Below are 288358 nucleotides of genomic sequence, written 5' to 3' on the forward strand. Positions count from 1 at the left end.
GGCTCTGGGTGAAGTGGGATCCTAATCGGTCTCCAGGCACGGGGACCGTGTTCCCTCCGCAGCCCCTGGGGAATCTGCTGGACAGGAGCCGGGTATCGTCAGGGACAAGGCCCTGCTACTGTGAGGTACTCTGTGTCCCCTTGGGGGACCGCGCATGGAGCGCTTGTGCCATACACACTGCAGCACTGCTGGGTGTGTTAGTGCGCCAGGGACTACCGCGCCGACCGCGCTTATTTGCCGGCCGCGCTTATAACTTTAGTCCCCGGCTTTTGCGGCCTAGTATCGCATATTCCCGCCCCCAGGCCTGCCAGTCAGGGGAAGGGCGGGACGCTGCACAGGACGTCAGCGCTGAGGGCTGGAGCATACTTTGTATCCTCCTCCCCCCTCACTCAGCACAGTGGGGCACCAGATTCCCGCACTTTCTAGGGCACGCCCACGGCCCCCTCCTCCCCACAGAACGCCGGCAGCCATTCCTGTCAGCACTTCTGACGCTGGAGAGGAGAGACAACACGGCTCTGGGAGGCCCAGGCAGGGAATCTGGTGATCACACAACCGCTTTGAGCGGTCGGTAAGCAGCACCTGAGGTGCTGGCCCCACTGAGTGCCGAAGTGTACATATATATATATGCTTATATGCTATACATTTACACTGTACGGTCGCACTGTTGATTTTTGGCTATATACCCTCCTGGATTGTACTCAGAGGAGACAACAGCATGTCGTCCGCAAAAAGCAAGGGTGCCAAAGCACAGGCTTACTTTGCAACCTGTACCTCATGTGCGGCTATACTACCGGCAGGTTCCACCGACACTCATTGTGTGCAATGCTCGGCCCCTGTGGCACTTACTCAGCCGGAGCCTCTGCTACTGGTGGCCCAGGTGGAACCACCTGCTACCACTGTCCAGGTGACAGGGACGGAGTTTGCAGTATTTGCTGACAAACTGTCTGAGAGTATGGATAAATGGTCTGCTAAGATACTAGAAGCCTTACAGTCCAGACCGGTGACTCAGGCCCCGGGCACTGTTGAATCATTGACCCCAGGCCCCCCTCAGTTGGAGCAGCAAAGTGCTCCTGGGGTGACCCATAGGTCCCAGGGTGAGGTCTCTGACACGGACCGCAGTCCCAGGCCGCCTAAGCGGGCTCGCTGGGAAATTCCCTCGACTTCATCACACTGTTCAGGGTCTCAGCAGGAGGACTCTCTGGATGATGAAGCGGAGGTAGCAGATCAGGATTCTGATCCTGAGGCCGCTCTCAACCTAGATACACCTGAAGGTGACGCCATAGTGAATGACCTTATAGCGACCATCAATCAGGTGTTGGATATTTCTCCCCCAGCTCCTCCAATTGAGGAGTCAGCTTCTCAGCAGGAGAAATTCCGTTTCAGGTTTCCCAAGCGTACAATGAGTACGTTTCTGGATCACTCTGACTTCAGAGAGGCAGTCCAGAAACACTTGTCCAGTCAAGCGTTTTTCCAAGCGCCTTAAGGATACACGTTATCCCTTCCCCCCTGACGTTGTCAAGGGCTGGGCTCAGTGTCCCAAGGTGGATCCTCCAGTCTCCAGACTGGCGGCTAGATCCATAGTTGCAGTGGAAGATGGGGCTTCACTCAAAGATGCCACTGACAGACAGATGGAGCTCTCTTTGAAATCCATCTATGAAGCTATCGGCGCGTCTTTTGCTCCAGCATTCGCAGCCGTATGGGCACTCCAAGCTATCTCAGCTTGTCATGCGCAGATTAATGCAGTCACACGTACGTCTGCTCCGCAAGTGGTGTCCTTAACCTCTCAGGCGTCGGCGTTTGCGTCCTACGCCATTAATGCTGTCCTGGACTCTGCGAGCCGTACGGCGGTAGCATCCGCCAATTCGGTGGCAGTCCGCAGGGCCATGTGGCTACGTGAATGGAAGGCAGACTCTGCTTCCAAAAAGTTCTTAACCGGTTTGCCATTTTCTGGCGACCGCCTGTTTGGTGAGCGATTGGATGAAATCATTAAACAATCCAAGGGAAAGGACTCATCCTTACCCCAGTCCAAACCAAACAGACCTCAACAACGGATGGTACAATCGAGGTTTCGGTCCTTTCGGTCCGCGGGCAGGTCTCAATTCTCCTCGTCCAAAAGGCCTCAGAAGGATCAGAGGAACTCCGATTCATGGCGGTCTAAGTCACGTCCTAAAAAGACCGCCGGAGGAACCGCTCCCAAAGCGGCCTCCTCATGACTTTCGGCCTCCTCACACCGCATCCTCGGTCGGTGGCAGGCTTTCCCGCTTTTGCGACGCCTGGCTGCCACAGGTAAAAGACCGTTGGGTGAGAGACATTCTGTCTCACGGTTACAGGATAGAGTTCAGCTCTCGTCCACCGACTCGATTCTTCAGAACATCTCCGCCCCCCGAGCGAGCCGATTCTCTTCTTCAGGCGGTGTGCACTCTGAAGGCAGAAGGAGTGGTGATCCCTGTTCCTTTTCAGCAACAGGGTCACGGTTTTTACTCCAACTTGTTCGTGGTGCCGAAAAAGGACGGATCCTTCCGTCCTGTTCTGGACCTAAAACTTCTCAACAAACACGTAAAAACCAGGCGGTTCCGGATGGAATCGCTCCGCTCCGTCATCGCCTCAATGTCCCAAGGAGATTTCCTAGCATCAATCGACATCAAAGATGCTTATCTCCACGTACCGATTGCACCAGAGCATCAGCGCTTCCTGCGTTTCGCCATAGGGGACGAACACCTTCAGTTCGTGGCACTGCCTTTCGGCCTGGCGACAGCCCCACGGGTCTTCACCAAGGTCATGGCAACAGTAGTAGCAGTTCTGCACTCTCAGGGACACTCGGTGATCCCTTACTTAGACGATCTGCTTGTCAAGGCACCCTCTCAAGTGGCATGCCAACACAGCCTGAACATTGCTCTGGAGACTCTCCAGAGTTTCGGGTGGATCATCAATTTTCCAAAGTCAAATCTGACACCGGCCCAATCACTGACATATCTTGGCATGGAGTTTCATACTCTCTCAGCGATAGTGAAGCTTCCGCTGGACAAACAGCGTTCACTACAGACAGGGGTGCAATCTCTCCTTCAAGGCCAGTCACACCCCCTGAGGCGCCTCATGCACTTCCTAGGGAAGATGGTAGCAGCAATGGAGGCAGTTCCTTTTGCGCAGTTTCATCTGCGTCCACTTCAATGGGACATTCTCCGCAAATGGGACAGGAAGTCGACGTCCCTCGACAGGAACGTCTCCCTTTCTCGGGCAGCCAAGGCTTCCCTTCAGTGGTGGCTTCTTCCCACTTCTCTGTCGAAGGGGAAATCCTTCCTGCCCCCATCCTGGGCTGTGGTCACGACGGACGCGAGCCTGTCAGGGTGGGGAGCGGTCTTTCTCCACCACAGGGCTCAGGGTACTTGGACTCAGCCAGAGTCCTCCCTTCAGATCAATGTTCTGGAGATAAGGGCAGTGTATCTTGCCCTAAAGGTGTTCCAGCCGTGGCTGGAAGGCAAGCAGATCAGAATTCAGTCGGACAACTCCACAGCGGTGGCATACATCAACCACCAAGGCGGAACACGCAGTCGGCAAGCCTTCCAGGAAGTCCGGCGGATTCTGCTATGGGTGGAAGCCACAGCCTCCACCATATCCGCAGTTCACATCCCGGGCGTAGAAAACTGGGAAGCAGACTTTCTCAGTCGCCAGGGCATGGACGCAGGGGAATGGTCCCTTCACCCGGACGTGTTTCAGGAGATCTGTTGCCGCTGGGGGATGCCGGACGTCGACCTAATGGCGTCCCGGCACAACAACAAGGTCCCGACATTCATGGCACGGTCTCAAGATCACAGAGCTCTGGCGGCAGACGCCTTAGTTCAGGATTGGTCGCAGTTTCAACTCCCTTATGTGTTTCCTCCTCTGGCACTGTTGCCCAGAGTGTTACGCAAGATCAGGTCCGACTGCCGCCGTGCCATCCTCGTCGCTCCAGACTGGCCGAGGAGGTCGTGGTACCCGGATCTGTGGCATCTCACGGTGGGCCAACCGTGGGCACTACCAGACCGACCAGACTTGCTGTCTCAAGGGCCGTTTTTCCATCTGAATTCTGCGGCCCTCAACCTGACGGTGTGGCCATTGAGTCCTGGATCCTAGCGTCTTCAGGGTTATCTCAAGAGGTCATTGCCACTATGAGACAGGCTAGGAAACCAACGTCCGCCAAGATCTACCACAGGACGTGGAGGATATTCTTATCTTGGTGCTCTGATCAGGGTTTTTCTCCCTGGCCATTTGCCTTGTCCACTTTTCTTTCCTTCCTTCAATTCGGATTGGAAAAAGGTTTGTCGCTCCGCTCCCTTAAGGGACAAGTCTCAGCGCTGTCTGTGTTTTTTCAGAAGCGCCTAGCCAGACTTCCACAGGTACGCACGTTCCTGCAGGGGGTTTGTCACATAGTCCCTCCTTACAAGCGGCCGTTAGAACCCTGGGATCTGAACAGGGTGCTGATGGCTCTTCAGAAACCACCTTTCGAGCCAATGAAGGATATTTCTCTCTCACGCCTTTCCCAGAAAGTGGTCTTCCTAGTAGCAGTCACATCACTTCGGAGAGTGTCTGAGCTAGCAGCGCTGTCATGCAAAGCCCCTTTCCTGGTGTTTCACCAGGACAAGGTGGTTCTGCGTCCGGTTCCGGAATTTCTCCCTAAGGTGGTATCCCCCTTTCATCTCAATCAGGATATCTCCTTACCCTCTTTTTGTCCTCATCCAATTCACCAATGTGAAAGGGATTTGCACTTGTTAGATCTGGTGAGAGCACTCAGACTCTACATTTCTCGTACGGCGCCCCTGCGCCGCTCGGATGCACTCTTTGTCCTTGTCGCTGGCCAGCGTAAAGGGTCACAGGCTTCCAAATCAACCCTGGCTCGGTGGATCAAGGAACCAATTCTCGAAGCTTACCGATCTTCTGGGCTTCCGGTTCCCTCAGGGCTGAAGGCCCATTCTACCAGAGCCGTGGGTGCATCCTGGGCTTTGCGGCACCAGGCTACGGCTCAGCAGGTGTGTCAGGCAGCTACCTGGTCGAGCCTGCACACTTTCACGAAACACTATCAGGTGCATACCTATGCTTCGGCAGATGCCAGCCTAGGTAGGCGAGTCCTTCAGGCGGCGGTTGCCCACCTGTAGGAAGGGGCCGTTTTACGGCTCTATTACGAGGTTTTACTTTACCCACCCAGGGACTGCTTTTGGACGTCCCAATTGTCTGGGTCTCTCAATGGAGCGACAAAGAAGAAGGGAATTTTGTTTACTTACCGTAAATTCCTTTTCTTCTAGCTCCAATTGGGAGACCCAGCACCCGCCCCTGTTCCCTTCGGGCTGTTGTTCTTTGTGTACACATGTTGTTCATGTTGAATGGTTTCAGTTCTCCGAAATTCCTTCGGATTGAATTTACTTTAAACCAATTTATAACTTTTCCTCCTTCTTGCTTTTGCACCAAAACTGAGGAGCCCGTGATGCACGGGGGGTGTATAGGCAGAAGGGGAGGGGCTTTACACTTTTAAGTGTAATACTTTGTGTGGCCTCCGGAGGCAGAAGCTATACACCCAATTGTCTGGGTCTCCCAATTGGAGCTAGAAGAAAAGGAATTTACGGTAAGTAAACAAAATTCCCTTCATTTCCTCTGTGTGTATTAGAAAAAGAAATAAAAAACAGGAAAAAAAGGCAAATTGGATATAATTTCACACAAGACTGAGGCTGACAAAATTGTTGGCACCCTCTACTTAATATTTGGTTGCACATCCTTTACCCTTTGGAATAAATAATTGCAATCAATCGCTTCCCATAGCCATCAACAAGCTTCTTACACCTCTCAACTGGAATTTTGGACCACTTTTTCTTTTGTAAACTCCTCCAGGTCTCTCATATTTGAAGCACCTTCTCCCTACAGCAATTTTAAGATCTCTCCGCAGATGCTCAATGGGATTTAGATCTGGACTCATTGCTGCCACTTCAGAACTCTCCAGCACTTTGTTTCCATCCATTTCTGGTGCTTCTTGAAGTATGTTTGGGGTCATTGTCCTGCTGGAAGACCCATGACCACGGATACAACTCCAGCTTTCTGACACTGGACACTACATTGCAACCCAAAATCCTTTGGTAAATTTGAGATTTCATGATGCCTTGCACACAGCCAAGGCACCCAGTGCCAGAGGCAGTAAAACAATTCCAAACATCTTTGAACCACCTCCATATTTTACTGGCGGTACTGTGTTCTTTTCTTTGTAGACCTCATTCCATTTTCTGTAAACAGTAGAATGATGTGCTTTACCAAAAAGCTATATCTTGGTCTCCTCTATCCACAAGACGCTTTCCCGAAAGGATTTTGGCTTACTCGCGTACATTTTGGCACACTGCAGTCTAGCTTTTTTATGTCTCTGTGTCAGCAGTGAGGTCCTCCTGGGTCTCCTGCCATAGCATTATATTTAATTGAAATGTCAACAGATAGTTCACGCTGACACTGATGCACTCAAAGTCTGCAGGACAGTTTGAATTTCTTTGGAAGTTGATTGGGTCTGCTTATCCACCATCTGGACTATCTTGCATTGCAACCTTTTATCAATTTTTCTCTGCCGTCCACATCCACGGAGATTGGCTACAGTGCCATGGGTTGTAAACTTCATTATGTTGTGCACCATGAACAAAGGAACATTAAGATCTTTGGAAATGGACTTGCAACTTTGAGATTCTTGATATTTTCCAACAATTTTGATTCTCAAGTCCTCAGACAGTTTTCTTCTCCTCTTGCTGTTCTCCATGCTTAGTGTGGCACACACAATGCAAAGATTGAGTCAACTTCTCCCTTTTTATCTGGATTCAGGTGTGATTTTCATATTGCCCCCACCTGTTTCTTGCAAAAGGTGAGCTTGAACAAGCATCAGATGCTTAAAATAAAGTTATTTACCCACCATTTTGGAAAGGTGCCAACAACTTTTTTTTCTGGCCCCATTGTTGGGATTTTCTATGAAATTATGTCCAATTTGCCTGTTTTTCCTTTTTTTTTTTTTTTTTTTTTTTCTTCTTTTTTTTTGTGTAGTTACAATACACACACAACAGAAATAAACGTTTAATTGCAATAATTTTCTGAGAGAAATACTTCATTTTCTAGAACAATTTTCAGGGGTCCAACATTTTTGGCCATGGCTGTATATACATAGCATACAAGTACATACACACACACACACACGTATGGTTATGTATATGTGTGTGTGTGTGTGTGTGTGTTTAATAGAAAAATCTAGGGTGCAACGGAGAGGAACAGCAACTTTTGTGGGATTTCTGTTTACAGCATTAATTGTGTGGTAAAAAGCATGACATGTTGACTTCATTCTAGGGTCCAGCAAAATTATGGCAAGGCAGTGTTCACTTGGATGACAAGGGCGTCTTCATTAAGTCTCATGTTTCCATGACAACTCATTGGCACCCTATGATTGTATTACGGGATAGTAAACGATATATCAGAAGTGATCTCATCTACTTTTATTGCTTAAATGGTGTTGTCGCTAATTCTCGGTTAAAAAGTACCTATCGCCTGTCTGAGCTGCCTTTTTTTATTTAGGAAATCAGTGGGCAGCTAAATAAAAAGAGCACCACGAACTGGTGACCGATCCTCTTTAAACTGCCATAATCTGAGACATATTTTTTATGTGCGTTAAACGTCAAGTAGGGGTTAAAGGAACTTTAACCTCTACCATGGATTGTCATGTGGTTCTGCATGCTTATTACATTAATTGTAGTTGACAAACATAAGTACTAATATTTTTAGTAAAATCTAATTTCATTATAATTCATGTGAATTTTTATTTCTTTATTTTAATAAATTTTTTATAACTATTTCAGGACATTGAAGCAACAATGAACTCTGCGCTCAATGAGCTACGGGAGCTTGAGCGCCAAAGCAGTGCAAAGCATGCCCCGGATGTGGTGCTGGACACCCTAGAGCCCCTTAAGACTTCACCTGTGGCTGCTCCTAATTCTGAGCCTTCTAGCCCTCTTCATGCTCAGGCCCTGAGGGACCAAGAGCCAGGTTTTCAGCGAAGTTCTAGTTCTGCCAGTGACATCCCTTGTTCGTTCCGTACAGCTAAATCCGTACGTCTACCCCCCTCGAGGCCTCCTGCTACGCGTCCTAAGCCAGCTATGTTCCCCAAATCAAATCCCCCTGCACCTGGTGGTGTTGGATCAACGTCTGGTCAGCAGCCCCCGGACAAGTCCTGTCCGGTCTGATTCCGGTGACTTGGGGCCACCACTGTGAATTCTAGAAATCTTCAATGTGTACATATGGACTTCTGTTGAGAAGAATGTTCTAGCTGATGGAAGTAAGAGCCCTAAACTAAAGGCTGAAAGGGGAAATCTATGAATGGGTCCAGGACCAAATGAAAACAGGAATTTTTGTTTTGTTTTTTTTCCTTTGATCTCGTGGGATCAATATTTTCCAGTCTTGACAAGTAGTGGCACATTTACTGGGAACTCTAAGCTGTCTCAATGAAATATCCACTGTTGTCAACGTCGATCGGGTTGGTTGTTCTTGTTTATTCACAAAGGGCTACTGTATGTCTAAGCAAGCATTTCACAAGTTACTAAAACTGAACACTAAATCCAGTCTTAACAATGAATGCTTTGAGATTAATGTTTTCCCTTAGTAACCAGCAGTATTGTGTATGTTACATACATCATAGCACATATCTAAGAAGCTTGCAGCAAAAAGCTCTTCATGTACCTGCATGAGAAGAGCAAACTTGGCACAATCAGAAAGGAAGGGGTTACAGGTGCTTCTGGAGGGTACATAATACATAGATTTCTAATATTTTTTGACATGGGAAATGCATCAATTTTAAGAGACATGCCAATGGCGATTCTGATTAAGTTATTAATGAATCTATGAAATTCTTTCCAAATATATGGTAAATTAGTCTTTTTTTTGTGTAGCATAGGTTAGGAAATGGTTCTTTACTCCGATTTATAATAAATGAGCATGGTTTATAAAGGAAAGATGGATTGTGGAGTAATGTCACTGATTAAAGAGCGTCCGTTAGAGGAACCAGTATATTGTTAGTACCCGTTCTACATATAATCTATGTAGAATGGGCGAGGTAGTTATTTTATGCTTCTGCTTATGGAGGATTAGACTTTTTTTTTTTTTTTTCATTTTTTTTTTTCTTACATTCCATTGTAATCCTAAATTGAGAGATCTTAAGATCAATTCTTTATAAGTACTAGGGCTCTAGGTTTCAATACAGGGATCTGTCAGCACAAAATGACTGTGCAAACCAAGCGTTGACAAATGGCTCAGTGTACCTTCCAAACTCCTTATTTTCCATCTATCTCCATCCTCCCCTTTCTTGATTATCAGTTGTGTCTTTACCAGCGGCAGAGATGGTTGGAAAAATGGGAAGATAGGCTGAATTGTTTGGCCATCCCAAAGCATACACCAATCGCCTTGCTTGGTTTGAACAGTCATTTTGTGCTGACAGTCCCTTTAATTAATTCCCACCTGTTAGTATCTTATGTATAGTCAAAAACCAAAGTGGTGACCTACACTCTGCAGTAATCTTTAATGCCAGGGTAACTATAAAAGGCACGTGAAAATGAAAGACTTGTGGTTGGACACAAGTGTCATCTCGTATATGGTACTTCTTACCAAAAAATAGATGAAGTTCTTTTGATTAACTATGGTCAATAACCTGATCAGTATTTATCCCTAATAAAGTGATAATCCGTATTTATTGATTAATAAAGCACTATATAAGGGTATGTTTTCCCAAGGCTAAAACTATTGCGGATTTTATTTTACATATTTCATTGTGGATTTGTTACATATATCACCCATTTCATTCTAATAGGTGAAATAAGTAACTCTAATAAATTCAGGCTGTGGATTCTCTTTTCTAAAATCTCACCCACGATGTTCTACATGGTGGATTTTCCATCCACATATATGTCCGGTAGGCACATACCCTATGATCATTTCTTCCTATTAGCTATCCCCTGACCGTGCTGAGAAAAAAGTTATAGATCATGTTACATTTAGAAATCTTTGGGTAAAGATTTTTATTTTTTTATTTTTTTTTTGAAGACCAAAAAAAAAATAAAAATGACGTCTGATACTTGGCGAAGGTGTCAATGCAGAGCGTAACTCGCCTTCAGCTTTAATACTTAATATTTTTGTTTATAGCCTTACGGATCCATGAGTAATAACAATGTATAGCAAATAACGGAACGGATTCATCAGTAATCTTAAGACATGTTACAAAGAAAAACTGAAGCCACCGTAAGCAGCAAGGCTTTTTTTCTTCCTGTGCGAGCTTCTGCTGACCTGAAACTTGACAGTATTTAATATACCTTCATGCATGGTACAAAGCATGTGATTCCTGCTGGGTAACTGCCAAAGAGCGGGGGCAAGGTCTGCAATTGGCATTAAAAGCAGAGCACTTTGCAGCAATACAAGAACATGCAGATCATCGATATGAAGTGTCTTCAAGGACTTATTAATGTTTTGACCCGGGGATCATTTTTATGCCTGTGGCATATTCAGTAGCCTTTTTGTATCTCATTTAAGCCTTTACGTTACGAAGATGATGAAGTGTGGTGAAAAGTCTGGTGAACTTTTGCAGTCCTGGAATTGACCTCTTATTGTAGCAGGACATTTTGAGTGTGCGCTATCCCTATCTACTTCCAGAGAGAACATAACTCCCTCTGAATACATACGGGTTGCAAATCAGTCTCCTGTGTAACGCAGTCTCACTTGTTCTTGTTCCAACTCTTGACTGGTGGTGTAGACGAAATGACGAGCTACCATGGTGCCGCCAGCAAGGGAGATCAGACCAGCGTGTATGTGTGTGTGTGCATTTAGGAGAACAGAGCACCAACCTAATACAGTGCTCTCTTGCAATAAGCCGGCACTGTACAACTGCTTTTTTATTTCTTTTTTTTTTGTTATGGCACTTTGACCACTGATACTAGAATATATGTTTATGGACAGTGTTTCTCTGGGAGCCGTGTCAGTTATACTCATGCTGTCTAGGAGAATGTATGCATCACATCTGTAACACCACGTGTGTAAAATGTCATTAAAAGTGGTCTCCTTATCCTTTGAACTACATGTTATAGAGAAAAGAAAAAAAATAAGCAGCATTTTCACAACTGGAATAATGTATGTCCATTTTCGTGCTTTGTATTCTCCAAAATCCCAGAAGGAGGGAGGAGAAATTAATGTGGGACTCTTCAATAAATTGTGTTTTTAGATAACAAGTGCGTTGGGTTCTCATTTGCATGACACCCCATTATGATGGATGCTAATAATGCACGAGGACAAACCTTTATGTGGAAACTTTTGTAATAGTGGAACCCTATTCATTTGACTTGTAATACTTTGTGACATTCAGTCATATGGACTATTGAACTGGCTAATGTGCAGGTAGGTGCACGCTCAGTTATTGTGCTATTTTTCAGGACATAAAAAAAAAAGTCTTCTAATGTAAACCACTTCAAGCAAAGATATGTGAACCAGCTTACCGCCTAATTGTCCTGAATCATCATGGAGCACAGGATTCAGCCTCGCCATGCCAAAAATCGAAACGAAAAGTAAAGTGAGGCATCCAGCTATTAAACATGCGGTTCTCTAATTTTTTATTTCAAATGCATTACACACAGATCATTGCTACATGGGTAGTGTATCCATCAATGCGTTTCCAGTGCACATGGAACTCTTCATCATGATTAAGAGTGCCATGCGCACTTGAAACACGTTGATGGATACACTACCCATGCGACAATGATCTGTTTGTAATGCATTTGAAATAATGAAGAGAATCGCATGTTTAAGAGCTGGATTTTTCCCTTGTCTTTTCCTTTTTGCTTCAGGCAAAATTCTCTCTGGGTATTTTTTGGAAACATGTTCAATTTCCTTTAACCTTCGAAAACAATTCAAAAACCTCTTCAAAACAGTTACTTTCCCATGATGAGTTTTTGAGTTTGCGTATTTTTCCTGCTCATAGAATGCAGTGTCTTAGAGTTCCAGCAAAGTGGATGGGATTTATGGAACTGTCCTGACCACTTTGCTTCTTTTATGTAGTGTAATATGACTTCAAAAAAAGTGACAGGGACATACTTTTACTTTTTTTTTTCCTACCAAAATCTGCAGTGTAAAAAAGTGCTAAAAAAAACGGAACATATGTGAACAGCAAAGTGGTTTTAAAAGAGAAATAGAATTATTTAAGCATTTTCTAAAACCATTTTTATAGCACAGCCCTTTCTGCCGATGGGTCGCATCCAATTTTAATGCAGATTCGTAGACGGCCTGTTCTTTATATGGAGGGGGAACAATTGAAGGGGTGCACTTCTTTTGTACAGGAATTAAATACAAATCAATGGGGTTTCATCTTTAGTCACCTATTCAGAAGAACAGATCTAATTTCTGAATTTAACTATATCCAAAAATTAAAGCAGTTATATTATTACATCCACCTATTTCACAAAAGTGGCTGTCAATAGCTACATGGGATTCAATAGTGCCTATCTTCCTAAATGGATCAAAAACGTGCCCTACGGCCAATAGTGTGGTATTAGAAGAAAACTGTTCTGACAATTTAGACTTTTACAGGCAATCACATATCCTGACACAAAGGTTTTTAGAAAAGGCTATCCCATGATGTTGATCAAAGATGCTTTTAATCAAACCAAAAAAAATTAGCAACAAGAATGGCTAGCTAAGGTAAAGGAAAAAGCCAATGTGGAGGTGCAACTGGGAGCTGAAGACCATATCCGATTTAGATACAGCCTTAACACAATGTTTAGCAGCTCATATATTCTAGTTAAAGGACAAATAAGGAAGTAATGGTATATTTTAGAGAATGATTCTGTATTATCAGTGGTCCTACCAAAAAATTCTATGGTCATTTTAAGAAGAGCAAAAATTTAAGAAATCTTGTTGCACCAAGCCGGATTGCCTCAAATAAGAAAACGCATGGCTCTCATGTGCTCTCTAAAGGATGCGTATATTGTTGTGGCAATCCTAAATGTTTATTTTGCAGGAATCCTGAAAACCTGTGCCTCACCATATTAGAACAGTTCCCTGTATCCACTCCAGACAGACAGAAGATGAATAAATTGGGAAAACCACTGGATCATCAAATTGGCCACACTAAATCCAGAGGGCCTTAATATTAGAATTGAACATACACTTTGATAAAGGTAAAAGGGTTGGATTGGGGGAAAGGAGGATATAAAGAAATGAAGGGGAGGAGAAAAGAAAGGGAAAAAAGTGATAAAGGGGGGAATCTCCAGTGGAGAGGGGAAATTATTTCAAGGAAGACCGCAAAACTGAATATAGGCAATGAGGAAAGCACATGGAAAGTAAAGTACTGGAGATGAGTGCATACATGAATGCAAGTAAAGACCGCAGTGCCCTGGATAGAAATAGACCTTAGATCCAGCCTATATTACTGGGAGGGGCACTCTCACAAAGGAAAATCTGAAGTGAGACTTCAATGCATTGTACAGACCCAAGGCATGGTGGCACTGGAGTCAGAGCAGGAGTTCTCCGCAGCGGATCTCTAGGTATTATAGTCTATATGTCCTAACACATAACACCTTCTAGTTTATATGTACGCTACCTGTGCAAAATGTTACCAGCTGACTTTAATGCTTCAGGTCTCCACTTAATTTTGTTGTGTATGATTTGGCCGTAATTCTGTGGCTTTGAAGAGAAGCATGGAAATTGCATAGTCATAAGAACACCCCATGTAAAGTTGGGTCTTTTTATTTTAAACATGTGGATGTATAATTGATTCAAATAATATATAGAATAAAAAAAACTTTTATTAGTCCCTTTCCCCTTAGAGGACATGTATTTGTGATTGCTTGTATAATACACTGCAATACTGGGCTGCATAAGAGTACACACGTGGCAGAGACGGGCCTCCTGTAGACCCGAACATTCCATCATCCCACTGGGATCGCATAGCAAGGGGAGAGGGGGAGCCACAGAAGAAGCACTACCCAGCTGCCAACCTTTTAAATGCCACTGTATACCGCCCGCTGTAGGGGCTGAGCCCTCTCAATATATGGAGTGAGCATATTACCCAAAGCCCATACATATGTGGCAGATGTCGTCAAAGGATTACCGTGAACCTTTCTTCTCATATGAAGCCAGAGTAAGAGGGTTTTGCCCTCATCCCCAATAACCAGTTAATAAAGGGGCTTTCAATTTTAAACAAAGTAGTCCTTAAGTGATTGCAATAAAGTAAAATGCAGCTGGATATGGTAGTACTCCCCCTCTCTGGGCTGGGTATAGGGTCATCTCCGCACTGCAGCTCCTATCTGCATTTTGGCTGATTTTTAACAAAAATCTTGTTATGCATTGCTACATGATCTAAACCACCGTCAGTCCAGGAATATATCACCAGTGATCAATTACAGTTCTAGGTCAGCCCCATGATAGACTTGTGTCAGGTGAACCTGCAACTGTAGGTATGTCCTTTACAATGGTAAATAAGGAGATGCTGGGAGTTATTGGTCATCAGACTGTGGACCATACAGTACTGATGAGACGTAGTCAGTATCACAATATTGCAGTAAGTTTCAGGTTGTATTGTAGCGAAGGGAAAAAGTAGGTTTAAGAGGATGAACATGGGGGGGGAAAAAATTGAAACAAAAAATGTGGTCATGACGTACTGTTGTGAGGGCAATGCCCCCAATTCTGTACTAATGCCCCCCATCCTGAGCCCCTTCTTGGTATATATGTCTTCCATCCTGGTTCATATGTCCCCTATCCTGGTATACATGTCCCCCAATCTGGGCCAATCTTGATATATATGTCCCACATCATGGGCCCATCCTGATATATATGCCTCCTATTATGTATTATATCGGCGCCGAGATATGTCATAGTAAAAATCTTCATTGTCATTTACTAACACCGTCCACAGTGCTGAGAGGAAGGTGAAATTATGGTCATGGGGAGCAGTGAATATTCATTTTCTTTAATGGTGGACGCATGTGATTGCCCCACTCCTGCCACTGCCAGCTCCCTGCTGAGTACCGAGCAGTGCAGAGTATGCTCCCCCAGCACTAACTATTAGCTTACTTTCATGTTATGGGTTAAAAAAAATAGTACTATACGTCACTCTGTGTGGGTTGCGGTGTCTGAATAGTGATCCAGTCTGTAACATAAATATAGACTCAGCACTCCAAAGTTGAGCAGTGAAATAATAAAAATATAATGAGACCGCACCTCTGCTATTCCTCTGCGTTTTACTTCCTGGGAGATTTCCTGCAATCTGTTGCCTTCTGATGAAGATGAAGGTCCGAGGTCTAGAACCGAAATGTTAATTTAAGCAATTTGATTGACTCAGTAAAATATTTTCATTATTTCACTGCTCAACTCTTTGAAGTGCAGAGTCTTCCTGTATTTATTGGTTCAAAAAATATTCTATGAAACTCCGTCTTGACGAAATTTTGGAAATTGTTCTTGTGTTCTGCAAGATATTGATTAGAATCTTACTTTTCAGGTAATGTATTCATTTATGCTGAGCACTGAAAATATATTACAACTGCAGTTGTATGCATGTCCATATTTTTGCTGACTATTAGGGCACTTTTCCTCCAGTAGCTGAGTCTGACATCTATAGTCACCATCTCTTGCAGCCGTGCCCATAGGACACAATGAAGGATTCCTCCTGAAGGCCCGGGCAAACCCTGAGGCTGGTTTAATCAGTTACCAGTCACACGCATGGTTATGGTCACAAGTGTGTCACACATGTGACACGTGTTTGCATACGTGTGACAGGTACCGGAGAAAACACTGATTTGTGAAGTAAAGATTTTCCATATTTACCTGCTGTCTCCGGCTCTGCTGCCTCCCGCTCATGACCGGCGCTTATTATATTCGATTATTCACCGCAGTCAGGACCTGGAAGCATGAGCAGCGTGGGGACAGCACCGCAGGGACAGGTGAGTATTCAGCAAGCACCGAGTTCCCAATGAACAATGATGACCCTGCGACACCCGCGCTACAGCTTCACGGGTTCATCAGAGTTCATTGGGTACTGTGATGAGTCCCCGCAATGATCCGGCTTCCAGGTTCTCACCACACACACACACACACACACACACAGATGCACTGAACATAAACACACACACACAGACATTCTGCTTTGATTTTGCTGCTTCCAGCTCCACAGGGCACTGAATATTCAGCGAGTATAATGAGTGGGGGTCAGGAGCTTGAGGCAGCAGAGCCGGAGACATCGCTGAAGAGAGGTAAATATAGAAAATCTTTTTATTATAAAAAAAAAAAACTTTTCTCCGGTACGTGTCTCACTGATGTCACAAGAATCACATCAGTGTGCGATCTGTGTGACAGCCGTGCTGGCAGAGAAAAAACGGACATTCCTGCGTGTGTGCGTGTGGGACCATGAGGGGTCACACGGTCCGTGTGAAAACATGGACGTGTAACAGCAAATAATAATATGGGTACATGTGGCATCCGTGTAAAAACGGATGTCACACGTACCTGAAACATGGACGTCTGAAACCAGCCTGACACAGAGCTTGTTCTCCCTGGACTCCCTGTACAGCACTTCCTATCAACTCAACTAAACTGAACTGATTTCCTTTCCTTGCTTAGTCTACATTCACAAGGATAGGGTTTAGAGCAGAGGTCTCAAACACACGACCCGCATGTGTCGCGGGCGGAGGAGGGGACGCCGCGCTCTCCCTACTGCTCGGGTCCGGCTGCCGCGGCTGCTGCGGCCTGCTGCGGCCTGCTGCTGCTCGGTGGCTCGAGCGATGGGCCGGAACCCGGGGACTCTGGCGGCGCTCCTCGCCCGTGAGTGAAAGGGGGGTTTTGGGTGTGGGGATTGTTTATTGTCCGTGACGCCACCCACGGTTGTGGTGATTTGTTGACACCACCGCTGCTCTGTATGAGGATCCCGGGAGTGATGGTATGGCGCAGCTAGATGTGAGTCCTCCCCTCCGTGGGTAGGGGGGTTGGTTGTCCCGGGGCCCAGTGATGCGGTGGGTGATGCAGGGCTTGGTGGGGTGCAGGGACGCGGGGGCAGCTCTGTGCCTTGCGGCACTGTGGTACTCACTCAGCCTGAGACGATGACACAGTTCTCAGTAAAACACACGGCTGGAAAGACTGTTCCCACGGACGGCTGCACTTGCTTTCCCCAGTAGTTGACGGTGACGGTCCCTTTTTCCTGCACCTAAGATGATGATGGTTGCGATGGGTTCCCACCGGTAACCTGCTCCCCGGCTTGGATATGGGCCGGAGGAGCCCTACTTTGCCCGCAGGCGCTGGCCCTGAGAAACTGGTGCCCTGGCGGTGGCGGTGTCTCTCTGTTACGGTTGGACTGTTGCCTTCAATCAGGACTTGCTTGTTGGGAGACCCAGAGGTCCCCTTCACTAACGGATTTGGCAAATTCACGGCGACTCCTAGCCTTGCCGGGATCCGAAAGGCCCCTGCCACTGGTGCTAACTGCTCTTCGTATACCGCTCCGGTACCGCCGGGCCACCACCCGTCCGCGGTCCTTCCAGCAACCTCCAAGCAGTCACCCCTTGAGATAGTCACCGCCGTCTGCTGACCTTGCTGTCTCTCAGTCCGGGGCACACACCCGGACCAGCTTCAGGCTTTACAAGCTGTCACTTTCTTCACTTTCTACTTGTCCTCCTTCCACCTCACTGTTTACTCCTTCACTTCTCTAACTTCACTCCTGCTCTCTCCAGAGCTGACTGCCTGGTTTTCCCGCCTCCAGAGCTGTGAACTCCTCGGTGGGTGGAGCCAACCGCCTGGCCCACCCCCTGGTGTGGACACCAGCTCCTGGAGGAAGGCAACAAGGATTTTTGGTTAGCCTAGGTGTTCCTAACTGGGGTGTAGGGTGTGGTGGTTTTATGACCTGTGACCCCTGGCTTGCCCAGGGCGTCACACATGCGGCCACTGAGGCTGCTTGTTGCGGCCCGAGTGCCCGCAGACCCAATGATGATCGCGTTACTATGCAGGGGGCTGGCGCCGGCAGGGCTTTACTACAGTTGATGCATTTGCAGTACAGTGGGGGCTAGGAGGTCTCTGCACTAGGGGTGGAACAATCCCTGTGCAGGAGTCACCACTGCGACCGGCCAGGGGCCTCATGGGGACCGAGAAACTCAGCACTTGTTTTAGCTTAGTGTGCGTCCAAGCTGAAATATATTGCAACACTGACCGTCTGGTCCCTGCACATTGCGGCGTCACAGGAGGCAGCAGCAGGTTCTGGAGGTAACACATGTCCCGGCTACTTAAGCAATTGTATATTGACTGCGCTCCATGCCCGCCCACCTCTGTACACTGAAGCCGGTGCTGAGAAGTGGGCGGGATTAATGTCACAGTGATCACCCGGCCACTGGCTTTGAGCATCTGCTGGGTGATGGATCCCTCACTGGGCCCCTGACAGTCTCTCTTCCAGCATACAGCAATGCTGAGCACAGCCATCCCGGCACTCACTGCTCCAGAGCCTCACAGGAGTAGCCCCGCCCACCGGCACGGAGCTGCTGTGGAGTCTCAGGCCTGTGCAGGGAGTGCTGCAGAAATATGAGAGACTTCTGTGGAGACTGTATCCCTCTCTCCTGCCACTGCACTGTAGCCAGCAGGAGGCTCCAGAGGAACACAATGCTACCTGAAGTGAGTACTGGAGCTCCCTGAATCAGTACTCTAGCCCCACTGCCCTCTTCTATACTCCTATTTGCCTCTCAAAGCTGTACTCTCCTGCCTCCCTCCCCCACAGCTGCACTGTCCTGCTCCCCACCTCTACCCTTTTCTATCTTCCTATTTGCCTCTCACAGCTGCACTATCCTGCTCCTCCCCCACAGCTGCACTGTCCTGCCCCCCACCACTACCCTTTTCTATCCTCCTATTTGCCTCTCACAGCTGCACTGTCCTGCCCCCTCCCCCACAGCTGCACTCTTCTGCTCCCTCCCCCACAGCTGCACTCTTCTGCTCCCTCCCTCACAGCTGCACTCTTCTGCCCCTCCCCCACTGCCCTGTAACTGATGATATGCCTCACCCTCCTCATCTTCTTGGTTTGCTGTCAGACATCCAACTTTCTTATTTCTTTGTATATTCAGTGTGTACAAAATGCAGACATATACAGCATATAAAGAGAAATCTAGTGTATATGTCTGCATGTGTGTGAATGTGTACATGTGTGGCATTTTTAAAATTCAGATACTAAAAAAGCAGAATTATTACTAAAAGGGCCAAAAACCCTCTTAAAAATACTAAAACTCCTGTATCATTAAAAAAAACTACCAGTTTTAGGTGCAGCATGAATAAATCTATAATCTTATTAATAGCACAATATAATGTACAGGAAAAAAAAAGATGGTTAGGGCTATACACTAGGATGGGGGACAAAGATACAAGCATGGGATGGGAAATCTGGGTGCTGAGGGAAAGAGGCTCTTTTCCTCAGCACCCAGCTTTCCCATTCTCTGCTATACATTTTTCCGTCAGCACCCAGCTTTCCCATACTTTGATATCCCTCAGAACCCAGATTTCATATATTCTGATATCTATTTTGTCCTCAGCAACCAGCCGATGCTGACTGTTGGGTCACCCACCCATGCTCTGCTATACATCTTTCTCTTAGCACTCAACTTTCCCATGTTTTGCTATACATCTTTCCCTCACTACCCAGATTTCCCATGCTCTGATATCTAGGGCAAGCTGGGTGCTGAGGGAAAGTTGTATAGCAGAGCACTGGAAACCTGGGTGCTGAGGACAAGATGGATATCAGAACATGGAAAGCTGGGTACTGAGGGGAAAAAGGGATGTCTGAGCATGGGAAAGCTGGGTGCTGAGGGAAAGAGCCAAGTGTCAGTGTAATCATCCTGTACCCCGAGGGGGGACCCCGGTCCTAATTTTGCACCAGGGCCCATCAAACTCTAGTTATGCCACTGACACCAATGTCAAGCAGGTACCATCGCTGTATGAAGACACCTGCTTGCCTGTGAATGGTAGAGAACAGAGAGCTCCTAAGTGTGTGCTGCGCCGCAAATTAATCAATTGTAGTAAAGCCCTGCCGGCGCCAGCCCCCTTTGTAGTATTGCGATAGTCACTGGGTCTACGGGTCCGCAGGCCACACAAGCAGTTAAGAGAAAACAGATGCAGCGGAGGCAAGGTGAGAAGAATTTTTTTTTTTTTTTGTGTATGTCAAGAACGGCATAATGGGGAACTAGGATGAGGACTGGAGACATTACTTGTGCACAATGCTACAAGGATGGGCCCAATGCTACAAGGATGGGCCCAATGCTACAAGGATGGGCCCAATGCTACTGGGCACAAGGATGGTGGATATTGCTACGGGACAAGGATGGTCACAATGCTACAAGGATGGTCACAATGCTACAAGGATGGGCACAATGCTACAAGGATGGTCACAATGCTACAAGGATGGTCGCAATACTACAAGGATGGGCACAATGCTACAAGGATGGTCACAATACTACAAGGATGGGTACATTGCTACTGGGCACAAGAAAGAGAAAATGTTTTTACCATTAAAAATTCTTTATTACATATAAACGTAGCAAAAAAGTGCAGGTTTGTTTTATTAAACAAGCAAAAAATGTTCACAAAAAGTGATCCAAAGGTGTATAGAAGAAAATACATTGAATCACTGAAATGTCACTTTGTCCTGCAAAGAATGCGGCCCCCCAAATAATTTTTTTTCTATGTGTGGCCCATACACCCAGCCGAGTTTGAGACCCCTGGTTTAGAGCAAAAGCACTACGATACAATACACTTAAAGGTACAGTTACATTTATATAAACCCTATAACCTATCGGCCGCTAGATGGCGCCGTCTGCCACGCTGCTCTGGCTCTGCTACATTGCTGGCAGCCACACTAATAATCATTCAGCATAAAGCACATTTGCAGCTGTATAACACTGTATAGCAAGAGGGGAGCGAATCGACAACCTCCTACAGTTGGGCAGAAATGTTATTGATTTCAGTATTATGTTTTAGAAACAATACAGAAAAAATGAAAACCATCTGAAAACTGTTTTATATACTATGTAGCCAGTATAGTGTATATATAGTTTTTTTCTGCTTATCATAGGGATTGTAACATCTAATATTTTCTGTTCTGGTATTTATATACTATCAGGGCATTAGCACCCGGAGCACCAGGGCAAGTGCTGGGGCCCACTGGACAGATGGGCACTCCCACACGCCATTGTCAGGGGCGGAGATCTATTCTGTGACCCCCGGGCTGATTTACGGCGATAGCATTGGTTGGGCTGGCAGCCGTACTTTGCTGGTTGCCGGCCCTTTAGGCTACGTGTGCACGCTATTTAGTTTCAGAAATCTTCGCATCAAATCTGCATCTTTTGGCACAAAAAAAACACAATTTCTGCAGAGTTTTTGATGTGTTTTTTTTTTCAAGTGTTTTCTATGCATTCTGGGGTGGGAAAATGCTGCAAACACGCTGAAAGAATTGATATGCTGCAGATTCATTTCTGCACCAAATTTGCAAGGGCATGAAAAAGGAACATGTACACAAAACTTCAGGATTCTCATTGACTTTGCTGGCATAAGGATTTGCATGCAGTTTTGTGTCAAAATTGCACTAAAAAAAGCATCAAAAGACCCGATAAAAATGCACTGTGTGCACAAACCCTAAACTGCGGAATGATGTGTGCATGTGCATTGAAGTTCATCTGTGGGCGGAGCTAGTGCACTATGCTCTCCTGTCCCACAGATGAAGAGAGAAGCCACAGCACCAGTTAGTGTCTTCCAGAGCTGTATGCCCCCCCCCAAAAAAAATCTCTATGCCTCCTCTCACCACAGTAATGTGTATGCTCCTTCAGTGCTCTATGCCCCCCCCCAACCCCTGTAATGTGTATGGCCCCTCAGTGCTGTATGCTCCACACCCCAATAATGTGTATGCCGCCTCAGTGCTGTAAGCCTTCCCACCCCAGTAATGTGAATGCATCCCCAGTGTTGTAAGCTCCCCACCTCAGTAACGTGTGTGTTCCCCCAGTAATGTGTATGCCAGCCCAGTAACATTTATGCATCCCCAATAATGTATATGCCCCCAGCCTCCCCTGTGATGTACATACAGCTTTCTCAGTCTGCACTATACACAACCTTGTCCGTTAAAGTGACAGCCATTAAGCAACACGGCCTGTGCAGCCACATGCCTGGGAGGAGCTGGACAGCGAGGTGAGCATGGTTGCTACCATCTTCCCCATATTAAAAAATATCTCTAATGTATCTGTATGTGCATGCATGATATGTGTATCTATGTATGTCAGTGTGTATGTATGGATTTGTCCGTTTATATGTATTTTTTTAATTTGCCTTCAAGTATGTACAGTGGGGAAAACGTATTTAGTTAGATGAGAGGTCTGTAATTGATATCATAGGTAGACCACAACTATGAGAGACAAAATGAGAAAACAAATCCAGAAAATCACCTTCTCTGATTTTGCAAGATTTTATTTGCAAATTATAGTGGAAAATTAAGTATTTGCTCAATAACAAAAATTCATCCCAATATTTTGTCATATAACCTTTGTTATCAATAGTAGAGGTCAAATGTTTTCTGTAAGTCTTCAAAAGGTTGGCACACACTGTGGGTGGTATGTTGGCCCATTCCTCCATGCAGAACTCCTCTAGAGCAGTGATGTTTTGATCCTGTCACAGGGCAACACGGACTTTCAACTCCTCATAGGTTTTCTATGGGGTTGAGATCTGGAGACTGGCTAGGCCACTGCAGGACCTTCATATGCTTCTTACGAAGCCACTTCTTTGTTACCATGGCTGTGTGCTTGGGATCATTATCATGCTGAAAGAAACAGCCACGTTTCATATTCAATGCCCTTGCTGATGGAAGGTTTGCACTCAAAATTTCACGATACATAACCCCAATCATTCTTTCATGTACACGAAGCAGTCGTCCCTCTGCAGAGAAACAGCCCCAAAGCATCATGTTGCCACCCTCAAGCTTCACAGTAGGTATGGTGTTCTTTGGATGCAACTCCGCATTCTGTCTTCTCCAAACATGTACCAAAAAGTACCAATAGTGGGCACTAAGATGATATCTAAAAGTCAGGATAGTTGATGATGTAGTAAATGTTGCCTGTGCGTTTCCATTAATGAAATCTGGAGGAACTGTGCACACCAGTGTGCTAAATGTTGATGTAATATTCATTTAATGTTAACATTTTTTGTAAAATAAAAATAACCTGGTGCATTTTTTTTGGGTGTAGCTGGGTTATAGCAACCATGAAGGGAAATTACAGTTGCACAGGGAATCCTCGACGACTATAAAAATCAAGGAGTGCAAGCCAGAACTCTAGCACCTCCTTGTGGCCAGAGGGTAAACTAGCATTGTGACAAGGCACTTGACACTACACCGAAATTTCTTAAAAGTGTTGAACTTTCTGTGCAGTTTTTCTAGTGTGGGGGTTATTAACTTGTTATTGTTTAAAAACTCCTATAAACAGCAAACTTGTCTTTCAGTTGGCTTCCTACTAAGGTGGGTAAGCCAGGACCAGAGCTCAGGCCACCCCCTGCACTTGTCACAGCTCTGTTCACCATTCACAGAGGTCTCCTCTTCTCACACATGGGGCATGTGTAATTGCCCAGGCCCTTGTTCTTTTGGACATTCAATGACAGCCCTTTTGCTTAGGTTAGGTTCACATAGTGTTTTCTTCTACGATTAGTGGCCCATTAGGGCTGATGTCCGAACCCCCTGCAAAACAAGATTTGGCGTGTACTGTTTATATGTTGTCATGGTTCAGTTTGGGGATTCTATCCAGTGCTTTCGTGGTTGGTTTCTCTGGCTTCTAGACGATAGCTTTTCCTTCCCTGTCCAAATGCTGATAGTTCCTATGGCCTTTGTTTTCCTTTCTTGGTGTGCTCCTGCCCAGGTGTTTCTCATTTTCCCATTATTGTTTCCCTATCACATTCTAAGTTGAGTTATATATGTTCAACTCTCGCTGAACTTCCTTGCTGGACTTATTTCTGCGCGTTCCAGCCCTTCAGCTTAGGGGTTTACCTTTTGAAGTAAACACCAGTCGCTGTAAATCTGGGTGTTTTCCTTCCCAGACCCTAAAACTTTCACCTTATTTGAACTTGTTTCAGTTTACCCCACACTGGGTTTCTGTTTGTTACTGCACACCTTCCTCTCCCCTTGTTGGCAGTGTGTGTCGGTCCTTCAGGAGGCATGAGACACCCTTCAACAGCTTTGTGAAACCTGTGACATCTAGACTGTGGCTGAACGTAATAGAATAGAAGTCAGTGATTTTTACCATATACAGCAATATTCCTATATTGCTGTATATAGTAGAAGCGATTACATGCTAAGAGGACTAATAAAGTTAAAAAAAAGTTTTTAAAAATGTTAAAAAAAAATATAAAAATTCAACTCGCCTCTCCTTTCCCCAGTTAACATTAAAGAAAACAATATTGTCCAATATATGTATCAGCTCACCGTGTAGAAGCTCAATCCCGGCTTCGTCCTGGAGCACGGACAGGCACTGCCACAGCCCGATATAGCATAGAGGAAGAAGAAAGGATGTCCAGCTCTTCAGGCTTCATTCGTTGCATCTGCATGATAAAATAAAGACCTTGGTTTTCTTTGCCTGAAGAGCTGGACATCCTTTCTTCTTTTAAAACAATATTGTATCAAAGCGTCATATCTACCCCAAAAGAATATCAATAAAAACCTCAATTACCTTGCAAAAAACAAGGTCTCACAAAGCTCTGTTGATTGAAAAATAAAAATGTCACAGATTTTTAAAACAATGCATATCTATATATCTATCTTATATATCTATCTATAATATATATATATATATATATATATATATGTATGTGTGTTTGATGTCGTCCTAATCATATTGGCCTTTTTTCTCCAGGATTAATATTGAAAAAGCCAAATCCAAAAAAACAATTGTGGAATTGTTTTGCTTACAATTCCACTTCACTTCAATTTTATTTTGCAGTAAACTGTATGATCAAATCGATGGTGTTATTCAAAACTACACCTAGTCCCTGAAAAAACAAGCCTTCACATGGCTGTCAGTGGGAAAATAAAAAAGTTACAGCTCTTGGATGAAGGGGAGGGAAAAATGGCAATGGCACCTCATGGAAGAGAAATGTCACAAGCAGGGCCGGATTAAGGTTGGTGGGGGCCCCTCGGCAGAGAATATGGTTGGGGCCCCATAACGTTAACATTTTTAGCCATAACAGTAGAGCGCGAACCGTAGCATTTAGATATAAATCCAATGAACATTTATCTTATCCTGTTCTGCCACATTCAGATTTACAGTACTGCAATACAGATACAGTCCAGGATCACTCACATCCGTCACTTATACACAGATAGTAGAGTTAGGCTATGTGCGCACGTTGCGTTTGTCTCTGCAGAAATTTCTGCAGCAATTTGAACAGCACACATGCGCTTCAAATCGCTACAGAAAGAGTCCGTAATGAAAAGCCAATTTCATGCGCTCTGAGTGCAGCCCCTCCCATAGACAGAGCAGGGGCTGCATCCAAAGCACATGAAAGAAGTGACATGTCACTTCTTAGAGCGCAGCGCTTCAGGCAGCAGCCGAATCGCTGCGCTCTAATACACCACGTGCACACGGCTCCTGCATAATCTTCATAGATTGTGCTGGGGACGCAGGACGCATGCAGTTACGCTGAGGTGCAGATCGCAGCGTAACTGCATGCAAATACGCAACGTGCATACAGGACCTTACTCACATACTTTTTATTGATCCCAATGTTAAGGCAGCCAGGGCCAGCTCCAGGTTTTTGTGGCCTCCGGGTGAAAGAGTCTCAGTGGACCCCATCCACACACAGACACGCACATACACACACAGACACGCACATACACACACAGACACGCACATACACACACAGGCATACGTATATATACATATTTGAAGACAAATTCAGAAAAATACATATAAACAGACAAATATATGCACAGTCATATACACTGACACACATGCAGACAGACGCATTAGGGCTCGTGCGCACGTTGCGTAATTCCATGCATTTACACTGCGTATAGCACTGCAGTGTAAATGCATGCGTCCTGCGTCCCCAGCACGATCTATGTAGATTGTGCATGATTCGTGCGCACGTTGCTTTTATGAACGCAGCGATTTGGGTGCTAAAATGTTGACCCAAATCTGTGAGTTCATAAAATGAGCATGTCAATTATTCCGTGTGCTATGGATGCAGCTCCCGCTCTGTCTATGGTGGGGGCAGCAGCCATAGCGCATGAAATCGGCATTTTTTGTAAAGAAAAACTGCATCCATTATGCAGTGTTTCTGCAGCGATTTGACGCGCACATGTGCTGTCAAATCGCTGCAGAATATTCAGCAGTTACGTGTGCATGAGCCTTTACAGGTATTAATATGGGGAAATCGCCAGCAGCCTCACTCACCTCTCCCGCTTGTTTCCGTCCAGCTCCTTTAGGACATGTGGCTGTGTTTCACGATGGCGGTCACTAACAGACATGACTGCACACTGACAGCACTGCTGTATATACATCACAGGAGGGGCTGGGGGCTACAATATATACATTACAGGAGGGGCAGGGGGCATAGACGTTACTGGAGTGGCAAACAGCTCTGGTGGTGTGCTCATTACTGGGATAGGTGACATAGCGCTCTGGGGGACCCATATAGTTCTGGGGTGCTGCACAGACTGATTCTTACACACACAGCTCTGACACACACACACACAGCTCTGACACACACACACACAGCTCTGACACACACACACACACACCTCTGACACACACACACACACACCTCTGACACACACACAGCTCTGACACACACACACACACAGCTCTGACACACACACAGCTCTGACACACACACACACAGCTCTGACACACACACACAGCTCTGACACACACACACACACACAGCTCTGACACACACACACACCTCTGACACACACACACCTCTGACACACACACACCTCTGACACACATACAGCTCTGACACACACACACACACAGCTCTGACACACACACACAGCTCTGACACACACACACAGCTCTGACACACACACACAGCTCTGACACACACACAGCTCTGACACACATACACACACACAGCTCTGACACACATACACAGCTCTGACACACACAGCTGACACACACAGCTCTGACACACACACACACACACACACACACACACAGCTCTCACACACACACACACCCATCACCCCCCACACACACACAATGCACCCCCCTTTACCGCCTACACACACACACACACACACACACACACACAATGCACCCCCCATCACCCCCTACACACACAATGCACCCCCCTTTACCCCTACACACACACACAAAAAATGCACCCCCATCACCCCCTACACACACACACACAATGCACCCCCCATCACCCCCTACACACACACACACACACACACACACACACAATGCACCCCCCATCACCCCCTACACACACAATGCACCCATCACCCCCTACAAACACACACACACTCAAATACAATGCACCCCCATCACCCCCTACACACACACACACACTCAAATACAATGCACCCACCATTCCTCCCTACACACACACAAATACAATGCACCCCCCATAACTCCCCCCACACAAAACACACATACAATGCACCCACCCATCACCCCCTACACACACAATGCATCCCCCCATCACCCCCCCCACACACAATGCACCCCCCATCACCTCTATACACACACACACACACACAATGCACCCCCCCATTACCCCTCCCCCCACACACAATACAATGCAACCTTCATCACCCCCTACACACACAAATCACACTGCCCCATCCCTACACACTCCTGCCTCCCCCCCTCCCTCGGAACACAGTACTCCTCCTCTGCCTGCCACAAAGCTGTGTTCCACTTCCTTCACAGATGTTCCCCGTTATGTGTCCTCAGCCCCTCCCCACTCATCATCATTAATTAAACCTGTCTCTTCGGCTCCTTCATGGAGCGCTTACCATCTGATGTCCCGTGTGCCGGCGCCCGCAGCACTGTGATGACGTCAGCAAGGTGCTGATCTCATCATGTTGCTGCACGTCGGGGGCGGGGCCCAGTCCCGGCGCGCTGTTCAAATGTATTTACGTCTGAAAGACGCAAATACATTTGAATAGGAAGGACGAAGCTGCGAGCACCGGCTCCGCTGCACTCCTCATTGTGTGCATGCCGGACACACAGCACACAGCAGAGCCGGCACAGCACAGCGCTGCCTCCTGCTCCTGCTGCAGCTAGTGTGTCGGGCCTGCATGCACACACTGCGGAGGAGCGTGGCTGCACATACAGCGGCCCATTACACCGTGTCCCTGCTTCTAGGGGGGGGGGGATACGCCCATGACGGCCGCAGCACATAGGGAGCTCATTGGCACACCTCTGACCCCGGAAGTGTAAGCACTGGTACTTCCGGGGTCATTCAGCGTCCTGTGCCCGCAGTTTGTTTTTGAGTCTTAAAGACGCAGATACAAATAAATGCCAGTGCACCGCCCCACTCCCCCCCCCCCCCCCTTCCGAAAACACAGCTGATTTATTAGACTGTCTTTACGGAGGGGGAGAGGGTGTGAAGAAAAAAAAAATGCTGACAAGTATGGCCCTGGTGGTGGGGGCCCCCTTAGAAGCTCTTTTGGTGGGGGCCCCTGGGCTGGAGCCCCGCCTGCCCCGCCTATAATCCGGCCCTGGTCACAAGACCTGAGAAAGAAAATAATTTCTTTACACAAGAAAGGGGAAGGCTACAAGAAAATCAGCAAAGCTTTACTTTTTACAAAGATGGGCTGCAGCCATCTCACAGAGACATCCAGGTCAACCCTGCAAGTTAACACATAAACAGCAGCGTCTCCTGATGAGAAGGGTTGAGAAAAATCGACTTACAAGTTCACTACAGTTAGTTAAAAAGTAAATACTCAAACTGTTTCTCGTGACACAATTCAACATATACTACAGAGGAATGGCATGCATGTATGGCTAAGTTCACATTTCCGTTGATTTGTATCAGTCACATGCGTCGCTTGACGCATGTGACTGATGCGCTGTTCAACGCTGTACAACGGATGACAAAGAACAGAATTCTTTGTCGGATTCCGTTGTGTGCGGGGGGCGGAGTTCGGGGGCAGAGCCGAGCGGGGGGCGGGGCCAGGCGCTGAGGATGTCAGTGGAAGTGCTGCGGTCTGCATGGCTGGGGACAGGTGAGTGTATCTGTGAGTGAGTGAGTGTGTGTATGTGCATGTATGTATGTATGTATGTATGTATGTATGTATGTATGTATGTATGTGTGTGCACATGCAAAGTGCGGGAGGGGGCGGAGCCGAGCGGGGGGCGGGGCCAGGCGCTGAGGATGTCAGTAGAAGTGCTGCGGTCTGCATGGCTGGGGACAGGTGAGTGTATGTGTGAGTGAGTGTGTGTATGTGCATGTATGTATGTATGTATGTGTGTGTGTGCACATGCAAAGTGCGGGAGGGGGCGGAGCCGAGCAGGGGGCGGGGCCAGACGAGGGTGTCAGTGCTTGTCTGCATGGCTGGGGACAGGTGTGTGTGTGTGTGTGTGTGTGTGTACATACATGTGCGGAGTGCGGGAGGGGGCGGGGCCGAGCGGGGAAGTGTCGGCCTCCCTGCACACGTAACCAGCCTAAATATCGGGTAACAGCAAAGCACCCGATGTTTACCTTGGTTACCCGATATTTACCTTGGTTACGGGCCTACACCGCTTAGCGCTGGCTCCTTGCACCGTCACCAGGGTAAATATCGGGTAACCAACCAAAGCTGGTGACGTGTGCAGGGAGCCAGAGAGCATGCGCAGCGAAATCCGACGGATCTCGCTGCTCAAAAAACGTTACATGCTGCGTTCCCCCCGCCCGGCGGTCAGTCGTTCCACGACTGATCAGTCGGGCGGAGGGTGCAACGCAGCATCATCAGTCACAATCCGCTGCTCATACAAGTCTATGGGAGCAGCGGAATCCGCTAAACGGATTCCGTTGTTTACAAGAGCAGCGGATTGTGACTGATAGATTTTAGTGGAAATGTGAACTTAGCCTAAAGGGTACTTTACACACTGCAACATCGCTAGCAATCTCATTAGCGATGTGAAATTCTAGATCGCAAGTGCGATCTTTCGAGAGCGCACTTAGGGCATTTTACGCATGTGCGATCTCGAATTTCACATCGCTATTGAGATCGCTAGCGATGTCGCAGCATGTAAAGTACCCTTTCGTCATACAAGAAAAAAGCCTCTCCAAAATTGGCCCGGACTCATACAGAAAAATATGAAGACTACAGAGACTCTGGAGTGATGAGACCAAGAGAAATGTTTTTTTTAGAACTGATGTCTTCAAAACTGTATGGCATCGCAAAGGAGAGGAGTACAAAAAAATAATGAATGGTGGTGGCAGCGCACTTATGTCAGGCTTCATGAATGCTGCTGGTGTTGGGGAGATATATTTCATTGGTGGTATTATTAATTCACAGATGCGACGCTCTATATGGAAAGACAAGATGGTACTCCCACCCCATACACACGTTAGACATGTACTTTTCCAACATGATAATGATCCAAAACACACCTCAAAGGCCACTATTACATTTCTGAAGAAAGACAGGGTGAAAGCTATTCCGTAGTTAAGTATCAAGAGGCATAACTAAAGTCCAAAGGACCCCTGTTCAAATTTTGTACCTGGACTCCCACCTGTATGTTGTTCAGATTTATGGTCCCTTGGAGCATTCTAGATCCTATAAAAACATGTGTTTACCACTATGTAATAATGTCCTCCATCCTGGACCCTTCCTATAATCATGTCCCCCATTATGGGTCCCTTCCTGTAATAATGTCCTCCTTCCTGGGCACATCCTTTAATAAAGTTTCCCATTATGGACCTCTTCCAGGTATAATGTTGTCTGATTTGGCCTCTTCCTGTAATCATGTACTCCATCCTGGCCCTTCCTGTAAATATGTTCCAAATCATGGACACTTACTGTAATAATGTTCTCTGTCCTAGGCTCCTTTATGTAAAAATGTCTCATATTATGGGTCCCTTGCTATAATAATGTGCCACATATGGGCCTCTTCCTGTAAACATGTCCCACATCATGGATCCCATCCTGTAATAATGTCCTCTATCCTGGACATATGCTGTTCCTTATCCTGAGATGCATCCTGTAAGAAATGTCTCCCCATTTTTGGAAGTTTCCTATTCTGATATCCCACTTCCTGGCCCGCATCCTATAGAATTATTCCCCATCTTTGACCCCTTCTTATAATAATGTCCTCATTTTGGGCTACATCCTATAAGAAATGTCCCCCATCCTGGGCCACATCCTGTAAGAAATATCACCCATCCTGGGCACTTTCTATAATAATGTCCATCATGAACCGCGTCCTGTAAGAAATGTCCCCCATCCTGGGACTTTCAATTATAAAGACCAGCATTCCATTGCTGTTTTGTAACACATAAAAACAACAAAAAACCAAATGGTTCTTCTTGCCTTCCCCTACTCCCACAACATACAACATCCCCCATAGTCGGCGAAGAGGCCGGAAATTTTCTTTAATGTTCCAGCCACTGGCAGCGCATGACGTCACCTGTAACTGGCTGGCTGATGTCAGATGCCAGCCTCTGATTGGCTGGTGGCTTGTATTTCAGTGCAGTGACCTGGTGGATTTCTGTGCTGCAATACACTTGAACTGAATGTACGTCCTCGAATGCACATCAAGCTAAAATAGGTGCCAGTGTCGGTTAGGCCCTCTTCCCACATAGACTCAGTAATACTCTCTGGAATAGCGATGGTTACACCCCTGCAAGTATGTCTCCTGATCTGAACTCAACAGAACACTTATGGTGAATTCTGAAGAGACAAATTGAACATCCCTCTCCATTGATCATCCAGGCTCTAAAAGAGATCATTCTTGAACAATGGAAAAAGATGAATGTTGCAATATGTCACCAACTTGTTCATTTCATGCCTAGAAGACTTGGTGCTGTCCTTAAAAATCATGGAGGTCATATAAAATAGTAGATGCAGAAAATTTTGATGTGTGGTGAATTCATTTGTGCGTCAACTAATTTGAGGAAAACTAAAGACTTTCTAATTAAAGTTATGTTATTACTTTTACTTTCATGTTATGGTTAGGGATGAGAGAACCCGAACTCTAGTATTCAAATCTGAACATGCTCTTTTCCTGGAAGTCAGTGGTTGAGTTATGATAAAGGTCAGATGCTGAATAAAGTTTGTTGAAAGGTTATAGCACAGCCAGTCAACAAGCTTTTCAGCTGTGGGCACTTCCGCAGCCATCACAACCATGCTAAGTACAGGTGAAACCTTGGATTAAGAGTAACTTGGTTTGAGAGCGTTTTGCAAGACAAGTATAACTGTTTAAAAATTTGTAACTTAGTTTAAGAGCGATAATTTGCAATAAGAACAGATACTCACTGTGCACACTTCCGGGCCCGTCCTTTCACCACGCTCTGACCCGCTAGGTAACTATCTGTACATATGTACTGTATACAGTATACCACTGTACAGTACAGTATATACTATATAGCATGTCCATCAATTTGCATTTGTGGATACAGTACTGTACTTTCTTTCTGCTTGTACTGTAATCTAATTGCCTGTGTAGTATTCCTACACCACATTTGGGTTATCTCTGCCCCTATTTTGGGGAGAATAGATTTGGGGTGTGTTTTTTGTGTACTGTAATAGAATAAAGGTTGTCATATTTATACAGCATTTTTCCTCTCTATAGTGTACCTCCTGCAGACCAACAATTATGTTGTAAGCTAACGTGCAGTTTAATTTGTTTTAGGTTTTTACTGTACAGTATTTTGTATTAGTGTGTGACGCCCCTGTACTAATCAGGGTGTCACAGGGTACTGCATCCGTCTTATCTCTTGATGCAGGGCTCAATCCCTCATGGTTCCGGGTTCCCAACCTATGGTACTGCCTCCCTCAAAATCCCAGCCACACCTCACACCACACCTGTCGGACACACCAGTGGGCTGCCTAGATGGAATAGGGCCGCCCACCTAGAGGTCGGGTAGGTTGGTGGGAGGTGACAGAGCATTCGGCTCCAGGGGAGCAAAGGGAGAGGAAGTAGAGTAGTAACTCTCAGGCCTCCGACACACATCCGTGCCGCCGGTACATGTTTGCCATTCTTTGCACATACCGGCGGCACGGAGACACGTTCAGCAATGCTACCCTATTGTAGCAGGCACACACACGTAAAACCACACGGAACGTGTGTCCGTGTGCGTTTGTACGTGTGTGCGTTTTTCTACACGTTGACATGTCCACGTTTTCTCCGGCAGCACGGGTGTCACACGGCCCGCACCTGTACCACACCGATGTAGTGTGGATGCTGTCCCGTGTGACATGCGCCGGAGAAAACACACGTCTCAATGAAAAAAAAAAAAAATTTACTCACCTTCTCCAGCCCTCCTGTCTCTGCCGCTGCTGCCACTTGCTGCCGACCGCCGCTCATTATGCTCAGTTAATATTCACTTCACTGCGGCCGGCAGCAGCAGCAGCGGGGGGACGGCAGGGCTGGAGACCGAAGATCAGCACCACGGACAGCGGCGCGGACCTTGTGAGTATGCAAATTACCGGTTCTACGTGTGCTATCGCGGACCGCACGTACCTGAGACATGTACTTACCACACGCAACACGCAGGGTAAATACGTGTCTCACGGCACGTGCGTGTTTTTAACGGAAGTGTGTTTCAGGCCTCAAAGGGAGAGGAAACTGGGGGTTGGAGCTCCCAGGGAGGAGAAGAGAGTGAGCCTTCAAGAAGTGAGGAGCTCAGGGAGTAGTGGCTCCCTGTGTGGGTAGTTGGTTGGGTCGCAGACGGTGGTCTGGGCCCGGAGGAGTCTGAAACCCGGTCGCAGGGTATTGAGGCTGGGTGCCTGACCCGGTTTTGGGGACGGACGGCATCTCAAGCTTAATAACCGATCCGGGACTGAAAGCACGCCGGGGTACAGGACCCTAGGTCGGGGAGTAGCTTCAGGCAACCCGGCAATTAACCTGAGGAGGATAGTGTCTTCACGTACTGTTCCCAAGAAGCTCAGAGATCAGGGGCACTAGCGCAACGAGGGGGATAGGGCCTTCCAATTCATGCAGGCTGCAAAAATCCCAAGCGTGAGCCCCTGAGAGCGCAGCTCTACTACCATCAAGGAGGGAGCGAGACCTGGACAGCTTTAAGCCAATGGGCCACCACAACAGTCCAAAATTTGTGCACAGAGGCAGGCTCTGGACCATCCGGCAGTACCAGAGGAGATGGACACCCGGACAAGCTCCCCCAAGAGGGCAGCGGCACCCAGAGACTTGGTTTTACCTTGTGTCAGAGTCTGCTTTGCGATTCCAGCTCCACTAACATCGCCTGAGTGAGTATGCTGTTCTCCCCTGCTTCCATCTGCACCACGCTCCCCTACACCCCATCATCCAGAGTCCCGGGGCCGCCTCTACCCGTGGAGGGAACATCATCTGACTGCCCCACTCCACCTTCCCCAGGTACTCTCATCGGCAGCCATGGTACTCCCTTTACCGCGAACCACGGGTGGCGTCACAAACTCTTATCCCCTGTAAATACCCCCTTTTCATTTGAAGTGGTTGCGAGCTCCCGGGTCCGGAGACCCTTGAGCCACAGCGACCACCTGGATCCTGGATCCGAGTGGTTTGACCGCTGCAGGGGCGGCACACCTCAAATCCTTGGCATCATGAACAGGATTTGGACTGGGCCCACTAACCTGGGTGACCTGTGCCTTGGAAATCCAAGCTGCGGTGTCAAAATCCCATTCCTGCCATTTTCCGCCATCTTTTGGTGCCAAAACGCCATCTTCCCGACCAAAAGAGCACGAAACTGAAGCTCCGCCCCTCGTCCAGAGAGCGCAGCCAGAAGCTGGAGAGATGGCTGCCAAAAACCAAGGGGGCGTAACGGGATGTAGCAGCGGAAGGGGAGCAGGGACGCCAGGACTCTGCCCATAAAGTTCCTGGACACCGCAGAGACAAGATGGCGGCAGCAAGGGACTTGTCACCGGAACGCGCTGCTCCTGGGACCACGACCTGGATTGAATAAGAGACCGAGCAGCTCTGCAGGAGGATGTGGACGCAGTTCCTCTTTATCCTGGACCATTGGAGGGAAGAGATGAGGAGTCTGGCTATGGTCGTGTGGGCCCCTGAGATAGAGGTCCCACGTATGGAGCGGGTAAGTAGCTACCCAGTCCAAGTTGACCCGGCCTACCTGGCCGCGGGATCCGGTCTGCCCCCGTCACTGCAAGCAGCCAGCCACCACCACCCTCGCCGGACGCCGAGCCGCTACCCCCAACACCGGCAGCGGAACCTCCAGCCCCAGTCTCCAAAGCACAGGCTGCGACACCTCTGGCCGAACCACTGGCCAGACCAGACCAGGCCGCAACGCCTTCAGTCCCATCACCGGCCCGACCAGACCTGGCCGCATCACTGAGCCCGTACCTCGGGATGGAGCACCCGGACTCTGCAACCCCGGCTGCGGAACAGCCGGTTTCCTTATCCACCATACCAGAGGCGGAGCCTGTGGAGATGCCAGCTCCCCCGCCGTGCAGCATCCCGTTGGCCGCTGGGGCCGCAGGAGTCCATTTGCAACCAGTGCCCTTAGGGGAGGGGAAGGCCGACATCAGCGCCCATGATTGGGAAAGGAATTGGCGACTGCTGATGCGGCTGCATGCAAAAGTGCTTGCTCGAGAGCCGCGCAGAAGAATTGCCGCTCACCTCAGCAGAGAAGAGGAGCCTGTGGGCGAGAGTACCGTTTGGGTCCGGGCCCACTGGATTGTGGCCTGATACAGCGTGTCACCCTGGAGTGGACGCTGGTGCCGGCTGTCCCCGATTGTCTACTGCAGTAATGGTAGCAAAACCCGGCTACAATGTTAAATGTTGTTTTCTAATGTTTTATATGCTGCTGATGATAATATGCAAAACTTGAAAATGCTGAATTACATGCTTGCTAAATTGACAGAGTACATAACCTGATTAATGTTTGCATTCAGTGAATGGACCCTGTTTCATTTTTGTTGCTAACTAATATGGACCATGGCTGCGGGACTGGCAGCAGCCAGCACGAACTTGTGCTATTGTATATAGTTGCGCTTAGTGCACTCACCAGAGTAGTCTTTTAAACCTCTAGGACTTCAACTCCGTCACGGACCCCAAGTAGGAAGCGGCGGGTACAGGTTGTTTGGGTGGCGGGTTGAAGGGAGAGGGACAATGGGAATGGTATGTTGCAGGAAGGGGCAGCAGCAGAGTAGGCTAAGCGACCGACTACCGCTACAACCAGTAGCGTTCCCATGGTTCTTATAATATGAACTCTGAGAGTTTGTTATGTAACGTTTAAGTAATGTGCCTCCCCTGTGTGGGATGAGAAATTGTTGAATTAAAAATGCTTTTTCTTTTTCAGTTAAACAAAAATAAACCTCTGGGTATCCTGTAGCTCGGGGATGAGCTACGTTTAACCAAGGGGGAATGTGACGCCCCTGAACTAGTCAGGGTGTCACAGGGTACTGCATTCATCTTATCTCTTGGTGCAGGGCTGAATTCCTCATGGTTTCGGGTTCCCAATCTATGGTACTGCCTCCATCCGCATCCAAATCCCAGCCACACCTCACATCACACCTGTCGGACACACCAGTGGGCTGCCTAGCTGGAATAGGGCCGCCCACCTAGGGGTCGGGTAGGTTGGTGGGAGGTGACAGACCAGTCGGCTCCAGGGGAGCAAAGGGAGAGGAAGTCGAATAGTAACTCTCAAAGGGAGAGGAAACTGGGGGTTGCAGCTCCCAGGGAGGAGAAGAGAGTGAGCCCTCAAGAAGTGAGGAGCTCAGGGAGTAGTGGCTCCCTGTATGGGTAGTTGGTTGGGTCGCAGACGGTGGTCTGGGCCCGGAGGAGTTGGAGACCCGGTCGCAGGGTATTGAGGCTGGGTGCCTGACCCGGTCTTGAAGGACGGACGGCATCTCAAGCCTAATAACCGGTCCGGGACCGAAACCACAGTGGGGTACAGGACCCTAGGTCGGGGAGTAGCTTCAGGCAACCCGGCAATTAACCTGAGGAGGATAGTGTCTTCACGTACTGTCCCCAAGAAGCTCAGAGATTGGGAGCACTAGTGCAACGAGGGGCATAGGACCTTTCAATTCATGCAGGCTGCAAAAATCCCAAGCGTAAGCCCCTGAGAGCGCAGCTCCACTACCATCAGGGAGGGAGCGGGACCCAGAAAGCTTTAAGCCAACAGGCCACCACAACAGTCCAAAATTTGTGCACGGAGGCAGGCTCCGGACCATCCGGCAGTACCAGAGGAGACGGACACCTTGACGAGCTCCCCCAAGAGGGCAGCAGCACCCAGAGACTTGGTTTTACCTTGTGTCAGAGTCTGCTTTGTGATTCCAGCTCCACTAACATCGCCTGAGTGAGTATGCTGTTCTCCCCTGCTTCCATCTGCACCACGCTCCCCTACAGCCCATTATCCAGAGTCCTGGGGCCTCCCCTACCCGTGGAGGGAACGTCATCTGGCTGCTCCACTCCACCTTCCCCGGGTATTCCCATCGGCAGCGGCGGTACTCCCCTTACCGCTAACCACGGGTGGCATCACAAACTCTTATCCCCTGTAAATACCCCCTTTTCATTTGAAGTGGCCACGAGCCCCCAGGTCCGGAGACCCTCGAGTCACAGCAATTCCCAGATCTGAGCGGTTCGTCCGCTGCAGGGGCGGCACAAGTGTACTATAATCATTTTATATGAATACAGTACATTATTTCTTTGTCGCTCCTAATTGGGAGACCCAGACAATTGGGTGTATAGCTACTGCCTCCGGAGGCCACACAAAGTATTACACTTAAAAGTGTAAGGCCCCTCCCCTTCTGGCTATACACCCCCCCGTGGGATCACGGGCTCCTCAGTTTTATGCTTTGTGCGAAGGAGGTCAGACATGCACGCATAGCTCCACTGTTTAGTCAGCAGCAGCTGCTGACTATGTCGGATGGAAGAAAAGAGGGCCCATACGGGGGCCCCCAGCATGCTCCCTTCTCACCCCACTTGCGGTCGGCGGTGTTTGTTAAGGTTGAGGTACCCATTGCGGGTACGGAGGCTGGAGCCCACATGCTGATTCCTTCCCCATCCCCATTAGGGCTCTGGGTGAAGTGGGACTTGACCGGTCTCCGGGCACTGAGACCGTGCTCCATCCACAGCCCCTGGAGGATCTGCTGGATACGGAGCGGAGTTTCCTCAGGGACAGGACCCTGCTTCATTAAGGTACTCCGTGTCCCCGTGCTTACCGCACGCACACTGCAGCATTGCTGGGTGTGTTAGTGCGCCGGGGTAAACAGCGCTGCTGCGCTTGTGCCGTTACTCACTACAGCTCTGCTGAGTGAGGAGACTTAGTACGATCGGCCGATCCGGCCGCTGGGGTCAGTGTTTACTGCGTCGCGGCTGGGATTTGTGGTGCGCCGGGGACTTCCGCGCTGGCCGTGCATATATGACGGCCGCGCTAGATTACTACAGTCCCCGGCTTTTGCGGCCTAGTTCGTATCGTTCCCGCCCCCAGACCTGCCAGTCAGGAGGAGGGCGGGACGCTGTACAGACCAGCAGCGCTAAGAGCTGGAGTCTGTTTTACATACTCCAGCCCTCACACTAGGCACAGTGGGACGCAGTTTCCCGCACTTTTGTTTGTGGCACGCCCACGGTCCGCCCCTCTTCACAGGACGCCGGCAGCCATTCCTGCCTGCACGCTGAGCTGCAGAGGGGAGGCTGGGAGACCCAGACAAGGGATTCTACGACCTCACACCCGCTTTTCAGCGGGCGGTAAGCAGCCCTCAAGGGCTCTCCCCCACTTGTGCCATAGTGTACTTTGTATTTTGTGCTGGCAATACTTTACACTGTACGGTCGCTGGTGATTTTCTGCTATATACCCTCCTTAGATTTCTCAAGGAGACAACAGCATGTCGTCCGCAAAAAGCAAAAGTGCCAAGGCACGGACTTTATGTGCTGCCTGTACCGCATGTGGGGCTGCTCTACCGGCAGGTTCCACTGACCCCCATTGTGTGCAGTGCTCGGCCCCTGTGGCAATTGCTCAGCCGGGGCCTCTGCTAGAGGTGACCCAGGGAGAACCACCTGTGAATGCTGTCCAGGTGACAGGGACGGAGTTTGCAGCTTTTGCTGACAGATTGTCTATGACTATGTCTAAAATTCTTGAAACATTGCAGTCTAGACCAGTAACTCAGACCATGGGCACTGTTGGTACATTGCCCCCTGGTCCCCCTCAGCTGGAACACTTCCTAGCTCCGGGGGTGTCACATGCACCCCAGGGTGACGGCTCTGACTCGGACGACAGTCCCAGACAACCTAAGCGGGCTCGCTATGAGCGACCCTCAACTTCATCACACTGGTCAGGGTCCCAGCGGGACGACTCTCTGTGTGATGAGGCGGATGTAACTGATCAGGATTCTGATACTGGGGCCGCTCTCAATCTAGATACCCCGGATGGTGACGCCATAGTGAATGATCTTATAGCGTCCATCAATAAGATGTTAGATATTTCTCCACAAGCTCCTCCTGCGGAGGAGGCAGCTTCACAGCAGGAGAAATTCCATTTCAGGTATCCCAAGCGTAAATTAAGCACTTTTCTGGACCACTCTGACTTTAGAGACGCAATCCAGAAACACCACGCTTATCCAGATAAGCGTTTCTCCAAACGGCTTAAAGATACGCGCTATCCTTTTCCCCCTGACGTGGTCAAGGGCTGGACACAGTGTCCCAAGGTGGACCCTCCAATCTCCAGGCTTGCAGCCAGATCTCTAGTTGCAGTGGAAGATGGGGCGGCACTTAAAGATGCCACTGACAGACAGATGGAGCTCTGGTTAAAATCCATCTATGAAGCTATTGGAGCGTCGTTGGCGCCAGCATTCGCAGCCGTATGGGCACTCCAAGCTATTTCAGCTGGCCTTACACAGGTCGACACGGTCACACGTACATCTGCTCCGCAGGTGGCACCATTGACCTCTCAAATGTCTGCATTCGCGTCTTACGCGATTAATGCTGTCCTAGACTCTACGAGCCGTACGGCGGTGGCGTCAGAGCCCTGTGGTTGAGAGAATGGAAGGCAGATTCTTCTTCCAAGAAGTGCTTAACCAGTTTGCCTTTTTCTCGTGACCGATTGTTTGGTGAGCGTTTGGATGAAATCATTAAACACTCCAAGGGAAAGGATTCAGCCTTACCGCAACCCAGACAAAACAAACCCCAACAGAGGAGGGGACAGTCTGGTTTTCGGTCCTTTCGAGGCTCAGGCAGGTCCCAATTCTACTCGTCCAAAAGGACTCAAAAGGATCAGAGGAGCTCAGATTCTTGGCGGACTCAATCACGCCCAAAAAAGCCAGCCGGAAGAACCGTTACCAAGACGGCTTCCTCATGACTTTCAGTCTCCTCTCTCCGCATCCTCGGTCGGTGGCAGGCTCTCCCGCTTTGGCGACATTTGGCTGTCACAGGTCAAAGACCGTTGGGTGAGAGACATTCTGTCTCACGGGTACAGGATAGAGTTCAGCTCTCGTCCTCCAACTCGTTTCTTCAGAACTTCTCCACCGCCCGACTGAGCCGATGCTCTGCTGCAAGCGGTGTCCGCTCTAAAGGCGGAAGGAGTGGTGACTTCCGTTCCTCTTCAGGAACAAGGCCACGGTTTTTACTCCAATTTGTTTGTGGTGCCAAAGAAAGACGGGTCGTTCCGTCCCGTCCTGGATCTAAAGCTGCTCAACAAACACGTAAAAACCAGGAGGTTCCGGATGGAATCTCTCCGCTCCGTTATCGCCTCAATGTCTCAAGGAGATTTCCTAGCATCAATAGACATCAAGGATGCTTATCTCCACGTGCCGATTGCACCAGAGCATCAGCGTTTTCTACGCTTCGTTATAGGAAGCGAACACCTGCAGTTCGTAGCTCTACCTTTCGGGCTGGCGACAGCCCCTCGGGTCTTCACCAAGGTCATGGCAGCAGTAGTAGCAGTCCTGCACTCGCAAGGTCACTCTGTGATCCCGTATTTAGACGATCTACTTATCAAGGCACCCTCTCAAGAGGCATGCCAACACAGCCTGAACGTGGCACTGAAGACTCTCCAGAGTTTCGGGTGGATCATCAACTTTTCAAAGTCAAATCTAACCCCGACCCAATCACTAATATATCTTGGCATGGAGTTTCATACTCTCTCAGCGATAGTGAAACTTCCACTGGACAAACAGTGCTCGCTACAGACAGGGGTGCAATCTCTCCTGCAGGGCCAGTCGCACCCCTTGAGGCGCCTCATGCACTTCCTAGGGAAGATGGTAGCAGCAATGGAAGCAGTTCCTTTTGCGCAGTTTCATCTGCGTCCATTACAATGGGACATTCTCCGCCAATGGGACGGGAAGTCGACGTCCCTCGACAGGGAGGTCTCCCTCTCTCAGGCAGCCAAGGAATCTCTCCGGTGGTGGCTTCTTCCCACCTCATTGTCAAAAGGAAGGTCGTTCCTACCCCCATCCTGGGCGGTGGTCACGACAGATGCGAGTCTATCAGGGTGGGGAGCAGTGTTTCTCCACCACTGGGCTCAAGGTACGTGGACTCGGAAAGAGTCCACCCTTCAGATCAATGTTCTGGAAATCAGAGCAGTCTATCTTGCCCTACAAGCCTTCCAACAGTGGCTGGAAGGCAAGCAGATCCGAATTCAGTCGGACAACTCCACAGCGGTGGCATACATCAACCACCAAGGGGGAACACGCAGTCGGCAAGCCTTCCAGGAAGTCCGGCGGATTCTGACGTGGGTGGAAGACACGGCATCCACCATATCCGCAGTCCACATCCCAGGCGTAGAAAACTGGGAAGCAGACTTTCTCAGTCGCCAGGGCATGGACGCAGGGGAATGGTCCCTTCACCCGGACGTGTTTCAGGAGATCTGTCGCCGCTGGGGGATGCCGGACGTCGACCTGATGGCGTCACGGCACAACAACAAAGTCCCGGTTTTCATGGCACGGTCTCACGATCACCGAGCTCTGGCGGCAGACGCCTTAGTTCAAGATTGGTCGCAGTTCCGGCTACCGTATGTGTTCCCACCTCTGGCATTGTTGCCCAGAGTGCTCCGCAAAATCAGGTCCGACTGCCGCCGCGCCATTCTCGTCGCTCCAGACTGGCCAAGGAGGTCGTGGTACCCGGATCTGTGGCACCTCACGGTAGGCCATCCGTGGGCACTACCAGACCGTCCAGACTTGCTGTCTCAAGGGCCGTTTTTCCATCTGAATTCTGCGGCCCTGAACCTGACTGTGTGGCCATTGAGTCCTGGATCCTAGCGGCCTCAGGTTTATCTCATGAAGTGGTTGCCACCATGAGACAGGCTAGGAAGCCATCCTCCGCCAAGATCTACCACAGGACGTGGAGGATATTCCTATCTTGGTGCTCTGCTCAGGGAGTTTCTCCCTGGCCTTTTGCATTGCCTACTTTTCTTTCCTTCCTGCAGTCTGGGTTGGAAAAAGGTTTGTCGCTTGGCTCCCTTAAAGGTCAAGTCTCCGCGCTATCCGTATTTTTTCAGAAACGCCTGGCGCGACTTCCTCAGGTACGCACGTTCCTGCAAGGGGTTTGTCATATCGTCCCCCCTTACAAGCGGCCGTTGGAGCCCTGGGACCTGAACAAGGTTCTAATTGCTCTCCAGAAGCCGCCTTTCGAGCCTATGAAGGAGGTTTCCCTTTCTCGTCTTTCACAGAAAGTGGCCTTTCTAGTGGCGGTCACGTCTCTTCGGAGAGTGTCCGAGCTGGCGGCGTTATCATGCAGATCTCCATTCCTGGTGTTTCACCAGGACAAGGTAGTTCTGCGTCCAATTCCAGAATTTCTTCCCAAGGTGGTATCTTCCTTTCATCTCAATCAAGATATCACTTTACCGTCTTTGTGTCCGCATCCAGTTCACCAATTTGAAAAGGGTTTGCATTTATTGGATCTGGTGAGAGCACTCAGGATCTACATTTCCCGCACGGCGTCTCTGCGCCGCTCGGATGCACTCTTTGTCCTTGTCGCTGGTCAGCGTAAAGGGTCGCAAGCTTCCAAATCCACCCTTGCGCGGTGGATCAAGGAACCAATTCTTCACACCTACCGTTCGGCTGGGCTTCCGATTCCATCAGGGCTGAAGGCCCATTCTACCAGAGCCGTGGGTGCGTCCTGGGCATTACGGCACCAGGCTACGGCTCAGCAGGTGTGCCAGGCGGCTACCTGGTCGAGTCTGCACACTTTTACCAAGCATTATCAGGTGCATACCTACGCTTCGGCGGATGCCGGCCTAGGTAGACAAGTCCTTCAGGCGGCGGTGGCTCACCTGTAGGAAAGGGCTGTTTGACGGCCCTATCACGAGGTATTCTTTTACCCACCCAGGGACTGCTTTTGGACGTCCCAATTGTCTGGGTCTCCCAATTAGGAGCGACAAAGAAGAAGGGAATTTTGTTTACTTACCGTAAATTCCTTTTCTTCTAGCTCCAATTGGGAGACCCAGCACCCGCCCTGTTTTCTTAGGAAGTTTGTTTTTTTCGGGTGCACATGTTGTTCATGTTGAACAGTTCAGTTCTCCGAGGCTGTTTCTCGGGTTGAATTTGTATTTAAAACAGTTATTGGCTTTCCTCCTTCTTGCTTTTGCACTAAAACTGAGGAGCCCGTGATCCCACGGGGGGGTGTATAGCCAGAAGGGGAGGGGCCTTACACTTTTAAGTGTAATACTTTGTGTGGCCTCCGGAGGCAGTAGCTATACACCCAATTGTCTGGGTCTCCCAATTGGAGCTAGAAGAAAAGGAATTTACGGTAAGTAAACAAAATTCCCTTCTTTGTATTACTGTAATAAGTTTATATAAATACAGTAAATATTTTTGGGTTGTAGAGTGAATTGTCTGCTTTTCACTTATTTCCTTTGGGAAAATTTGCTTTGATATAAGAGTAACTTGGTTTAAGAGCACACCCCCAGAATGGATTATGCTTGTAATACAAGGTTCCACTGTATTGACTTTGCTGTGATTGGCTAGCACATTTATGAGGCCCAAATACTGCTGCACAAATAGTGAGGCAGAACAAGTAAAGATGGTTTGACAGTTCCTTGGCTTTGCCTTCCACCCAGTCTCCTGCTGAAGGCACATAGATGCCCAAGGGCCGCAAGTCCAAACTGTACTTCTCACCCTCTAGCAAATCATGCAAGCAGTCTGACCCACAAGTCATGCAGCAAGTCACTTCTACTTTTTGATGACCCTGTTACCTGGGGTTCCTTGAGACATCCCTCTGGCCCTGCCCCAGATGACGCGTCCTACATCATCAAGACAAGCCGACACTGGGGTCTTGCGCAGGTGCACTTTGATCTTCCCTGAGCAGAGCAGATCAAAGTATTGTAGTGCGCATGCGCGGAACCTCAATGCCGGCTATTGTGGATGACGTTGGACGCGTCGTGTACCCCGGCTTCAGAAGAAGGAGGACAAAGATGGCTGAAAGAGGAGGTGTCGCACCCGGGGAACTGAAACCCCATCTGACCCATCTGCTCCACACCAACTGTTTAGGTAAGTATTAAAGTGTTTTTTACTTTCTACACAGCGTCCTGGGCTCTTACAGTGCCTACAAGTAGTATTCAACCCCCTGCAGATTTAGCAGGTTTACGCATTCGGAATTAACTTGGCATTGTGACATTTGGACTGTAGATCAGCCTGGAAGTGTGAAATGCACTGCAGCAAAAAAGAATGTTATTTCTTTTTTATTTATTTTTTTAAATTGAGAAAAGTTTATTCAGAGGGTCATTTATTATTCAACCCCTCAAACCACAAGAATTCTGTTTGGTTCCCCTAAAGTATTAAGAAGTATTTCAGGCACAAAGAACAATGGGCTTCACATGTTTGGATCAATTATCTCTTTTTCCAGCCTTTTCTGACTAATTAAGACCCTCCCCAAACTTGTGAACAGCACTCATACTTGGTCAACATGGGAAAGACAAAAGGAGCATTCCAAGGCCATCAGAGACAAGATCGTGGAGGGTCACAAGGCTGGCAAGGGGTACAAAACCCTTTCCAAGGAGTTGGGCCTACCTGTCTCCACTGTTGGGAGCATCATCAGGAAGTGGAAGGCTTATGGAACTACTGTTAGCCTTCCACGGCCTGGACAGCCTTTGAAAGTTTCCTCCCGTGCCGAGGCCAGGCTTGTCCGAAGAGTCAAGGCTAACCCAAGGACAACAAGGAAGGAGCTTCGGGAAGATCTCATGGCAGTGGGGACATTGGTTTCAGTCAATACCATAAGTAACGTACTCCACCGCAATGGTCTCCGTTCCAGACGAGCCCGTAAGGTACCTTTTACTTTCAAAGCGTCATGTCAAGGCTCGTCTACAGTTTGCTCATGATCACTTGGAGGACTCTGAGACAGACTGGTTCAAGGTTCTCTGGTCTGATGAGACCAAGATCAAGATTTTTGGTGCCAACCACACACGTGATGTTTGGAGACTGGATGGCACTGCATACGACCCCAAGAATACCATCCCTACAGTCAAGCATGGTGGTGGCAGCCTCATGCTGTGGGGCTGTTTCTCAGCCAAGGGGCCTGGCCATCTGGTCCGCATCCATGGGAAGATGGATAGCACGGCCTACTTGGAGACTTTGGCCAAGAACTTCCGCTCCTCCATCAAGGATCTTAAGATGGGTCGTCATTTCATCTTCCAACAAGACAACAACCCAAAGCACACAGCCAAGAAAACCAAGGCCTGGTTCAAGAGGGAAAAAATCAAGGTGTTGCAGTGGCCTAGTCAGTCTCCTGACCTTAACCCAATTGAAAACTTGTGGAAGGAGCTCAAGATTAAAGTCCACATGAGACACCCAAAGAACCTAGATAACTTGGAGAAGATCTGCATGGAGGAGTGGGCCAAGATAACTCCAGAGACCTGTGCCGGCCTGATCAGGTCTTATAAAAGACGATTATTAGCTGTAATTGCAAACAAGGGTTATTCCACAAAATATTAAACCTAGGGGTTGAATAATAATTGACCCACACTTTTATGTTGAAAATTTAACTGAGCAACATAACTTGTTGGTTTGTAAGATTTATGCATCTGTTAATAAATCCTGCTCTTGTTTGAAGTTTGCAGGCTCTAACTTATTTGCATCTTATCAAACCTGCTAAATCTGCAGGGAGTTGAATACTACTTGTAGGCACTGTATATACAGCATGTTAGAATGCTGTATATAAGAGCCCACTGGTGGTGGACGCAGCTTATAGGCCCCAAATCTGGTGACAGGTTCCCTTTAAGATGGTAAAATGCTTAAAAAAAAAAATCTTCCTCACACCTTATACCATTCCCATTCACTTGTATTGTAAAGTACAAATCTTCTAAGCAGAAAACTCCAGAAGTATTGATATATCATTTCTTTTAACCGCTTGGTGGTTTTAGAAACTTTAAGTGGTTAAAAGATGCTCATCTTTTTGAGTGTTTTCTGATATTTTTTTTTTTTCTTCAGGTGGTTTCTGTCTGAAAACATGTATGCACATACCCTTAGGCGGGCTTTGCACGGTGCGACATCGCAAGCCGATGCTACGAAGTCGCACGCGATAGTCCCCGCTCCCGTCGCAGATACGATATCGTGTGATAGCTGGCGTAGCGAAAATTATCGCTATGCCAGCTTCACATGCACTCACCTGCCCTGCGACCGTCGCTCTGGCCGGCGAAACGCCTCCTTCCGAAGGGGGCGGGTCGTGCGGCGTCATAGCGACGTCACACGGCAGGCGGCCAATAGCGGCGGAGGGGCGGAGATGAGCAGGATGTAAACATCCCGCCCACCTCCTTCCTTCCGTAGAGCCGCCGGCGGCAAGTAAGGGGAAGTTCTTCGCTCCTGCGGCGTAACACACAGCGATGTGTGCTGCCGCAGGAACGAGGAACAGCATCGTACCATCGCTGAAGCAAAATTATGGAAAAGTCGGAGCTTGCAACGATGATACGATAACGACGCTTTTGCGCTCGTTTATCGTATCATCTAGGATTTACACACTACGACATCGCAAGTGACGCCGGATGTGCGTCACTTTCGATTTGACCCCACCGACATCGCACCTGCGATGTCGTAGTGTGCAAAGCCGCCTTCAGAATTGTAATAATACTCATGGCTCATGTGTTTGCAAGTTTTTTGTTTTTTTTAAGTGTTAGGCTAGGTTCACATTTCCGTCAATTTGTATCAGTCACAATCTGCGGCTCTGGTAAACAACGGAATCCGTTTGGCATCCATTGTTCCCATAGACTTGTATGAGTGGCGAATTGTGACTGATGGCGCTGCGTTGCATCCTCCGCCCGACTGATCAGTCGTGGAACAACTGACCGTCGGGCGGCAGGAACGCAGTATGTAGCGTTTTTTGAGCAGTGGAATCCTTTTGATTCCGCTGCGCATGCTCTCTCTCGGCAGCCGAAATGTGAACCTAGCCTTATATGTGGAGGCCCGCCCCTATGACATGGCACCTCACCATTGGTCGTCAGACGATAACTGGTGAGCTGTTTGGGGTGTGACAGCCGACAGCCATGAGGTAATCAGTGACGTGGTGGTTCCGGATGGGCCGCTGGTGATGTCGCTGATGACATAGCACTCCGCTATTGGACCCTGGAGATGCCATTGTGGTTCACCCTGGGTTTGGGGCGGACTCAGGTTATAAAAGGGGCTGGAGACAACATGGAGGTGCGCAGTCTTCTCATATGCTTGTTGTGAGCACACCTCCATGTATAGAGCCCATTGCGGCATAAGCCTTTGTTTGGAAGCGGTAGGTAGGGTTAGGCGTCTGGTACTTGTCACGCCAAGACACCCATGGGTCAGCACGTTAGGGTCAGGCGCTGGGCTTCCACCTCCTACCGTCCAGTCCTGCTTGTGCAGGCCAGTGGAGTGGGCTGCGGCTGCTGCGCCACCTGTCCGGTTGTGCCCCTACACACACGGACAGTGAATCCCAGGACCCCTGTGGCGTTAACAGGGAGTTCCGGGGCTGGGTGTGTGGACCCTGTTTCCCTCGTATCAGCTTCTCAGTCAACGCTACCAGTGTGACCACCTGGCCTGACTTGTCCTGTACACATGTGGCCAGTTGAGAGCCCTGGTGGAAAGAAACGCTAATCGGGGGACCGCTCGGTCTGACGTGTCGTACACAAGTGGCCGACAGGGTGCTTTTGCGGCAGTCTTCCAGTCAACGCTACCTGGTCACCACCTGGCCTGACGTGTTCCCTGCACATGTGGTCTGTGTAGCGCCATAGGTACAGTATACTGAAACGCTAACCGGATTGTCGTCCGGTCTGACGTGTTCCTACACACGTGACCGGTTCCCAGGTCTCTTGGGTTATCTCAGAGCCATCCAGCTCTGTATTCTCCACCTAACCTTCGGGTTGTCAGCAGCTCCTTTGTCATCTGGAGCACGGTGGGCCTGACTGGCGATTGGGATATTTACCACCTTATCCTGATCTGCCAGTCCCCCCGTAACACCAGGAATGGCGCCTGGAGGTGGCGCTTGCGCAGATGAGATCTTGGCTTGCCATTGAGCTTAGAGCTCAATCTGCACTGATTCCGGGTGCCATTTGTTTGAAGCCCTCAGCGCGCACTGCAGCCCCAGCTTCCGCTACTGCCTGAGCCGCAGCCCCAACCTTCGCCGCAGCCTGAGCCCCAGCCTCCACCGCTGCATCAGCACAGCCTACAGTTTCTGGGACACTCACCACCCCTGCCTCTTGTGACTCCACCACCACCACTACTGCCCCCTCCGGTAAGACACCACCAGATTACAAGACGGACCCCATTATTTTTTTTCACCGTTTTTTGCTCTGAATTTGGGGTGTGTCTTATAAAACAAAAAATATGGTATGTACTGCAATCTCCAGCAGCAAATATGAGCAGAAGCAGCGCATGCGCAGATATAATTTTTTTTCAGCAGTGCATGTGCAGCTGCCGCTTGTAGTCACCTCCACAGTGTCCGCAGTAAAATGGACAGAACATCAGAAAAGCAATGCGCATGCGCCACCAACAGCGGTAATAGCAAAATTTAAAATGAAGAAAAAGAGGCAAGTAGGGAAGAGAAATCAAAGAACCCCGACCCACAAAGTCCCGCCCTGATGCTCAAGCCTGTGCACTAATGTAATTTCCAAAGGTTTGAACGAGGATTATTCTGAATAAAGCCTCGGATTTCTCAGCTAAAGGCATGATTTAATCAGCATCCTATTATAGCACTGCCTCTATTTTATAGGCCAAAAACCTGGTGGTCAATTCCCGATAAACAAGCACATTTCTTTTTAACCCTCAATATTGGGCCCAATCACCAATCGATTAGGTGACATTACTATACTGTATACTGTAAATACAGAGATAGTGTCAAAATGTTATTCAACCTGTTACTAGTTGGGATGTGAGGTTTTATTAACCCTTCATATGACCAGCAGCATATTCTATTCTGAGTGATCATTATGGATTATTATTTATCGTGAATTACTAATGTAAAAATACAGCCACAGATTATATGTTCCCTTTTTCTTTCTGTAGTTTTCTACATCTGAGCCTATTGTACAGTTTCACTGCTGGAGTCACATGGCCGCTGTGGGAAGGGACTGTTTGACCGGGAATTTCCCACGTTACTATTCACAGGTTCTGCGGGTTTAAAGCAATAGTAGATGCAATATTTCCACCTTCCTGTTCTTTGCTATTGATGCAATATGAGGAAGTACTGCAGAAGGACTTAACTCTTCCTTGACACTTCTTAACAGCTGGGAATTCCTGTTTCGTCAAGTCACATTTATATTTGTGACACGAGTCACTAGAGATTTTGCATCTGACAGCCGTTTCAGACTACAGCGACATTATCACATAAGACTTGATGATTACGTGGAGACGTCAGGTCTTAAACGGATTAGAAATGAGTTTTCTAGCAGATCAGCAGCCCTAAAGATAATATAGCCCCCCTATAAACTATAAGAATATTTATAATTTATAGTAAAGTTCATTATTTCTTACAGTATACACAACAGCTAGCAATTCTTACTCTTAAGCGTAAGCGACATTGAGAGAAAATGTCAAGATCCTTGTCCAGTAGACCTGCAAAGTCTTTACTCGCTGTCCTCAGGTCCATTGCCAAGTCTCCCAGTGTCCAATATTGGAAACGGCACTGCACCCATCAATAGCTTATTGGTCAATCAGTGGATCTGCCCTTGTAGACGGCATGCCGCCTCAGCAGCTAAGCTCACTGATTGGCTGCTGCACAGCCAACGTCAGCACCCCAGCCAATACCAGACACTATGCAGATCAGTCATCAAAAGTTTGATTGTTTGTTAAACAAACTACACCCAGATAGCAAGATTATCTTAACGTAGACAACCCCTTTAAGACCTGAAAACTGCAAGATGAGGCCTGCAAAAAGGATCCCTACTTATTGGGGGACAACTTATTAAACACAGCCATCATTATTTTACAGATGCATTGAAAAATGATAACAGATCATTATTATTAGAAGTAATGCAGGTCTACAGCTTAAAATTGTGGGAACGGTTAAATGATGATATTACAGTCATAACAATCTACACGTGAAAAAATTATTTCGGTCTAATATAGCGCAATAAGGATATATGCTGATATTAGTTATTTTTGAAATAACTAATATCAGCATATATCCTTATTGCGCTATATTAGACCGAAAGAATTTTTTCATATATCCCCTCCCCATTGGGAATCGGTAATAGCTGCAAAGGACCTGCTGACATATCAAAAAATCCAGCTGGTAGCTGGAGGATTGAGGAACAAAAACCTGAATTCCATGGTGCCGGTGGAAATCAGTAGCCGACAACGTTACCCCAAATCTGGACTCCTGAAGCCTGGACACAGGATCTGCTCGGAGGAACTCCAGACTGTTAAGCTTACACTGAAGTTGTGCGGGGGCGCACAACCAACAAAGGTGAGCAATTCTAATATTTTAAACGCTAAAAGGATTCCACGGGTGCTTCTCATAGTGCGCTTGTTTTATCTATCTATTTAAATAACAATCTACACGGCTTACTCCAGATTAAAAAGGAATCACGGATGAATATTTTTTTTATTTTTTTTTTTATGCCCTATTATCAAGATGTTTGTAGACGGTTGGCATAGACCTGACTTTTCCAATTGCATCAATGCCCAATCAGATTGAGACCTAGGATAGTTCGGAGGCCTCATCATCATCTTGAACTTTGTCATGTTCCCATTATCCTGCTGGAAGCGACCACTGTCATTAGGGAATAACATTGTAATGGAGGTGTGAACCTGGTCTGAATAATGTTTATGTGGGTGATAAGTATCCAAGTAACATCCACATGAATGGCAGAACTCAATGGTAGAGCATTGTCCGGAGCATCACACTGCCTTCTCCAATAATGCGTCCTAGAGCCAGCTCTTCCATATATACAGCATACACCCCACATGATGTAAATAAAACATGATCCATTGGACCTCGCATTGGACCTTCTCTCATAACTCCTTGGACCAGTTCTGATGCTCACTGGCACTTGTCAGCAGTGGACAGGGGTCATCATGGTCACTCATCAATGATCGCCATCTGTGATCTAATGTCATGGGTTATTGATGTCTACTTTTGAAACTGGTTATGCCATGGTGACACCGTAATCATTTGTCTCGTCCTGAATATTGATTTTTTTTAGGTTTTTGTCAAGCTATTGTTTAACGGAAAATTTTAACTATTTTGGTGCAAGGTTAATAGGGTGATCTTACAGCCACAGGAACAGTAATCTGGTTACTACATAGCTTCTGAGAACTTTCTTCAGTGCCTTTGCTTGAAACCCGGCAAACACAAGAAATGTAGCAAAATCCAAATTGGGGCCCACTCATGTCTAATCACATTCCCTTCTCTGGTGACTTCCACCATCTCATATCTGTTCATTATATCTTTTGCTATTTCCTTATAGTTTCCTGTATTTTCAGTTCTTTCTCCCTTGCTCTCTTTTCTCCAGATGGTGTCCATACTACAAAATCTGTATTAGGACCCCTGCCCCACCCCACCCACTAAGTGCAAATTCTAATGCTTATATCTAACAAAAATCTCCAGAGCCTTGGTATGACTGCTACCTCTGTAATGCTTGAAGCTACAACCCTGTTTTCTTCCAAAAAAAACAAAGGATCCGTTTACATCTACCATCCAGGGACAGTAAATGACAGCTAATCCGCTGTGGTCAGTCATTTTACAGCCTGTTTTCTAAGGTGATATAATCTGTAATGGATCATTCAGTGCACATACACGGCCATTGTTCTCGGAAACACAGGTACTGATGATGTGCTGCCGAGAGCTATGATCTTTTGTACAAACCAGAAGGTTATTTCACCTAACGATCGAGCGGTGTGATTGGCAGCCTGTTTGGTCATTTACGATAATCATGCAGTCTAATCATAATCATGCTGTGTAAATGGACCTTCAGGTTGGGTTGGGTACGTCCGAATATGTTAGAAAGTGCTAGCTCTCATGTGCTAATGATCTTAATGATTGGAACCACCGTATATAAAAATAACTGTGATGACTATGAGAAATAACAGAGACTTCACACTCGTATAAAGTGATTTCCAACAGGGTTTCTGATATTTTTTCAGAAAGGAAACTGCTGTTTGCCTGAGCTGAATATCTTCGACACAAATACAAGCTGGAAAGTCATAAAGTGAGGTGAAAGAAACACTGAACTATTTTAATTTAACAATACCCGTGCTCTGTAAAGCCTGAAAAAGGTGATTCACTGGAATGTAGCTTCTCTAGAATTGGTGCTCTGTCCCTTTAAGAGGGCTGTCTCTGTTGATGAAACAAAAGAGAAACAAGGAAGTCCCAGTGTATAGTGTGGATGTGACCAAGTGTGAGGGACTGCGGGAGGACCCAGGAGTTACTGGACAGAGGGCTACACGCTTATGTGAGGATATCCCAGTATATTCCAAGTCCCCCATAAAGGTGAGTACTCTGATTCCTCCATGTACTCCCTGTAAGGTCCTGGATACTTCTACATGTGTTCATAAAGGAGGCGGAGAGGAATTGTTACTATGTAACATTTGTACTATGTAATTCATTGCAGTTACATTTTGTATTCTGTTAATTATTACTGTTTCATTTTTATTTACATAATTCACTTTTATCATTTAAAGCCTAAGTCCTGTGTGCATGTAACTAACCTCACCGGCATGGATAGCATTTTACAAGACCCTCATACCAGAGAGCAAAATAATTGGACATTTAGGTTAACTACTTTTATACTTACATTTTCAGGTATAGACGATTTGAAGGCTTCCGACATCTTTATTAGAACATAATAATTATAACAATTGGTAGAAAAAGAAGCCCTTTACTAAACCTACCTTACTGATCCACCAATATTTACCAGCGAACGATCTAAAGTGATCATCCCTGTTATATGTCATTTTTGATTGGTTCATCTGTGAAACTGATTTATGTAAAAGAATGCGGATCAATAATGGTCGGGTGTAGAGTAATATTCAGAGCAGATGATTAGCGTCTTTGAATAATGCCCAGATTGGTTGGGTACAGTGACGGGTGTACAGTGATATTCAGAGCAGATGGTGAGCTTCCTTTAATAATGTTTACCATACAAGCTTAAAGTGGTTGTCCCCTTTAAGAAAATTTTGGTTTGCAAGTTCAATTTGTTATATAAAAGAAAAAAAACAGAATTAGGGCAGCATTAGAGACTTTTCTTTAACAAACCGAGCCCAGGGATCAAGATTTTGAGAAAAAAGGACACCAAGTCTAAGTAGGCAGTCCTCCTTTTTGCTAGAGGATACCCTTAATCTATTAAAAATATATAAAATCCAATTCACCATATTGCTAGTCCAATTTACGTATGGAGCTCACTTAAAAGCTTCACCATAGCCAATATAATCCAAAAGAATTCTGGATCTAGCATACAAAATCTTCTTCATTTTATCCATTTTTTAAATATATAGTACAACAGTGATTGCATGAATAGCGTTTTCTATGCGTTTCAGGTGTACACCGCACCCTTAGCGTATGTCCACATGATCAGGAGATCACGATCTAGCCGCAGCGTCTTTCCTCTTGCGGAGACGTTAGTGTTCTCCGCGGGAAAACACCGAATCCATACCCACGATCAGGATTTTAGTCGTAGAGGATTTTTGTTAAATCTATAAATTGTCATGCCGCAGGTCAGTTTACGCTGCGGAAAAAAGAAGCAGAGTGAGTTTGGGATTTCTATAAATTCTATCCACTATGCTTGTACTGTACAGCACAGCGTTTTAGACGCAGCAAAAACACTACATCCAAAACGCTGCTAACACTGATTGTGTGCACTCACTCTTAGGGCTTATGCGCTTACGGCGTCCTGACCAGTGCAGAAATAAATTCACCCTCTGGCAGACTTGACACTGTGTTTTGACAAAAAGAATGTGTACACCCCTCTCACTCTCTGGCTCCTTTCAACTGTCCCTCCTTCAACTGTCGTTTTTCCTCTCTGCCAACTCTGCGCTGCCACACCCCAGGCCCTTGGGATACTCGGTTCCGGGTGGTGGATAATGGGGATCACCGTCACAGGTGGCCGTGCCCGGTTCCGTTACCTGGGGGGGGGCGCTCGGTAACAGGTAATAAGATGTCCCGCCGCTGCTGTGGTTTTAGGGACAGATGGAATAGCAGCAAGTCCCATGTAGGTGTGCTGCGAATTGTGGTGCACCAGTAATAAACACGACACAGTTCTTGCAGATTAACTGGTAATTTACTCACTGGATGTTGCAAGTGTAGTTTGGCACGGCTGGTCAACGGACTTTCCTTTGTCCCGGTGCTGACATGAATCCCAGTTGAGCCCTCCGTGCACATGCAGAGCTGATTGTCCCCTTGGCTGAAGATGTTGGTGACCTGTGACGCTCCGTTCCTTTGTTTTTCCGGGCCCAGTATGACAGGCCTCGCGGTCCCTTGTGGGGTAGGCTACTTCTCTGTGCCCTCTCCCAGGTCCTATATATGAGGCTGTGTCCCTGAGCCTATGGGTGGTGTGGTACCCTGGAAGTCACCACACACGGCTGGATCAGCAAGACCGCCTGCAGCTGTCGTCTACTCTGGGGTCCAGTACCCCCTTGTGCGTCGTGCCTGGGATCTGTCTACCCTCAGGCTACTACCTCCTAGTCGCCTTTTGGGGGTCTCCTCACAGTCCTCACACCCCTCTCACTCTCTGGCTCCTTTCAACTGTCCCTCCTTCAACTGTCGTTTTTCCTCTCTGCCAACTCTGCCTAGCAACACCTGTTGCTTCCCACAAGCCACACCCCTTTCCCAGGCTAACAGCTAAGGGATTGGTTCTCACATCTGACCACTGTTACCCTGAGACCTGGGCGCAGCATGTAGAGGGTTATGTGCCCCTATCTGTGTGTGAGGTGTGGGTTGTCAGCAGAGGGTGTTCCAGAAAGCCTTATGATCCTGCATATCACTGGGGTAGCATATCCCAGGGTGCTGCAAATGCATCCAAAACGCATGTATTTTGGATGCATTTTGCATGCATTTTACATGCGTTTTGGATGCATTTTTGTCAGTGCAGCCCCAGCAATTCAGCTCTGCTACATGTCCGCTGACAGCAGACACAGACAGAGCCAGGCGATGAGAATGAACTCAGATGAACTTCACCCAACTTCATTTTCATCCCGCGGCTCTGTCGCTCTGTGCTGTCATGAACTCAGATGAACCTCCGAGGTCAGTGACAGAACACAGGAGTCCACAGCAGTGAAGTCAGAGCTTCACCCGATTTCACTGACATCGCGCGGCTCTCTCTCTGTGTCGCAGCCTGATTTGCGATCACATGGGAAGGACTGACCTGTGACCGCAAATCCCCTGAGTGACTGAAGTGAGCCCGCGCGATCAGTGGTGCCATCACTCAGGTTACCCGAAGCAACAGCTGCAGTCCTCCACCTGAAAGTGGTGGCCACGGGTAACCTCAGTGACAGCACAGCTGATCGCGTGACTCACTTCAGTTGCTGCATGGAGCTCACAGCTAGCGGTCCTTCTTTATGGCCGCTCGGTCAGATTCCGATGTTGCAGAGCTGAAAACGTCGAGGGACATTGTAGGGATTACGTACAACCTGGAGGTGTTTTTGAGAGGTTAATAAAGTGGTGAGAGAGGGTGTTTTTTTGTCTTTATTTCAAATAAAGGATTTTTCGGTGTTTGTGTTTATTTACTTTCTCTACAGTTTAGTGATGGGGGTGTCTCAGTGACACCTGCCATCACTAATCTAGGACTTAGTGCCAGCTATGGGCTGCCATTAACTCCTTATTACCCCAATTGCCACCTCACCAGGGCAACGGGAAGAGCCGGGTAGAGTCCCGGAACTGTCGCATCTAATGGATGCGGCAATCCGGGCAGCTCTTGGCTGATATTTTTAGGATGGGGGCTCCCCATAACATGGTGCTCCCCATCCTGAGAATACCAGCCCACAGCTATGTGGCTTTATCTTTGCTGGGTATCATTGGGGGGGGGGGGGCACCGCACTTTTTTTAATTATTTATTTTACTGCACAATATAGACACGCCCACAGGTGGCTGTGATTGGTTGCAGTCAGACACGCCCCCACCTGAGTGACAGCTGTCTAACTGCAACCAATCATAGGCGCTAGTGGGCGGGGGAAGCAGGGAATGCGAGATGGAATAATAAGCGGTCGGCATTTTCAAAAGAGGAGAAGCCGCCACAGGGTGAACGCCATGCAGCAGTGCCGCGGCGGTGATTGGGGATCGGTGAGTATGAGAGAGGGGGTGGGAGGGATAGATCAACATTGACAGAGAGAGAGATATAGACAGACAGAGAGAGAGACCGACCGACAGAGAGAGAGAGACCGAAAGACCTGAGTTTATGTCAAATAAACATGTGGATTGCAACAAAAGTGCAGTGCAAACGCACTGCTTAGCATTTTGTTACCGTTTTTCAACAACTCATTGATTTCAATGGGTGTAGAATGTTGCCAAAACGGACAAAAGAATTTACATGCTGCATTTTTAAATGCAGAGATTTTGTCAAATTTTTGACTTTCAAAAAAGCATTGTGCACACGGATTTTGCATGATTCTCATAGACTTGGCTGGGGAAGCAGAACGCATGAATTTTGACAATGTGATGCTGCAGCTTAAAATGCTGCGGAAACGAAAAAAAAAACAAAAACGCATCGTGCGCACGTGGCCTTAATCATTAGTAAAGGTGCGGAGTACACCTGCAACGTGTAGAAAATGCTATTCACATGTTCACTGTTTGCGTTGTGATGCATTATATGTGAAATAGATTTAATAAAGAAGAGTTTGCATGTCAGAGCCGGACTTCTACTCTACCCATAAACTATTGCTGAATTCAAATGTTCGTGAAACATGAGTATGGAACATAATGTTCAGACTAGCCCATGGTCCTCTGACCTTAACAGCCTCATATATGCCAGTCCAGTCTGGATATCACAGTCCAACTCACATCAGATTTAGTTGTTAAACTGGTTTAATTCGACAACGGAATTGTGGACTTTTTAACATCACCAGAGATGTGTTGTAGATGGGACACCACCATTGTAACCGTGCATGCAAAGGCCCACGGGGAGTAGCAGTGATGCGCCGGTATGGCCCGGGTGTAGGTACTTTGGTTTGGTATCAGCTACATTCTGATTATTTTGTTATTCTAAATCCTTTACCTCTGAAGCCAATTTGTTTTTTTCTTCTAAAAGCTGTAACTTGTTTCCATCATCATACGTGTATGAAGGTTTCTTTGTTGCAGAATAAGTAGTATACTTTAAAATGACCCCATTCATTTTACCATACAATGTACCAGAAAAAAAATATTCCAAGTGGGTTAAAATGGTAAAAAAAAATATAATTCCACCATTGTTTTTGGGTTTTAATTTTTACAGAGTTCATTGTATGATAAAATTCGCAATAGACAAAAGGTGAGTTGATGACCCTCCAACTTACATTACAAAGAAGAGATTGGGTGCTTGCTCCATACTTCATCAGAAAATGAACAGTGTATAAAGGAGGAGCGCACGATAAAATAGAATAAAAATAATAAAATAATAATCATAAGAATAATAGAATAAAAGAATAGGCACAAAAAGGAATTTTTTTTAATGCTTTTTATTTTTCTACCTCGCTATGTAATATATTATTTTTATCTTTTACTTGAATTTTTAATCTGCAATGTTTACTCGAACCTTTGATCATATTTTCGCTTATACGATATACTGCATAACAGTGGTATTACAATACATTATGAAAGACACAATCCTCCTATGAAGCTCAGCAAGTGGCTGAGCTTCACAGGGAGATCAAGATGGCAGTGACAGAGGCTTTCAGCAGGTCTCCAACTGCCATTGTAACCCATTGATGCCCAGCAAATGGGAATCAGTGCATACAAGAACCACCAAGTGATCCATTTAAACACTGTTGTCAGAGATTGACAGCAGCATTTGAGTGGTTAACGGCAGCTATAGAAGTTCGGCTCCAGCCGCTGTTAGATATGACCAATCATATGTGATTTGCACACTTAGTCATGTGTCGATGAGCATCTCTTCATAATATTCGCAATGCTCAGTGAAATACTACAGTCCTCCTTCATTGACAAAAGCAGGAAGAGAATCTAGTGACCGTAAGTATGAAAATTGCATATGAGTGGTCATGTGCTATCCGCTGGAGCTGGCAAGCAGTGCCAAATCCTGACAGTATGTATATTACACGCTGTTAAGATTGGGCATGCTACAGTTAATTGTATAATTAAAGGGGTTGTCCAGGTTTATGATAAAAGTCTGCAGTCACTCTATGTGCACCACACACTATCAGGATTCTCCCTTGCCGAGGGCAAGAGTAGGCATGTGACTGCAAGTATGCAAGTTCCATAATACAAGCCACATTCTGACTAGATGTGCTTGGCCTGGCGCTACAGAAGTGACTTGAGCATGACGGCACTGCAGACTTTCATCCCAAACCTGGACAACCCCTTTACTGTTGCTAACATAAATGTAAGTGTAGTAAATCTTAACTAGTCAGATGCTACAATAATTTATTACATGGCCATGTATCATGTAATCTAAGATCCCATGCGTGCGTTTGGTGTTGTTTTGTGGTGACTAAACAGCATGCTTTTCCTTCCCCAGCAAAGTCTATGAAATTTCAGTTTTGTTGTGCGCATGTTGCATTTTTTGGCTGCAGTTTTGTGGTGACAACAAAACTGCAGCATGTCAATTCTTTTTGCTTCTTTCCATGCGTTTTTCACCAAATGGTGTTAAAAAAAACACGTGTTTTTTGATTCTTTTTTTTTTTTTCGTTTTTTTTTTTGGCCACAGGCTGCGTTTTTGTGACCAGCCTGTGGCCAAAAAAGGGAGCCTCCATAAAGTATAAAGGCTCCCTCATAGCCGTCCAAATATTATAATGGCTCCCACACAGTCCTTTATATAGTATAATGCACATACTATAGCCCTTCATAAATTATAGTGCCCTCATAATCATCCATAATGCTCCCCATAGGCTTCTATATAGTACTAGAAGGTGGCCCGATTCTACGCATCGGGTATTCTAGAATTTACGTATTGTGTAGTTCATGTATGATTTTTGTTATATATATATATATAGAGAGAGATGTTGTTGTCTGTAGTTACCAAGTGTTTGTGTAGGCGCTGTACATGTTCTGGGTGTTGTCTGGGTGTGACGGGGGGTGAGAGCGGTGTTGTATGTGTGTTGCGTTGTTTGTGGAGCGCTGTGTGTCTGTAGCGTTGTGTGTGTGTTGCGCGGTTTGTGTGTGTGTGGTGTGTTTTGGGGGGAGGTATGTTTTGTGCAATGTGTGTGTTGTGCGGTATGTGCGTATATTTGTGTGTGCCGCGGTGTTTGTGTGTTGGGTGTTGTGTGTGTGCAGCGTTGTCTGTGTGTGTGGGTGTCTGTGTAGGGCAGTTGTTTGTGGTTCCCAGTGTGTGTGTGTGTGTGTGGTGTGTTGTGCAGTGCGCGCGCGTGTGTGTGTGTGTGTGTGCATCAGCCTCTCTTCTCTCAGCCTACCTCTCCCAGCCTCCCTCCTCCCAGCCTCCCTCAGCATCAGCCTCCCTCTCCCAGCCTCCCCAGCATCAGCCTCCGCCAGCATCAGCCTCTCTCCTTCCAGCCTCCTCCAGCATCAGCCTCCCTCTCCCAGCCTTCCCCAGGATCAGCCTCTCTCTTCCCAGCCTCCGTCCTCCCAGCCTTCCCCAGCATCAGCTTTCCCCTCCCAGCCTCCCTCAGCATCAGCCTTCCCCAGCATCAGCCTCTCTCCTCCCAGCCTCAGCCTCTCTCCTTCCAGCCTCCCCCAGCATCAGCCTCTCTCTTTCCAGCTTCCCTCAGCATCAGCCTCCCCTTCCCAGCCTTCCCCAGGATCAGCCTCTCTCCTCCCAGCCTCCTTCCTCCCAGCCTCCTTCCTCCCAGCCTCCCTCAGCATCAGCCTTCTGCTCCCAGTCTCCCCCAGCATCAGCCTCCCCATGCATCAGCCTCCACCAGCATCAGCCTCTCTCCTTCCAGCCTCTCTCCTTCCAGCCTCCCCCAGCATCAGCCTCCCGTTCCCAGCCTTCCCCAGGATCAGCCTCTCTCCTCCCAGCCTCCTTCCTCCCAGCCTCCCTCTCCCAGCCTCCCTCAGCATCAGCCTTCCGCTCCCAGTCTCCCCCAGCATCAGCCTCCCCAAGCATCAGCCTCCACCAGCATCAGCCTCTCTCCTTCCAGCCTCCCCCAGCATCAGCCTCTCTCCTTCCAGCCTCCCTCAGCATCAGCCTCCCGTTCCCAGCCTTCCCCAGGATCAGCCTCTCTCCTCCCAGCCTCCTTCCTCCCAGCCTCCCTCAGCATCAGCCTTCCCCTCCCAGTCTCCCCCAGCATCAGCCTCCCCAAGCATCAGCCTCCACCAGCATTAGCCTCTCTCCTTCCAGCCTCCCCCAGCATCAGCCTCCCGAAGCATCAGCCTCCACCAGCATCAGCCTCCCTCGTCCCAGCCTCCCCCTCCCAGCCTCCCCCAGCATCAGCCTCTCTCCTCCCAGCCTTCCCCATGATCAGCCTCTCTGCTCCCAGCCTCCTCCAGCACGCCGTGCTCCTCTGCCGACACTCACACACCCGATCGCATCCACTCACACACACCCGATCGCATCCACTCACACACACCCGATCGCATCCACTCACACACACCCGATCGCATCCACTCACACACACAGACACTGACGATATCGCACATACGCGCTTATACTCACAACATCCGGGGATATCACATGCTTCTGGCCATGTGATCCTCCGGCAGGTCCTGGAAGATCACAACAGCACAGGATCGCCGCCGAGAAGCAAGCGATATCCCAGGATGTTGTGAGTATGTGGATGCGATGTGATGTGTGTGTGTGAGTGAGTGTGATCTGATTTGTGTGTGTGTATGTGTGTGCTGTTATGTGTGTGCTGTTATGTGTGTGTATGTGTGTGCTGTTATGTGTGTGCTGTTATGTGTCTGTATTTTCCGCCGCTGCAGGACCTTGATGTTTGGATGCGATGTGATGTGTGTGTGAGGTGTGTATGAGAGTGAGTGTGAGCCGGTGTACACTGGTAACTATGATACACATCGGGTAACTAAGGGACCTTAGTTACCCGATGTGTATAATGGTTACCAGCTTTCACGGCCTCCGTGAAGATCCCAGCATCGCAAGGTTATGTGTGGCGCTGCTGGGATCCTGACGGAGCCGGTGTAGAAGCAAGCGATATCCCAGCATGTTGTGATGTGTGAGGTGTGTGTGAGAGTGAGTGTGATCTGATGTGTGTGTGTACTCACCTGGGAATCGGGGCTCCGTGTCAGTTGGGCCAGAGCGAGCGTGCATTGCGTGAGGGGGGCGGGGCCTGCAGAGAGCCGGGGCGAGAGGCCAATCCGTGTGGGGGGGCGGGGCCATGGCGAGCCCAGCGGCCAATCAGCTTTGTGTCACCGTAAGGACACAATTTCGGAGCATGACAGACAGACAGATAGACAGACAGACAGACAGACAGACAGACAGAATAAGGCAATTATATATATAGATAATGCACATCCCATAGTCCTTCATATATTATAATGCACACCATATTCCTCCAAATAGTATAATGCACACCCATAGTCCTCCATATATTAAAATGCATCTTCATTGTCTACTATATATTATAATGCATACCCCATAGTCCTCCATATATTATAATGTACACCTCCCGATCTTCCATATATTACAATGCACCTCCCATAGTCCTCCATATATTACAATGCACCCCCATATATTATAATGCACCTTCATAGTCCTCCATATAATATAATGCACCCCATAGTCCTCCATATATTATAATTCACACCCATAGTTCTCCAATTAGTATAATGCATGCCCCATAGTCTTCCATAAATTATAATGAACCCCATAGCCCTCCAAATTCTATAATGCACAGTGAATCTTCCATATATTATAATGCACCCCCTATAGCCCTCCAAATAGAATAATGCACTCACATAGTCCTCCTTATATTATAATGCAGCCCCATTGTCCTACAGATAGTATATTGCCCACCTTATAGTCATTCATATAGTATTATGGCTATTAGCCACCAGTAAACACATCAATTTTAAAAAATAAATACCTCTCCTCTTTCCACTGCTACTCTGGTCTCCTCACCATGTGTTCTGAAGCACTGCACATCTCAGCACAGCGGTGGGTAGTAGTGACATCATCACTCCCCCTGTGATGAGATGTCAGATCTCAGACGTTGAGGGAGAATGATGGAGGAGGGAATGGAACCCTCCCTCTTTTATCATCTCTTTCAATTGTCTTGGCACTACGATGCCAATATAGTTGAAAGTGTGATCCAACAGGGGGGGCCTGTGCTGGCATCAGGTCTTCTGACTCAGAAGCCCCATAGTTGTTGAGTCCTCTGCTGCCATTGTTGGTACACCACTGCCAGTATAGTAATAAAAGTTGGGATCGTGGACAGTGATGTTGTGCCTATAAGCTGCTTATGAATGCAGCAAAGAAGTGTAGATGATCTGATATCATCACTCAAAATGTGCGCTGGGTGACAGGCCTGGGGGGCTCATATCTTCCTGCTCCCTGGCCCAGCTCTCACCTGGTATCATTATTCCACCACGGGGACATGGGGTCTATTGAAGAAGCCTTAACTCCTTTCAATCTTTTGAATCTTTATATCATCCATGGTACCCAATAGAAACGATGGGAAAAGGAAAGGCGTGCAGGCAGGGTTGTCAACCGTCCAGAAATTCCAGGAGAATAGAAAATAGGGAACTTTTTTTGTCCTGTCCATAATTTTTTTTTTTTTTAAGCATCCGTGATTTTTTTTTGAGGCTGAAGAAACGGATACAGATGATTTTAACTATACTTATCATTATACGGTGAATGCAGCTGATGTCTTCATATCAGAATTATGGGCTGTAGAATTGTATCACTTGTCAACTAATCAATTAATGACTTTTTATGGTTTTCCAATGTATCCATAAATAATATTGTATGTCTGTGATTTTTTGATAAGCTGTCTATAAAAAATAAAAGGTTAACTTGGCAACCCTGCTTGCAGAATGTAGACCTGCCTTCTTCATGTGCTCCGACCTCCTCCTTCACTGTCTGCAATTTCCAGCCTGGATCATCCACATACACTGAGCAAAGCCTGCGCCTGTTACAGGTTAGGCTGCTTTCACACTTGTGTTGTTTTGTATCAGTCACAATCGATTTTGTGGCTGATGTGCCTGATGCGTTGCAGATTGTGGTACAACTGATGGGATGGATCCGTTAAAAAAATAGATCCGTTACCTGGCAAAGGAGGGAGAGAGAGAGAGCCCCCATCATCACCTCATACACACCGGCACTACCGCCCCCATCATCACTGCATACACACCGGCACTACCACCCCATCATCACTGCACATGCACTGGCACTACCGCCCCCATCATCACCCCACACACACCGGCACTTACGCCCCCATCATCACCGCATACACACCGACACTACCGCCTCCATCACCACCTCACACACATAGGCACTACCTGAGTGACATCACCGCTGACAGCATGACTCACTTCAGTTTCTGCGTGGAGCTCACAGCGAGCGGCGGTGTTTTACTGCCGCTCCTGTCAGCTGCCGATATAGCAGAGCTGAAAGCGTCGTGGGTCCTCATGTGGATTACGTCGGACCTGGAGGGGTATTTGGGGATTAATAAAATGGTGAAAGAGGGTGTTTTTATGTCTTATTTCAAATAAAGGATTTTTCGTTGTTTGTGTTTATTTACTTTCACTATAGATTAATCATGGGGGGTGTCTCAGACGCCTTCCATGATTAACCTAGGACTTAGTGGCAGCTATGGGCTGCCATTAACTCCTTATTACCCCGATTGCCACCGCACCAGGGCAATTCTGGATGAGCCGAGTAGAGTCCTGGGACTGTCGCATCCAATGGATGCAGCAATTCCGGGCGGCACTCCCCATCCTGAGAATACCAGCCTTCAGCCGTGTGGCTTTATCTTGTCTGGTATCAAAATTGGGGGGCACTGCAGGTCGTTTTTTTAATTTATTTATTGTACTGCAAGATATAAACCTGCCCACCGGCGGCTGTGATTGGTTGCAGTAAGACAGCTGTCACTGAGCATGGGGGCGCATCTGACTGCAACAAATCAGGCGCCGGTGGGCGGGGGAATCGGGGAATATGAGATGGAATAAGGAGAAGCCGCTTGAGCTGTGTGATCGGTGAGTAAGAGAGAGGGAGTGAGAGGGAGAGACCGTGGGACTGACACAGAGAGAAAGAGAGAGAGAGAGAAAGAGACTGACAGAGAGAGAGAGATATTTTCTAACCAGAAAGGAAACATCAAAGCATGGTCTGTTGCTAAAAGATGGAACAGTCGCCGGAATCTGTCATTTGACAGATTGGACAGATTCAGGCGTCCTTAGGCTTCCATTATAACCAAGGATGGATGCTGACGGAATCCTGCGCACTGCTTTTTTTTGTCGCTACAAAAAACGTTACAGTTGTTCCCCGACTAATCCGTCACGCGGTGGATGCAATGCAGGGCCATCAGTCGCAATCTGTCGTCCATACAAGTCTATGGGGAAAAATCCTGCGAAATACATTGCAAGATACCGTATTTCCTCAAGGCGACAGATTGTGACTGATGCAAAACAACGCAAGTGTGAAAGCAGCCTTACATCAGTGTGAGCACTTCTCTATATAGTAGAGTGAGCGATTACTGCCCTGTACTATAAGAGTATAACCGGCTGCTTACATATGGCATAGAGAGAGTTGTAAAGACAGACTTTTCTTGATGAAATTGCACCCCCTGGATTTGATGTTAAATGTCGCCCTAGGCTTGTGCCTACATTTGCCTATCCATTGTCCTGGATCTATATGAACTTTATTCTTGTAGTGTAAATGCATTACTTATCTGTTCTTCAATGGCATCTTGTTGTTTTTTTTAGAATATAAATTGACAGCTACATTAGAATAATCGGCCTCTGCTTGGAATCTGCCTGCGCTGACAGGATCCACAAAAAAGTACTTTGATGCATTGTCCGAGTTGTGTTTTTCATTCTCTACCACATATTCCCATTTAACAAAGCGGCTACATATTGGAAGATGCCAAGTACCCCGAATTACCTGTGGGAGCTGGAGGACGTGTTGGGTCAAGGCGCTACTGCCAGTGTGTACAAGGCACGGAATAAGGTAATGGAAAAATTATATACCTAAATTATCAATTATAGTGTGAGTATAAAGCCACAAACTATAGTTCTGAAGCAATCCAAAACCACATGTAGTGTTTGCATAAACAAGCAATCCTTGATTATAAGACGTTCAGGAGGACCATTACCACGGGTGATCCATGATGAATAAATTGGCCTATTAAATTTGTATTCAAAATCTAACCAGGGCTGGACATATCATTGGTGCAGCCCGTGCAGCTACACTAGGACCCAAAAGATTGAGGGGCCCATTTCTACCTCCAAAGCAGGTGGAAGTGTGCATTTTGATGAGCTCTTGGGCTGCAAAGGGCCATATACTGTTCCTTCACAGGGGCTCTTTTCTGTCTGTGAACACCAGTTGTCTCTAAACCATGGCTGCTGATGCAAAAACTGTCAAAATGCACCCACCCTATGGCCTTACCTTAGTGTTATAGGATATGGACACTTCTGCACTGAATTTTTTATTCTTCATTTGATTTTAAGAGGTATAGGTATCCAAAATGGAGTTACTTCAGGAATATTAAAGGGGTAGTCCCATCTCTAAGATCCTATCTCAATATGTGGTAGGTATAATAATATTAGCAAATGCCTCCAATTAGAAATGTAGTATAGTTCTCCTGATATAGCAATGTCTCTTATCTCTTGTGCAGGGCATTGCAGCCTAGGTATCCATGATTATGTCCACTCATATAATGACAGTTGCTTGTGGTCGTAACCATGGATGCTTAAGCTTCCTAATGCCTAATGCACATGAGGTAAGAGACATGGCTATATCAGGAGAACTATACTACATTTCCAATTAGAGGTACTGTATGTGCTAATATTATTATTATTACACCTACTATATATTGGGATAGGATCTTAGAGATGGGAAGAACCCTTTAAGGTGAGTTTACACTACCTGGCCGGCAGCATCATAGGATTGCCGAAAAAAATCAGTAATAGATAATTCAGTGCTCATAATTTGCCATTGTTCTCATCAGCACAGGTCCTGTTTACACTTGACAATGTGCTGTTTACACTTACTGATTATCCTGTGAACTCTCATTCCCGATAATTGTGCAGTGTAATTGGATCTATAGTTTCTTACTTCAACTCAGAGTCTCTAAATGATGGAAAATGGTCGCAAATTCAGGAGGTGCTTGGTCATATGTCTATTGAAAAGATTACAGCCACATGCAGGGTGCTTCTAGAGCTTTCACACACAGAATAGTAATTGTAGAGCCAATTGTTAACAAGCTGAGTACAACAAATGGGGCACTAAAATGACAAAAAGTTCCTTTGTACTATACATGGCACATTAATTTATGTATTTCTTGAGTTTCCTGAGTGGTGTAGTTTCCGGACTGGTAATTAGATGTTTGTACTGTACAGTTGAGCCCTGCCGGGTACCCAAAAATAAATTCTGGGGAACATTTTCTCCACCCCTTGTATAAATGAAAAATTTCAAACCAAAACTAGACACTGTATTACTGATACATTTATATTGCATTTTGAAAGCACAATTTAAGAAATTGTGTAAAATATTTGTGGGGTCAAGATGCTCCCTACACCTCTACATAAAATCCTTCAAATGGGAATTTTCTCACATACAGCCATATATACCAGCATCTTATGTTTTCTGCAAATGACACGTGAAAATCATTTTAATGATTCCATTCTGTGCCCAGACGCATGTTCACGCCTACGTTGGGGGTACTGCCTTATTCTAAACAAAGTTTGGCTTTTTAATTTAAGGTAATTTAAAATTACCTTTTCTGAAAAGGAAAAATATTGAGCTAATACTACAAATTATTGTAATATTGTCATTTTTAATTATGAAAATGCTCATTTAATCCTTAGATTAATTCCTTGACGTGTGTAGTTTCCAAAATGGGGGGTAACAATTCAATTTCCCACAGACAGGCACCCAAAGGGCTATGGAAATACTGTTCCAGCAAAGCCCTCTATTCAAAAACTAAATTATGTTCCTTCACTAGTGAGGCCTGACCTTTTTGACAATATGTATAGATAATCGTGTCTACAAGAGACAGTGCGTAACAAATTGTGGGGAGCTTTTACTCCTATATTCTTTGTGCAAATGAAAAACTTTGACTTGAAACTGCAGCAAGTACAGAGATCGTCTCTGTATCTGTTGTATGGACATGTGTACGCTGCTCGTCTCTGCCTGACGAAGAAAAATGGCGAATGGCAGAGAGGCCGAGCAGTGTAGAAGAGTGTCGGGCATCAGTAACAATAAGTATGCTTTATTACAGGCATATTTAAAAATATTAGGGGTGGGAAACCCCTTTAGGCACAGTTTTGAAATGACCAACTAATTTTGTATGTAGTGGCTTCTCCTGTGACAGCTGCCAATGCCCACATGTCACTTTCATATGCAAGAGACCGTGAAAACCTTCCTTACGAGAATTAAAATGCAATTCTTCTAACCACACTAAAACGGTTATATCTACATAAAAAGTTGAGACCTGAAATAGTTTTTCCGTTTTTTTTTTTAGTTATTTTATGTCTTCATTTCTATTCATATATGTGGATGGTTTCGTCCTGTTGATTGCCTTTAAACAGCAATTTAGCAACTCTGTTGTCAGACATGCAATCTTATCTAACAGCAGAGTAAGGGGTGCTTCACACACAGCGAGCTCGCTGCCGAGATCGCTGCTGAGTCACGCTTTTTGTGACGCAGCAGTGACCTCATTAGCGATCTCGCTGTGTGTGACACTGAGCAGCGATCTGGCCCCTGCTGTGAGATCGCTGCTCGTTACACACAGCCCTGGTTCGTTTTCTTCAAAGGCGCTCTCCCACTGTGACGCACAGATCGCTGTGTGTGACAGCGAGAGAGCGACAAATGAAGCGAGCAGAGAGCAGGAGCCGGCATCTGGCAGCTGCGGTAAGCTGTAACCAAGATAAACATCGGGTAACCAAGGTGGTTACCCAATATTTATCTTAGTTACCAGCCTCCGCAGCTCTCACGCTGCCTGTGCTGCCGGCTCCGGCTCTCTGCACATGTAGCTGCATTACACATCGGGTTAATTAACCCGATGTGTACTGTAGCTAGGAGAGCAAGGAGCCAGCGCTAAGCTAAGCGGTGTGCGCTGGTAACTAATGTAAACATCGGGTAACCATACCCGATGTTTACCTTAGTTACCAGTGTCCGCAGCTTCCAGACGCCGGTTCCGTGCAAGCGCAGCGTCGCTTGCACGTCGCTGCTGGCTGGGGGCTGGTCACTGGTCGCTGGTGAGATCTGCCTGTTTGACAGCTCACCAGCGACCATGTAGCGATGCAGCAGCGATCCTGACCAGGTCAGATCGCTGGTCGGATCGCTGCTGCATCGCTAAAGTGTGAAGGTACCCTAAAGGGCCAATGTCAACATTAAAAATTTTGGGCAGATGCCAGTGGCTAATGGGTTTAATGGACAACCAAGGGCTCACACATACATGAAGTTAACTATACCTGTGGGGTATTTGCCTTAAAGGGGTTGTTTATTACATAGACAACCCCTTTTTAAATTAAGTAGTCTCCCTTGTAAAATAAAAATAACAGACTAACCTTTTGCAACGGTGCCGTTCTGCTGTTATGCCACGTGAGGTCTACTTCCAATCAACTGACACAATCAGCATCTGTTCACTTCTCAGTTAAGATGGACACATTATTGTGTGACTGAGGAAATGGGGATGTAATGCAATTCTGTAAAACAATACATATTCTGGGAAAACAAATCAAACAATGTAATGCATTAGCTGTTGTCACCTAATATTACCTCTTGTTTTAAGAGTCCTAGGAGAATTAACAATCTAATAGGTGATCAAATTAGCATTAATATGCAAAAAAACATTCAGTATCTTACCTGAAATCACTCAATCTTTGTGGCCCAAGCACTTAAGGCTTCACCACGGCCTATCTGATGGTAATTTTCAACTAAATGATTTCTTTCAGGTGTATTATTGTCAGTGGGACAGTAAATTGATGAGCCAGCATTTTATTGTAACTCTAGAGTGGTGTTTCTAATCCACGTTCCCTGACCCCATTCTTGTACTTGTACTCTCATTCGCTCCTCACACAACCGACTCCAAGACTTCTCCCGAGCATCCCCAGTCTCCTGGAACTCGCTGCCTCAACACGTCAGACTATCCCCTACCCTTGCAAACTTCAAACGGAACCTGAAAACGCACCTGTTCCGAAATGCCTACAATCTACAATGAACTCGCTGCCGCCCGACCACCGTGCGGAGCTGCCGCCCGACCACCGTGCGGAGCTGCCGCCCGACCACCGTGCGGAGCTGCCGCCCGACCACCGTGCGGAGCTGCCGCCCGACCACCGTGCGGAGCTGCCGCCCGACCACCGTGCGGAGCTGCCGCCTGACCTACACCCCACCTATTGTCTCCTCCCCATAATCCTATAGAATGTAAGCCCGCAAGGGTAGGGCCCTCTTCCCTCTGTACTAGTCTGTCTACTGTAACTTGTATACGTATTTTGTATGTAACCCCCTTCTCATGTACAGCACCATGGAATTAATGGTGCTCTATAAATAAATAATAATAATAATAATAATAAATGGAAATACTGCCTCATTTCCCCTTAAAGACACCTCTATTGTTGTTATAATGTGATAACTGTGGTAATGTACAATGTGTGTTATGTCATGCGTTATTGTTATGGAAATGTGCAATGTGAATTTTGTTATATGATGTTAAACATGTTATGCCTGAAGGTATTGACAGAATTAGTTAATTTTTGGGACTAACCCATAATGGTAGGGACTAGTATAGACACAGAGGATGGTTTCTTATCAGAAGTTCAGATAGGGCCCAGCAAGAGATAGGAGACCTAAGGTCTAGCTAGTAGCAGTGCGGCATAATGTGAAAAAAGAGGGACATTTTTCTGTCACCCAAGTGGCGAAAATTGCTTTATTGTGCTAACATAAAAAATAAAAACATATTGGAGGAAAAAATCCCCTCTCTGCAACGCCTTACGTGTTTCAGTGGAAAAAGACCACCTTACTCATAGGCTATTAGTAAGGTGGTCTTTTTCCACTGGAACGTGTAAGGTGTTGAAAAGAGGGGATTTTTCCTCCGATATGTTTTTATTTTGTGTGTTAGCACAATAAAGCAATTTTCACCACTTGGGTGAGAGAAAAATTTCCCTCTTTTTTCGCATATATAACTGGTGCAGGTCAGCCACCGTATTTCTCTCCCCCTCCTTTTGGATCCAGAGATTACATTGGAGACAAGGTATTGGCTTTTTTTGTGTCGCATAATGTGAGTGTTCCTAGAGTGAGAGGAGACCGAGAATGTGTTTATAACAAGATCCTAGAGAGTGACTAACTGAGATACAGAGTTATCTGGTGGAGATGAGTCCAAGAACTGATCAAGGTCTAAAGGTGGCTTACACACTGCAACATTGCAAACGACATCGCTGTAACTTCACCGGTTTTGTGACGTAATAGCGACCTCCCCAGCGACATTGCAGTGTGTGAAACACATCAGCGACCTGGCCCCTGCTGTGAGGTTGCTGATCACTACACATCTCTCAGGACCATTCTTTGGTCCTTTGTTTCCCGCTGTGCAGCATGATCGCTAGAACGTCTCAGTGTGTAAAGGGGCCTTTACAGCGACTTCGTTAGCGACTTCCCTTTCAAAAAGCTGCTTTACAACATCCCCAATGACTAGCTAGGTCGTTCTGCAGGTCCGGATCACTGTTGCGGCGTTGGCCAGGTCTGCCTGTTTGACAGCTCACCAGCGACTCACCAGAGACTTTGTAGCGATCCCGGCCAGGTTGGGATCACTGGTGGGATCGCTAGAAAGTCTCAGTGTGTAAAGGGGCCTTAAGTGACCAAGTGGAGATGGATCCAAAGAGAGGACACCTATCAGAATGGCCCAGAGTTTACAACTCTCAGAGATAACGGGACAACACAGAGTAGAACTTGAGATGATATGAGTGCCCTAGGCAGCAGTTCCCTAAGCGTCAAAAAGCTGCATGTTAGGTTTGGCAATATTGGCAAGTAACCCTTTTAAATGTGGAACCGCAGGAGGAGAATATGACTCTCTTGGACTATATTGTGGTGCTAGGCTGGGTTGTGGTGGAACAGGCAAGACTAGTGGAACAGGTGGAGTGGAGGAACTGAAAATAGTGTGTCTCATGTGCTAATGAAACGTACGAAAAGATATGTGCTCGCTATCTTATGAACACAGTTATCAAGTTACTATTGAGTAAAATCATGTTTTTAAGGAACTGGTGGTCTCTCTTGATGAACTGGTTAACATCTGGTCCTGGCCAGCTGAAGCCCTTGGTATCATATGGCCTGCAAAGCTATATTGTGACGCCCTGGGCAAGCCAGGGGTCACAGGTCATAACACCACCACACCCTACACCCCAGTTAGGAACACCAAGGCTAACCTAAAATCCTTGTTGCCTTCCTCCAGGGGCTGATGTCCACACCAGGGGGTGGGCCAGGCAGTTGGCTCCGCCCACCGAGGAGTTCACAGCCCTGGAGGCGGGAGAACCAGGCAGATAGAGTTTGGAGGAGGAAGTAGAAGGAAGTGGTAAAGGAGGACAGTGAGAGTAGTGACAGAAAAAGGAACAGTTAAGCAAGCCTGAAGTTGGGCCGGGTGTGTGCCCCGGACTGAAACAGCAAAGTCAGCAGACGGCGGTGACTGTCTGCAGGGGTGACTGCTTGGAGGTTGCTGGAAGGACCGCGGACGGGTGGTGGCCCGGCGGTACCGGAGCGGTATACGAAGAGCAGTCAGCACCAGTGTCAGGGGCCTTTCGGATCCCGGCAAGGCTAGGAGTCGCCGTGAATTTGCCAAATCCGTTAGTGAAGGGGACCTCTGGGTCTCCCAACAAGCAAGTCCCGATTGAAGGCAACAGTCCAACCGTTACATAGAGACACCACCACCGCCAGGGCACCAGTTTCTCAGGGCCAGCGCCTGCGGGCAAAGTAGGGCTCCTCCGGGCCATATCCAAGCCGGGGAGCGGGTTACCAGTGGGAACCCATCGCAACCATCATCATCTTAGGTGCAGGAAAAAGGGACCGTCACCGTCATCTACTGGGGAAAGCAAGTGCAGCCGTCCGTGGGAACCGTCTTTCCAGCCGTGTGTTTTACCGAGAACTGTGTCATCATCTCAGGCTGAGTGAGTACCACAGTGCCGCAAGGCACAGAGCTGCCCCCGCGTCCCTGCACCCCACCAAGCCCTGCATCACCCATCTCATCACTGGGCCCCGGGACAACTACACCCCTACCCACGGAGGGGAGGACTAACATCTAGCTGCTCCATACCATCACTCCCGGGATCCCCATACAGAGCAGCGGTGGTGTCAACAAATCACCACAACCGTGGGTGGCGTCACGGACAATAAACTATCCCAAATCCCAATCCCCTTTCACTCACGGGCGAGGAGCGCCGCTCGAGTCCCCGGGATCCGGCCCATCGCTCGAGCCACCGAGCAGCAGCAGCAGGCCACAGCAGCCGCAGCGGCAGCCGAACCCGAGCAGAAGGAGAGCGCGGCATCCCCTCCTCCGCCCGCGACAATATCATCTCCCTAGTACCAATGCACACACCTAGCCAGGACCCCCTCTTTCCAGGATGCAGAAGATGCAGACCTCACCCATGACTACTGCCCCATATCATGCTACATACTCACCTACCCCCATCTTCACCTTCTATCTGTGTGACTTCGGTTGGTCTTCTGTAGTTTGTGACCTGCCGGCTGCTCCAGTGTTCATGGAGCAAGCTGGAGTTCACTGTTCAATGCAAGCCTATATGAGCTTCATTTTGGTCTTGTTCTGGCTCTCATTACTTGTATTGAGTGCTTGTGATGTAACGTCTGACTTCCGACCAGTCAGATGCTGCAGTCACAAAATGGAGCTGTGACTGTAAAAATGGTGAAGACTCCAAAGGGTAAGTGTATTACTAGGGGCAGGAAACAAAGGAAAAGCATTACTCCAGCGCTGAAACCCCCCCCAAAAGGCTGATTTAGTGCTTTAAATCACTGCCCTAACTTTGTGGGTCCTTCTCATACTACCAAAATAATAGGGATGAACTTCCCAAGATTTGTCCTGTGGTATTGTCACAAGGCAGTTTTCTCAAGCATTGCTAACTGTCATGACGGCATCGTGTCTGAGGAATCCTCAGATTCTTGCACGCTTCCTGGTTTTTTTCACTGATGCTTGTGATCAAGACACGGGAATCAACAGAAAGGCTAGTTGCTCTCCAGGTGGTTAACCAGATTTAATACTCTGCTGGTCTAATATATTATACTCATTTATTCACATGCTGTGTGAGAGCCAGTCATTTTTACTCTCCTATATAGACTAGTTGGACTATTCCGATAGTGCCAGCTATAGCTTGTCTATCCTGGTTTGAGGAGGAGAAGGAGGAGTCATTTAGATATTAGTGGTGGTTGCTTTTGGGATTCCTGTGGATGGTTTGGTGTATTCCTTTCCTTCCTTATTGCTGCACTATGTAGTGCCTTTACCTTACTGGCTTTTCATCTTTTGTTCCCTCGTGTTATTCCTGCAGTAGTTTGCTTGGATTGTGCTTCTGTTTTCTCTTCTAAGTCTTGTTTGTGTTTTCCTTTTGATTTCTCCCCCTTTCTTCCCTGGGTAGGAGGAGGGGGAATCAGATTAGTATTGTTTAGGAGCATAGCAAGGTATCAGACCCAGGTGTCCCCACCATCACGGGTAAGGCTACCGTCACACTTTAGCGATGCAGCAGCGATCCCACCAGCGATCTGACCTGGTCAGGATCGCTGCTGCGTCGCTACATGGTCGCCGGTGAGCTGTCAGAAGAAACCGCCGCTCCTGTCATCTCCACGCAGCAAATGAAGAGAGCCGCGTGATCGGCTGAGCTGTCACTGAGGTTACCTGGATGCAGCGGTGGCCGCGGGTAACCTCAGTGACAGCTCAGCTGATCGCGCTACTCACCGCCGCTCCGGTCAGCTCCACGCAGCAACTGAGGTTTGTATCGCGATCAGCTGAGCTGTCACTAAGGTTACTCGCGGCCACCGCTGCATCCACCGCTAGATCCAGGTAACCTCAGTGACAGCTCAGCTGATCACGCGGCTCTCTTCATTTGCTGCGTGGAGGTGACAGGAGCGGCGGTTTCTTCTGCTGCTCCGGTCACCTCTATGCAACACAGCTGGAAGCGACACTGGACCATCCTGGATTCCGCCGGACATGGAGGGCTTTTTGGGGCTGATTAAAGTGGTCAACCAGGGAATGTGTTTGTGTTTTTTATTTCTAATAAAGGATTTTTCAGTTGTGTGTGTTTATTTACTGTAATTTACAGATCAATCATGGAAGGTATCTCTGGGAGACGCCTGACATGATTAATCTAGGACTTATTGGCAGCTATGGGCTGCCAATAACTCCTTATTACCCCGATTTGCCAACGCACCAGGGCAAATCGGGAAGAGCCGGGTACTGTCCCAGAACAGTCGCATCTAATGTATGCGGCCATTCTGGGCGGCTGCTGACTGATATTGTTAGGCTGGGGGGCTCCCCATAACGTGGAGCTCCCCATCCTGAGAATACCAGCCTTCAGCCGTATGGCTTTATCTGGCTGGTATTAAATTTGGGGGGAACCGCACGCCGTTTTTTTTAATTATTTATTTATTTATTTCTATACCCCATAGTGACATGCCCACCGGCTGCTGTGATTGGGTGCAGTGAGACACCTGTCACTCAGCGTGGGGGCGTGTCTCACTGCAACAAATCATAGGCGCCGGTGGGCGGGGAAAGCAGGGAATACGAGATTGTTTAATGAGCGGCCGGCTTTTTCAAATTAGAAAAAGCCGCCGGAGCAGTGTGAACGCCGTGCAGCGCCGGTGATCGGGGATCAGTGAGTATGAGAGAGGGGGGGACACTTCAGTCACTCGGGGGATAAGCGGTCACCGGTGAATCCTTCACAGGTGACCGCTAATCAGTACACGGCACACAAACAGAGCCGCGGCATGACAATGAAGTCGGGTGAAGTTCACCCGAGTTCATTCTCATCGCGCTACTCTGTCTGCTGTCTGCCGACAGTTTTCACGGTGGTTTTCACGGATGTGTGTTTTAGGTCTGACAACGTCCCCAATGACTAGCTAGGTCGTTCTGCAGGTCCGGATCGCTGTTGCGTCGTTGGCCAGGTCTGCCTGTTTGACAGCTCACCAGCGACTCACCAGAGACTTTGTAGCGATCCCGGCCAGGTTGGGATCGCTGGTGGGATCGCTAGAAAGTCTCAGTGTGTAAAGGGGCCTTAACGAGCAGCGATCTCACAGCAGGGGCCAGATCGCTGCTCAGTGTCACACACAGCGAGATCGCTAATGAGGTCACTGCTGCATCACAAAAAACGTGACTCAGCAGCGATCTCAGTAGCGATCTCGCTGTGTGTGAAGTACCCCTAATTCTGGGGACAGATAGCCTAGGTTCCCTATAGCTTATGGAACAGAGTGGAAGCCCATAGTCTCTTGCTATCCCACAGTCACATTGTGACAGGTATCTGCAATAAATTGGTTTCAGAACACAAAGTATGCCTCAGCTCGCTGTGTATGGGGCTCAGTAGACACATAATGGAAAAAAAATTGGTCTGGTCTGATGCAATAAAAGAAAATCGTTTGGTCTGATAGTTAACGTTTTCTTTTACATCATGGATAGCTGAATGTGTTGCTTTCCGGTTAGAGAGATGGCACCAAAATACGTTATTTTTAAAGCGGTGTGGTTATTTAGAAAATTATATTCTGGAAAACCTTGAGTTCTGGTGTGTATGTAGATATTTTCTTTACAAACCATATATACAACCTACCTTAACATTTTTGCAGGCCAAGTTCACCCTTTTTAAACTACACTATTTCCATGCCACATAGTGAAAAAAGGATTTAGAAATTGTTGAAGTACATGACAAAGATTTTTTAATTGCTTACTTGGCTTTTAAATTCTCCAGCTCTCAATCCAATCAACCATCTGTGAGATGTTCTGGAAAAACAAGTCTGATCCATGAGGGCTTAACCCCTTGATTTTAAGGGTCAGCTACAAAATAGTTGAGGCTAGTTTCACACTTGCGCTATTTTGACGCAAACGGAATCCGTCACTAATGTAGTACAGTTCATTTATTTACAGTGGAAGCGCGTTACTATGACGCGTGTGTGTGTCATGCAGTACCCGCTTGTGTCCACACGATGTCGCGCTTCCACTGTAAATAAATGAACTGTACTACATTAGTGACGGATTCCGTTTGCGTCAAAATAGCGCAAGTGTGAGTGGGCCCTGACACAGGAGATCTTCAGATGTTTTGTGAAGTTGTTCCTCAATAGCTCAGAGGGCTGTTTTGGCATCACGATTGTCGTGCAATATATTAGGTTTGAAAAAAAAAAAAAGAAAAATTGTATGAAAAATACCCTGAATAATAATGAATAAAATGCAAGTGCTTCATAAGTTAAAACCATTATATATACCTGACTTGTGTCTATCAAAACTCCAATGTGAATGGTAACAAGTGGTCAGCTGGGTCCCAGATTAAATACACAGCAAATACACTTGTTACCATTCAGGTATATATAATGGTTTTAACATTAGTTGGTTAGGGACCGTCCCAGATGGGTACACCGTGATGAGGTGGGATGGCCTCTTACCTTTTTGCAAAAATGTATATACTAAGTACCCTGTTATTATGGTAAGTACTTGCATTTTATTCATTATTATTCAGGGTATTTTTCATACAATTTTTCTCTTTGATTTTTCTTGTCTAGAGGCTGCCATTTACATCCTTGGAACGTTGCATGTTTACTGATTTTTTTGTTACAACTCAGTTTTTTGGTGTTTTTTGTTTACTATTTTAGGTTAGAGGTTTTAATGTAATAGCTGATTGGAGAATATAGATGCAGATTATCTCCAATAATAATCTTTGACCCAAATTTTTAAATCAAATAAGCTTAATTTGAAATAAACATCATTATACACAAGTATTCACAAATATTACAGATATACAGCAATAAATGTAAACATATATAAAAAGATAAAACAAGAAGATGTCTTCCCTGATTTATGAGTTGCATATACCAGAAGCATCCTGTTGATATTCACAAAAATAAGCCTGAATTAAAAATATAACTGATTACACAATTACAAATACAATGCAGTGTATTTTTCTCTGAAAAACTCCTGTGTTTTCAGAGAAAATATATTTTGAAGATTAGGCTCTTCCCAGCACTGCTAGAAGTCATTGACAGTTCACTCACTTAATGTGATGGGGTTACTCACTTTGCTTGCTTCTTAAAGGTAGCACACAAAAATACCGTACTTTCATTAAAAGTCCAGCAGGTTTATTGTAAGATACATAAAAGGCACTCCTGGTACATAACAAACACGGATTTCAATATATAGAAGAGAAATATGGCACTCTAATCTGGATGGTGGTGCTCGGATAGGATCCCAATCTGTATCAATATGCAAAAAGAATCAGTCACTCAAATTGTGATGAAAATTTTAATCGCAATTTAAGTGCCAGATTCTTCTTGCATACACACGATTTTCAAGTCCGTTACGCCTGCACAGGTCGGATATACTACTCAAGTATCCCAGTGGAGCTATATCTGCTGCCATTCACTGAGGCCTGTATACACATCCCTCTCCAGAGATACTTTTCCAAGAGTCTTCAAAACCTCTTATCCACCATCCTGCTCAGGGCAAGTGAATCCTCCCTTCTCACAGACGACTCGTTTCTGGAGACAGCATAGTCTCCTCACTCTTACCCATTCCCATGTATGAGGTTCCTTCATGGAAGCATAGCAGCTTCCTCACACTGACCATGTGGCCATCAAACAGTGTCCATCTTAACAGATGGGACACACCAATGGGCTGTTCTACGGCACTTCAACCCAAGTTCCTAATTGTTATAAATTCACCTGTATACCTCTGTGCAGATAATTAACTTTTTTGTAAGCTAGTGTGTGTTTACTCAGGCTAGCCATTGGAAGGGTTCTGATTATTCATCCAGTGGCAAGCAATTAGATTCCTAGCCTGAAGAGTGAAGCAAGGTACTAGTGATCGAGGAAAAGTTTGATATAATAAATAACCCCAAGAAACAAATTCAGCAGTTCAGAGTTAGGGCTCATGCGCACGTAACTGCTGAATATTCTACAGCAATTTGACAGCACATGTGCATTTCAAATCACTGCAGAAACACTGCATAATGGATGCAGTTTTTTTGTAGAAAAAACCCGATTTCATGCGCTATGGCTGCTGTCCCCACCATAGGCAGAGTGGGAGCTGCATCCAAAGCGCACGGAATAATTGACATGCTCATTTTATAAACACACGGATTTGGGTCAAAATTTTAGCACCCAAATCGCTGCGTTCATAAAAGCATCGTGCGCACGTGTCATGCACAATCTACGTAGATTGTGCAGGGGACGCAGGAGACATGCATTTACGCTGCAGTGCAATACGCAGCGTAAATGCATGCAATTACGCAACGTGCGCATGAGCCCTTAAAGGGATTCTAGAAAATCATTGGAGTATTTGGACCCAGTATGCCTAAATTTGTGGGCAACTCCAACTTAGATGAAAAAGTGCCTGACGATTGACTACATTTTAGGGATATACAGTCATGGCCAAAAGTTTTGAGAATGACACCAAAATTATTTTTTCACATGATCTGTTGCCCTCTGGTTTTTAATTGTGTTTGTCTGATGTTTACATCACATACAGAAATATAATTGCAATCATATTATGAGCACCAAAAGGTTATATTGACAGTTAGAATGAGTTAATGCAGCAAGTCAATATTTGCAGTGTTGACCCTTCTTCTTCAGGACCTCTGCAATTCTCCCTGGCATGCTCTCAATCAACTTCTGGATCAAATCCTGACTGATAGCTGTTCATTCTTGCATAAGCAATGCTTGCATTTTGCCAGAATTTGTTGGTTTTTGTTTGTCCACCCGTCTCTTGATGATTACCCACAAGTTCTCAATGGGATTAAGATCTGGGGAGTTTCCAGGTCATGGACACAAAATCTCTATGTTTTGTTGCATGAGCCATTTAGTGATCACCTTTGCTTTATGGCAAGGTGCTCCATCATGCTGGAAAAGGCATTGTTGGGCGCCAAACTGCTCTTGGACAGTTGGGAGAAGTTGCTCTTGGAGGACATTCTGGTACCATTCTTTATTCATGGCTGTGTTTTTAGGCAAGACTGTGAGTGAGCCGATTCCCTTGGCTGAGAAGCAACCCCACACATGAATCGTTTCAGGATGCTTAACAGTTGGCATGAGAAAAGACTGGTGGTAGCGCTCACCTCTTCTTCTCCTAATCAGCTGTTTTCCAGATGTTCCAAACAATCGAAAAGGGGATTCATCTGAGAAAATGACTTTACCCCAGTCCTCAGCAGTCCACTCCCTGTACCTTTTGCAGAATATCAGTCGGTCCCTGATGTTTTTTCTGGAGAGAAGTGGCTTCTTTGCTGCCCTCCTTGAAACCAGGCCTTGCTCAAGCAGTCTCCGCCTCACAGTGCGTGCAGAAGCACTCACACCAGCCTGCTGCCATTGCTGAGCTAGCTCGGCACTGCTGGTAGTCCAATCCCGCAGCTGAAACAGTTTTAAGATACGGTCCTGGTGTTTGCTGGTCCTTCTTGGGCGCCCTGGAGCCTTTTTGGCAGCAATGGAAGCTCTCTCCTTGAAGTTCTTGATGATGCGATAGATTGTTGACTGAGGTGCAATCTTTGTAGCTGCGATACTCTTCCCTGTTAGGCCATTTTTGTGCAGAGCAATGATGGCTGCTCGTGTTTCTTTAGAGATAACCATGGTTAACTGAAGAGAAACAATGATACCAAGCACCAGCCTCCTTTTAAAGTGTCCAGTTGTGTCATTCTTACTTAATCATGACTGATTGATTGCCAGCCCTGTCCTCATCAACACCCACACCTGTGTTAATGGAACAATCACTAAAACAATGTTAGCTGCTCCTTTTAAGGCAGGAATGCAATGATGTTGAAATGTGTTTTGGGGGTTAACCCCTTTCCGACCTTTGACGCACCATATGCGTAATGAAACCTTGTGCCTTCCCAACCTTTGACGCACCGTATGCGTCATGGCAGGTTTCCGTTCCTGGAGCGCTGGTGACCAGGTTTACTGAAATGTCACCAGCGCTGCAGGTACATAAGGACTTGTAGTTGAGCCCGGGGGGGGGGGCTTTGCCCCCCCCCTCCCATGGCTAAGATCGCTTTGATTGGCTTTTGAAAGTGTCACTTTCACTTTCATATTCAATCGGAACGATTGTAATATTTCACCAATGAAACTTGTTGAAATACTACACTCCAGCCATGGCTGATGATGCAATATCATCAGCGATTGGCTGGAGCAGGGAGCTCCGTGTAATGCCCCCCCCATCTGATTGGAGGTAGCGTCCATGTGACACTATCCCTCCAATCAGATGTGGAGGAGCGATGTGACTGGTGGGTGCCCTCCCCCTTCAGCTTCATCCTGACTGTGGACTGCGACGCTGAACAGGAGGGTCACCTGCTGCCGCTGCCACCGCGATCTGCCGCCACCGATCACCATCCGGTAAGTTTTTCTCCCCTCTTTGCTGTCTTTCCCTTTGTTTCTGTGCTGTCTTCCCCTCCCTTCTGTGCTGTTCCGCGCTCCCCTCTGCTGTCTTCCGTTCCCCACCCGCTGTCTTCCGTTCCCCCCCTGTTGTCCGATTCCACCCCCACCCCGACCTCCGCTCCCCCGCCGTCCGATTCTACCGCCCGCAACCCACACTGACCTCCACTGCCTTCCCCGACCTCCGCTTCCTGTGATCACTCTCCGCCGGTGTCCTGCTTCTGACACCCGGCTGCTGTGAGTGACTGCTGCTGCTGCCAGTGATCAATCCTCCGCCCTGGTGATCACTGGGCAGCAGGGGGGCCGATCACTGGGCAGCAGGGGGGCTGATCACTGGGCAGCAGGGGGGCCGATCACCGGCCAGCAGGGGGCCGATCACTGGGCAGCAGGGGGCTGATCACACGGACCCCCCTGTGCCCCTGCGATTGTGGCCCCCCTGCACCCCTGCGATTGCGACCCCCCCTGTGCCCCTGCGATTGCGGCCCCCCTGTGCCCCTGCGATTGCGTCCCACCTGCGCCCCTGCGATTGCGTCCCACCTGCGCCCCTGCACTCTGCGCCCCTGCGATCTGTGCCCCTGCGATCGCCCCACCTGCGCCCTTGCGATCTGCGCCCCTGCGATCTGCGCCCCTGCGATTGCGTCCCACCTTCGCCCCTGCCATTGCATCCCACCTGCGCCCCTGCGATCTGCGCCCCACCTGCGCCCCTGTGATCTGCGCCCCACCTGCACCCCTGCGATCTGCGCCCCTGCGATCGCACCACCTGCGCCCCTGAGATCTGCGATTGCGTCCCACCTGCGCCCCTGCGATTGCGACCCACCTGCGCCCCTGCGATTGCGTCCCACCTGCGCCCCTGCGATCTGCGCTCCTGCGATTGCGTCCCACCTGCGCCCCTGCGATTGCGTCCCACCTGTGCCCCTGCGATCTGCGCCCCTGCGGTCGCCCCACCTGCGCCCCTGCGATCTGCGCCCCTGCGATCTGCATCCCTGCAATCGCCCCACCTGCGCCCCTGCGATCTGCGCCCCTGCGATCTGCGCCCCTGCGATCGCCCCACCTGCGCCCCTGCGATCTGCATCCCTGCGATCTGCACCCCTGTGATCTGCGCCCCTGCGATCTGCGCCCCTGCGATTGCCCCACCTGCGCCCCTGCGATCTGCACCCCTGCGATCGCCCCACCTGTGCCCCTGCGATCTTCGCCCCTGCGATCTTCGCCCCTGCGATCGCCCCACCTGCGCCCCTGCAATCTGCGCCCCTGCGATTGCGTCCCACCTGCGCCCCTGCAATTGCGTCCCACCTGCGCCCCTGCGATCTGCGCCCCATCTGCGCCCCTGCGATCTGAGCCCCTGCGATCTGCACCCCACCTGCACCCCTGCGATCTGCGCCCCTGCGATCTGCGCCCCTGCGATCTGCGCCCCTGCGATCTGCGCCCCTGCGATCGCCCCACCTGCGCCCCTGCGATCTGCGCCCCTGCGATCGCCCCACCTGCGCCCCTGCGATCTGCGCCCCTGCGATCGCCCCACATGCGCCCCTGCGATCTGCGCCCCTGCGATCTGCGCCCCACCTGCTCCCCTGCAATCTGCGCCCCTGTGATCTGCGCCACACCTGCGCCCCTGCGATCTGCGCCCCTTCGATCGCCCCACCTGCGCCCCTGCGATCGCCCCACCTGCGCCCCTGCGATCTGCGCCCCTGCGATCGCCCCACCTGCGCCCCTGCGATCTGCGCCCCTGCGATTGCGTCCCAACTGCGCCCCTGCGATTGCGTCCCATCTGCGCCCCGGTGATTATGCCCCTGTGATTATGCATCCCTGTGACTGCGCCCCTGTGATTATGCATCCCCATGCGCCCCGGTAATTACACCTCTGCGATTGCGTCCCTGTGATTGCATCCCCCGGTGATTGCGCCCCAGTGATTACGGCTCCTGCATCTCATCAGCCCTCTCCTGCAGTAGAAAGTTTCACCAAACACTTGCACATACACACGCACACTAAAATAAAGTTTAGGGTTTGGGGGTTTTTTTGCACACGCGCACACAAATGTCCTGCTCGTCCCTCCGTAGCCGATAGTGAGGGAGATAGTGGTCAGAATTGCGCAAAATGGCGAGGTCAGTAAGGTCAAAATAGGCTAGGGGCTGAAGGGGTTAAAGTTCATTTTCTTAGCCAATATTGACTTTGCAAGTAATTGCTGTTAAGCTGATCACTCTTTATGACATTCTGGAGTATATGCAAATTGCCATTAGAAAAACTTAAGCAGTAGACTTTGTAAAAATTAATATTTGTAGCATTCTCAAAACTTTTGGCCATGACTGTACTGTATCTCTAAATATTGTGGAAATGTGCACAAGGCCTCTTGTAGTAAAAAAAGGTTCTATGTAAAATGTCCAGTTGTGTCATTTGTATGTAGCAGAGACCCACCAAATCATACTAAGGTATACGGCCTACATCTTGTTTCCATTCACTCTTACAATGAGCCATTACATCTAAAGCGGGCTTTGCACGCTACAATATATCAAACGATATGTCGTCGGGGTCACGTCGTAAGTGACGCACATCCGGCATCGTTTGACATATCGTAGCGTGTGACAGCTACGAACGAGTGTGAACGAGCAAAAATACTCACCTTATCGTTGCTCGTTGACACGTCGCTCATTTTCTAAAAATCGAATGTCTGGTTGTTCATTGTTCCCGAGGCAGCACACATCGCTCCGTGTGACGACCTGGGAATGAGGAACACAGCTTACCTGCGTCCCGCCGGCAATGTGGAAGGAAGGAGGTGGGCGGGATGTTTATGTCCCGCTCATCTCCCCCCCCCGCTTCTATTGGCCGGCCACTATGTGACGAACATCCGTCCCCCTTCAGGAAGTGGATGTTCGCCGCCCACAGCGAGGTCATTTGGAAGGTTAGTACGTGTGACGGGGGGCTACGATTTTGTGCGACACGGGCAAGAAATTGCCCGTGCTGCACAAACGATGGGGGCGGGTGCAATCGCAAATGCGATCGCACGAGAAATTGCAGCATGTAAAGTAGGCTTTACTGTTGTCTGACAATAAGATATGAGCATCACATTGAACTCAAACCTTAAGAATTACCCTTTATCAGATGCAAATTGAGAATTTTGGGCGGTCCAATGGGTTTCCATGATTGACGCTATTAAAGCTAGTAAGAATACAGATAATAAAGTAGAAAAAGTAATATCAAATTAGAATTCATTCAAAGACTCAAAGCCTTCATGATGACTACCAACCCTTTGTGTGGAGCGTATGTACTGTCACAATAATGAACTTCATGTTTTGTGTTTGGTTTCTTCAGAAGTCTGGAGAGGAAGTGGCAGTCAAGGTGTTTAATAATACGAGTTATCTCCGGCCGTTTGAAGTACAAATGAGAGAGTTTGAGATGCTGGGGAAACTCAACCACATCAACATTGTCAAGCTCTATGCTGTAGAGGAAACTGTGAGTTAATGTATAGCCTTACTAACCAACATTAATTCTGCTATAACACATGTCCTTTACTTGTTTATGCTCTGCGTAAATACAAGAAAACAGTTATCTTAAAATTTACAATACACCTACTTTAAGAATTCTGCCAATTGTTGTCTCTACTTGCTCCTAAGCTCAAACTTCTACCTTCTCCCAGGGCAACACAAAGCAGAAGGTGCTGATCATGGAGTACTGCTCAAGTGGGAGTCTTCTGTCTGTCTTGGAGGAGCCAGAGAATGCTTTTGGACTTTCTGAGTCAGAGTTTCTGATCGTTGTACAGTGCGTGGGTGAGATTCAAAATAAGACAACTTTGTAGAGTGTGGGTCACTAGACTTTCATCTTACTGTGCTTACTGTGAGGCACCCCTTACTCTGTGCCTAATGACCTGTAACAAAACTACTGTTGTATATATTAACTAAAGGAGACAGAGATAACAGGTCGTTCTTCATTACTGTAACTATTGACATCTAAAGCCAATTATTCTAGTAAGAATAAACTTATAAATGATCAGCTTCCTGTATCACAATCACTCAATGTCAAACTAGGGCATAGGAAGGGTAAAATCGAATCGATGAAAACCAACCCTAACGTGTTTCAGAGCAAAACTCCATCTGGCTAGGTGTAAAATGCCCCTTATTTTAATCATTATAAGTTTTATTCAATTATTTAAAAGCATACCCAAAATTAAAGCACCCTATTAAGTAACCAACTAGTAAACTATTAAGCCTAGAGTAAGGGGAGAATATCCCAAGGGGCAAATAGGCATATTAGGAACATAATGAATATTCTAATTCACGTACTAATATGGTAAGTCCTTGAGAAACTATTCCATACTTGAACGTTGGAGGTTGGTACCCTCATAGGTAATGATGTTGGAGTCCCCACTTGGAAAGTTCTACTAACACATCATAGTATACTGCCCAAATAAAATGAGATTCATGAACTGATATTTGTTGTGTATCATGCCCCAATGATCTCGGAATTTCTTTGCTTCCCCCCCCACCAATGATAACCAAGGTTCATCAGGAGATTGAATTCCAGAAATGGGCCCAACCGCTCATACTCATCTGTGACGCAAACAATTTTCGGTGTGCATGTATCCTGGCAGAGGGTGCCAGCCCCCACTGTCAGGTATGGGATAGTTTCCTGGGGAAATATTAGGGCATAAGTAGAGTATCAATACCCCCAATTGCCCCTTGGCATATTGTCCCTTTACTCTAGGCCCAATAAGTTACATTTTGGTTACGTTTTGGGTTATGTATATGCTTTTAAATAAGGGAATCCTATTCAGAACTTTTAAAATAAGGGGCTGTTTAGTTCTAAAATCCAACCATAATTATACACCCTAGAATAACATTGTTCATTATGTCTTTGTTAGCTAAATGTAAAATGTTAAATAAAATAGGCATCTCATATTATCTAAATATCTTTTTGCTGCAAATACATTAACATTTAGGTACCATAGCACACAAAACTATTTTATTATCTTGGAGTTATTAAAGAGGTTTCCTGATTTAAGAATTCTATTTTCAAATATAATATTACTGAACTAATAGTCATTACTTGTTAATCATTAATTGATATTCCCCACGCAGTACCAACATACATTAGTCATAAAATTGCACAAAGAACAATTTTTGTTCTGGAGGACTCAGCATGTCCATATAATTCAATATGTAGTCCATTCGTTTTAATGGATCTGTATACTATTTGATTTTCCCTTTGGTGGAGCTGCAGGACACTTGAACACTTACGATATGATTTTTCCACAAATTACAACTGATTGTTGTAGGTCTCTACAGTAGGACACCCTGTGATCAACCTTTTAACCAAATTTTTTTCTAAAGCATACCAACCACTTTATTACTTATATTATCAATAAATAACTTGTATGGGTACATAGCTAAATATAGTGAACTATCCTGATTTAGAGTTATTCCATTTCCTCAAACAATTGACTATTTTCTGTTACATAGTGGGTTATCTTGGAATAATATTACTATGTATGGTCTTTTCCTCATTTCATTATTGGACACCCAAACTATGGGGATTGTTCCTCCTAACTAGAGGAGTATATAGAGTATAAAGACAATGTGAAAATCAATTTTAGCTTAGTGTAGGTAGGTGAATTTCAAATATGGTAAAGCGGGCAGCTTAGACCTTGACATTAGGGAACAGTATTGAAGAAATTGAAACTTGACTTTGTCTCCAATCACCTACAGAAAGATGAAATTATTGTCAAGACTAATGGTTTCCTTTGCCACAGTTCATCTTAAGGCGGGGTTTGCACACTACGACATCGCAGGCCGATGCTGCGATGCCGAGTGTGATAGTCCCCGCCCCCGTCGCAGCAGCGATATGTGGTGATAGCTGGCGTAGCGAAAATTATCGCTACGCCAGCTTCACACACACACTCACCTGCCGTGCGACGTCCCTGTGGCCGGCGACCCGCCTCCTTGTTAAGGGGGCTGGTCGTGCGGCGTCATTGTGACGTCACACGGCAGGCGGCCAATCGGAGCGGAGGGGCGGAGATGAGCAGGATGTAAACATCCTGCCCACCTCCTTCCTTCCGCATATCCTACGGAAGCCGCAGTGAGGCCGGTAGGAGACGTTCCTCGCTCCTGCGACTTCACACACAGCGATGTGTGCTGCCGCAGGAGCGAGGAACAACATCGGACCATTGCGTCGGCGTAATTATGAATTTTGCGCTCGTTAATCGTATCATCTAGCCTTTACACACTGCGATGTCGCATGCGATGCCGGAAGTGCGTCATTTTCAATTTGACCCCACCGACATCGCACCTGCGATGTCGCAGTGTGCAAAGTGCCCCTAAGCCTTGAGTAACGGACATGGCACACAATGAATACACCTTTTAGATTTTACCTATAAAAGTGCTAAGCCTTTTCTCACGTGGTAGGCCATGTTTCACGCTTTGTGGACATGTGGCTCTTTTTTGCCAAGGATATCTGGGTTGAGTTGACGAGTAACATGATTGATAGGGTCTTTCTTGGTTTCCTCCTTCACCTGGCTTTGCATTATTATTTTGATTGAGGAGCCATTAATCCTGTCCTGCCACTGGAACTGTTCACATGTTGTTTTACAAGTACTCCACCCTATGAAAGATTATTGCCTCATTGCCTGAACACGTAAACCCAAAATTTCATGTAATCATATCTACAGTATATCACAAAAGAGAATACACCCCTCACATTTGTGTAATATTTTACTATATATTTTCATGGGACAACACTGATTTGGGTGTACTCATTTTTTTGGCAGCAGTATACACATTTGTGGCTGTGTGCTGAGTTATTTAGAGGGCACACCAAATTTACACTGTTATATAAGCTGGACACTCACTGGTTTACATTATGTCAAAGTGTCATATCTTCAGTGTTGTCCCATAAAAACATATTAAAATATTTTCAAAAATCTGAAGGGTGTATTAACTTTTGTGATATACTGTTTGTGCCATTATTCACATGAAACCAAGTGACTTTCTATCCTCCATGGACATTTAAGATACACTGACGAGCAAGAGGGTAACAGTGTTTTGAACTTCTGACTTTCAGGCTCCATATCTCACTATTCACTACAGCTTTGAACATGAGACTACCTTCATTTTATAGACAATCATCTTTGCTATCTCATACATGAATTTGACTTGCAACTATTTAGCATATGATTAGTTATGCAGATTCTTGTTTTGTTACTGCATTGTTACTGTTTTGCTCCTGGTGGTGGAAAAATCTTTTTCTTCTTGTATACTAGAAATTACAACATGTTCTCACATTCCCTATGCTAGTGCTATGAAAGATGGAAGAATACGAAATGAAATTTTTCCATCCATTCAAAAGCCAAGAAGTGGGCATCCAGGCAAAATATTGGAGTCTACAAGTTGGGTCATCACAAGGTTTTTCATTTCTGGCGCGTCAAACATGGCAGTGGAGGTGGCTAGTATGCTTTGTAAAAGTGAGAACAAAGATGTCCATGGAAGGCACTGTGTGATGCATGTTCTACAAGTTTGGTATGGTGGCCCAAAAAAAGGTGAAGAAGCCTCTATTCCAACATCATTATAAGAACTGTTGGTTCGAGTTTACAAAAAAGTGTGAGACGTGGACAGGAGAATCTTGGAAATTGGTGAACTTGTGCGATAAGATGAAAGTCAGTACATATGCTCTGATGGGTGCAAATGGGTCTAGAAAAAATAAAGGGAAGAAGGGGCTAACAGATTGAGAAATTGAAGGAACTGTCAAGTTCAGTGGAGGAAGCCTGATGATATGGAGTTGCTTCACAACCAAGGTGTTCGATTCTTGACCAGAAAGGATGATTTCTCAATGCTGAGATTTGAGTGATTATCCTACAAGATGAGTTACTTCGTACACTCAAGTGCTATGGGTATGATAAGGATGACATAGTGTTCCATTCCAGCAGAACAACCCAAAGTATATGTCGAGATTCCAAAGAAATGGTTCAATGACAAGGAAGTAGAGGTGCTGGATTGGCCCCACAGTCCCCAGACCTCAATCCACTTGTTAGAGTTGAAGAAAAATCTGGAAGTTAACTAATATGCCCTAACATTGGGAATGTGTAGAAGAGGCTTGGGATCAGATTTCAATCGACACATGCTTGAATCTGATCGAGAACATGCCCAGAAAGATTCAGACAGTGTTGCAAACCAAAGGTGGATTTAAAAAATACTAACTAAATAATAAAAATTAAAATTTAGATTTTTAGGAGCAAAACAGTAACAATCCAGTGACATGACAAGAATCTGCATAACTAATCATATGCTAAATAGTTGTAAGTCAAATTTATTTTTGAGATAACCAAGATGATTGTCTATAAAAGGAAGGTAGTCTCACGCTCAAAGTAGTAGTGGATGCTGAAATATGGAACCTGAAAGTCAAAAGTTCAAAACATTGTTAATCTTTTATTTGTCAGTGTATGTACCTATAAGTCCTCATCTCTGTACAGTCTATCCTCTTTCTAGACCTCTTGCCAACATGCATCTGAAGACAATCCTTTGTCCAGACAGTTCAGTTTCCAGGCCCCTCAACAGCCTTCTCCACCCTTTAGATGGCACTACTTGAGTGTAGTCAGAAGGATGTGTCTCTGATATAGAGGAAATTTGAGCAATTACAGATAGTCATTGTGTCCACCTCAAAAAAGCTGCCCTTTTCATATGTGTATGGGATGTTTGCACATATGTAGCAGGCTATGTGGGGCTCATAATGTATGTAGAGGCTATATATGGCTCATACTATATTTAGGGGGCTATGTGGTGGGGGTTCATGCTGCATATGGGAAACTATATTGTATACAGAGAGGCTATATGGGGGCAGACACTATATATAGAGTGGCTATGTAGGAGTTCATCCTGTACACAGTGGATTATTTAGCGGTCTCATACTGTATATAGAGAGATTCAAAGGAAAAAAATATCCAGCAGCTTGATCCAAGATGCGTTTCGAATGTCTAGTTCTTATTCAGGGAGACTGAATAAGAACTAGACGTTCGAAACGCGTCCTCTGTCCACATATTCACTCCATGTGACCCTTTGGACTTTTTAATCTTGTAACTCAATAAAAATAATATTTTAAGAAAAGTTTCTTGGATCAAGCTGCTGGATATTTTTTTCCTTCTAACCTCCTGATTTAAACTCTTGTTTTTTGTATATAGAGAGGCTATGTGGGGAGCTCATACTGTATATAGGAAGTTATGTGAAGGCTCAAACTGTACTTCATAGAATGGTAGAGTTGGAAGGGACCTCAAGGGCCATCGGATACAACCCCCTGTGAGTGCAGGCTTTCCTAAATCATCCCAAATATATGTTTATCCAGTTTCCGCTTGAAGATTTCCATTGATGGAGAGCTCACCACCTCCCGTGGTAGTCTGTTCCACTCCCTGACTGCTACTTAATTCTCAATATGAAGTGATACAATTAATGTGAAGTGATATAATTAATATTAATGTAAAATGTAATTTTAATTAATTTAATATGTTAATATTAAAATAGAGAACAATTAATTTCACCCTATTGGCTTCACTCTCCACACCAGTCACGGTATCTCATGTGACCTCTCAGGAAAATGAATTACCCACCTCTGCTTTAAAGGGAACCTGTCAGCAGAAATTTTGCTCTAAACCTAAAAGTTTCCCCTTCTGCAGCTCGTGGGCTGCATTCTAGCAAGGTTCCTATAGTTTTTGTGCCCCCTTTTAGACCAAATTAAATACTTTATAAAGTTGTACCTTTTGGTATGCAAATCTTCTAAATTATCCATGAGAGCGGGCTGTCTGGTGTCCGTTACTGTCCCTCCTGCCGATTTACGCCGTCCCCCAACTCTCCATTTCATACCTCAGGACACCGCCCAGTGCGCCCAAGGTCCCGCGCATGCGCCGTGCGACTGTAGCGGGACTGTGCACTGTGTGCACAATGTGACTGCTGGTGACGTGTTGTGCAGGCATGAGATTATTATCGGCTCTGTGATTGTCATCAGCAAGTACCCGCCCATAATCTCGTACCCGCCCTTTCCCCTCTGCCTCGAGCGTTCTGCGCAAGCGCTGGCCAGATGACCCGACGTCACCTCTCGTAACCGGTGGTGTCCTGCTCCGCTCCTCCCATCTATTTCCTGCTCCAGGGCAAGATGGGAAAGAGGTGACGTCGGGTCATCTGGCCAGCGCTTGCGCATAACGCTGGAGGCAGAGGGGAAAGCGCGGGCTTGAGATTATGGGCAGGCACTTGCTGATGACAATCACAGCGCCGCCCATAATCTCATGCCTGCGCAACACGTCACCAGCGGTCACACTGTGCACACAGTGCACAGTCCCGGTACAGTCGCACGGCGCATGCGCGGGACCATGGGCGCACTGGGCGGTGTCCTGAGGTATGAAATGGAGCGTTGGGTGACGGCGTAAATCGGCAGGAGGGACAGTAACGGACACCAGACAGCCGGCCCCCATGGATAATTTAGAAGATTTGCATACCAAAAGGTACAACTTTATAAAGTATTTAATTTAGTCTAAAAGGGGGCACAAAAACTATAGGAACCTTGCTAGAATGCAGCCCAGGAGCTGCAGAAGGGGAAACTTTTAGGTTCAAAGCAAAATTTCTGCTGACAGGTTCCCTTTAAGGAGTTGCTCATGTGGTCCTTCCATAAAGGTTTATTGATCATGTGCGTAAAAGGCTACAGGCATCTAAGATCACTAAAGCTCATTAGCTTGGGCATTTGTACTACAGGGCAGGATCAGGGCTATGGCTCCCATTTAGCATAGTGTTTCCTGGGCAGTAACACACTAGACTTTGCACAGCAGGTTTACACCCTGACTACATTCTAAAGGTACGTACCTATGCGATGCTGACTCTGCTTATAAGGTGCTCAGGGAGCTTATCTTTTTGTGTTGATTACAGCTGCACACAGCTCCTTCTACTTTTAGAAATTTACTTTTTTTGTTGATTTTTTTTTATCCTTTTTCATAGTTCTTTGACATTTGTTACTAGGGTGCTGGTTTTCGTTATCCTACTGCTGGATTACATACTAGATCAGTGTTTGCAGGCAAAGTATAAACAACATATGAGAAGCCAACTTTTTTTAATTACAGTCTACTTACGCGGCAAAGCATATATCTACAGATCCTGTGTCCTCCAATGAAGGGAAGGTATCCTCAGAAAATGTCCTATTATTGAAATCAGGTTTTTGTGCTGTATGTATTTTTTTTTTTAAATTGGCTATACTTATATTTGTTTTTATTTCACTCTCTGTATTGGAAAGAAACAAAAACTAAATTAGTAATCTTGCAATTTTCACATTGGCCACTGGGCCTTTTTTTTTTAGATATATACAGTCATTGCCAAAAGTGTTGGCAGCTTTGAAATTGTTACAAAAAATGAAGTATTTCTCCCAGAAAATTATTGCAATTCTATATGTTTTGTTATCATTCAGCAAGGAAAAAAGAAAATGCACTAGAAGATGGCAGCACCACTCTGCAAACAAGAGGAGGTGTACTTACAGAGGTCTTGTGGAGTCTATGTCTTGCTGTGACGGTGGACCCGTAGAAGCGCCTAGTCAGCGTGAAACGGATGTCGTCCGTTGAGCTCTCCCCCACCGCTCCCCCTCCCTTGATATAACTTGTTCATGTTACCTTATTTTGAACAATAAATCTTGGACTGAAGGCTGAGTGCCCCGTGACTTCTACCTTTTTTGGATATATGTTTTGTTATTCACATTTTTATTTCCTTACTGTGTATTGGAACAACACAGAAAAAAACATAGCAAAAAAAAGGCAAATTGGACATAATTTTACACAAAATCTCAAAAATGGGCCGGACAAAATTGTTGGCACCTCTCCAAAATTGTGGGTAGACAACTTTGTTTCAAGCATGTGTTGCTCATTCAATCTCACCTGTGGAAAGTAACAGGTGTGGGTAATATGAAAATCACACCTGAAGCCAGAAAAAAGGGGACAAGTTTAATGAATTTTTACATTATATGTCTATGTGTGCTACTCTAAGCATGGAGAACAGAAAGAGAAGAGAACTGTCTGAGGACTTGAGAACCAAAATTGATGAAAAGTATCAACAATCTCAAATTCTTCAATCTCCAAAGATCTTAATGTTCCATTGTTCCTGGTGCGCAGCATAACAAGAAGTTTACAACCCATGACACTTTAGCTAATCTTCCTGGACATGGACAGCAGAAATCATTGATGAAAGTTTCCGGATGGTGGATAAGCAGCCCCAATCAAGTTCCAAAGAAATTCAAGCTGTCCTGCAGACTCAAAGTGAATCAGTGTTAGTGGAAACTATCCATCAACATTTGAATTAAATGAAATGCTATGGCAGGAGACCCAGCAGGACCCTACTGTTGACACGGAGACATAAAAAAGCTAGACTGCAGTTTGCCAAAATGTAAAGGAGTAAGCCAAAATCCTTCTGGGAAATTATCTCGTGGACAGATGAGACGAAGATAGAGCTTTTTGGTAAAGTACATATTGCTACTGTTTACCAAAAATGGAAGGAGGCCTACAAAGAAAAGAACACAATACCTACATTCAAATATGGTGAAGGTTAAAAAAACGATTTGGGGTTGTTTTGCTGCTTCTTGCACTAGGTTAATTAACTGTGTGCAAGGCATCTTGTAATCTGAAGATTACCGAAGGATTTTTGGTCGCATTATTGTGTCCAGTATCAGAAAGCTGTGTTTATTTCTTAGGTTATGGCTCTTCTGGCAGGACAATGACCCTAAACATACTTAAAAAAGCACCCTGAAATGAATGGAAACAAAGCGCTGGAGAGTTCTGAAGTGGCCAGTAATCAGTCTGGATCTAAATCCCATTGAATACCTGTGGAAAGATCTTAAAATTGCTGTTGGGAGAAGGCGCCCTTCACATATAAGTGACCTGGAACAATTTGCAAACGAAAAGTGGTCCAAAATTCCAGTTGATAAGTGTAAGAAGCTTGTTGATGGTTATAGGAAGAAATTAATTGCAATCACTTATTCCAAAGAATATGCAACAAAACTTTTTATAATCAGACACAAGATTACAATGACATGTAACACCTCTATACACAGCTAATAATTTAGGATATATTAATCACAATACATGTCAACACACCGAACCCTTCACAATAACCTTTGCACAGACTCATTACATAAAAGTCAGGATTCAACCATTATTGCTATGTACATGTGTTATTTCCTGAAACAGGAGGTCAGTTTAAAAAAAAAAAAGCTCCTAAGTGAAAATTACAAGATTTATATTCTTTTACTCCTCAATAAAGTTGGTGATATATAAAAAATAGCAAATATTTTTTTTAAATATATAGTAACACAAGAACCTTACTTAACCAATAATCATTTTCTGATAATACCTTGCATCTAAGAAGAATGGTATTTTAATGTGTATAGAAAAGTTATCGCTTTCTTTTTATTTTTAGATGGTCAGATCAATTGGTAATAATTGATATTTGTTATAATGAGTTTTTGCTTTTTTACTTTTTTTCTCCAATGATTGTGCATACTCTATTCAATTATTAATGGTGATTTCCAGTTATCACAATGTGTTTGTTTTGTTATCAGTGGCAGGGATGAATCACTTACGTGAGAACGGAATTGTGCACAGGGACATTAAACCTGGAAACATTATGCGTTTAATTGGAGAGGATGGGCGTAGTATTTACAAGCTGACTGACTTTGGTGCTGCTCGACAGCTTAAAGATGATGAGACTTTCATGTCCCTTTATGGAACCGAAGAATATTTGGTAGGCATTTGTGTTTGCGTGTTTGTATGCTTTGTCTGTATATGCCAGTGGCTAACTTATGACATGTGTTTAAGAGGTGACACTCCGAGCAAATTTTGCTGACACGCGCAACAAGGGTAAGTGGCCGCATCCCATCTATAAGACAAGCCGCGGCTGCCGGTGATTTAACTAGAATTACATATGCGACCCTAAACTGTTCCAAAATGATCAGCCCGAGGGGGGCTACACATGCAGTTCTAGCTAAATCACTGGCTGAAGCAGCTTGTCTTATAGATCGGGATGCGGCTGCGGGTGATTTAACTATTGTGTTCTGTACTTTTAATCAGGGTCCTGAGTGAGGAGCGCTTATGTACCACGCAGTACATAACACACCTTTCTCTAACCCTTAGGAGCGGAGCATGAAGACAAATGTCATTGCAGGCGGGCGCCGGGTAGCATTACATTGCACCAGTGTGGCTGCTGTAGTAAGTCCACACATGAGTATATTTATGGAGCGCTGCAGTGGCCAGTCGTAATCTAAATCTAGTTCAGCAGCACTCAGGATATGTTATAAAAATTTTGGCGGGGGGGACTAAGGAAAAAAGAAGAGAAGATAATGACTGCTGGAGGGAGAAGATAATGACTGCTGGATGGGGAAGGGGAGGAGATCATGACTGTTGGGGAGGAGAGGAGGAAGAGGAGATAATGACTACTGAGAGGGAGAGGAGATAGGAGATGATTGCTGGGGGGAGAGAAGATAATGACTGCTGGGGGGGGAGAAGGAGAGGAGATAATGACTACTGTGGAGGAGGGAGGGGAAGAGGAGATAATAACTGTTGAGGGAAGAGGGAGAGGAGATAAGACTGTTGGGGGGAGAGGAGATAATGACTGCTGGGGGGAGAGGAGATAATGACTGCTGGGGGGAGAGGAGATAATGACTGCTGGGGGGAGAGGAGATAATGACTGCTGGGGGAGATGAGATGACTGCTGGTGGAGAGGAGATAATGACTGCTGGGGGGAGAGGAAAAGGATATAATGACTGCTGAGTGGAGAGGAGATAATGACTGCTTCGGGAGGGGGAGAAATGATAATGACTGCTGGAGGGTAAGGAAGCGGAAAGGAGATAATGACTGCTGGGGAGAGTTGATAATGACTGCTGTGGAGTGGGACAGGAGATAATGACTGCAGAGGAGAAGGGAGGGGGAGAGAAGATGATAACTGCTGGGAGAGAGGAGATAATGACTGCTGGAGGGAGGGGGAGAAGGTAATGACTGGTGAGGGAAAGGGGGGAGAGGAGATGACTGCTGGGAGGAGGGAGGGGGCTTGCTTGGGTTTGAAGTGCACAAAATACCAACCTTCAATTGAAGATTTAGCCAATGAAATTCAGCAACAAAAAAGTCACCTCTTCACGACACATGACCTACTGGTATGTCATGGATCGTGTCATGGTAATGCCTGCTGGCTACCGCGGTGTGCCTGTGGTGATCTCTGCACATGTCAGCTTATTTGAACAGCTGACATGTATGTCTCCCAGGCACGAGTGGATCCGCGATCCACCCATGCCTGTTAACCCCTTACTTACATGACCTCACTGCCCCACCACCGTGCGGAGCTGCCGCCCCACCACCGTGCGGAGCTGCCGCCCCACCACCGTGCGGAGCTGCCGCCCCACCACCGTGCGGAGCTGCCGCCCCACCACCGTGCGGAGCTGCCGCCCCACCACCGTGCGGAGCTGCCGCCCCACCACCGTGCGGAGCTGCCGCCCCACCTACACCCCACCTACTGTCTCCTCCCCATAATCCTATAGAATGTAAGCCCGCAAGGGCAGGGCCCTCTTCCCTCTGTACTAGTCTGTCTACTGTAACTTGTACATGTATTTTGTATGTAACCCCCTTCTCATGTACAGCACCATGGAATCAATGGTGCTCTATAAATAAATAATAATAATAATACTTACAACGAGCTGTCAAAATGTGACAGCTCGATGTACATGCCTACAGTGGTAAGTGGGCACTCACCCACCGCCATTAGAAGTCACATGACGTGATCATGTGGAGCCGATGGTTGCCATGGTAGCACAGGGTGACGAGATGACTCCTGTAGCTATCATGCGTCACTTCTTACTACCGAGAGAGCACTCCCTGCAAGAGTAGAGCAGCATTTCAGCAGATCTCAGCTGTGCAGCTGTGATCTACAGAAATTAACAAGTGATCACACTGCTGTTCCTTATAGTCCCCTAAGGGGATTAGTAAAGTAAAAAAAAAAACTTAAAAAAAAGTTTTAAAAAATACAAAAACCTAAACATTGAAATCAATCCCCATTCGCCCAATCAAAAATTAAAGGGTTAAAAAATATACACATATTTGGTATCGCTGCATTCAGAAATGCCCGATCTATCAAATTATAATATCAATTAATCTGATCGGTAAGCAGTGTAGTGGCAAAATAATTCCAAATGTCAAAATTACGTTTTGGTTGTGACAAATTTTGTGCAAAATGCAATAACATGTGGTTAAAACAGAGCATCTGTGCAAAAAATGGTATTGTTAGAAACGACAGCTTGAGACGCAAAAAATAAGCCATCACTGAGCCATAGATACCAAAAAATGAGAATGCTACGGGTTTCGGAAAATGGTGAAAAAGTGTGCCACTTTTTTTGGACAAAGTTGTGAATTTTTTTTTAACCCCTTAAAATAAAAGTAAACCTACATATGTTTAGTGTCTACGAACTAGTACCGACCTGAGGTATCACACCGACACATCAGTTTTACCATATAGTCATCACGGGGAATAAAATATCCCTAAAACAATTGTGCAATTGCACTGTTTTTGCAAGTTTTCCGCACTTGGAATTTTGTTTTGTCATTTTCCAGTACACTGTATGGTAAAACTTATGGTTTAATTTAAAAGTACAACTCGTCCCGCAAAAATAAGTCCATATATGGCAAGATTGACAGAAAAATTTTTTTTACGGCTCTTGAAAGAAGAGGAGCAAAAAAACCCCCAAAAAACCCCGGAAAATCGTCCGGGGGTGAAGGCGGTAATAAATACAGTACATATATTAATAATATAACTTTTAGTTAATCGAGATACAAATATCACAAAATTATGGATTTTTCTAGAAGTGACACACCATCCAAGTTATGCTCGTTTTTTTTTTTTTTTGCGAATTTTGACACACCGATCTCAAAAGTTTGGCCATCACTATGCCATTAATCATTATGTGGCCCAAATGTTAATGTAGTCATCCCAGAAGCTATAATGGTTTCAGATTACAGCTGTTTTCCACTACTGGACAACCTTTTTTGAATCTCCTCATTAAGTGTCATGCACTACTCTCCTGCCCTGTATCCCCTGGAGCCATCTTATTTACAGATGTTTTGATTTTTGGACAACCCCTTTGACAAAGGAATTATTTTCCAGTGTTGATCCGGATATTTATGACTTTTATATGTAAGGACAAAGGGTATGTGCACTCAATAGTGCTTAGAAGGAACCTGTCAGCAGATTTTTCATGTATAAAACAAAACTACTACCTTTAGCAATGCCTGTACTGCATTATATAAAGTTGCATATTATCCCCTGACTCCCCCTGTATGCCCCCCAAATAACTTTTGAAAATCTCCCAGGCTGTATGTAAATCGAGATAGTCTGGTCCGATAGGTGTGATTACTTTAGCGATTGTCCCTCCTCTCCATGCTGATAGATGTCCTCTTGTTATGATTGCTGCGAATGATGCCTCATGCATCATCCACATAGCCGGGTAAAATCTTGCGCCTGTGCAGAGACCTCACCATTTTGTGCATGCGCAGTTATGTATTGGGGTCTACCCACAATAGGGCAGAGCAAAGTGCACCTGTGCGAGCCTGCGTTGGCTCTGCGCAGGTGCAAGATTTCATCCGGCTATGTGGATGACACAGAAGGAGTCGTCCACGGCAGTCATAACAAGAAGACCGATATCCGCGCTAAACGGAGGGACAAACGCCACAGCATAGACGGACTGAAAAATTTACATACAGTACTGGAGTTTTTCAAAAGGTATTTGGGGGCATACAGGGAGATTAAAGGGATATTATACACCTTTTATCATGAGCGTTATCTGTTTTTTTTCTTATTCATCCTTATGCTTTTTTTGGTTGGATTTTGGGGATAGTGAATATTTTTGTTGAGGATTGCTATGCACCAGACAAAATCTATTACAATGGGAGGAAAAAAATCCAACTTGACGGTACGTTTTTGGTAGACATTTATCTGCCTTCAGCTGTCACAAGTACCATTTGTAAACCATAGTCGGTCAAAATCTGACATTTTAGGTGCTTTTACTGTTTGTGTGTGGGTAGCTTAAAGGGGTTGCTCACCCCAGGTAAAATGTTTGGCAAACATTGCAGCTTGCTGAATCTTAACAGTGTGTGGCTTACGAAGTGTGTGGATTCAGTGCGGGAAAAAAAATAGCCAAAAAAGCAACATATGAATAAGCCCTTATTTGGTTTTCAAAAAAACGAACCCAATGGGAAAGAAAAGAACACTGTTTTTAATGAAAGTGAATCTGTAGCTTCTTCAGGCAAACCACTGATGTGACCTTTATGACGTGTGATTGATTGAAACAACACTGAAGGCTTTAATGAGGAAAACATCTTGTAGGTTATTGCAAATTTAGTAATCATTCAGGCTTAGCAAACACGGGATTTCCCATTTCCATGACGGAAGCCTTTTTATTTCCTTTTTAGCATCCTGATATGTATGAGAGAGCAGTTCTGAGAAAACCCCAACAGAAGGTTTATGGCGTCACAGTTGACCTGTGGAGTATTGGAGTCACCTTTTATCACGCTGCCTGTGGCAGCCTGCCCTTCATCCCTTATGGTGGACCTCGAAATAACAAGGAGATTATGTAAGGAAACATTTCATAATGCTTCGTACACTTAGTATTGGACCAATAATGTCTGTGTACCTTGAGTAAGACCTTCTGTTTATAATGCATAGTCATAGGCAGTCTCGGTAATCCTAAAGGTACAAATTGTTTAATGATAACCGTGAATGGGAAGATATCTTTGTAATTGTAATTACATAGGGAAATCTGATATCTTAATTAAATGTTCTTAAGATGTAGATACCAGCAGAGAGAAGGTTTGGGTTGCTTTTAATGTCTCTATCAATAATTCACCAGTAGCCTATTGAAGGACATATTGCCTAAAGCTGGGTTCACACATAGCGAGAACGACAACGACGTCGCTGTTACGTCACCACTTTCGGTGACGTAGCAGCGACGTCCCGTCGCTGTCGCTGTGTGTGACATCCAGCAACGACCCGGCCCCTGCTGTGAGGTCACCGGTCATTGCTGAATGTCCTGCTTCATTTTTTGCTCGTTGCTCTCCCGCTATGACGTACACATCGCTGTGTGTGACAGCGAGAGAGCGACGAACTGAAGCGAGCAGGGAGCAGGGAGCCGGCGTCTGGCAGCCTGCGGTAAGCTGTAACCACGGTAAACATCGGGTAACCAAGAAGCCCTTTCCTTGGTTACCCGATATTTACATTAGTTACTAGCATCGCCGCTCTCACGCTGCCAGTGCTACCGGCTCCCACCTCCCTGCACACAGCCAGGGTACACATCAGGAAATAAGCAAAGGTTTGCTTATTAACCCGATGTGTACTGTGGCTATGAGTGCAGGGAGCCAGCGCTAAGCGGTGTGCGCTTGTAACCAAGGTAAATATTGGGTAACCAGAGAAGCACTTTGGTTGGTTACCCGATATTTACCTTAGTTACCAAGCACAGCATCGCTTCCACAGCGACGCGTATCGTTATGATTGCTGCTGCGTCTACTGTGTTTGACAGCTAAGCAGCAATCATAACAGCGACTTACAAGGTCGCTGTTGCGTCACAGAAAATGGTGACGTAACAGCGACGTCATTGTCGTTGCCGCTATGTGTGAACCCAGCTTTAGGGCTCGCTCACACAACTGTATAAATCGGACGAGTGTTATCAGATTTTTTTATCGGATAGTACTCGAACAAATATTGGTCAAAGGAACAGTGTTGATGACCATTCTTTTTCATTGACAGAATCTGTCTCTGCAAAAAATCACAGTATGCTTTGATTTGACTCCAGAATCGATTGAGACTCATTCATTCAAGTTTATGGGTGCGAGAAAAAAAAATCAGATGCCATACAGAGCCACAGTATAGCATTCGATTTGTTCAATTCTGTACCATAGGAGACTGTAAATGGTCCTGTAAATGATCAGTAGGTGTTGTGAGGCAGTAACAAGTGTCATATATGAAGGTCGCTATTTTTCCCTAAAGGTCCAGTCACACTAAGCAACTTACCAGCGATCCCAACAACGATAGGGATCGCTGGTAAGTTGCTAGGAGGTTGCTGGTGAGATGTCACACTGCGACGCTCCAGCGATCCCACCAGCAACCTGACCTGGCAGGGATCGCTGGAGCGTCGCTACACGAGTTGCTGGTGAGCTCACCAGCAACCAGTGACCAGCCCCCAGCGCCGCGTGGAAGATGCTGCGCTTGGTAACTAAGGTAAATATCGGGTAACCAACCCGATATTTACCTTGGTTACCAGCGCACGGAGCTACACGTGCAGAGAGCAGGGAGCAGCGCACACTGAGCGCTGGCTCCCTGCTCTCCTAGTTACAGCACACATCGGGTTAATTACCCGATGTGTGCTGCAGCTAAATGTGCACAGAGCAGGGAGCAGCGCACAATGCTTAGCGCTGGCTCCCTGCTCTCCTAGCTACAGCACACATCGGGTTAATTACCCGATGTGTACTGCAGCTAAATGTGCACAGAGCAGGGAGCAGCGCACAATGCTTAGCGCTGGCTCCCTGCTCTCCTAGCTACAGCACACATCGGGTTAATTAACCCGATGTGTGCTGCCGCTACATGTGCACAGAGCAGGAGCCGGCACTGACAGTGAGAGCGGCGGAGGCTGGTAACAAAGGTAAATATCGGGTAACCAAGGACAGGGCTTCTTGGTTACCCGATGTTTACTGTGGTTACCAGCCTCCGCAGAAGCCGGCTCCTGCTGCCTGCACATTTAGTTGTTGCTGTCTCGCTGTCACACACAGCGATCTGTGCTTCACAGCGGGAAAGCAACAACTAAAAAATGGCCCAGGACATTCAGCAACAACCAACGACCTCACAGCAGGGGCCAGGTTGTTGCTGGATGTCACACACAGCGACATCACTAGCAACATCGCTGCTACGTCACAAAAGTTGTTCGTTAACAGCGATGTTGCTAGCGATGTTGCTTAGTGTGACGGGGCCTTTAGAATGAGCTTGGAGCCCTTGTGAGACCTGCTGGAGTGTCTTGTAGTCACACTCACCGCTGTGAGTGCAACACAAAATAAAAGAGTGTGAACTCGGTCAAGATATTTGACCAAGTATTTTGTTTAAGTAAACCTGTTAGAGCTTTTATTTTTGGAGAGTTCTGTGGATTTGGCAGTGGGACGGGTCTCTTCCTCCAGTCCGGGTCTTGCAACAGGCTCATGTCTGGGGAAATACATAATGCTATGTGCACACGTGTGCGCTCTGCACCGCACCTAAAAGGTGCGCTTCAGAGCGCAGCTGAAAAGCTCCGTTCTGAAGCGCATGGTGCCGGCAGAAAACGTGCGCTCTGCATGCAGCTCCTGCCATAGACAGAGCAGGGGCTGCCGGCAAAGCGCACGGAAGAAGTGACATGTCACTTCTTAGAACGCGCGCTTCGGGCAGCAGCCGAAGCGCTGCGCTCTAAGACGCCACGTGCGCACGGCCCCTGCACAATCTCCATAGATTATGCAGGGGACGCAGGACGCATGCAGTTACGCTGCGCTACAAAGCGCAGCGTAACTGCATGTAATTGCGCAACGTGCGCACATAGCCTAATTCTGCAGAGCACATCAGGGTGTGTCTCAGATGGGATCCAGGCTGCTGGAGCAGAAGGTACTGAGTGAGCTGACTGTGTGGAGTAACACAGGCCAGTACTGAGAGACCTGAACACTGTATGTGGACCCCTGCACTCGAGATTCCTACAGCAGTGCAGGAGGCGAGCCTCGGGACATTTATAGGACAGCATTTACGTGAACCAGCTGCATTCTGGGTTTCCAGAACACACTGCTAATTAAAAACTGGATTGCATGAAAAGTTAGGAAAAAATTGTCCCACTTTTCTGGATGATAATAGGACTGATTTTTTTTATATACTGTCTTGTAACACTACCTTTAAAAGGAATCTGTCAGCAGATTTTTGCTATTTAATCTGAGACCAGCGTGATGTATGGGCTGAGACCCTTATTTTAGTACTGTGTCCGTTACTGGGCTGTGTGTTCATGTTTTAATACAATTAGTGGTTCATCAGCAGGAGATTATCACTACAGGATTAGGTGTCTCTTGCCATGTAGTACTCCTGCTCTGTGTATCCCTGCCACCACAACTGATCAGTAGCTTTCTGTCAATGTTCAGTACAGTGTACACAGAAAACTGTCAATCAATGGTGTGCGTAAGGTTATACATGGCCCAACATTCAGAGAACTGCTAGGACTTTAGCACAGCAGGTAAAACTGGGACTGTATCAAAATGAAAGCATACTGTATAGAATAGTAAGCGACACATCACTGGAATCAGAGTCTCGCTCCCTCCATCATGTTGCTGTGAGATTCTATAGAAAAAAATCTGCAGACAGATTTCCTTAAAAGTTGCGTATGAATTCAATATCAGACTGGGGTTCTTTGCCGTCCCCCCCCCAACTGTCATGGTATGGATGGAGAGCAGGGAACAGGGGCTCCTAGAATGGCCCTCAGACTAGGGAACCCTAGCTATCCCTAATACCGTAGTTACCTCTGATGGTGAGGATATCTGGGCCACCTTTCTTGCCCTGCTCCTTACCAGCCCTGATCTTACACCCCCTCCCCAAACCCCTGGGGAGGGCCGGGGTAGACGTGATAAAGACAACAGAAGTAGACAAACAGGGGAAACTAAATCTCTATCTCATGGCACACACACAAAGAGATATAAGACAAAAAGAGCACAACAGCTCCACACACAAAGTAATACTATCACCAGCAGAACTGAGATACAACAGGACACAGACCAGTTTAGCAGATATCGGCATCGGAAGACAGGCTCAACCATCTTAAAAAGGTGGGGGGGTGACTTCAATAGATCTCCCACAACATGTGATCCAAGAGGTAACCAGCAGGCTAGCAGAGATTAAAGGCCCATTTACACACAACGATATCGCTAACGATATGTCGTCGGGGTCACGGAATTCGTGACGCACATCCGGCGTCGTTAGCGTCATCATTGCGTGTAACATCTCCGAGCGAGTGTTAACAATCAAAAATACTCCCCTTATCGTTGATCGTTGACATGTCGTTAATTTTCAAAATCTCGTTGGTCGTTGTGGATGTAGGTTTTTCGTTGTTTCTGAGGCAGCACACATCGCTACGTGTGACGCCCCGGGAACGACGAACAACAGCGTACCTCCATCCTCCGGCAACGAGGTGGGCGTGTTGATATTGCGGCTGTTCTCCGCCCCTCTGCTTCGATTGGTCGGCCGCTGTGTGACGTCGCTGTGATGGCGCACGAACCTCCCCCTTAATAAAGCGGTTGTTCGCCGCCCACAGCGACGTCGCTAGGGAAGGTAAGTATGTGTGACGGGTGGTAGCGATATTGTGCGCCATGGGCAGCGATTTGCCCGTAATGCACAAACGACGGGGGCGGCTACGCTTGCTAGCAATATCGCTAGCGCTATCGTAGCGTGTAGAGTGGCCTTAACTCTTGCAAGCCCAATCACTAATGAGAACACAGCTGGTCGATACACGAGCCTGCCTGTGTAACTCAGAAGCACCAAAGCAGGCATAGTAGAGTATCAAATTCTGCAGTCTGAACAGTGTCAAATGCCGTCATTACACTCAATGAGTTTTGAGCCAAATACTCTGTGATAAGAACATGGGCATGTCCAGTGCTTTTTTTGCGGCGGTACGCGCCGGTATGGCGTACCGGAAAATCTGAAGAGCGCTTCTGGCTCTGTCCACATGGCTAATTTGTAAACTATACAAATTAGCCATGTGGAGCGGAGGCACAAGCCAGAGGCGTATCTAGGGGGGACCTGGCGGAGCGCTGTCGGGCTGCCTGATGCGGCGGTGTGGAAGTCTGCCGGGTGGGAGCCGGCTATTCTCTGAGCGTGGCTCTGACGCTGACAGCCGCACTCATAGAATCTGCAGCGCGCGGCTCCCACTGCTCAATTGTCCTTGTATCTGTCAGACGCGAGGACAATTGAAGCGGTAATCCCTGGCGCTGACTTCCGGGTCAATGCGACGGCTGTCATGTGATCAGGTCAGCTGATCAGACTGCTGACCCGGAAGTCAGGGCCGCAGCGCAGAGGCGGCAGAGAGCACTGATAAGTGCTCCACTGTGGAGCTGAAGAAGACACGGAGGAGGAACATTATGGGGTAAGAGGGGAGTATTTATAAAACAGTTCCCTCCCCCACCCTCTCTCCCCCATACTATCTGTGGACACACTATGGGGGGGACAGAGGGTGGGGAATGAGAACCATCTGTGGACACACTTAGGGGGTACAGAGGGTGGGGAGGGGGCAATATGTATATACACAGTATGGGTGGGGGAGGGAACTATCTGTGGACAGAGCATGGTGGGAAGAGAAGATGGGGTGGGGGAAGTATCTTTGGACCCAGTATGGGGAGAGAGAGGATGAGGTTTCATGCATGGGGAGAGAGAGGATGAGGTTTCATGCATGGGGAGAGAGAGGATGAGGTTTCATGCATGGGGAGAGAGAGGATGAGGTTTCATGCATGGGGAGAGAGAGGATGAGGTTTCATGCATGGGGACAGAGAAAGTATGAGGGGGTGATGCATGGGGACAGAGAGGATGAGGGGTGATGCATGGGGACAGAGAGGATGAGGGGTGATGTATGGGGACAGAAAGGATGAGGGGTGATGCATGGGGACAGAGAGGATGAGGGGTGATGCATGGGGACAGAGAGGATGCGGGGTGATGTATGGGGACAGAGGTTGAGAGGTGATGCATGGGACAGACAGGATTAGGTTTCATGCATGGGGACAGAGGATGAGGGGTGATGCATGGGGACAGAGAGGATGAGGTTTCATGCATGGGAACAGAGAGGATGAGGGGTGATGCATGGGGACAGAAAGGATGAGGGGTGATGCATGGGGACAGAGAGGATGAGGGGTGATGCATGGGGACAGAGAGGATGCGGGGTGATATATGGGTACAGAGGTTGAGGGGTGATGCATGGGACAGACAGGATGAGGTTTCATGCATGAGGACAGAGAGGATGAGGGGTGATGCATGGGGACAGAGAGGATGAGGTTTCATGCATGGGGACAAAGAGGATGAGGGGTGATGCATGGGGACAGAGGATGAGGGGTGTTCCATGGGGACAGAGAGGATGAGGTTTCATGCATGGGAACAGAGAGGATGTGGAGCAAACTGGAAAGAAATTTTGAGGACACAGAATAAAGAGTGACATGGTATGAGGAGCAAGTGGGTAGGATGAGGAGCGAGGTGGAAAAGTATATGGAAACACAGGAGGTAGTGAGGAGACAGGGATAAGAAGAATGTTAGGGGCACAGAATAGAGACTGGGTAGTGGAGGGGGGTGGTATGGAGAGGGGGCAGAATGGGAGGACAGTGTGAGGTTATAGCAAGAAGGGGGAGTGTGATAAAGGCACAGTATAAAGACTGGTTATGAAGCTGCAAGTATGCGATGTACATAGATGTGGTCACGTGCTGAACAGACATGCTCAATGAAAATGAATTGACTAAGGCTGGACACATCAAATCAGAATGTGGCCAGAAGTGTACAACTCTCATACTTGTGCTCACATGATCGTCCATTCTCTCCACTGACACCGGCACAACCCCCGCCCCCCCGCTCCTCAATATTGGGCATGTCCATTGTAAATTACATTCAATGCGCATCATTGCACATGTATATCAATTAATTCTAAAATGCCATTTACACGCTGCGACATCGCTAACGATATATCGTTGGGGTCACTATGTTTGTGACGCACATCCGGCGCCGTTAGCGACATCGCAGCGTGTGACAGGCTGGAGCGACCTTAAACAATCGCAAAAGAGACAAAAATCGTTGGTATATGAGAGGTCGTTCATTTACCAAAAATCGTTGTCTCGTACGTAGCGAGGTTGTTCGTCGTTCCTGCGGCATCACACATCGTTATGTGTAACACCGCAGGAGCGACGATCATCTCCTTACCTGCGTCCACCGGCAATGAGGAAGGAAGGTGGTGGGCGGGATGTTACGTTACGTTCATCTCCGCCCCTCCTCTGCTATTGGACGGCTGCCGTGTGAGGTCGCTGTGACGCCGCACGAACCGCCCCCTTAGAAAGGAGGCGGTTCGACAGCCAGAGCGACGACGCAGGGAAGGTAAGTCCGTGTGATGGATGTTAGCGATGTTGTGCGGCACGGGCAGTGATTTGCCTGTGTCGCAGAACCGACGGGGGCGGGTACAATCACTAGCGATATCGGTACCGATATCGCAGCATGTAAAGTACCCTTAAAGGCCTCTTTACACGCTGCGATATCGGTACCGATATCGCTAGCGTGGGTACCCGCCCCCATCTGTTGTGCGACACGGACAAATCGCTGCCCGTGCCGCACAACATCGCCCAGACCCGTCACACTACTTACCTGCCCAGCGACGTCGCTGTGACCGGCGAACCGCCTCCTTTCTAAGGGGGCGGTTCGTTCAGCATCACAGCGACGTCACAGCTGCGTCACTGAACCGCCGCCCAATAGAAGCAGAGGGGCGGAGATGAGTGGGACGTAACATCCCGCCCACCTCCTTCCTTCCGCATAGCGGCCGGGAGGCAGGTAAGGAGAGGTTCCTCGTTCCTGCGGTGTCACACGGAGCGATGTGTGCTGCCGCAGGAGCGAGGAACAACCTCGTTACTGCTGCAGTAACGATTTTTGAGAATGGACCCCCATGTCACCGATGAGGGATTTTGCACGTTTTTGCAACGATGCAAAATCGCTCATAGGTGTCACACGCAACAACATCGCTAATGCAGCCGGATGTGCGTCACCAATTCCGTGACCCCCAACGAGTTCGCATTAGCGATGTCGTAGCGTGTAAAGCCCCCTTAAGTCTTTGTTCACATGTCCAGTCATCCTCCAATTGCAACAGATCCAGTATTAAAAAAACTTGGATCTGATGCAAACAGATCAAAAACTGATAAGCCATTTTTTGTTTTGTATCCACTTTTGTACATCTATTTTCACTGGAGGCATGTCTGGACAGCTCTGGTGTTCTGGGCACGGGTAGTTCATAAAAATCAGATCTGTTAATGAAGGACATAACAGATGACCATTCGCTATGATGCATTTCCTACAGACTTCAATGTAAAAAATGTGAAAGAAATGTGCAGCATTTGTTTTTTCATCCAGCTAAAATTGAATTGCAGCTGAATTAATTTCCTAATTTTAGGACATGTCCATCCTTATTCAGGTGAATTGATTCTGTGTTGAATTACTTTACTTATGCTATTGTCACCCCAAATGGAATTAACTACTGGACATAGAAGATTGGTAAGGTAGCCAACTCAGAACCAGCAGAGCAGTAAAGCTGTGTGCGCACGTTGCGTCGTGTCCCTGCAGAAATTTCTGCGGGGATTTGACAGCACATGTGCGCGTCAAATTGCTGCAGAAACACTCCGTAATGAATGCAATGTTTCTGCAGAAAAAAAGTTGATTTCATGCGCTCTGGATGCAGCCTCTCCCATAGACAGAGCAGGAGCTGCATCCAAGTGACACGTTGCTTCTTAGAACGCAGCGATTTGGAACAAAATTTTGGCATCCAAATCACTGTGCTCTCAAACGCAACGTGCACATGGATTCTGCACAATCTTCATAGATTGCGCAGGGGACGCAGGTCGCATGCATTTACGCTACGGTGCAATACGCAGCGTAAATGCATGAAATTCGGCAACGTGTGCATGAGCCCTAAAGTTAAAAAATCAGGACTGAAGAGTAGTCAGAGAAGAGCCAAGATCCTTAGAGCAAACCTGTCTTGTCCCCAAATGCTATTAGCCTGCAGATATGAGGCTACTCTTCAAGCTAGTAGTGTTCTAAAGCTGTGCAGCCACTACACTGAAAACACGGCTACTGGGAGGAAATTAAGTTTATTCCTCCCAGTAGCCTTCGGTTTCAATGAGTCATAGAGGCACGTCTTCAGTCACCGCTCAATACCTAGTAAGCGGCGGCTGTAAACATGCACTGACACTGACTGACAGCCATCTCTAGAGTCCCGGCTGTCAGTCAGGTTCGGGGCATGCTTACAGCCACCACTCACTATGTTAATAGCTTTTTCATATGACTGGTTTTCTTTAACAGGAAAAAGCACTACAACAATAGTAGATTAAATCTATTGATGTATGCCAGGTAAGCAGAACTACATCTGGCAGCTCCCAGTAGTAAACCGGGAGTATTAGTAAGGTGTGGTGCTGTCCTATTGGACAAGGCAAGGAGCTGAACATCACACACACCCATACTACCACACTGCACAGCATTAAAGATCTCAGCCACTGTATTCTCAGTGGTTGAACAAAGACTGCGCCGCTCAGAGCATTTGATTCCAATGTCTCCATCACTAGCGCCGCCCACAGAATGTATATAACAGTGCCTAGTGATGGAAGCAGGTGTTGGAGGAGTTGGTGCTGGAATTGATGTGATAGCCTAAAGCCCACCGTCACATTTAATGACTTTCCAGCAATCCCAACAACGATACGACCTAATAAGGATCGCTGGTAAGTCGCTACGTGGTCGCTGGTGAGATGTCAAACAGTCAGATCTTCCCAACGACGCAGCAATGATACAGCGACCGTAGCGACCTGTAAACGATCTCGGTGGTCGTTGGAACCCTGTCACACGGCACCCAGTGTGACGATTCAGACCTCGATTAGGGGCATAGTGTGTGAAGCTGTAGCCACGTAGGCTTGTACTTGTGTTGACTTTTCCGCGCCCCTCAGCTCCGATTGGTGGCTATTGCAAGACAACTGAAATAAAAATGATAGTAAATAGGTGTAAAGTCAAAATGGAAACACATTTGTGACCCCATTTGACGCATTTGTGACCCCAAACAATGCCTACCATGTACATGGAGTATAGCTGTCAGAAGAACGGCTGAACAACAGATGAATTGGTGTGGAGTCGCAGCTACGATTCTCAAAGCAACACGCCATCAGGAACAAAGGACAAATGAATCGGCGTGGAGACTCAGCCCGGAGAACTATGATCTGCAAATCAGCAACAAAGGACGTAAGTGCCTACCGACCAATCAGAACGCAGTAGCGGCCACCAATCGGAGCTACGAGGCATGGAATAGGCAACGCAAATGCATGCCTACGTGGCTGTATGTGTCTGAGCTCTGAGTCGTCAACAAGGTCGTTGGTAAGGTGTCAAACACACTGATGCATCCTGCCCAGCAGGACCTCGACGATCAAAAAATGGTCCAGGCTATTCCGACAAGACCAGCAATCTCACAGCAGGGGCCTGGTCGCTGCTATGTGAGAAACGTAGCGAGATCGCTGGCGAGGTCGTTGTTGCGTCACAGAATCTGTGACTCAGCAGCGATCTCGCTAGCGATCTCGCTATATGTGAAGGTACCTTATTGTTTATTTGTGAGTCAACCCGTAAGAGATAAGATTGCTTGCAGTGAGAAGAATCAGATAAGCTCACATGTTCAATCTAGACATGGATCATTGTTCCAGGGCAGTGCACGGAGAGCAAAACTTCTTGTTCAAAAGTGGAAATCCATGAGAGGAAAAAAAATTCCAGCAACTTCGTCCCAAAAATAATTTTCTTAAAACGTTTAATTCATAGAATTAAAAACAAACATACATGTTAAAAACATGAACAACTAAGAGATACCTAATTCAGGATCATACATAGAGCTATCTATGGATTTAATATACTGAATGCAAGACATCCAGATAAGATGATGAGTTGTTCAAATTGTGGTATGGAAAAAACAGATCTATATCATGGGATATGGCAGTGCGAAAGGATTGAAAGATTTTGGAAACAAGTCTAAAGCCTGCTTTACATGGTACGATCGATTGTGCGATTTCACAATCGATCGTACCCGCCCCCGTCCTTTCTGCGTCACGGGCAAATCGCTGCCCGTGTCGCACAAAGTCAGTAACCCCCGTCACACATACTTACCTCTCGTGCGACCTCGCTGTGGGCGGCGAACGTCCACTTCCTGAAGTGGGAGGGACGTTCGGCGTCACAGCGACGTCACACGGCCGCCGGCCAATAGAAGCGGAGGGGCGGAGATGAGCAGGATGTAAACATCCCGCCCACCTCCTTCCTTCCACATAGAGCCGGCGGCGGCCGCGGGAGGCAGGTGAGCTGGTCATCGTTCCCGTGGTGTCACACGGAGCGGCGTGTGCTACCACGGAAACGATGATCAACCAAATTAAACGATATTATGGAACCTAACGAGCAGTACCCGACTCACGATTTGTGAGCGATACTGCGTCGCTAGGAGGTGTCACACAGGCCGGCATCGCCAGCGATGCCGGATGTGCGTCACAAAAACCGTGACCCCGACGATCTATCGCACGATAGATTGTCTGGTGTAAAGCAGCCTTAAGGGGTAGTGAGGAAAATCTGGAATAGAAATGTAGAGTTAGATCCAATGGTCTGGTTATTTCACTATCAGCATCGGGAGGAGGGAGAGAAAGGGGGAGACAAGTTACCGAATCTTTTCCATGATATAGCAATGATAAGTAAAAGGGCTATTCTTCAGAAGTGGCTGGTGAAGGAAATACCAACAAAAGAAGAACTTGTTAATCAATTGAAAAAAACGCTCATGTTGGAGAAGGTGATGGTGGAGAGGTGTAAAGAAAGGATGACAGCAACATTTTTCAGTAAATGGAGAAAGTTCATAAGCGTTATATGTTCTAGAGAAGAAAAAATACAAATAATGTCCACATTTGTGTCTACGGAATGGTACATTAAGGAAGACCTGTCAGGGTCCCTGTGCGAGCTGAAAGTATAGTTGGCCAAATTCTGGGTTGTGTCGCATGGAGAGGGGAGGGGCGGATGGGAGGGATAGTGTTTACAAGTAATGTTTGTAACAAGTTATCAAGGAATGCTGAAGGGGGGTAGCGGAGACTGAATAATGGAAATATACATTGACGAAGAAGGGGAAGGAGCAAATTTGATGACCGTGACAAATATTTGATCGATAAATTGTAGAGACTATGTTATTTGATATTTTGATTTGTTGACCCTTATTTTCTTCATTCTGTACCCTATTTTACCATTACAAGAAAAGAAATAAAAATTCGGTTTAAAAAAAACAAAACATGAACAACCTCCGCGTTTCGAACATAGGAGTTCTTAAACTTGGCTATACATATGTGTCAGTGACCAGATTTTATACCACAAGCAAACAAAGATCATTAACATTCAAGGACACTCCCCCTTCCCTCATGTGATTGCATAGCACTACTCTATTAGTTATATCACTCCATTTCTTTTCTAATATTTCTAAATCCAATATCTATTTGTGGGAAGACACAGCACAACGGTATTCATGGTAATTTATTTCTATTCAACATTTTAAGTTATTAGTTCGCTTGCAACTTTGCGGAGTGAAAAAAAACAAGAATTTTTTTTTTTTGCTTTGCTTCCCTTTCTTTCCCTTCCCCTTTCTTCTTCCTTTTTAGTATAGGTATATCAGATCAGTTTTGATGTTCAGACCATCTGGAACTCTAGTACCTAGTTTCAGAACCCACTTCGCATCCTTATTGTACAGCATCCACATTCTATCTCCCCCTCTCACTGGAGGTGGTACACGTTCCAGTGCTGTCACCTTTAAAGTACTGGTGTCTCCTGAATGCCGATTTATGAAGTGACGAGATGCTCCTGATGGACTACGTGAACTAATGTTAGATATGTCATATATATGTTCTGCTATACGCTTTTTCAATGTGTGGCTCGTACAACCTACATATTGATGATTGCATGCTGTACATTGGATGGCGTAAACACAAAATGAACTATTACAATTAAAAAATGATTTAATATTGTGTTTACTGCCATTAGTATATGATCTACACATTTTATTTTTGTTTACCATGTAAGGGCAAATGCTACATTTTTTTTGGGCACATTTATAGGAACCCCTAACTGCCAGCCATGTATCTTCCGCCCTTTTATTTATTTTATTAAGATGCTGACTGGGAGAAATCATATTTCCAATTGTTATAGCCCTTTTAGGAACAAATTTGCATCCATCTTTTAATATTTCTTTTAGTCTCATCAGATTTGAGGATAGGCAGATTCTTACGTATTATATTAATGCTCTTATCATACCTCTTACTGTAATTAGTTGAAAAAATAGTAATTTTAGGATTTAGGTCCTTTTTCTGTTTATTTTGATACAAATAAATTACCATGAATACCGTTGTGCTGTGTCTTCCCACAAATAGATATTGGATTTAGAAATATTAGAGAAAGAATGGAGTGATATAACTAATAGAGTAGTGCTATCCAATCACATGAGGGAAGGGGGAGTGTCCTTGAATGTTAATGATCTTTGTTTGCTTGTGGTATAAAATCTGGTCACTGACAAATACAGTACAGACCAAAAGTTTGGACATACCTTCTCATTTTATGACTCTGAAAATTGTAGATTCACATTGAAGGCATCAAAACTATGAATTAACACATGTGGAATGAAACACTTAACAAAAAAGTGTGAAATAACTGAAAATATGTCTTATATTCTAGGTTCTTCAAAGTAGCCACCTTTTGCTTTGATTACTGCTTTGCACACTCTTGGCATTCTCTTGATGAGCTTCAAGAGGTAGTCACCGGAAATGGACTTCCTACAGTCTTGAAGGAGTTCCCAGAGATGCTTAGCACTTGTTGCCCCTTTTGCCTTCACTCTGCGGTCCAGCTCACCCCAAACCATCTCGATTGGGTTCAGGTCTGTTGACTGGAGGCCAGGTCATCTGGCGCAGCACCCCATCACTCTCCTTCTTAAGGCTGCTTTACACGCTGCGATATCTGTACTGATATCGCTTGCGTGGGTACCCGCCCCCATCTGTTGTGCGACACGGGCAAATCGCTGCCTGTGCCGCACAACATCGCCCAGACCCGTCACACTACTTACCTGCCCGGCGATGTCGCTGTGACTGGCGAACCGCCTTCTTTCTAAGGGGGCTGTTCGATCAGCGTCACAGCGACGTCACAGCTGCGTCACTGAACCGCCGCCCAATAGAAGCGGAGGGGCGGAGATGAGCGGGACGTAACATCCCGCCCGCCTCCTTCCTTCCGCATAGCGGCCGGGAGGCAGGTAAGGAGAGGTTCCTCGTTCCTGCGGTGTCACACGGAGCGATGTGTGCTGCCGCAGGAGCGAGGAACAACCTCGTTACTGCTGCAGTAACGATTTTTGAGAATGGACCCCCATGTCACCGATGAGCGATTTTGCACGTTTTTGCAACGATGCAAAATCGCTCATAGGTGTCACCCGCACCGGCATCGCTAATGCTGGTGATGTGCGTCACCAATTCCGTGACCCCAACGAGTTCGCATTAGCGATGTCGTAGCGTGTAAAGCCCCTTTAGTCAAATAGCCCTTAAACAGCCTGGAGGTGTGTCTGGGATCATTGTCCGGATGGAATAGCATGCCGCTGCAAGATGCTGTGGTAACCATGCTGGTTCTGTATGCCTTCAATTTTGAATAAATCCCCAACAGTGTCACCAGCTAAGCACCCCCACACATCACACCTCCTCCTCCTCCATGCTTCACGGTGGAAACCAGGCATGTAGAGTCCATCCATTCACCTTTTCTGCGTCGCACAAAAACATGGTGGTTGGATCCAAAGATCTCAAATTTGGACTCATCAGACCACAGCACAGATTTAGACTGGTCTAATGTCCATTCCTTGTGTTCTTTAGCCCAAACAAGTCTCTTCTGCTTGTTGTCTGTCCTTAGCAGTGGTCTCCTAGCAGCTATTTTAGCATGAAGACCTGCTGCACAAAGTCTCCTCTTAACAGTTGTTTTAGAGATGTGTCTGCTGCTAGAACTCTGTGTGGCATTGACCTGGTCTCTAATCTGAACTGCTGTTAACCTGCAATTTCTGAGGCTGGTGACTCAAATAAACTTATCCTCCGCAGCTGAGGTGGCTCTTGGTCTTCCTTTCCTGGGGCGGTCCTCATGTGAGCCAGTTTCTTTGTAGTGTTTGTTTTTTTATCCACTGCACTTGGGGACACTTTCAAAGTTTTCCCAATTTTTCGGACTGACTGACCTTCATTTCTTAAAGTAATGATGGCCACTCGTTTTTATTTACTTAGCTGCTTTTTACTTGCCATAATACAAATTCTAACAGTCTATTCAGTGGGACTATCAGCTGTGTATCCACCAGACTTCTGCACAACACAACTGATGGTCTCAACCCCATTTATGAGGCAAGAAATCCCACTTATTAAACTCGACAGGGCACACCTGTAAAGTGAAAACCATTTCCGGTGACTACCTCTTTAAGCTCCTCAAGAGAATGCCAAGAGTGTGCAAAGCAGTAATTAAAGCAAAAAGGTGGCTACTTTGAAGAACCTAGAATATAAGACATATTTTAGTTGTTTCACACTTTTTTTTTAAGTATTTCATTCCACATGTGTTAATTCATAGTTTTGATGCCTTCAATGTGAATCTACAATTTTCAGAGTCATGAAAATAAAGAAAACTCTTTGAATGAGAAGGTGTGTCCAAACTTTTGGTCTGTACTGTATGTATGGCCAAGTTTAAGAACTCCTAAGTTTGAAATGCGTAGGCTGTTCATGTTTTTAACATGTATGCTTGTTTTTAATACTATGAATTAAGCTTACAAGTTTTAAGAAAATAATTTTTGGGACAAAGTTGCTGGAATTGTTTTCCTCCCATAAGAGATAAGAATCAAGGAAGAATGACTGCTTTCCAATTCAGCTCCAGTTTGATATGTTTTCTTCTCTGATGAACCTTTGGAATTTATTATCAACTTTTCAGACTCAGTTAGATCCAGCATACACTTGCAACCTATAAACTAATATGCACTGGCTTAAAATAACTGGAGGGTAAGAAAGACTTGAAAGATCGGAAGCTACAGAATCACAGGCTGGAGCAGTTTGAGTAGCAGAACAGACAGGTTAGCAACTACCTGTCTGTTAGTTTTTAGACCCAAAGCAATAAATAAAGAAATATATAGAAGTAAAATAGTTTGTAGGTGTGTGTGTGTATATATATAATATATGTGTATATATATATATATATATATATATATATATATATATATATATATATATATATATATATATATATATATATAAAAATATTAATATCTATTATATTTGTTGTTACCTTCCTGCTCTTGCTTTTCTCCTGAGTTTCACCTTGTCTATTCCTGTGTGTGGGCAATGTGTCAGAGTTTTGGTTTCCCCTTGTCTGTCTTTATTTGTTTTCCATCACACTCCTGCCTTGTCCTTCCCTAGCTAAATCCATGATAAGACTGACGTTTGGTGTTAGGTTACGGGTCAATGAAATGGGCTGAACCCATGTTGGCACAGTGAGACTGTTCTATTCCCACAGATATAAAATGCTGCTTTGATCCCCTGATGAGTGATGTATTAAATTGGCTGTATCTACAAGAGATGGATATTATAGTCATTACATTACAAGCATCCAGTGAATCAGCATAATTGTGCTCTTCGGCTGCTTATTTCTTATAATAGGACTATTAAGTGCTTTATTGTTTAAATGGCGTATTACTTGTCTTTTACGGATTACTTTAATCTATTTTAATAGAGTGGTCATTAGGGATGACCACATAAGAGTATACTGTAGATGTTGCTGTATTTGGTCATTGCTGTGATTATTAGTTTTTCCTCGCTGTGACTATATCAGTGCGGTTTCATAAGTTGGTCATTGTCCTATTGAAGATACAGTATATGTCATATATTCAGTATGTAAGACAGGCTACCATAGTTGAATATTTGGTTCCTTTTTTTATCTAGATATATTAAAATATTATGACTTGCAAAACTAAAAAAGCAAATGAAAATATCACATTAATAATATATATCTCTTATTAATATTCAGGCACAAAATTACAGCAGAAAAGCCGCCAGGTGCCATAGCAGGAGTGCAACGGAAGGAGAATGGAACCATTGAATGGATTTATGAATTGCCGATGTCCTGTCGCCTTTCTGAGTAAGAACGCATAATAAATGTGTGTTTCACAGAATGTGTATAATACAGGAATATTATGGACAAAATATTATTATAAGTGTTGACCTAACTGGATAACTCAATTATTCAAGCCATCAGCTGACTAAACATAATGCTGCTGAGAACCCTAGCAATTAGCTGCTATCTTTGAGTATGGATACTCATTTAGCCTCTGTTCAGAGCTCGATGTTGGAGTTATGACAGTAGAATCCTCAGGCAAATGTATATCACACAGAGATTTTTACAATCTTTGCCGACTGTCATGGCTGCTTCGGGTTCTGTTCTGACACTCTGCCTGATTCTGACACTCTGCCCGATAACATCTTTGGTGTCTGTGATCAACACCGGCATACTCGGGCGTCGACCTGCAGAGTGATAATTCATAGGCAGGCTAGCAAGAGTTAATCTCTGATAGTCTGCTTGTTAGTCTCCTTTGATCACTTGTTATGGGGAAGTCAGTCACATCTGCTTCCCTCCTATATATGCTGGCGAGATAGATCCCTCTATCTATGCCAGTATAGTTTCTTAGCTGGTCTAGTGATCGAGACTATCTGGTGGTTGTTATACTGGTTGCTGAGTGCAGTTGTGGAGTTAACCCTTGTTGCCTTTTTTTGTTACCTTCCTACTCTTGCTTTACTCCATTGTCTATTCCTGTGTGTGTGCAGTGTGTCAGAGTTTTGGTTTTCCCCTGACTGTCTTTAACTGTTTTCCATCACACTCCTGCCTTGTCCTTCCCTGATGGATGAGGGGTATCCGAGTAGTACTGGTCAGGAGCATTGCCAAGATTGGGACTCAGGCATCTCCACCATCAGGAATAAATCTGAATTTAGGGATAGCTTAGGGTCTACTAGCATGAGGGACAGCATAGAAGCCCCTGCCCCCTGCTATCCTAACAATCACCTTGTGACAATATCTATGAATGCTTCAACATATCTTACTTTTTAAGGCTTACAGGAGGATACCTCTCATACCGTGGAATTCTTCTGTTCATGATCACAGCACCACAGTATTCTCATCTTTGAAATAAAGGCAGCAATAGTAGACACTGTGAATCAATTCTCAAATCCCATTCTATTGGTCATGGCAGTGGTCTATGGCTGCTGGACAGGAGCAGGAGAACCGCCTATTACCTGATGGCATCCATTGGATGATTCTGTACTGCTGAGTTCCAATAAAGTCTAGGAAATCAGGATCATTAAAAGTGTTTTATTGTCAACGCATTTCAAAGTCAATCTGACTCCTTCCTCAGCAGCCCATATGTAGAAATGTTTTGACATATGGGTGCACTGAGGAAGGAGTCACATCGACTTTGAAACGCGTTGACAGTAAACCACATTCAATGATCCTGATTTCTTGGACTTTATTGCAACTCAGAAGCGCAGAATCATCCATTCCTGTGCATTGTAACCAGATTCCTTTTGGATACTGCAGCAGCTGTTTACCACTATTATAGTGGTTGTGGCTCTCACAAGCCTATTCGATGAGCACTTTACCTCTCTATCCTAAAGGCCCCGTCACACTAAGCAACATCGCTAGCAACATCGCTGCTAACGAACAACTTTTGTGACGTTGCTAGCGATGTTGCTGTGTGTGACATCCAGCAACAACCTGGCCCCTGCTGTGAGGTCGTTGGTTGTTGCTGAATGTCCTGGGCCATTTTTTAGTTGTTGCTCTCCTGCTGTGAAGCACAGATCGCTGTGTGTGACAGCGAGACAGCAACAACTAAATGTGCAGGCAGCAGGAGCCGGCTTCTGCGGAGGCTGGTAACCAATGTAAACATCGGGTAACCAAGAAGCCCTGTCCTTGGTTACCCGATATTTACCTTCGATACCAGCCTCCACCGCTCTCACTGCCTGTGCTGCCGGCTCCTGCTCTGTGCACATGTAGCTGCAGCACACATCGGGTTAATTAACCCGATGTGTGCTGTAACTAGGAGAGCAAGGAGCCAGCGCTAAGCATTGTGCGCTGCTCCCTGCTCTGTGCACATGTAGCTGCAGCACACATCGGGTAATTAACCCCATGTGTGCTGTAAGTAGGAGAGCAGGGAGCCAGCGCTCAGTGTGCGCTGCTCCCTGCTCTGTGCACATTTAGCTGCAGCATACATCTGGTAATTAACCCGATGTGTGCTGTAGCTAGGAGAGCAGGGAGCCAGCGCTCAGTGTGCGCTGCTCCCTGCTCTCTGCACGTGTAGCTCCGTGCAGTGGTAACCAAGGTAAATATCGGGTTGGTTACCCGATATTTACCTTAGTTACCAAGCGCAGCATCTTCCACGCGGCGCTGGGGGCTGGTCACTGGTTGCTGGTGAGCTCACCAGCAACTCGTGTAGCGACGCTCCAGCGATCCCTGCCAGGTCAGGTTGCTGGTGGGATCGCTGGAGCGTCGCAGTGTGACAGCTCACCAGCAACCTCCTAGCAACTTACCAGCGATCCCTATCGTTGTTGGGATCGCTGGTAAGTTGCTTAGTGTGACGGTACCTTTAATGAGTAACTTGGATAAGGCCTTATTGCTCTTTGTCTTTTTATCTGATGGCATCCATGCCTCTTTTGATTAGTTAGTCTGGTGGTACGTCACTTTCGGCATGCTGTATATGTAATGTTGCGCCCAGCTGGCTAAACATAAAAAGTGCAGTGGATGCCGTCAGGATAATAGGTGGTTCTCCCACTCCTGCCCAATATCCTCAGACCATTGCCGCACTGGGAAGTGCGAATCAAGCTGTCCCACCTCTTCTCAATGGGATTCATTATTGTCTACCATTGATGGATAATAAACAATATGGAACAATAGTAATGTGTAATCCCAACAATATTCTTTAAGATCTCAAAATTTGTTTCATCATTTAACTAAATCTCTTTATAATGTTGAGCACAGTTTGTCCCATGTCTAATGCTCACCTTCTTTTAATGCATTTCTACATTATTAATCATCCATACTTTTATCCGACAACCACTAATAGGCTTTAATTGTTCTATTGATTTACAGAGGATTGAAGACCCAGTTAAAAGCCATCCTTCCAAACATTCTCGAAGCTGATCAGGAGAAATGTTGGGGCTTTGATCAGTTCTTTGCTGAGACCAACAACATTCTAGAGAGGATGGTCATCCATGTCTTCTCCTTACCACATGCCAAAATGCACAAGATTTACATACATCATTATAACTCGTAAGCTATACCAAGATAATGATATATAAAAAGTGACCATGTATTACTGTATACATCCCTTGTATATTTTCCTTATCTCCTTTTATTTTTTCTTGCAAAAGATTGGCTGTATTTATGGAAACTGTGACTGAGCAAACTGGAATTTTGCCAGAAAGGCAGACCTATTTCTATGAAGGTCATCTGCATCCCATTAGTCCGACGTTACAAGTTCAGCACCTTTCTAAGACAACGGAACAATATCCATTCATTTTATTTGGTTGTGAGAGTGAAGATCCAATGGGAGTGACTTACAAAGACCGTAAGTTGAGGAGAGTTCTAGAAGCCATAAAATTGCCATTGCCTTTTCCCCTATATAATGTTGCCAATTGTATTAATGTTAGGACATTGGATCTACCAATGGTCTACCAATGGGGTCTCCTACCTTCCAATCAGGTACTGTGGAAAATGAGGTTTGGGCATGTCAGCTAAGTGATGAACTTTTTTTTTTAACTTCGTTTTATTAACAATTTCAAACATGGTACAACTGACATTTGCCATATAAAAATAGCTCAGTATATAGATAGTAATATTTGAATATAACAATGAACAGTCATATAAAGTCCATAATATCTTTAGCACTTACGATAGAACAATGTTATTATCCATACTTCTTATCATTTGCATATATATCTAATTTTATATTGAGCATAAGAACAGCTCTATCAGCATGACCATATTTTGAAAACAAGATAGAAAGAGGAATAGAATATGGAAGAAAGAACACCGACAACAGGTAAGTATATACAGTCAGGGCCAGAAATATTTGGACAGTGACACAAGTTTTGTTATTTTAGCTGTTTACAAAAACATGTTCAGAAATACAATTATATATATAATATGGGCTGAAAGTGCACACTCCCAGCTGCAATATGAGAGTTTTCACATCCAAATCGGAGAAAGGGTTTAGGAATCATAGCTCTGTAATGCATAGCCTCCTCTTTTTCAAGGGACCAAAAGTAATTGGACAAGGGACTCTAAGGGCTGCAATTAACTCTGAAGGCGTCTCCCTCGTTAACCTGTAATCAATGAAGTAGTTAAAAGGTCTGGGGTTGATTACAGGTGTGTGGTTTTGCATTTGGAAGCTGTTGCTGTGACCAGACAACATGCGGTCTAAGGAACTCTCAATTGAGGTGAAGCAGAACATCCTGAGGCTGAAAAAAAAAGAAAAAATCCATCAGAGAGATAGCAGACATGCTTGGAGTAGCAAAATCAACAGTCGGGTACATTCTGAGAAAAAAGGAATTGACTGGTGAGCTTGGGAACTCAAAAAGGCCTGGGCGTCCACGGATGACAACAGTGGTGGATGATCGCCGCATACTTTCTTTGGTGAAGAAGAACCCGTTCACAACATCAACTGAAGTCCAGAACACTCTCAGTGAAGTAGGTGTATCTGTCTCTAAGTCAACAGTAAAGAGAAGACTCCATGAAAGTAAATACAAAGGGTTCACATCTAGATGCAAACCATTCATCAATTCCAAAAATAGACAGGGCAGAGTTAAATTTGCTGAAAAACACCTCATGAAGCCAGCTCAGTTCTGGAAAAGTATTCTATGGACAAATGAGACCAAGATCAACCTGTACCAGAATGATGGGAAGAAAAAAGTTTGGAGAAGAAAGGGAACGGCACATGATCCAAGGCACACCACATCCTCTGTAAAACATGGTGGAGGCAACGTGATGGCATGGGCATGCATGGCTTTCAATGGCACTGGGTCACTTGTGTTTATTGATGACATAACAGCAGACAAGAGTAGCCGGATGAATTCTGAAGTGTACCGGGATATACTTTCAGCCCAGATTCAGCCAAATGCCGCAAAGTTGATCGGACGGCGCTTCATAGTACAGATGGACAATGACCCCAAGCATACAGCCAAAGCTACCCAGGAGTTCATGAGTGCTAAAAAGTGGAACATTCTGCAATGGCCAAGTCAATCACCAGATCTTAACCCAATTGAGCATGCATTTCACTTGCTCAAATCCAAACTTAAGACGGAAAGACCCACAAACAAGCATGACCTGAAGGCTGCGGATGTAAAGGCCTGGCAAAGCATTAAGAAGGAGGAAACCCAGCATTTGGTGATGTCCATGGGTTCCAGACTTAAGGCAGTGATTGCCTCCAAAGGATTCGCAACAAAATACTGAAAATAAAAATATTTTGTTTGGGTTTGGTTTATTTGTCCAATTACTTTTGACCTCCTAAAATGTGGAGTGTTTGTAAAGAAATGTGTACAATTCCTACAATTTCTATCAGATATTTTTGTTCAAACCTTCAAATTAAACGTTACAATCTGCACTTGAATTCTGTTGTAGAGGTTTCATTTCAAATCCAATGTGGTGGCATGCAGAGCCCAACTCGCGAAAATTGTATCACTGTCCAAATATTTCTGGACCTAACTGTATAGCTGAGATTAGGCCTCGAGGTCCTTGTGATTTTAGAATACCTATCATAGGAAATGATGATATCAATTTCCTCACTCCAATTTTCTGTATGTGGGATTGAATCGCTGTGCGAATCTGCAGGTATCTAAAAAACTGTGATCTTCGAACATTATATTCAATCTGGACTTGTTCAAAGGACTTGAAGGTTGTGGTTCCCGGGACAAAAAGATCACCTAATGCACTGACGCTGTGAGTGGCCCAGAATTGCGCCGAGGGGTGATCTCTCAGAGTATGGAAGTGGCTATTCCCCCATAATGGGAGTTCCACCACCACCCCTTCGAAGTGTACCACCCTCTTGGCTTGTCACCAGACTAATCTTGTCAACCTGAGGAGGGGTAATTGCTGTGGTGTTCTCAGTTCATCTGATTCCAGAAAACCCACTAAACAATCAGTCCCAGTCGCGTGTGCCAAGTGACTCTCAGAGTTTGGCAGCTGACATCCAGGTATCCAAGTCTCTAGTGCCCTAAGCTGTCCCGCGAGGTAGTAGAGGAAGAACTCCGGTAAAGCCATCCCTCCCAGTCTTTTGGATCTCTGTAAAATGGATAACCGAAGTTTGGGTCTGGATTTCCCCCATATAAAAGAGGTAGTAAGTGAGTTCAACATTGAGAAGAAGGATTTGGGTACTGATACTGCACTATATTGTAGTGTATAACTAAGCTTTGGAAGTAATATCATTTTGATTAAATTTATTCTGCCAACCACTGACAGGGGTAGCTTGCTCCACAAGTTATATTTAAGTTTAACGTGCTCCAGAAGTGGTGTTATACTCGTCTGTAGGTCTAGTGTATGGTCATCTGTTTGTGTATTCCCAGGTATTTAAAGCTAGTTACCACTTGCAGTAAGTGATGAACTTTACTTCTTCTTTCCAGCTGCATCTGATTTTCCCCGGTTTTTGGCCACAGTTGAGGTCTCTGTTGACTGTTCTATTGCAAAAGTAAGTCATAATGATCTCTCATTATTTTCAAACTTTAATATGATATAATACCCTGGATTCACAAAGATATCTTATCACATGGTGAAATGTTGTTGACAGCAACATAGTGATGCTAACAAAAGTTGGAAGACATCAATGTGCATGAAGCTGATGGCATAAGGTCATAGACATTTATTTTACCAATTAGCTCACTAGCAGGGCTGTGATTACATTTTATTAAATGCCAGCTCAGTAAAATTCTAGCTGATTGGTCACAAGACTGGTAAAATGCAAACATTAAAGCGGAGTTTACACGCTACGATATCGTTAATGAATTATCGTTGGGGTCACGTTGTTTGTGATGCACATCCGGTGTCATTAACGATATCGCAGCGTGTCACACTGACCAGCGACCTTAAACGATCGCAAAAGCGGTCAAAATCGTTTGCCACGGAGAGGTCGTCCTGAAACAAAAATCGTTTTCTGCTTATTTGCGATGTTGTTCCTCGTTCCTGTGGCAGCACACATCGCTATGTGTGACACCGCAGGAGCGACGAACATCTCCTTACCTGCCTCCACCGGCAATGCGGAAGGAAGGAGGTGGGCAGGATGTTACGTCCCGCTCATCTCCGCCCCTCCGCTTCTATTGGACGCCTGCCGTGTGACGTCGCTGTGACGCCGCATGAACTGCCCCCTTAGAAAGGAGGCGGTTCGCCGGCCAGAGCGACGTCGCAGAGCAGGTATGTGCGTGTGACGCTGCCGTTGCGATAATGTTCGCTACGGTAGCTATCACACAATATCGCACGTACGACGAGGGCGGGTGCTATCGCGCTCAACATCGCTAGCTGATGCTAGCGATGTCGCAGCGTGTAAACCCTGCTTTAGAAAGGGTGTCTTTCAGATGCCTACAACAGAGACAACGAAATGTTAATTTCTTCATTATATGGAATGTCCAGGAATTTACAGACAATGAGAAACCCTATTTAATGCCGAATAATCCTGGTAGTTTGGGATGCGCAGGGGTTAATTGAGAAGTTTTGGGACAGAAGATTGTTTTCATAATTTAAAGGGAATCTGACACCCCAAATTTACCCTGCACACTAACCACATAACATTGTAGGAGATGGAGCAGCAATAAAAAACCTTCTTTTGTTTTAAATTCTGTTTCAAGAAACAACTGTATTTTAATATGCAATTGTGGGCTCTCAGTGCACCCTTGGTGTGGCTAAACGCCTCAGTGCACCGTTCCACGCACTGATTTAGATTACTGCCTGCTTCTATATTGATTGACAGAGTTGATGTGTCCAGCCCCAGTTCTCTCTGAACATAAACCTTCATTATGTGATCATTGTCCCTGTGCAGGAGACAGCACACAAAACATGCTTTCCTCGCTTTTGACATTGCCTTTTCTTTTGCTATCACTTTACTTGTCTTCTCTACAATTAATGCACTCAGTGTAGGAGAGAGAAAACAAATCACTGTCTTCTCGCTTCTGATATTGCTTGTCTACTCTTCTATCACTTACTTGTCTCCTCTACTATCACCTCACTTAGTACATTAGAGCGCACACACATCTGACCTTGCTTGTTTCCTCTTTTATCACATTACTTGTCTCCTTTGCGATCACTTCATTCAGTGCATTAGAGAGCACACCTCACTCTCTCCTCGCTTCTGACATTGCTTGTCTTCTCTTTTATCACTTTACTTGTCTTCTCTGCTATCACTACACTTAGCGCATTAGAGAGCACACAAATCTCTCCTCACTTCTGACATTGCTTGTCTTCTTTTCCATCACTTTACTTGCTTCCTCTGCTATCTCAGTGCATTAGAGAGCACATAAATCACTCTCTCATCGCTTCTGACATTGCTTGTCTCCTCTTCTATCACTTTACTTGTTTCCTTTGCTATCTCCGTGCATTAGAGTGCACACACATCACTCCCTCCTTCCTTCTGACATTGCTTGTCTCCTCTTCTATCACTTTACTTGTTTCCTCTGCTATCTCCGTGCATTAGAGTGCACACACATCACTCCCTCCTTCCTTCTGACATTGCTTGTCTCCTCTTCTATCACTTTACTTGTTTCTTCTGCTATCTCCGTCCATTAGAGTGCACAGACATCACTCCCTCCTTCCTTCTGACATTGCTTGTCTCCTCTTCTATCACTTTACTTGTTTCCTCTGCTATCTCAGTGCATTAGAGTGCACACACATCACTCTCTCCTTCCTTCTGACATTGCTTGTCTCCTCTTCTATCACTTTACTTGTTTCCTCTGCTATCTCAGTGCATTAGAGTGCACACACATCACTCTCTCCTTCCTTCTGACATTGCTTGTCTCCTCTTCTATCACTTTACTTGTTTCCTCTGCTATCTCCGTGCATTAGAGTGCACACACATCACTCTCTCCTTCCTTCTGACATTGCTTGTCTCCTCTTCTATCACTTTACTTGTTTCCTCTGCTATCTCCGTGCATTAGAGTGCACACACATCACTCCCTCCTTCCTTCTGACATTGCTTGTCTCCTCTTCTATCACTTTACTTGTCTCTTCTGTTATCATTTTACTCAGTGCAATAGAGAGCACACAAATCTCTCCCTCCTTGTTTATGATATTGCTTGTCTCCTCTTATATCCCTTTTTTCTTTCTTCTGCTATCATTTCACTCAGTTCATTAGAAAGCACAGAAATCACTCTCTCCTCTCTTCTGACATTGGATGTCTCCTTTCTCCTTTGCTATTTCTTCAAGCAGAACAGTAAGGGGCACACAAAGCCCACTCTTCTCAATTCTCACATTGCCTGTCTCTTTTGCTATCACTTCACCCAGAGGAAGTGATGCAATAAAATTATTTTCCTCTTGCTGCTGACATAGCTACACAGCAATACCCAATGTCATCAGCAAGGAGAGAGTGATGTGTGTACTTTCTGCTGCACACGGACAGTGAACTTAGGGTAAGGGTGCAATGAGCACCTTCACTTGCATATTAACATACATTTGTGTATTGGGGTATCAGATTTAAAAACAAAAAATAACTACTTTTAATGTTGCTCCATCTCTTAGAAAGCTATGTGGCTAGTTTAAGTGTACATTTGGGGTGACAGGCTCCATTTAGTACTATTTAATCTGAATAAGTTCAATACTCATTATCTGGGGCAGGGCTCACTTTTTATGATTCAGCGCTCAAAATCCCAAACTTCCCCCTTACTCATATGGCATATGATAACATCATCTTTGCAGTAACCACTAGGGGGCGTACACTGCATAGGAATTTCCTACTAGGGGCAGTGGAAAGAATTGAATGGCATTTTCAGCCAATGTTGCTGTAATATTGTTACTTTGTAAATTTGTGGGAACAGTCAGAATATAATGCTCTCCTGCACGCAATGAATTTTGGGAGAAGGGAAATGAGCACCATGGCATCTTAATATGAAGAAGCGGAGGACCCTTTATTGATATGGATCTATTGGACTACACATGCTGCAAGTTCTAGAATTGTACATAACCTTCCATATTAAGCCTTATTATAGCGGTGGAAGAATGTGCACATGGGCATGACTCCTTTCAGATCAACTGTTCAGTTCTATATTGTTTTTCCTTTTTTTTCATATTCTGTATATGGGTTTCATTCTTGTGAAGAGATGCATACAGTATATTTCAGCAATATATATATATATAGAATTGAAAACTAACACTTGTGTAAGGATTCTCTTAGCAACCTAAACGATTCAGCTCCAATTGCTCATATAATTGCAGAATGTGGTCAGTGCCGTTTACCAGACGTTGCGAGTGACACAGTCGCTGTTGACATGTCAAGAATTTATGTTCCGAGGGACATATTGGCTCATGTGAGTGATACACATACCATTTTATATTATATATTAGTTATTATACAGGGGCAAAATAAAAGTAAAAATAAAAATGATCTTTTTTTTTTTTTTCAAGTTCCGTACCGTAAAAGCACAGATCGTCAAGGGTTTCTTTTTTTGAAAGTTCACTGAACATAATTTTTTTTTTTTTTTTTATAGAGGTATTTTTTTCTGATGAGATATACATTGCTTTTTATGCTAAAACAGTGTATATAGATTCTCCTGTGATTATTGCATCTTCAGTAGGCTTCTTAGCGCCACCTAGTGTTGCAATTGTATTATTTTCACTCTATGGCCATGAGAAGAGAAGTAGAGGATTTATTCTCTGAAATAGTATGTTGGACCAGTGTAGATTGAGGGGGTTATAAGCAGGGTGGATTTGATTTAAATCTAACTGATTTAAATCACGATTTAAATCACTAGTCAGTAAGGCTTGATTTAAATCAGTGATTTAAATCAAAGTTTCTACCTAAACTAGTTCTTGCTACTTTAACATGCAAGTAGATGAAGATTTTTAGAATCACTTTTTATATTACTTTTTTTCTCCCCAGTTTAATGGGTTAATCATTCATATTTGGACACTACTGTTCTGTCGTACTTAGGAAGGAGAAAAATAATCCTGACCTTAATAACAATTTAAATAGATTTATTCAACTGAAACAATAACAACATTGCAGCATAAGTTATTTGCCTAAACAAACCTCCATGTTTGTTAAGTAATTTGGCTAAACAAAATATATATATATATATTTTAAGAATCTTAGACTGTCAGCCCAGCCGACACATGGAAAACTTAAATACTACTGTCCCTGCTGTCCTCTGTAGCTCACTTGTCGTCATCTTCATCATCATCTTCTTCTTTGTTCCTATTCATAATCTGGAAAAGAAAAACAAGCTTTCCTGCTTTATTGGGTCCCAACCGATTTCTCAATTTAGAATGAATGAGTCCAAAGGAAGAGAATATTCTTTCAACGCCTGCAGAAGAAGCTACTGCTGTTAAAAGTGAAATCATTACTTGAACAGTCTCTAAATCCAAGTGCTTAAGTGACTTCCACCAGTTTACTGGTGTGACCTTCCTTAAAATATCTTCAGCAAACATATATTTCTTGAATGGTTCCCCCTTAGCTCTGAAGTTTATTATAGTTGGCATTAAAGATGGATGATTGCTGGATACCCATGTCATAGCTAACTCATCTTCCTCAGCACTTAGGTTTTGACCCTGATATTGGATATTGACAATATTTGCCAAAAAATGAGCTGGAGTCAGTGCTTGTCCCATTCGTTTGTTTACTGCTTGTAATTTAATTCTGTCCATGTGTAGTTCTGTTTTTAAGTGTTCACTCAGTTCCTTCCAAATTTCAACAGCATCCGCAATAAAACAGCTATTTTTCTGAATTTTGTTTAAAGCTTGAGAGATGGGTTTCAGGAAGCTCAGCATATGTTCAACATTTCTCTTAAGCTCAATGTTGAGGATTTTAGCCGTGACAGTGCCATCTATTTTATCTCGATTTTCTTCACAAAGTGTCATCAGAATAGGCCAGTTTTTGATATACTGCTCAAAACAGTCCACCACAGAGTTCCATCTAACATCTTGTGGGAGCGTTAGCTTGGTTCCACCCATCCTTTTCAGAGCTGCTGCAGCAAAATGATTATTACGGAAGTATTTAGCAATTTCAACAACATTAGCCTTTATTTCTGGAACACTTAAGTCTTTGGCTAAGAGGTGCAGCAAATGAGCACTGCAACCATATGTTATTAGCAGCTTTGTATTCCCTCCCTGCTCTTCTAAATCTCTTCTCATCTTGGATACGTTTGCAGCAATGTCAGTGACCAAACTGCGTACTAGACATTTGAATTTTTGTTCACATGTCGTTATAGCTTTTACTGCCACTTCTTGTAAGTATTCTGCTGTGTGTGCATTTCCTGACGTATCAGTTGTTTGTGCATGGAAGACTTTACCTTCTTCTGTTGTTATACAAGCACATACAATAGGATCATTGTGGACAGTACTCCACCCATCAATATTTAGGTTAACAATTTTACCCTCCAGAGCTGTTGCACATTGCTCCATTTCTCTGTCATACACTTGATCCAGCAGTTTCCCTGCAACATCAGCTCTGCTGGGTGGACTGTATCATGGTCTCAGTGATTGAACCATATTAATGAAATGTGGGTTCTCAGTCAGACGGAAAGAAGAGTTCATTGCATAATTAAACTGGGCAATTTTTTCATCAATCAACTCTTTTTCTAATCTGCTAGTTCTTATCACAAACCTATCTATGGTGGTTCCCGAAGGTAAAGGTTTTTTCTTCCTTTTGGGTGATGGTGATATGTGGCTGTGGGTGTCTGATGATGATGCTGCTGCTAATGAAGCACTATCCTGGATGGATAACTCTGAAACTGTAGAACAGGATGATGGTGATCTTGGAGGTGGATAGTTTCCAGAATCCATGAATTCCCCTAAACAAAAAAAGTCAATGCTGTTATTTTATTGTTTATTATACAATTTCTGCTTATTGTACACAACACATCACTGCCCCTGCCCCAAAAGGAATATTTGTTTTTCTTCATAACTGTACCAAATGACAGTAACATGCAGTAATAATAAGAAATATAATTTTTCTCACACATGACAGTTCAGTCTTTAGAAATAGGATTCAATAAAAATGTTTACCAACCTGAAGATCCTGCCTGTTAAGAAGTGTTTCTTTGGTCATCTTCATCACCGCACTTCTCATGATGTTGCCTCATTCGCGCCACCAGGCCTTGCATCTCTTTGTTGCATCGTTTGCATTTTGCACGCATGCCTGCCTTACCGATAGGCGAAGGAGCTTCATTAAAATATTCCCAAACTGGGTCTCTTTTACGGCCTGCTGCCATTATAAGGAAAGAATGTAATAGACCTCAGATCGTACACACAAACAGATCCAGACTTGTCTGTCTGTGGCTATGCTGCAGTATTGTGCTCAAAGTTTCACTTTCATTTTCTTGTCTGCTTGCCCTTCCTCCTCCTCACACTTAGATTCACATTCTTCTTGTGTTGTGCAGATCTATTCCACTCCAAACAATCAGAAACATATTGTCTAACTTCTTGGACTTGGCACTGAAGGGGTGGATTCTGTATTCATAGGTTTGTAGAACAATAGGATTAAGGTCTTTTTCTCAACTCTGTTCATGTTGTAATATTTTTGCCGTGAAGAAGAGGCTGGGACCTCTGCGGAGTCAAATTCAGTTTTGAGAAATGCGTAAGTAAAGCGAGCGTCTGTGATAATATAGGAGAGAAACTGCCCACTAATCCTACAGAAACCTCTGGAAGAGCATGGCATTGTGAATGTTACACATATACAGCCTTTATTCTACTGAGTTAAACAACTCAGCTTTATCTCATGATGGAAGAACCTTTGGATGGTAAAATATTTATCTCAAAAAGCAGTTTATTTTTTTTTATTTTTTTAAAAAAAAACCATTGATTTGTATCCACCCTGGTTATAAGGCATATATGGAAAAGAGGCAAAAAAAAGTAGACAAAAAACAGGCTCAAATGCAGAAAATGAACCAGGCTCTTTTATTTATATATATATATATATATATATATATATATATATATATATATATAAAAGTGCCTACAAGTAGTATTCAACCCCCTGCAGATTTAGCAGGTTTGATAAGATGCAAATAAGTTAGAGCCTGCAAACTTCAAACAAGAGCAGGATTTATTAACAGATGCATAAATCTTAGAAACCCACAAGTTATGTTGCCCAGTTAAATTTTAATAAATTTTCAACATAAAAGTGTGGGTCAATTATTATTCAACCCCTAGGTTTAATATTTTGTGGACTAACCCTTGTTTGCAATTACAGCTAATAATCGTCTTTTATAAGACCTGATCAGGCCGGCACAGGTCTCTGGAGTTATCTTGGCCCACTCCTCCATGCAGATCTTCTCCAAGTTATCTAGGTTCTTTGGGTGTCTCATGTGGACTTTAATCTTGAGCTCCTTCCACAAGTTTTCAATTGGGTTAAGGTCAGGAGACTGACTAGGCCACTGCAACACCTTGATTTTTTTCCCTCTTGAACCAGGCCTTGGTTTTCTTGGCTGTGTGCTTTGGGTCGTTGTCTTGTTGGAAGATGAAATGACGACCCATCTTAAGATCCTTGATGGAGGAGCGGAGGTTCTTGGCCAAAATCTCCAGGTAGACCGTGATATCCATCTTCCCATGGATGCGGACCAGATGGCCAGGCCCCTTGGCTGAGAAACAGCCCCACAGCATGATGCTGCCACCACCATGCTTGACTGTAGGGATGGTATTCTTGGGGTCGTATGCAGTGCCATCCAGTCTCCAAACGTCACGTGTGTGGTTGGCACCAAAGATCTCGATCTTGGTCTCATCAGACCAGAGAACCTTGAACCAGTCTGTCTCAGAGTCCTCCAAGTGATCATGAGCAAACTGTAGACGAGCCTTGACATGACGCTTTGAAAGTAAAGGTACCTTACGGGCTCGTTTGAAACGGAGACCATTGCGGTGGAGTACGTTACTTATGGTATTGACTGAAACCAATGTCCCCACTGCCATGAGATCTTCCCGGAGCTCCTTCCTTGTTGTCCTTGGGTTAGCCTTGACTCTTCGGACAAGCCTTTCCTCGGCACGGGTGGAAACTTTCAAAGGCTGTCCAGGCCGTGGAAGGTTAACAGTAGTTCCATAAGCCTTCCACTTCCGGATGATGCTCCCAACAGTGGAGACAGGTAGGCCCAACTTCTTGGAAAGGGTTTTGTACCCCTTGTCAGCCTTGTGACCCTCCACGATCTTGTCTCTGATGGCCTTGGAATGCTCCTTTGTCTTTCCCATGTTGACCAAGTATGAGTGCTGTTCACAAGTTTGGGGAGGGTCTTAATTAGTCAGAAAAGGCTGGAAAAAGAGATAATTAATCCAAACATGTGAAGCTCATTGTTCTTTGTGCCTGAAATACTTCTTAATACTTTAGGGGAACCAAACAGAATTCTTGTGGTTTGAGGGGTTGAATAATAAATGACCCTCTGAATAAACTTTTCACAATTTAAAAAAAAAAAAAAAGAGAAATAACATTCTTTTTTGCTGCAGTGCATTTCACACTTCCAGGCTGATCTACAGTCCAATGCCAAGTTAATTCCGAATGTGTAAACCTGCTAAATCTGCAGGGAGTTGAATACTACTTGTAGGCACTGTATATACAGTACAGACCAAAAGTTTGGACACACCTTCTCATTCAAACAGTTTTCTTTATTTTCATGACTCTGAAAATTGTAGATTCACATTGAAGGCATCACAACTATGAATTAACACATGCGGAATGAAATACTTACAAAAGTGTGGAACAACTGAAAATATGTGATATATTCTAGGTTCTTCAAAGTATCCACCTTTTGCTTTGATTACTGCTTTTCCCACTCTTGGCATTCTCTTGATGAGATTCAAGAGGTAGTCACCGGAAATGGTTTACACTTCACAGGTGTGCCCTGTCACGTTTAATAAGTGGGATTTCTTGCCTTATAAATGGGGTTGGGACCATCAGTTGTGTTGTGCAGAAGTCTGGTGGATACACAGCTGATAGTCCTACTGAACAGACTATTAGCTGCTTTTTTCTTGCCATAATACAAATTCTAAGTAAAGAAAAATGAGTGGTCATCATTACTTTAAGAAATGAAGGTCAGCCAGTCCGAAAAATTGGGAAAACTTTGAAAGTGTCCCCAAGTGCAGTGGCAAAAACCATCAAATGCTACAAAGAAACTGGCTCACATGAGGACCTCCCCAGGAAAGGAAGACCAAGAGTCACCTCTGCTGCAGAGGATAAGTTTACCCGAGTTACCAGCCTCAGAAATCGCAGGTTAACAGCAGCTCAGATTAGAGACCAGGTCACACAGAGTTCTAGCAGCAGACACATTTCTAGAACAACTGTTAAGAGGAGACTTTGTGCAGCAGGCCTTCATGGTAAAATAGCTGCTAGGAAACCACTGCTAAGGACAGGCAAGAAGCAGAAGAGACTTGTTTGGGCTAAAGAACACAAGGAATGGACATTAGACCAGTGGAAATCTGTGCTTTGGCCTGATGATTCCAAATTTGAGGTCTTTGGATCCAACTACCATGTCTTTGTGTGACGCAGAAAAGGTGAACGGATGGACTCTACATGCCTGGTTCCCACCATGAAGCATGGAGGAGGAGGTGTGAGGGTGCTTTGCTGGTGACACTGTTGGGGATTTATTCAAAATTGAAGGCATACTGAACCAGCAGAGCTACCACAGCATCTTGCTGCGGTATGCTATTCCATCCGTTTTGCGTTTAGTTGGACCAACATTTATTTTTCAACAGGACAATGACCACAAACACAACTCCAGGCTGTGTAAGGGCTATTTGACTAAGAAGGAGAGTGATGGGGTGCTACGCCAGATGACCTGGCCTCCACAGTCACCAGACCTGAACCCGATCGAAATGGTTTGGAGTGAGCTGGACCGCAAAGTGAAGGAAAAAGGGCCAACAAGTGCTAAGCATCTCTGGGAACTCCTTCAAGTCTGTTGGAAGTCCATTTCTGGTGACTACCTCTTGAAGCTCATCAAGAGAATGCCAAGAGTGTGCAAAGCAGTAATCAAAGCAAAAGGTGGCTACTTTGAAGAACCTAGAATATAAGACATATTTTCAGTTGTTTCACACTTTCTTGTTAAGTATTTCATTCCACATGTGGTAATTCATAGTTTTAATGCCTTCAATGTGAATCTACAATTTTCAGAGTCATGAAAATAAAGAAAACTCTTTGAATACGAAGGTGTGTCCAAACTTTTGGTCTGTACTGTATATATATAAAGGACCTGGTTCATTTTTTGCATGTGAGCCTGTTTTTTGTCTACTTTTTTTTTTGCCTCTTTTCCATTAACGCCTCTTTTTTTTAGTGTATTTCATATTTATTTTTTCTTATGTTCAACATTGTGTGCAGGGTTTAGGGTTTATAGACATTTTTGGCTGATTTATCATTTAAGTTTTTTAAAAAGTCTAAAAAATTTTAAGCAAATGTACTCTAATCCACCCACAGTGATTTTATGAACGCCTGATATTTTTATGCAATTTTGGGCCATTTTGCAAAACATTTGCCTTTTTGTATTAAAAAATTGCAATTTTATCATTAAAGACAAGAAAAAAGAACATTGTTGACTAAGCAAAATTCATAAATGGCGTGCATCAATTTGATGAATTTTGAGCAAAAAACGCTAATACCACAAGCCAAAAAAGAAAAGTGACAAAAGTAGAAACGCAAAAGAAGAATCGGGGCCAATAGTATTAAAGGGGTTTTCCACTACAATGATATCAAATCAATGGGAGTCTGGCACCATGGATTCCCATTGATCAGCTGTTACCAGCTCTGACATCAGGTGGATATATACAGTATATGGAGCAAACCACTGCAGCTTTGTCAAATTATTCTTTGATGTTCCTGAGTACTGCAGATCTGCTCCTTTTTATTTGATTAGGAGCAATATATTCACCAATCTGTGATATAATACAGGATTCATTTTGGGGCTGTCCAGGACTATTTTATTTTTTTCACTATGGGCTTAAGAACTAACAGGCAGGAAGTAGCTAACTACCTTCCTGTTCTATCTAGCACCAGCTCAGAGTAGTCATGGCCCACTCATGTTGGCGAGTCTGATGTTTCACGTCATCCGAGCAGTTTTTCCTCTTCTGGTCTGCTCTGTTGATGGGGCATGACTGCTGACATCATGCTGATTGGCAGCCGGCTCCCTGCTGCCTAACTGCAGGAAGCCGGCTGTCAATCAGCATGATGTTGACAGTGACGCCCCATCAACGGAGCAAAAAAGAGAAAAAGCTGCGCTGTTGACGTGAAACAGTAGAATCACCAACAGGAGCATTCTGTGACCACTCTGAGCCAGCACTAGATAGAGCAGGAAGGTAGTTAGCTACTTCCTGCCTGTTAGTTCTTAGGCCCATAGTAAAAAAATAAAATATTCCTGGGCAACCCCTTTAAATAATAAATATATTCTTTAACTGTATGTAACTGATTTCCTGAAGACATTTGGTTTAGAAAGTATTTTTTGTGATTCAGCTTACTGTAATTCATGATAAGCTATGCGCCAGTTTGGTAGATAGTTTTTAGCTGCGCGGTACACTTCCACCCTATGATAATGGGTTTCTTATCAATCCTGTTGTATGCTGACTTTAGTGAATCTGCAAAGCTTATCCAGCATTATCTGTCTCTTCACAGTGAAAATCTGAAAGCAGAATGTCGCAGGATCATTGAGAAGAAATCGGCGGTGATGACGTACTATAACTGCATGTGCAGCAATGAAAGCCGAAGCACAAGACTGTAAGGATGCAATGCTGTGCGGGTTATCTTCTAAAGTGTCAGAGCTGGCAGCAATATACAACAGGCCAGTACCATTGACACTACAGATGTTTTGAATACATACAGTATATATATATATATGTGTGTATATATATATGTATATATATATATATATATATATATATATATATATATATATTCATATCGAGAAGGCATATTGAAAAATGAAGTTCTAAGATTAGTCGTTTTAAAAATTTACATCACATTTTTTAGAGGTACAATGATTTTTCTATTTTCAGTTATTGTCATAAATACACTCCTAGAGCAAACAACACATGAATTACACTGAAAGGAAAAACACACTTTTGTTAACTATAACCTATCACTAGGTCAAAACTAGCCAATTTTTGCTCTTATTTTAATCCTACTTCTCCCGAGTAGGACTTGTTTTTGTGTGTGTGTGTGTGTGTGTGTGTGTGTGTGTGTGTGTGTCTGTTTTTAAACCCCCCATATGGTTCTAGTTTTATGAGCCTATTTATTTTATGCTATTTTTTTGTGGTCTTTGCTAAGGGTGTATAGGTAAGGATGGTTGACCTCGGGGAGATCAACATCCAACACCGCGGAGACACGATCACGATCACGTGTTTCTCAGCGCAGTGACACTAGAACAAAGCCCCCTGGGAAAATATGCAAAACAAGAATGCCACGGAGACACCATCACATGTTTATCAATGCTGGCAGGAAACTAGCCAGGTTTTTCACCGGAAAGGAACAACCACGGGAAGGGCAGTCTCCAGTCAAGGAAACTGCCTATACCAAAACATGGTATCCATCCACAGACAGCTGTTTCGGGGTACTTGCCCCTCATCAGTTTGGAGTAGGAAACTGGCGCCTAGTAGAAGACTACATAGGTAAGGATGGTTGACCTTGGGGAGATCAACATCCAACACTGCGGAGACACCATCACGTGTTTCTCAACGCAATGACACTAGAACAAGGCCCCCTCGGTTTCCTACTGCCCTTCTCGCGGTTGTTCCTTTCCGGTGAAAGACCTGGCTAGTTTCCTGCCAGCGTTGAGAAACATGTGATGGTGTCTTCGCGGCATTCTTGTTTTGCTAAGGGTGTGGCTGACAGAGCAGTCTAAAAACACGCTTCCCCGAGCATCCTGTGCGCAACACACCATTTGATAAAAAACATAAAAATTATCATATTGCGTGCAAATGTCAAACCCATATTTGCTTCATTTTTTGAGTATTCATTGAAAGAAAGAAATCTTATACCCAATTCTGTTTTATAGATGCAATGCTGCTTTTAAAGATTCTGCAACTGAAAAAACGGATCAAGAAGACTGTCGGAAAAAGCTGCAGTTAGTAAGTTTACCGTTCTAGATTATATTTCCAATTTTTCCATTTTTATCTTGAATTTAAAGGAAACCTGTCACCACTTTTATGGACTATAAGCTGCGGCCACCACCAGTGGGCTCTTATATACAGCATTCTAACATGCTGTATATAAGAGCCCAGGCCGCTGTGACAACATAAAAAACACTTTATAATACTTACCTAACGGTCACGCTGCGGTGGAATAGGGCCTAATGGGCGTCTCCGTTGTCCGGTGCCGGCGCCCTCTCTTTTGGCCATCTTCGTCCTCCTTCTTCTCTAGCCGCAGTGCATGACGGGTCCGACGTCATCCACACTCGCCGGCATTCCGGTCCTGAGCAGGTTCCCTTTAAAAACACAATGTACATTAAAGTAGTTGTCCGACATAAACTCAAAAATTTTTGTTAAGCTAATCTGTGCTGTATTGTCATATAAATCACACCTACATTGTTATTTTTTGTTTTCTAACTTTTGTTCCTCTTGAATTATCCCTTTATTCTTGGCAGCTTCTTGTTTACATTCAGATCCAGCAAACATGACCACTTCCTGTGCAAAACCTCAGACAGAGCTGTCACCACCCAGCCTCAGTGTCCATCCCCACCCCAGTGTCCAGCCTCTCCCCCTGCACACACATTCCCTGTCAGTATTCTTCCCCAGCACCTGACCTGGTATCACTACAGCATTGCAAATAACAGCCCCACATCGGGCTCTGCACCGCACACGCAAACATATGGCTCTGCACCGCACACGCACACATATGGCTCTGCACCGCACACATATGGCTCTGCACCACACACGCACAGATATGGCTCTGTACCGCACACGCACACATATGGCTCTGCACCGCACACGCACACATATGGCTCTGCACCGCACACATATGGCTCTGCACACGCACACATATGGCTCTGCACCGCACACATATGGCTCTGTACCGCACACGCACACATATGGCTCTGCACCGCACACATATGGCTCTGCACCGCACACATATGGCTCTGCACCGTACACATATGGCTCTGCACCGCACACATATGGCTCTGCACCGCACACATATGGCTCTGCACCGCACACATATGGCTCTGCACCGCACACATATGGCTCTGTACCGCACACATATGGCTCTGTACCGCACACGCACACATATGGCTCTGCACCGCACACGCACACATATGGCTCTGTACCACACACGCACACATATGGCTCTGCACACGCACACATATGGCTCTGCACCGCACATGCACACATATGGCTCTGCACACGCACACATATGGCTCTGTAACCCCCCCATCCCCATCCCCATCGGGAACACATGTGGAGTACATACTCACCCGTCCCCGCTCCCCGCCGCTCCTGCACGTTCGCCGGCTGTCTGTGCTCTCTTCAGCACAGTAGTGACGTCACCGCTGTGCTGAAGAGAGCACAGACAGCGGGAGGGACAGTGATGAGAAGCAGCGCTGCGCTGCTTCTCATCAGCACTTTCAAATGTACCGGCATCGGTGATCTGTGATGCCGGTACATTTGAATGTGGGATCCTGAGCAGGGGGCCGGTGCTGGAGCTGACACCACGGCAGCCGCCGCCAGGCCCCTCCCCCAGGTCACGGACCCCACAGCAGTGCAGGGGGAGGTTACTGGAGAGTAAAAGAGGTGCGGGGGAATGTGTGGGAGGGTGCAGGGAAGGGGGGGCGGGGCTCATCACACTGTAGACACCCAGCAGGGAGGCGACAAGCTGTTCCACATTTGCATGTCAACATGGCCCTGCCCATGTTGACATGAAATGACCGGAAGCAGCAAAATCGCGGCAGGAGCGGTCACATGACCACTCTGAGCCGGGGGAGAGGGGCTGACAGCAGGGCAGGTAAGTGGTCTCTATCTACTTTCCTGCCCCAATGTAGCCCAATAGGGAAATAAAAAAAAAAATGTCAAAGAAGCCGGATAACCCCTTTAAAGGGAACCTGTCAGCAGAAATTTCGCCTTAAACCTAACAGATTCCCCCTCTGCAGCTCCTGGGCTGCATTCTAGAAAGGTCCCTGTTATTATAGTGCCCCCTTTCTGACCCAAAAAAAGAGTTTATATCGAGGTACCTTTTTGGCTTCTGATTCTCTAAATGTGTCACGGGGCGGGCTGCCTGATGGCCGTTATTCTGCCCCCTTTTCCTGTATGCCGCCCCCATCGCCGATTTCTATACTTCTGGACGCCGCCCACTGCTCCAGCCATCCCCGCGCATGCCCAGTGCTCATCTCTCGTGGATGAGCACTGTGCCCAGTGTCACCGGTGGTGACGTGCGCGCAGGGTTTAGATTATGGGCGGTGCTGTGATGTTAATTACCAAGCAACCGCCCATAATCGCGGGACCGCGCATTCCCCCTCGGCCTGCTTCTTTCTGCGCAAGCGCGCTGCAACTGAACTCCTCCTGATCGGTGTAGTCACTGTTCCGCGCTCCTCCCATCTATTTCCTGCCTCAGGGCAAGATGGGAAGGAGGTGACGTGAGTTCAGCTGCAGCGCTTGCGCAGAAAGAAGCAGGCCGAGGGGGAATGCGCGGTCCCACGATTATGGGCGGTTGCTTGGTAATTAACATCACAGCACCGCCCATAATCTAAACCCTGCGCGCACGTTACCACCGGTGACACTGGGCACAGTGCTCATCCACGAGAGATGAGCACTGGGCATGCGCGGGGATGGCTGGAGCAGTGGGCGGCATCCAGAAGTATAGAAATCAGCGATGGGGGCGGCATACAGGAACAGGGGGCAGAATAACGGCCATCAGGCAGCCCGCCCCCGTGACACATTTAGAGAATCAGAAGCCAAAAAGGTACCTCGATATAAACTCTTTTTTTGGGTCAGAAAGGGGGCACAATACTAACAGGGACCTTTCTAGAATGCAGCCCAGGAGCTGCAGAGGGGGAATCTGTTAGGTTTAAGGCGAAATTTCTGCTGACAGGTTCCCTTTAAGCAGACTACAGGAAGTCTGAGGTAATTAACAACAAAGGTCTGAAAACAATATTCACTGTTAATAAAATTCAAAACAACATTTGAGGAGCAAGGATTGTCCACAAAAAAACAGTGATTTCAATAAGTTTTATTTTTGAAATAATTCATAAAAATATGCATATAAATATTAAAATCAGTAATAATAATAGTAATGATGCTTCAACAAGAGGGACGATATATAAGCAGAAAATAAAAAATTAATGACTATAAGACGTGCACCAAAGTATATATAAAGCCGTACTGTCTATCAAATTTAAGTTAAATCCCATAAAACAGTATATTCCAAATTTTCATGTAAAAAATAAGTATTCCTCTTAAAACCCTCATACATTCAATAAAAGGGAATAATTATTTTTTTTGGTGGATTAATTTATTAAATTTTACAAGTCAGTAAATGAGATACATAAACATGTGACCCTATAAAGATTGATAATAATAAGATTCAAGGTAAGAAAAATGTGCATGAATCATGTAAAAATTCTAAACATGCAAAGTGCATAAACTTGTATACTCAAAAAATTGATACAAAATGTAATATAAAAGTGAACCAAAATTAAATCAAAAATCTAGGTAAAAACAAAGTGCAATGTGCAAAGTGCTAATTTATAAATAAAGCCACATGGAAATGTAACCTAAAACCTAATTCAGTATAAATCTGTGAATAAAAATGCAATAAAGACCAGAGGGTCTTAGTGTACAAATTATAATATACAGACTTGAAAAATAAATTACATGAAAAATCGCAGGAGAAGCAGATCAGCCAAAAATCCCATAAAAATATTTAAGTCAAAAACCAAATGGTCTCAATTAAGGACACAGAGCAGAATAAAAAGAGATGTTCAGCTGTATATCACACAGATATATTTGGCTGAAAAGAACAAGGTGCCAAGGGGTATCACGTTCACATATATAAATATAAACTGTCAATTCTAAAATCTCTAGTGCAGATAATATGGCACAGCATTAATCCACTCAGCCAAACATATCAGAATTAATGAGCTAAACCAGGTAAGGTGCTAATGTGCTTACAAGTGCATATACATATACAAGCTATCAGCTTAATGAGTCACAATAGAGGTAAGATCTCTAGTACAAAAGAACGGCGAAACACAGCGCCATGTTCAGCAATTCAGCTGAATGTAACAAGGTTAATTGACTAGAGGATAAAGTGCTACCATGCTTCTAAATGCAAATACATATACAAGCTGTCAGCTCCAAAATTATAAATAGGGATAAACAGCAAAATACGGCAAAATGTTTAAGAAAAAAGTGCTAACGTGCTTAAAGTAACGTTTGATAATTACCAAAAGTGCGTGTGCTATATCGTCCCTCTACCCCGACGTACGTTTCCAGTATTCTTCCTCAGGGGGCGCCCCCTGAGGAAGAATACTGGAAACGTACGTCGGGGTAGAGGGACGATATAGCACACGCACTTTTGGTAATTATCAAACGTTACTTTAAGCACGTTAGCACTTTTTTCTTAAACATTTTGCCGTATTTTGCTGTTTATCCCTATTTATAATTTTGGAGCTGACAGCTTGTATATGTATTTGCATTTAGAAGCATGGTAGCACTTTATCCTCTAGTCAATTAACCTTGTTACATTCAGCTGAATTGCTGAACATGGCGCTGTGTTTCGCCGTTCTTTTGTACTAGAGATCTTACCTCTATTGTGACTCATTAAGCTGATAGCTTGTATATGTATATGCACTTGTAAGCACATTAGCACCTTACCTGGTTTAGCTCATTAATTCTGATATGTTTGGCTGAGTGGATTAATGCTGTGCCATATTATCTGCACTAGAGATTTTAGAATTGACAGTTTATATTTATATATGTGAACGTGATACCCCTTGGCACCTTGTTCTTTTCAGCCAAATATATCTGTGTGATATACAGCTGAACATCTCTTTTTATTCTGCTCTGTGTCCTTAATTGAGACCATTTGGTTTTTGACTTAAATATTTTTATGGGATTTTTGGCTGATCTGCTTCTCCTGCGATTTTTCATGTAATTTATTTTTCAAGTCTGTATATTATAATTTGTACACTAAGACCCTCTGGTCTTTATTGCATTTTTATTCACAGATTTATACTGAATTAGGTTTTAGGTTACATTTCCATGTGGCTTTATTTATAAATTAGCACTTTGCACATTGCACTTTGTTTTTACCTAGATTTTTGATTTAATTTTGGTTCACTTTTATATTACATTTTGTATCAATTTTTTGAGTATACAAGTTTATGCACTTTGCATGTTTAGAATTTTTACATGATTCATGCACATTTTTCTTACCTTGAATCTTATTATTATCAATCTTTATAGGGTCACATGTTTATGTATCTCATTTACTGACTTGTAAAATTTAATAAATTAATCCACCAAAAAAAATAATTATTCCCTTTTATTGAATGTATGAGGGTTTTAAGAGGAATACTTATTTTTTACATGAAAATTTGGAATATACTGTTTTATGTGATTTAACTTAAATTTGATAGACAGTACAGCTTTATATATACTTTGGTGCACGTCTTATAGTCATTAATTTTTTATTTTCTGCTTACATATTGTCCCTCTTGTTGAAGCATCATTACTATTATTATTACTGATTTTAATATTTATATGCATATTTTTATGAATTATTTCAAAAATAAAACTTATTGAAATCACTGTTTTTTTGTGGACAATCCTTGCTCCTCAAAGGAAGTCTGAGGTAGTCTGAGACACACCCTGTATCTTATGATAGGTTCAAGCTACTGCTTTCTCCATCTACCTGCAGCTCTGTCTCTTCAAACTTAATCCTGCATTTAAACACATATTAATGACAAAGAGAAACTGATTATAAAGTATAGACTAACATAGGACCGATCAGACATATATATACACACACTAGTGACTAGTATGAGAGAGTGTGTGGGCGATAATACCAAATTGAACACATCTGCTCTCCATTCACACCTGAGACCTTGTAACAGTAATGAGCCACACCATGGAGGGAAAATAGCTAATTTTACACAATCAGGCTACTTTCTTGGGGGTGTACTCACTTTTGTCACCAGTGGTTTATACATTAATGGCTGTGTGTTGAGTTATTTAAAGGGCACACCAAATTTACACTACTATAGAAACTGTACACTGACTACGTTACATTGTATCAAAGTGTCACACCTTCAATGTTGTCCCATGAAAAGATATAATAAAATAATTATTATGGGGGGTGTACTCACTGTTTGATATACTGTGTGTGTATATATATATATATATATATATATATATATATATATATATATATATATACATCTATATCTATCTTTCTATATCTATATCTATCTATATATATATATATATATATATATAATTGCCTTATTCTGTCTGTCTGTCTGTCTTGCTCCAAGATTCTGTCGTTACCGTGACAAGCGTCTCATTGGCCGCTCGCCTCGCCTCGGCTCCGCCCCCCCACACGGATTGGCCGCTTGCCCACGCTCCGCCCCCCACACGGATTGGCCTCTCGCCCCGGCCCCCTGCACGCATTGGCAACTCGGCCACGCCCTGCCCCCCTCACGCATTGCACGCTCGCTCTGGCCCCGCCCCCCGCACGCATTCCCCGAACCGACACGGAGCCCCGACTCCCAGGTGAATGCTGTACCCCCGGGAGCCCACACCAGCGTACGCCGGCAACCCAGCCGACACATACCCTCGCATTGCTGCGGTTGCCGGCGTACGCTGGTGTGGGCTCCCGTGCGTGCGGGGGGCGGGGTACGCTGCTAACCATGGTACACATCGGGTAATATTGTGTAGCATGGTTACCAGCGTATGGCTCCCTGCCCATTCAGATCTACTCCTCCTATTATACTCCTCACCTCCAGGACTACTCCTCCTATAATACTCCTCTCCCCCCAGGACTACTCCTCTTATTATCCTCCTCTTCACCCAGGACTACTACTCCTATTATCCTCCTCTCCCTCCAGGACTACTCCTCCTATTATCCTGCTCTCGTCCCCAGGAGTACTCCTCCTATTATCCTCCTCTCCCCCCAGGAGTACTCCTCCTATTATCCTCCTCTCCCTCCAGGACTACTCCTCCTATTATCCGCCTCTCCCTCCAGGACTACTCCTCCTATTATCCTCCTCTCCCTCCAGGACTACTCCTCCTATTATCCTCCTCTCCCTCCAGGACTACTCCTCCTATTATCCTCCTCTCCCTCCAGGACTACTCCTCCTATTATCCTCCTTTCTCCCCAGGACTACTCCTCCTATTATCCTGCTCTCCCCACAGGACTACTCCTCCTATTATCCTCCTCTCTCCCCAGGACTACTCCTCCTATTATACTCCTCTCCCCCCAGGACTACTCCTCCTATTATCCTCCTCTCTCCCCAGGACTACTCCTCCTATTATCCTCCTCTCCCCCCCAGGACTACTCCTCCTATTATTCTTCTCCCCCCCCCCAGGAATACTCCTCCTATTAGACTCCTCTACCCCCAGGACTACTCCTCCTATTATCCTCCTCTCCCCCCAGGACTACTCCTCCTATTAGACTCCTCACCCCCAGGACTACTCCTCCTATTAGACTCCTCACCCCCAGGAATACTCCTCCTATTAGACTCCTCTCCCCCCAGGACTACTCCTCCTATTATCCTCCTCTCCCCCCAGGACTACTCCTCCTATTAGACTCTTCACCCCCAGGACTACTCCTCATAATGTCCTCCTCTCCCCCCAGGAATACTCCTCCTATTAGACTCCTCTCCCCCCAGGACTACTCCTCCTATTATCCTCCTCTCCCCCCAGGACTACTCCTCCTATTATACTCCTCACCTCCAGGACTACTCCTCCTATTATCCTCCTCTCCCCCCAGGACTATTCCTCCTATTATCCTGCTCTCCCCCCAGGACTACTCTCCCTATTATACTCCTCTCTCCCCAGGACTACTTCTATTATACTCCTCTCACCCCAGGACTACTCCTCCTATTATCCTCCTTTCTCCCCAGGACTACTCCTCCTATTATCCTCCTCACCCCCAGGACTACTCCTCCTATTATCCTCCTCTCCCCCCAGGACTACTCCTCCTATTATACTCCTCACCTCCAGGACTACTCCTCCTATTATCCTCCTCTCCCCCCAGGACTATTCCTCCTATTATCCTCCTCTCCCCCCAGGACTACTCCTCCTATTAGACTCCTCACCCCCAGGACTACTCCTCCTATTATCCTCCTCTACCCCCAGGACTACTCCTATTATACTCCTCACCTCCAGGACTACTCCTCCTATTATACTCCTCTCCCCCAGAACAACTCCTCCTATTATACTCCTCTCCCCCCAGGACTACTCCTCCTATTAGACTCCTCACCCCCAGGACTACTCCTCCTATTATCCTCCTCTCCCCCCAGGACTACTCCTCCTATTATACTCCTCACCTCCAGGACTACTCCTCCTATTATACTCCTCTCCCCCAGAACTACTCCTCCTATTATACTCCTCACCTCCAGGACTTCTCCTCCTATTATACTCCTCTGCCCCCAGGACTATTCCTCCTATTATCCTCCTCCCCCCCAGGACTACTCCTCCTATTATACTCCTCACCTCCAGGACTTCTCCTCCTATTATACTCCTCTCCCCCAGGACTATTCCTCCTATTATCCTCCACCCCCCCCAGGACTACTCCTCCTATTAGACTCCTCACCCCCAGGACTACTCCCCCTATTATACTCCTCTCCCTCCAGGACTACTCCTCCTATTATCCTGCTCTCCCCCCAGGACTACTCCCCCTATTATACTCCTCACCTCCTGGACTATTCCTACTATTATACTCCTCTCCCTCCAGGACTACTCCTCCAACACACACACACACACTGCACAAAACATACCTCCCCCCAAAACACACACACACCCACACAAACCGCACAACACACACAGAACCAAACACACACAACGCTTCAGACACACAGCGATCCACAAACAACACAACACACACAACGCAACACACAGCACCACACACACACACACACACAATGCTGCAGACACACAGCGCTCTACAAACAACGCAAACAACACCGCTCTCACACACTCCCACCCAGAAAACACCCAGAACATTTACAGCGCACTACACAAATACTTGGCAACTACAGACAACATCTATATATATAACAAAAATCATACAGTAACTACACAATAAATTCTAGAATACCCGATGCGTTAGAATCGGGCCACCTTCTAGTATATATATATATATATATAAATATATATATATATATATATATATATATATATACTACTCACAAAAAGTGCACTCTAACCTTTTCAGGTGACCTTCTCTAAACTTTTGAATGCACATGTCCAACTGTCCTGTGTTTGAGGTTCAGTTACAATTGGTATTTAAAATGTCCTCCTCATCATGCTGTTCAGATTTTGACATCATGAGACCAAGATGACACCTAACAATTGATCAACAGTACCTTGCTTTTGTGAGGCTTCAAGCAGGATATTTTCAGATGGAAGTGGCCACTGAGCTTAGGATGTCACAGTGTCATCAGCAGGTTGCAACAGAGATACAGAGAGATTGGAAGAGTCACAGAAAGGCATAGAATTGGTTGTCCTTTGGCCACATCCCACACTGATGACTGCTTCATTATGAACAATGCCCTTTGGAACTGGATGATGAATGCCACAGAACTCCAGGCACATTTAAGGGAGGTGAGAAGCACCCAAGTGTCATGTCAAACCATTTGAAATAGTCTACATGAGCATGGTCTGCATACCAGGCGACCTGCAAAGTACCTGACCACACCACCAGGTACAGTCGTCATGATCATGCTGGATGAGCAACCAGTGAGCCTCAGTGTTCTTCACTGATGAAAATGGATTCACGCTGAGTAGAAATGATGGCCAACAACAACACTGGAGACGTCAGGGAGAGTGCTATGCCTCAGCAACTGTTGTCACCAGCCTTTGGTGGTGGTGCTGTTACAGTGTGGGCAGGTGTATCTAGCCAATACAGAACTGCCCTACACTTTGTGAATGGTACAGTGACAAGCCCCTACTACTTGAACAACATCATTAATTCAGTCATTGTGCCTCTGCATGAACAACACAGGCCTAATTTTATCTTCATGGATGCCAATGCTCCAACTCATCAAGGTCGTATTATTACAGAACGGCTGATGGCATGGCCTGCACTTTTTCCAGACCTGAATCCTATAGAAAACCTATGGGATCAGCTGAGTTGCCATGTAGAGACTTGTAACTCTGCACTCCAGAACCTCAATGACTTGACGGCCGCCCTTCAGGAAGAGTGGGATGCCATGATAAGAAGAAAATAAATCCACATGTGAACAGCATGAGATGTTGTGAAGCTGTAATTCATGCTCAAGGCCATATGACAAGTTATTGAGAAATTGACATTTTTTGGGGGTATACTCACCACTGTTGTATGTTGTTGGCTTTTTTTTCAATAAATTGTTTGAGATGAGAAAATCACCATTGCATGTTTTTACTTAAATACCCTACTTTCATATTATAATATTAGTGTAGTGTGAAACGTTCACGTTTTACATAAATTTCACCCAAAAGCCAAATATCCCTAACTTTTTGTGAGTAGTGTATATATCAAATGAACCTTAGCAAGGGAGAACATGAAGAGTCACTTTAATTATTAATTGCAACCCCTAAATAAAACAAAACGTACAACTAGTGATGGGCGGACTCGCTGATACCTGGTATCAACCCTTGTATACCCCACGGATATGTAACCAGATACCGGTCCCAATATAACTCTATGGGGATCAGAATTCAGTGCTTTAAAATTGTGATAGAAGGGATAGGGGGATTGGAGCAAAGCGCATTATACTCACTAAGTCTCCCACTCGGCTCTAACGCTACTGCCGGGGCTGCTCATTACCCTCATACATATGCACTGCATCCATGCCCACTGGCAGTCCCCGAGTCTCTGATTAGTTGCAGTCAGATACGCCCCCACTCTGTGTGATATCGTGTTTGACTGCAAACAATCAAAGGCACTGTGTGCACGTCTCTATTGGTGTAAAAGTAAATAAATTAAAAAATTGGCGTAGGGTCCCTCCATATAATGATACCCAGCACAGATATATTGGCAATCATGGCTATGTATACAAATAAGAGGATCCACACGTGGATTTTTAATTATTTAAATAAATAATTAAAAAAAACATCATATGGTTCACCCCAATTTTGATATCCAGCAATAATAATGCTGACACTCGGGGCTGGTATTCTTAGGCTCGGGAGACCCATGCTTATTGACCCCCAGCCTAAAAATAGGAGCCACCCAGAATTGTCTCATCCGTTAGGTGCGAAAATCCCAGAACGTTACCTGGCTCATCCTGATATTGCCCTGCTGCGGTGGCAAATCTGAGTAATAAAAGGATAATAACAGCTCACAGCTGCAACTAAGCCCTAGATTAGTAATGAGAGGCATCTATGAGACCCCCCATTACTAATCTGTAAGTGAAAAGAAATAAACACAAACACCAAAGAAATCCTTTATTTGAAATAAAATACAAATAACCCCACCTTCTTTCATCCCTTTTATTAACCCCCAAAACACCCAGGTCTGACATAATCCACACAAGGTTCCACAACGATTCCAGCTCTGCTGCATTTGAAGTTACAGCACACAGACACAGAATGTGACCACCCGCTGTTAGCTTCAGGTAGAGAATGATTTAGCCACAGCGATGAGTGGTGACATCACTCAGGTTATTTGCGGTCACAGATAGAGGACCGTGGGAACCTCAATCTGTGACTGCAAATAACCTGAGTGATGTCACCGCTCATCGCTGCAGCTCAGTCTCTGCCTCAAGCTGACAGCAGGCAGTCATGTTCTATGCCCGCATGCTGTCACTTTAAATGTAGCAGAGCTGTCACTTCAGATGTAGCAGAGCTGGAATCATCGTGGGACCGCATGTGGATTAAGTCGGCCATGGGTGTTTTTGAGGTTAATAAAGGGGTGAAAGAATTTTTTTTGTATTTTATTTCAAATAAAGGATTTTTCGGTGTTTGTTTTTATTTCTATTCACGTACAGATTAGTAATGGGGGTCTCTTAGATGCCTCCCATCACTAATCTAGGGCTTAGTGGCAGCTGTGAGCTGTTATTAACTCACCGCACCAGTGTTCTCGGGATGAGCCAGGTAAAGTTCCAGGATTGCCGTATCTATTGGATGCAACAATCTTGGCCAGCTGCAGGCTGCTATTTTTAGGCTGGGGAGCTCTATAAGCATGGGTTTCTCCAGTCTGAGAATACCAGCCCCCAGCTGTCTGCTTTATCATGGCTGGGTATCAAAATTAGAAAGGGACTGCACACTGTTTTTTTTTTTTTTTTTTAAATTATTTATTTAAATAATTTAAAAAACTGCATGCGGTCCCTCTTAGTTTGATACACAGTAAAGATAAACGCTAGACTGGGGACTGCAGCCTGTAGCTGTATGCTTTATCTGTGCTTCGTATCATAATATGGAGGAACTCAATGCCAATTTATTTATATTTACACCATAGGTAAGCGCACAGCATCTATGATTGGTTGCAGTTAGACATGCTGTCACACAGGGTGGGGGCACGTCTGACTACAACCAATCAGAGACGCAGGGACTGCCGGTGGATGGGGGAAGCAGTGCATATGCATGAAGGATAATGAGTGGCTTCAGAAGTAGTATGAGTGGACCCGGAAGCGGTTTACAGCCACAAGAGAGACTCTGTAAGTATAACAAGCCTGCTTTCCCCTTTTGTCTTTATTTTTCCTTTATTTTAAATTACCTGAGTTGCTGGACCTGGATCGTTACCCGGAGTTCACAGAGAACTGTGGGCCCGAGGGTGGTGCTTGGGCACTAGTGAACCCGCTCAGATCGACTTTTATTGTCCGGGTCCGCCCATCACTGCATTTTAAGGTCATTTATGACTTGTAGGTAGTTTATTACTACAAAAACCATGAATGGTTATAGTGGTTTGTAAGAAATCTTGACCATTAACCCCTTAAAGTGAATCGATCAACAGATTTCTGCATGCAAATTGTATACAAATGGAAGTCAATGGGAGCTAAGCTGCAGTATCTGAGAACTATGAATCCATAATGCTTCGGCTCTATAGTCCGTGTAAATCGAGCGTCTGATCTTTGGGTGCTGCTGTTGAATGCACCACTGAGCTGATGTTGTTGACCTAAGCAAAGGAAAGTCCTTATTATTGTAGTCCTGGACAACTACCTTTTAGGCTGGGGCCACACGGGGACTACTGCGATCCCCTTGCATGAGACTCGGCTCGTGCTGGCAGTACAGCAGAGCCGAGTCTCATGCTTGTGTCCTTGCAACTGAGGTCCGTTCGTGCGAGCAGACCTCAGCTGCAGGGGGCGGGCCGGCTCTCAGGAGGGGAGGGAGGGATTTCTCTCCCTCTCGCCTGTGTAGCCGGCTATAGACATTCTCGCTCTGCACGCACGGTACACCGATGTACCGCGAGTGCAGTGCGATTTTTCTCTCGCCCCATTCACTTGAATGGGTGCGAGAGAAAGAGTCTCGGATTACAATCGCAGCATGCTGCGATTGTTTTCTCGGTCCGATTAGGGCTGAGAAAATAATCGCTCATGTGTGCTGTCACACAGGCTAGAATTGGTCCGAGTGGAATGCGATGTTTTATCGCACTCCACTCGCACCGATTTTCTCGCCGTGTGGCTTAGGCCTTAAGATGACCTGTTATCAGGTTAAAAGTGGGCAGGTTTTGCTCTTATTTTATTCCTGCTACTTCCGTTAATTAACACATTTTTTTATTTGTTTATAATTTGCCATATGGTTCCAGAGATTAGAGCTTTTTATTTAGCACTAACTTGTATGGCCTTAACCAAGGGGATGTTTACTGTTTTTTCAGGAAGAGTTTTCTGCAGGCTTTTTATCAGCAGAGGCAGGAGTACAATGATAAATAACACCTCTAAATATAGCTGATAACACAAGATCCATTAATCACAATAGTTGATGTCACAGTAGAAGATAGGGCCAGAGTCAGTCCATTGCTGATAATGTCTATTTCCTGAAACAAGAGGAAGTTTGAGTTTAGAATAACCCGAGGAACCAGTGTGAATATTGCGAGACTTCTTAAAAAAAAACGAAAGAATAAGGCTACATGCACATGCTGCGTTTTTTGCTGCGTTTTTGCTGCAGTTTTGTTGTCAGAACTTTCTGACATTTGACTTCCCAGCAAAGTCTATGAGAAGTGAGATTTGCCATGCGCACATTGCAGTTTGTCAGCGTTTTATTTGTCAAAAGTTTGTGACAAAAAAATGCAGCATGTTATAATAATAATAATAATATAAATAAAATAATTATTATAATAATAATATAAATAAAATAATTATAATAAAATAATTTATAATATAAATAAAATAATAATATAAATAAAATAATTCTTCCTGCGTTTTTGTCAACATTTGTCACAAAAACGCAGCAAAAACGCATGTTGTGAAAAACGCACCAAAAACGCACAGAAAACACAGCAAAAACGCATCTTCAATTACAAGCATTTTTTGTGACATTTCCAGGCTCTCTCTGACAAGGTGCAGTTTTGGCTGCAGTTTGTGAACACAAAAAGATGCAGCGTGCGCATGTAGCCTAAAGCCGAACTGGTAATCAGTTTGCTATTCTAATCCAGGTAGAAAGCAGACTTTGTGATTGGAATATTTATTAAATTGTCATTTCTACACATATACCCTAAAAAGTACTGTATGTATGCATTTTTCAGGCATGTCTGATGCAGTTATGTACACTTTATTATCTGGTTAGGTGCACGTTTCTAGCTATTAACTGTTTTTCACAATACATCTGGATCACAATTTTATAAATTATTTATTAAATATGTGAACTTGGGGCAGTATATTTATGGGTGCCTATTGTATGTTCATTGCTCATCAGGGTCATATTTCTGTCCAGCAGCTACACCAATGCTTCCGCTCTGTAGCAGTCATTGCACTGGTTGCCTACAGAGTACAATATAAACTTATCACTCTCACCCACAATACTCTCCATAGTTCTGCACCGCCATACATCTCTCTGTTTATCACTCTACTATTGCTCTCCATTCCACTAATGATTTAAGATTAACTTCCTCTATAACCTGAAGCTCCTACTCTTGTCTCCCAAGACTTCTCTCATGCTGCTCTAGTTTTCTGGAATGCTCTACACTAGACAGTTTGGTTAATTCTCAGTATCTACAGTTCTAAGCGTGCTTTGAAAACATTTCTTTCAACTGGTCTATCATGTCACTAATCTAACTATTCCCTGTTCTTCCTTCCTAACCTTTCCCCAGAATCTGGTCCCTCCTATAATCTGTATTCACACCTTCCAAGCACTTAATAGCATTTTGAATCCACAGTGGGTACAGAAAGTATTCAGACCCCTTTACATTTTTCACTCTTTTTTGAATTTACCAAATGGTTGCAATGAAACAAAGTTCAATTTTTTTCTCATTAATGTACACTCTCCACCCCATCTTGATAGGAAAAAACAGAAATGTAGACATTTTTGCTAATTTATTAATCAAGAAAAACTGAAAAACTGAAATAGCACATGGTCATAAGTATTCAGACCCTTTACTCAGTATTGAGTAGAAGCACCCTTTTGAGCTAGTGCAGCCATGAGTCTTCTTGGGAATGATGCAACAAGTTTTCACACCTGGATTTGGGGATCCTCTGCCATTCTTCCTTGCAGATCCTCTCCAGTTCGGTCAGGTTGGATGGTGAACGTTGGTAGACAGCCATTTTCAGGTCTCTCCAGAGATCCTCAATTGGGTTTAGGTCAGGGCTCTGGCTGGGCTAGTCAAGAATGGTCACAGAATTGTTCTGAAGCCACTCCTTTGTTATTTTAGCTGTGTGCTTAGGGTCATTGTCTTGTTGGAAGGTGAACCTTCGGTCAAGTCTTAGGTCCAGAGCACTCTGGAAGAGGTTTTCTTCCAGAATATCTCTGTACTTGGCTGCATTCATCTTTCCTTCAATTGCAACCAGTCATCCTGTCCCTGCAGCTGAAAAACACCCCCATAGCATGATGCTACCACCACCATGTTTCACTGTTGGGATTGTATTGGGCAGGTGATGAACAGTACCTGGTTTTCTTCACACATACCGCTTAGAATTTTCATCAAAAAGTTCTATCTTCGTCTCATCAGGGAAGAGAATCTTATTTCTCATAGTCTAGGACTCCATGTGTTTTTTGCAAACTCTATGCGGGCTCTCACATGTGTTGCACTGAGGAGAGGCTTTCATTTGGCCACTCTGCCATAAAGGCCTGACTGGTGGAGGGCTGCAGTGAAAGTTAACTTTGTGGAACTTTCTCCCATCTCCCTACTGCATCTCTGGAGCTCAGCCATAGTGATCTTGTGGTTCTTCTTTACCTCTCTCACCACAATTGCTCAGTTTGGTTGGACGGCCAGTTCTAGGAAGAGTTCTGGTGGGCCCAAACGTCTTCCATTTAAGGATTATGGAGGCTACTGTGCTCTTAGAAACCTTGAGTACAGCAGAGAGTTTTTTGTAACCTTGGCCAGATCTGTGCCTTGTCACAATTCTGTCTCTAAGCTCCTTGGGCAGTTCCTTTGATCTCATGATTCTCATTTGGTCTGACATGCACTGTGAGCTGTGAGGTCTTATATAGGCTGATTTCACCCATCAGTTTTTTGCCATCAGGCACAATCCGTCGAAAACATGAAAAAACGCATCCGACGTCTGTTGCCGCCGGATGCGTTTTTCCCCCCTAGACTTCTATCATCGCCGGATTGTGCCGAATGGCCTTGTGTTCCATCCGGCTTTCGCTTGTCCGGTGGCCGGCTGGAACGTTGAAGTGAACGTTTTTTGTCTCCGGCGAAAAAACGGATCACGCAGAATACGGCGCCACACGGCATTTTTTATAATGGAAGCCTAAGGGCGCAGGATTCGGCGTCATCCATCATATGACGAAAACCAGCGCCGGTTTCCGTTTTTTGTTTCTGGGCAGGCCCAAAAGTTGTGTAAATAGTCTCTCTCTCTCTCTCTCTCTCTCTGTCGGTGGGTCGGTCGGTCTCTCTCTGTCGGTCGGTCTCTCCCTCCCTCATTTATACTCACCGATCATGGGCACGGCGCTGCACTCCGGTCACACTGCTCTGGCGGGTTTTCCTGTTTGAAAATGCCGGCCGCTCATTATTCCATCTCGGATTCCCTACTTCCCCCGCCCACCAGCGCCTATGATTGGTTGCAGTCAGACACGTCCCCACGCTGAGTGACAGCTGTCTCACTGGAACCAATCACAGCCACCAGTGGGCGGGTCTATAGCGTACCGTACAATAAATTATTAAAAAAAATGGCGTGCGGTCCCCCTCCAATTTTGTTACCCATATATAGTGCAGTAAAATGAATAAATAATTAAAAAAAAACGGCGTGCGGTCCCCCCAAATTTTGATATAGCCAAGGTAAAGCCACACGGCTGAAGGCTGGTATTCTCAGGATGGGGAGCCCCGCGTTATGGGGAGCCCCCCAGCCTAAAAATATCAGCCAGCTGCCGCCTGGAATTGCCGCATCCATTAGATGTAGATGAGAAACTGTGGAAAGAAAAGCGCAATAGGGTCTTACCCCAAAAAGGGAGGAAGATATGTAATAAAAACACACTCACCTATAATGGTTGTGCCAGTCACAACCACTATACAGGCATATATAAGATCCAGGTCCAGGCAGCAGTCCCAAAGTTGGCTGATAACAGAGAGTGATAGAAGAAGGGTCTTAATTCCGCGCCAAGGACTCAATGGATCCAGGAAGAGATTAATTCTTCTTTAATAACATGCACAAGTCTATGCGTTTCTGGAGACACAGCTCCCTTCATCAGGACATTGGCAAGAGAACATCAAATCACTTTGATGTTCTCTTGCCAATGTCCTGATGAAGGGAGCTCTGTCTCCAGAAACGCGTAGACTTGTGCATGTTATTAAAGAAGCATTAATCTCTTCCTGGATCCATTGAGTCTTTGGCGCGGAATTAAGACCCTTCTTCTATCACTCTCTGTTAGCATCCATTAGATGTGACAGTCCCAGGACTCTACCCGGCTCATCCCGAATTGCCCTGGTGCGGTGGCAATCGGGGTAATAAGGAGGTAATGGCAGCCCATAACTGCCACTAAGTCCTAGGTTAATCATGGTAGGCGTCTATGAGACACCGCCCATGATTAATCTATAGTGAGAGTAGATAAACACAAACACCGAAAAATCCTTTATTTTAAATAAAAGACAAAATCGCCCTCTTTCTCCACTTTATTAACCCTCAAATACCCCTCCAGGTCTGACGTAATCCACTCGAGGTCCCACGACGCTTTCAGCTACATTGGAAGCTGACAGGAGCGGCAGTAGAACACCGCTGTTTCTGTGAGCTTCTCAGAGCAACTGAAGTCTGCGGCGACGTCACTCAGGTAGTGCCGGTGTGTGCAGTGATGATGGGTGCGGTAGTGTTTACGTGTGTGCAGTGATGATGGCGGTGGTAGTGCCGGTGTGTGCGGTGATGATGGGGGCCGTAGTGCCTGGGTGTATACAGTGATGATGTGGGAGGTAGTGCCGAGGTGTGTGCGGTGATAATGGGGGCGGTAGTGCCGGGGTGTGTACGGTGATGATGGGATCTCTCTCTCTTAGCATGAAAAAGAAATAAAAAAAATCAAACCCGAATCCGTTTTTTTGCTGGATCCGTAGCATCAGTTTTTACACAAACTGCGACGGATCCGTTGCATCAGGCACAAGCCGGATTGTGCCTGATACCAAAAAACTGATATGTGAAACCGGCCATAGACAGGTGTGTGCCTTTCCAAATCAAGTCCTATCAGTTTAATTAAACACAGCTGGACTCCAATGAAGGAGTAGAACCATCTCATGGAGAATCACAAGGAAATGGACAGCAGGTGACTTAAATATGAGTGTCTGAACAAAGGGTCTGAATACTTATGACCATGTGATATTTCTGTTTTTCTTGTTTAATAAGTTTGCAAAAATTTCTACATTTCTGTTTTTTATGTTCTGTCAAGATGGAGTGCAGAGTGTACATTAATAAGAAAAAAATGAACTTTTTTGAATTTACCAAATGGCTGCAATGAAACAAAAAGTGAAAAATTTAAAAGGGGTCTGAATACTTTCCGTTCCCACTGCATACTTACATACTGGCTGAAGACTAGCTCATGCAAATTTACTTGAATGCCCTAATTTATTATAGTGATGTGCATATTGAATAATGCTGCAAGTATCTATAGTGATATGTCCCCTGCAAGAATATCTAGCATGCTTTTTATTTGTGTAACACTCCTATCTGTTTGAAAACATATTGATTAACTAACTTGCTAGGGCTATCTAATGGAGCTAGCCACCCTATTATCACCGCTCCCTGTGCTTCATAGGACTACAATGATCTCCTTCTGATTAAAAAGGGCTGTAGTTAGTATAACAAAGTAATCTAGTCTAGCGGAATAGGGAAACAATTTACAAACCATATTCCATGTTTGTTAAAATGATGCATACTATAGCACAGTATCTCATACATTTCAATGTTCATATAATGTCTTAATTTTAGCCAGGAATTACCGTTTTTCCAAAAATAAGACCTCCCCCAAAAATAAGCCCTAGCAGGGATTTTCAGCATTTTCGAAGCAAGGCTTAAATATAAGCCCTCCCCCGAAAATAAGCCCTAGCCATAGTTAGTTAAAGAATACTGCAGGACACTTCATTATACACAGCGGACACCCTGCAATCACACTCACAGACGCCGAGCAGAAGACCTGCAGTGATCGCATCCCCGCACACATCAGATCTCACACACACAAACATCGGATCGCACACACAAACATCGAATCACGCACACATCGGATTGCACACACACTCACCACATCAAGCGACACCGATTTCGTCTCGCCAGCAGAATCCTGAGAGGCTGTGCGGTGGCGCGCAAGGACCTGCCGCAATGCTTGCTTACAGGACCTGTGGACACACGTGACTTCCTCCCATCATTCCCGGCGGCCGGAAGTATCGTTTAACGCTGGATGTAATGTGTGCGTGCGTGCGCATGTGTGTGTGTGATCTGCTGTGTGTGAGTGTGTCAGCGATCTGCTGTGTGTGAGTGTGTCAGCCAGAAGCAGAGGAGGACGGCATGCAGCACCCACCGGAGATCACAGGGAGGACCTGGGAGCCACGCAGACGTCCGGGTCTGGTATATATGAGTCTCCTGGGAAGTAGGGGGGCTGCTTTTTTGGGGGGTAAACTTACCTCCCAACCATGTTTCTCCAAGAATAAGACCTCCTCCAAAAAAAGCCCTAGTGCTTTTTTGGGGGGCAAAAAAAATATAAGACAGTGTCTTATTTTTGGAAAAACACGGTAAGTGTGTACAACTTTTTCACTATTCTGTTGGATCGCTACATTGGGGTATAAGAGAGAGAGGGGAGCCAGCACGATCTGAAATTGGCATGCATCATATAAAAAGTGCAAATTCACAGATTTATTCCAACTGTACTCTAATATAAATGAGATTTTTAGCAAATAATTGATCAATTCTTTGAGCCACCCCTGCCAACGTCACGGCAAATCTCAATAGGGGGGTCCTACTCTATATTCTGTATTTCATGTGCCATGCGGCCTCCTAGATAAAGTTAAAAGCAGAACCATAATGGAGCACACATACCTGTAACCTGTATATAACCGCTTCTATGTTGCAAAAGAGGCAATTGTGGATAGAGGCCAGCCCAGGTCCCAGCATGTGGAGCAAGCTCTACACATACCAGGACTATATCAGAACTGACCCTCCCAGTGCCAAACAGCAACCATTGATAAAGGCGGACCAGATCCAAGAATGGTGCTTAATTAGCAATGCCTGTGGAAAGGGTGAGGCAACTGAATGTGTACAGCTACCAACAGGAGGAATATATTGCAAACCAAGATCAGGCGTGCATAGCATGGTGGTGACCAGCCACCAGACATTTGTAGCATAACTACAACCAAACAGAGAGAGAGGGGAGCCAGCACGATCTGAAAATGGCATGCATCATATAAAAAGTGCAAATTCATAGATTTATTCCAACTGTACTGTAATATAAATGAGATTAGATTGTAGTTATGCTACAATTCTGGTGACTGACCATCACCATACCATGCACGCCTGATTTTGGTTTGCAATGTATTCCTCCTGTTGGTAACTGTTCAGATTGAGTTACCTCACCCCTTTCCACAGGCAATGCTAATTAAGCACCATTCTTGGATCTGGTCCGCCTTTATCAATGGTTGCTGTTTGGCACTGGGAGGATCAGTTCTGATATAGTCCTGGTATGTGTAGAGCTTGCTCCACATGCTGGGACCTAGGCTGGTCTCTATCCACAATTGCCTTTTTTGCAACATGGAAGCGGCTATATACAGGTTACAGGTATGTGTGCTCCATTATGGTTCTGCTTTTAACTTTATCTAGGAGGCCGCATGGCACATGAAATACAGAATATAGAGTAGGACCCCCCTATTGAGATTTGCCGTGACGTTGGCAGGGGTGGCTCAAAAAATTGATCAATTATTTGCTAAAAATCTCATTTTTTTTTTTATTATAGTACAGTTGGAATAAATCTGTGAATTTTCACTTTTTATATGATGCATGCCAATTTCAGATCGTGCTGGCTCCCTTTTTTTCATTGGGGTATAAGGTAGCTGCTTTCAATAAGTGGCACCAGTGTTTCCTCTAAACTGAGCAATATGGGAAGGAAAGAGTTAAAATGGCCTAAAAATGAGGTGAACAAACCCATGTATACATATTAGGGTACTTTCACACTTGTGTTGTGCGGCATCCGTCACAATGAGTTATGTGACTGCTGCAACGGATGCGTTGCAGATAGTGGCACAACTGATGTGACTGATGCTGCAAAACAACAATCCGTTTGGGTTTTTTTTTTTACTGTTTTACCGGCGGCAGGCTATTGTGAACGATCAGCTGATCAACTGGCGGCCGGCCGCCGGGTGATCAGCTAATCGCTCATAAAAGCTGGCCGATCAGCTGATCGCTCTCAAAAGCAGGCCGCCAAGAGAGAGAGAGAAACATTGATTTCAATTATTAAACATAAGAGCGGAGTATGCGCAGTGAAAAAGAAGGGATTCCGCCGCTCAAAAAACGCTACATGCTGCGCCCCTGCCGCCCGACGGCCAGTCGTTCCACGACTGATCCATCATGCGGCGGATGCAACGCAGACACATTAGTCGCAATCAGTCATCCATACAAGTGTATGGGAAACAGCGCAAGCCGTTAATGGATTGCGCTATTTTCCAAAGCTGGGGATTGCGACTATCGCAAGTGTGAAAGTACCCTTAGGGGCACTTTGCACGCTGCGACATCGCAGGCCGATGCTGCGATGCCGAGCGCGATAGTTCCTGCCCCCGTCGCAGCAGCGACATTCTTGTGATAGCTGCTGTAGCGAACATTATCGCTACGGCAGCTTCACATGGACTCACCTGTCCTGCAACCGTCGCTCTGGCCGGCGACCCGCCTCCTTGTTAAGGGGGCGGGTCGTGCGGCGTCACTGCGACGTCACACGGCAGGCGGCCAATAGGAGTGGAGGGGCGGAGATGAGCAGGATGTAAACATCCTGCCCACCTCCTTTCTTCCGCATATCCTACGGAAGCCGCAGTGACGCCGGTAGGAGATGTTCCTCGCTCCTGCGGCTTCACACACAGCGATGTGTGCTGCCACAGGAGCGAGGAACAACATCGGACTGTCGCGTCAGCGTAATTATGGATTACGCCGACGCTGCACCGATGATACGATTACGACGCTTTTGCGCTCGTTAATCGTATCATCGAGCCTTTACACACTACGATGTCGCATGCGATGCCGGAAGTGCGTCATTTTCAATTTGACCCCACCGACATCGCACCTGTGATGTCGTAGTGTGCAAAGCCCACCTTAGTGTATTCATACAGTACAGACCAAACGTTTGGACACACCTTATCATCTCTCATCTCTAGAACAACTATTAAGAGAAGACTTTGTGCAGCAGGCCTTCATGGTAAAATAGCTGCTAGGAAACCACTGCTAAGGACAGGCAACAAGCAGAAGAGACTTGTTTGGGCTAAAGAACACAAGGAATGGACATTAGACCAGTGAAAATCTGTGCTTTGGTCTGATGAGTCCAAATTTGAGATCTTTGGATCCAACCACCGTGTCTTTGTAGAAAAGGTGAACGGATGGACTCTACATGCCTGGTTCCCACCGTAAAGCATGGTGGAGGAGGTGTGATGGTGTGGGGGAGCTTTGCTGGTGACACTGTTGGGGATTTATTCAAAATTTAAGGCATACTGAACCAGCATGGCTACCACAGCATCTTGCAGCAGCATGCTATTCCATCCAGTTTCCGTTTAGTTGGACCATCATTTATTTTTCAACAGGACAATGACCCCAAACACACCTCCAGGCTGTGTAAGGGCTATTTGACTAAGGAGAGTGATGGGATGCTACACCAGATGACCTGGCCTCCACAGTCACCAGACCTGAAGCCAATCGAGATGGTTTGGGGTCAGCTGGACCGCAGAGTGAAGGCAAAAGGGCCAACAAGTGCTAAGCATCTCTGGGAACTCCTTCAAGACTGTTGGAAAACCATTTCTGGTGACTACCTCTTGAAGCTCATCAAGAGAATGCCAAGAGTGTGCAAAGCAGTAATCAAAGCAAAAGGTGGCTACTTTGAAGAACCTAGAATATAAGACATATGTTCAGTTGTTTCATACTTTTTGAAGTACTTCATTCCATATGTTTTCATTCATAGTTTTGATGTCTTCAATGTGAATCTACAATTTTTAGAGTCATGAAAATAAAGAATACTCTTTGAATGAGGTGTGTCCAAACTTTTCGTCTGTACTGTATATACATACATTTATGCCTTATAATCTACACTGATCCAACTTACTATTTTATTATTATTTATATTGTTATTTCAGGAACCCCCCCCCCCACACACTATACACTGAATTTGGATATTAATATTAACATTGCGCACATTGCGCAGTGTCCATGCGTATAATTCTGCAGCGATTTGGCAGCGCATGTGAATGTATTGTGACTGCAGAATTGATGCAGAATGTATGTGCGCTGGATGCTTGCTTGTTTATTTACTTTCACTACAGATTAATCATGGAAAGTATCTCGGGGACACGCCTGCCATGATTAACCTAGGACTTAGTGGCAGCTATAAGCTGCCATTTAACTCCTTATTACTCAGATTGCCACCTCACCAGGGCAATGATGGATGAGCCGGGTTGAGTCCTGGGACTATCGCATCTAATGGATGCGGCAATTCCAGGCGTCTACTGGCTGATATTGTTAGGGTGGTGGGCTCCCCATAACGTGGCACTCCCCATCCTGACAATACCAGCCTCTAGCCGTGTGGCTTTATCTTGGCTGGTATCAAAATTGGGGGGGACTGCAGGTTTTTTTTTAATTATTTATTTATTTATTTTACTATACGATATAGACCCGCCCACCGGCGGCTGTGATTGGTTGCAGTGAGACAGCTGTCACTTAGCGTGGGGGCGTGTCTGCCTGCAGCCAATTATGGGCGCCGGTGGGCGGGGGAAGCAGGGAATACGAGATTGAATAATGAGCGGCCGGCATTTTCAAAAGAGGAAAAGCCACCGGAGCTTTGTGACAGCCGTGCAGCTGATCGGTGAGTAGGAAAGAGAGAGGGATTGTGCTGGGGATGCAGGACGCATGCATATATGCAACGTGCGCACATAGCCTTACTGTGAAAAGCCACGCTTTTGGTGATCGAACTGTTATCGAACGTTAACTCGAGCTGTCGAACGTTAAGCAAATCGTTCGAGTTTGTCGAACGACTCGAACATCGCCCGAAACATCTCGAATTTGAAATTGGCGAACGGATCGATTTGAACATCGCTCATCTCTAAATGTAAGCCTCAATAGTAAAATATACCAATATCTCTGTTATGCTGCAGATAAGGAACAGTCTGTCCAGTTGTTCTCACAGCCCAGATAAAGATGGCAAGCTGGGCTTCTTGCTCTTAGAGGTTACAAAAGACCAAGATCACATTCGGATGGATACCAGGTAACTAATAGGTTTTATCTGTAGTATTGATCTGAAAGCAAAACTAGAACCATTAGATTCATATGCCAATATTCAGTATCTATCAGCATCATTTTAAAATAGTTTTATGTATTATATTATAACTTTAAAGGGAATCTGTCACCAGGTTTTTGCAATATCATCTGAGAACAGCATAATGTAGGTGCAGAGATTCTGATTCCACTGCTGTATCACTTACTGTAATTTTGATAAAATTACAATGTTATATGCTACAGATGTACCAGTTCGGTGAATGCTGAGCTCTGTTTAACTTCTCCCACACCACTGATTGGCAGCATTCTGTGTACACTCTGCATAGGCATAAGGCTGCCAATCAATTGTAGGGGAGAGGTTATATTTAACTCATGAATATTGAGGACTTCATGGAAGCAGATTTACTATTCCTCTAGTGATTCTCCTACTGATATAGCAGTGATTTAAAACTATAGCTAGCAGTCCAGTAAATGACACATCACTGGAATCAGGGTTTCTGGCTCTATATTATACTGTGTTATGCTGCAGTGTTCACATACTGCACTGTATTTGCATGAATAAAGTAAAGTTTATTTTGGCAATAGTCAAAATTCAAAGGATACTATGGCTTTAAATAATTAACATTTCAGCTCTTCTTGAGACTTGTTCACATAGTCAATATGAGAAAAAAACATAAGTATGAGCCAACAGAATGTGACAGTTTAAATAGATTCTCTATAGCAGCATAATATAATATTAGCATAAGGATTATGAAAATTTATATATATAGAGAACACAGATAAGGGATCAGTATAAAAGATAAAAATAAGATACAAATTATTACTTATTATTAAAGCCATTTTTTGTTTTTTATATCATGTTTTTATTTTGTATAGTGATCTATTATCTGTGTTTCATATATCTGAGTGTGTGTGTATGTATATGCGTGTATATATATATATATATATATATATATATATATAGCTGTACTACCCGGCTTCGAGCGGGTTAATAACTGTTGTTAACAAAATAGAATGTATTAACAAAAATGTATTCTGCACACAAAAACCACAAAACAAATAGATATAAATGTAATTATTAAAGGCAAAAACTAAGCTAATAGAAGCATTTCACAACATTTATTTAAACACCACAGATATTCCACACAGATTTAACTAAATTGGCCAAGTAATGTGCTCCGTCTGTCTCTTTCCCCGTCTGTCTGTCTCTTTCCCCGTCTGTCTCTTTCCCCGTCTGTCTGTCTCTTTCCCCGTCTGTCTCTTTCTCTGTCTGCCTGTCTCTGTCTGTCTCTTTTTTTGTCTGTCTCTATCTCTCTGTTTCTTTCCCCATCTGTCTCTTTCTAGGTCTGTCTCTTTCCCAGGTCTGTCTCTTTCCCCGTCTGTCTCTTTGTCTGTGTATTTTCCTGTCTGTCTCTTTCCCTGTCTGCCTGTCTCTGTATGTCTCTTTCCTTGTCTGTCTCTATTTCTCTGTCTCTTTCCCTGTCTGTCTCTATCAAGGTCTGTGTCTTTCCCCATCTATCTTTGTCTGTCTCTCTGGCTGTCTCCTCCTTCCCTGTCTGCCTGTCTCTGTCCCTGTCTGCATGTCTGTCTGTCTCTTTCCCCATCTGTCTCTTTCCCCATCTGTCTCTTTCCCCATCTGTCTCTTTCCCCGTCTGTTTCTTTCCCCGTCTGTTTCTTTCCCCATCTGTCTCTTTCCCCATCTGTCTCTTTCCAGGTCTGTCTCTTTCCAGGTCTGCCTCTGTCTGTCTCTTTCCCTGTCAGTCTCTATCTCTCTGTCTCTTTCCCTGTCTGTCACTCTGTCTGTCTCTGTCTGTCTCTCTCTATCCGTCTCCCCACCGACATGTTATTACTTCACATATAAGCTTCTTATATTATGAATGTCTTTTGTTCCTATAGAAACCAATCACAGCTCCTACTAATAACCTGTAGTTCCAAGCTCCATTTACTTTAATGCAGGCATGTTTTTTGGAGAGTAACTGTAAAGCGTGTTAAATTTTCCTGTCAAAACATAGTCTACGATGTTCCCTGGGTCACATGAAGTGTCTGTGCAAAATTTCGTGATTGTAAATGCGACGGTGCGGATACACTTTTTCGTTTCACTTTTTCCCCATTATGTAAATAAGGGCAAAATTGATTGGTCAATAGAAAATTTCGCCTCACAACATAGCCTATGACACTCTCCGGGTCCAGACGTGTGAGTGTGCAAAATTTTGTGGCTGTAGCTGCGACAGTGCAGATGCCAATCCTGGACAAACACACACACACATATATATAATTTTTTTTTTTTTTAGAATCTTTATGTTCCTTTTATATTGTGCTTCTGTGGAGAATGTATTTAAACTTTCAGTTCATTACACCTATATTATGTTTTTTTTCTCAGTGATTATGTGAACAAGTATCAAAAGGAGCTGAAATGTCAATTATTTAAAGTCACAGCATCCTTTGAATTCTGACTATTGCCCAATAAACTTTATCCATGCAAAGAGAGTGCTGTATGGGAACACGATTGTACTCATCCCACTTACAAGCACCACTACTTTTCAAAACGGAGTGCTGACCTTTTTCATACTGTACATATTTACAGTACATCATGCTACTCTTAGGGGTACTTTGCACACTACGATATCGCAGGTGCGATGTCGGTGGGGTCAAATCGAAAGTGACGCACATCCGGCGTCGCTGTCGATATCGTAGTGTGTAAATCCTTTATGATACGATTAACGAGCGCAAAAGCGTCGTAATCGTATCATCGGTGTAGTGTCCGACATTTCTATAATTTAGCTGCAGCGACGGTACGATGTTGTTCCTCGTTCCTGCGACAGCACACATTGCTGTGTGAGAAGCCGCAGGAGCGAGGAACATCTCCTACCTGCGTCACCGCGGCTCACACCGGCTATGCGGAAGGAAGGAGGTGGGCGGGATCTTTACGTCCCGCTCATCTCTGCCCCTCCGCTTCTATTGGCCGCCTGCCGTGTGACGTCACTGTGACGCCGCACGACCCCCCCCCTTAGGAAGGAGGCGGGTCGCCGGCCAGAGCGACGTCGCAGGGCAGGTGAGTGCATGTGAAGCTGCCGTAGCGATAATGTTCGCTACGGCAGCAATCAAAAGATATCGCTGCTGCGACGGGGGGCGGGGACTATCGCACTCGGCATCGCAAGCATCGGCTTGCGATGTCGTAGTGTGCAAAGTACCCCTTGGATTAAGTGGCAAAAACATGATGACCGATTCCCTTTAATGATGTTATAGCATGATAATAAACACTGATGATATTTAACTCAAAAGGAACCGGTCAGCTGGTTCATGTCGCCTAAACCGCGGACAGCATAAATCAGAGCCTGGCTGCATGAGTTCAGATATCATTTTCTCTGAAACACCCCAACGTTTCACGGAGAATGTTGTTTCAGCCGGAAACCAGAGTAGTCAGGCATTGCCCCCGTTTGGCTTTCATAAAGAGAGACCTGTCAATCCCCTGATTGGGTGCAAGTGTGGTTCCGGACTATCTTTCTCAATACCTACTGTCCTCAGCTGGATCTTCAAACTATAATTTTGTTGACAGCAATTTTGAATCATGTAAACTTACCCTACTCCATACTATTCTAGTAATCATGCACAACATAGGATAAAGCATCATACAGACACTTTAAGGGTATATGTCAGCATGTTTTTGCTATCTCATCTGACAGGAACATAAGGTGGGCAAGGAAATTCTGAATCCAACGGTGTACCACATAGATTACTGGGTGTAGCCGTTCTCACATAATCAAACAACTAAGTTTTAAGCATGTAGCTGAGCCCAAGGAGCTGTCCGCCCACACCAGGCTCTCAAAAAAGATTGGGCATTGACTGTGAGGTGTCAGTCACAGCAGGGGGCATGTTGGACTACCTTGCACAAGCCAGCTAGTCCTACAATGTTAATCACAGGGTAATAAAGCCATTAGTTTAAGTAAACAAAAGCACACACACACATAAGAGAAGCACAGTTGCTTTTTGTTTTTTAACCCTCAGAGCATGCTGTCCTCAGCTTACATCGCAAAATCCTGCTGACAGATTCCCTTTAAGCCCATTGAAATAGTTGTAATTTGTCATTGTGTGACACAAGAGGCTCATTGATCTAAAAAGATTTAACAGAATTTTATTTAACCAACCTGTGCCACCAATAACACAACCTATAAGTGTGTATGCGCTATGCCAAAATGTACTGAGAGTAAATGTAGCTGTAATATTTTTGTATCCAGCACTGATCGTATGAAGCACTGTCTCCAAAAAATGCAATTAATCTTCAAGCAATTTAAAAAGCGAAAACATCAACCACGTGAGTGAATATATACATATATTTCCTAAGTCTTCAGAATTATGTATGTTTTAATTCTATTATAAGGAAAATCCAATTAAACCATCCAAGGGCTGATTCATATTGGTTCTAAACACAACTGTGACAACTGGAAGGTCAGTTAGCTTTTACAGTGGCATGCAAAGGTTTGGGCACCCCTGGTTAAAATTACTATTATTGTGAACAGTTAAGCAAGTTGAAGATGAAATTATCTCTAAAAGGTAAAAAGTTAAAGATTACATTTTCTTTGTATTTTATGCAAAAAAATGTATATATTTTCATCTTTTACATTCTAAAATTAACAAAAAAGGAAAATGGAAAGATGAACCAGGGAAAAAGTCTGAGAGTGTTTTTTTTATAATAAGTATTTGTATATTAGTGTTTTTTTCTTTTTACTTACTGGGCTAGTAAAGAGGGTGTCTAATGGTCACCTCTCCATTACTAGCACCAGGCTTGAAGTCATCTACGTTTTTGCACAATTCACAACTGATATCATCCCCAAATACCATTACCCTGATTGCCAATGCAGCAGGGCAATCATGAAGAGCCAAGATGAAGTTCCAGAATTGGTGCATCTCATGATGCTCCACTTCGGAGATGGCTACGGGCTGGTATTTTTAGGCAGGAAATTGTTCAATAACCATGGACCTTCCCAGTCTGATAATATCAGCCCGCAGCTGTCTACTTTAGTTTTGCTGGTTTCACAAAATAGGGGGGACCCCACTTCATTTTTTCTATGTATTTATTTATTTTTCAAGTTAAACAAGCAGAAACAGCTGTAGAATAAGCTCCACATGAAAGGCACTAAAGAATACAAGTTTATAATATGTAGGGGGTTATGATATTATATATATGCAGGATATCTATTTATTCCATCTATCTATCTATCTATCTCTTTATATAAGATTGCTTTATTGTTTATAAGAATTAGTTTAACTTTCATGAGTGTAAGGGAGCGACTGCAGGGAGAATATATCTTAATTTTCTCTCTGTAGCTGCAGCTTCACAATATATAAACTCTATTCATATGCAGATTATCACTATATCTAGTAGTAGTATATCAAGTAAATATAGTTTATGGAGGTGAAGGGTACCCTTTAATACAGAATGTATGATTGTGTTCCTCTTCTGTTTAAGGACTGTCATACAATGAAGAACAGATACATAAGCTGGACAAGTGAGTAACTGAATTCAACTTTTTGAAAACTAAAAATTGACATTTTTCTGTGTAATTCCTTATTTATTTTTCTTTCTAAATCTATTGCCAGAATAAATTTAGCAAACTTGGCCAAAAACGTCCTGAAAATATTTCAAGAAGATGTTGTGGAGAAATATCAAGCGGCTCTATCAGGACACAGCAGCAGGATGAGGTATAATTATTCTGTGATGCAAATAAGATATGTTGCTCTAATGCAAATTAGGAACACAATCTTTTCACAGTTCAGTTGATAAAGAAAAGTGGTAAAAATGCATGCGTTTTTGATGATGCATTTTCGATGCGTTTTTGTCAGTGCATTTTTTTTTAAGGAGAAATAAAATATGATAGGATAGGATAATTGCTAGATAGCTAGAATAGATAGAATAAATAGATAGAAAGAATAGATAGAACATATAGAGTAGATAGAAAGAAATAACAGAATAGCTTGATAGAGGGCTAGCTTGGACAGCTGTTTTTTTTTTATTTGTTTTGGTAAAAAAAATGATGTGGGGTCCCCCCCTATTTTTCATATCCAGCACAGGAACAGCAGCTGCAGGCTGCAACCCTCAGCTGTCTGGCTGGTTGTGAAAAGGGGATCCTACACTTTTTTTAATTTGATTTATTAAAAAAAAAAAAAAGATGTGGCGTGGGGTCACCCCATTTTTCTAAAACCAGCCAAGGTGCAACAGACAACTAGGGGCTAATATTATTAGGGTGGGAAGGCCCATCGTTATTTGGTCCTTTCAAGCCTAACAATAGCAGCTCACAGCCGCCCCAGAAGAGGTGCATCCATAAAATGTGCCAATTCTGGCGCTGGACCTGGCTCTTCCCGTTGCCCTGGTGCAGGGGCAATCGGGGTAATAAGGAGTTAATGGCAGCCACTAAGTCTTAGACCCCGTCCCCATCACTAATCTGTAATTGAAAGTAAATAAACAAACATACACCCCCAAAATCCTTTATTTGGAATTAAATACAAAAAAAACCCTCTTCCACCACTTTATTAACCCCTAAACACCCCTGCAGGTCCGCAGTAATCCACACGAAGTCCCATGGTGATTCAGCTCTGCTACATCCCTGTCATGTCACAGCAGTATTGTAGAGCATGACTGCCCGCTGACAGCAGACAGAGACAGAGCCGCACGATGAGAATGAACTCGTTTGAACCTCTGACGTCAGTGGCACAACAGAGGCAGTAGTGCGGGGCCCGCAGTTGTGACGTCAGAGGTTCACCCAAGTTAATTATCAGCACATGGCTCTATTGCTGTGTCGCGGCCTGATTTGCGGTCACAGGTGAAGAGCTCCAGCGGTAACCGGAAATCACCTGAGTGACAGCACCGCTGGTCGCGCTGCTCACTTCAGTCACTCGGGTGATTTGCTGTCACAAGAGGAGGACTCCAGCTGTGGCAGCAGCTAACCTGAGTGACGTCACCGCTGATAGCGCGACTCACTTCAGTTGCTGCGTGGAGCTCACAGCAAGCAGTCTTGTTCTATGGCGCTCGCTGTGAGTGTCAGATGTAGCAGTGCTGGATGCATTGTGGGACCGCGTGTGGATTATGTCGGACCTAGAGGGGTGTTTGGGGGTTAATAAAGTAGTGAAAGAGGGTGGCTTTTTTGTCTTTTATTTCAAATAAAGGATTTTGAGGTGTTCGTGTTTATTTACTTTCACTTACAGATTAGTGATGTGGGGGGGTCTCATAGGCACCTACCATCACTAAGCTAGGACTTAGTGGCTGCTGTGGGCTGCCATTAACACCTTATTACCTCGATTGCCACCGCACCAGGGCAATTGGAATGAGCTGGGTAAAGTCCCGGGACTGTCGCATCTAATGGATGCGGCAATTCCGGGTGGCTGCTGGCTGATATTTTTAGGCTGGGGGCTCACAATAACGTGGGTGTCCCCAGTCTGAGAATACCAGTCCCCAGCTGTGAGGCTTTATCTTGGCTGGGTAACAAAATTGGAGGGGGACCGCACGCCATTTTTTTTAATAATTTATTGTACGGTATGCTATAGACCCGCCCACTGGCGGCTGTGATTGGTTGCAGTCTGACAGCTGTCACTCAGCGTGGGGGCGTGTCTGACTGCAACCAATCATAGGCACCGGTGGGCGGGGAAGCAGTGATTATGAGATGAGCCTAATGAGCGAGTAAAGTGAATATGAGATGAGCCTAATGAACGGCTGGCACTTTCAGAAGCAGGAGAGGCCGTGGGAGCAGTGTGACAGCCGTGTCGGTGATCGGTGAGTATAAAGCAGAAAGAGACAGAGAAAGAATGGAGAAAAGTTGGTGACCTGCGTTTTTGTTGATAAAAAAAAATGCATCCAAAATGCAACCAAAAGGCAGTGCAAACGCACAGCTAAACATTTTGGTTGCATTTTGACACACCTCATTCATTTCAGTGGGTGGAAAATGTTCACAAAACGCAATGAACAAGTGACTTGCTGCTTTGTTTTAATCAACGATTTTGATAAATATTTGTCAAACAAAACGCTGCCAAAAAAAGCAATGTGTGCATGGAATTTCTGATTTTTTTATAGACTTTACTGGGAAAGCATAACGCATGCATTTTGTCAATGACACAGTGCAGTTTAAGGCTATGTGCGCACTAGAAATGTGAAGTTTCTCAAGAAAATTTCTTGAGAAACTTCTGGGAGTGAAAGATTTCCGGACCTCCGGAAAAAATCCGCACCAAATCCGCATGCGGATTTTCCCGCGGGTGGTTCCCTGCGGATTTTGCAGGCCGTACTGCCGAAATCCGCAGGGTACCTGCGGAAAAGAATTGACATGCTCATTTCTCAAGAAATTTTCTTGAGAAATTCTTCTCAAGGAAATTTCTTGAGAAAAATCCGCACAGTGCGCACAGCTATTTTTTTTTCTCATAGAATTTGCTGGGAAATGTCTGCACAAAGATTGCAGACATTTCTCAAGAAATTTCCGCGGCAAATCCGTGGGTAAAACGCACTAGTGCGCACAGAGCCTTAAACACAACCAAAAAGCCGTGCGCACATGGCCTAAAACTTTCTATTTTGTTTGGCAATGTATTTTTTTTTTTCTGGGTAATTTTTGTGAATGATGTGCCTATCAATTACTGAGGGATCACTTTTAGATGACAATTAGCAAAATATTTCTTTATCCCAACATTTTAGTTGCCAACAAATATTTTTGTTGGCAACTTGTATGATCTGTTTACTGTTTAGTCTTATTCTGTCATGATGATGGTGGACAGCAGGAGACAGGAGCTCCGAGACTGACCCTCAGACTAGGGGACCCTAGCTATCCCTAATACAAGCATTACCTCTAATGGTGAGGATATCTGGGCCTCTTTCCTTGCCCTACTCCTGACCAGCCCTGATCTTATATCCCCCCAACCCTTAGGGAGGTTCCCGGCAAGATCGATATAGACAACAAAAACAGACACACAGGGGAAAACAAATCTCTATCTTACGGCAAGTACACACAGAGGTATAAGACAAAAAGTGCTTAGGAGGAAAATAAGAGTAGGGAGGAAAAAAAACAAGACTATGGTAGAACTACACAACAACGTAGCACAAAGTAATACAATCACCAGCAGTACTGGGATACAGCACACGGACCGGTTTAGCAAAAGTTATAGTCGGCATGGGAGAATAGGCTCTCCACCATCTTAAAAAGGTGGGTAGTCACTGTGATAGGTGTCCCACAACATGTGATCCAAGAGGTAACCAGCAGGCTGGCAAAAATGAATAGCTGTTATCACTAATGAGAACACAGTGGTCGATGCCTGACCCTGTCTGTGTAACTCAGAAGCACCAAAGGTGGTGTAGTATAGAGTATCATATTCTGCAATGTGAACAACGTCAGATGCTGTCATGACAATCAGAGAGTTTAGAGCCAAACACATATTTTTTTTATCATTCCATTCAGTTTGTACACCATGTCATGCACACTCAAGATTTCTTTGACATGGAAGCATTTAATTGCGTCTAGAGGAAATTGGGGTGTACGGTCTAGGGCAGTGGTTCCCAAACAGTACCTTGTAAACTCCTAGTGGTGAGGCTAGGCATATACATACAAGTAAAGATGGGAGAATCAATTTGCAGGACTATGGTCCATCGGTTAGGTCAGAACTCTGACTGCTGGACGGGAGCCCTGTGACTCTCTTCCTGGCATTTCCAGCTTCTCTTTTGTTTAGCGCAATGTTTTCCTTGCGGCCAAATGCATAAACTGGATTGCACCTGCCTGGCTAGAAAGTCGGGAATGCCAGGAGGTAAGGGAGATTCACAGGCCTCCTGTCCAGCAGTCATTCAGTACTGACCTAACTGCTGGACTGAAGTCTTGTGAATATGTGCCGCCCCCGTGGAAGCAGCCGAGCTGCTCGGATCCGGGTTCGCTGTGGCTCGAGGGTCCCCGGACCCGGGGGTCGTGCGGCCACTCAAATGAAAGGGGGTATTTACAGGGGAGTTGATATGTAGTTCGTGACGCCACCCATGGTGTACGGTAATTTGGGGAAGTGCTGCCGCAGGGAGTACCCGGGGTGATGAAGTGGGGCAGCAAGATGTCGTAGCCCTCCACGGGTCTCGGTGTGGGGTGCAGGGGTCACTCTCGTACTCACTCAGTTCATAAGCTGACACTGACAACCGGGTAAACCAAGTCTCTGGGTACCGCTGCCGCTGAGAGGAGCTCGTCCGGCTCCCGTCCCCAATAGTGTTGCCTGGTGATCAGTGACCTGCCTCCTGGCACTTAGTTTGACTTCAGCTTGGTGGCCCGGTAGTATGGAACTAGCCAGGCCCCGCTCCCTACTATGGCTAAGTATGGGAGCTTGCTCTCAGGGCTCACGATTGGGATTTTCTGGACCGTTTTGGATTGGAAAGTCCTACCCCCCTCATTGCGCTAATGCCCCGATTCTGGAGCGGGTGGGAACAGATCATAAAGGCTCCATTCTCCTCAGGTGAATTGTCGGTTGCCTGAAGCTACTTCCCGACCTAGGGTCTGTGTACCCCGTTGTGCCTTCAGTCCCGGACCGGTGATGGTGCTTGGCTGCCGGCTGTCCTCCTCGACAGGTCCAGGCACCTTGCCACGATTCCCTGCGACCGGGGGTCCATCTCTTCTAGGCCCAGACCACCGTCTGCAACCTAGACAGTTCCTTCAGGAGTCACCGCTCCCGACTTCCTCTGAACTCCTCACAGCTCGAGGGCTACTTCCCAACCACTCTTCTTCAACTCTCTGACCGACTGACTACTCGCCTCACTTTCCCTCCCTGACCCCCCAGGTGGGCGACTCTATTCCACTCAAACCGTCCACTGGTGTGTCAGGTGGGTATGGTGCAGGGTGTATGTAGGATTTGATTTGCTGTTGGAGGCAACACCATTTAGATAGGGACCCAGAACCAAGAGGGAGGCGGAATACTGCACGGAAGGGCAGCTTGTGCAGTACCCTCTGACGACCTGATAGTCCAGGGGCGTCACAAATACATTCTCCCATCTTTAATTACAAGGTAAAGTTACTGAATTATTACAGAGGAGTTATTGATCCTCGAATTTATTCATATTCACATCTTTTAAATCCTGAATTAATTTCTCTCCGAAGATGGTGAATATTGGCTTTGTCATCATGGAAATTTCTGTCTACTTCTATATCAACTAGATGAGCTTATAGCCTTCTTAACTGGGAAACTGATAAAGAAATTCCTTTATGATATAATAGTCATCAAAAGAAGTTATATTTGTTTTTATTCTAGGACAATCACTGAAATTCAGAACCACTTAGGACTCGTGAATGGATATTTGGCAGCCTGTGTTCAAGACCTCCGGAATTATGAGGAATCTGTTAACAATGTACAGTAGTAACTGAATATAGTTATTAACGTTACCTATCTTATTGTGTTATTTTTTATATCAGTACTAAGTAACTGAAGGTGGTTGTACATAACTATACATATATAAATTGTAGATCTTGGACATAGTGGTACTCAGATTTTCTATGTGATTCATAGAATTTTGGATTGCAAGTAAATTGACAAGTGGATCGCTAGTTTGTGTAGCTAGGTGGTAAAGCTAAAAAAGTATTCATTCTCCTCATTTTTGCAGAGTATAGACAGATTAGCCCAAAGACTTCAACAGACTTCTGTATTACAACCAAACCATAGCCATGGCTTCTCATATGGTGGTCCGGCACAAGAAGAGCTAACACTTAGGTGAGTTTGTCCCACCGACATTTCATAGTGTGACCTGATGATCTCTTGGGGGTTATCTTAAAAATACTTTTTATTTTAAAGGGGTTGTCTACTACTTGGACAACACCTTCTCATTCCCATGTTGGCTGCCATAAAAATGACAAAGCCTATACACACATCCAGTGCCGGCGCAGTTCCAGTGATGTCTGGATTTGAGTTTCCGGGGTCCACACAACACTGTTACAACCAATCAGCGCCATCTTCCTTATCCCTGCCTTCAGATGGGTAAGTAATTAACAGGAAGTGAGTGGCTAGCGGCAGTGCCCACTTCCTGTTTATTACTGAAAATGTCCAAAGACTGGGAGAAGGAATGCAACGCTGATTGGTTGCGGCACTTTTGTGTCATAACAATGTCCCAGGAATGCAAGTTCTACAGTCAGTGGAACCATGCCGGCATTGGTGGTGAGTATAGACTATTTTATTTTTATCGGGGAGCACATGAGGAATGAAAAGGGATTGCTCAAATAGTGGACAACACCTTTAACTAGGGCAATATTTTGAGCGTAATACTATTTCATATTGTGTTTAATGTATTAAAAGCAATCCGGCAATTGGTCTCTGCCACCTAATCTGAGAGCAGCATGATGTTGAGACAGAGACCCTGATTCCAGCCATGTGTAACTTACTGGGATTGTTATAGTTTTGATAAATTCACTGTTTTATTAGAAGGAGATTATCATTAGAGGGCTAGTAAACCTGCTGCGTTGAATAACCCCTCCTCCACCACTGATTGGAAAGTCTATGCCTATACACAGTGTACACAGAAAGCTGCAAATCAGTGATGTGGATGGTGTCATACAGAGCTCAGCATTCAGGGAACTGACAGATCTGCAGCAGATTAAACTGTAATTTTATTAATATGCAAAAACCAGTAAATAAAGTGACACATTACTGGAATCCGGCCCTTTGCCTGTACACCATGCACCTCTCAGATGGGCTAGGGAGAACCTGGCAACAGATTCCTTTAACTGCGTGCAGTAGGCTCTTTGGCTTCCCCTATTGGACACTATAGGTAGTCAGAATTGTATCTTTAAATTCATGTCTATGTCAAGCTTTGGAGCTATGTATCAAAAAAGAGGCTCTAAGATATATTAAAGAGTTAATCACCACTGAATTGGGATCCTTTCTAAATAAAAAAAATAGGTGTTCAATAGCTGGCATTTATCTTAGGTGTAAATTGCTTAATGAATGTATAGACATGGAAACATCTTTTATTCTAAATATGGCTGAAAATGGGGAGAATAATCATTGGACTGAATAAGCAGTACGTAATCAGTCTAATACTCATCGCAGTTCCTCGGACACTCACACATACGAGTTATTGTACTTATTTATTTCTAAAAATATCTCAGGGATTTTTAATTGCTGGCTCTGAAATGGATTATTTGCCATTATTTTTTAAGCCATTTTCCCCCAGGACTGGTCACAGAATTTAACCCCTTAAGTTTGGTCAGAGTTTTACTTTCTTTAATCACATAGTATGTTTTTGATGAATATGTTTTGGTGCTTTCACATTTTGTTGTTCCCCACATTCAGTGGTCCCATCGCGGATTACATCCTAACCCCCTGCAAAATGGGAAATGTGATTACAACATATGTGCCAAAGGGGCTTTTCAGTATAATGGTGCAGACGGATTTACAGTTTGGATGTAAGCCCCAACGTGACCACTGAACGTGTGGAACAACGCAAGGTGACACTACCCGATGGTGTATTTCTTCCATATGGTGATCCTAACTTGGGAAACATTTGTGTCTGCTCCAAGGATGCTTAAACTGCGAGACCAGATGAAGATCGTCTCTTGTGAACTAGAAAAAAACAACACTATTATAGAAAGGTAACCTTGTGCTTATCGTCACATGATTTTATGAGATTAATATTGCTTGTGATTCCAATTTATATATTTTTTAATAGAATGCATAATTTAATGGAAGACTATTACCCCTACAATTAATATTAGATGATCTATACAATGATATAGGGGACTTGCACTGTAACGGGTGGTCCCGTGCCTGAGAAAACTACCTTTACTTTGCATGCGTATGAGGGGGCTTCAGTGCACTGTTGGGGCTGCCAAGAGTTTGTTACACAGCTACGCCTCTCATTTTGCATGTTGAGAGCCTTTCCCTGCTATCAATTGACAGCACTTCCGAGAGCTAGCAATGATTGAATTTAGTCCGTGTGTGTGGTGCGCATGACACTACATGCGCCTAGCATTAACAGTGTTAATACTACTGGGACACAGTGCGGGCAGGCACATTGTTCTTCCTGACTCCCGTCTGCAGATGCCACTCACTACACTAAGATACCCTAAAATATAAAATATAGCAAACAGTGTCCGCATGCCAGAACTAACTACAGGGTATGCACACAGCTGGTTCCAGGCTGTATCAGTGAGAGTGTACATGCACGGGCTGTGTTCAGTCAGTACTCACTTTAGAAAGCAAGCAATGGCAATAAGAATAGTGGGAAAGATCTCAACATGAAGTGGCGGCACCATGTACCGAATACTTGGCCACACCAATAGTGGACACAAGCACTTTCATTCACATGCAAATTAAAAATATTTTTCTCCTGCACTGAATCAGTAACCGGTACAGAGCTAACATGATTTTATATCGGCTAAGTCACCTATATCACTGTGCAGATAATTTTATGTTAATTTGAGGGAGACCGATTCCCTTTAAAGGGAACCTGTCACCAGATTTGGATACTATAAGTTGCGTCCACCATCAGTTAGCCCTTATGTAGAGCATTCTAGAATACTGTATATAAGAGCTCAGGCCGCTCTGTAGAATGTAAAGAACACTTTTATAATACTCACCTAGGGGTGGTCTGGTCCGATGGGTGTCGCTGCTCTCCGGTCCAGCGTGTCCTCTCTTCGGCGATCGCAGTCCTCCTTTTACCCAGCCCAGTGTAGATGACTTGTCCTAAGTCATCAACACATGCTTGCATTGCGGTCTTGCGCAGGCACACTTTGATCTACCCTCGCCTTTGATCTGTCATAGAACGTCATAGACTATGTTATGTTACAGTTATTTGCCAAAAAACCTGCTTACATTAAAGTCAATGGAGCTGGGAGACACCGGTCATTAATAGGAGCTCTGATTGGTTGCAATAGGCAACGAAGGACATTCTTAGTATAAGACAGCTTATGTTTTAAGTAATATGACATAATTAGAGACAGACACATACAGAAACAGACACACAGACACACACAGAGACAGACATGGAGACACAAAGAGACAGAGACCGACACATACAAAGACAGAGACAGAGACAGACACACACAGAGACAGAGACACACAGAGACAGATACAGAAATAGAGACAAAAAGAGACAGACACACAGAGACAGACACACAGAGACATACAGAAAGACACCCAGACAGAGACACATAGACAGAGACACACAGACACACACAGAGACTCACAGAGGCAGACAGAGAGGGAGACAGACGCTCAGAGAGGGAGACAGACAGACAGACCCTTAGTTATTATCTCGGTCAAGGCCGAGTACTACAGCTAGTTGTTGCTATTAAAAATGACACTTTGTGTTATCTTGCCTTTCTCAGGTTCAACGTATCCTGATCTGCTAGGACTGGAGCATGGGACAAGGCTGTGCAGTGTTTGCCTTTACTGTAACCCGGCAACTTTAGAAATTGGTTAGAACATATTTAACAAAAGCAGACTCAAATAATGTGACCATGTTCTCGTTCCATTTTCTTCATATACTTGAAAGTAAAGGAAAAGATCTTCAGGCGTCTTAAACTGAGGAATGCACAGACTTATCCTAGGAGATGACATTTATGAGCTCTGTGGTGTTTCTAGTGAGAAAAACCTCATTTGTTGGATGGAGTTCAATTTTAGGAGCTATGTTTTGGGGAAAGCTGTTAACATACTGTTTGTCATTTTCAGATCTTATCCGAAATCCTTTTTCTCTGTTTTCTTATTATTGTTAGGTTTGACCTCCTAATGTTATAATTATGTATTTTTAGCAGAAATCCATTCGTATAAATCAGTACCCAGCGGCCAGACTTTCATAGTTATAGAGATTTGAAAAAAGACATAGGTTCATCAAGTTCCTCCTTCCTTGACCACTTATAGATTATATATAATAACCCACGATACCATTTGTGCTGAGGAAATCATACAGTCCTTTTGCTTATATAGTATTTGCCATTACATCCTTCTGCGGTAGGGCATTCCACGGTCTGACTGCTCGAAATGTGAACAACTCTTTCCTATTCTAGATGGCTGAATCACTGTTCTGGCACCTAGATAATTTTTTTTGTTGATTATGTGCAAAATGTATACAGGTCTAATCTGTCTTGTATGCTAAATAACCAAAGAGGCTTTCTGCTAGACAGCCGGGGAATTAAACTATAACTCCACTTCCACCTTAAACAGCAAGGACATTGACATTAAATTGTTATACAACCTCTACTGAACACCAAAGAAGCAGGAATTAACCACTGCCATATAGTACCAAAGATATAGTAGTTACCCGCTACTACCTCTGCCCTACAAGACGGTTTGAATTATTTCCCTGTTACCGATTGTCTTAATTTAGGTGACTCTTCCATGTTGTACTTTATGTAATCTGAAAATATGATAGTTTGTTATATTTTTGTTTAAAGTGGACCTGTCACTTGCTGAAAAAATGGAGTCAAATAACTTGTAAAAATCATGGAGCTCCCCTGATTCAGCTTCTTATGTTTCTTCTGGAGCACAGCATGTGAAATCTCTGCTTTGTGGTTCAACCAGACGTTTCTTCACAGTCTTCCCTGGTGGCGTGTGTTTTCACCCCTCCCAGATGTTGCCAATCACAGCTTGGCATTTGATCTAGCAGCCTCAGACGCTGCCGAGCTGTGATTGGCAACATCTGGGAAGAGGGGTAAAATTGCACACCCCCAGAGAAGATGCTGAAATAGTGCCCAGTTTCAAGCAGAGAATTCACATAGTGCGCTCCAAAAGCAAGAAATGTGAAAATCTCGCAAAACATAAAATACTAGCAAAATCGGGGAGCTCAGGGATTTTTGAGATATTTAACTCATTTTTTTTTAGCAATTAACAGGTACTCTTTAACACAAATAAGGTAGGAAGTGATAGTAAATGGAATCCTTAAGGGGAATTCCCATCACCAATATCCTATCCCAATATGTAGTAGTATAAAAATAATATTAGCAAATACCTCAAGTTTGAAATGCAGTATAGTTCTCCTGATTAGCTTTGTCTCTTACCTGATGTGTAGGGCATTGCAGCTTAAGCATCCATGATTACGATGACTCATATAGGTAGTTAGTTGCTCATGGTTGTAACCATAGATATCTAAGCTGTAATGCCCTGCACATGAGGTAAGAGACATGACTATATCAGGAGAACTATACTACATTTCTCATTAGAGGTATTTGCTAATATTATTATTATTATTACACCTACTGCATATTGGGATAGGATCTTGGAGATGGGAATAACCCTTTAAAAAAGAGAAAACACTGAAAGTTTACATTGCAACCTCATTTTATAAAAAATGATCAGGACAAACTTTGCAAGGGCTTCTGCACCCCCGAGACCCCCCAAATTTAAATGTAAGTATGAAATTAATCTCTATATAGTAAAAATATTGACTATAAAAAATTTCATAACATTGAAAATGACATGAGATATGCAATTGTAGCCATTACTATTGGAGTCATAGCTAGATTTATACTTCTATAACTAGCTTTGGCGCTGTAATCTCACCCTGTATAACAGCCACTTGGTTACAGAAAATTTTATATTTGTCACAATTAAAAAAAAAAAAGTTCTACCTTTTTTAAACTTGAAGTCTAGCCTTCTTAATCTAAAGCTGCCAATTATAATAATAAATGTAAATATCACTGCTTCCAAATCTCGGATGCTTTTAGGCAGAGGCCTATTGTATAAAAAAATGAATGATACAGAGGCATTGGGACCACTGTGGAAAGTCCAAACTATGAGTCTCCTTACCTGTTTTATACTGTGAGATGGTTACATAACTTCAATATCAGCCCTGGTGCATCCCACGCCAATAGAGAAGAAGGGGAGGACTATGGTCGGACTGTCCGGAGCGCTCTCCATTCTTCTGCAGCAGGCGGGTTTTATATTAAGAAAATGTGGCACGATCTCAGAGACAGAGCGGCAGCAAACAAGAGGCCATAAGATATAGTGACTATAACTTCGAAATGTATAGTTATTAGTGAGGGGTTGTCCCAAAAGGAATATTTGTACTTCATTTTCCATTTATTTATTTATATACTTTTTGACAATTGTGCTCTCCATGCATCATTTCCCTCACTTGTTTGTTGACTTGTGTTTCTGTGCTGATTTTAAATGTTAATTTGATAATTACTTTTTTGTTTGTTTTATGTAATAAACTATGTAATTTTGATGTGGGGTCTAAATGTTTACGTTTCATATAACATATTACATATGATGCAACTGGGAGCCCCTGCATATTCAGCATTCAATGGTGACAGTAAGTAACAAAGCCAATCTGTCAGAACTTATCTGCTTTTATAATAGGAAAATTGTTTGATACAACTATTTGTTTTATTACTATGTGCACAATAAACCTTTTGCAATTAGTACAGTGGTAATTTCTACTTTTATAACTGAATGGCAGTGTGTCCCTACTAATAGTAAATCATCTTAGTAATGCAACTGAATAGTCACTTTTCCTAAACAGCAGGAAAATGGTTTTACTTATATATAATACCGTAATGCATCAAAAAAACGATGTCTAAAACACACTGTAGAATAACAATCAGTCTAAAGAAGAATGCAGATCCCATTGTGGCAGGAATAGCAACCTGAACCCCAAGATAATCAAGGTAAACTAGCTGTCTTTCATAGGATACATGAGGAATGTTCCCACTCCACCTCAATCCCCCATCTTCCCCATACAAGCAGAATATAGGGGTAAGACAGGAATCATATATTCTGTTTTTAGAGAACATTTTTATGTTTTACGTTTTTTATATTAAAGTGATATTGTGATATCTTGCCATTTTCACATTGACCAATAAACCTTGAAATAGGCTGACATTTGCTCTTCTGTAAAGAACATTTCCAGAATTTCATTATCATCACAGACAGGATTGCAATGAGAGGTAACAGTGAGGATAGCTATGAGAGGTACTACTTTTCATAACCTAACCGTGCTTTACTCTTTTCCACAACTTTATCCCTGACCTGCTTGGTGTATTCTGTGGTTTTCATGATGCTTTTTGATTGCTAATGTTCTGAAACAAACTTCGGAAGGCCTTCACAAGACAGCTGCAGTTATACTAAGTATACCCTACATACAGGTGGACTCAATTTATTAATTAGGTGACTTTTGGAGGCAAATAATCATTCATAGTAACATAGTAACATAGTTTCTAAGGCTGAAGGAAGACCTTATGTCCATTTAGTTCAGCCTATTTTAGTGCCGCTGTTCTACAGTACTGTGGAAGGCAAAAACCCACAGAGTAGAAGCCAGTATTCTTCATAGGGAAAAAAATTATTTCCCAACTCCTAAGCTGGGTCAACTATTTACCTGTATTATTATGTTATTCATAACCTTCTATACTGTTGCTATCAAGAAAAGCATCCATTCCTCTCTTAAATTCATTCAGAATTTGTTTAGGGGTATCAAACTACAAAGGGCTGAATTAAAATGTTCAACACAATTTTCAGATTTAAATTTTTAAAATATTTAGAAAACAATGCATTATTTCCTTTATACTTCACAAATACTTACTACTTTATTTTGGTACATCATGAAATCCTGATAAAATACATTTAAGTTTGTGAGTGTAGAGTGAATAATGTTGAAAAGTTCAAAGGGTATAAAGAGTGTTTCAGACACTGTAGGTGCTCTTTGTATACACATGTGGTCAAAATTATTGGTACCCCTTGTTTAATGAAAGGAAAACCCACAATGGTCACAGAAATAACTTGAATCTGACAAAAGTAATAATAAATAAAAAAATCTATGAAAATGATCAAATGGAAGACAGACATTGCTTTTCTGCTTCCACAGAATTTTTTCAAAAATAAAACTCATGAAATAAGCCTAGGTAGAAATGATGGCACCCTCCTCCTCCGTAACTTAATATTTTGTAGCACAACCTTTTGAGGCAATCACTGCAATCAAACGATTCCTGTAACTATCAGTGAGACTTCTGCACCACTGAACAGGTATTTTGGCCACTCATCAAGAGCAGACTGCTCCAGTTGTCTCGTGTGTGAAGGTTGCCTTTTCCAGAGGGCATGTTTCAGCTCTTTCCAAAGATGCTAAATAGCATTTAGGTCAGGGCTCATAGAAGGCCACTTCAGAATGGTCCAATGTTTTCTTCTCAGCCATTTTTGGGTGTTTTTAGCTGTGTGTTTTGGGTCATTATCCTGTTGCATAATCTGCGACTGAGACCAAGCTTTCTGACACTGGGCAGCACATTTCTCTCTAGAATCTCTTGATAGTCTTGAGATTTCATTGTACGCTGCACAGATTCAAGACATCCTGTGCCAGATGCAGCAAACCAGCCCCAGAACATAACAGAGCTTCCTTCATGTTTCACAGTAGGGACAGACTTTTTTTCTTGATATGCTTCATTTTTTCCATCTGTGAACATAGAGCTGATGTGCCTTGCCAAAAAGTTAAATTTTTGTCTCATCTTTCCATAGAACATTCTTCCAGAGGCTTTGTGGCTTGTTAACATGTAGTTTGACCAATTCCAGTCTGGCTTTTTTATGATTTTTTTCAACAATGGTGTCCTCCTTGGTCATCTCTCATGAAGTCTATTTTGGCTCAAACAATGATGGATGGTGCGATCTGACACTGATGTTCCTTGAGCTTGAAGTTCACCTTTAATCTTTTTTGAAGTTCTTCTGGGCTCTTTTGTTACAGTCCCATGGATCTTAATTTCTGAATAATATGTGCAACTGTAGTCACAGGAATATCAAGCTGCTTGGAGATTGTCTTATAACCTTTACCTTTAACATGCTTGTCTATAATTTTCTTTCTAATCTCCTGAGACAACTCTTTCTTTCGCTTCCTCTGGTCCATATTGAGTGTGGTACTCTCCATGTCACCAAACAGTACAGTGAGTATCTGTAGCCCTATATACAGGTTCACTGACTGATTACAAGATTGTAGACACCTGTGATGCTAAATAGTGGACACACCTTGATTTAACATGTCCCTTTTGTCACATAATTATCAGGGATACCATCATTTCTGTCCAGGCCTGTTTCATGAGTTTTAGTTTTTAAAAATTCTGTAGAAGCATGGTTGAAAAGCAATGTCTGACTTTCATTTGTTCATTTTCATAGATTTTTTTTATTTATTATTACTTTTGTCAGATTAAAGTTATTTCTGTGACCATTGTCGGTTTTTCTTTTATTAAACGAGAGGTACCAACAATTTTGACCACATGTGTACATATATCTATATTTAGGTGCTGTGTCTATGCATAGTTCATTTTTTTTCTTATTAATGTACACTCTGCACCCCATCTTTACAGAAGAAAAACAGATGTAGAAATTTTTGCAAATTTATTAAACAAGAAAAACTAAAATATCACATGATCATAAGTATTCATGTGGCGCCCTGGACAAGCCAGGGGCCACAGAGAACAACACCCACACACCCCAAACTCCCGGTCAGGCACACCGAAGTCAGACAAAACCCTTGTTGCCTTCCTCCAGGGGCTGATGTCCACACCAGGGGGTGGGCCAGGCGGTTGGTCCCGCCCACCAAGGAGTTCACAGTCCTGGAGGCGGGAAAAGCAGACAGTGCAGACCAGATTAGTTTTGGAGGTGAAACTGAGAGGAAGGAAAGTGGTAGTGGAGCAACTAACTGACAGCGTCCGGGTGTGTGGCCCGGGCGGTACAGCAAGGTTGGCAGACGGTGGTCTGCAGGAGTGGCCTATCGGATCTACCGTAAGGACCGTAGACGGGCGGTGGCCCGGCGGTACTGGACCGGTACGCAAAGAGAAGCCAGCACCATCTGGCAGGGGCTTACGGACCCCGGCAAGGCTAGGAGTCGCCGTGAATTTTCCGAATTCGTTAGTGAAGGGAACCTCCTGGGTTTCCCAATGACCAAGTCCCGACAGAAGGCAACAGTCCAACCAAGTGAGGGAGACACCACCACCGCCAAGGCAACCGTTTCCCAGGGCCAGAGCCTGCGGGCAAAAGGGGCTCCTCCGGCCCACATCCAAGCCAGGGAGCGGGTTACCGGTTGGAACCCATTGGAACCATCTACCGTACATAGGTGCAGGGAAAGTCATCACCAACCTGCCGGGAGCAACAACACCGCAGCCGTCTGAAGGACCCGTCCATCCAGCCGTGTGTTTTACCGAGAACTGTGTCATCATCATTGGCTGAGTGAGTACCACCGTGCCGTGCGGCACAGCACTGCCCCCGCGACCCTGCCCCTCACCAGGCCCTGTAACCTGCCTGCCATCCATCCCTACCCCATCACCGGGCCCCGGGACAACCAACCCCCTACCCACGGAGGGGAGAACTAACAGCAAAGCTGCTCCTTGTCACCGCTCCCGGGATCCCCGACCAGAGCAGCGGTGGTGTCACCAATATCACCACAACCGTGGGTGGCGTCACGGACAATACATAAATCCCCCACAATCCAATCCCAAAATCCCTTTTCACTCACGGGCGAGGAACGCCGCTCGAGTCCCCGGGATCCGGCCCACCGCTCGAGCCACCACCGAGCAGCAGCAGCCGCAGCAACGGCCGGACCCGAGCAGTGGGAGAGCGCAGCGTCCCCTCCTCCGCCCGCGACATTCAGACCCTTTACTAAGACACTTATATTTAAATCACATGCTGTACATTTTCTTGTGATCCTCTTTGAGATGGTTCTACTTCTTCATTGGAGTCCAGCTGTGTTTAATTAAACTGATAGGACCTTATAGCTCACAGTGCATGTCAGATCAAATGACTCATGTAGTCAAAGGAACTGCCCAAGGAGCTCAGAGACAGAATTGTGGCAAGGCACAGATCTGGCCAAGGTTACAAAAGAATTTCTGCAGTACTCAAGGTTCCTAAGAGCACAGTGGCCTCCATAATCATTAGATGGAAGACGTTTGGGATCACCAGAAATCTTCATAGATCTGGCTGTCCAGCCAAACTGAGCAATTATGGGAGAAGAGCCTTGGTGAGAGAGGTAAATAAGAACCCCAAATTACTGTGGCTGAGCTCAAGAGATACATACAGAAAAGTTACCGGACCAGGGAGACGCACTTGTGCTATTGTATGCCGTGTTCTACAAGCAGGGTATGCCATGTCCCCTTTGTCTTTTCTTATCCATTGCACTTGATGTAGTTTCATTTTTTATTATATACCTTTTAATTATTCAATAAACTTCATATTTTATTTTTTATATTCTACATAGGCTTGAATTCCTTTGTTTTTCTTCAAAAATTAATTAATGTTGTACAAAAAGTATGGTAAATGACTAAGTACCATGGGGTAGGATAAAAGAAAAAAACCTCCAACAAAGCTTAAAATGCGGGAGCTGCTAGAAACAGCAGAAGTATTACCACCAGTGCCTCCAGCCACTCAGTCAGTAGTACTACTAAATGCAGGTCACAATTTGCCTCCTTTGCTTTTGGAAAGTATATCATTATGGAATGTATGAAATCACTCATCTCAGACACAGACGTATGATGTCACCTCTGACAGCGACACCATCACTTTGCTAGTGTTCTGCATAGAATGTTGTCAGATCACAAATAACCTATAGGGATCATTTTTAAATTAAAAAAACATGAAAAGTTCATCAGTGCTAATAGTAACTACTGGATTACCATTTATTTCTATGATGAGTTCAGCTTGATATTATTAAGGCTGTGCTTGCGTTAGGGAGATTTAAATTAGATGGATACAGTCCTAGGAGAGTGTTACATATGCCTTTTCCAGCAATTGGACACGTTGCAACATTGCGGTTAGCAGCTAATTATATTTTCTGGAGAAAGTTGTTGAACTTGGTAAATTTGAATTTGAAAAGAATTGATGATCTTTATGTGCTGGAAGTTGCAGATATAGAGTATAGTCATCATATTGCAATTATATACAGTGCCTACAAGTAGTCTTCAACCCCCTGCAGATTTAGCAGGTTTGATAAGATGCAAATAAGTTAGAGCCTGCAAACTTCAAACAAGAGCAGGATTTATTAACAGATGCATAAATCTTACAAACCAACAAGTTATGTTGCTCAGTTAAATTTTAATAAATTTTCAACATAAAAGTGTGCGTCAATTATTATTCAACCCCTAGGTTTAATATTTTGTGGAATAACCCTTGTTTGCAATTACAGCTAATAATCGTTTTTTATAAGACCTGATTAGGCCGGCACAGGTCTCTGGAGTTATCTTGGCCCACTCCTCCATGCAGATCTTCTCCAAGTTATCTAGATTCTTTGGGTGTCTCATGTGGACTTTAATCTTGAGCTCCTTCCACAAGTTTTCAATTGGGTTAAGGTCAGGAGACTGACTAGGCCACTGCAACACCTTGATTTTTTCCCTCTTGAACCAGGCCTTGGTTTTCTTGGCTGTGTGCTTTGGGTCGTTGTCTTGTTGGAAGATGAAATGACGACCCATCTTAAGATCCTTGATGGAGGAGCGGAGGTTCTTGGCCAAAATCTCCAGGTAGGCCGTGCTATCCATCTTCCCAAGGATGTGGACCAGATGGCCAGGCCCCTTGGCTGAGAAACAGCCCCACAGCATGATGCTGCCACCACCATGCTTGACTGTAGGGATGGTATTCTTGGGGTTGTATGCAGTTCCATCCAGTCTCCAAACGTCACGTGTGTGGTTGGCACCAAAGATCTCGATCTTGGTCTCATCAGACCAGAGAACCTTGAACCAGTCTGTCTCAGAGTCCTCCAAGTGATCATGAGCAAACTGTAGACGAGCCTTGACATGACGCTTTGAAAGCAAAGGTACCTTACGGGCTCGTCTGGAACGGAGACCATTGCGGTGGAGTACGTTACTTATGGTATTGACTGAAACCAATGTCCCCACTGCCATGAGATCTTCCCGGAGCTCCTTCCTTGTTGTCCTTGGGTTAGCCTTGACTCTTCGGACAAGCCTGGCCTCGGCACGGGAGGAAACTTTCAAATGCTGTCCAGGCCGTGGAAGGCTAACAGTAGTTCCATAAGCCTTCCTCTTCCGGATGATGCTCCCAACAGTGGAGACAGGTAGGCTCAACTCCTTCGAAAGGGTTTTGAACCCCTTGCCAGCCTTGTGACCCTCCACGATCTTGTCTCTGATGGCCTTGGAATGCTCCTTTGTCTTTCCCATGTTGACCATGTATGAGTGCTGTTCACAAGTTTGGGGAGGGTCTTAATTAGTCAGAAAAGGCTGGAAAAAGAGATAATTAATCCAAACATGTGAAGCTCATTGTTCTTTGTGCCTGAAATACTTCTTAATACTTTATGGAAACCAAACAGAATTCTGGTGGTTTGAGGGGTTGAATAATAAATGACCCTCTGAATAAACTTTTCTCAATTTAAAAAAAAAAGAAAAAAAAAAAAGAAATAACATTCTTTTTTGCTGCAGTGCATTTCACACTTCCAGGCTGATCTACAGTCCAAATGTCACAATGCCAAGTTAATTCCGAATGTGTAAACCTGCTAAATCTGCAGGGGGTTGAAGACTACTTGTAGGCACTGTATCCTTACATTGGTACCAGTCAAAATTCCCTACTACACCCTCAATATTACAAAAAACCATTGGGCTAATTAGTCAAATTAATTTTGACTTACAAAAAGCAGGAAGAGGCAATTCATCTTCAAAAAGAGATTAGCTGAATGGATTACTTTCTTCAAGATACCTAATTTTCATCCAAATTTATTTGCCCAATGCATTCCAATGTTTAGTGGATTTTCAATCTATTGCATTCATTTTTAGCAAAGGAGTATACACGGCTCAAACAAATTTATCTGGAATAAAAAATTCAATTTAAAAATTTTTACTTTTACAAATTGTTTAGTCTCAACAAATATGTCTGTATGCACTCCTCACAACATATGGGCATGCTCCTGACAAGATTGTGAATGTCATACTGTCGATGGGATCTCCTCTCACACCTGTATCAGGGCATTAGTGAGTTCCAGGACAATTTGTGGTGCTACTTGGAATCATAAGATATAGCCATATATATGTTGCGCCCCGGGGCAGCCAGGCTGCTTGTATCCGGACGGTCCGTGGCTGGAGGGGTTTCGGATCCGGGGGCACCGCCGACCAGTTTTAAATGAACATAAAAATAAGTCCGACTACACCACTCGCAGTTTGGGGCCAGGGATGATAGGGCCGCCGATACGGGTTCCCACTGGTGCTGATGGATGTGGGCAGCATGGATAGTGGAGCCCTCCATGAGCAGGGCTTTTCCCCAGGGGGAGGTGAAGGGTTAACGTGGAGGCGCAGTGCAATAAGTCAGTCCAGACAGGAAGTGCAGTTTGATTGTCTTTACTTACTGGATTTTGCACCCTGGGGACGTGCTGGATTCCAGGTGCGCCCGTGTCCTTTATAGCCGTGCTAGCCAACCTGGTGCTACTCTCCCACCTTTGCACTCCTGTGTATGTGGGTCCTCCCTGGTGTGGAGCACTAGGAGGTCCTCCTGGTGTCTGGGTCCTGCCGCAGGCAGCTTGGACTATTTAAGGGAATATGTCCCGGTCCTCCCTTTGCTGCTGATGCCTCGGACATTAGTGGTGGCAGATGAGTCCTGGAAACCCACCCACCTGGCAGAGTTAACAGATGGCTTGAAGTCCTGGTCTGTTCTGGGATCTACACCCCGTGCGTGCAAAGTACTGAGAGCCTTGGATGTCCATCCCACAGGATCCCTCTGTCCTTGGAGCTTGCTCTCTCGCTCTCCAGCTACTTTCTCCTCTGAGTGGCTGTTCTTTCTACTCAGGTCTTTGCAGGGTCTTTGCTACTTTTTCTGTGTCTCAAGATTCCATTGTCGCTCTTGACACCTGTCCTTTTACTACCGCTCACTTTTCTCCTCAACTCTCAACTCCTTTCTCCTCGACTCCTTTCTCTCTGTCTTCCGCAGACTAGCCACACTTCCCAGGTCACTCTCTCCTCACCCAGGTCTGGTCCCTTCCTTCCCAGTTGGCTGCCTGTTAGCTCACAGTGCCCAGCCCTGTCACCCTGTCACCTGGTTCTAAGGGGGGCCTCCCACCCTGGTTGTGAGTGTAACTGTCCTGGTGTGCTAGTGTGTTTACTGACTGGCACAGTCATGTAGGACCCGAGCTGTTACCTTGTTGTTACCTTGTTTTGTGACACCTGGTTACCGCAGGGGCGTCACATATATGGTCCCACATGTTCTCAAATTGGATTCAGCTCTGGGAACATGAGGACCTGGCAATTCAATGAATTCCCAGCTGGTGTGTTTTGTAGAATGCCAGTATAGCTGCACAGCACTGGGCTGTGAGCACAGGTTTCACTACAGTGCATTGGTCACTCATACTGCCCTTGTAGAGTCTGTTTCTGGTGGTTTGGTCAAAAATACAGTATGTACACAATTAGCCCACTGAATCAGTTTAGAAAGGATAAGGAGTGAGTAAATGTTTTTGACCACTACATGCAAGACCATTCCTTTTAGTGGGTTGTCTAGTTGTTGCCTCTCTACTTTCATTTGTCCCAAAGCAGGTAAAATCTATTCACAATCACTTCTCCTTTCTAAATGGACTGATTATGTCATGGGGTGGCAGGGGATAACAGGGAACCAAGGCTGCTAAGTTGGCGCTCAGGCTAGGGGGACCTTGCTGTCCCTGATCCCAGAGATACGTCTGATGGTGACGATGTCTAGGCCGCCTTCCTATCCCTGCTCCTGATCACCCCTGATCTAGTTCTCCCTCCCTCCCTACTTGGGGGAAGGGGGGAATAGGGACAGGAGCATGTAAACACCAACAGTGATAGACAAACAGGGGAAACCAAAACACTATCAGACAGTAGGCTCACACAGAGTAATCAGACAAGTGATAAGGAGGAAAACTGGCAGGAAGTAACCAGAAAACAGGAGGAATTCCACTGCAGACCAAGCAACACGCAATAAATTACAAGACTGGAAAACAACAGCACACGGACCAGTGTAGCAGAAAGCTATAGTCTGCATCGGAAGACAAATTACTCCATCTTAAAAAGGCGGGGAGTACCTGTGTTAGGTCTTCTACAATGTGATCAAAAAGGTAACCAGCAGACTAGCAGATATTAACTCCTGATGATTGGAATAGACAAGCGCTGCTGCCGCTGATGGACCCCAAGTGTTAAAGCCATTGACTTCACTTCATGTCATTTCTAAAGACTAAACTCGTGAAAACTTTCATATGAGCGCACAGCTGGTCGACCCCCGAGCCTGCCTGGCAACTCAGTAGCATCAGAGAAAGTATAGTGAGGAGTGTCAGAGTCTGTGGTCTGAACAGTGTCTGATGCACTATGACATTTGGCGAGTCTAGAGCAAAACACCGTGTGACAGATTGAGATCCATGAAGTTTAATTGACTTAGGGGCTTGACTACATTGACACATCCGTAAAATACGTTTGTGTGCTATGAGCTTTTTTTCAGATAGCTGACCCATCGAGTTTCAGTGATACATACACACATCTGTGTCTTGACCATGAGACTCATAGCGTATCCTATTCTTCTCTGTTTTGCAGATCTAATTAGCAATTCAATTCTATTGAGATGCACATAAAACCGATGACACACGGAAGATAGATTTGATACTTCTATGTTCCATCCTAAATACACCCATTTTTAATTGATCCTACCTGTCTGAGAAAAAATGGATGCAATATGATTACGATACAAAAACAATATGGACGACACATAAGAAAAACAGTCTTTATCTAAAAATAGACTCAGACACAGACTTGGATTGGCCCACAAGAAAAGAAGAGAATCCTCCGGTGGGTCCCTTTCCAATAGTACATCACTCCCCCCCACCTCCAACATAATCAGTAGTTGGCACAATGCACTTGTTTCACTATGTAGAGATAAAGAAAGCATCTCATCATTCATTTTACAAACTACCAAATATATTATTATATAGAAGCAGAAGTAAATTTGTCAATGTAATATTTGCATGTAGTTGATCAGTGAGACTCCTGAGTCATCGTTACTGGTGAGCGCCTGCCGCCCCAGTCTAACATTGCTCAGATGTGTGAATGTAGCCTTATACTGTGATGCTTAAAGGGATTTTCCCGCTAACAACGTTCATTTTAAAGTTGATTTAAATCAATAGATCTTGGAATAATAATATTTTTTACAAATGTTCCTGTGCTGAGATAATCTTATATATGTGCCCCTGCTGTGTACTGTGTAATGGCCGTGTCTGACTGTACAGGTACATGCTCTGATCATACCACATCTCCTGGGCCAGGGAAGAGGTAATAAAGTACACAAACATCATAGCTTGGTATCGCAAATTATTCTTTCTATGAGGCAAAATATTTTTATTAAAAACAAACAGATAAATATGTGACGCCCTGGGCAAGCCAGGGGTCACAGGTCATAACACCACCACACCCTACACCCCAGTTAGGAACACCAAGGCTAACCAAAAATCCTTGTTGCCTTCCTCCAGGGGCTGATGTCCACACCAGGGGGTGGGCCAGGCGGCTGGCTCCGCCCACCGAGGAGTTCACAGCCCTGGAGGCGGGAAAACCAGGCAGATGAGTTTAGGGGAGTGAAGTAGAAGGAAGTGGTAAAGGAGGACAGTAAGAGTAGTGACAGAAAAGGAACAGTTAAGAAAGCCTGAAGCTGGTCCGGGTGTGTGCCCCGGACTGAGAGACAGCAAGGTCAGCAGACGGCGGTGACTGTCTGCAGGGGTGACTGCTTGGAGGTTGCTGGAAGGACCGCGGACGGGTGGTGGCCCGGCGGTACCGGAGCGGTATACGAAGAGCAGTCAGCACCAGTGGCAGGGGCCTTTCGGATCCCGGCAAGGCTAGGAGTCGCCGTGAATTTGCCAAATCCGTTAGTGAAGGGGACCTCTGGGTCTCCCAACAAGCAAGTCCTGATTAAAGGCAACAGTCCAACCGTTACAGAGAGACACCGCCACCGCCAGGGCACCAGTTTCTCAGGGCCAGCGCCTACGGGCAAAGTAGGGCTCCTCCGGCCCATATCCAAGCCGGGGAGCGGGTTACGGGTGGGAACCCATCGAAACCATCATCATCTTAGGTGCAGGAAAAAGGGACCGTCCCCGTCAACTACTGGGGAAAGCAAGTGCAGCCGTCCGTGGGAACTGTCTTTTCAGCCGTGTGTTTTACCGAGAACTGTGTCATCATCTCAGGCTGAGTGAGTACCACAGTGCCGCAAGGCACAGAGCTGCCCCCGCGTCCCTGCACCCCACCAAGCCCTGCATCACCCACTTCATCACTGGGCCCTGGGACAACCAACCCCCTACCCACGGAGGGGAGGACTAACATCTAGCTGCTCCATACCATCACTCCCGGGATCCCCATACAGAGCAGCGGTGGTGTCAACAAATCACCACAACCGTGGGTGGCGTCACGGACAATAAACTATCCCAAATCCCAATCCCCTTTCACTCACGGGCGAGGAGCGCCGCTCGAGTCCCCGGGATCCGGCCCATCGCTCGAGCCACCGAGCAGCAGCAGCAGGCCGCAGCAGCCGCAGCGGCAGCCGGACCCGAGCAGAGGGAGAGCGCGGCGTCCCCTCCTCCGCCCGCGACAACTATTTTCCCTCATAAAAAGAATCAGATATGATCCCATGTCGTGCTATCTGTATACTCTCTTGGCTTACTCCCCAGCCCAGGAGATGTTGTATGATCATATCCCTGTGCGGTCAGACATAGTCATTACACAGTACATAGCAGGGGCACATTATCTCAGCACAGGAACATTTTTTGAAACATCCAATTGTGAAAATTATTATTATTATTATTATTATTATATGATCTATTGATTAAAATCAACTTTGAAATTAACTTTGTTGGTGGGAAAACCCCTTTAAAGAGAACCAACCACCAAGCTTTTATTATACAAAGTAAAGGCAGTACCATACAGGCAGTAAGATGCTGAATCCAGACATACCTGTTGTAGAAAGATCCGATGCTTGGTTGATGAAATATCTTTACTCAAAGTTGCAGAAATGCACTGTACTTTGATTGACATGTGCAATGGGGGGCAGGCCTTTGTGGATCAGATCCTAGGCGTTTATACCTCCTCCGGCATCCTCCTGGCTTACCCCTTTTTCTTTATTTGAATTTGTTGCGGCACATGTGTGTTGCCCAGGGTTATGGGGTACTCGGTCCCGGGCGGTGTATAACTGGGGAATGTCACTTTGGTAGCCGTTGCCTGGTTTCGTGCCCTGGGTGCTTTTTGAAAAGAGGAATATTTACAGGGGATTTTTGAATAAAGTTCCCATGTCATGCCTCCTGTGGTGTGCAGCCAGGTAAGTGGGCCACCACTGCAAGGTTCTTCTCACCGGGGGTGGATGTTGATTGCAGCCAAGATGGAGTCACTCCCCATAGGCGGAGTGGTTGCCCCAGGAGGGTGGCTGGTTGGCTGACAGTGGGCTGTAGGTGCCGGAGCGCGGGATGGCGTCGCCGGTAAATAATGGAAACGAGGCAAGAGCTCCGGTTCAGGTATTTACTCACTGGTTAGGAGATTGTCCGAGAGTGTCCTGGTTCACTGCTGGTAAGTCTCTAGTTATCCGGTGCAAGTTCCAGGAGGTTACCGGTGTCAGTGTAAATGTCCTGTTTGTTCAGCGACTGGCAGAAGGAAACTGGGCTGAGCTCCTGCTCACAAGCCCCAGGCTCCGCAGCAGAAAGGTGAGTTTGTCTCGTCCCTCCAGCACTGGTGCTTTCCTGCACCCATTCTGGTATCAGGGGACGTCCCTCTAGAAAGCGCTCTATGTGTAATGGCTACCTCCTCTTATACCCCATGTGGCACCCGCCCCTCAGTGGTTGTCCTGGTGACCGGGAAGTCCCATGCTACTGGATGGTTGACTCTCCCTGCACACCCCAGTGCACTCTCCCCTGTGGGGAAGGCACCTAACTGCATGTGAAATGTGTGTGTCTTGTGTGAGCACCAGCAAACCTCCTGTCACTTACCCCAGTTAGATACTGCTCCTTAACTCAGTTGCAGTACCCTGTGCTGACCAGAACTTCAGGGGCGCTACACATGCGTATTGCCACAGAAATGATGTTTTCTTTAAAATGGCACCAGAGTCCGCGCATGCTGCGTATCAAGATCTTTGGCGCCATTTTATTTAAGAAACTTCGGTGAAGACTATGAAAGGTATCGGCACGTGCGCAGATTTTTCTTTTGTTTTACATCTGCGTACGTGCCAATGCCGGTAGAGTAATAAATGCTGATGGTCAGGCCCACAAAGACCTGCCACATTGCACATGTCAATCAAAGTGCAGTGCATTTCTGCAACTTTGATTAAAGATATTTCATCAACCAAGCATCCGATCCTTCAACTAAAGGTATGCCTGTATTCAGGATCCCAGTGCCAGTATGCCACTGCCTTTACTTCATGTAGAAAAATTCTGGTGGTTGATTCCCTTTAAGGCTATGTGTCCACGGTAGAATGTACCTGCGGACTTTCCTGCCTGAAAATCCGCGACTTTCGCGGCAAATCCGCACCCGCGGATTTGCCGCGGATTTGCCGCGGATTTGCTGCGGATTTTGATGCGGATTTTTTTTTTTTTTTTTCCCATTCTATACCCAAAATCCGCACCAAATCTGCAACAAACAATTGACATGCTGCAGATTTTTCCGGATCAAAATCCGCGGCAAATCCGCAGCGGAAAAATCCGCAGCATGGACACAGCATTTCCAAAATGCCATTGAAATGGCTTGGAAGTGCCGTTGCTGCATATTTTCGGGAAATCCGCGGCAAATCCGCGGCAAAATCCGCGGTAAATCCGCAGCGTGGGTACATAGCCTTAGGGGCACTTTGCACACTGCGACATCGCAGGTGCGATGTCGGTGGGGTCAAATTGAAAATGACGCACTTCCGGCATCGCATGTGACATCGCAGTGTGTAAAGGCTGGATGATACGATTAACGAGCGCAAAAGCGTCGTAATCGTATCATCGGTACAGCGTCGGCGTAATCCATAATTACGCTGACGCAATGGTCCGATGTTGTTCCTCGCTCCTGCGGCAGCACACATCGCTGTGTGTGAAGTCGCAGGAGCGAGGAACGTCTCCTACCGGCCTCACTGCGGCTTCCGTAGGATATGCGGAAGGAAGGAGGTGGGCAGGATGTTTACATCCTGCTCATCTCCGCCCATCCGCTCTGATTGCCCGCCTGCCGTGTGACGTCGCAGTGACGCCGCACGACCCGCCCCCTTAACAAGGAGGCGGGTCGCCGGCCACAGGGACGTCGCACGGCAGGTGAGTGTGTGTGTGAAGCTGGCGTAGCGATAACTTTCGCTACGCCAGCTATCACCACATATCGCTGCTGCGACGGGGGCGGGCACTATCGCACTCGGCATCGCAGCATCGGCCTGCGATGTCGTAGTGTGCAAAGCCCGCCTTAGTGTTTTATTATATTTTTTCATCAGTGAATTTATTTCAACTCTTGACAATTTGAATTTGAGCAATTTATTTTGAGAATTTTTCAGCATTCAGAAGTAGATAAGACTTAGGTGCTAGATATATAGGTTAATATTTCCAAGCCGCTGAGGTTCTGTACACTGGTGCCAATCCTTCCACTTCACTGATGTAAGTTTGCGTAATACCAGTGTTAATAAAGACTCCTATATAAAGGTTCCGTTAAAAGCTTCTGAAAAGCACCACACAGAGAGTCATTATGTATAATTTAAGCTCCCGTCTTTTCTATTTATTTCCTTTTCTAAGGAAGTCAGCAAGGAGGCTCAAATATGAAGATCTTTCAATATTGCTTGAGTCTTGCCGGAAAATTTGCCCCGGGTGCTGTGGGTGGCACAGAATTTGACTGACTGGTTCGTCACACTGGTAAGGGGTTACAGGGTTGCACTGATTCAAAGACTAAAGATATTTGACAGAGGGAACGAGGAGAGCAGAGTGTGCACATTGGTCCCTGTGTAGCACTGCAGGGTTTTAGGTTACAGTCTCAGCCTCTCCAGCTTTTTATCTTATCTTACAGGAATAGAAAGTTTTTTTTTCCAAGAGCTGGTACAGAGAAGACAGACGGATGCGAATCTTGGCTGAGAAATCTGTCTATATGCCAGTGCAGCCCAGAAGCTGTTGTCAGCCTGAATTTCATTCCTATTTACCTATTCGCTCTGGCGACACAGAGTTAACAAAACTCCTTCATCAAAAACTGTTTCTTTGCGGCACAGTCCTGTAGCGTGATGGAAAGAAGCATTTTGATTTCTCGATGAAGGATTTTCATGTGTTTTGCCGTAATCATCGCCTTCTACTTACTTTGGAAAATATTTCCTGCTAATCGTCTCGCTGTTTTTTTCGTGGATTGTCAGTGCTGCCAATTGATTCTTCCATTAGAGCATCATAATGGTGATGCGCAGAGGGAGATCATTTGCTGTTTTCAGTATTCCTATGGAGTTTGACCTCAATGAGCGAGCCTGAAAACGGGAATGGCACAGCGGAGGACTGAGACAACTGCAGCATGTTTTGGAGTTGTGACAAAGAAAATCCGCAGCCTTTTCCGGCACTTCCCAAAGTCAAAGTCATGGTCGGAAGGTTTCCATCTTCTCCCGACACCCAGCCATGAGCTACTGATAGTGAGAGGTATGTCTACTATGTATGGACATATGAGAAGTACAATCTTGTATCCGTCTATAATGTTTTAGTTTCCAAAAGTGATGTCCACAAGCCGGATGCTAGAAGTTAGGGAAAGTTTCCAAAAAGTTTTCAAGAATAGTTTTAAAAGACCATATTATATATAAAGTATCTTCATACAGGTAGTTAATTGTGTGGAATGGAAAAAGTGCAAGTCTAATTGTATCTCCTAGCGGCATAATTGGGAAATTACCTCGGTATTGGGTTTTAGGACACCAACAAGGCACATTGTCTTGGCCACTGTAGTTAGATACAGGGCTAAGACGATGATCTGAATCTTGTCCCACGGTAAAGGAAAGCCTAACTATGGCTTTGTAGTGCTCATATAAGGCTACTTTGGACTCTGTATGGCCCTAACTTTTTTGTTCCTAAAATTCAGAAGTTAGATATTGAGCCCTGGATGTTGGGTACTGGCGTGAAGAAATATCTGCTATATAGAGCACTGACAAAAACTTTTATTAATATTATTAGTTTTATACAAGGTGATACTGAGAGTTAATGAGAAAATGTCAGTCAATGTTATAAAAAGAACTGCAAGTATACATATTTAATGTAACTGTCTAAGGGGTGTTGAAAACATGTTTCGCAATCATGGATAAAACCTTTTTGTTATGGACGTCCTGTAAGAGACAGCAATGAAAATTAATTCAATTTTCTTCATAAAAATGGATATGGTTTGATGTAGATAGGTGACGGCACCAATGTATCCATCATTCAGTCCTGAAGCTTACCCTGTGAGTAAACTTTTTGGAGTCTCTCATTACTGGAGTTGTCCCTTATATTATTGTACTGGGCAAACGGATATATTGTATGAATACCAAAAATGGGATGAGTTCAAGAATTATGATAATAAAATCATTATTTTATTAGTGATTTTTTTATGGAAAATTTTAACAACGAGCATAAAAATCATATATACAATAAGCCGGATTAGAAAAAAAAAATCAGAATAGAAGAAAGAGGGAATGTAGGACACCTGCATAGGTAAGATATAGCGCAAACAAATGGTGTAAATGTAACCTAGGATAAAAACAATAAGCAGTATGTAAATAAATAGTAATAGTATATGTAAATAACATGGGGTACTTAGCTGACACTATATGATCAAAAAAGCTAAAATGTCATCCAGCCGTGACTAGGTGTACCCAATCAGGGTGGTCCTATCGCATCGTTAGCATTTCACCTCTCTAGGTGCCAGCAGGCCTCAATAGAGAGGGGCAGTACAGGATCCAGGCCTGACTATTTTGCACCTGCTTGTGGAAAGTAGTAGAATAAGAAATAAAAGTAATGCACCTCATATGAGTATTCCCAATACAATATATAGTGCAATTATACCAAACATTAAGAGAAAAAAAACAGCAATGTAAGCAGAGAGATCCTAATTATGCAGGTAGATATTCTCCAACATGCGTTTCGCGTTTGTCGCTTCATCTGGGGCTGTCACATAATCTTGACAGAGCTGAAGCCAATCACTTAGCTCAGCAACTCTACTATTGTAGATGGCATGAGCCGCTGAGCTCAGTGACTGGCTGTCTTGCTGTTGACATGACATCACCACTGCAACCAAAAACAGAACCATGGCAGTAGCAAAGACACAGCAATGTACCTGAGGAGGGTAAGCAAAGCACAGTTTGTTTTCTAACACTTACAGATTGCTAAATGTGGAAAAATCCTTTCAATATTTCTTGTAACTGCTTTACATTCCTTGTGAACGAAAAACTTTTTTCCATTCAACCTCACTGGAACTATCTTCTTGGACTTCTACTTCTGGAGGGTCCAGATCCAGAGCAAAAATGTATGTCGAGAAAAAGTCCGCTGCTGCTGTTGAGTAATGTCATCAGGCCTCAATATCCCGGGACAACTTATAGGAACTGGAGATAGGACTAGCCTAGAGTCTCATAGGCTCTATGATATATTTGCCTTATCTCGTAGTGCCACATCACAGTGCCGCTGCCATGGCATTTCATGATAATCATGTCTTAGTATCATGTTATGCACAACCTCAACTGCAGTGTAAGGGGTATAGAAGACGCTAGTGACTACTGCACATTAGTAACACGATAATCAATGACTGGTGTAACACCAGAAGAAAGGTCACAGGCTCCTGAGCAGGGCTCAGTTACAGATGGAGGAACTCGTAAGGAGACAGAGCTGACGATCGATGAATCAGACTCTGCCCATTTAAAGATACAGATCACCCATTTCTTTCTCTTGTTTTCCTTATGTCATCTTATAATCATACTTTTGGTGATCTTCATAACACTCGGTAACATCTCACTGTCTCATTATATTAATCTTTTTAATATAGAATGTGACAGGTAATAAGCACATTTAAACATTCTGATTTCATTTGTAGCGATGCACCAGTGTTGCCATAGTAACTCAGCAACACTGCCATCATTGCAGAATGAAATCTTGGGCGCTTCTGGAAAGGCTTTTATGCCCACTGTTACTATGGCAACATGCCAGCCATATAGATGGAAAACATTTATATAGGATAAGCTATGCCAGATACTGAAGCAGTAACAGACTCTTCTCACACAGGAATTAACTCCTTGAAAGCTCAGTAGACGAAGGACTTATCACTCGAATAAGGAGCTATGTGCTGCTTATAATATACTGCTATCAGGTGTGGCAAAACTTTCAGTAGGAATTCAGTACTTCACTTTTATATCACAAAAAGTTCGATTCATGGACACACGGCCTATCATTGGTTGCAGTGATGACATCGCTATGGACAACACATCACCACTGTGGTCAAGGACTGGCTACACATGGGGGTTGTATGTCCCCTTTACTATTCTATATCCTGCTCACATCCAATCTCACTGGATGGTTGTCAAAATGTGACTAAAGGTGTCAAGCAAGGTACAAGAGGCCTCCCAGTGAACAGTGCAACACAGCGGAAATATCTGGGTAGAATTACATCGAGGAAGACCCCTGGCGACCTATGCAACACAAACAGTACACAATACAATGGTAGGCTCTTGACCTAGGGAGAGGGGAGCGAGGTCACCTGCTGATACTCACCTTAGGCTGATCCCTGCACTCCCTAATGTTCCTAGATGAGTCCTTCCCCCCGTGCGCCGATCACATGTCTATGCCTTTGCTGGCCCTGAACTCACCCTGACTAGTGAAGGCCAGGGACACACTAGTGTCACTACTACAATAAGATAACTGGAGGTAGGTAAGATAAACAGGTGGGGAAAGACACAACAAAAAGCACTCCTTGGTTTCTTCAGTAGGAATCTGCACAGCTGCAATATGAACAACACCACAGCTATGCAGCGATGGGCTCTTTCAACATGGCTTACCATTAGATATGAGCTACAGCTGGCATAGGGAGGAGTGAAGAGTGGCTGTTTATAGCAGAAGGGAGTGGCTGCAGCTGAGGTTACAAATACCTGTTATATCGCTGCAGGTTAGAAATTAACCTTAACCTCTTCAGTACCTGATGGATTTAAATACACTACAACTCAAGGTAAGGTCTCTTTCACACGTCTGTGTCTCCAGTACGTGTTTTGTCTGTTTCTTCACGTACCGGAGACACAGGCACACGTAGACCCATTGAAATCAATGGGTCTGCGCTCACGTGTGTATTCTGCCATGGACCGTGTGTCCGTGTGCTCCACATGTAGACATGTCCGTTTTTCTCCGGCATTACAGGTGTCACACGGAACACAAACGGGTCACATGGAACGCAAACGGACCACATGGATGTGTTCTGTGTGACACGCACCGGAGAAAACACATGTGTATGTGAGAAAAAAAAAACTTTACTCACCTTCTCCAGCCCTGCTTTCTCTGCCTCTGCTGTCACTTGCTTCCTACTGCCGCTCATTATGCTTATTGCATATTCACTTCACTGCGGCCGGAAGCAGCAGCAGCGGGGAGTCGTCAGGACCGGAGACTGAAGATCAGCACCACGGACAGCGAAGCCAAGGACCGGTGAGTAGGAAGTTCCTGTTCTCCGTGTGTTATCACGGAGAACATACATGTGACATAAACACGGCTCACGGAGGGCAATACGCACCTTTGACACGTCCGTGAAAAACGTCCGTGATTTTCACGGACGTGTGACAGAGGCCTAAATAATCAGTTGGCACTGAAGCGAATCTATGATACACAATACGCTGTCACCTTCCAATCCCAGATTCTCCCCGAGATCACATCAGGCTGTGATGCACTCGTGACAACGGCATGCATGTTTCCACACAGCGCAGTGAGAAGAAATATCTTTAATCCAGGCATAGTGTATAATATATATATATATATATATATATATATATATATATATATATATATATATTATATATATATATTAAAAAAAGTCTCCAAGAATGCAGTGTAAAGTTGGGCACTATATATTAGAAATTCAGCTATGATGATGTTAGTTGTGTCTGAATGAACAGATAAACAGCAAAATCTTTTTCATTGCCCCAATCAACGTAAAAAAATAAATTACTTTGCAAATCATCTTAATGAACAAATATCCCACTGTTTTGACTTTACAACTCCTGTAAATACCTACAGTATGTGTCTCCATGGTTACAGTATACAAACAAACCCTGTGTAGTCTGAAGCGGTCATACTTATTTTAATCTGTCTCCTACTTTTTTCTATTTTATCGAATGCATGTGTGATACAATAAATTCACTTCTAGAATATTGATCAAACGTCCTTTTTAATTGTTTTATTAGAAATTTTACTGGTAGGTACAAACATGGTTGAATTGGTACCAGCTTAACACTACAAGTCCCAGAAATTTCGAGCTCCCCCTTGAAGTACCGAAAGAGGGTCAAATGACCCTTAAGCTGGGTTCACACATAGCGACAGCGATGTCGCTGTTACGTCACCATTTTCTGTGACGCAACGGCGACCTTGTAAGTCGCTGTTATGATCGCTGCTTTGCTGTCCAACACAGCAGCCGAAGCAGCGATCATAACGACACGCGTCGCTGTGCTACATGTGCAGAGAGCAGGGAGCCTCGCAGACTGCTTAACGCTGGCTCCCTGGACTCCTAGCTACAGTACACATCGGGTTAATTACCCGATGTGTACTGCAGCTACATGTGCAGAGAGTAGGGAGCAGCGCACACTGCTTAGCGCTGGCTCCCTGCACTCCTAGCTACAGTACACATCGGGTTAATTACCCGGTCGTTGCTGATTGTCCAGCTTCATTTTTTGGTCGTCGCTCTCCCACTGTGATGCACACATCGCTGTGTGTGACAGCGAGAGAGCGACGAAATGAAGCGAGCAGGGAGCAGGAGCCAGCGTCTGGCAGCTGCGGTAAGCTGTAACCAGGGTAAACATCGGGTAACAAAGGGAAGACCTTTCCTTAGTTACCCGATATTTACCTTAGTTACCAACGTCCGCCCTCGCTGCAAGTGCCTGCTCCCTGCACATGTAGCTGCAGTACACATCGGGTAATTAACCCGATGTGTACTGTAGCTAGGAGTGCAGGGAGCCAGCGCTAAGCAGTGTGCGCGGCTCCCTGCTCTCTGCACATGTAGCACAGCGACGCGTGTCGTTATGATCGCTGCTGCGTCGCTGTGTTTGACAGCTAAGCAGCGATCATAACAGCAATTTACAAGGTCGCTGTTGCGTCACAGAAAATGGTGACGTAACAGCGATGTCGTTGTCGCTGTCGCTATGTGTGAACCCAGCTTTAGTCCTAACTGAATAGAACTAGCTAGAAACTAAATGGCTAAATTCATTGGAAAACAACAACCTCCTGTGGTGTGACAGTAATGGCCTTAATTACAGAACAAAAGACAGTGATTATAGGATGTTAGCAAAAATACTTCAGGTCATTCCATCCGTCTCTGGGTTCCAAAGGTAGAAATGTTAAATGAGCCCTCTCTGGGACTTCTAGTGTTAAATTAGAAGTCTTTCATATACTGTGCAGAGCCAGAGCGGTTTAATAAAATTAATAAGAACTAAAGAATGGTAGAAATTTTACACACATCCCAACGTATCACTCCATGTTCATATCCATTAGGTGATCTAAGATAGAATTTAGGAATTCTTTAGCTCATCATAGCAAAATATGATCTATCTATCCTGACTCCCCCATACACAGGGACACCTGGATCTGAGTTGTAATTGTTTACTATGAGAGAGCCACTAATAATGGCTTATCTCCACGATGAACAAGAGGGTTTGTCATTGAAATTTAACAGGCCACATCCTTCTCTCCATGGCATACACATTAGATGGTTGGCCAATCCTACCAAAATCTGTGGGTTTGGCCACCTTTTATCTAATGTGTCCATAAAAGCTCTTTAAAAAAATGTGAGTAAGCAACAACAACCTAAATTAAGTTCATGTTGGTAGCCGAGACTATAGACAGCATGAGAAATAGGGGACCCTCTCAGTTTGTTTTGGCCGATAAAAGACTCAGGCCCCAATTAATTATTGCATTTGCACTTGCTTCTTTAGTGATGTTTTTGGAGTTTATCGCCTTTTTTAAAATCTATTTTATATGTGTTTGCTTGATTTTTTTGATTTTTTTTTATAAGTTCTCCACTGTGGATAGGGTTGAGGGTTTCCGGATGTTTACCCATGAGTCATCATCGGCAACTGTTCAAAAGTCGCAAAATTTGTTACAAATGTACTACAGTCCCCCAATGGAGTGATTTTGTATATCTGAAATTTAGGGGCATGTTTTGCGACATTATGCAAAATGTCCTCTGAATGGAAACAGCTCATATGTAGTGACTCACCACTTATGAAGGGGTACCTTCACAAAATGTCTGTATGTTCCAAAAGAGATTATAGACGGGTTCTCGTCCTGTGACAACCCCTCTAACAGATCCAGTAAAGTTTCACCAAAGTGCCCCTTTAAAAAAAAGTCTCCTGCTGTCATTTCTTTCTTGTGCAAAAGGGAAAATGGAGAAAAAAAGAAGACTTTACTTACGTAAGCATGGAAATGTTGGTAATTAAGCTCTAATTAGAGCCTTTTATTTTCATTTCACAGAAGCATGTACATTGTAATTACTAGTTTAATTCTCCCAATGGCTTCATAAAATTAGCTGCTTACAAAAGCGAGCCATGTCATGTCTCAGGGCTGTGACCCTCCTAATTGGTAGAAAGATATAAAAGGAATCAGTAAATACAGTAATACTAGAAATATATTGCCAGCATCTCAATTTTATAACCCTTTTTATAACCGTCTTATGTTCTTATTTATTAGCCCAGAGTCACGCGACCATTTTCTCCACATCCAATAAAATCGTTTCTACTATGCTTATCACATACCTATCAGATTCTGATCAGAGTTTGATTAGATTGTGTCCAGATTTCCTTAACAATTTCTCCACATTCTCTATAGTGTCAGTCTGTTTCGTCCCTACGGACCCATAGAGTTGAATGGGTGAATCTGATTCTCAATGCAAATCAGGAATTCTGCAGTTTTTATCCTCAAACCAACTTAGTCCATGGAAAATATCAGACATGTGCACAGCTCGATAAAATAACATGGGATGAGTGCTAAACGATGGACAACACTCATCTGGTTATACGGTCATCTACATGAGCCCTTAAAGAGAATATGTCTGCAGGTTTTTGCTACCTCATCTGAGAGTAGCGTAATGTAGGCAGAGATCTTGAAACCAACGGTGTATCACTTAGATTACTGGGTGCAGCCTTTCTGACACAATCTGCATTTTTAGCTTTAGTCATGTAGCAGAGTCCAGAAAGCTGTCCCCTCCCACACCAGGCTCTCAATAGAGATTGTACATAGTAAGAGGAGGGGGCGTGCCAGACTGCCATGCACAAGAGTTTCTGTCTGAGCAATGATAAGGGTCCTGCTGCTTAAACAAACAGAAAATAAACAACAGATCGGAGTGTGACAAGACAGGCAGCCCTGAATTTTCTGTGTTAACCCTTGCAGCATGCTGAGAAGCTTACATAGCAAACACCTGCTGACAGATTCCCTTTAATGAGAGTCTAAAGCTAAAATCATTGGACTCTCATTAGTTAAATTACTTGTTATTGATGTAGTTTTTTGCCTAGTACACGGATATACAGCACCAGCAGTTTTCACAGGGGAGCTAGTAAGAAAAACAACACTGTGCAAGAGCTGATATATGGCAATCTAACTTTAGTAAAGATTACTCCTCTTGTTCCTGTACCATGCTTGTAGGATTGGACTAGATGAAGTCAGGTGTGCGCACCTACTGAATATGGATATGAAAAGGTTAACAGTTGTGTACACCTTTCATTGATTTATTTTTTAATTTCTCATTTGCATGATGCAAAATCAAGGTGAATTTGTCAGAAAAATTTGTCGAAACTGGTGATTTTGGATTTTAGAATATTTGTTCAAGTGTACAGGAGCAGAACAAAGCTTACTAGAAAGATACCTAAACAGAACCAAGCTTACTACTTAGATATAGAACAGAACCAAGCTAACTACATGGATACTGGAGCAGAACCAACCTTTCCACACAGATATGGGACTAGAACACAACTTACTATATAGATACTATAATATTTAGATTTAATTTATAGATTAATTTAATATATAACTAACATATAGATAGATATATAGAAATATGTTTACTACATAGATACAGGAATATAACCAAGATTACTTCATAGATGTGGTATCAAAACCAAGATTGCTAAATAGATAATGGAGCATAACCAAGCCTAATACACATATAGGAGAACAGAATCAAACTTATTACATAGATGCAGAAGCAGAATCAAGGTTACCACATACAGTAGATATGGTATCAGAACCAAGTTAACAACATAGATATTATACAAAAAACAAGTCTACTACATCGATGTGCAATCAGAACCAAGCTTGCTACTTAGATATGGGTCCAAAACCAATCATATCACATAGATAAGTGAACAGAACCAAGCTTATTACATATATCGATGCATAACCAAGCTTACTACTTAGATAGAAGCACAAAACCAAGCTTACTATGAAGATAAGGAAACAGAACTATGTTCTGTACGAAGTAGATACGAGTACCAAGCAAAGCTTACTACATGGATATACAAGCAATACCAAGCTTACCACATAGTTATGTGAATAGAATCAAGCTTACTACATACTGTAGATACAGGACAATAACCAAGCTAACTATATAGATACAGGAACAGAACCAAGGTTACTACATATTTACAGGAACAGAATGAAGCATACAACATAAATATGGGCACCGAACCAAAATTACTGAATATATATGAGAAGACAACCAAGCGAAATTCATGAATGTGCAAACTGAACCAAGCTTACAGCAAAGATATGTGAACAGACAGAACCAAGCTTACTAGATAGATGCAGAACAGAACCAAGCTTGTTACATAGATAAGCAAGCATAACCAGGCTTATAGTAAAGATAAATGAACAGAACCAAGCTTACTACATAGATACGTGAGCAAAACCAAGCTTGTTGCAAAGGAGATATGTGAACAGAACCCAGTTTACTACCTAGATATGGGAATAAAAGGGATCGTATTACATAAAAATGAAAGCAGAAACAAGCTTACTAGATAGTTATAGTACCAGAACCTAGTTTAGTACATAGTGTAGTATATTACATGGAAAAGTTATTGAAGGGATCTATATGTCTCCTACAATCTTGCTATATACTGAAGAAAACCAGCTAGGGGTTATAATCTTGCACTACAGACCCTGTTGAAGGGCACCTTATAGGTGTTCATACTGTATAACCAAGCTATTGTGCCGCCCCGGCGCAGACCGGGGTGCTCGGATTCGGGGTGGCTGTGGCTCGAGGGGTCTGGACTCGGGCTCGGCAAACATTCCGATCCTTGAAAAAGGGATTATTTACAGTGGAGAAGTTCATGACGCCACCTGCGGGTTGCGGTTTTGGGAGTATCGCCACTGCTTGAAGGAGTATCACGGCAGATGGTGTGGAGCAGCAAGGTGTCAGTCCCTCCGCAGGTAGGGAAGGCCCCGGCATCTGGGGTTTTGGCGGATTTGGGAAGGCAGGATGCAGGGATCAGGGTACTCACTGTGGTAGTCATGGTGTTGGATGAGGTTTATAAGGAAGACACACACACTGCAGGTAAACCAAAGTCTCTGTGTACCACTGCCACTGCGGGGAGCCCGGCCAGATGTCCGCTCCCACCGGTGTCACTTGGTAATCCAGAGCCTGCCTCCGTGCGCAATTTAGTGTTCTGTTTGTGGCCCCTTGGCTTCAAGCTGTTAGGACCCCACTCACTATGTGTAGTGGGGAAGGCAGAGCAGTACACATGGACCTCATTAAAAGTAAAAGGCAACAGCTTCAATAGGTATAAGCACACAGAGAAAGACAGAAGTCTTTAGATTTGCCTAGAGATCCATATATCCCACAGTCAAAAATGGCAACAAAAAACTCTATAGTACACTTAGATATTTATTAGACAGCAAGTACATGGGATATAAAAGTTATCAATACATTAAAGACAGGATTTTGACAAGGACAGGTGAAAGAATCCCCATGTGGGGCCACATGCAAAACAGTATACAGAATAGCTCCCCGGTAAGAAAGGTGCTGAGTGGTAAAACCAAGCATTCATATGGAGCGGAATAGCAGAAAAATACTTTAGTAAATAAGCTGAGCAAAGTCAGAGATCTGCATGCTAAAAATCCAGTAAGCTAAAGGAATCACAACAGCACAGAGTACCAATACAAGGGAGCTTACCAAAATCAAGTAGGTCGCATGGGGACACACATGGGACTTGCCCCCATGTGTGTCCACATGCAACCTACTTGATTGTGATTCCTTTAGCTTACTGGATTTTTAGCATGCAGATTTCTGACTCTGCTCAGCTTATTTACTAAAGTAATTTTCTGCTATTCCGCTCCATATGAATGCTTGGTTTTACCACTCAGCACCTTTCTTACCGGGGAGCTATTCTGTATACTGTTTTTCATGTGGCCCCACATGGGGATTCTTTCACCTGTCCTTGTCAAAATTCTGTCTTTAATGTATTGATAACTTTTATATCCCATGTACTTGCTGTCTAATAAATATCTATGTTTACTATAGAGCTTTTTATTGCCATTTTTGAACGTGGGATATATGGATATCTAGGCAAATCTAAAGACTTCTGTCTTTCTCTGTGTGCTTATCACTATGTGTAGTGTAGCTGTGCTCGTAAGGGCTGGCATTTGGGACTTCAGTGGGGCACCTTGGCTGGAAAACCCTGCGTTGTGCTGATGCCTTCAATCTCTGAGCTCTTAGGGAAGTTCGTGAATATGTTCCGCCCCCGTGCCAGCAGCCGGTGCTGCTCGGATCCGGATCTACGGTATGGCTCAGGGGTTCTCCGGACCCGGGGGTCGTGTGGACACTCTGAATAAAAGGGGACGTATTTATACGGGATTGGTTATAGAATGTCTGTGACGCCACCCACGGTGTGTGGTGAGATGTAGCACCACCGCTGCCATTGAGTGACTTCCGGGGATGTTGGGCAGGCAGCTGGATGTTAACCCCTCCGTAGGTAGAGATGGATGTCCCGGGGCCCAGTGTCTCTATGCTAAGGATGGTGATTGCAGGGGCCGGCGCACCTGGCCAGGCCGGGGGTGTTACTCACGGTCAAATAAAGCACACAAGTCCTGTGGTAAACCAAGGTGATGGTGGCCGGCTGCCGCAGACGGGTGTATCTGATCTCACACCCGGGTTTGTAGTCAAAGTCTCTCTCCTCTGCACTCAGTGTTTTGTAGGTAGGACTTCCCAGTGTGAAACACGGGAGTCTGCTCCCGGTCCTTTGGTTGGGAGCCGTGCCCGTCTGACACTGACTCTTGGGATCTACGGGCCCTGGCGGTTGCCCTATCCCTCTCGGTGGGTGGTTGTCTACTTTTCGGGACTTAGGTTGGGACAGGACCTAAAATCCTGCCCTCAATTGGTTAATTAGCTAGGCCGTTGGTGCCGGTCCTGGCTTCAGTGTCCAAGTACCCCCTCTGTGCACACGGTTTCCGGGTCGGTTCTCCGGTGTCGGTACCGGCGGGCTACAACCCTGTCCCGGTCCACCTAGGATCTCCGGCAGCCGTCTTCCCATCTCCTGCAGACTCTGGCTACCATCTGCCACCTAGCCAGTACGTCAGGGCTCCGATCCTGACGCCTGTCAGCTTTGCACCTCCACTCCACTCCAACTTGAACTTGGTCTAGACTTAACTAACTATTTTGCCGCCCCCGGGCTCTCTAGACCCCTAGGTGGGCGTTCCCTAACTGCCTGGTCCCGCCCACTGGTGTGTCTGTCCTTCCCTGAGGGGGGTGAGCAGGGTTTCAGGTTGGCTGATTTAACCCTTTGTGGGATAGGTGTTATGCGGGGGCTTATGTATACATCTACCTGGTTTTCCAGGGCGCTACATTTATACTCTACCTCCCAGGTTAATTATCAGGACGTTGAATCGGTTCCTGACCTAGGGTCCTGTACCCCGTCGTGCTCGGTACCAGTCCGGTTATTGGGCTTTCTGCTACCGACAGTCCTCCAAGACTCTTGTCCGTCACACCCCTGTCCAACCTCCCTGCAACCGGTTACCGACTCCTCTGGTCCCGGACCACCGTCTGCGACCCAACCTTGGTCTAGCTCCCCGGAAGCTACCATTCCAACTCCTCACTGAACTGCTGTCCATCCCTCCCACCAGTCTGCCTGACCCCTAGGTGGGTGGCCCTATTCCAGCTATACCAACCCACTGGTGTGTCTGACAGGTCATGATGTGAGGTGTGGTTGGGATTTGTGGTGCTAATGGTTGTGACACTGATTGTTGGGAACCTGGAACCATGGGGGGTAGGCCCTGCACCCTAGGGAAAAGATGCAGTTCCCTGTAGCACCCTGATATATTCAGGGGCGCTATACTATGTTTTTACTGTAGTCTCTCAGCCTAGGAGAGACACAAACCATATCTCTCTGAGGGGAGACTGGGGCAGGCTATCACTTTCACGGGCATGGTTGTTCACTGGTCTCCGTTTGCCGTGCTCTTTCCTTACAATGCACACTAACAGTGCACTCTCTTTTTTAGGCTCATCACTTCTTATTAGAGCCGGTGAGGGAGCACATTGTCATTGTGCATTGAGAAGAATATTACCCCATTGCCCGGGCGTAACAACCCCTGGCTTCACGAGCAGGTTGAACTAGGCCCGTTAACTCGGGTGACATGAGCCTTAAAGCTGTGTTTCATCAACTGTTTGTCGCTATCTTTAATTTAGCTGAGCCATCACTGTACCTGAAAAGAGCATGAAACTGCAAAAGAGCGCGAAAAGCCGACCCTGCCCCCTGGGAGTGGTAACATGCAAAAGTGAAACTGGCTGCAAGAGGCCGGAAGGGGGCCAGCAGAATGCGCACTGGTATTCGGAAGCGACACCAGCCCTGCAACACTGATCTATACTACAGCAAGCGACAAGATGTCCACCCCTCCAGCCCATGGAACCCTGCCTTGGCTGGATGCGGAGCTGAATCGAATGTGTCTGCGGATGCGACTACAGATGATCCTGCAAATAGAGAACTAGCACTGAGAGGTAATGGGGATGGTGGCGGCGATGCAGACCCACGCACAATGGGTTCTGCATGAGGAGCAGCACCTGGAGCCGGTAAGCAAGGCACCTGTCGCGGGCGGGGAGGAGGGTGTCAGCACACTACGCTCACCCCTTCTGCTCGGGTCCGGCGGCTGCTGCTCAGTGGTGGCTCGAGCGGTGGGCCGGATCCCGGGGGCTTCTCGAGCGGCACTCCTCGCCCGTGAGTGAAAGGGGTTTGTTGGGTGTGGGAAATGTTTATTGTCCGTGACGCCACCCACGGTTGTGGTGATTTCACCACCGCTGCTCAGTACAGGGGTCCCGGGGATGGTGATGCGGAGCAGCCAGGTGTTGTGTTGCCCCTCCGTGGGTAGGGGTTGGTGATCCCGGGGCCCGGTGATGGTTTGGAGGTGCAGGGCCTGGTGGGAGCAGGGACGCGGGGGCAGCGCTGTGCCTTGCGGCACCGTGGTACTCACTCAGCCTGAGACGTTGACACAGTTTTTACGGTAAACCAAACGGCTGGTAAGACGGTCCCACGGACGGCTGCACTTGCTCTCCCGGTAGGTGACGGTGATGTCCCTCTTCCTTGCACCTTTGTGTACTTGTTGGTTGCGATGGGTCCCCACCGGTAACCCGCTCCCCGGCTTCAAGCTGGACCGGGGGAGCTCTACTCTTAGCCCGCAGGCGCTGGCCCTAAGAAACTGGTGCCTTGGCGGTGGCGTTGTCTCTCTTACACTGGCTGGGCTGTTGCCTTCAATCGGGACTTGGTTGTTGGGGGAATCTACGTCCCCTTCACTGACGGATTCGGCAAATTATGGCGACTCCAAGCCTTGCCGGGGTCCGAGAGGCCCCTGCCCTGGTGCTGACTGTCCTTCGGAACACTGCTCCAGACCGCCGGGCACACAGCCTACGGGGTCCTTCCAGGAACTTCCAAACGGTCCCCCTCCAGACAGTCACCGCCGTTGCTGACCTTGCTGACCTGTCCTGCACACAGCTGGACTACTTCAGGCTTTCTTTCTGTCACCACTCTTGCTTTCCTCCTTTACCACTTTTACTTCCTTTACTTCACTTGTTTACTCCTCTACTTAGCTCCTCACTCCTGCTCCTCCCTGAGCTATCTGCCTGGTTTCTCCCGCCTCCAGAGCTGTGAACTCCTCGGTGGGCGGAGCCAACCGCCTGGCCCACCCTCTGGTGTGAATCATCAGCCTCTGGAGGAAGGCAACAAGGATTTTTGGTTAGCTTAGATGTTCCTACCTGGGATGTAGGGTGTGGTGGTGTGTGACCTGTGTCCCCTGGCTTGCCCAGGGCGACACATTTCCCCTTAGCAAAATGCAGACCGTCCGCGGGCTGCCGTCCAACACCGGTTTTATTTTTCTGTAAAAGATAACATGGTTGAATAACATATGTACATTTTTAATAAATCTTCCCTTAACGGGAGGCACATTTCTTAAACGTTGCAAACGGTTTACGGTTACGGTTTCCGCTCTCTCCCACCCAAGCAACCTGGCCCTGATGCTGCCCCTAAAGCCCAGGCAGCACCCCTTGACCCACAGTCCAGCACAAGTTACCCGAGCGGGATCTGTCCTTCCCTCCAGAGGGTAGCCACCGGTTCCTTTGGTGGCTGGGCCCCAGCCTGCTCTGCTGAGGGCCCTCCCTCCAACCTGCCTCTCCGGAGGCGGCATTGCGGAAAACGGTAACGGCAAACAACTTATTTACAAGCCACTTAACGTTTGTGGTTGCCCTGCAAGTTCACGGGCTTGTCCATGGATAGTCCTCCATGCCAAACTTTAAACGGTCCCCACGGGGACAACGGTGCCGGCTCCAGCCGGTTGCAAATCACGGTAAATCAGGTGAGGTATTCGGTATCATTTTCTTATTATTCTTTCAACTTTTTTTTTTAAACAAACAAACACAATGGTGGTCCTAACGGGGACTGGACAACGGTGCTCCGCTGCCCTACTCCAGGCCTTCAGCTTCATCCGAGGGAGGGGGTGCAGGACTCACTCTGCTCTCCTGGCTGCCCCGCAGCTTCACATCCAGGGCAAACCACCCCCTCTCTCCACAGTGTCGGGTGTACCGAACAAGGTCTCCCGGCATTAGGTTGCGGCCGGGATGCTCCTCAGGCAGGTGGGCATTCACATCCCGCCGGGCTACAAATACTTCGGCCTCCAGGCCCGGCTCGTAGATGAACCCGTAGCCCCGGCGGACATCAAACCGCCTCACCTGCCCCTCGTACAACGGGCCCCCGGACACGGAACGTGGCCTGGCGGAGATTTTCTTTTTCTCGGATAGCTCGGGCCACCAGCTCGGCCTTCTTCCGCTCCCTCTCGGCGATCTCCAGGCCCAGCGGTACCGGCTCCCTATCCCAATACGGCGCTGCCGCCAGCACCGGCGCACGGGTCGGGCCCCGCGGGACATCCTGGACGTTGCCCACTGTCAGGAATCTGGGCGGCATGTCCCGCGGTGTCTTGGCGTTGGGCGCTGCCTTGCAGCAACAACCCGGCGCTACCTCAGCCGAGGTGTGGGGGATGGGCATAGGGGCTTTCCGCTGCTGGGCCTTCGGCTCGGAGCGGGTCATCGGCTCCGGCTCAGGGGATTTTTCAAGGGATGCCTCCGGTTCAGCTTTCGGAATCTTCCACGGTAACACCTCCGGAGTGCCGCGGGCTCTGGCTACAGGTCGGCCCGCCTGGGCGGGGACGCTGGGTACTGCTACCGGTTGCGGTGGTAGCAGGCCTAATGGCGGGGTCACGGCCTCCGGAACGGGTGGCGAGGGAGGCAGCGGGGGGAGAGGGCTTGGACCGGGCCCCACAGCCGCGATGACCGGCCCTTCAAGGGCATCGGGACGTGGGTCACTCACCCTCCCTTTCTCCGCCTCCTCCTCGCGTCTCCGCACGGTGGCTATAACGTCCGCCATGTCGGCCTCCCACTCCTCCATGAGGAGCTGCATCCTGACCTGCAGCCTTTGGTAGAGCTGCGCGGTTCGGATTTCCACCCACGCCGCGGTTCCAGGCGCGGGGGCTACGGTGTCGCGGGACGGCATCCACATGATGGCTTCTTCTTTACTTCCAGGAACGGTATGTTTGCAGAGTCCTGGCATCCCTGCTTTTATAGCCGCAGCTACATGCGTCCAGCCGCCATCGCGTCCCCCTTAGCTCTTTCCGGCCCCTCCTCTCTCTGGGCGGGGTCTTGGCCTTCGCGCCTCTACTACTCGAGAAGACGCTCGAGCGGGAACTTTTCGCGCCAAAGATGGCGGCTTCTGGAATTTTTCTGCCGGATACCTCCGGCGGTAACAAGGCGCACCTCTACCAGACGGCTGAGCGGTAAGATCCTGTTCGTTACGCCAAGTTGTCGCGGGCGGGGAGGAGGTTGTCAGCACACTACGCTCACCCCTTCTGCTCGGGTCCGGCGGCTGCTGCTCAGTGGTGGCTCGAGCGGTGGGCCGGATCCCGGGGGCTTCTCGAGCGGCACTCCTCGCCCGTGAGTGAAAGGGGTTTGTTGGGTGTGGGAAATGTTTATTGTCCGTGACGCCACCCACGGTTGTGGTGATTTCACCACCGCTGCTCAGTACAAGGGTCCCGGGGATGGTAATGCGGAGCAGCCAGGTGTTGTGTTGCCCCTCCGTGGGTAGGGGTTGGTGATCCCGGGGCCCGGTGATGGTTTGGGAGGTGCAGGGCCTGGTGGGAGCAGGGACGCGGGGGCAGCGCTGTGCCTTGCGGCACCGTGGTACTCACTCAGCCTGAGACGTTGACACAGTTTTTACGGTAAACCAAACGGCTGGTAAGACGGTCCCACGGACGGCTGCACTTGCTCTCCCGGTAGGTGACGGTGATGTCCCTCTTCCTTGCACCTTTGTGTACTTGTTGGTTGCGATGGGTCCCCACCGGTAACCCGCTCCCCGGCTTCAAGCTGGACCGGGGGAGCTCTACTCTTTGCCCGCAGGCGCTGGCCCTAAGAAACTGGTGCCTTGGCGGTGGCGTTGTCTCTCTTACACTGGCTGGGCTGTTGCCTTCAATCGGGACTTGGTTGTTGGGGGAATCTACGTCCCCTTCACTGACGGATTCGGCAAATTATGGCGACTCCAAGCCTTGCCGGGGTCCGAGAGGCCCCTGCCCTGGTGCTGACTGTCCTTCGGAACACTGCTCCAGACCGCCGGGCACACAGCCTACGGGGTCCTTCCAGGAACTTCCAAACGGTCCCCCTCCAGACAGTCACCGCCGTTGCTGACCTTGCTGACCTTGCTGACCTGTCCTGCACACAGCTGGACTACTTCAGGCTCTCTTTCTGTCACCACTCTTGCTTTCCTCCTTTACCACTTTTACTTCCTTTACTTCACTTGTTTACTCCTCTACTTAGCTCCTCACTCCTGCTCCTCCCTGAGCTATCTGCCTGGTTTCTCCCGCCTCCAGAGCTGTGAACTCCTTGGTGGGCGGAGCCAACCGCCTGGCCCACCCCCTGGTGTGAATCATCAGCCTCTGGAGGAAGGCAACAAGGATTTTAGGTTAGCTTAGATGTTCCTACCTGGGATGTAGGGTGTGGTGGTGTGTGACCTGTGTCCCCTGGCTTGCCCAGGGCGACACACATCATCCTCACCCCCACTCATCCCCTCGGTCGCGGAACCAGTGACACCCATGCCCGCTGACCCACCGGTAACACCGTAGTCACCCACCACGGCCAGCCCACACCGGGTCGCGGCGCCACAGTCCCCTGCCAGACCAGACCGGGCCACAACGACACAATCCACGACCAGACTGGACCTAGTTAGGCTGTGGAACACAGCCCTGGAAGACCCGACGACCAGTAGAGACAGCATCGGTGACCAGCCTGACCTGGAGTCCGCTAATGGTAATCCGGATGCGGGTTATCCGGGTTCGGGGAGCATTAAGTTTGAGGGGGAGTCTGGAATGGCTGCTGCGGCACAGAGGGCTGCCGTGAACGAGGAGGCCTGCCAAGCCACCATCCGGCAGCTACATCAGGAGCAGCAGGCTTAGGCTGCCAAGAGAAGAGAGGTGAGAGCCCATGACTTGAGAGAAAAAGAAAGTCTGCGCTGCGATACCTGGGGTGCTCGTGGGGTCTGGTACCAGGGCACCGTGGATAAGTGGGACCAGCACAAAGGGTGGGGCTTCATCAAGGAATGCATGCCAGCGTCTTTGTTTCCCGCAGGGACGTCTTAGACCATCTGACACAGGGACATGCGGATCGTGACCTGCACCTGGGTAACGTTGTCACGTACACCAGACATCACAGAGAAAGAGACTGGTATGCCCTTAATGTTCAGAAGATTCAGGACCTGTCCCAGACGGTTCCTCCCATTCCCCACCTTTTGCAAGGTCCTCCACGCTGTGGTAGCTGAACCAGGCTACCCCAGCAGTTAAACAGTTAAAAAATGGACCATGGCTGCAGGACTGGCAGCAGCCAGCATGAACTTGTGCTTTTGTATATAGTTGCACCCAGTGTGCCTTCCAGGGTAGTCCTAGGTGACGATCAAGACTTTACCACCATCACCAAGGAGAGGAAGATTGGAGGAAAGGTCTGGGATAGAGAAGGCCCAGACCTGGTCACCACAGGGACCTTCCTCCAGGACAAAAGGGTTTTGGGGAACCAGGACCTTTTTGGGTGGTGGGTTGATGGGGGATGCTCAGGGGTTGTACTGTCGCGGGCGGAGGAGGGGACGCCGCGCTTTCCCACTGCTCGGGTCCGGCTGCCGCGGCTGCTGCGGCCTGCTGCTGCTCGGTGGCTCGAGCGATGGGCCGGATCCCGGGGACTCTAGCGGCGCTCCTCGCCCGTGAGTGAAAGGGGATTTTTGGGTGTGGGGATTGGTTATTGTCCGTGACGCCACCCACGGTTGTGGTGATTTGTTGACACCACCGCTGCTCTGTATGGGGATCCCGGGAAGGATGGTATGGAGCAGCCAGTTGTTGTGTTGCCTCTCCGTGGGTAGGGGTTGGTGATCCCGGGGCCCAGTGATGAGGTGGGAGATGCAGGGCTTGGTGGGCGCAGGGACGCGGGGGCAGCGCTGTTCCTTGCGGCACTGTGGTACTCACTCAGCCTGAGACGTTGACACAGTTTTCGGTAAAACACACGGCTGGAAAGACGGTTCCCACGGACGGCTGCACTTGCTTTCCCCAGTAGGTGACGGTCCCTCTGTCCTGCACCTAAGTTGATGATGGTTGCGATGGGTTCCCACCGGTAACCTGCTCCCCGGCTTGGATATGGGCCGGAGGAGCCCTACTTTGCCCGCAGGCGCTGGCCCTGAGAAACTGGTGCCCTGGCGGTGGCGGTGTCTCTCCGTTACGGTTGGACTGTTGCCTTCAATCGGGACTTGGTTGTTTGGAGACAGACGTCCCCTTCACTGACGGATTTGGCAAATTATGGCGACTCCTAGCCTTGCCGGGATTCGAAAGGCCCCTGCCCTGGTGCTGACTGTTCTTCGTATACTGCTCCAGACCGCCGGGCCACTATCCGTCCGCGGTCCTTCCAGCAACCTCCGAGCAGTCACCCCTGCAGACTATCACCACCGTCTGCTGACCTTGCTGTCTCTCAGTCCGGGGCACACACCCGGACCAGCTTCAGGCTTTACTACTGTCACTTCAGCTTCTCTCTTTAGCTCCACTACTACTTCCTGCTACTTTCAACTCTAACTTGAACTCCACTGTTTACTCCTTCCACTTCCTCCTCCAAACTCTATTTCCCTTCTTCTCCCTTTCACTTCCCTAGCTTGACTGCCTGGTTCCTCCCGCCTCCAGGGCTGTGTACTCCTCGGTGGGCGGAGCCAACCGCCTGGCCCACCCCCTGGTGTGGACATCAGCCCCTGGAGGAAGGCAACAAGGATTTTGGTAGCTTGGGTGTTCCTAACTGGGGTGTAGGGTGTGGTGGTGTGATGACCTGTGACCCCTGGCTTGCCCAGGGCGTCACATTCCCCCTTAGCAAAATGCAGACCGTCCGCGGGCTGCCCGTCCAACACCGGTTTTATTTTTTAAAAAATATATAAAAAGATAAAACGGTAACATAATACAAATTATAACATCATCCCACAACAGGAGGCACATTTCTTAAACGTTGCAAACGGTTTACGGTTACGGACTCCGCTCTCTCCCACCCAAGCAACCTGGCCCTGATGCTGCCCCTAAAACCCAGGCAGCACCCCTTGACCCAAGGCCAGCACAAGTTACCCGAGCGGGATCTGTCCTTCCCCTCCAGAGGGTAGCCACCGGTTCCTGTGGTGGCTGGGCCCCAGCCTGCTCTGCTGAGGGCCCTCCCTCCAACCTGCCTCTTCGGAGGCGGCAATTGCGGAAACGGTAATGGTAAAACAACTTATTTACAAGCCACTAACGTCTGTGGTTGCCCTGCAAGTTCACGGGCTTGTCTAGAGGAGTTCCTATGCATACTTTTTTAAACGGTCCCCACGGGGTGCCAGCAACGGCCGGTTTTCTTAATCACGGTAGAATCAGATAAAGCTCCGGTAATCATTTTCTTATCATTTTCCAACTTTTTCCAAACAAACTTGTAAACATGCTGACTGGTGGTCCCAACGGGGACTGCTGCAGCGGGCATCCGCTGCCCTCGAGGCGGCTACCACCGCAGGGGGTCGGCCCACTCAGGGACCGAACGGTACATGGGGTTCTCCTTCCATTGGCAGTTCAACCCCAAACCACCGATGGCCGCTGGGAATGGCGGCAGAGGCAGCACACTTGGGACCTCCTCCTCCATCTCGTTGGTCCACTGCTCCATCATCCGGAAGATCTGATCCTGCTGACGCTGGTGGAATTGCAGCACCCGGGCCTTCATCCAGGCCACGGTTCCAGGCTCAGGGTCTAGCACGGTCACTGCCGGGACTTCTGGCACCATGCTGTTAAGGGGCCGCGGTCCTAGCGGTTCCCCTTGATGCACTTCAGGGCCGTCCTGGACGTCTGCAGCCTGCTGGTCCGCCGGAGTGGCTGGGAAGGGTATCGCTACCGGTTGGGCAGGTAGCGGGCCTAATGGCGGGGCGGCAGCAGCTATCACGGGTAGCGGGGAGAGAGGTAGGGTGAGCGGAAGCCGGCCGGGCCCCTCAGCTCCAATGGCCGATCCCTCAGGAATACAGGGGCGTGGGTCGCTTACCCGCTCCTCCAAATCCCCTTCCACCTCGCGTCTCCACATAGCAGCCACCACATCCGCCATGTCGGTCTCCCACTCCTCCAGGAGGAGTTGCATATGAGCCTGCAGACGATTACTCAGCGGGACGGTCCGGTCCCTCAACCACGTCGCCATGCCGGGCGAGGGGGTCTCGCTGTTATTGATTGGAGCGGACATCTCGGCAGTCGTGCTTTCCAGGAACTGGCAACAAGATGGCCACAGGGTCCTGGCGTCCCTGCTTTTATAGCCACCTCACATGCGTCCAGCCGCCATCGCGTCCCCCTTAGCTTCTTTCCGGCCCCTCCTCTATTGGGGTGGGGTTTTTGGCCTTCGCGCCTCTGCTACTCGAGAAGACGCTCGAGCGGGAACTTTTCGCGCCAAAGATGGCGACTTCTGAAATTTTTCAGCCGGATACCTCCGGCGGTCACAAGGCGCACCTCTACCCAACGGCAGAGCGGTAAGATCCTGTTCGTGACGCCAAGTTGTCGCGGGCGGAGGAGGGGACGCCGCGCTCTCCCACTGCTCGGGTCCGGCTGCCGCGGCCTGCTGCTGCTCGGTGGCTCGAGCGATGGGCCGGATCCCGGGGACTCTAGCGGCGCTCCTCGTCCGTGAGTGAAAGGGGATTTTTGGGTGTGGGGATTGGTTATTGTCCGTGACGCCACCCACGGTTGTGGTGATTTGTTGACACCACCGCTGCTCTGTATGGGGATCCCGGGAAGGATGGTATGGAGCAGCCAGTTGTTGTGTTGCCTCTCCGTGGGTAGGGGTTAGTGATCCCGGGGCCCAGTGATGAGGTGGGAGATGCAGGGCTTGGTGGGCACAGGGACGCGGGGGCAGCGCTGTGCCTTGCGGCACTGTGGTACTCACTCAGCCTGAGACGTTGACACAGTTTTCAGTAAAACACACGGCTGGAAAGACGGTTCCCACGGACGGCTGCACTTGCTTTCCCCAGTAGGTGACGGTGACGGTCCCTCTGTCCTGCACCTAAGTTGATGATGGTTGCGATGGGTTCCCACCGGTAACCCGCTCCCCGGCTTGGATATGGGCCGGAGGAGCCCTACTTTGCCCGCAGGCGCTGGCCCTGAGAAACTGGTGCCCTGGCGGTGGCGGTGTCTCTCCGTTACGGTTGGACTGTTGCCTTCAATCGGGACTTGGTTGTTTGGAGACAGACGTCCCCTTCACTGACGGATTTGGCAAATTATGGCGACTCCTAGCCTTGCCGGGATCCGAAAGGCCCCTGCCCTGGTGCTGACTGTTCTTCGTATACTGCTCCAGACCGCCGGGCCACTACCCGTCCGCGGTCCTTCCAGCAACCTCCGAGCAGTCACCCCTGCAGACTATCACCGCCGTCTGCTGACCTTGCTGTCTCTCAGTCCGGGGGAAACACACCCGGACCAGCTTCAGGCTTTACTACTGTCACTTCAGCTTCTCTCTTTAGCTCCACTACTACTTCCTTCTACTTTCAACTCTAACTTGAACTCCACTGTTTACTCCTTCCACTTCCTCCTCCAAACTCTATCTCCCTTCTTCTCCCTTTCACTTCCCTAGCTTGACTGCCTGGTTCCTCCCGCCTCCAGGGCTGTGTACTCCTCGGTGGGCGGAGCCAACCGCCTGGCCCACCCCCTGGTGTGAACATCCGCCCTTGGAGCAAGGCAAAAAGGATTTTGGTAGCTTGGGTGTTCCTAACTGGGGTGTAGGGTGTGGTGGTGTGATGACCTGTGACCCCTGGCTTGCCCAGGGCGTCACAGTACCGTTGAAGTGTATTACCTCCCCTGCATGGGAAGACTGTTATATTTATGCATCTTTTTCCTAAAAAAACAAACAAAAGACAAACAACATTAAAACTCTATCTTGCTACATCCCAGGGACGTGCTGTGTTTAACCAAGTGGGAATGTAGCGCCCCTGAGAACATCAGGGCACTACAAGGAACTGAATCCTTTTGGGGATGCAGGACCTATCCCCTGGGACCTGGAGTAACAGTGCCATTGACCACCAAAACACGAATTAAATCCTAGTGAACTCTCCACATCGGGCATAAAGGGTTAACAGAAGGGTTTTGCCAGTTTGGTGGGAGGAGTTAGCAAGTCTGAATCTGAGTCAGTGAAAGTCTGATGGCGTATGTTGAAATGTGCAGAAGTGCCGACACTGGGTCTGTGTAACGGGGACCCTGGGGCACGGGAGAGAGGTCGCCAGGACGGGTAACGGAGATACCGCTGGGACTGGAGCACGAACGGGGCACAGGGCCCTAGTTCAAATGTCAAGTTTTAAATGGTTTGATAAATAGGGACTAACATGTAATCTCAACCCTATTTTAAAATGTGCAATTTTTATTAATATTCATTAAAATGTACCCACAAACAGACACACAAACATACAGCCATGGATTGTTATTGAACAGGACCTGCTGCCGTCTCCCCTTAGCCTCCTGATGAACCTCAAAAGGGAGAGGAGAAACGCGTTGAGGCCTGGCAGGCCTGGATTCCTGCTTCTCAGGGAAGTAATTCATCTTTTCTCCCTGTTATACTATATTATATAGAATATGATTGGAGCAACCTTTTCTATTTTGCAGTAATTTGCAGGGGTGTCTGTATCCCATTTTTCTTTCAGCTCCTGGGATATAATGGGGAGATTATCTGAGCCCCTTGTGATATGACTCTAGGTGACTGTAATATACTTGTGGGGTATACCACCCTGTAACATATGTGGTTGTAAATAACTCTTATGGATCACTACCTTGCATAAAGATAATTTATTAGGAATAGAAGTCTATACGTCTTGTACAGTGCTAGTATCATATATAGGAATTCCTGGTTGTAGATCAGTAAATTAATACCTTCTTGATCTAAGGAAAACAATACAGGGAAGAGTATTACCATTTGGGAACTCATATATATTGTACTGTGCAAGCACCACTATAGGGCTTTCCATCCCATCCCTATATCAGGGTCAGGGAGAGGGAGAGCTGACGTGGAACGGGGGCGCCCGGTAACTTATGGTGTCATACCCTCCGTTATTAGGTAGGGATACACTACCCTTATAGGGCTATATTAGTTTCCCTTCCTTTTCCTAAAGTGAGTGTGTATATAAAATTCCTTGGTTATTTACAAGGATATCGTGATCCATTCTCATTTATGTTTGTGTGTCTGTTTGTGGGTACATTTTAACCCCTTAACGACCGCGGGCCGTAAAATTACGTCCTAAATGACATAATGTTACTGCCCGCGGTCCTCCGGCGGCAGCATGCCGCGATCGGCGCACATCTCAGCTGATTTTCACAGCTGAGATGTGTGCCTGCTAGGCACGAGCAGAATCGTTATCTGCTCGTGCCGATTAACCCCTTATATGGCGCTGTCAATACATGACAGCGCCATTATAAGCGCGATTGCGGTAATATTTTCCTTACCGCCCGATACCGGAAGTCACGTGACGCAATCACGTGACTCCCGATAGTTGTCATGGTAGCACAGGGTCATGTGATGACTCCTGTACTACACCTGACTTGGTTTCACTTTCGCTGTGCCCGGGGCACAGCAAAAGAGAAAGACAGCGTATCTGCTGTTTACAGCCTTGCAGCTGTGATCAGCAGATACTGCAGAGCGATCGGAATGCTGATCACAATAGCCCCCTAGGGGGACTAGTAAAATAAAAAAAAAAAGTTAAAAAATAAGTTTTAAAAAATTAAAAAAAAAACAAAAAAACCTAAAAGTTCAAATCACCCCCCATTCGCCCCATTGAAAATTAAAGGGTAAAAAAAATAAAAAATATACACACATTTGGTATCGCCGCGTTCAGAAACGCCCGATCTATCAAAATATAAAATCAATTAATCTGATCAGTAAACGGCGTAGCGGCAAAAAAATTCCAAACGCCAAAACGACGTTTTTTTGTTGCCACAACTTTTGCGCAAAATGCAATAAGAGGCGATCAAAACGTAGCATCTGCGCAAAAATGGTACCGTTAAAAACGTCAGCTCGAGACGCAAAAAATAAGCCGTCATTGAGCCTAAGATCCCGAAAAATGAGAACGCTACGGGTCACAGAATATGACGTAAAACGTGCGCCACTTTTTTCGGACAAACTTCCGATTTTTTTTTAACCCCTTATATAAAAGTAAACCTATACATGTTTGGTGTCTACGAACTCGCACTGACCTGAGGCATCACACCCACACATCAGTTTTACCACATAGTGAACACAGTGAATAAAATATCTCAAAAACCATAGTGCTATCGCACTTTTTTTGCAATTTTTCAGCATTTGGAATTTTTTTGCCATTTTCTAGTGCACAATATGGTAAAACTGATGGTTTCATTTAAAAGTACAGCTCGTTCCGCAAAAAATGAGCCCTCACATGACCATATTGACTGAAAAATAAAAAAGTTACGTCTCTCAGAAAAAGAATGGCGAAAAAAAAAAACGGAAAGCGAAAAATCGGCCGGTCGTGAAGGGGTTAATGAATATTAATAAAAATTGCACATTTTAAAATAGGGTTGAGATTACATGTTAGTCCCTTTTTGAGCACTCTACCCATCTATTTAACTCTGTTAGTTCTTGGTTTGATAAATACCTGCATAGTGTGGAAACCTTTACGGACTTCACCGAACCAAATAATTCAGGGGCATCAGCAGCAAACTAGGATCGGGGTTTGGACACTTACCTCCCTGCAGGGTCCGCGCTGCCCACCGTACAGAGAAGGAGACTGTACCCTAAAAGGGATATTCGGGGCCCCCAAACGCTTCAAGCTACGAGGACTCAACTAACGAGAGTGCTGAGGACAGAGCAACCTGGGTCACTACATTGGCACTGATACTGGGACTGGAACCAGCCTACCGAGGGTCCATGTGAGTAGAGACTGTTAAAGTCAATTTGGTTTGGTCTCCATCATTCTGCACTCTCACAGCTCCCAGACACTGCCCTACCTGCGGAGGGCCCAACACCACAGCTGCCGTTTTACCATCAGCTCTGGAAGTACCCACATGAGGCAGCGGCGTTTCCCATCCTTAACTGCAACCCGCAGGTGGCGTCACATGACAATAACTTTCATCTCCTGTAAATACACCCCATTTACAAAAGGGGCCCAGGGCACGGAAAGGGGCAGCGGCCACCAGAAGTGACATTCCCTATATGCAGAGTTTGCCCGGGACCAAGTATCCCATTCCCTGGGTGCTACAGTATCACTGGTGCGAATAGTTTACATCGCCAGGTAAACTTGGTCTTGATATTCAATGCCTACCCAATGCCTTGATTACATGAGCTTATTTATAAGCTGGGTAATGCTCAATATATAACAGCATTGGATTTAACTAAGGGATACTGGCAATTCCATTGCCAGATAGTGCCAAGGAAAATATTGCTTTTTCTGCACCCAAAGGTCACGATCAGTACACCCAGTTGCCTTTTTGCCTCCATGGGGCCCCGAGAATGTTTCAGCATATGGTGGACATAATGTTAACGGCCCATACGCAGTATGCTTCAGTATATCTGGATGATGTGACTCACATTCTCCACTATATATCAACAAAGTATAAGCTGAGGTGGACCTAAGGCAGGCAGGGTTAACAGCGAGCTCCAAGAAATGTGCCCTTGGCTTAGAAGAAGCCAAGTATCCGTGGTACATTATTGGCCGAGGCCTAATTAAACTTCAGTTAACCAAAACTGAAACTATACAGAGCTGACCTAGACCCCTTAAAAAACAGGTACGGGTGTTTCGGGGGATTGCAGGGTATTACAGAAGGGTTATTCCCAATTTTGCATCTATTGTAACTCCTATTACCGCTCTCACAAAAGGGAAGCATTCTGTAATGGTTAAATGGACACCAGAGGATCAAAAAGCATTACAGTCCCTGAAACAAGCTCTATGTTCCCAACCAGTGTTAGTATGTGCAGATTTTCAAGAGCACTTTACTGTGCAAACTGAGGCCTCAGACCATGGGGTAGGGGAAGTTTTGTCACAAGTAACTGATGGGGAAGAGCACCCTGTGTTATATATCACCTGTAAAATAAATAATCATGACAAGAAAAATGCAGTCGTGGAAAAAGTGGCCTGGGCTATTAAGTGGGCTCTTGACTCTCTCAGGTACTATTGGCTAAGGAGAGAGTTTTACGTTGCCCTTGACCATGCAACACTAAAGTGGATGCAAACTAAGTGGGAAAAGAATACTAGGGTGACACGATGCTTTACAGCCCCCTTACGTTTTAGGTAAATAGCTCAGCACAGGGCCTCCGGGGGAATGTTGGTGGGTTGTCATGTACTCATGGTCTGATGAACTACAGTGCTCAACTCGATAAGCTTTCGTAAGGGGGGAGAATGTAGTATATTACATGGAGAAGTTATTGAAGGAGTCTACAGTATGTGTCTTCCATATTCATGCTACATGCTGAGGAAAACCAGGTAGGACAGTTAAATCCTTGCACTATAGATCATGATGAAGTACACCTGGCTAGCTGTACATATATAACTAGGCTGTTTTCACCTTCGCTTCTCAGTATGGGTAGGAAAACAAGCCATATCTCTCTGAGAGAAGGCTACACAGGCCATATGCTTAACATAACTACAAGTATCCCTGTTTGCTAATGACAACATTTGTCTTGTGTGACTAGACTGGGACTAGCTCAGCCATGTCTGAGTAGTCAGGGTTTTTTATTGTTTAGTTAGTGGCTGGTTAAGGCTAGGGCTTTTGTGCTTATGGCTTGTTTTTTTGTGCTGTGCAACCAGTGAACTAAAACTGACACAGATATCACTTTAAATGCATTGTTGCTTCCAGAATTCTAATCGTGTGTTGGACGCAGACTGTTCCATACCTTATACCCTGAGAAAGGTGATGCCGCACAACTGATACGTCACAATAGATATGGCAACTGCACCAAGCTTACTACATAGGTACAGGAACACACCCAAAATTAATATATGTTCAGGAACAGAACTAAGCATGCTACATAGATACAGAAACAGACATTATCATCACTGTCCACATTGGGACTCACAATCTAATGTAATATTGCCCCTGTAACAAAGTTCCGGTCCTGACCCTGTATGTAATAATGTCCTTGTCCTGTGTCCTGTATGTAATTATGTACCCCGTCCTGGGCCCCTATGTAATAATATCCCCCATCCTGGGCCTTGAATGTAATAATATCCCCTTTCTGGGTCCTGTATGTAATAATGTCCCTCGTTCAGTAATAATGTTCCCATCCTAGGACTTGTATGTAACTATGTTCTCATCCTGGACCCTGTATGTAATAATCTGTCTGTCCTTTAATAATGTCCCTGTTCAGTGTCATGTATGTAATAATGTCCCTATCCTGGCCCTGTATGTAATAATGTCCCTGTCTTAGGCCCTGTATATAACAATGTTCGCAACCTGTGCCCTGTATGTAATAATATGCTCGCCCTTTAAAAATATGCCTGTTCTGGACCCTGTATGTATAATGTCCCTCATTCTGTAATAATGTTCCTATCCTAGGCCCTGTTTGTAACAATGTCATCCGTCCTGTAACAATGTCTCCGCCTTGGCCCCTTAATGTAATAATTTTTCTCATCCTGAGCCCTGTATGTAATAATGTCTCTGTACCGGTCCTATATGCAATAATATGTCCGACCTTTAATAATATGCCTGTTCTGGGCCCTGTATGTAATAATGTCCCTATCCTGGCCCTGTATGTAATAATGTTCCCCTGTCCTGGGCCCAGTATGTAAGAATGTACCTGACCTTGGCCCTGTCACTCGTAGGAAAGTAAATGACTAAGAAATTAAACTTAGTGAAAAATAAAGACCACCGAGCTTGACATTTAGCAAATTCTAGATACAACAGATTTTTTTGATCGGTAATCACCGTAACAGGGTGATCTGCTCCCTTCTAAAAGTGCCGACACTCCTCAAAATTTAGCTTAATAGCCAAAAGTTGCCTATTGCAAATATCATAGTTTCTTTCAGCAACCGATAATTTTTTTTGAGAAAAAACGCATATGGATGCCACTTGACAGGAGAGGACACTATGACCCTCGACCCCTACCTCGGACGCAACAACCTCAATAATAAATGGCCGAGTACTGATGCCATGGTGAAACATCCCTTCACAGAGATAAATGCCTGATGAACACGGTCAAATCAATTAGCAAAATCTGTACCCTTTTAAGTCAAGTCTGTGAGAGGTTTGACAATCGAGGAAAAGTTCTGGATAAACTTTCTGCAGTAAATGGCAAACCCAAGAAAGTGTTGTAAAGCTTTCAGATTTTCCGGAAGATCCCATTCTAGTGCAGCATGCACCTTACCAAGGTTCATCTGAAAACCTGAAAATGACACCAGGTACCCCAAAAATTTCACCTCCTGCACGGCAAATAGATATTTTTCGAGTTTAGCATGCAATTTACTAGTCCTTTATATGTTTAATATCTGTCTACCAACAATTTGATTAAATAAATCAGGAATGAACAGGAGGGGGTAAAGGTTCAGGGTGGTAATCTGATTTAACTCATAAAAGTCTAAACAATGACACAAGCTTCCATCTTTTTTTCTAAACAAAGAAGAACCCTGCAGCCTTGGGAGCAGTAGAGGGTCAAATATGTCCTTTTGGTGATATAGTCTTTTATAGCCTGCCTTTCATGGCCAGAAAGAGTGTATATTTTGGCTTTGAGTAGTTTTGTTCCAGGGAGCACGTTAACAGGCAATCATACCCCCTAGTATTATGAGATATGCCTTGACGTGGCTACTGGGCAGATATATAAATGGCCATTTTTTTATGCTAAATATCTTACTTTTTTCTTGGATTTCCTTTTGTAGTAATGGATGTCTATATTCTTACATTCAGAATTTGCATGCTTTAGCATTTCAGAGTGCAACTATCTTTTTTTGTCATTTTATGTAATGTTCAGTTATACACCTGTTCATACTTCATGATTGGAAGTGCCATCAATTTTTGTCTAGATTAAGGGGGCAATAATATGCACAATGGGAGGGCAAATCTTGACACCCTTTTTCTTAAAATGCATCCTCAAAACCAGACTGAAAAGAGGATAAGGTTCCAGTGGAGATCGTAGAGAGCAGAATACTCAGAGTTGTTCTTAAAGAAATCCCTCCAGCTATCTCCCTGAACTGCCAATCAACTATCGGATTATGCCTATCCAGACAGGAGGAGACCCAGTACTATAGTTGTAGTAAGACCTTCAAGAACAGGACAGGAAATAAGTTCAATGTAAAGGGGGCCTATGTGAATGTTTAAGTTATGCACAATTTGCGTAAAGCACCCCTGACCAAGAGGCGCAGAGTCAATAGCACATATGGAGTCAGGCTTCACCAGAATACTACAAGAGAGACCATGTGACGCACCCATGGGGTCTGAGTTTACCCATCACTGGGCCGCGGTTCTTCTCCTGGGTCGCTGCGGTGGCCTTGCCGGTTCCATGACCCTGGCGGTGTCAATAAAGAATGGGGATGGGGACGATGAGGGTAGTTGTTCATGATGCCACCTGTGGTGTGCGGCCAGTTATTAGCCGCCGCTGCGGAGGGTCTATCTCTTCTGGGGCGGATGGTAACGCAGCTCGGGTGTTGAAGCTCTCCACAGGTAGAGCTTGGCAGCTGGGTGGATGATAGGAGTGGTAGTCACCTAAGGTGAAGGGACGCGATGTTGGAAGCACCGGCAGTAACGGGACAACACAGAGGGTGCAGTTCAAGTTCTTTACTCACTGGAAGCACACTGCTATGAGCTACACTGTGATGGGCTTTAGCCGATCCCGGATACTTCGAAGGTCGAGGCCGGTGTTTCCTTCTGTGCGTCTCCTTTCGACGGTTTCCCTCTACCCCCAGCTCCTGGGCCATGGAATGGGTCACGGGTGCCTTCTGCACTCCCCGCGAACCCTGGGATTCCCCTTCTTTCCTAAGGACACGGGTTGGGCTTCCAGCTCCAGAACACGGGCCCTGTTATGAACTGATAATCGTGGACGATCACAAAAAATCTCATTAGGAAAAAACAAACCCACAAGAGTAGTTGGAAACTAAGCTGACCGCAATCTCCTATCTATCGGACAACACTAGAAGTAGCAGTGGGATGTTCCTAACACAACTAGACACCTCGTCACTGCCAGAGAAACTTACTACACCTCAAAGATAGAAAGATAACGTGCCTCCGAGCAGTCCCCAAAGAAATAGCAAGCCCCCAATATGTAAACGATGGTGATGTAAGAAAACACAATACACAGAAAATATAGATTAGCAAAGGTGAGGCTCGGCTTACTAGATACAACAGGACAGGAAAGATAACTGATTGAGGCCAGCAAAAAGCACTGCAAAAAATACCAAACTCCTGATAGAAAAAAAGATCTGAGACCACACGGTCTCTCCCCCACTATATCAGGTACTCTTGTGCCAGACACTTTAAACAAAACTGCAGATATAATGGGAAGAAACAAAATCACAGAACAAATAATATTCTAAAGTGCAAATAATCCAAACATGAACAGGGAGCAAGCTCCCTTTCTGGCTGGAGGAACTTCCCTGCTCATAAAAGCAGAGAGACAGATGCTCACAAATAAGAAACCAAACCACAGACCAAAATGGAATAAGCAGAAACATCCTAAAGTGTAATTCCAGCAATTAAGCACAGAACTGAATAAACTTATCTGGAGTGGATTCAGGCACAGAATAAATGGGGGAAACTGATGGGACAACTCCCAGACATCTTCAGAAGTAGCAGGAAACATTTATCACTGGCGGCTGTCAGGCAGAAAATGCTCTCCTAAATACAGTAGGCTGATCTGCAATATGACTTCATGGATTTTTAATTAATTCCATCACCTGTTTGAGTCACAAATTCAGACTCAGCTTCATTACCATTCCTGGCCACCAGAGGGAGCTCCACACAAGCACCCACTCGGATGACATTAACAACAGGGCTGCAAGCTGTCCGTGTCTCTGCTAATCTTCTCCTGAGTGCGACCTGGTGCTTGCTGCACCCGGAACAGACTGGCTATTGTGTGAGATAGCTCCTAACTACCCCTGTTGGTGCCCCACCTCCCGGGTTCCTGAACTAGTAGGCAAGAGGTCCCATACCTCATGATGGCCACCCCAGCACCTACCCTAGCTCAGTCCCAGTGGAAGAGCTCACATTTTATGTGTTGGTTGAGTGTGTTATTAGTTGTTTACCGGTGACGACCGCCTCCATATCCGAGATCAATACTGCACCTCAAGTGAGATGCAGTACCCTGTGGCGCCTGAAGCTGCAGTGGCGCCACACATGCGTATGAGCAAACTGAGCATCCACCATATTATCCTCCGCTCCACTGGCCAAAAGAACAGAAATTATTCCAGTTTTCATAGCTATGACAACCTCTGCAGGTAAGGCAAACTGAGATGCACACGTGGAGGAGATATATAAGCCCAAATTTTAATCCTCCAAACAACCTGTAGTCAAAAGTTTTTCTGACATTTCTTCAGTTTAAGACAGAAGGACAGGCACCAATTAAATTAACCCTTTGACTGCAAAAGAAACAAACAGTGTCTTACGGCAAATCGTAGGAGGCCCAGACTGAGGAGAGAACACCTAACTGCATTGGTTCATGCAGATCCACGGGCAAGCTTTCACTCCTAGGGAGTTCTACTGGAGGAGGGGTCAACACAGGTTTATCCCTGAGGCAACTATCAATCTGGATGGCTACAGCCTTATCGGCTTCTAAAAACTCAGAAGTTTGGTACATAACCCAAGCATCTTTTAACCTTTCAGACAGGCCCTGACAAAAATAGCTTTTAAGGGCAGGGTCATTTCAACTGTTAGTTGTCCATCTGTGAAACTCTGAACAAAAATTCTCAGCTGACTGATCCCCCTGTTGAAGCCTATGCATCTTGGACTCACCAAGGGAGATCTGGTCCGGATCATAATAAATGAGGCCCAGGGCCACAATAAACATGTTTACCAACTGAAGGGACTAAGAATTAGTTATAAGGATAAAGGCCCAGGACTGGGGATCCAACTGAAGTAATGAGACAACAATCCCCATTCACTGTTCCTCACTCCCTGAGGAATAAGGACGAAGCCTGATACAGAGTTTACAAGCTTCTCTGAACACCACACTAAATTGTTGCCTTCTCCCAGAAAACCTGTCTGGGAGGGCCACTTTAGGTTCTGGATGTCTGACTGACAGCTGATAACACCAGACCTGCAGACTGCTGCTGCTGCTGCTGCTGCTGCAAAACCAGTGACCAGAGACCCATCATTTACAGAGACAAACTCTGCATCTGTTTTGCAAGACCCATGACTAGATCGATATTTGAATATTGGAAAAAAATGGGCCAGTAACAATGCCACACCAGGGCAGAATGACATCCAGCATGTGACACAAAGGAAGGGAAGAAACCAGGGTGCAAAAAAGGGTACAAATGGGACCCTGATGATAGGCAGAGGGTGAATGGATGACCCCCTAAACACTCAAGTGAAACTGAACTCTGCACTCCCTATTGTTCCTAAATGGGTCCTTCAGCCGGTGTGTGATCACATGCCTAAGCTCTGGATAACCCTGGGCTAGCACTGGCTAGTGAGCTTGGCAGCAAGGCACTAGTCTTATTTCTACAATAAGACAACAAAAGAGAGAAAAACAAGTGGGAAGAAAACAACAAACAAAGCTTCACAGCTTCCATATGGACAACTTCAACTGGTAGGTCAGCATAGAAGAACTATCACTGGCATATAGGAGAGTAAGAAGTGAGTTTAAATAATGAAAGGGAGTGGAAGCCAGGTGCAGCACCTGAGGTAAGAACTATATGGACTTCCAGCAGGATAAAAAAAGGAACTTTTAACTCATTCAACACCAAATGAAGGTAAATCCACTCTATTCATGTTAAAGAAAACCTATGATCTGCTAATCACTGTGACCTTCTTATTCCAGATAAGATTGTGGCAGATACCCTCATAGTGAATTTCCCCCACAGTAACCTCACAAGCACATTATTATTACACCAGCAAAGTATAATGTCTTATACAGAATGATGTCCTCCAAAGACTTCCCTACACAGTATGATGCAGTATGTATGTAGTCCCAATAGATGGCCCTTCAACCTTTCTATATGCAGTATGAGTGCCTCCCACCCCCCTATACACATTATTATCACCCCACAGCCCTTTATACAAAGTTTGATGGTTCCACAGCCATTTTATATACTGTACAGTATGATGGCTCCATACTCCTCCATACACATTATGGCTACATAGCCCCCTATACACCATAAGATGGTCATATAACCCCTTTTACACAGTATAATGGCCCATAGCCTCTATACATAGTATAATTGTCATGAATGTGTCCCGCTCTGTGGAGACGTCTGGAAAGTCTGGGACCAGAAGGTCACAATGCCTTATTGTTCGCAGGTTACAACTGGTATTTGAATGTATCTACTTTCTTATAGTGCTGCAAGGGTTAAGGACTCTTTTCTATCTGGCTGTTCTTTATAGTTTTAATTTTAGGTGCGGCTCTTTTGTGACCACTCCCCTTCACTATATAAAGTCACATGTCTTACCATCTAATGTCGGTTATAGACTCTCATTCTTATACTGACCACTTTGGAAGGAGCTAGCCTCTAGAATAAGCTGAGGAGTCGTGATTATTGCAATGGTGCCCAGGATGGGGATATATATACCAGGATGGGGACATATACAGTACAGACCAAACGTTTGGACACACCTTCTCATCTCTAGAACAACTGTTAAGAGGAGACTTTGTGCAGCAGGCCTTCATGGTAAAATAGCTGCTAGGAAACCACTGCTAAGGACAGGCAACAAGCAGAAAAGACTTGTTTGGGCTAAAGAACACAAGGAATGGACATTAGACCAGTGGAAATCTGTGCTTTGGTCTGATGAGTCCAAATTTGAGATCTTTGGATTCAACCACCGTGTCTTTGTAGAAAAGGTGAACGTATGGACTCTACATGGCTGGTTCCCACCGTGAAGCATGGAGGAAGAGGTGTGATGGTGTGGGGGTACTTTGCTGGTGACACTGTTGGGGACTTATTCAAAATTAAAGGCATACTGAACCAGCATGCCTACCACAGCATCTTGCAGCGGCGTGCTATTCCATCTGGTTTGTGTTTAGTTGGACCATCATTTATTTTTCAACAGGACAATGACCCCAAACACACCTCCAGGCTGTGTAAGGGCTATTTGACTAAGAAGGAGAGCGATGGGGTGCTACACCAGATCACCTGGTCTCCACAGTCACCAGACCTGAACCCAATTGAGATGGTTTGGGGTGACCTGGACCGCAGAGTGAAGGCAAAAGGGCCAACAAGTGCTAAGCATCTCTGGGTACTCCTTCAAGACTGTTGTAAAACCATTTCCGGTGACTACCTCTTGAAGCTCATCAAGGGAATGCCAAGAGTATGCAAAGTAGTAATGAAAGCAAAAGGTGGCTGCTTTGAAGAACCTAGAATATAAGACATATTTTCAGTTGTTTAACACTTTTTTAAGTATTTCATTCCACATGTTTTGATGCCTTCAATGTGAATCTAGAATTTTCAGAGTCCTGAAAATAAAGAAAACTCTTTGAATGAGAAGGTGTGTCCAAACTTTTGGTCTGTACTGTATACCAGGATGATATTATACAGAGAGGCAGTGTGTGTGTGGGGGGGGGGGGTAGTATACAGAGGGGTAGTGTATGAGGGCGATATACAAAGGGGCAGTATGTGTGGGAGAGGGTGTATATATATATATATATAAAGAGGGGCAGCTTGTTTGGGGGATAGTATACAAAAGGGGCAGCATACTTGAGGGATATATTACACAGAGGGGCACTGTGTATGGGGGGATAATACACATAGGGGCAATTTGTGTGTGGGGAATATTATACAGGAGAGCAGTGTGTGTGTGATATACAGAAGAGCAGTGTGTGTGGGGGATATTGTACAGAGAAGCAGTATGTGGGGGATATTATTCAGAAGAGCAGTGTGTGTGGGAGAGATATACTGAGGGGCAGTATGTGGGGGTTTATTATACAGAGAGGCAGTGTGTGGGGGGATATTATACAGAGGGGCAGTGTATGTGGGGGATATTACACAGAGGGGCAGTGTGTGTGGGGATATTATACAGACCAGTGTGTGTGTGTGTGTGTGTGTGTTATACAGAAGAGCAGTGTGTGTTGGGGATACTATACAGAGGAACAGTGTGTGTGGGGTGGATATTATACAGAGAAGCAGTGTGTGGGGGTATATTATACAGAACAGCAGTGTGTGTGGGAGAGATATACAGAGGGGCATTGTGTGGGGGTTTATTATACAGAGGGGCAGTGTGTGGGCGGATATTATACATAGGGTAGTGTGTAGAGATATTATGGAGAGGGGCGATGCAGGGGGTATATTATTAATTTTCTGAGGCAAATACTTTATTTTCTGGAACAACTTCAAGGGTGCTAACATAACACTTGGCCATGACTGTGTGTATATATACGAATATATATATATTTTATTAATATTATTATTACATATATCTATACACACATATTTCCAAGAGTGGCGCGGAGACAGTGGGAGGTTTGAAGTGTGGAGGCAAAGCTGAGGTGGAGCCTGGGCGGAGACTCAAGGGGGCCTGAAAATTTTGCCAGCATGGGGTCCTGAAATTCCTAGTGGCAGCCCTGCGTAGTAGGAGCACATACCGCATTTTTCGGACTATAAGACGCACCTGACCATAAGACGCACCCTGGTTTTATAGGAGGAAAATAGGAAAATGAAATTTTAACCAAAAATATGGTCATGACACACTGTTATGGAGCGAGGATCTGCTGCTGACACTGTTATGGGGGTAATGTCCCCAAATTCTCTACTAAGGTACCCCATTCTGATAAGGATCTTCCTGCCTTGTATATGATCCTGCTCATATACCCCCCATCCTGCTAATAATATACCCCCCATCCATCCTGCTCATGATATGCCCCCATCCATCCTGCTCATGATATGCCCCCATCCATCCTGCTCATGATATGCCCCCATCCATCCTGCTCAAGATATGCCCCCATCCATCCTGCTCATGAAATGCCCCCATCCATCCTGCTCATGAAATGCCCCCATCCATCCTGCTCATGAAATGCCCCCATCCATCCTGCTCATGAAATGCCCCCATCCATCCTGCTCATGAAATGCCCCCATCCATCCTGGTAAATGGCGTGTATCCTGTGGCACAGGAAAAAAAAAATAAACGTTTATACTTACCCTTCCTCACTCCCTGAAGCACCGATCTCTGTCTCAGCTGCAGCGCCGCTGTGTGGAGCCGTCACCGGTGTCTGCAGCATCGCGTCTTCCTGTCTGTGCCGGCGGTAAGCTGATCGATTCTGGTGGATACTAGCGACGCGCACCGCGATGACGTCATCGCGGTGCGCACCGCTAGTGTCCAGATCAGCTGACCGCCGGCACAGACAGAAAGACGCGATGCTGCAGGGGGGCGGCTCCACACACGGTGACAGGTGAGTACATTGATTCACTGCACCCCGCGCTGATAATGATTCACGGGGGGCAGTGAATACAGCAGCACATGATCACTCCAGGCTGTAGTTGCCAGGGGTGATCACGGCCGGCTGCTAATTGTGCACGCACCCCGCCCACCTGTCAGCGCCGGTTTCGCTGAGAGATAATGGGCGGGAGGATGGGCGTGCATATGTAATGAGCGGGCCCACGTGGTCACGACAGGCTGTTACAGCCTGCTCGTGCCGCCGATGACCCGCTGCACCGCGGCACCCTCATTCCCCGCAGCCTTATAGTCAGACCATAAGACGCACCCCCCACTTTCCCCCAACATTTGGGGGGAAAAAAGTGCGTCTTATGGTCCGAAAAATACGTATATATTAGATTATCTCAGTGCAGGAACATTTTTTTTTAAATCACCTCCAATTGTGGAACTTATTATTAATACAAGATCTATTCATTAAAATAAACTTTTGGAATAATCTCTTTACGTTTAAATGTGTTAAATGTGTCAGAAGGAAACTAAAGGAATTTTGCCAAGACTCCTTCCAGCATTGTACAGTTGTTTAATAACCCGCACTGCCACTGGCCCATGGTGCACCTCATTTGTCTCAGGTACATTTAGGGTATATACAGATTGTCATGCACCCTTCTTGCAAACAGCCGAGAACCAAGTGTCTTGATTCTTGAACAGGTACAGGTGACGTTTGCAGACTGAAACATAATGGTGCTTTACACGCTGCAATATCGCTAAGGAGATATCGTCGGGGTCACGGTGTTTGTGACGCACATCCGGCCTCGTTAGCGAGATCACAGCGTGTTACTCCTCTGAGCGACCGTAGACGATTGCAAAAGAGGGAAAAATCGGTGGTCATGGAGAGGTCGTCCTAAAACAAAATATCGCTTTCTGCTCAGTAGTGATGTGGTTCGTCGCTTCTGCGGCACCACACATCACTGTATGTGACACCGCAGGAGCAACAACCATCACCTTACCTCCGTCCACCAGAAAAGGAGGAAGGAAGGAGGTGGGCGGCATGTTCCTGCCGCTCATCTCCTCCCCTCCTTTCCTATTGGGCGGCGGTTCAGTGACGCTGCTGTGACATCGCTGTGATGCTGAACGAACCGCCCCCTTAGAAAGGAGGCGGTTCGCCGGTCACAGCGATGTCACAGAGCAGGTATGTGCGTATTGTCGCTGCCGTAGCGATAATGTTTGCTACGGCAGCGATCACCACATATCGGCCGTACGACGGGGCGGGTGCTATCGCGCTCGGCATTGCCAGCAAATGCTAGCGATGTCGCAGCGTGTAAAGTACCCCATAGAGCAACTTCTTTAATTTAGGGTGACCGTTAACATATTAACCCTACATGATCTACTGTTTTGCATTATAAGGGCGATGTATATAAAGACACTTCAGCACTGTGAGATATCATAAGCCTTTAATATCTGTGCTTGACAATATACACTTATGTTTATACACAGATTATAAATTATCTCGTCACTGGGAATGTCAGAGCTTGATACATCTAGAGCAAAACGATGGAACTGACCCAGAATCTCCGGAGAATACATTCATCCTCCATCTGCAGAAGGTAACATTACTTCTCCATGTTATATCACTGTTACCAGATACAGTGGCTATTTTCAGCTTCACTTTTCAAGTATTATTTTTAGAAAATCCTATAAATGATTTATTATTCAGGTGCAGAAAGGCAGAATATAGTGTTTCCCTCTATTGCTAGTGGTCCTCGGTCTAGTGCAGTGCACAGAATAAATATACACCACAAATACTAGTTTTCTAGCACCCTATCCTAGCAACACCATCTGTTTCCATGACTAGAAGCAAAGTAATCTGATATGCATCGCTTCAGTGCTCTGTATTCATAGTGCCGTGTAATGTACTATGTATATAAGAAATTCACTCAATTTATATTTATAAGTATTTTAGAGATGCATTAAACTAACGTCTTTGGGTGTTTTCTCATATGCCTGATTTGCAGTGACTGTCACATGTCACAGGCGGTCATAAGTAAAGTCCTTTCTGGTGGTATTCAAAATATTAAAGAGAAACTGGCACCAGATTTTCCCAGTATAAACTAAGGCCAACCTTTACCTGCTCACCTCTTTATAAGCTCCCAACCCCTCTGCATATCCTTATAATGCCCTGATATGCCAAGGCCCAGTCCAATGGGCGTTTCTTGTCAAGACTGGCGCCTCTTCTCACCCTGCAATTGCCGTCCTCTTGCCTTGCGTCATGTGAATGATGCATCCTATTTCATCCACACAACACCCTCAATCTCTGCTGATGGTAGGGTAAAGCACTGTAATGCGCATGCACCAGCTTTACTTTTGAGTCGGTATTACTCTAATGTAATTTCTGGCGCATTTGTGGCACCCCTAGGCTACAGGCACCACAGGGTATTACACCACTTTTCAGGGGTAATATCTATCCCGGGTCAGGTGGGGGTTAACCTGAAGGTGCCTTTACAAAACACACACAAACAACAGCAAGGTGCTTACTCACAGGGGCTTGGACTAGGGCAGACAGGGGAGCCAGCCATCACGAAGCATGGGACTTCCCCGGTCGCTAGGACAACCACTGGGGGCGGGCACCACATGGGGTAGAAGGAGGAGCAACCAACACACTTAGAGCAGAACCTTCATGGGCACAACTTGGGATAACATCTAGTACTGACAACTGGAGTTAGTGTTTCCTCTCTCTTCGTGGGCCCGTGGCTTGGAGCAGGAGGCTCGGCCCAGGTTCCGGATAGCTAAAGAGGGACACTTCACTAAAAGACTTTCACGGGCACCGGCGGTGACCGCCGACGGATCCGGGATCGGCTGGAGCTCATCGTGGCAGAGGACGGTACTCTGAGGCAGCGCCTGAACAACCTGTGAGTAAAAAGACTTGGAACTGCAGCCCCTGCCACTCCTTTACCGTCACCATCGCCCAGCGCTGAAGCGCCAATGGGCACTACCACCACCCCCGCCATCCTCCCTGGGGTAATCCCGCTCCGCACCATTCACCTAACATCTGCCCCGATTAGAGACCCTGCAACGGCGGCCCCCATCCCTGGCCACGTAGCACAGGTGGCGTCATGATCCTAATAGACTTTCCTAACTTCCGACTACTACCTCCATTCTCCCTACCAGCCTCCAATTCTCCTTCCTGTACCCCTCGGGTTAACAGAACCAGGCAACCCTGTGATGATTCAGAGGATCTGCACCCCCTACCCGGCAACAAGTAGGTTAAAACACCTGCCCCGTGGGGCGCTACACATGCGCTTTACAGTATTTTGACAGTATTTTGCTCTGCCCTGCACGCCAACCAGCAAGAATGGGGATGTTGTTGATGTAACTAGGCCAATCCACATGGAGCAAAGCAGGAGGATGGGAATTGTGCAATAGAGAAAGGGTCGAGCTAGCCTAGCGACGTCAATCTGATCCGACCTCGCAGTATTAGCGGATTGTAAAAGATATTTTTGGACATACAGAAGGATTTAGGACTTATAGACAGGTTGATAGGCTAATGTAAAATAGGCGATATAGGTGATGGCCTTATGTTACATTAGGAAAACCTGGTAACCAGTTCCCTTTAAGTTCTAAATAACTATTGTCCCAATTATTTTTTTCCATTTAAAAGGTTTCCCCACAAACAGTAAAGCCTGCTTTACACGAGACGATAGATTGTGCGATAGCACAGTCGATCGTACCCGCCCCCGTTGTTTTTGCGTCACGGGCAATTAGTTGCCCATGGCACACAAACTCGTTTAACCCCCGTCACACGTACTTACCTTCCGGACGACCTCGCTGTGGGCGACGAACGTCCACTTCCTGGAGTGGGCGGGATGTTCGGCGTCACAGTGACGTCACACGGCAGGCGGCCAATAGAAGCGGAGGGGCGGAGATGAGTGGGATGTAAACATCCCGCCCACCTCCTTCCTTCCATTAAGCCGTCGGGTGCCGCGGGAGGCAGGTAAAGCTGTTGTTCATCGTTCCCGTGGTGTCACACGGAGCAACGTGTGATGCCACGGAAACGATGAACTACCGCCGCCATTTTAATTAAACAATTTTATGAAACCTAGTGACGAGTACACGACTCACGATTTGTGAGCGATACTGCGTCGCTAGGAGGTGTCACACGAAACCACGTCGTGTGGTATGCCGGATGTGCGTCACGAAAACCGTGACCCCAACGACATATCGCACAATCTATCGTCTCGTGTAAAGCCCGCTTAAGTGATGGTCTATTACTACAATATACTAATTAGTTGAGGTCCGACTCTTGAGTCCCCATCAATCCATCAAATGAACGGGCTATGCTGCCACTTCAATGGGGCTCTACTGCATTTCCTGGCACAACAGATTGTTGGAAGTGTTAATGCTCAAGAAAAACTCCAATAGGCCCTTATTCTTCGAATTGATGAGGGTCTAAGAGATTAGACTCCCGCTACAATATCATGTTAAAACATTTTATGGTGCCAATAGCTAACTACATCTGTTCTGTATCATGATCTACTTGTGCCTCTTAAAAAAAAAAAAAAAAAAAGGACAAAATCTGAAAACCAAATTTGTCCAGCACTTCTTCACTAGGACAATTATGTAGATTATTTGGCGGATTTTAGTCTGTAATTGGTCTATATTGCCATTTCAATGAATGGGCAACTACTGTAAAAAATCGTTTCGATCTAATAGATCTTTACCGTACCATATACTTATGTCATAATGCTCATTTATAGGAGGAGTATGATGATAAAGGATTACAACTGATTTAAGCTGTTGTGAAATATGTTTTATTAATTGGTGATAAGGGACAGCGGATAATACAACAGTAATTTAGCAAAGTGTGTCCTTTATATTTCTGTAGTCCATTGCACAAATGTTTAGGCTAGAAAAAGAGAAGGATCTTGATTAATGCAATGTACCAGTTGCCATGGCTATTGTCATATTAATACACCTTTGAACGAGATATTTCATACGTGGGTGGCTGAACGTGGATATCTGCTGCTTTGTGGAACAGGAGGGTTACTGACAAATGACAATGCCTTTTTATAGGCAGCACATATAGACACATATCATTTAAGAAAATATTCAACCGATAGCATCCATATATAACGTGTTTTCTGGGCAGCTACATGTGCTACGATGCCATTGTGCAATGCCCAAAATAATCACTTACTCTATGATGCCCATTAATGTATTAGGTATGAGAGGAAACTCTCCATATTCACCTCAAAAAGTAAAACTCCTTAAAAACATGGAGTTTCTGCTCAGTATCCACTCCAAAAACTAAAAATAGACTCAGTATTCACATACTGTAAAAGTCCTTCTCTTGTAATCTGGGATTAATACTTCAGGCAGATTCTATCTCCCACTGTCACCAGGTTTTTGGTATGTAATTGTGCTGGCCCCGCGTCAGCAGGCGGGCTGCTCAGATCCGGATCCGCGGTGGCTCGAGGGGGTCTCCGGACCCAGGGGGTCGTACGGCTCCTCAAACGAAGGGGGTTATTTACAAGGGATGTGTTTGTGACGCCACCCGTGGTTTGTGGTAATTTGGGAGTACCACCGCTGCAGTTGAGAGTACCCGGGGGTGATGGAATGGGGCAGCCAGGTGTTAGGACCCTCCACGGTTAGGGGGAATACCCCGGGACTCGGTGATGGCTTTGGGGGGTGCCGTGGGGAGCGCAGGGGCCACTTTCGTACTCACTCAGTCCATAAAGCTGACACCGACAACCAGATAAACCAAAGTTCTGGACACCGCTACCGCTGAGGGGAGCTAGTTCGGGTCCCGTCCCGATGGTGTTGCCTGGTTATCCATGACCTGCCTCCTGGCACTAAGTTACTTCTCTGTTGGTCCCGGTAGTGTGGAACTAGCCGGGTCCCACTCCCCAGTGTGGCTAACTGTGGGAGCTTGCTCTCAGGGTTCACGCTTGGGGTTTTCTGGACTGGATTTGTGGAAAGTCCTATCCCTCTCGTTACGCTAGTACCCCGATTTTGGAGCAGGTGGAGAACGGATCTTGAAGGCTCCGTTCTTGTCGGGTCAATTGCCAGGTTGCCTGGAGCTACTCCCTGACCTAGGGTCCACGTACCCCGTCGTGCCCTGGTCCCAGCCCGGTGATGGTGCAAGGCCGCCGGCTGTCCTCCTCGACAGTTCCGTGCCCCTTGCCACGATCCCCGTGCTCCTACTAGGTCCAGATCACAGTCTGGTACCTAGTTACTTACAAGGAGTCCGACTCCTGACCTCCTCTCTCCTTCACCTCCTGACTTCAACCTTCCACTTCAACTCTCTAACTTCAACTAAACTCCTCCTGACACTCCTGACCTCCCCTTAACCAACCCCCCAAGTGGGCGACACTATTCCACTCAGTCCGTCCACTGGTGTGTCTGGTGGGTGTGGTGCAGAGTGTACCTAGGACTTTGATTGACTGCTGTTGGCAACATCATTAGTTGGGGACCCATAACCAAGGATATTGGATAGAGGATATTGCACAGAAGGGCAGATTGCACAATACCCTGTGACGACTTGATAGGCCAGGGCGTCACATAATCTAAAAGCAGCATGATGTAGAGACACTGTTCCAGTGTCACTTACTGGGCTGTGTATCGTTAATTTACTAAAATCAGTATTTTATCAATCGGAAGTTATTACAGAACTAGGTGTCTGGTGCCTCCTGGTCCAACCACGCTCCCACCACTGATTAACAGCTTCCTGTCAATATACAGTACATTGCATACAGAAAGCTGCTAATCAGTGGTGTGGACGGGGTTACACATGGCCCAACATTCTGTGGTCTCCTAGACTTACAGTAGAAGATATATAAAGGAAACCGGGTGTTACGCCATGCTTATCACCATTCAGACCGAATCAATTATTCCATGTTTTTAATGAAATTGTCAAGTACAGGTCTGTACTTGGCAATTTCAATAGAGACATGGAAAAATTGATTTGGTCTGAATAGTGATAAGTGCGGCGTGACACCCGATTTCCTTTATATATCTCTCTTTCAATACTTCGTGGCTGCACCTGTTTCACCTTGATACTACGCAATTATAGGAGTTGTGACTGGCACAGGTGAGTTTACCTAATTAGTAATTCTTGGTGTTTTATTTGGTAAGACCCTATTGCGCTACTTCTCCACAGCTTCTATCTCCTGATCGAGACTTACAGTAGAGAAAACTGTAATTCTATCACCACTACTGCACCCAGGAAACTAAGTAATACATTGCTGGAAACAGTGTCTCTGTCCCTATGTGTCGCCCAGGGAATGGGGTACTCTGTCCCACGCAGTGTATAACTGGGGAATGTCACTTTGGTGGCCGTTGCCCGGTCCCGTGCCCTGGGTGCTTTTTAATAGGAAGTATTTACAGGGGAGATTAAAGTCATTGGTATGCCGCCACCTGCGGGTTGCGGTTAATATAGGGGAACCGCCGCTGCTGAGTTGGTTATCCCCAGGGCTGGTGGTAATGGCAGCTGTGGTGGTAGTGTGGCACCCCAGGGTTCAGTTGCCACAAATATACCTGCACCTGGGCATGGAAGGATCTCCACATTAGGTAATCCCACATACAACATTTCCACTCCAAGCCTGGAAGGGGAGCTCTACAAGTCGAGTTCAGGTGAGGTCCCCTTTAAATCCAGGTTTGGAGGCGGAGTCAGAGAGACAGTTGACTGTTGGAGAAAAGGAGACTATGAGAGCAGAGAGTGAGGGAAGACATCAAAATGGAGAGGGCAGTGCTTAGCCCGCACAAGTAACTGTGTGACCGCCTAAGGGATCAAGAGTGAGGCAAAAGAGGAGAGACCGGGGAGGTGGAGCCTGACTGGTTCATCCCCAAGGAACAGCACTGATTATCGGACACCGGCGTCCGAGATTGTGAGGGATCTAATCTGCCCAGCAATAAAGACCGGGGGCCAGGGAGACTGCAGATCTCTTGGCCGCAGCAGCATCTGAAGGCAAAGCCGCTACACAGAGCTTAGGGAACGCAGTGAGTACAGCAGTGCCCCTTAGAGAAGCTCCCGCCGCCTGCCATACAGGTGAAGACAGTGAGAGAGGGACAAGGTATAGCTACAGGCAGCCTAGTACCAAGGAGAAACATAGCGCAGCAGGGAGGCCACACAACTGACCTGGTGCAGAGATCCTGAACTGTTCCCAGATTACCCAAAAACTGTAACATCAGAAACTGAACCCATTTTTAATAACATCTGCAAGTAAAACCTGGTCAGAGTTAATGAATTGGTGTGACGCACTTTATTTCTTTCATCTGAGAAGCCATAGGCTGCTGCACTAAAGTGACAGTTGAAAAGGCTGTGAAGAAAAACCGCTATATCTGTGTACTACTAAAACTGCCCTGGGGACCCCGCTTCACCTACGGGAAGTGTAAACAACTGGCTGCTTAACCATCACCCCAGAGGTCTGACCTGCAGCCCCAGTAACCATACTGGAACCGTAGGTGGCGTCACGAAATACTTTTATTTATTTATTTATTTTTATCTTTATTATTTATTTTTTTTTTTTTAAAAAATTTTATTTTTATTATTTATTGACTTTCAGCGACCACCAGGGCCACGGAACCGGGCACAGGCCCCCGTGACATAATCCCATTAACCAACACCCGGAACCGAGTACCCCACGGCCCTGGGGCGGGTCAGTAGGCCCTCCGCAGGTAGGGCTGAGCCCGGGGAGATATATGATGGGGTCTCTCGCCAAACAATGGAGTCCACACCGTGGGTTATAATTAACAGTCTCTACTCACTCTTGACCCTCGGACGGCTGGTTCAGGTCCCTGTATTTTCAGTGCCAGTTGATGACTTGGTTTCTCTATCCCTGGCACCCTCAGTGTGGTTGGGTCCCCGTAGCGTGGAGCGGTTTGCGGCCCGACAGTCCCTTTCTGTGGCAGTCTCCTTTTCCATACGGCAGGCAGTGTGGACCCTGTAGGGCTGGTCTGTGTCCTGAACCCTGCTTTTTGCTTTACTGCTGGTTCCCCTGGATCTGTGGGTCAGTGAGGTCCGTGAAGGTCCCCTCACTGTGCAGGTAGTTGCCAGGTCATCTGAAACTGTCACCTGACCTAGGGCCCTGTGCCCAGTCAGTGCTCTGGTCCCAGCAATACTCGAGTGTACCTGCCCTGGTGACCACTCTCCTGTGCCCCCAGGTCACCGTTACACGACCCAGCTCTAGGCACGTCTTTCCACTTTCACTCACTACTCTAGACTGCTTGTTGTCCCCTCCCACCTGGTTGTCTAGTCCTCTGGTCTGGCTCCACTCTCTAGGTGGCCATCCTTTTGTGTCCAACTAACCATTTACCCCTGATGTTGAGTGATAACTAGGATTTTGGTGTGTCTAGGTGTTGCTGGAACTGGTGTTCCGGGTCCCTGGGGATAGGCCCTGCATCCCCGTGAGGATGCAGTTCCTAGTAGTGCCCTGAGTGTCTCAGGGATACTATATTCCCCCTTGGTGAAACACAGCATGTCCTCAGGCTGTAAAGAGAATAAAGTTTTTATTAAACATCAACAGATAACTTTCTTCCCACACAGGGGAGGCTTTACTTGAACATTTCATGAGCATTTTTCCCTCCATCATCCCACCACCCAAAGGTCCTGGTCCCAGAACCCAGTAAGGAGGCAGGTCACCGGTCATTTTGGTGACCAGGTCTGGGCCATCTCTGTCCCCGACCTTTCCTCCAATCTTCCTCTCTTTGGTGGCGGTATCAATGTCCTGATGACAAGGTTTACTCTGGGAGGCACACTTGGTGCAACATATGTACACTGCGAGAGTTTGGGTCATTCCCAGTCCAATGACCAGTGGTCAATTTTTATATCAATTTTTCAAACACTTTACAAGGTCATGTAACTTTTCAGCATTTTCAACATTATTTACATTAATGACTGTACATTTCACTTAAGACTCTATTTTCTATATCTGAGTGGAGGCTGACCTATATTGCTACGGGTTGATCTGCGTAACTCTGGTCTTTCAGTTAACCCCTGTTGTGTCCTACTGTCTATTGCGAGTCTCTCACTACTGTTTGCAGGTGGACTTGGCAATTGTTTGTGTACTCTTGGTAAATTAGCAAGTGTGTTGTTTGAGGGCTCTTCTGGAACCACAGGTTTTGGGAATGTGACGACTAGTACGATGACTGCTCCATTGTACCGTGGCCAATTCTCTGGAAAGTCTACCAAGATGGTACGGAAAACTTTTTCTTTCTTTTCCGTGACGTGAGGTTGGTTTGGTACTTCTTTTTTTGGTTTCAATGGTTCTGGGCAACTTTTTAAGTGATCCTGTGAAGCAGGATGTGGTCTTTCCTTGGGTCCTTACTGATTAGGCAGGTTTTTTGATTATCAAGGTTAGAAGGTAGTACCACATAGAGTTCCTTTTGCCATTGGTCATCGAGTTTGTGAAGTTTTCTTTTTCTTTTGAGAACTGTTTCTCCAGACATAAGAGGATCAACACACGCTTTTCTGTTGTAGTTTCTTCTTGTTTTTCTCGACTGCGATTCAAGTTCTGCTCAACATAGTCTTGTATCCTTCTATATTGGGCTTTCCGGTTGGAGTCCCAGTCTTCAGCTGGTGAGCTGTTTTTTTGCATTTCGACTTCTATTTCAAGATCTACTGGTAGTCTTCCAGGTCTTGCTCACATGAGATAGGCGGGGTGCACTTTGTACAGCTTACCGGAATGATGTTATACATATCCACCAAATCAGGCAACTTCTCTGGCCACAGGTGTCTCTCTTCAAGTGGTAAAGTCTTCAGCAAATTGATGACGAGGTGGTTCATCTTCTCACACATTACATTTGTTTGTGCATGGTAGAGTGTAGTACGTATTTTTTTACATCCGTATAAGTTGCAGAATTCTTGGAAGATTGCAGCTTCAAAGGCGGGGCCTCTGTCTGTCAATACCTACTCAGGGTACCCATGATGTCTGCAGAAGTGAGCTTGAAAAGCTTTGGCTGCGGTACTTGCTGTTAAGTCCTTGACAGGTACATCACCAGGAATCTGGAGTAGTGGTCTACCATTGTGAGAGCATAGGTGTAACCTGTTCGATTGGGTGTCAGCTTGACATGATCCAGGGCAACAATCTCTAAAGGTTGCTTAGTGACGATGGGTTGTAGTGGTGCTTTTTGATGGTTACCATTTTGTCTTCTCAACGCACAAGGACCACAGTTTCTGCACCATTCTTCTATGGTAGCTCTCATTTCAACCCAATAGAATCGATCATGTAGTAACGCTTCCAGTTTCTTCCAGCCGAAATGTCCTGCACGATCCTGGTACGCTTCTTAAGCCCGCTTTACACACTGCAATGTATCTTACAATGTGTCGGCGGGGTCACGTCGTAAGTGACGCACATCCGCCATCGTAAGGTACATTGCAGTGGGTGACAGGTACGTGCGATTGAACGGTAAAACGTTCATCGCACGCACATCGCTCATTTCTCTAGAATTGAACGTCAGATTGTTCATGGTACCCGGGGTAGCACACATCGCAGTGTGTGACACCCCGGGAACGATGAACAGATCTTACCTGTGTCCTGCGGCTCCCGGCCGGTAATGCGGAAGGAAAGAGGTGGGCGGGATGTTTACGTCCCGCTCAGCTCCGCCCCTCCGCATCTATTGGCCGCCTGCCGGGTGACGTCGATGTGACGCCGAACATCCCTCCCACTCCAGGAAGTGGACGTTCGCCGCTCACATCGAGGTCGTATGGAAGGTAAGTATGTGTGACGGGGTTAATCGTTTGTGCGGCACGTTCAACAAATTGCACATACGATGGGGGCATTGCAAATCGCATACAATATCGTATGCGAAATTGCAACGTGTAAAGCAGGCTTAAGACTAACAGAACATGGGCTTTCGGTATCACTATTTGACATACCCGCTCATGTGTTTTAGGGTTAGTGAGGCTTTGGCACAGCTTCCCTCGATGGAGATATAATCGGCTTCTTTCCTTCCACAACTTCAGAGTTTCCTGTGGAGCTTCAGGATCTAAAGCTGGGTTTACACACTGAGACTTTCTAGTGATCCAACCTGCGATCTCAACCTAGCCGGGATCGCTACAAAGTCTCTGGTGAGCTGTCAAACAGGCAGACCTGGCCAACGACCTAACAGCGATCCGGACCTGCAGAGCGACTAGCTGGTCGTTGGGGACGTGTCAAAAAAGCAGGTGAACTTCACCCGACTTCATTTAATGCCGCGCGGCTCTGTGTGCCGTGTAAATAAATAAATAATTAAAAAATCCGGCGTGCGGTCCCCCCCTATTTTAATACCAGCCAGATAAAGCCATACGGCTGCAGGCTGGTATTCTCAGGATGGGGAGCCCCACGTTATGGGGAGCCCCCCAGCCTAACAATATCAGCCAGCAGACGCCCAGAATTGGCGCATACATTAGATGCGACAGATCTGGGACTGTACCCGGCTCTTCCCGATTTGCCCTGGTGCGTTGGCAAATCGGGGTAATAAGGAGTTATTGGCAGCCCATAGCTGCCAATAAGTCCAAGATTAATCATGTCAGGCATCACCCCGAGATACCTTCCATGATTAATCTGTAAATTACAGTTAAAAAACACACACCCGAAAAATCCTTTATTAGAAATAAAAAACACTAACAAATTCCCTCATTACCAATTTATTACCCACAACAAAGCCCTCCTTGTCCGGCGTAATCCACGGTCCTCCAGCGTCGCATCCAGCTCTGCTGCATGCAGGTGACAGGAGCAGCAGAAGACACAGCCGCTCCTGTCACCTGCACGCAGCTAATGAAGAGAGCCGTGTGATCGGCTGAGCTGTCACTGAGGTTACCTGGATCCAGCAGTGGATGAAGCGGTGGCCGCGGGTAACCTCAGTGACAGTTCAGCTGATCGCGTTACTCACCTCATTTGCTGGTGATTTCCCCCCCTCTCTCATACTCACCGATCCCCGATCACCGGCGCTGCACGGCGTTCACACTGCTCCGGCGGCTTTTCCTTTTTTGAAAAAGCCGGCCGCTCATTAAACAATCTCGTATTCCCTGCTTTCCCCGCCCACCGGCAAATGTGATTGGTTGCAGTGAGACACGCCCACACACTGAGTGACAGCTGTGTCACTGCACCCAATCACAGCAGCCGGTGGGCGTGTCTATACTGTGCAGTAAAATAAATAAATAAATAATTAAAAAATCCGGCGTGCAGTTCCCATTATTTTAACACCAGCCAGATAAAGCCATACGGCTGCAGGCTGGTATTCTCAGGATGGGGAGCCCCACGTTATGGGGAGCCCCCCAGCCTAACAATATCAGTCAGCAGCCGCCCAGAATTGCCGCATACATTAGATGCGACAGTTCTGGGACTGTACCTGGCTCTTCCCGATTTGCCCTGGTGCGTTGGCAAATCGGGGTAATAAGGAGTTATTGGCAGCCAATAGCTGCCAATAAGTCCTAGATTAATCATGTCAGGCGTCTCCCCGAGATTCCTTCCATGATTAATCTGTAAGTGACAGTAAATAAACACACATACACCCGAAAAAATCCTTTATTAGAAATTAAAAACACAAACACATTCCCTCATTACCAATTTATTACCCACAACAAAGCCCTCCTTGTCCGGCGTAATCCACGGTCCTCCAGCGTCGCATCCAGCTCTGCTGCATGCAGGTGACAGGAGCAGCAGAAGACACAGCCGCTCCTGTCACCTGCACGCAGCTAATGAAGAGAGCCGTGTGATCGGCTGAGCTGTCACTGAGGTTACCTGGATCCAGCGGTGGCCGCGGGTAACCTCAGTGACAGCTCAGCTGATCGCGCTACTCACCTCATTTGCTGCGTGGAGCTGACCGGAGCGGCGGTGAGTAGCGCGATCAGCTGAGCTGTCACTGAGGTTACCCGCGGCCACCGCTGCATCCACTGCTGGATCCAGGTAACCTCAGTGACAGCTCAGCCGATCACACGGCTCTCTTCATTAGCTGCGTGGAGGTGACAGGAGCGGCTGTGTCTTCTGCTGCTCCTGTCACCTGCATGCAGCAGAGCTGGATGCGACGCTGGAGGACCGTGGATTACGCCGGACAAGGAGGGCTTTGTTGTGGGTAATAAATTGGTAATGAGGGAATTTGTTAGTGTTTTTTATTTCTAATAAAGGATTTTTCGGGTGTGTGTATTTTAACTGTAATTTACAGATTAATCATGGAAGGTATCTCGGGGAGACGCCTGACATGATTAATCTAGGACTTATTGGCAGCTATGGGCTGCCAATAACTCCTTATTACCCCGATTTGCCAATGCACCAGGGCAAATCGGGAAGAGCCGGGTACAGTCCCAGAACTGTCGCATCTAATGTATGCGGCAATTCTGGGCGGCTGCTGACTGATATTGTTAGGCTGGGGGGCTCCCCATAACGTGGGGCTCCCCAGCCTGAGAATACCAGCCTTTAGCCGTATGGATTTATCTGGCTGGTATTAAAATTGGGGGGGACCTCACGCCGGATTTTTTAATTATTTATTTATTTATTTTACTGCACAGTATAGACATGCCCACCGGCTGCTGTGATTGGGTGCAGTGACACAGCTGTCACTCAGCGTGTGGGCGTGTCTCACTGCAACCAATCATATTTGCCGGTGGGCGGGGAAAAGCAGGAAAAGCCGCTGGAGCAGAGTGAACGCCGTGCAGCGCCGGTGATCGGGGATCGGTGAGTATGAGAGAGGGGGGGACACTTCAGTCACTCGGGGGATTAGCGGTCACCGGTGAATCCTTCACAGGTGACCGCTAATCAGGACGCTACACAGACAGAGCCGCGGAGTCGCTGTAAAGTCCCCTTTACACACTGAAACTTGCTAGCGATGCATGCTGCACAGCGGGAAAGAAAGGACCTAGGAATGGTCCTGAACGATTTGTAGCGATCACAACTTCACAGCAGGGGCCAGGTCGCTGATAGGTTTCACACACTACAGTCCCCTGAAGAAGTCACCACACGAAACACGTGTTGGGACTATCCCCGTTTGTGCCTGCATGCTCCTCTACGTTATTTGGTAAGCTCAATACTGGCTTTTGGCTTGTGCTATGTAGATTGTGTACTCTCTTTAACTGGTACGCTGATCTTTCCAGCTGTTACCTTTCAGGTTTGCACTATGATGTATGTTAACCCTTCTCAGCACTGACCATACCAGTGAGCTACTGTGAACTAATTTTGCATGTCTTTGCATGCAGCCACACTCGGGGAACCTATCACCCTCTATGTCGTTGTAACCTCTCTTATATTTATTGTACTATTCATGCCTCGTTTTATACTATTGTCTGATTAATAAAACTATTTTTATCTGCACACATGTGCTTATGACTATTTATCGTCTTTGATTAAGGCATGTGGCTACTTTGGCAAAATGAAAGACTTCCATTCTCCTTGTATTTATAGGTTTCACACACTGCAATGTCGCTGGGGAGGTCGCTGTAACGTCACAAAACCGGTGACGTTACAGCGATGTCGTTTGCGATGTTGCAGTGTGTAAACCCAGCTTAAGTGTGAATCCAGTTGGACTATCAACTCTTTGATCAACTTGACTGTAGGATCATTATCTTGTACTTCTTTCCACCCGTGGTGAGGTAAGGGGTCTAATGTGGTTTCTTGCCGCATACTGTAAGATTGATGGTCTCTTGGATCACCGGGGCGATATAAAGCTGGCAGCTCGATTTCTTCTAGGTCATCTTCATCTTTCCCTTCATCAGACAGGGGAGACATTCTGGATAACGGGTCCGCGTTGACATTCTTGCGGCCAGCTCTATATTTAATGATGAAATCATAGTTCGCCAGTCGGGCCACCCAACGTTGTTCCAGCGCACCAAGCTTTGCCGTGTCCAGATGAATCAGAGGATTGTTATCGGTGTACACTGTGAACTTTGCAGCTGCTAGGTAATGTTTGAACTTTTCAGTCACTGCCCAGACCAGCTTGAAGGAGCTGTAGTTCTTGTCATTCCTCTCAGTAGGGCGGAGCTTTCTGTTTGCATAGGCAATCACTCTTTCCTTGCCTCCCTGCACTTGAGATTGAGAGCACATTACTGGCATCTGTATACAGCACAAAGAGAAGGTGATAGTCGGGATACGCCAGTGTACCGCCCCCGTGCCAGCAGCTGCCGCTGCTCGGATCCGGTCCTTCTGTGGGTGGCTTGAGGGTCTCCGGACCCGGGGGTCTCGCGGATATGTCGAATAAAAAGGGGGGCGTAGATGTACGGGCTAGGCCGTATTAAGTTCGTGATGCCACACACGGTGTATGGTGAGGTGGGACACCACCGCTGCTGTTGTGGGGCACCCGGGGGAGATGTAGTGGCAGCTGGATGTTAACCCCTCCGTGGGTAGGGATGGTTGCCCTGGGACCCAGTGTCTTTGTGCAGGGTATAGCGATGGCAAGGGCTGGCGCACCCGGACGTGAGGGTGGATGTTTGGTTACTCACAGTAAAGGAATCACACAAGTCTTTTGGTAAACCAAGTTGCTGGTGGCCGGCCGCCGCGGCCGGTTGCATTCAGATCCCTCACCCGGGCTGGTGGTCGCTGTCTTTTCCCTCTGCACTTGCTTTGTGTATGTGGACTGCCTGGTCTGGAACTCAGGAGTAGAGTTGAGCGCGGTTCGCGGTTCGAGGTTCTCCAGTTCTAGGCTCGAGTGATTTTGGGGCCTGTTCTAGATCGAACTAGAACTCGAGCTTTTTGCAAAAGCTCGATAGTTCTAGAAACGTTCGAGAACGGTTCTAGCAGCAAAAAAACAGCTAATTCCTAGCTGGCTTTCCGCTGTGATAGTGTAAGTCACTCTGTGACTCACACTATTATGACATTTCAGTGTATAGTGTGCGTGAACAGCGCCTTCAGATCACTGCTGTTTGTATAATGGCCATTTTTTTTTTTTTTTTCCTTGTCTTCCTTCCCTAAGCGCGCGCGTCTTGTGGGGCGGGCCAGCATGTCAGCCAATCCCAGACACACACACAGCTAAGTGGACTTTTAGCCAGAGAAGCAACGGCATGTGTGATAGGATGTCCATGTCATATGTCCCTGCATTATAAAACCGGACATTTTCCTCCAGGACGCCATTATCTCTTCTGCGTCCTTGGTGTCAGACATCACTGGCGCAGCCCTGTCCTGAGTCCTATCGCTGATACAGCTATATGCGCTCCATACACAGCGCTGGACAGCATAGGGATAGCACTTTCCATCAGTCCTTTTAAGGGCTCGTACCGGCAGGGTCAGAGCCATAGGTGACAGGTCCTGAAAACAGAGACAGCGTCTGTGTAGCTAAGGTCAGGGATTTCGTCGCTGCATTTCCCCATTAGGAGGGAATAGAAAGGCAGGCTTCCTTTCCTCTACCCAGAGCCCCACAATCCTGGCACTGTACCCTCCTGTCCTCTGCACACTCCAACTCATTATAACTAAGCCATTATACTAGCAAACACTCAGTGTACCTAGTGGCATCCTAAACGTGGCTATTGGACTTTTGTCTAGTCACACTAGTGCAAAGATATTTGCAGCACGTCTGCCTGCATTGCACACTCCAACTCATTATAACTAAGCCATTATACTAGCAAACACTCAGTGTACCTAGTGGCATCCTAAACGTGGCTATTGGACTTTTGTCTAGTCCCACTAGTGCAAAGATATTTGCAGCACGTCTGCCTGCATTGCACACTCAAACTCTTTTTAACTAAGCCATTATACTAGCAAACAGTCAGTGTACCTAGTGGCATCCTAAACGTGGCTATTGGACTTTGCTATAGTCCCACTAGTGCAAAGACATTTGCAGCACCTCTACCTGCATTGCACACTCCAACTCATTATAACTAAGCCATTATACTAGCAAACACTCAGTGTACCTAGTGGCATCCTAAACGTGGCTATTGGACTTTGCTATAGTCCCACTAGTGCAAAGACATTTGCAGCACCTCTGCCTGCATTGCACACTCTAACTCATTATAACTAAGCCATTATACTAGCAAACACTCAGTGTACCTAGTGGCATCCTAAACGTGGCTATTGGACTTTGCTATAGTCCCACTAGTGCAAAGACATTTGCAGCACCTCTGCCTGCATTGCACACTCCAACTCATTATAACTAAGCCATTATACTAGCAAACACTCAGTGTACCTAGTGGCATCCTAAACGTGGCTATTGGACTTTGCTATAGTCCCACTAGTGCAAAGACATTTGCAGCACGTCTGCCTGCATTGCTCACTCCAACTCATTATAACTAAGCCATTATACTAGCAAACACTCAGTGTACCTAGTGGCATCCTAAACGTGGCTATTGGACTTTGCTATAGTCCCACTAGTGCAAAGACATTTGCAGCACCTCTGCCTGCATTGCACACTCCAACTCATTATAACTAAGCCATTATACTAGCAAACACTCAGTGTACCTAGTGGCATCCTAAACGTGGCTATTGGACTTTGCTATAGTCCCACTAGTGCAAAGACATTTGCAGCACCTCTACCTGCATTGCACACTCCAACTCATTATAACTAAGCCATTATACTAGCAAACACTCAGTGTACCTAGTGGCATCCTAAACGTGGCTATTGGACTTTGCTATAGTCCCACTAGTGCAAAGACATTTGCAGCACCTCTGCCTGCATTGCACACTCCAACTCATTATAACTAAGCCATTATACTAGCAAACACTCAGTGTACCTAGTGGCATCTTAAACGTGGCTATTGGACTTTGTTATAGTCCCACTAGTGCAAAGACATTTGCAGCACCTCTGCCTGCATTGCACACTCCAACTCATTATAACTAAGCCATTATACTAGCAAACACTCAGTGTACCTAGTGGCATCCTAAACGTGGCTATTGGACTTTTGTCTAGTCACACTAGTGCAAAGACATTTGCAGCACCTCTACCTGCATTGCACACTCCAACTCATTATAACTAAGCCATTATACTAGCAATTTTTGCTGCCAGTTTAAGGGCCGTAGTTGCATTGTCAGGGATATTTATTCTTTATTATTCTGCTGTTAATAAAGCTAGACCACCACTGCAATCTACACCACCTCTCAATTTTTACTACCACATTTTCAGTGCACAATCTTGTCGCAATCAACATGAGTGGCAAAATGACAGATGCTGGTGGAAAGGGGAAGAGGCGTGGTGGAAAAGGCAAAAAAGGTTTTGTCCGTGGGGAAGGTGGCAAAGCTCCATTATCATCTGCTGAAGATAGACCATCTACCAGCAAAAGTAAGATGTCTACTACTTACCATGGACAATCCGATGTGCTCCCTTTTTTACGGACACTAACAACAGGAACAAAGGTAGATGATGGCCAAAAAAGGAAAATGCTTGAATGGATCTCAAGTGGTCCAACAAGTGCCCTCTCAGCCACTTCAAGTACCGCATCCAAAAAACACCAGTCCTCTGAGTTGTCATCCCAATCAAACTTGCTTTCTCCCAGCTCTGAAGTCTCCATCAGCCCTGCACAGTATGGTGGAACTGAGATGGCTGAGTCTGCAGAGCTGTTCAGTCACACTATAGCCTGGGAATCAGAGGTCTGCTCCCAAGCTACAGTGAGTACAGAACAGGAAATGGTCTGCAGTGATGCCCAGAACCTTTGTGACTCCGATTCAGGCCGTGAGGACCAAGTTTCTGAGCATAATGTTGACCCTTTGTCACAAACTGTAACACCTGTGGTTATAGACAATGAGGAACATATTGATGAAGATGAGACGCAGATACCCGATTGGGATGACAACTTAAATATTCGGTCAGGGCAAGAAGAGGCTCGGTCTGAGGGGGAGGGGAGTGCAAACACAACAATTGATGATGAAGTTCTAGATCCCACCTACTGTCAACCCACAGTCAGGCACTCGAGGAGGTCAACAGAGGTGGTGGAGGAGGATGCAACTGATGACGAAGTTACCTTGCGCCTTCCTGGACACAGTCAGAGTACTGGTAGCACGTCTACAACTGCATCCTCAGCCACCACTCTGCCTCTGAGCATTATTCGGGGTGAATCAACAGGTCGCATGGCCTCTAAGCCTTGCCTAGCCTGGTCCTTTTTTGACATAGAAAAAGATCGCCCAAATTATGTGATCTGTAAAATTTGTCATGGTTCTCTTAGTAGAGGTCAAAACCTCAGCAGTTTGACAACTTCTTCCATGAATCGTCACATGAATAAATATCATATGGCCCGGTGGGAAGCTCACCGTGCTGCAATGCGGCCTAGCGGAGCGAACCATCCACCGCCTGCCCCTTCCAGTGCATCCGCGCGCTCGTCATCTTCTAGGACTGTGGGGACAGCTGTCACACCTGTTTTTCCACCCACAACTTCCACCACTGTAACCGCAACAGGCAGTTTGCTTGGTAGGTCGTCAGTTGGTTTGGAAGGGGAAACAAGTGAGTGTGTACAGCTCTCTCAGACATCGATAGCACCAACGTTGGATGAAGGCAACATCATGTCTCCGCCTGCACTTTCCTCACAAACCTGCATTTTTCCAGGGACACCCTACTCAACACCATCTACACACAGCAGCCAGATCTCTGTCCCTCAGATGTGGTCAAATAAAAGGCCACTTCCTGCGACCCATGACAAAGCTAAGAGGTTGACTCTATCCCTCTATAAGCTCTTGGCTACCGAAATGCTGCCTTTCCGCCTAGTGGACACACAGGATTTTAGAGACCTTATGTCTGTCGCTGTGCCCCAGTACCAGATGCCTAGTCGCCACTACTTCTCTAAGAAAGGTGTGCCCGCGCTACACCAGCATGTCGCACACAACATCACCGCTTCCTTGAGAAACTCTGTGTGTCAACGGGTGCATTTCACCACCGATACTTGGACCAGTAAGCATGGACAGGGACGTTACATGTCGCTGACTGGGCACTGGGTAACTATGGTGATAGATGGTGAAGGGTCTGCTGCACAAGTCTTGCCGTCCCCACGACTTGTGTGTCAATCCTCTGTCTGTCCAAGTTCCGCCACTGCTTCTGCATCCTCCACCTCATCTGGCTCCTCCACCTCCGCCCCAAGCCTGCCTGGTCAGGCCACCAGCGTTCTCACTGCGCAGAAGGAATCACGCACCCCTCATTACTATGATGGCAGCAGAGCGCAACGGCATCAGGCGGTCTTTAGCTTGACATGTCTTGGGAATAAGAGTCACACAGCTGAGGAGTTGTGGTCAGCTCTGTGGTCCGAGTTTAATAAATGGTTGTCTCCACTCAACCTGCAGCCTGGTAAGGCCGTGTGCGACAATGCTGCAAACCTGGGTGCGGCCCTTCGCCTGGGCAAGGTGACACACGTACCTTGTATGGCTCACGTGTTGAACCTTGTCGTCCAGCAATTTTTAACACACTATCCCGGCCTAGATGGCCTTCTGAACAGGGCACGAAAACTGTCTGCTCACTTCCGCCGTTCAAGCGCCGCAGCTGAGCGACTTGCATCGCTCCAGAAGTCTTTCGGCCTGCCGGTTCATCGCCTGAAATGCAATGTGGCGACACGCTGGAATTCAACTCTCCACATGTTACAGCGACTGTGGCAGCACCGCCGAGCCCTGGTGCAATACGTCATGACGTATAGCCTGGGCCAACGAGATGCAGAGGTGGGGCAGATCACCCTGATGGAGTGGTCTCAGATCAAGGACCTATGCACCCTTCTGCACAGTTTCGACATGGCGACGAATATGTTTAGCGCTGACAATGCCATTATCAGCATGACGATTCCAGTCATTTACATGCTGGAGCACACGCTAAACACTATTCGGAGTCAGGGGTTGGGACAACAGGAAGGGGATGAACTACAGGAGGATTCATATGCGCAAGACACAACAACATCACCAAGGTCCAGACGTTCATCATCACCAAGGCGCCAGGCATGGGACCATGGGGGACAGGGATCAACAAGGGCGCATGGTAGCAGGCGAGATGTTGAGGAAGGTGCAGGAGAACATGAAGAAATGGAGGACGAACTGTCCATGGACATGGAAGACTCAGCAGATGAGGGAGACCTTGGTCAAATTTCAGTTGAAAGAGGTTGGGGGGAGATGTCAGAGGAAGAAAGAACGGTTAGCACCTCTATGCCACAAACACAGCGTGGACTTGATCCGCATGGCTGCGCAAGACACATGAGTGCCTTCTTGTTGCACTACCTCCAACATGACCCTCGTATTGTCAAAATTAGAAGTGATGATGACTACTGGCTTGCCACACTATTAGATCCCCGGTACAAGTCCAAATTTTGTGACATAATTCCAGCCATAGAAAGGGACGCACATATGCAGGAGTATCAGCAGAAGCTGTTACTCGATCTTAGATCGGCTTTTCCACCAAACAACCGTGCAGGTGCAGGGAGTGAATCTCCCAGTTGTAACTTGACAAACATGGGACGGTCTCGTCATCTTCAACAGTCTACCCGTACCAGTAGGACCGTATCTGGTGCTGGTAACAGCAATTTTATGGAATCTTTTCATAATTTTTTTAGACCCTCCTTTGCAAGGCCACCAGAGACAACAAGTCTGACACATAGTCAACGGCTGGAGAGGATGATACAGGAGTATCTCCAAATGAACATCGATGCCATGACTTTGCAAATGGAGCCTTGCTCCTTTTGGGCTTCAAATCTAGAAAAATGGCCAGAGCTCTCCAGTTACGCCTTGGAGATTTTGTCGTGTTCAGCTGCCAGCGTTGTCTCTGAACGTGTCTTCAGTGCTGCTGGGTGTGTGCTGACAGATAAGCGCACGCGTCTGTCCAGTGACAATGTGGACAGACTGACGTTCATCAAAATGAACAAGTCATGGATCCAGAAGGAATTTACTACCCCTGTGTCATCCTGGGGAGAGTAAATGCTAGTGGATTTGGAATGTGCTTGATGCAAATCTAGCTGTGAAATGTACAACTAGGGCACAAGTGCTGCCACTGAATGGGTGGGTGTGTGTGGGGCCCAATTTTTGGAAAAAAGGGAGACTCCGCTTGGAGTAACCCTTGCTTACATTGTTTTTAAAAGAAGCCAAGATGAACAGAGCTGGGATCAGGAAAGACTTTGCTACCTACCCCGGTGTCATCCTGGGGACGGATAAGAATGGCGTATTTTTGAATGTGCTTGATGCAAATCTAGCTGTGAAGTGTACAACTGGGGCACAACTGCTGCCACTGAAGGGGTGGGTGTGTGTGGGGCCCAATTTTTGGAAAAAAGGGAGACTCCGCTTGGAGTAACCCTTGCTTGCTGTGTTTTTAAAAGAAGCCAAGATGAACAGAGCTGGGATCAGGAAAGACTTTGCTACCTACCCTGGTGTCATCCTGGGGATGGTTAATTAGGCCGTATTTTTGAATGTGCTTGATGCAAATCAAAACATCATGTTTGCAACTAGGGCACAAGTGCTGCCACTGATGGGGTGTCTGTGTGGCCCAATTTTTGGAAAAAAGGGAGACTCCGCTTGGAGTAACCCTTGCTTACATTGTTTTTAAAAGAAGCCAAGATGAACAGAGCTGGGATCAGGAAAGACTTTGCTACCTACCCCGGTGTCATCCTGGGGACGGTTAAGAATAGCGTATTTTTGAATGTGCTTGATGCAAATCTAGCTGTGAAGTGTACAACTGGGGCACAACTGCTGCCACTGAAGGGGTGGGTGTGTGTGGGGCCCAATTTTTGGAAAAAAGGGAGACTCCGCTTGGAGTAACCCTTGCTTACATTGTTTTTAAAAGAAGCCAAGATGAACAGAGCTGGGATCAGGAAAGACTTTGCTACCTACCCTGGTGTCATCCTGGGGACGGTTAATTATGGCGTATTTTTGAATGTGCTTGATGCAAATCTAGCTGTGATTTGTACAACTGGGGCACAACTGCTGCCACTGAAGGGGTGGGTGTGTGTGGGGCCCAATTTTTGGAAAAAAGGGAGACTCCGCTTGGAGTAACCCTTGCTTGCTGTGTTTTTTAAAAATGATCCAAGATGAACAGAGCTGGGGTCAGGAAAGACTTTGCTACCTACCCCGGTGTCATCCTGGGGACGGATAAGAATGGCGTATTTTTGAATGTGCTTGATGCAAATCTAGCTGTGAATTGTACAACTGGGGCACAACTGCTGCCACTGAAGGGGTGGGTGTGTGTGGGGCCCAATTTTTGGAAAAAAGGGAGACTCCGCTTGGAGTAACCCTTGCTTGCTGTGTTTTTTAAAAATGATCCAAGATGAACAGAGCTGGGGTCAGGAAAGACTTTGCTACCTACCCCGGTGTCATCCTGGGGACGGATAAGAATGGCGTATTTTTGAATGTGCTTGATGCAAATCTAGCTGTGAAGTGTACAACTGGGGCACAACTGCTGCCACTGAAGGGGTGGGTGTGTGTGGGGCCCAATTTTTGGAAAAAAGGGAGACTCCGCTTGGAGTAACCCTTGCTTGCTGTGTTTTTTAAAAATGATCCAAGATGAACAGAGCTGGGGTCAGGAAAGACTTTGTTACCTACCCCGGTGTCATCCTGGGGACGGATAAGAATGGCGTATTTTTGAATGTGCTTGATGCAAATCTAGCTGTGAAGTGTACAACTAGGGCACAAGTGCTGCCACTGAATGGGTGGGTGTGTGTGGGGCACAATTTTTGGAAAAAAAGGGAGACTCCGCTTGGAGTAACCCTTGCTTGCTGTGTTTTTAAAAGAAGCCAAGATGAACAGAGCTGGGATCAGGAAAGACTTTGCTACCTACCCTGGTGTCATCCTGGGGACGGTTAATTAGGCCGTATTTTTGAATGTGCTTGATGCAAATCTAGCTGTGAAGTGCACAACTAGGGCACAAGTGCTGCCACTGAATGGGTGGGTGTGTGTGGGGCACAATTTTTGGAAAAAAAGGGAGACTCCGCTTGGAGTAACCCTTGCTTGCTGTGTTTTTAAAAAGGAGCCAAGATGAACAAGTCATGGTTCAGCAAAGACTTTGCTACCTACCCCAGAGTCATCCTGGGGACGGTTAAGTATGGCGTATTTTTGAATGTGCTTGATGCAGATCTAGCTGTGAAGTGTACAACTAGGGCACAAGTGCTGCCACTGAATGGGTGGGTGTGTGTGGGGCCCAATTTTTGGAAAAAAAGGGAGACTACGCTTGGAGTCACCTTGCGGTGTTTTACATGATTTTAGAAGGGCGTGCCATGCCTATATCTGTGTGTCCTCCTCTTTTTCCTTGTCCAGCTGTTTTGTTTTCGCATGAGTATATGTCCTTGTCACTTTCCCATGTGTTTGTGTTGTGTTGTGAGTTGTTTGTCACCTTTTGGACACCTTTGAGGGTGTTTTCTAGGTGTTTTTATGTGTTTGTGATTGCCTGCCATTGGTTCCTATGCAGTTCGAGTTTGGTTCGTCGAACGTTCGACGAGCCGAACTCGAACGGGACCTCCGTTCGGCGAACCGACCTCGAGCCGAAGTTCGCTCATCTCTACTCAGGAGTCTGCTCCCGGCTGGATGCGGCTTAAGGAGCTGTGCCCGCAGACGCTGGGCCGTGGGATCTATGGGCCCTGGCAGTGGCCTTATCTCTATCAGTGGGCTGTTGCCTTCTTTTAGGGACTTTGGGTGGGACAGGACCTATAATCCTGCCCTCAATCGGTTAATTAGCTAGGCCGCTGGTTTCGGTCCTGGCTTCAGGGTCCGAGTACCCCCTCTGTGCTACGGTTTTCGGGTCAGTTCTCTGTGTCGGTACCGGCAGGCTACTGCCCTGTCCCAGTCCACCTCGGATCTGCCGAGCCGTCTTCCCGTCTCCTACTGACAGAGACCACCGTCTGCCACCTAGCCAAGGTTCCAGGGCTCCAACCCTGGCACCGTTCAACTTGAACTTCCTCTGCTGGAGCTACACCTAGCTCCAGCCCACACTCCTTTCAACTTGAACTACAGCTTCATCTGTTTGTTGTCCTGCCCTCGGCTGTCTAGACACCTGGGTGGGCATGTCCAACCGCCTGGTCCCGCCCACTGGTCTGCCTATCTTTCCCTAAGGGGGGGGTGACTAGGGTTTCAGGTCGGCTGTGTGTCACCTAAGTGAGGGATGGTGTTGTGCGGGGGCCTATCTGTGACTACCTGGTTTTGCCAGGGCGTCACACCAGAATCTCATCTCCTGTCAGGGCCAACTCCATCTGTCTGAAAGAAGTTTCTTCTCCTTCACCCCATGTGAGTGGAGGACCAGAAGTCTTACCCTTCTTGGCCTGGTCACCAGGAGTTCTTGCAAGGGTGCGGCCATCTTCGTATAGCCCTTCGCAAACCTCCGGTAGTATCCCACCAGGCCCAGGAACTGATGTACCTCTTTGATGGTAGTTGGCCGAGGCCAGTTCTTGATAGCTGTTATATTATGTTTTCGGGGTCGGTGGCCACTCCCTCAGTGTTGACCACTTGCCCCAGGTATTGGACCTTAGGTTTCAGCTGATGACACTTGGAAGGCTTCAACTTCATCTCGTACTTCGCCAAGGCTTCGAATACCTCTGCCAGGTGTTAAAGATGTTCTTCATAGGTTTTTGAGTATACGATCACATCATCCAGGTAGAGCAGTACGGTCTCGAAGTTGCAGGGGCCCAGGCAGCATTCCATCAGCCTCTGGAATGTTCCTGGTGCGGTGCACAGTCCAAACAGCATGCTGTTGAATTCACACAGATCTATGGGTGTGGCAAAGGCAGTCTTGTTCTGATCCTCTTTGGCAACTGAGACCTACCAGTAGCCACTGGTAAGAGCTAGGGTAGAGAAGTAGTTAGCAGCATTCAATGCAGCCAGTGACTCTTCAATACGGGGTAATGTATAGGTGTCCTTATGAGTGATCTTGTTGATCTGCCTATAGTCCATGCACATCCTCATGGTACAGTCGTTCTTCTTAACCAGAACCAGTAGAGCTACCCAGGGGCTACAACTATCTCGAATGACCCCTGCCTCCTTCATGTTCCTCAACATCTCTTTAGCACATTGACAGTGAGTGGGTGGTTGTAATGCCTGAGTGTAGCCACAGACTCAGACTGGCTGTAAGGGGAGTCTAGAGTAAGGCTGCTCACAAAGCAGGACCCCAAGAACTCTGCAACTCTTTAACCCCTATACAGGGATGTGGACAGAGCCGCAGAGATCACTACCTGTGGCAGGCTGTAGTCCGTGGTTGTCAGGCAGGGTCAAAAACCAGGAGATGCAAAACAGGAACAGAATCGGCAGGCAAGGGCGTAGTGAGGAGACAAACAAGAGGTCAAATCCGGAACTGGCAGCAGGGTACAAAAACGACAGGCAGGAGGGTAGTTAACAACAAGCAAAGGTCAGCGCACATGAATCACAATACAAACAGCACATGAGCCAGGAGTACAGAACTATCTCTGGCAGTAGTCATGTGACAGGAGGGGAAATAAGAAGGGTGTGGTGTCTTCCCATTGGCTGCAGGTGAATGTTGGCAACATCAGCTGGAAGACACGCCACCTACAGTCAGCCAGTGGTACTGCAGGTTCCAGGGAAACCCAGCCTAGTGGATGAGCGGAGCCTGTGCTCCGCAGAGCCACGGGCACTAACTCCTCTCCCATCACCAGCACTATCCATGGTGGGAACATGGTTTGGTCTGGCGATCGGAGCAGAAGTCGCAGGAGTGGAATCTGGTGGGGACGTGACAGTGGTATAGTCTATATCTCTCTTTAATGGGTGGATGATTACCTGTGGGTATGTGATGTAGTACCCTTTTCACCCTCCCAAAGTCTAGTGGATGTTTGCTGAAGACCTGCTTATATTCTTGTACAATCCGATAGACCCCATGTTTCTGGTGTGAAGGTACATGCAGTTCTTGGCACCAACCTTCTAACTGATCTTGGGGACTGTCGTGTTCTGCCTGCCCTGGAGGGGTTAAGGATTCCACTGCCTAGATAGACCCTTATTTGACAGTGAATAGTTTGGCAATGGTGGCATACTTGGGCAATCTGGTCTCCTCCTCCCCGTAATTTAACACTTGCACGGGAACTCTTCCCTTGCGGACATCAACTACCCCTCTTGCTGTCAAAACTGTGGGCCAGGATGTAGGGGTTATACCACTGCCTGGTAGTCCTGTCCGTTAAGGCCTATGGCCACCTGGCACCATATCATCATTTCACGTCTCGGGAGTACCACAATAGGACCAGCATCAATTACCCGTACACTGCCAATTTCTCCACCAGACAAGTTTACCTGTTGTCTCTCCAGGAGGGCTCGGATTTCTCGTTGCAGGACCCTCTGCTGCCCAGCACTTGCAGTTTCAGCAATCTGTTGGAGCAAAACAACACTTCTCCCAAGCAGTTTTCAATGACATTTGTCCCCAGAGTTATTTTAGGGTTCTTATCACTAGCATCATTCTCTACTACAATCAGTCCTTGGTTCTCTATCTCTACCCGCCCCACCTTTATGGTTATTTCCTTGAACCCAATCTGAGTCACTGGTGAACCATTCATGGTGTATATGGTAAGGCCTGTATGGGGCCGGGTGATTTCAGCATCTGACCAGAACCTTTTATACAGTACATACGGGATGCAAACAATTTAGAAGTAGGAATTCCATCCAAAGTGATGGATATTATAAGTCGTCCTCCTTCATACCGGTCACGCCAATCAGCTGGGCCTTGTTGTCTTATTCCTGGAGATTGGCCCTTGGCCCCGGGGTTGCCAGTTTAAAGGACACCTTCTGGCAAGATGGCCGGCTTTCTGGCACTTATGGCAGATAGGTTGTCCATACAAGTCGTAGCGTTCGCTGCTCTTCCCTCCAAGCGATGGGGTCCTTCCTCCTCTCATCCAGGGAACATCCTCAGGGAAATCGGCTAGCTGGATCTTCTCCGCTGGCTTGATCTCTGGGTGGAGCTGCATCACCTCTAGGATCCTGGCTACGTCTTTGCTCAGCTGCTGCACCTGGGAGCAAAGATCACTGGGAGCACCAGGGGGCGCTACCTGAGTTTTAGTCTCTGCCACGGTTAAGGAAAGAGGCTCCAGGGGTCGTGCGGCCACTCAAATGAAGGGGGGTTATGTACAAGGGGAACTATAGAGTTTGTGACGCCACCCGTGGTATGTGGTAACTAGGAGTACCCCACCGCTGCAGTTGGGAGTACCCGGGGGTGATGGAATGGGGCAGCCAGGTGTTGTGACCCTCCACAGGTAGGGGGAATGCCCCGGGACTCGGTGATTGAAGGGGAGTGCCGTTGAATACAAGGGGGGGTCACTGTGGTACTCACTCAGTCCATTAAGCTGACACCGACAACTGGTCAAACAAGTCTCTAGACAACGCTGCCGCTGAGGGGAGCTTAGTTTGGGTCTAGTCCCTAATGGTGCTGCCTGGTGATCCGTGACCTGCCTCCTGGCACTAAGTTTATTTCTTTGGTGGTCCCGGTAGTGTGAAACTTGCCGGATCCCGCTCCCCCCTATGGCTAACTGTGGGAGCTTGCTCTCAGGGCTCACGCTTGGGATTTTCTGGACCGTTTTGAGTTGAAAAGTCCTATCCCCCTCGTTGCGCTAATGCCCCGATTTTGGAGTGGGTGGGAACGGATCTTGAAGGCTCCGTTCTCCTCGGGTAAATTATCGGGTTGCTTGAAGCTACTCCCCGACCTAGGGTCCACGTACCTCGTTTTGCCTTAGTCCCAGTCCGGTGATTGTGCAAGACCGCCGGCTGTCCTCCTCGACAGATACGGATCCTGCGACCGGGATTCCAGCTCCTCTAGGCCCAGACCACCGTCTGCTACCTAGCCTGCTTTCCAGGAGCCCAGCTCCTGACCTCCTTTCACTTTCACTTCTCAGACCCAACTCTCTCCTCTTGACACTCCTGACCCCCAACCCCCCCAGGTGTTCGACTCTATTCCACTCAAGCCGTCCACTGGTGTGTTTGGTGGGTGTGGTGCAGGGTGTATCTAGGATTTGATTAGCTGATGCAGGCAACACCATGTAGTTAGGGACCCTAAACCAAGAAGGAGGTGGATACTGCAGGAAGGGAAGATTGGGCAATACCCTGTGACGACCTGATAGTCCAGGGGCATCACATTAGCTCAATTTAATGTTCATTTAAAGTCTATAACTTTGGGCCAGCAAATTATAATTGATTTCTGCAAACCCATTTACATGATTGGTAGAGGTACTAAAGTTTTTGTAACAGATCTGTCTCTAATGAACATCCACATCTATGTGCAATTATGTAGTATCTGTGACAAACACACTTTTTCTGAAAGGAATTCTGTCATTATGTATTTTGCCTCCAAATCGGACAGCAGAATAATGTATAGACAGAGAACCTCATCCCAGCGATGTGTTACCATATGTACTGGGCTGCTTGCCGTTTCATCAGCAGGAGATTATCAATAGAGGATTAGTAAATGTCCTGCCATATAGTCCTCATATTCATTATAGCCGCCACTGATTGGCAGCTTCCTGCCTGTGCACACGAGTGGTGTGGGTGGGGCTTTTACAGAGCTCAACATTCAGAAAACTGGTAGATCTGCAGCAGAGAAAACAGTGATGTTATCAAAACTGCAGCAAGCAGCTTAGTAAATAACACATCACTGGAATCAAGGTCTTTGCATTTACATCTTGCTCCTCTCATATGGCATAGCAAAAACATGTCGATAGATTTCATTTAATAAATATTGGCGTTTCTATATTTTCGTATCTTCTTTTTCCAGCATAGCAGTATTTTTTTTTTTACAGTGTTTCATGTTGTTAATGTACCTTCAAATGCCAAGTGGGGCCAATAATTATCACAAATTATTTAGCACAAACTCTTATTCATTAACTTGACACTTGTAGGGTTCACTTGTAAAGCGTTACATAATTAGGCAGTCATGAATAATTTTCTGCTGCCTCTTCTGTTTGACATCAAGTAGTTTGCAAGAGCAATCCCTTTTTTGTACGTTTACCCTTTTACTGCTGAGTTTGTTCAGGTAGATTTAGTTTGCTATTTATTTGATCCATTTTACTTTTAAACTTTATTTAAAGGGAATCTGTCACCAGGTTTTTGCTATCTCATCTGAGAGCAGCATATTGCAGAAAAAGAGACCCTGATTCCATCAATGTACCATTTAGTTTACTGGGTGCAACAGTTCTGCTACAATCAGAGTTCTTAGATGTAGCATGCAGCAGTGGTCAGCCATCTAACCCCGCCCACACCATAACTCTCTGTATACATTATCCATTGACTGTAAGGTGCTTATCAGAGGAGGGGGGCGTGGTCAGTCTAGCAGGCACTTTAGCAATAGTCCGTGCAGTCATCTCCTGGTGGTAAAACCTTCATTATAAGTAAACAGCACACAATATAATAAGTGAGACATTGCTGAAATCTGTGTCTCAGGACCTACATCATGTTGTCCTAGATTAGATGGCAAAAACCTGCTGACAGGTTCCATTTTAAAAAAAAATATCTGTACATTATATATTAGGGTATTTAGGCCTCATTCAGACATCTGTTTCTATCAGCCCTGGTGCGGTGGCAATCTGGGTAATATTTTTTGGGGTTGATGTTATCTGTGTAGTGTCAGTTGGCATCAAACCCCCATTATTTACCCAGTAACTAAAAAGAAAAAACACACACAAAAAAATAGTTAATTTAAACACTCTCTCATACTTTTCCTTGTTCACTTAAAAAACAAACAAAAAAAAAAACAACTTATGCAGGTCAGACATAGTCCAGGCATTTCGACATAGTCCAGAAATAGAAAGCTTAAAGACATAAAAAGAGAGAATTAAAAACAAAACACTGACCTTCATTCACCAATTTATTAGAATGCAAAGTTACCAGCTCCAACATAGTCCAGTGGTTCTCACGACGCTACTCGATTAAGTAGATAAAATCCTATAGCGCATCAGAACGAGGCTCTATAGTCTTTGAGTAACTCCGTGTGACTGTGATGAGCGGAAACATCAGGAACGTTCCTTTTTTAACCCCTTCAGCCCCCAGCCTATTTTGACCTTACTGACCTCGCCATTTTGCGCAATTCTGACCAGTGTCCCTTGAGGTTATAACTCTGGAACGCTTCAACGGATCCTGGCGATTCTGACATTGTTTTTTGTGACATATTGTACTTCATGAAAGTGGTAGATTTAGGCCGATATTTTTTGCGTTCATTTTTGAAAATTTGGAAATTTGGCGAAAATTTAGAAAATTGCGCAATTTTCAAAATTTAAAATTTTATGCCCGTAAATCTGAGAAATATGTCACACAAAATAGTTACTAAATAAAATTTCCCACGTGTCTACTTTACACCAGCGCAATTTTCAAAACAATTTTTTTTTTGTTAGGAAGTTTGAAGGGATAAAAGTTCATCAGCAATTTCTCATTTTTCCAACAAAATTTACAAAAAACTTTTTTTAGGGACCACATCACATTTGAAGCGACTTTGAGAGGCCTAGGTGACAGAAAATACCCACAAGTGACCCCATTCTAAAAACTGTACCGCTCAGGCTACTCAAAACCACATCCAAGAAGTTTATTACCCCTTTAGGTGCTTCATAAGAATCAAAGCAATGTGGAAGGAAAAAATGAAAATTTACTTTTTTTTTTTTTACACAAAAATGTTACTTTAGCCATAAAATGTAGCATTTCACAAGGGTATCAGGAAAAATTACACCATAAAATTTATTGTGCAATTTCTCCTGAGTACGCAGATACCTCATATGTGGTGGAAATCAAATGTTTGGGTGCACGGCAGGGCTCGGAAGGCAAGAAGCGCCATTTAACTTTTCAAACGCAAAATTGTCTGGAATCGTAAGGGGATGCCATGTTGCGTTTGGAGACCCCCTGAGGTACCTAAACAATGGAACTCCTGCACAAGTAACCCCATTTTGGAAACTAGACCCATCATGGAATTTTTTTTAGAGGTTAAGTGAGCCCTTTGAACCCCTGGGGGCTTCACAGAAGTTTATAACGTTGAGCCGTGAAAATATTTATATATTTTTTTACCATAAAATTGTTACTTCAACCAGGTAGCTTTTTTTTCACAAGGGTATCAGGAAAAATTACACCATAAAATTTATTGTGCAATTTCTCCTGAGTACACAGATACCTCATATGTGGTGGAAATCAAGTGTTTGGGTGCACGGCAAGGCTCGGAAGGCAAGGAGCGCTAGTTGACTTTTGGAGCTAATTTTCCATTCAAAAAGTCAAATGGCGCTCCTTCCCTTACGAGCCCTGCCGTGCACCCAAACAGTGGTTTATGACCACACATGAGGTATCTATGTACTCAGGAGAAATTGCCCAACAAACTTTAGGATCCATTTTATCCTGTTGCTCATGTGAAAATGAAAAAAATTGAGGCTAAAAGAAAATTTGTGAAAAAAAAAAGTACTTTTTCATTTTTACGGATCAATTTGTGAAGCCCCTGGAGGTTCAAAGTACTCACTATGCATCTAGATAAGTTCCTTGGAGGTCTAGTTTCCAAAATGGGGGTCACTTTTGGGGGAGCACCAATGTGTAGGCACACAGGGGCTCTCCATACGCAACATCTGCTAACAATTTGAATGGAAAATTAGCTCCAATTATTTACGGACACCATGTGGCATATGGAGAATATGTAGTGTATGTCAGGTTGGTGTGTGTGTGTGTAGTGTAGTATACGTCAGGTTGGTGTGTGTGTGTGTGTGTAGTGTAGTATACATCAGGTTGGTGTGTGTGTAGTGTAGTTTACATCAGGTTGGTGTGTGGTGTTTACCACACACACACACACACACACACACATCAACCTGACGTACACTACACCCCACACCAAACTAACATACACTACACCCCACACCACACACCAACCTGACTTAGTGTATGTTAGGTTGGTGTGTGGTGTATGACAGGATGGTGTGTGTGGTGTATACTACACCACACATACCAACCTGACGTACACTACACCACACACACACACATCAACCTGACCTACACTACACCACATACCAACCTGACGTAGTGTATGTCAAGTTGGTGTGTGGTGTAGTGTAGGTCAGGTTGATGTGTGTGTGTGGTGTAGTGTACGTCAGGTTGGTATGTGTGGTGTAGTATACACCACACACACCATCCTGACATGCACCACACACCAACCTAACATACACTAAGGTTGGTATGCAGTGTGGTATAGGGTAGTGTACCTCAGGTTGGTGTGTGTCACACACACACACACACACACACTACCTGATGTACACTACAACACACACACCAACCTGACGTACACTATACCACACCGCATACCAACCTGACGTAGTGTATTTCAGGTTAGTGTGGTGTAATGTACTTCAGTTTGGTGTGTGTGGTTTAGTGCACTAGCGCTAGGTTGGGGGTTACTCACACTTTACTGTGGGTCTTCTTCCATGGCCTCCGGCTCTTCTCCTCCCGGCCTCCGGCTCTTCTCCTCCCAGCCTCCGGACGATTTCTTGTCCTGCGACGTCAAGTCTGTGTCACTGGAGGAGGAAGAGTGGGAGAAATAGAGAAAAGTGGGACCCTCTCCCTCACTATCAGCTACGGAGGGATGAGCAGGACATTTGTGTGCGCGTGTGCAAAAAACCCCAAACCCTAAACTTTATTTTAGTGTTCGTGTGTATGTGCAAGTGTTTGGTGAAACTTTCTACTGCAGGAGAGGGCTGAGGAGATGCAGGAGCCGTAATCACTGGGGCGCAATCACCGGGGCGCAGGGGGACGCAATCACAGGGGGATGAAATCACAGGGACGCAATCGCAGGGGTGTAATTACCGGGGCGCAGGGGGACGCATATTCACAGGGGCGCAGTCGCAGGGATGCATAATCACAGGGTTGTAATCACCGGGGCGCAGGGGGATGCAATTGCAGGGGCGCAGATGGGATGCAATCGCAAGGGCGCAGATCGCAGGGGGCGCAGGTGGGGTGATCGCAGGGGCGCAGATCGCAGGGGCGCAGGTGGGGCGATCACAGGGGCGCAGATCGCAGGGCCACAGGGGGGTCTGGGTGATCACCCCCCTGCTGCCCAGTGATTGGCCCCCCTGCTGCCCAGTGATCGGCCCCCCTGCTGCCCAGTGATCGGCCCCCCTGCTGCCCAGTGATCGTCCCCCCTGCTGCCCAGTGATCACCAGGGCGGGGGATTGATCACTGGCAGCAGTAGCAGTCACTCACACCAGCCGGGTGTCAGAAGCAGGACACCGGCGGAGAGTGATCACAGGAAGCGGAGGTCGGGGAAGGCAGTAGAGGTCAGTGTGGGTTGGGGGGATAGAATCGGATGGCGGGGGGAGTGGAGGTCGGGGTGGGGGTGGGATCGGACAACGGGGGGGAACGGAAGACAGCGGGGGGGGGGAACGGAAGACAGCAGAGGGGAGCGCGGAACAGCACAGAAGGGAGGGGGAAGACAGCACAGAAACGAAGGGAAAGACAGCAAAGAGGGTAGAAAAACTTACCGGATGGTGATCGGTGGCGGCAGATTGCGGTGGCAGCGGCAGCAGGTGACCCTCCTCTTCAGCGTCGCAGTCCATGGTCAGGATGAAGCTGAAGGGGGAGGGCACCCACCGGTCGCATCGCTCCTCCACATCTGATTGGAGGGATAGCGTCACATGGACGCTACCTCCCATCAGATGGGGGGGGCATTACACGGAGCTCTCCCTGCTCCAGCCAATGGCTGATGATATTGCATCATCAGCCATGGCTGGAGTGTAGTATTTCACCAAGTTTCATTGCTGAAATATTACAATCGTTCTGATTGAATGTGAAAGTGAAAGTGACACTTTCAAAAGCCAATCAGAGCGATCGTAGCCACGGGGGGGGCAAAGCCACCCCCCCTAGGCTCAACTACAAGTCCTTATGTACCTGCAGCGCTGGTGACATTTCAGTAAACCCGGTCACCAGTGCTGCAGGAACGGAAACCCGCCATGACGCATACGGTGCGTCAAAGGTCGGGAAGGCACAAGGTTTCATGACGCATATGGTGCGTCAAAGGTCGGGAAGGGGTTAATGTATTTCAGGTTCCCATTTTTGGGGACTACATCAACTTCCCTGGACTACTTTGGAATCTATACACTACGTCTAAAATGGTGAACCAGGAAATGTGTGGGGGAGTGTTTATTTAAATAAAGTAGTTTTGTGTGTGTGTTTTTTTTCTCTCTTCACTTACTAATGGGGATGTCTAATATAAGCCTCTGCATTACTAACCCTTGGGCTCGATACCAGCTGACACTGCATAGCTGACATCAACCCCAACTAATATCACCCCAATTACTACTGCACCAGGGAAATCAGGAAGAGCTTAGGTGAAGCACTAGAATTGGCACATTTTGTGATATGCCACTTCTGTGGTGACTGGGCTTGTACTTTTAGGCTGGGAAGGGCCCAATAATCATGGACATTCCCAGCGTGATATTGGCTCACAGCTGTCTGCTTTGCCTTTGCTAGATATAAAAAAAGGGGGGACCCAACGTTGTTTTTTTCATTTATTTAATTATAAAAAGCTGTCCAATAAGCTCCACGGGGTGCAATGCTATATGTTGGGGGTTGTGCAGATATACAAGTGCATCTCAATAAATTAGAATATTGTCAAAAGGTTAATTTATTTCAGTTAATTCAATTCAATACAAAAAGGGAAACACATATATTATATAGGGTAATTACACACAGAGGGATCTATTTCAAGTGTTTATTTCTGTTAATGTTGATGATTATGATTTACAGGCAATGAAAACCCAAAAGTCATTATCTCAGAAAATTAGAATAATTACCACAAAACACCTGCAAAGGCTTCCTAAGCATTTAAAATGGTCCCTTAGTCTGGTTCAGTAGGCGACACAATCATGGGGAAAAGTGGTGACTTGACAGATGTCCAGAAGGCAGTTATTGACACACTCCACAAGGTGGGTAAGCCACAAAAGGTCATTGATAAAGAAGCCGACTGCTCACAGAGTGCTGTATCCAAGCATATTAATGGAAAGTTGAGTGGAAGGAAAACGTGTGGTAGAAAAAGGTGCACAAGCAACCGAGAAAACTGTAGCCTTGATAGGATTGTTAAGAAAAGGCCATTCAAAAATTTGGGGAAGATTCACAAGGAGTGGACTGCTGCTGGAGTCAGTGCTTCAAGAGCCACCACACATGGACGTGTCCAGGACATGGGCTACAACTGTCGCATCCCTTGTGTTCAGCCACTCATGACCAATAGACAACACCAGAAGCGTCTTACCTGGGCCAAAGAGAAAAAGAACTGGACTGTTGCTCAGTGGTCCAAGGTGTTGTTTTCAGATGAAAATAACTTTTGCATTTTATTTGGAAATCAAGGTTCTAGAGTCTGGAGGAAGAGTGGAGAGGCCACAATCCAAAATGCTTGAGCTCTGGTGTGAAGTTTCCACAATCAGTGATGGTTTGGGGTGCAATGTCATCTTCTGATCTTGGTCCACTGTGTTTTATCAAGACCAAAGTCAGCACAGCCGTCTACTAGGAAACTTTAGAGCACTTCATTCTTCCCTCTAGCAACAAGTATTTTGGAGATGGAAAATTCATTTTCTAGCAGGACTTAGCACCTGTCCACAGTGCCAAAAGTACCAATACCTGGTTTCACAACCACAGTATCACTGTGTTTTATTGGCCAGCAAACTCGCCTGACCTAAACCCCATAGAAAATCTATGGGTATTGTCAAGTGGAAGAGAGACACCAAACCCAACAATACAGATGAGCTGAAGGCTGCTATCAAAGCAACCTGGGCTTCCATAACACCTCAGCAGTGCCACAGGCTGATCGCCTCCATGCCACGCCGCATTGATGCAGTAATTCTTGCAAAATGAGCCCCGACCCAGTATTGAGTGCGTTTACTGTACATACTTTTCAGTAGGCGCCAACATTTCTGCGTTTAAAATCATTTTTTCAGTTGGTCTTATATAATATTCTAATTTTCTGAGATAATGACTTTTGGGGTTTTATTGGCTGTAAGCCATAATCATCAACATTAACAGAAATAAACACTTGAAATAGATCACTGTTTGTAATGACTCTATATAATATACTGTACAGACCAAAAGTTTGGACACACCTTCTCATTCAAAGAGTTTTCTTTATTTTTATGACTCTGAAAATTGTAGATTCACATTGAAGGCATCAAAACTATGAATTAACACATGTGGAATGAAATACTTAACAAAAAAGTGTGGAAAAAACTGAAAATATGTGTTATATTCTAGGTCTTCAAAGAAGCCACCTTTTGCTTTCATTACTGCTTTGCACACTCTTGGCATTCTCTTGATGAGCAGATGATGAGCTTGAAGAGGTAGTCACCGGAAAAGGTTTTCACTTCACTGATGTGCCCTGTCAGGTTTAATAAGTGGGATTTCTTGCCTTATAAATGGGGTTGGGACCATCAGTTGTGTTGTGCAGAAGTCTGGTGGATACACAGCTGATAGTCCTACTGAATAGACTGTAAGAATTTGTATTATGGCAAGAAAAATGCAGCTAAGTAAAGAAAAATGTGATGCCCTGGCAAAACCAGGTAGTCACAAAAGTTGTACATCCTCCTTGTTACCACCAGAAACCCACATTTAGGCATAACACACAGCTATTAAACCATAGCCACCCCCTCATGATAATAAGGACACACCAGTGGGCATGATCAGGCGGATGAGAATGCCCACCTAGGGGTCCTGAGGTGTCAGGGGCGGGAACCAGAGAGTGGAGTTCAAGTTAAGTGAAGTGTCAGTTCAGTTTTGACAGTTGAAGTGAGAGGACCAAAGTGTGCAGTGTAGTCAGGGGTAGTAGCCCTTGGACTACCCGGCTAGGTGGCAGACAGTGAACAGGGCCACAGGCAACGGATATCCGGTCGCGGTACACCTAAAGTGGACCAGGGCAGGGTTGTAGCCCGCCGGTGCCAACAGTGGGAATCCGGCCCGGAGGCTGTGCACAGTCGGGGTGCCTGGACCCTAGGGCGAGGAATGTTGCAAGCCCCTCTCCAATTAACCAGCCGGGGACAAGGTTCCAGACTTTGTCCCATTAACTGCCCAGATAGAGCGAAACGGAAGCCCAACGCGGGGGATAGGGTGTCCGTCAGAACCCACTAAAATTCCAAGGGTCAGCTTTCGCGGACCACAGCTCCTAACAAACACAGAACGGGGAGTGGACTTCTCCGTTCCATGCGAAATCGTCAAAAAGGAAAGACAAACACAAAGTGCAGGAGGAAGGGATACCTGTTCATTAACCTGGGTGCGGGACCTGAATGCACCCTCCTAAGGCAGCCGGCCACTGGCAACTTAGTTTACTACTGGACTTGTGCAAAATTACTGAACTGGAGTACACCATTGTCCCCCGGTCCAGCCCGGCACACCATCTCCAACAGCCATCACTCCCGTGTTCAATCCGCGGGCCCCGGGACTACACCTCCCCTACCCCTGGAGAGGATCCCATCTTGCTGCCCCGCTCCAATTAGCCCCAGGCGCCCCATGACCAGACAGCGGCGGTGCCACCATCCCTCACCACAACCCACGGGTGGCGTCACAGACACAACAACTCCCCTGTAAATATCCCCTTTCCGACGGTTGTGAGGACGGGCGGCCGTGAGAGTCCGGGTCCGGTCACCACTCGAGCCGTAGCAGTAATCCGGATCCAAGCAGGCCCCCAAGAGAGAAGCGGCAGCGGCCCCCGCCCGCAACAAAAACAAGTGGCCATCATTACTTTAAGAAATGAAGGTCAGTCAGTCCGAAGAATTGGGAAAACTTTGAAAGTGTCCCCAAATGCAGTGGCAAAAACCATCAAACGCTACAAAGAAACTGGCTTACATGAAGACCGCCCCAGAAAAGGAAGACCAAGAGTCACCTCTGCTGCGGAGGATAAGTTTATCCGAGTCACCAGCCTCAGAAATTGCAGATTAACAGCAGCTCAGATTAGAGTCCAGGTCAATGCCACACAGAGTTCTAGCAGCAGACACATCTCTAGAACAACTGTTAAGAGGAGATTTTGTGCAGCAGGCCTTCATGGTAAAATAGCTGCTAAGAAACCACTGCTAAGGAGAGGCAACAAGCAGAATAGACTTGTTTGGGCTAAAGAACACAAGGAATGGACATTAGACAAGTGGAAATCTGTGCTTTGGTCTGATGAGTCCAAATTTGAGATCTTTGGATCCAACCACCGTGTCTTTGTGCGACACAGAAAAGGTGATCGGATGGACTCTACATGCCTGGTTCCCACCGTGAAGCATGGATGAGGAGGTGTGATGGTAGGGGGGTGCTTTACTGGTGACACTGTTGGAGATTTATTCAAAATTGAAGACATACTGAACCAGCATGGCTACCACAGCATCTTGCAGCAACATGCTATTCCATCCAGTTTGCGTTTAGTTGGACCACCATTTATTTTTCAACAGGACAATGACCCAAAACACACCTCCAGGCTGTGTAAGGGCTATTTGACTAAGAAGGAGAGTGATGGGGTGCTACGCCTCCACAGTCACCAGACCTGAACCCAATCGAGATGGTTTGGGGTGAGCTGGACCGCAGAGTGAAGGCAAAAGGGCCAACAAGTGCTAAGCATCTCTGGGAACTCCTTCAAGACTGTTGGAAGACCATTTCCGGTGACTACCTCTTGAAGCTCATCAAGAGAATGCCAAGAGTGTGCAAAGCAGTAATCAAAACAAAAGGTGGCTACTTTGAAGAACCTAGATATTTTCAGTTGTTTCACACTTTTCTATTAAGTATTTCATTCCACATGTGTTAATTCATAGTTTTAATGCCTTCAATGTGAATCTACAATTATCAGTCATGAAAATAAAGAAAACTCTTTGAATGAGCAGGTGTGTCCAAACTTTTGGTCAGTACTGTATGTGTTTCACTTTTTGTATTGAATTACTGAAATAAATTAACTTTTTGATGATATTCTAATTTATTGGGATGCACTTGTGTGTCTATAAATATCTCTGTCTATATCTAACTATATCTATTATCTATCGCTCTAGAATAAATTAGTATACAAAAAAAAAACGCAGTTGGAAAATGAATGGAAAACAAGATGCACGTTTTGGCAACTGCGTTTCTCCTGCCAAGAGATGCAGAAATGTTGTACAAACTTCTGCATCCAAATACTTAACATGTGTACATACCCTTAGGCCTCGCTCACGTGAGTGTATGATTTCCATGAGTGCAATGGGAGAAAATCTTGCATTGCAGTCGGAGCAATGTTAGTCAATGAGGCAGAGCAAAACGGTAATTTTTTTTTCTCATCCAGATTCGGTATGAGAAAAAGTCACAGCATGCCGCAAGTAGATGCGTAAATCGTACGAGACTCACCAATACAAGTCAATGGGTGCGAGTAAAAACGTACGGCATATGGACCATCCGTCCGATTTTTACGGATATATTACCATTCTGTAACATAGGACACTATAAATAGTCTTGTAAATGATTGTAGAGTAAAGGGGGCTTTACACGGTAGCGATATCACTAGCAATTTCTAGCGATATCGAGCATGTAAGTACCCGCCCCCGCCACGCATGCGATTGTTTGTGATCGCTGCTGTAGCGAACATTATCGCTACGGCAGCGTCACACGTACTTACCTGGTCGGCGGCGTCGCTGTGACTGCCGAACAATCCCTCCTTCAAGGGGGAGGGACGTTCGGCATCACAGCGACGTCACCGCAACGTCACTAAGCGGCCGGCCAATCAAAGCGGAGGGGCGGAGATGAGCAGGACGTAACATCCCGCCCACCTCCTTCCTTCCGCATTGTGGCCGGCGGCAGGTAAGGAGATGTTCCTCGCTCCTGCGGTGTCACACATAGCGATGTGTGCTGCCGCATGAGCGATGAACAACATGGGTAAACAACCCTTTCCGATTTTTGAGTTTGGGACGACCTCTCCATGGTGAACGATTTTCACCATTTTTGAGGTCGCTTAAGGTCGCTGGTAAGTGTCACACGCTGCGATATGGTTAATGACGCCAGATGTGCGTCACTAACAACGTGACCCCGACGATCAAACATTAACGATATCATAGCGTGTAAAGCCCCCTTAAGAGCTGCTGAGAAAAAAAAAACGCAAGTCATTCAGATGCTAGGCAAGAAAAAAAAAAAATCACACATTCGCATAGCACTCGCATGACATATGGAATACCAAATGGATTTCACCAATCCTGCTCTCCTGGATGGAAATCTGTCCGTTTTTCATACGCTCGTGTGACCCCGGCATTGCTGTGTTTATTTCCAGTGCTCGCAATGTGTCTTTCTGCGGCTTCACTGCTGCATGTGTAAATGTGCTATTCAAAGAATTAGAGCGATTTCTAACCTCAGAACTCAGCATCTCATAAATGTTTCAGACTCTGGTTCCTAAGGGTGATAGGAACATTTATTACATTTGATGAAATACATTACATAAGAGACATTGTAATTAGCATATTCTGAATTTCTAAACCATTTTAATTCACACAGGGAAATTTGTTGTAGAAATTTCTGTCAGTGGAAAGTTATTTCATACATCTAATAGGGGCGGAAGCAATTTTTAAAAACTAATCAGTCAGAGACATTTTTTAGTAATGTATCTGATATATGCTAAGTTTCATCTCAATCTATCTATACCTGTAAGTATCTGTTTGTATTCAGCCAGCTGTACTCAGGTGTTGTGATCACAGGGCCATTTTTTATCATAAGCCTTGTTATTTCCTAATACTAGCGTAGAATGGCGCCTGGTGGTAGACGATGGCGAGTGATTGACTCAACACGCTACATGAAATATATAAAATCACATTTCAAGTAGATGTGCCTGGCTTTTCTCAATATTAGTGAATTGAGCTAGGACCAACACTTCTTGTTGGCAGCAGTGTAATGATGACTGTCGCAGAGGTCATGACTGCAACCGGTAGGGGAGAGTGTCTGACAACCACAGCGTCTACTTCAGCTAGATGTGCATCTTACAGCTCACATGCAGCTGAAATGCAATATGGCACAGAGACCCATCGGGTCCCTGCACTGCAATACACACTGCTGGCCAAACAGAGGGCAGCAACTGACGTCAGCATACCTGTGACTGGGGGCTCATGACAATGACATCATGGTTCATCTTATCAGGCACGCGGTGTCAGCTGCAGGACTCTGCTTCAGCTTCAGAAGTGCACGCCGTACGATGTGGGAGTCAATGAAGGTAAGAAGAATGTTTTGTTGGCTTTTTATGCATTGGAGACAGAACAGGGACTATATATTAGGAAGGGGCCCAGGATAAGGACATATATACCAGAATGGGGACATATATACCAGGATAGGCCCAGGAAGAGGGCATATGTACCAGAATGGGGATATATACCAGATAGGCCCAGGATGGGAACATGTATATCAGGATGGAAAAGATATATACTAGGATGGGGGACATATCTACCTGGGTGGGCAACATATATACCAGGATATTCCAAGAATGAGGACATAGAAGGAGCCCAGGATGGGGACATATATACCAGGATGGGCCCAGGATGTGGGACATGTATACCATGATGGGCCCAGGATGAGGATATATATACCAGGATGGGAAACAAATATACCTGAATCATCCCCGGATGAAGACATATATTCCAGGATGGAGGACATATTTACCAGGATATGGCCTAGAACAGGAGACATATATACCAAGATGGGGGACATACCAGAATGGGGGACATATATACTAGGATGGAGACATATTTACCAGGATGGCGAACATATTTAAATGGAATGGGCCTAGGATGGGAGACATATTTAATAGGATGGGGGACATATTTACTACTATGGGGGAACATATTTACCAGGACGGGGCCCAGGATGGGAGACATTAGTACTGTATGGGGGTCAACTTTTATGTGTTTATAGGATTTAGAATGCTACAAGGCCCAGACTATTGACCAACATGCAATGGAGGGTCCAAGTCCAAATTTTGCACCAGAGCCCATTGGACTACAGTTGTGCCACTGCTAGTTGGCATGTGACCGCATGTATGCAAATGGAATACTTGCAATCACATGACCACATTATGGCATACTGTATGAAAAGATAGGGAAGTCCTATTCAGGATAATTCTCTATTAGGCATCATTTAGATGGATAGAACATGTAACCATTATAATCTATGGAGCTCTTCACATTTTTTTTTTTTTGCAGACCACGTGTCTGAAAAAACATCATAAAAACCTCTGTATTTGATACAAGTCATGGATCAAAATTGCCCATACAGGTCTATGGGTCTGTGAAAATCATTGACAGCAGACAGATGTCATTCATGTGCATTCTGTGTGTTATTCGTTTTCAACATTGTAATGGATAGGAGAATCTTTGTGGGTTATATTTTACATACTAGAAAATCACTGATGAAATACTGATGGTAAAAACTGGCATACTGACGAAACACTGATGAAACTCGGACACTTTTTTTGCATACAAGAAAAATCACTGACCTCTCAATAAGATGATAGTAAGAGCAGAAAGCTGCTCACAAAATGTGGCTCTCAATTAGGCCGGATTGTTCACACAATTATATTTCACAATCTGTGTATGACAGCAAGACCATGCTTATGTGTCACACATTCAGTAAGTGATCAGTATCTGTAAACCAAAATCAGGAGTGAAACAATAGAAACGCGAGCACCACGTCTGCATTTTTTATCCACTTCTGGTTTTGGCTTAAAATTACTGAGGAAAATAGTGATCAAATAGTGAACGTGGCCCAATACCCAGACTGACCGATTGTCTCTTGACTCAATTTACAGCCTCTTACACACATTGGAGGCTGTAAGTTATGGTCGAGAGCAATTACAGTCCATATACAGACTGTGAAATACACTCATGTAACCGGCCAATTATTCATAGAAAGGAAAAGCAGTTGTGACAAAAGCGTTTATATTACGTGCAGTCCTTTCTAGAGTTGTATCAATCTATGGTTTAACGATAAAGTATGGCTTTCTTTGTGCTTATCTGCCAGGTTAGACCTCTTTCAGACATCACTGATTGTCAGCAGTTTTTTGGATCTGCTTTTCATTAGTCTTTCACTACTGACTTTCTCGTATGCAAAAAAAACCCAAACCTCACAGCACACTAGTGGCATCCATGTGTAGTAAGTGATTTTTATGAAGTCACAGATTGAATCGGTGATTTTTTTTTTGTGGACACGTAAATAACACCATAGACTACACAGGGTACATGTTCTATGCGTGGAAAACAGACATCAGAATAAGAACTTAAAGAAATCACCAGGTTTTTCCCAATATAAACTAAAAGCCTTCTTACACATCACTCCAGCAATCTCTATATTAGCCCCTTCTCCATCGCAGATCCATGAAAATACCATTTATAATCTTCTGCGCCTGAGTAAAGTCCTGTAATGCTGATATTCCTGCTTCACTTTCAGGTCATTGGTCCCTAAGGAGGGCAAAGCGAGGTGCGTGCCCCTGTGCAGATCTGTGCTTCAACTGCTTAAGCGGGCTTTACACGCAGCGATATCGCTATCGATATTGCTAGCGAGCGTACACTTCCCTGCCTAGCGACGTCGCTGTGGCCGGCAAACCGCCTCCTTTCTAAGGGGGCGGTTCGTGCGGCGTCACAGCGGCGTCACTAAGCTGCCGCCCAATAGAAGCGGAGGGGCGGAGATGAGCGGGACGAACATCTCGCTCCTTCCACATTGCGTGCAGCCGCAGGTACGATGTTGTTTCTCATTCCTGTGGTGTCACACATAGCCTATGTGTGCTGCCGCAGGAACGACGAACAACATCGTACCTGCAACAGCAACGATAATCGGGATAGGAACGACTGGACAATGATCAACGATATGGTGAGTATGTTTGATCGTTACCGGTCGTTCCTGTGGTGTCACACGTAACGACGTCGCTAACGAGGCCAGATGTGCGTCACGAATTACGTGACCCCCAACGACATCTCATTAGCCCGCTTTAGACTTGTGATTTGCAGCACTGGGTGGATGACATTTACACTTTGCTATCCGTGGGCAGTCTTTGTGCTGTCTGTATATATTGGATAGGTGAAGCTTTGCAATTTCTTTACTTTTTCACTTGATAGAATCACTGGTGACACTTTCATGGTAAAATCTGACCCACTGACCAAACATGGATTAAAACTGAATCAAAAATACTGAGGAAAATCAGACTCATATTTTCAAACCAGAAAAATGATTGAAGATAGAATAAGGCCTACAAGATGTTCAGATGTTCACTTGGATAGACACAATGCATCCCGTAGCTGTAGAAATATGATGTTATGGAGTCTGCTTTACGCCATTACATTCAGTCTATATTTTTTTGTTTAAGATAAATTAATGCATTTAAGTGAAATGTTTTTTATGGTTTTAACAACGTTCATTGTGCTGAGCAATGAACACACATAAAGGAACACTGGAGCAAAGAGATGGTACATTATATTATGCTATTGCAGTGTCCAAGGGGAGGGCATTGCATGGCCTATAAGCCTCCTTATCCTGACATATCACTCTCTACAGTCAGAGGCCTCTTAAACAGCCAAATCAGATATGCATTAAAGCATCCATATTGATATAAGAAAACTAAGGTCTGATGAGACTGCAAAAATGATATTGACTAGTGCCATGGTTAATGCCGGTGAAGATGAATTAAACAGTTCTCATGGCTCTTATATTTAATTTGGTTATTAAAATAGTTATAGAGTGTTAATCCATTTCCCTCAGTAATAGTCTTGGTAAGCTTGTTATAACCTCTTCATATATTATTCATGCGGTCACGGATATAATGCCCAGCTCAGAACTTAGAACAGAACATTCTTCATGTTTCAGCTCTGCAATATCAAGTGATGGTTTGGGATATTTCAATATTGTAATTTTAAAATATTACAAATATAATTTTATTTTATAGTTTATATCTGCAAAACACCTTTCTAAATGTTCATAGAGACATAGTAAGAAGAATTGTTTCCCTCTATGAGACACAGCAAAGATGAAATAAGGCCCAGTGCGCACTAGAAAATGGAATTTCCTTAAGAAAATTCCGAACCCTCTGAAAGATTACCGCACCCGCGGTAAAAAACTGCAGCAAACTGCACCCGAAAATCGCATGAGGTTTTCCGGCGATTTACCGCGGTTTTACAGCAAATTTTCAGCAGGTTGTTCCCTGCGTCTTTTTACCATTATTTATGGCAAAAACCGCAGGTACCTGCAGAAAAGAAGTGACATGCACATTCGTTTTGCTGCAGAAAACATGCAGCAAAGCCTGTAGGTGAAAAAAAACACAGTGTGTGCACAGCATTTTTTTTTTACTACAGGTTTTGCTGGGGAAGGACTGCAGCAAAGTTAGGAGCATTTTCTGCAGCAAAACATGCAGCAAAACTGCGGTAAAAAACACAGCGTGCGCACAGGGCCTAAAGAGGAGCATCACTGTCCATGTCACTTCCTCATACAGAACAATGATCTCTTAGGGTTAGAGAAGTAGAATCGGGGGCACTAGACAGTAGGAGCAGAAACACCTGAAGGCACAGTAGACCTGCTAAATCATGGCTCTGTCTATTTTTCATATAAGGTGTGGCCCACTGGTGGACACAGACAGAAAAGGGTCCCTGGGCAAGAAGAGTATAAGGCCCTCTGCAATCCAATAGCTCATCATATTTCACCTGCTTTGGAGGTGGAAATGGGCCTCTTTAGTTCTTGGGCCTGTGACGCCCTGGAATAGCCAGGTAGTCACAGTTAGGCCCCCGCACAACACCCTACCCCTAAAAAGGGTACCAGCAGCCAACCTAAAACCCTGAGTCACCCCTCTCAGGTTCTGACGTACACACCAGGTGGGCGGAGCCAGGCGGTTGGCCACGGCCACCGAGGAGTTTGGATGGCCTGAGGCGGGAAAACACAGAGAGATGAGAAAGGACAGTGAAAGGGAGAGGAAGGTGTCACGGGCAGGAAGGACGCCGCTGCGCTGCGCTCGCTAACGCTCGGGTCCGGCGCTGCTGCGATGGCTGCTCGGTGGCTCGAGCGGTGGGCCGGATCCGGGGACTCGAGCGGCGCTCATCGCCCGTGAGTGAAAGGGGTGGTTGGTTTGGGGAATTTAGTCTGTGACGCCACCCATGGGTTGTGGTGAAGATAGGCACCACCGCTGCTGATGACGGGGATCCCGGGAGCAATGGTAAGGAGCAGCTGGGATGTTGTTTTCCCCCACCGTGGGTAGGGGTCGGTGGTCCCGGGGCCTGATGATGTGACGGGGAGGCAGGGTTGGTGAGGTGCAGGGTTGCAGGGACAGCGCGGCGCGGTGCCGGATGGCACGGGTGTACTCACTCAGCAAGAAAGGTACAAAGTCCTTGGTACACCAATGGATGGACGGGTCCCGCAGCCGGCTGCAGTGTTTCTCCCCGGACAGGTGATGGCGGCTGTCTTTCCCTGCACCTTGATGTTCTCCTTCTGACTACTATGGATTCCCAATGGTAGTCCGCTCCCCGGTGTATGGGTACCGGACGAGCCCGTTTGCCCGCAGGCGCTGGCCCTTGGGTCTCTAGCCTTAGGCGGTAGCTGTAAACCCTCACGGTGTGGGCTGTTGCCTTCAATCGGGACTTTTGCTGTTGTGAAACCCCTGGGGTTCCAGTCACATTCGGATCTGACTATTGACGGCGGCTCCAAGCCTGGTCGGGGTCCGATGGCCCTGCCTGTGTGTGCTGGCTTCACTTCGCTCCCCGGTCGGTACCGGCGGGCCGTCGCCCGACCCCGGTCCTACGATTCCGCGTTGCTCCACCACTCCTGCAGACGGCCACCACCGTCTGCCAACCTTGCTGTCAGTGCCTGGGACACAAACCCAGACACCCAAGTGCTTGCTCCTCTCACTTCAAACTCCAACTTCTAACTGTCACTTTTCCCGCCTCCAGGCCTGTGACTCCTTGGTGGGTGGGGCCAACCGCTTGGCTCCGCCCCACCTGGTGTGGACATCAGACACTGGAGGGAGGCAACAAGGATTTTTGTTTGGCTGGTGTCCCTGTCTAATGGGGGTGGGGGGTGTTTGTATGTTATCTGTGACGACCTGGCTAGGCCAGGGCGCCACAAAGGAGAGTAGTAGGGAGACTAACAGAAGAGGAGAGAACGTCTGTCAGGGGTCAGGGTTGTAGCCCGGACACCCTGTGGCCAGGAGGCAGACGGTGGTGGCCGCCTGCAGGAGCTGGGATTACAGCCGGTGGAACCGTAAGGACCGGGGACGGGTGGTGGCCCGCCGGTACCGAACCGGGGAACCGATTGGAAACCGGAGCACCAGGAGGGGTACTCATACCCAGTACGAGGCCCAGAAGCCACTGGACCGAGTCAAATTAACTGATTGGGGTCTGGACTTGAGGTCCCTTCCCATCCAAGGCCTGACTGAAGACAACAGCCCCCTCAGAGGGATAGTGAGCCACCGCCAAGGCATAGAGATCCAAAGGACCAGGGTCTGCAGGCAAAAGGGGTTCCTCAGCACACATCAAGCTGGGGAGCGGACTACCATCGTTGAAGTGTAGGCAGTTAAATCTACACAAAAAGCTGCAGGAGAAAGGCGGAAACCACCAACCCGAAGAAAGGGGAGAAGCGCAGCCGGCTGTGGGCACCGTCCACCATCTTGTTTGGTTTACCAGAGACTCCAGTGTGTCTGTAATAGTGAGTACACCAGTGCCCTCAGGCCGAGCACCGCACCACATCAACACTGCCCTACACCAGCATCCCCTGGAGCGACCCCTCGGGCGCCGGATCCCTCACCCCCTACCCACGGAGGGATTAACACCAAGCTGCATAACACCGTCCCCAGGAGCCTAGTCAATGGCAGCGGTGGTGTTCATCCATTCACCACATCCCCGTGGGTGGCGTCACGAACTCTTAATTCCAAAAACCACCCCACCTCCGTGCGTAGCGCCAGGTGGTGACCCCCCCTTTTCAGAGAGGCGTCGGGACCCCCGAGTCCATGAGAAGCTCGAGCCACCCACCGACGAGCATGGATCCGAGCGGCTCGGCAGCCGACTGAGCCCCGGGGCGGTACAGGCCCATGTGCAGCCATACAGTTTGCAGCAATTGTGCTGCCCAGGCGTCGACCGGGGTGCTCGGATCCGGGGCGGTCGTGGCTCGAGGGGTCCAGACCTGGGCTCGGCGAACACTCAAAACTGGAGAAAAGGGTTATTTACAATGGAAGAGTTCGTGATGCCACCTGCGGGTTGCGGTAATGGGAGTACCGCCGCTGCTGGAGGGATTGCTTGAAATTTAAGTCCCCTGACCCTTGTCTCATACTCGCTGTCTGGCGCATTCATCTTATATCACTGCCACGCCGGTCGGTCTTTGGCAATTTATGACCCGCCGGCAGCTCCAGTGTTTCATGGAGTGAGCCGGAGATCTCAACTGAATACAAGTCTATAAGAGCCTTGTTCTGGCTCTCATAGACTTGTATTGTATTGTAGGGAATGCTCAGTAAGGAAAGTCCTTGGTATTCTTTAATGTATTCTGCCTAAAAATATACAAGGATGAGAATAAGCTCCAAAGACAATCTAATTACCTTTCCATGGGTTTACCTACAGAATATATATTTGATTACAGAAACATAGATGGAAAATCTTGGAGACTTAAATAAAATGTAGTCTTAGACAATACGCTTTAGAGGCTATGGAGCAGTAAATGAAAGCAGCTGCATTTTATCTTCATTTTGACACAATATTCCACGTTATTAATGACCCCAATACTAAGCATGCAGTCTGTGTATTCCTCTCATCCATCACAATCACTCACCCAGCTTGTCCTGGCCTGAATACATCCTCCTCCAGACCCCGCAGTCAACACTCAACCTTGTAAAAATGGAAAGCAGCACTTTTAGAAGGTCTGCTATATGTGATGGATGACAGGTTTTATTGGGGCTGAATGCTGTAAAAGTTTCATAATGATGGTTCCTATACTTCTTATCGGCATTATAAGCCTCACTAACAGCGGGACAACCGATAAAATAAAGTTTTGTTTCCCATAAAGGCATTGTATAAAAAAATGCCATATATGCCGCTCCTGATTGCGGTATTTTAAGTGGTTCCAAAGATAGAACTTTGCTCTAAAGGGAACAAAACTGAACCAGGTAAAAAATAAATTACATTTTTTTTATGGCAAGTGTAAGGTTCACTGTAAAGGGAATGGGTCACGGTTTTCATTTTTTTCCCATTAATAACTATTAATTACACAATTTATTTTTAAAGCAAAGAAAAAATGTACTGTTTTAACACATTTATTTATTTACTAGAAGGTGGCCCGATTCTACGCATCGGGTATTCTAGAATTTACGTATTGTGTAGTTCATGTATGATTTTTGTTATATAGATAGATGTTGTGTGTAGTTACCAAGTGTTTGTGTAGGGGCTGTACATGTTCTGGGTGTTGTCTGGGTGTGATGGGGGGTGAGAGCAGTGTTGTTTGTGTGTTGCGTTGTTTGTGGAGCGCTGTGTGTGTAGCATTGTGTGTGTGTGTTGCGCGGTTTGTGTGTGTGTGGTGTGTTTTGGGGGGAGGTATGTTTTGTGCAATGTGTGTGTTGTGCGGTATGTGCGTATATTTGTGTGTGCAGCGTTGTCTGTGTGTGGGTGTCTGTGTAGGGCAGTTGTTTGTGGTTCCCAGTGTGTGTGTGTGGTGTGTTGTGCAGTGCGCGCGCGCGTGTGTGTGTGTGTTGGGGGGAGGTGTGCACTTCCCATCGTGCTCCATCCCCCATGCAGCGCACTCCCCATCGTGCTCCATCCCCCATGCAGCGCACTCCCTATCATGCTCCATCTCCCATCCTGCGCACTTCCAAACGTGCTCCATCCGCCATGTTGCGCAATCCGAAACGTGCTCCATCCGCCATGCTGCGCACTCCCAAACGTGCTCCATCCGCCATGCTGCGCACTCCCAAACGTGCTCCATCCGCCATGCTGCGCACTCCCCATCGTGCTCCATCCCCCATGCTGCGCACTCCCAAACGTGCTCCATCCGCCATGCTGCGCACTCCCCATCGTGCTCCATCTCCCATGCTGCGCACTCCCAAACGTGCTCCATCCGCCATGCTGCGCACTCCCAAACGTGCTCCATCCCCTATGCTGCGCACCCTCCATCGTGCTCCATCTCCCATCCTGCGCACTCCCAAACGTGCTCCATCCGCCATGCTGCGCACTCCCAAACGTGCTTCATCCGCCATACTCCGCACTCCCCATCGTGCTCCATCCCCCATGCAGCGCACTCCCCATCGTGCTCCATCCCCTATGCTGCGCACCCCCCATCGTGCTCCATCTCCCATGCTGCGCACTCCCAAACGTGCTCCATCCGCCATGCTGCGCACTCCCAAACGTGGTCCATCCGCCATGCTGCGCACTCCCAAACGTGCTCCATCCGCCATACTCCGCACTCCCCATCGTGCTGAATCCCCCATGCTGCGCACTCCCAAACGTGCTCCATCCGCCATGCTGCGCACTCCCAAACGTGCTCCATCCGCCATGCTGCGCACTCCCAAACGTGCTCCATCCGCCATGCTGCGCACTCCCAAAACGTGCTCCATCCGCCATGCTGCGCACTGCCAAACGTGCTCCATCCGCCATGCTGCGCACTTCCAAACGTGCTCCATCCGCCATGCTGCGCACTCCCAAACGTGCTCCATCCGCCATGCTGCGCCAGCATCAGCCTCTCTACCCGCAGCATCAGCCTCTCTGCCCGCAGCATCAGCCTCTCTGTCCCCAGCATCAGCCTCTCTGTCCCCAGCATCAGCCTCTCTGTCCCCAGCATCAGCCTCTCTGTCCCCAGCATCAGCCTCTCTGTCCCCAGCATCAGCCTCTCTTCTCCCAGCATCAGCCTCTCTCATCCCAGCATCAGCCTCTCTGTCCCCAGCATCAGCCTCTCTGTCCCCAGCATCAGCCTCTCTGTCCCCAGCATCAGCCTCTCCTCTCTGTCCCCAGCATCAGCCTCTCTCCTCCCAGCCTTCCCCAGCATCAGCCTCTCTCCTCCCAGCCTCCCCCAGCATCAGCCTCTCTCCTCCCAAACTCCCCCAGCATCAGCCTCCCCCAGCATCAGCCTCTCTTCTTCCAGCCTCCCCCAGCATCAGCCTCTCTCCTTCCAGCCTCCCCCAGCATCAGCCTCCCTCTCCCAGCCTTCCCCAGGATCAGCCTCTCTCCTCCCAGCCTTCGTCCTCCCAGCCTTCCCCAGCATCAGCTTTCCCCTCCCGGCCTCCCTCAGCATCAGCCTTCCCCAGCATCAGCCTCTCTCCTCCCAGCCTCAGCCTCTCTCCTTCCAGCCTCCCCCAGCATCCGCCTCTCTCCTTCCAGCCTCCCTCAGCATCAGCCTCCCCTTCCCAGCCTTCCCCTGGATCAGCCTCTCTCCTCCCAGCCTCCTTCCTCCCAGCCTCCTCCTCCCAGCCTCCTTCAGCATCAGCCTTCCCCTCCCAGTCTCCCCCAGCATCAGCCTCCCCCTCCCAGCCTTCCCCAAGATCAGCCTCTCTGCTCCCAGCCTCCTCCAGCACGCCGTGCTCCTCTGGCGACACTCACACACACGATCGCATACACTCACACACAACCCGATCCCGACACTCACACACACCCGATCGCATACACTCGCACACACAGACACTGACGATATCGCACATACGCGCTCACAGTCACAACATCCGGAGATACCACATGCTTCTGG

General features: G+C 46.1%; 3 protein-coding genes across 3 annotated transcripts in view; all 3 read left to right on the forward strand.

Moving 5' to 3' along the window:
• Nucleotides 1–11246, forward strand: part of SRGAP2 (SLIT-ROBO Rho GTPase activating protein 2) — a 202989-nt gene extending 191743 nt beyond the window's left edge. Inside the window, exon 23 of the mRNA XM_075335705.1 lies at nucleotides 7839–11246. Coding sequence (XP_075191820.1) covers nucleotides 7839–8222 — 384 coding nt within the window. The 3' untranslated portion in view covers nucleotides 8223–11246. The remainder of the gene's footprint in view (nucleotides 1–7838) is intronic.
• A 41627-nt stretch (nucleotides 11247–52873) lies between these two features.
• IKBKE (inhibitor of nuclear factor kappa B kinase subunit epsilon) lies at nucleotides 52874–179378 on the forward strand. The gene is made up of 21 exons (XM_075335706.1): nucleotides 52874–52976; nucleotides 65460–65703; nucleotides 84592–84732; nucleotides 84917–85046; nucleotides 94840–95021; nucleotides 99728–99888; nucleotides 117138–117248; nucleotides 120246–120425; nucleotides 120527–120723; nucleotides 123773–123837; nucleotides 127563–127654; nucleotides 135922–136023; nucleotides 137300–137372; nucleotides 162334–162443; nucleotides 166690–166766; nucleotides 167922–167961; nucleotides 168053–168154; nucleotides 173696–173792; nucleotides 174045–174151; nucleotides 175954–176025; nucleotides 177763–179378. Exons 2-21 carry the CDS (start codon nucleotides 65617–65619, stop codon nucleotides 177776–177778), a joined length of 2142 nt encoding a protein of 713 aa, XP_075191821.1. The 5' UTR covers nucleotides 52874–52976; nucleotides 65460–65616; the 3' UTR covers nucleotides 177779–179378.
• Nucleotides 179379–196105: 16727 nt separating this feature from the next.
• The window catches only part of RASSF5 (Ras association domain family member 5), a 217567-nt gene continuing 125314 nt past the window's right edge, over nucleotides 196106–288358 (forward strand). Inside the window, exons 1-2 of the mRNA XM_075335707.1 lie at nucleotides 196106–196919; nucleotides 236472–236581. Of these exons, the coding sequence (XP_075191822.1) occupies nucleotides 196766–196919; nucleotides 236472–236581 (264 nt within the window). The 5' untranslated portion in view covers nucleotides 196106–196765. The remainder of the gene's footprint in view (nucleotides 196920–236471; nucleotides 236582–288358) is intronic.

This window comes from Anomaloglossus baeobatrachus, chromosome 2 (genome assembly GCF_048569485.1).
Source record: "Anomaloglossus baeobatrachus isolate aAnoBae1 chromosome 2, aAnoBae1.hap1, whole genome shotgun sequence".
NCBI lineage: Eukaryota > Metazoa > Chordata > Amphibia > Anura > Aromobatidae > Anomaloglossus > Anomaloglossus baeobatrachus.

Bases quoted from the DNA above. Each gene is read 5' to 3' on its own strand.
- IKBKE (XM_075335706.1), top strand. From the start codon at position 65,617: ATGCCAAGTACCCCGAATTACCTGTGGGAGCTGGAGGACGTGTTGGGT. The intron at 65,704-84,591 runs GTAATGGAAAAA...TGGTTTCTTCAG, and splicing joins TGTACAAGGCACGGAATAAG to AAGTCTGGAGAGGAAGTGGC. The intron at 127,655-135,921 runs GTGAGTGATACA...GTCTCTTCACAG, and splicing joins CGAGGGACATATTGGCTCAT to TGAAAATCTGAAAGCAGAAT.